The 217,296-nt window shown below is 36.9% G+C and overlaps 11 protein-coding genes across 13 annotated transcripts; 7 read left to right on the top strand and 4 right to left on the bottom strand.

The window, feature by feature from the left end:
• Positions 1–8,955: 8,955 nt before the first annotated feature.
• mad1l1 (mitotic arrest deficient 1 like 1) lies at positions 8,956–105,073 on the bottom strand. The gene is made up of 18 exons (XM_065254223.1): positions 104,950–105,073; positions 103,835–103,997; positions 103,511–103,651; positions 102,513–102,692; positions 100,512–100,636; positions 100,314–100,395; positions 99,828–99,958; positions 99,618–99,732; positions 99,258–99,319; positions 93,998–94,084; positions 83,586–83,730; positions 74,353–74,493; positions 70,738–70,794; positions 70,409–70,500; positions 65,980–66,070; positions 55,491–55,695; positions 50,495–50,685; positions 8,956–9,493 (listed from the first exon to the last, which is right to left on the bottom strand). Exons 2-18 carry the CDS (start codon positions 103,973–103,975, stop codon positions 9,332–9,334), a joined length of 2,148 nt encoding a protein of 715 aa, XP_065110295.1. The 5' UTR covers positions 103,976–103,997; positions 104,950–105,073; the 3' UTR covers positions 8,956–9,331.
• Positions 105,074–106,166: 1,093 nt separating this feature from the next.
• pmm2 (phosphomannomutase 2) lies at positions 106,167–111,144 on the top strand. The gene is made up of 8 exons (XM_065254222.2): positions 106,167–106,380; positions 107,396–107,507; positions 107,597–107,673; positions 107,785–107,876; positions 109,287–109,386; positions 109,471–109,546; positions 109,747–109,862; positions 109,972–111,144. The coding sequence occupies exons 1-8, from the start codon at positions 106,306–106,308 to the stop codon at positions 110,074–110,076; spliced, it is 753 nt and encodes a 250-aa protein (XP_065110294.1). The 5' UTR covers positions 106,167–106,305; the 3' UTR covers positions 110,077–111,144.
• Positions 110,350–117,270, bottom strand: ints15 (integrator complex subunit 15). Its single transcript, XM_065254221.2, has 8 exons — positions 117,135–117,270; positions 116,398–116,600; positions 115,709–115,930; positions 113,649–113,814; positions 113,260–113,564; positions 112,916–113,117; positions 112,794–112,833; positions 110,350–112,625 (listed from the first exon to the last, which is right to left on the bottom strand). Exons 2-8 carry the CDS (start codon positions 116,593–116,595, stop codon positions 112,346–112,348), a joined length of 1,413 nt encoding a protein of 470 aa, XP_065110293.1. The 5' UTR covers positions 116,596–116,600; positions 117,135–117,270; the 3' UTR covers positions 110,350–112,345.
• Positions 117,271–117,712: 442 nt separating this feature from the next.
• On the top strand, positions 117,713–132,966 carry rgs11 (regulator of G protein signaling 11). The gene is made up of 17 exons (XM_065254218.1): positions 117,713–117,839; positions 118,249–118,345; positions 118,932–118,982; positions 122,168–122,274; positions 122,347–122,398; positions 122,638–122,696; positions 122,784–122,860; positions 123,344–123,425; positions 126,203–126,265; positions 126,581–126,604; positions 128,313–128,374; positions 128,478–128,591; positions 129,062–129,177; positions 130,744–130,831; positions 131,166–131,304; positions 131,397–131,479; positions 131,574–132,966. Exons 1-17 carry the CDS (start codon positions 117,777–117,779, stop codon positions 131,707–131,709), a joined length of 1,413 nt encoding a protein of 470 aa, XP_065110290.1. The 5' UTR covers positions 117,713–117,776; the 3' UTR covers positions 131,710–132,966.
• A 506-nt stretch (positions 132,967–133,472) lies between these two features.
• Positions 133,473–144,518, bottom strand: pgap6 (post-glycosylphosphatidylinositol attachment to proteins 6). Its single transcript, XM_065254217.2, has 13 exons — positions 144,353–144,518; positions 143,785–143,962; positions 141,702–141,912; positions 141,464–141,594; positions 140,305–140,552; positions 139,893–140,209; positions 139,168–139,255; positions 138,974–139,091; positions 138,624–138,763; positions 138,361–138,539; positions 135,659–135,805; positions 135,101–135,217; positions 133,473–134,481 (listed from the first exon to the last, which is right to left on the bottom strand). The coding sequence occupies exons 1-13, from the start codon at positions 144,408–144,410 to the stop codon at positions 134,182–134,184; spliced, it is 2,232 nt and encodes a 743-aa protein (XP_065110289.1). The 5' UTR covers positions 144,411–144,518; the 3' UTR covers positions 133,473–134,181.
• On the top strand, positions 143,238–150,655 carry LOC135735715 (uncharacterized). Of its 2 annotated transcripts, none has more exons than XM_065254220.2 (2): positions 143,238–143,570; positions 149,739–150,655. In XM_065254220.2, the coding sequence occupies exon 2, from the start codon at positions 149,740–149,742 to the stop codon at positions 150,493–150,495; it is 756 nt and encodes a 251-aa protein (XP_065110292.1). In that variant the 5' UTR covers positions 143,238–143,570; position 149,739; the 3' UTR covers positions 150,496–150,655. The 2 variants fall into 2 exon arrangements, with proteins under 2 accessions (XP_065110292.1, XP_065110291.1); XM_065254219.2 differs by lacking the exon at positions 143,238–143,570 and adding an exon at positions 146,798–147,325 and having other exon boundaries at positions 149,739–150,654.
• Positions 150,656–152,474: 1,819 nt separating this feature from the next.
• Positions 152,475–161,032, top strand: pdia2 (protein disulfide isomerase family A, member 2). The gene is made up of 11 exons (XM_065254216.2): positions 152,475–152,871; positions 154,399–154,605; positions 154,686–154,819; positions 155,404–155,541; positions 155,669–155,785; positions 157,302–157,427; positions 157,513–157,710; positions 158,684–158,804; positions 158,884–159,065; positions 160,581–160,721; positions 160,838–161,032. Exons 1-11 carry the CDS (start codon positions 152,625–152,627, stop codon positions 160,892–160,894), a joined length of 1,668 nt encoding a protein of 555 aa, XP_065110288.1. The 5' UTR covers positions 152,475–152,624; the 3' UTR covers positions 160,895–161,032.
• Positions 161,033–162,626: 1,594 nt separating this feature from the next.
• LOC135735481 (lipopolysaccharide-induced tumor necrosis factor-alpha factor homolog) lies at positions 162,627–169,036 on the top strand. Its single transcript, XM_065253905.1, has 5 exons — positions 162,627–162,901; positions 166,746–166,912; positions 167,708–167,794; positions 168,339–168,531; positions 168,851–169,036. Exons 2-5 carry the CDS (start codon positions 166,753–166,755, stop codon positions 168,957–168,959), a joined length of 549 nt encoding a protein of 182 aa, XP_065109977.1. The 5' UTR covers positions 162,627–162,901; positions 166,746–166,752; the 3' UTR covers positions 168,960–169,036.
• Positions 169,037–174,513: 5,477 nt separating this feature from the next.
• Positions 174,514–181,322, top strand: LOC135735480 (lipopolysaccharide-induced tumor necrosis factor-alpha factor homolog). The gene is made up of 5 exons (XM_065253904.1): positions 174,514–174,607; positions 177,703–177,884; positions 178,534–178,653; positions 179,753–179,945; positions 180,504–181,322. The coding sequence occupies exons 2-5, from the start codon at positions 177,716–177,718 to the stop codon at positions 180,607–180,609; spliced, it is 588 nt and encodes a 195-aa protein (XP_065109976.1). The 5' UTR covers positions 174,514–174,607; positions 177,703–177,715; the 3' UTR covers positions 180,610–181,322.
• Positions 181,323–182,500: 1,178 nt separating this feature from the next.
• On the top strand, positions 182,501–197,804 carry nol6 (nucleolar protein 6 (RNA-associated)). The gene is made up of 26 exons (XM_065254214.2): positions 182,501–182,647; positions 182,808–183,020; positions 183,167–183,283; positions 183,376–183,552; positions 183,743–183,911; positions 184,444–184,578; positions 184,670–184,833; positions 187,210–187,330; positions 187,432–187,490; positions 188,161–188,262; positions 188,766–188,881; positions 189,050–189,227; positions 189,629–189,751; positions 189,843–189,991; positions 190,930–191,002; positions 191,079–191,219; positions 191,314–191,431; positions 192,191–192,345; positions 192,460–192,623; positions 192,747–192,899; positions 193,455–193,552; positions 194,045–194,169; positions 195,574–195,663; positions 196,944–197,141; positions 197,235–197,336; positions 197,438–197,804. Exons 1-26 carry the CDS (start codon positions 182,597–182,599, stop codon positions 197,585–197,587), a joined length of 3,441 nt encoding a protein of 1,146 aa, XP_065110286.1. The 5' UTR covers positions 182,501–182,596; the 3' UTR covers positions 197,588–197,804.
• Positions 197,805–199,696: 1,892 nt separating this feature from the next.
• On the bottom strand, positions 199,697–203,730 carry LOC135735479 (interferon-induced protein 44-like). 2 transcript variants are annotated; one of them, XM_065253902.1, is made up of 9 exons: positions 203,617–203,730; positions 203,226–203,328; positions 203,086–203,119; positions 202,374–202,578; positions 201,294–201,440; positions 201,012–201,183; positions 200,643–200,743; positions 200,349–200,556; positions 199,697–200,261 (listed from the first exon to the last, which is right to left on the bottom strand). In XM_065253902.1, exons 2-8 carry the CDS (start codon positions 203,308–203,310, stop codon positions 200,386–200,388), a joined length of 915 nt encoding a protein of 304 aa, XP_065109974.1. In that variant the 5' UTR covers positions 203,311–203,328; positions 203,617–203,730; the 3' UTR covers positions 199,697–200,261; positions 200,349–200,385. The 2 variants fall into 2 exon arrangements, with proteins under 2 accessions (XP_065109974.1, XP_065109975.1); XM_065253903.1 differs by having other exon boundaries at positions 203,226–203,359; positions 203,617–203,693.
• Positions 203,731–217,296: the final 13,566 nt, after the last annotated feature.

The raw sequence follows: 217,296 nt of genomic DNA, 5'->3' as shown, positions 1-217,296 counted from the left end.
TCGATGCATCTCAAAACTGATAAATGAACCAGTATCACTATGGCAACAGCAGCCCTGATCTATATTCCCAAAACACTACAGCGCAGTAAAGGACAGTCACCAATCATTCTTAACACCCTCTCTCGCTAACATAGACTACAATCACAATCAAAAGCAATAACCCACTGCAAGCCCCCTCCTGTAAAACATATTTCACTTTGAAACATAAAACAACAACACATACAGTACAGTACGGTACATAATTACATCAGCTCTGACCTACAAACTGATCATACAAACTAATTTAAACACATAGGCTTAAGAAAACGCTGCGAGAAAAAAAACTAATACAATTACACGGCCATGCATTTTTGTGTTATCTGTAGTATTGCAAAACAATATGTTTTCCTTGATTCCTTACTTACTCTGTGAAGAAATCATTTTCAAGTAAATGATTAAGAATACAATGTTGTACTGTATGTCTATGCAAAAAGCTTAAGTTTTTATCTATGTTCTGTATTTATGAAATCTGTGTTATTGTATGGGTTATGCAATGCATCAGGGTTATGCTTTCTTGGGTTAGCTAATAACCATAGATCACAAAATAAGAGTACGTTTTTATTGAGATTTTAAGTGCTCTATAAAAAAGTTGAGTTTAAACATCACCTGGGAGCAACATAACAAGCTTTCTGTTGATGTGTGGTTTGTTAGGATAGGACAATTTTTGGTCAGGATACAATTATTTGAAAATCTGGAATCTGAATGTACTAATTATTGAGAAAATCGCCTTTAAAGTTGTCCAAATGAGATCTTTAGCACTGCATTACAAAAATAAAGTTTTGCCATATTTACATATTTATTTTCATGGAACATGATATTTACATGATATATCCTAATAATTTTTGGCATCAAAGTAAAATCAATAATGTAAAATTCTATGTAATTTTAGCATTTCCTACTAATATACCTGTGTGACGTACATTTTGTGGTCCAGGTTCACATTTATTTGAAAAAGCAATATTTACATCGGTAATATGTAATTCATAGTGAACTATTTAGCCATGTACGCTAATAGTGCAATATTATTGAATCCAGGAATATATCATATCTGGCACTAGACCACAAAACCAGTCAAAAGGGTCTTTTTTATTGAGAATTATAAATTATCTGAAAGCTGAATAAAAAGCTTTCCATCGATGTATGGTTTGTTAGGATAGGATAATATTTGGCTGAGATACAACTATTTGAAAATCTGGACTAGGAGGGTGCCAAAAAAAGTACTTAGCAACACATATTACTAATGAGAAATAATTTTTTTGTATTTGTAGTAGGAAATGTACAAAATATCTTAATGGATTTACTTAAAATCCTAATGATTTTTAGCATTAAAAAATAAATGATAATTTTAGCTCAAACAATGTATACATCCATATGACTTATGACCAGGGGTCACATACTGTATATGATGCACATTCATTATTTTTTACACAGGTATTTGAAATGCATATTTCATCATAAAACCTACCCAGGTCAACTCAGTGTGACTGCTGTAAATGTAAAACATTTATTATTGTAAAGCTATAATATATATTATTTATCGTTCTATAATTGTAAGCAAAGATGTCTAGCCTTTATTATCATCAATACCGCCAAAGCTGAAAATCATCCATTTACGCTGTTTTAACACCCATCCAACACCATCTGAGCTCAGTTTTAGGCCAATCAATCTGATAAACTCATTAAAAGAGCCAACACACAGTATGAGCCTGACACTGTCAGCTTTGAGTTAATTTATATCGAGACAGAGTGCTCGAGATGGAAACCTAACAGAACTTCATGTTCTGAAATGTTGTGGAGATCACAAAAAACAAGACAGATGGCCAGATTAGCACATTTTGAGAAAAGCAATAATGCATGTATAATTTGCACGAAATATCAAAAGCCTAACACCTACGTATTCATGCAATGTACCTCAAACTAGAAAGGGTACTGCAATCCACAAATTAGCATAAATTAGCTTTAACATGTATAATACATTTATTATAATATGGTTCTGGTCCTCCATGCTGATTGGCCAATACATTGTTGTACCTGTGCAAAATATATAGGGCTTAAGCTTAGTCTTAGTTTGCATTTTTATCAAAGACTTTTATCCAAAGCAACTTCCAGTAAATTCAATCTGTATCTTTCATCGGTGTGTGTGTTCCCTGGTATCAGTGATGAGCGGATGCCTGCAGTCAGCTGTGGTTACGAGTCACCCAAAAATATTTTTTATGATATTCGGGTCGCGGTCATTTAAAATAAAGATGCCAGTTAACTATTTTAAACAATTACTTAAAAAAAAATGCGGGCCAGGAAGCGGGGCATAAATGAGTATACCCCCTTTGAAAATTAAGATTTTTCTCCATTTGTTAGTAAATGAGAGGCTGTTTACACTTGGCTTAACATGCGTTTTCGTCGATCGTATCACAAGTGGACGACGTTAATGCCAGGTGTAAACAGTGTTCAAAACGTTTTGAACGCGTCCACTTTGGACCACTTTCAACCACATTCAGAGGTAGTCGAAACCACTTTCGATCGGATCGCTTTGGAGTTGCGGAACGCAATGTGGTTGAATGTGTTCGAACAGCCACACGCGACCGCCTTCTCTCCGCCCATTTATCTAATCTGAGGTATTAAACAAAAATTTTACGTCTTTTTTGACTTCTGCCGTGAAAATATGGTGAACAGCGCTATTTTTAGCCTTTCATTGATAAAACTACTGCGGGTGTTCTCCGTAGTTTCGTTTTGAAAGCGTGAAAGTTGCGCGATCCTATTTCATCAATTGCGCTGAAAATTCAGAGAAAGCTCTTACATACACACGTACAAAACGCTGTGCAGCATGTATACTTACTAAACAAGCAGTGGACTCCGACATAATATCAGTTTGCGTCCATATAAACTCATAATTACTCCCGCTCGCGTTTGAATGACAGCAGAGAGACTCGCCCACCGTCTCACAGACCGTCCCCTCACAGTATTCAGGACAGAAGCGGTCGAAAGTGGACAAAAGAGACGGATTTAAATACCAGTTGTAAACGTAATGTGTCTCTCTCGTCCACTTGTGATCCGATCGATGAAAACACATCTTAATACCAAATGTAAACAGCCCCTGAGAGACCAAAAGCAGAGCTAGCAGGGTTTCAGTACCCTGGGCTAATTTCAGGGATAACCCCACTTCTAAATTACAAGTGTGAAACGATCCTTAACCTAAGGTTAAAATCAGGGTTTTGGACGTAGATAACCCAGTGTTAAGCGCAGTGTGAAAAGCCCCAGAATTAATATTTCCAGTTCTAGTTTGAATTAAAAAATTTAAATTAATAATAATCACAATTAAATTGTGTTGTTCGTTTTAGATAATCTAGTGTGACAACTTACCCGTCGATGGGGAAAATTGAACAAATATCTATTTAACAGTCTATAACTACATAATGAGATAAGATATAAAAATTTATTTGCCAAAGACTTCCTTATTTCATTTGGTATGGGATTTATACCACTGTGATGTATGGTGCTCAGTAAATGTTAGACAGTGTGACAACTTACCCCGCTCCCCTACTGTTATCTAGTTGTACAACATTTTCTGTAAGCCGAAGAGAAATCAAATTCCTCATCCGCTATTATCCAAAGGAATGCCAGGTAAAAATAAAATCTTTATTATACTGTAGTCCAGTAATGTTTTTGTAAGGTATGTTTACCAAAAACGACCTAAATGTTCTTATATAACTACATTATATATTTACAACCTGTCCCCAGAAATGCGTTTTTGGAATAATTTTTTAAAACTTACATTTACTCAAAGTGCAAATATTGCATTTTTGCCAGATATTAGAAACAAATATTTACAGTTTTTAAAAGTGGAGAAATGAGACAATCTCACATTTAAATGTTTGTTTTGTAGAGTATAAGTAGTTAAAATTGGCATTTCAGCATAAATCTTCAGGTCAAATAGTTTACAAGACCATAACTTTATTTTCTTGTTTGCAGTTTTATAGACTGTGAGCGTAAAGCCCTACAGCAGAGAAAGTTAAGGAACTGGTAAACAAATCAAAAGTAATGCCAGTGAATGAAAGACGAAGAAAACTCCTTCTGGTGCTCCATAATGCATTTATCATGCCTCGAACACGGCTTCAAACCTCTACTGAAACAACGCGAACCGTAGCGATTGGCTAGCTGCGCTTACTGTATGAAAGTTAATGTGATTGTGGCTCAGTGATATCTAATGTTACCGTGCGAGATAAGGAAAGATAGAGGATGCGGGATTCAAGGGTGGTAATATAATCACAAGTACTGTTATCTAGTTGTACAACATTTTCTGTAAGCCTAAGAGGAATCAAAGGCTTCAAAATCCCTCACCCGCCATTATCCAAAGGAATGCCGGAGAAAATGTGAAGAGACAGACTTATCTTTATTATACTGTAGGCCTATTCCTTCAGTCGCCCTATAAATACACCTGAAGCACCAAGCCCGCTCAAAACAACCTCAGGGTTTGAGTGACAGGGGTTGTGTCTACAGGGAATACCTGCCTGTATCTCGGCGGCAATGTGAGAAGCACAGACCCGGCGTGACATTCTCTGCAGTTGCAAATGCCACGGTGGAGTAGGAACAGATAAGGCACACAATGAAGAGAGAAATCTCTTGTCGCATCACCAGCAGTAACTCCAGACCTCCGTGAGGGAACACTGGGATGCTTAGACAGATGCACATCATTTGACACCACATGCTGGAAAACATGGTAACACTTCTGTATGGCGAATGCACTATTAACTGCAGATTCTGCCTCAATAAACTTCTAATTTAGTGCTTACTAACACTGAGATGACATTTACATTACATTGTAAAAAATTGCTGTAATTATGCAGCTGGTTGCTAGTAACTTACTGTAGAAGATAAAGACTGAAAATGTGAAATGTTCATTTAACTTTTGCCAGTAAATAACAAAAATGTAAAATCTACAGTAAGTTACTGGCAACCCGCTGCCAAATAGTAGTTTTACAGTGTCCATGTATGCATTCGGCAGACAATTTTATCCTAAGCGAATACATTTTTTTGACACAAATTAATTTTCGCAAAGCTTACATACTTTGTGACCGATGGCAGCCAATAGAGTGTCACAGTGATGACATGATTTTTGTAGGCTAACCCAGAAGTTAGCGGAACACTAGCGGCCCATTCATTTTTTCCCATTGCAAAAAATAAGCTGTGTTTTACAAAAGTGTATTATTATTTTATTTTATAATCATACATATTTTACATCTTAAAAAAGTCTAATAAGTATTTGGTTTCCCCAAAGTGCGTATGTGAAGTTTTAGCTGAAAATACCCCATAGATAATTTATTATAGCATGCTAAAATGTACACTTTGTAGATGCAAACAAAATGTGCCGTTTTTGGTTGTGTCCTTAAAAATGCAAATGAGTAGATAAAATGAATGATGGTGGTTTGTTGAAATTAAATCTCAATTGTGCTGTCAATTATTTTTTCTCGCTCTCGCTCTTTGCACTAAACGGCTGTGCCATGGATGGATATCAAGAGCGGTATTATTATAAGATCCCCTTCTGACATCATAAGGGGACCCAAATTTCAATGACCTAATTTTTCACATCCTTACAGAGAATAAGCATGACTAACTTACTGGGTTGTTCTAGGTTGAAGCACTGGGGACCCAATTGACCTACCGCTAAGCCCCGCCCCCCTTAGTTAACCGTTCCCAGCTCGTACGAACAGACAGTTGCCAGCTGTTTTATAATGGGAGCTGTCTGTTTGAAAACATTGCCCCATGATGTTTTTGATACATTTTGGACATTGAAGGACCACCAAATCGGACTTAAATATACCACAGAGGGATGCATAAAAGAGTTTAATATAAATATGGAGGGAAACAAGATTAATCTGGAAGCGAGGGTTTACAGATAACAATGCAAGCGGAAGTAGTTTCGTTATGGTCGTCACGATCGCAGATGACATGATCAGGTTTAACACTGTTCATGTACTGCAGGGTAAGATTAAATTATTTTACATTTAACCAGTTTAATATGGAGAGGCACTGAACTTTAGCTAGCATTAGCACATGTATCCAACTTATCAGAGGCTGTTTTAGTATATAATGATTGCGATTAAATAAGTTTAGGTGACGTTAGCACAGATTAAAACATTGTTTCTTCGACTTACCTTAGAACAAATATATATATCACGTTACATTTTGCTCGTCTTGTTAAGGTTAAGAAAATGGAATAAAATCAATTGTATTGCCAATCCTCCCAAGATACCTGGGATTAGTGTTATAAGTACCCCATGAACATTGTTGTACCATTTTGGCAGCATAAACACAATAGTATCGATGTAAGCTTCAGATCTTACAATGCTTCTCTATGGGGCTAAAACATGAAGTTGTCCGAGTTCCGGTACCTGATACTCAACTGCCATTGGCTCATCTGCGTTCGAGGGGCGGGGCTTAGCGATAGGTCAATTATAGCACTTAAACATGAAAAAAAATCAGATTTTCACGCTATGATCCCTTTAAAGATATGTAGTGTCCAACAAGTTAGTCTTCACAGATTAATACAACTTGAAGTCAAAATTTGTCTTTTTATATTAAAGTAAACACATTTACACTTAATAAAAGTTGTGTGCATATGTAAAAATTAACCAGTTGGATAAAATATGTGTCAAACTTTTATCAAACACAGATAAATTTTTTTGGGACAATCCAAAAGTCTTCCGGGATTGGTCTACAACAAAACGTCATCCCTGGACACTCTATTCTTGCTTCAATGCTTGGAGTTTTTTAGAATTTGTGGGGTTTTGTTGGTCTTCCCGCCTCGTGAGGGTTAATCATCAGTTCTCAATGGGATTACGGTCTGGGGATTTTCCTGGCCATGGACAAAATATTTAAATATATTGTTCCCTGAGCCAATTAGTTATCATTTTTGCCTTATGGCAGGGTGCTCCATCATGCATTGTTCGTCACCAAACTATTATTGGGTGGTTGGGAGAGGATGTTTTCGTGCCATTCATTTTTTTCAGATGCATTATTGTGCTTTATAAGTAATAATAAAACAGGCAACATGACAGTAATATGCAAGCTAATAGGCAACTTGTTAAAAGTAAGAATAGGTCCCCGTATATGTATATACAGTACATGGCTCTACAATAGAAAAGGTGTTAATACTTTATGCTACTTTATGCCTGCATCACTAAATTTCATACAAATTTTTATACAAAAACAAACTGACAGACGAAAACTATTCTTCAAAGTGGATTCATTTAAAGCCTTAAAGGTGGTGTGCATAAATTTTAGCGGCATCTAGTGGTGAGATTGCAAATAGCTCACCCCCTGATTTTTAAACGCATATGGTAGCCACCCCAGGACAAACATGTCGTCACAATGTAGGGACGAAAGTGCTCTGTAGAGCTGTTTGTCAGTTTACAGCATTTGACAGCGACTTTTATGTAAGGGGACCTGCGGTGTATGTAGATACAATGGCTTATTCTAAGGTAATGAAAACAATAAAGTTCATTATGTAAGGTCTTTGTACAGCACTGATAATGTAGTTATGGATATTATAATGCATTTCTGTCAAGAGGTCCTTCTAAAAGTTAAACAATGCACATTTAATGCCGAAGTATGGTCCATTATTTAAGCGTGCATGACGCAGTTTTTGTCATCAGTAAAGTGCGTATGCCATGCATTTGTTAATCGATTTGGATTAAAGCATCTGCTAAATAAATAAATGTACATTTTAACAAGACCTCATTGTTCTATGCAACAATCGTCGCACAAGTGAATTAGTTTGACAACAATTAAATTTGCCTTGCTTTTAAAACAATATTAATACAATAGCAATTCATCTCAGTTTTGTTTTGCATTGTAATGGTTTTTACTAAAACTTTTCAAATATTCAGCATTCATCCATTTACTGTACCTCATTAGCATATTGTATATAGCCCACCAGCACTCTTCACCCAAAGCTATGAATTATATAAAGGCCATTCACGGAAAAACAAAAACGTTGATAAATAACCAATGAGCGGTCACCGTATTTCACTCGGGAAGATAAATGACATAATGAATAAAATATTAAACGACAGGTGATGAAAAAGTCAAACGCTATCAACACAAAGAACAGATCTGATTTGAAGTCACTTGACCCACTGCATGATAAAACAAATAAAAGTAAAGAACTGGCAGGAAGTGTGAAAAATGACCAAGCCTGGATACGGGAAAAAAAACGGACTCGGTTTGATAGCGTGGCAAGGGTTTGTGCATAACTTGCCGTTTTCCTAAATTGCATTTGCCAGCCAAAGACTGAGTTTGCATTTAATGGGAACATCTAACAGCAGGTCCATTGCATCTGCAATATATTCCCAGGCACAGGAAGAGGATACCGGCCAAATCCTCAACCTAAAACCCTGAAGGGAGGATGAGGGTAACATTCACTGCTAATTACTTTGGCACAGTGGCACTTTGCATTGCCATAACAGTGCAAGAGATTTAAGACTAAACTCATTGAAAGCAGTCTGAGTCATCTCAGATTAAAACTTATTGTGTGCATGATAGGAAACAGTAGCGTTCATGTGGCATTTCAACAAAGACAACAGCATGAACAGAAAAAATGAGCACTAATTGCTGCCAGCTAAAACGCCTGAGGAATTTAAATCCTCCCACATCCACCGGGAGACGATGCCAAAATGTTCAAAACAAATGTTTAAAAAGACATAATACTTAAGGATTCGGAGCTGCAAGGCAACTATAGTGGTTTCAGTGGGGCTATTAGCGTATCATCCGGGAATTAATAATAATCAGTAGTTTTTCCGCAAGTTTATAATTCACAATACAAGCTACTTATGCTATAATTGAAGAAATGAATCTTTGATCACCTTAGGGTTTTCCGAAATCTGTCAGATACCAAATAAACAAAAACAATGTATGCTTGACTGAAAGTTTATATTTCTTTATTTCATTAAAAAGGTTACTAACACCACAGCAAACCAAATAATGGCAATCCAGGGTTTGGTGATCAAAAATCCCACACACTTAAGATAAGAGATGGGCACCTACAATATTTAGTCTATAGGATTGTAGATGAAATCTACAGGTGACATTTAATCTTTGAATCCAGTTTCGCTTAGACTCAATTATAGCTGTACCATTTCGTCAGCACACCCTTCTAGTTTTGTACTTTGTTTAAATGTCCCTGAAACTCTTTTAACATGGTTTTGTAGTTGTGACTGAATGTCTAACTGATAAACACTGTGTGTGTGCGTGTGTGCAAGCTCCCTGAACACTGTGTGGTCTTGGAATGATGGGTAAATCAGCTGACAGTCTGGCGGCTAAACAGCTCGATGGTGACTGCACTGAGAAACACTGGGATGCTCTTCTGATGGAAAAGATGCAGATCCACCAGTCCGGTTAGTGTGCGGGAGAAATCCGTCTCCAACAGCTGCATGCTGCCACTGCCGACTGGACCAGTAGACTGGAGAGAGAGAGAGAGAGAGAGAGAGAGAGAGAGAGAGAGATTGTTAAAAAAATTATCATCTGAAACTATAAAAAAATAAAGGAAATAAACCAATCGAAAAAGTCACAATCTTGCTTGCATTACTTTTCGCATTTCAGATTCAACTGCATTTAGTTTCTTAGCAAAATCTGAACAAAAAATGTTGACATACATAAACCTGGTCCAAAACATGCGTAGGTAGTTTCAAATAAGATTAGAACCCGTAAATGCATGAATATTTTGTCAATCATTATTACAAATTTAGGTCTTTACAAACACATATTGTATTTTTTGTCACGTAATGCTGCGTTCACACCAAACGCGAATAGAGCGTCAAATTTGCATCTACCGCGTCTAGTTTGCTGCTTGAACATTTTAAATGCATTCATAAAAACCAAGAGTTTGAAGCGAAAATGACGAGCGTCCGAAGCGAAATCCACCAGTGCCTCCTAGGCGGGCCTGCCGCCACAGCAGAAAGCAGGTTCCTGATTGGTTAACGTGGCACAAATTGACAGCAAAGATTCAAATTTGTCAACTTGGGCGTCAGACACAATTTGCATCAATGAGGCGAATTTGTGTGTACTGCGGCACGCTAAATGCCTCATTCGCGCCCCGAAACTTCCAGACGCGCGTAAATGTGCCTTTACATTGACTTGAAACCATTCGCGACAGATCCTCTATTCGCGATTGGTGTGAACGCAGCATAAGACTGCAGTCCTTTCTTCTTGGCTGGAGAAAAACAGATAATTTGTAACTCTTTTCCCTTCATTGACAAGTTAATTCGTCAATTAAGAGAAAACGCTTCCCTGCCAATGGCGAGTTTTTCCGGCAATCCGTATTTCTGCTATTATCCACCAGGTGGCACTCTTACCCAACTAATAAAACCCGAACGCAACCCCTTAGGGCAAACAGTAAGAACTATGTGTATGTTTTGATGATTGCTCTGAATCCGAGCACGTTTTGTCCCTATATTGTCTAGGGGCGAAAACATGTCTGTCCTATGGCAAACATAGCTACCATTATCGGGGCTCCGCCCTCCTACGTGCTTCCGCTTAATTTTCATTTTGCTTCAGTACTACGTCTGGGACTGCCGAGTAGAGTTTCGTTTTCTCCTGCAAAAATCTGCAGGTCCAATCAGCGAACAGAGGGGGGTGGAGAACGATGACGTTGAGGTTGTGCGTCAGTTTGAGTTTTAGTTCAGTAATGGCAGCGGAGAAAGACGTGAGAAAAGCTATTCGGTCCGTTGTTGCAAAACTGCCGAATATACAGAAGTTAAAGCCGGAGCAAGAACCAGGTTTGCTAAGTTTTGTTGGTCTGATTATTCATACTTGTTATTTCCGTCCGGTTTCGGCGCATGATATACGTCACGACCACACGTTAGCAATCGCCTATGGCAGATCCTGAGTGACTCTGGGCAGATCCAATAGTTTTAAACTTCAACAGAGGACCCTCCTTAACGGTAGTTACGCTTTGCAATGGATTGTGGCCAGACTCTCTGTACAAATTAAATGAATGTGCGAGGGTCTGGTTGGACCAGGCTAAGCTACCATAGCTTCTCTTTGCGTTTCAAAATTGAGGTTGCAATTCACAATCTTACCGCTAGATGCCGCTAAAAACACATTGGTATTTTTGAAAGTCCGAAGGAATTTTGACATTTTGTCATCAAACAGATCCGAATAATATGAACTATTTATACCTTGCATCTCTAAAGATCCAAGGTATGAATTTAAAAGTTAAAATAGGACTTTATCCACCAAGCATAACTTGTAAATGAGTTTCAGTTTTCAGGCCAGAATATTCAGACTGGATTGGAATTTAAAGCAGTGTAGGTTTATGCACAACTGCATTTGTGTCTGAATTTATTTCATTTTCACTTACTCTCCCTCGGTATGTAGTGAAAAGTGAGTAGATTTAGACACAGCATAAGTACAGTATGAATATGTAAAACATGGTTAAGCCTCTGGCGCTTGAGTCATCCCCACCAGCACCATGGTGAAAAGCAATAAGAAACTTGAGCAGAATTTGAAATTTTTTAACCCCCTTTATTCACAATTACAGCTACTAAGTTGTTGCAGAACAAAGTTTCTTTGCAAGTCATTACAAAACAACTGCTGCACTGTCTGAGCAAACATTATAGTAAGAATAGTAAATATTAATCTGAATAACAAACCTTGGATTTGTGTGCAGTGTAAACAAGGCCCAACTAATTAAACCAAGTTAAACAAACCATCACAAACAAAATAACATTTACGAACAAACAACTATACAACAGTCACTCTCTAATTAGCAAACTACTAGTTACTTGGCACTTACTTTCGAACAGTTGCATGATATTGAAAAAAATATGCGGCATGTGATATGATAATACTTTATGATACACTTTTACATTATTTTTGAGAAAATGAATCATCACTCTCTCGGTCTCTGCAGAATCTCTGGCATCTGCATTGAACTAAAACTTTTTTCCACAATTTTTCAATATTTTACTATGTTCTTACCTTAACTTTGATGAATTAATACATACCTATCTTTTTTCAATGTTTGCACTTTTAATCTTTGCACAGCGCTTCTTGAATGTGTTAGCATTTAGCCTATCCCCATTCATTCCTATGGCTCCAAAGAAAAGGTTTTATTTGTGCCACCATACTAACTTGTAACAGTCTTTAAATAGGGAAAACATGGAAGTGTTTGGTGGCTTCTAAATTAATCCCTGTTTGGATCCTAAGGAATGAATGGGGCTAGGCTAAATGCTAACACATTCAAGAAGCGCTGTCAAAGATTAAAAGTGCAAACATTGAAAAAAGATAGGTATGTATTAATTCACAACGCGCTGTACAAAGATTAAAAGTGCACGCATTGAAAAAAGATTAGTATGTTTTAATTTGTCTGAGTTGAGGTAAGAACATTGTACAATGTTAAAAAACGGTGGTGTTATCCTTTAAAGTGCCCGTATTATGAAAAACTCACTTTTTCTGGGTTTTGGGGTGTTCATTTGTGTCTCTGATGCTCCCACACGCATACAAACTTGGAAAAAAATCCATCCATGCTGTTTTGAGTGAGATACAGGTTTCTGAATGTCCTCTGCCTTGAGTCTCAGATTGCGGGAGTTCAAACTCAGCTCCGTTGTGACGTAACAAAAAGTTTCGTCACATTCAGTTTGAATTTTCCCGCCCACCACCCCACTCGCAGGTCTCCACCCACCAGGTAGCTAGAGAGCATAGAGCAGTCACTTGAATGAGACCCTCTGTGCTGTTATCATGTCTCACGGAAATAACAGCGCTATTTGGATATTCAGGATTATACTCCCACCTACTTTTAAAAACAAAGTTTTAACGCGTGGTTATTGGAACCCGGAGTAATCTTATATACAGTGTGTTACGACGCAAACAGTCCTCAGATTGTAGGCGATAAGACCTTCATGCGAAATCTGATGTAAACAACAGACTATGTATCTATATTTCACGGATTATAAGCATTTGTGGACAAAAATGGTAATTGGATGTATTTTATTGGACTTTCATGGATCATTCACACATCTGAAACAGACTGGATTCGATTCGCGATCGCGTTGTTTCATCACAAAGGTAAGAAGTCACGTTATATTTTGCATGTTGTCATCTTCTGTCACAAAATACTACATTTATGATGCTAGAGCTAAAAGCTTTTTGCCAAACTAACCGAGACCGTACTCCCCGGCTTTTCTGACGAGGCGAGCCTCTTAATAACTTTACGGTCCGCATAGATATATACACGGTCGGTCCGGACCTCCCATTAGCTTCTAGCAGTTAGCACGCGGTCCACAAGCAGTATACATCCCGGCCGGGTCTTAATTTCTGTAATTTGCGAAAATAATGCGCTTGAAAATGTTTTATAATGGGAATATGTTAGTATTGTCCAGGGAAAACTAGTGTATTGTTCAGACTACTACATCACAATTTACGCTGGAATCTTTGTGTGTCATGATGAGTTTGACACACCGAGACCGGGCCTTACCGCCCCGGCTTTTCTGATGAGGCTAACCCCCGAGTCTCTTATAACTTTATGGTCCGGCCCTCCCGCAAGCTTCTAGCAATTAGCACGCGGTCCACAAGCAGTATACATCCCCCGCCGGGTCTTAATTTATGTAATTTGCGAAAATAATGCGTTTGAAAATGTTTTATAATGGGAATATGTTAGCATTGTCCAGGGAAAACGAGTTTATTGTTGTGACTGCTAACGTAACATCACAATTTACTCTGGAATCATTGTGTGTCATGAGTTTCTTCTCCTGTAGTGTACTTATTAGTGATACTTTTCTGTATGATTTGTCTGTTGGCAACATAAACCGTTAATAATAATAATAATAATATATAAAATAATAACACAGTATGGTCTGTACTGCTCACGAGACCACTGAGCATGCGCACGATCACATGACGTTAGTAGTGGGGCGTGATCAAAGGAGCAGCAGCTCATAAATATGTAAGACTAGCTCAAAACGGCACAATCTGAACTGCCCTGAAACAGAGGCTACTAGAGATGGGTAACAATCTTTTCCTACAAGCTATTTCGAGCAAACAACTTTTGAAACATGCTTTATGGAACTCATACACCTATATAACTTGTGGAAAAGCAGTCATAAGATGGGCACTTTAAAATACACTCATTTAGTTATTGCAAACCATCATGGTATGCATATTTATGGTATATGTGAGATTTGAAATGGTTGAAAGTAACTTAGTTAATGTTTGGGTTTATCAGCCAGGCATGTCTAGTGTTAGCTTTTATTATAAAACACTGTAAACCAATTTCAATCTTCTGTTTATATACAAATCTCTCAAAACCTCAGACAGACAGTAAATGAAAAAGCATGAACCATTTGATTAATCACTTGCCTAGAGTCGATCTAACAGAGAGCAAACACAAAATGAGGCAATCAATACACAAAGGCGCTTCTCCTGTCAAACATTTAGCAAAAGGCACTTTTTACCGAGCCATTTTTCCCACAGACACACTTTATAACTCTGACCTCCGTAAAGACAGGTTAGCACCAAATCTATTTTACATTTAGAGGGACTGAGAACAAAGTGCACATTTTTTTTTTTTTTGCAATTGTCCCTGAAGGGCCCTTGACACCAAACCTAACGCAGTACCTGTCCCGGCAAACAGTCTGTATGAAAATGCAATTTCTTTGTCTGCAACTTGGTTTTGTTTTCTATTTTCCCAATTCACATTCTAATGAAAGGTCAGCTCGCATTTTCTCTTTCTTTTTATTCTTTTTGGAAAGGGAGTTATTCAGATAGTGACCTTATCAATGCGTGTTTGTATTGCCACCGCCACAAAAGGGTGTTATGAACAATATTTGACCTTTTGCCTAACAACAAGTTTTTGTTGATGATAAAACCTCCCTCAAGTCCACACGAAACTGAAAACAGCTGCGTTTTAGAAAGACAGAAGTTATAGAATAGTTCAAAGAAAAACTTTGAAGAAAAATGTCTGACGGCAGCCGGATCTAGCAGACATGGGTACGGTGGTCCTAACTGAGCACGACTGATACAGAAAATCTGGTGGTGCTATCATTTCTATTCTGCTCTTCTTTCTTTCATATCGTTCTCAACGGACCTTCAATTATTTTGCGGCTCCCACACTTGTCGAAGAGACATCAAACCCTGCGAGCGAGTAACAGCAGGTCCCGCTGAGCTTTCTTTGGTGAAGATTAACTCCATCCATCTTTAATCTTGCCTCTTTTTAAGACTTATCTATTAATTCAATAAGACAGTTCTTTATAAACGTGCTCTAGCTCTTTAACTTTCCCAGTTTAAAAGGCAAAACTGTACTTATTTCACCTGAAAAGTGCATACTGGTACCTCAAAGGTACATATCGGTTCAAAAATATATTAGGGTATTTTAAAAGGTACCGTACAAGTGACAAATTTGTACCTTTTTCTTAAGAGTGTGTGTATGGTCACATTAAAGGAAAACACCACCGTTTTCAATATTTTACTATGTTCTTACCTCAAATTAGATGAATTAATACATAGCCATAATTTTTCAATGCATGCACTAAATCTTTGTACAGCACGCCGTGACTGTGTTAGCATTTAGCCTAGCCCCATTCATTCCTTAGGATCCAAACAGGGATGAATTTAGAAGCCACCAAACACTTCCATCTTTTCCCTATTTAAAGACTGTGGCACAAAATAAAACGTGCCAATTTTTTAAGCGAGAACTATTTTGTATGGCGGAAGAGCACTTTGACCTTGGCGCGCAGTAACAGCCCTAGGGCAAACAGCTGTATGTCCGTCAAAGTTTCGAGAACGCTCTGAATCAGATCCCTATGAAAAATCTTTTACAAAAATAGAATTATCTCAGCTTTTTGCTCAAAATTTGGTGTTTTTGAAGAAACCTACCCCATATTTGAGAGGTGATAAAAAGAGAACTAATGAAGGTAGGATGAAACTTTTTTTATTGAAAGCAGTTCTTTCATTTAATATATTTTATGTTTATATATATTTAACGAAGAGCATTTTCTGGGAGGCATTAAACTTTTGTGATAATCTTGAAAAATGCTGTCCGGGAAAGAGTTAAGATATTCAACTTCTCTTTTTAAGGTAAAATCCATGCATAATGTACACATTAGTGTTGTGTTCAAAATATCGATACGACGATACATCGTCATGGACGCCTGACGATGCGCGCATCGATACAGCACCTTCCGTATCGATTCGGATGTACTTTTGAAAGTAACGTGACGAATTGCTGTTGATCTGTGATCTATATGGAAAGGACGCATGTGTCCCGCGAAGTACGTAGAGTTAAAGGTGGCGGAGTATACTTTCACTTTGCGTGTCTGTCTCGCTGGCGCACGTGTCTGCATAGTGAGCTGCGTACTCGCGCGCTCTCTCTCTCTCTCGCGCGCGCGCGCGCATTAAAGTCAATGAGTTCAGTATGAAAGCGCAGATATCTTAGCCTATACTACTGCAAAGGGCTTTATTAGCCATGCTCTTATAAAACAGTACTAACGCATTTGAGAAGAAACACGACAAAGATTTGCATGTGAAAAGTGTACGTCTAGAGAAGAGATACAGAGCTACTTTATATTAAATAGTATTAAGTCTGACTGCATGTTTATAGATATATTCATAGATGTAGAATAATGAGAGACAAGAGTAAGGCACCGTCTTTGTAAAAACATAAGTTAAGTACTAACTCTGGGATTTTAAATATTTCTAATAGCTAATAAATGAATGGCAAAACACAACTGTTACAACACTGCTTATTCAATGTACAATAAACAAATAATAATAAAAATAATAATAATAATGTTACTAAATTCTGAACAAAAATGTAATTCAAAATAGTCTTGTATCGTGATGCGCATCGTATTGGGACCCTTGTATCGGGATACGTATCGTATCGGGGAATTGTTGGCGATACACAGCCCTAGTACACATGCAAATAATGTGTGTTAAATATGATTTATTAATGGCACAGCTGCATCAGAGTGAAAAATGTATTTCAATTGTTCTATTAAAACTAAATGTTATTTATTAGTGACCCTGGACCACAAAACCAGCCAAAAAAGTAGCACGGGTATATTTGTAGCAATAGCCAACTCAGTATTACGATTTTTTTTTGCACCCTCAGATTGCAGATTTTCAGATAATTGTTTTTTGGCCAAATATTTTGGTTTTGTGGTTCAGTGTCACATTGTGTGTGTGCAAATGTAAACATCTCTCTCTTTCTCTCTCTCTCTCACACACACACACACACACACGGAGAAACATGCTGGCCTGGAGTTTGCTCAAGGTGGATATATGGAGTGACATCTGTAATGACTCAGCCTCCAGGGATTTACACTGTTACAGCCTTTATCTCCTGACAAACCCAGAGAGGAGGCAAAAAACAACACCAGACCCTAAAAAACATAGCCAAGAAAACAGAAACTGGTCTCACAAGAATTTACCTAATTTGCATTCCTGCTGAAACAATCAATCAAAAGCACGGCTCCATGGGAAGACAGCGTGACAGATTTGGGACTACAGCATCATACATTACCACAATATCAATAACAATGACAAAAAATCGTGCACACTTCAATTAGCATCATATGCATGTCTATGGATCATCAAAAGGTTGAAGAAGTATAAATGCAGTCAGAGCAAAGAAATTCAAAGTCGAATCTGACATTTCATTCAAAGCTTGCAGAAGCGATTTTTTGGCTGCACCTACGGAAGTCCATTTCAATATATAATCTTTGTCACAAAACAAAAAACAATTATAATATAAAGCAACCAGTGTAGTCCACATTTAAAAACAAATGACTCGCTTTAGTGAATCAGAAAAAAACTCACAATATTTAGTTCACAATTCACAATAGTTATAGAGCACAGTATCATTCCTTTATATAAATGCATTGAAGCACTACTTGGTGCGTGATGCCAAGAATGAAAATACAAACAAACAAAATTTCATTTCCTTGCATCTTTGAATCGTCTGTTGGCATGAGAGCTCCCTGCCGGGCTTAAAGAGAGGAAACGGGAAGCTGTCATTGCATTGAGTGCGAGCCGGAGGTGTGTGAAGAGCTGTAATTGGCTGTTTAATTAGCTTTATCTACTGATTAAGCAGATGTATAATTAGCCAACTGCTCCTTACTAACAGCAAATGGTTTTTTAACATACCCATGACATGATAACGCACACAAACAGAGACTCTCACAACAGTGCAGACCAAAGGGTGCATTAGCTAGTAAACAACACACTGAATATTTCTCATTTTTAACAGAATACAACTAGACTAGTTGTTTCGTTTCAACTAAACGACATGACATAAAATATCAAACCAAGTATGCAAAAGAATATAACTGATAAAACACTGCTCAGAGTAAAGGTAACGATTCAGGGCTGCACGACTGCAGAAAAGTAAAATTAGTTTGCAAATTGTTTGTTTGATATTTTGCTATATAATGTAATGAAATTCAGACAGATTAAATAGCAGCCTAAATGTCCCAAAAAATTGTAAAAACAAGGACTTGTAGACAGATTTTTATATATAATACATGTGACCCGAGTTGAACATCTTGCATTTGGCTGTAAATTAGATTTCAAGAGGCTTTTCAAAAAGTGCTTTAAACAAAACACTGCTGTTTTGATTTGTGTGCGGCAGCTTGTTAGAAAAACAACAGATGTGTTTAGGGGAAACGATCTATGATGTCATTAAAACAGATGCAAAAGATCTAGAGACCTCGCAGCATGCAGAGAACGCTATGCCGAAGATACTAAAAACAAAAGGAGACCTCTTTAAAATAACATATTATTGATGTGCCCCAAACATTATGGTGCCCTGAACTGGGGGAAGACACATACAAAGCATGACATAATTTTGATATTAAGTCAAAATAAGAATAACTTTTTTCAACGCGCAGTTTGAACAAAATCGTAGCGGTTTGTAAAAAATCTATAATGGAAAAAATGTCTTATTCTCCCAAACTTTCCAGAGAGCATTGAACATGAATAACTTTTTAAAACATATTTGTTACAACAAAATGCAGCAAAAAAAGAGGATGTAATGTACAAATGAGGATGACCTACTGTACAAACATGGATATGACCTACTGTAATGCAGTCATCTTAATCTAAATGAAAGAAAATATTACACATTTAATTACAGAAATATCATAACAAAAACGTGAAGCTGAACCACTTTTCTTGGACTACAACAAACTAGGCAACAGTTTACATCCTGGGATTGGTGATGTAGAGAAGACCAACATTATCATAACTCCTCCTGCTTTGCACTCAGCCCAGTGTTTCCCGCAGCACATTTCAGTTCAGGCGGTCCGCCTAAGCTTGGAAACCCTCCCGCCTTAACTAGATCGTCCCAAAAAAATTTCGCTGCACAAAAGGCCGTGAGGTGCATTTCGGAGTATAGCGCATACGGGCTTCACACCGCGAGGTGGGACGCGCGCCACACGGCCGAAATAAGAAAGACGTGGTCCGGACCGTCACTGTCTGGAGGATAACTAGCCAGTTGATAAAATATCTGAGAATAGCGCGGACACGCTTCACACCGCGAGCGTGAACACGCGCCACACAGCTGAAATGAGATAAAGACGTGGTCCGTCATGTATGGACGATAGCCAGATAATAAAACGCGTGTCCGTGAGAACTGTAAGTGGACTTATGTTTTGGTTTTATTTAAGCCTGTTATTGTATTCGTCTATAGTTCTTGCAAATTTAAATTAAGTTTGCTGGTGATTTTGTTGTTTGGGCAACCTGCTAGCTAGGTTTCACGTGCCTGTTGATAAGATATAAATGTTGAACGCTCTTGTTCACTTTATTTATGTGCATTATTTACATGCTACAGTAGTTATACTCCATTAACATTAGGGATGCACTGATACTGGTATCGGGCTCGATACCACATTTTCTTAAGTACTCGTACTCGCTTAAAGTCCCCCGATACCTGGGATCGATACCACGGTCTGAGAAATGTCTAAGTTTGAGCAGCGTGTAAGGGGTTAATGCCTCGTGTTGTCCAAAGAAGCAGAGTTTACAACAAACTGGAAAACTAGTCCTTTGTTTTTTTGTTAAATTATACGACTAAAGCTGTTACCAGTAAATTTAAATCATATTTTTTTATTAAGTACTCTGTATCGGTATCGGCAAGTACTGAAATGCAAGTACTCGTACTCCAAAAAAGTGGTATCGGTGCATCCCTAATTAACATAATGTAATTAATAGTGGGAAATAATTAGTTTTTACCATTTTTGCGCCATCTATCATCGTCCGCCTGATGTTCTACAACATCTGCTTTGGTTTGTGTTTATTAACCCTTTAGTTTCACTTCATCACACAGCTATTCCTATTAGAAGTATCTGTTAAAAACATTTAAGTCATTAATAATAGTATGTGTTCATTTTCTGTCATAGTTTCTTCAAAATTAAGTTTTATTTGAGTGTTTTAAATAAAAATATTTTAATTTTCATCATGATACGCCCTGCCCCTTTGATTGCCACACCCTCTGCCCCGCCCACTCGCCCAACCCTACCACCTTAACTTACAAATTTTCTGCGGGAAACCCTGCAGCCTGTAAGATAACCCCTGTTAGTATTGCATTGTGAGCAAATCTTTCAAACATGGGTAAGGAAAATCACATTTTCCAGCTGATGTCAGATTCAGGCCAATCACAACGTACAGATTAGCTAGCCAATCACAACGTACAGATTAGCTGGCCAATCAGGGACACAGTGCTTCTCAAATCTATGCGTTTCAAAGGGAGTGAAGCTACAAAAATTTACGGTATGTGGACAATAATGGTTTTTTTTTCATAAACCACGCAAACACATTGTATTATTTCAACCTATTTCTAATGATAATTACATGTTTTATATAGTTACAGTAGGAAATGTATAAACTATTTTTAAAGGTGACATAGAATGATTGAACGGGGTATTTATCCTTGTTCTGTAGACAATTTTTTTTTTGTTTGGGTCTATAATGCCTTAGAAGCTTCCTAAAAATCTCTCTCAGATAGCTCTATTAGGGTGGGGGATTATAAACAAGTGGTTTTGCACCTTTTTGGCTCCCCCTACTGGCTTAACTTGCAATTTCATTACTGATTGGCTGACTTTGCTGCCACTCAAAAAATTTAGCCAATTATTTTAAAGTGGAGGGGCAGGGGGATGCCTGTGATGTCATAAGCATCAGTTTTTCAGATTGGGCCGTTTTCTGGCTGACATTTCTAAAAGAGGAATTTCTATGAGACTGAGATGTTTAGCATGTTTAGCACTTTTTGTATGTTCGTGAATGTGGGTAGACTACCATTTTAAAAAAAGACAAGGTAAAATGGTTTTTCATTCTCTGTCATTTACTGCTGATTGGCTACAAGTGTGTTTTTGTAATCGGCCCGACTCCCTTTGCCAAAGCGTTTTTCAAACATTGTGCACTCCGCCTTTAAATGAAAGCAGCAATAACAATAGCAAACGGCACTGACCACAAATGTTTCAAGACTAATAATATAATGCTGCTACAGTATCAACAGATCCGGTGTGGATTTTTACAAATACTAAACATGACCCGGTTTCCTTTTGAGCTCCGTAACCTTAAGGTTAAAGTCTGTAAGTTTAAGCTCCACACAAAGACCGCCAGCGCAGCCAATGAAATTCTCCAGAGGCAGCTGAATTGATCTGTTAATGATGTCCAGCGTGTGAAGATGCAATGTCTGTGTTTTTCCACTGCTGTGGCTTTAGTGCATGACTGTTTGCAGATCTGCCCAACACAGTCAGCTGTATTCCCATGTCATGGGTATCCAGACATTATATTAGAGATGAAACAACCATGTGTCCATCAAAGAACAAGGTTCCATACTTTTGACTATAAATGTGTTTTTGCTGATAAATCTGCATATTAATGCTGTGCTGCTTCTGGTTTCGAAAATGACAGATGTTGTCAAAGGAACCATCAAACCATTTTTTGAGGATGTGCAGACCATTTCTTGATCAGTCATTGGAAGTGGTGATGCATGAGAGCAGATGGCTTTCCACTTTGTCCATAACCTCATTAAGATCTGAATTTGACATTTTTGCACAGAGCTTTTCTTGGTGAATTATTCAGCGTAATTTCATGATGAAGTGATCCAGTTTTTCTTCAATTATCTCGATGGCTCCTTTCCGTGTGCAGATCATGGCCAAAGATTAATCTGCAAAGATCTTTACGATGCAAATCCTTCACTCCTCAAAATGGTCTGGCTGTCATGGACCTTTTGTTGTGTCAAGCACTGCACGAATGAGTAAACCCTTTACTGTCACCACATCAAGAAATAACAAAAAAAAAAAAAAAAAACAGTGAAGAAAATCGTTCAGAGGTGCTATAAAGCAGGGGTTTTCAAACTTTTTGTGTGTGTGGACCACTATTTGTAATCAAGAATTTTCGCGGACCACCTCATAATAAAATATGTCTACACAAAGTCTTGAATTTATCTGCACCTCTAAATAGGCTTACTAGCACTAAAACTATAACTGGTCATCACATCAGTACAACAGGTTTCTTAAAACCTATTCTTAAAAAAATATATTTTTCTTAAAAAATATATTATTTTATATTTTATTTTGCCTTTACACGGACCACCTGCAGTACCCTCACGGACCACTAGTTTGGGAATGGCCGCTATAAAACATATACACACACATGTAAACCACAGTCGCATACAATCCATAAGACTAATATGTTGCATGTAAATAAAATAATAAGCACATGTTAAAGGTCCAAACAGTTATTGCACAAACCACACAGGTTTAAACACCCATACAGTTTATGTTGTATGGCTAAATAACAGTTTTCTGTTGACTGCCAAGCGCGGTATGTCATTTACGTCCATTTTCACATCAAGCACTACACTAAATACCCTTGCATCATTCAGCCTAGCTGCCATTCCCTGTTATTTTTTTGTCTGTGTAACTAAACACTTCTGGGTGACATGTGAATATCTCTATTTTTATTTGACGTTCTCTTTGTTTATTAGGAAATGAAAAATACCATCTATATAAAAAAGTAAACGGGTGAAAACCATAGACTGTAAAAAATATGGACGAAGTGTCCGTGACATCACCCATAGGCTTGTGAAGAGCTTTTTGAGGCCAATAGTTGGCGGAGTCTGCCATCGCCATCTTGGCATCGCGTCACTGTGCATCACTTGCGGATAACAAAAAATGGGTAACAAGTAGGGTTGCGCTAATAGACGATAGACAATCGTCAGACATATTGCTAACAGCAGACTTTCATGACGATAGCTAGCAATAGTTATTATTATGATTAGGGCTGTAACGATTAATCGTGCAAATGCCCATTTTCTCAATGAATGAATTTTTACTATATTACGGTGAAATCCAGGCACATCCCAAAGCCAGGGGGCGCTCTCATGCAGAAACTCCCTTTCGGCCACAGAAGAAGTAGCATTACAAACCCTATTCCAGGAAATGTTTATAAAGATATTTATATCGCTGTTCTTCAAATTGTTTCAGGTATTTTCATGATAATAAATATTATTTTAAATGTTTTTGTTTTGACGAGTGTTGCTTTTTAAATGCACGTTATAAACGACTCAGACTCAAAATGATTTTAGATCAATAAAGACTTCGTACTGACCAAAACACTGTAGTACACGCACAAGATGTGCATGAAACACAAAATCGATTCAAAATCGACTCTTGAATTGATTTTAGACAGGCATTTTTAATGGGACACGCGATTAATCGTTGCAGCACTAATTATGATCATCATAGTTTAAAATTAACAGGCGCATAGCGTGCTTTTCTTTCTATGAGAGGGTTTGTGGGCTTTACTTTGCGCGAGATAGTTTGTAATGCGCACAGAATCCTTCTTGCACGCACATGGACGTCTGCGCGCGGCTTGGATTCCTTCTAGCACCTGAATTTGTAATACACGCGGCTCTGACATTTCCTTGGACTAGAGAGGTTGTTAGGCGCACAGAGGGATAAAACCAGCAAGTTTGTTGTTCCCACTCCATGGCACACAGGAAACTTTAGAGCACTTGGACTTAACGACGCAGATGGACGTATGGCATCAGTTTTAAGAAGATTGTGGACAGTGTTGCCCTTGCTTCTTTTTTTGTCCACCAATCAAGTGACTTGTCATAAAAAAAAATATACAAATAAATAAATGAGCAAACTACTGCCCGCCCTCCGATACTATCGTCTATCTGCAATCTCACAGGCTGATGATAGGACAATCTCAAAATGGGCCATATCGCCCAACAATAGTAACGAGGCGGGACAGGGGTGAAGCTGAAGTGACTGGTTCCTGAAACCATGCCTGCCTAGCTCGACGGTCGTAACAGCAATGGCAGTTCACCCGTCACTCAAGTTGCAACTTCCTCAATTACGCAGAACTTTATAGCTTAATATAATTGAAACGGATGAGTTACAAAAAAATTCACATCCCTCACAGTTGTCACGAAGGGGAAAATGTACTATATAAACCAAAATCACTTTTTGTACCAGGCTATTTCTGCTGTAAAGTTTGCATTTTAACAAGGGGGTCTAAGGGGATTTACTCCCTTTTGGAGCCAGTCTCTAGCAGACACTCGATGAATTGCAGTTTAAGTCAATTCCATGTTGGCTTCATGATAGAGATCGGAAGGTTGCCCCTGTTGAAAACGCGAGGCGGACAGCTCTGCCTTTATTTAAGTGACTTCAGAAAAGAGCAGTGCTCTTTTTATATTGCTTGGCAACCACCGAGGCAGCTTTCCTGTCAATCAAATATTGAAGTGTGAGCGCTCTTTTGCTGTAAACACATAGCAGAAACTTTAAAAGAGGATGCTGGCTCTGACTTTGATCCAGGGTGAGAGGTGCACAAACACACAGGAGACAGCGAGTCTCTGGATGTTACAAGCCACTGTGACTTCTGTCACCATTATGAAAAAGCAAGCCTCTCCCCTCATTAGATTGCACAATGGAAAAATGCGATTGACATCTGGTGCTTTTCAGCTCAGAGTGCTCCTGCAAAAACGGGTGGCGCGGGAGGCGGCCCAAACGCAAGGGTTTAGGCGTGGATAAACCCATAACACTCAGTGCCCATGATAAATAAAAACATTCAAAAAAGATGCCCTCCACTGCCATAAACGTGTTCTGTGCGTTTTGCCCAAACATATTCGGCATTTCATGTTTTCCCATATTTTTGACAATGTAAGCGAGACAATGTAATGCATGACAATGTAAGCGAGAGGATAATAGCAATAGTAGATCGATCACGCATCTAAGGGACTTAATGTAAACAGTTGTAAACGTATTTATTTCTGCTGTAAAGTTGTGCGTTTTAACATTGGGGTCTAATGTTTGTAAATAACAAATGCAACATCAGTAATATTAATTTAGCATGCCGTGTAAGTGTCCTACTAATTACATGCGTGTCTGAGGTTGCAGACCGCTGATCTAGTGTCAGTGCCCTGTGATCTTCTAAAAGAGAGCGCATCAGCAGAGGGACTGTGAGGGTGCAAGAAAGTGTGACTGGAGGAGAGATGATGCAATTGAATAATCAGAAATATGCAAATAAAAACAAAAGACTTCAATTTAAATGCAGATTTTGACATTTTGCCACAGATGAAAAAGAACAACAGGATGAGAGACAGAGTAAATATCAAAACAATTATCAAGGGTTTACTTTCACTTATCGCAGTAAACTACACACACACACACACACAAAGCATAGAAATATACACATCCATCCATCCATCAATCAATCTATCGCTATCTACAGTACTGTGCAACAGCCACCACCACCAATTTATTTTTTAGCAAAGTTTTAATGTCCATTCATATTTATTTCTCACTTTTTGTAAGATTGAAACAAAAAATACAGGAAATATGTACAAAAAAATAAAAAAATATCTTCTTCAGGCATCAGTCAGTATTTAGTGTGACCTCCTTTGGCACTAAATACATCTTGAGCTTTTTTGAGGAGACTTAAGTCTTGAAGTAATTCGAATAGAATTAGAAATTGGATTTCATTTCATTAAGGTTTAAGAGATTCTTCAGTTTCCTGCTATTGCTTTAGTCTTCAGTGTATGAATTAAATAGGCTATAGATGCATTCTTATAAAGTAAATCAGTTCTTCAGTAATGATCAGAGAGAGTGATTTTCTCTTTAATATTATTGACAAATGAATTAGGTTACTGTAGCTTTAAGACATGACGTTAAGTTAAGTATATGCGCTGAATGACAGGCTGTGTCTTTGCATGTGCATCGGGTGTACGCGCCACGGAAAAGAGTAGCTGCGAGTAAACAGTTTACTTTAAAACGCATGCAAATAGCAAACTTTCGGCATGAAGATGCAATGTCTGTGATAAATATACATGTTGTATACGCTGTTTGATGGCGATGTGACGACGCGTCATGCTGCATATTAGGAATGGCGCGTCCCCTCATAGAAAATACACATATCTCTGTAAAGGCAAACAGAGAAATCCAAATGTGCGGGTCGCACATGAGCAATGGATTGTAAAAACGCTTGCACTGAATAAAAATGGTCTCAAATTGCACCCGCATTCAGGAACCCTATGATGACAAAATTAAACTAGAAATGCAATTCCCAAGGAATTACCAGTGCATGAAAATGCTAAAAAGTTGATTGACAGAAATGTAAAAGAAATTTAGTCTAGTAGTTTACCTGGTTGTTGACATGTTTTAGTGTGAAGCTAGCATGATTTAAAAAAGTTATGATGAAATATGAAGCTAGCATGAGTTAACATGATTTAACATGAAGCTAACATGATTTAGCATGAAGCTAGCATGATTTAGCATGATTTACCATGAAGCTAACATGATTTATCATTGACATTATCATGATGTTACATGAAGCTAGCATGATTTAACATGATGTTAACATGGTTTAGCATGAAGCTTGCATGATTTAACATGAAGCTAGTAAGATTTAGCATGAAGTTAGCATAATACTAGCATGATTAGCATGAAGCTAGCATGATGTTAGCATGATTTTACATGAAGCTAACATGATCAGCATTGAGGCTAGCATGATTTAACATAAAGCTATCATGATTTAACATGATGTTAACATGATTTAGCATGAAGCTAACATGAAGCTAGTAAGATTTAACATGAAGTTAACATGATTTAGCATGAAGTTAGCATGATTTACCATGAAGCTAGCATGATGTTAGCATGGTTTAACATTAAGTTAGCATGATTTAGCATGAAGCTAGTAAGATTTAACATGAAGTTAACATGATGTTAGCATGATTAGCATGAAGCTAGCATGATACTAGTATGATTAGCATGAAGCTAGCATGAAGTTACCATGATTAACATGAAGCTAGCATAATTAGCATGAAGCAAGCATGATTAACATGAAGCTAACATGATGCTAGCATGATGCATGATGAGTTAAACAATAGTGTATCAAAAATAGATTAGTTTCTTAAAGCTTCTTGGAGACATTGCCACAGTTTTCTAGATTTAGTCTGTTTCAGATTTTTCTTTATCTTCATGCAATAACAGACAGACTTTATGATGGTTAGACCAGATCTCTGTGTGAAGCACCAGGTGTTTCCAAACACCTTCACTCTGGTGCTTCAGTATGCACAGTGTCTGGCTTTTCAACTCAACTTCTGCCTGTCTATCTACGCACAATAAATGCTTTAGCAAGGATAATTACAAAGGCCTGGGCCGAAGTATACACAACACAAACTGTGCACCCACCAATACATGTCTCATTGTTATCCTTTGATGTTCAGGAGAAATTTTTTGCCTTTGCATTACTGTCTATTTATGTTTATCCTGCATGCTTAATAGAGCGTCAAAAATGCTTGACTGGATACCAGTCAGATTTACAGCAAACGCTACACACTTCTGCTGCCACCAATGACAAACAGCACAATAACGTCAATTTATGAAAAAGAACATCTGCGGATTAGACAGTTAAATGGACAGATGAATAAGTGGCAAGGCCATTATCCCTGAGACAAACAGTGAAACAAAAAATTTGACTGCAAAATGAACATAAAAACCTACCCGAGCATGTTTAATGCTGCTTGCTAAAATGATTACTATAGATGGGTTCACTTCAAGGCCGCCCTAATGTCCACAAAAATATTTTAAGTCCCCCAACTCACAATTTCTAGCAAAAAATATACTAGAGCTTGACATAACTTGACAGATGTGTATTCTTTACAAAACTAATCAAACACTTAAGAAATATCTAGATTTTTAGTTGTTTTAGCTCATTTTAATGCTTTCTTTGTCTAATTTTGAATAATTTTAAGCAGCCATGAGGCCCCTATTTGAAAAAAAAATGATTTATTGAATTTAATAAATTTTTTAAGGTAAGTGGTTGCAATCAATTTATTTAAGCTACATTTAAACAAAAAAGATTAGTAACGTAAAACAAAATATAAAACTTTCGTTTAAATGTAGCTTAAATAAATTGATTGCAACCACTTACCTTTAAAAAATTGATTAAATTCAATAAATCATTTTTTTCAGTGTAGGCCCCTGGTTGAGCAACACTGCTATAGATTATATTTAAGATTACGAACATAAATAAACCCCCAGGTATAAAACTTTTGCATAGTTTTTAACAAGACTTCAAACTGTGTGCCGCTACTTTTTAAAGCAATCAAGACCAATCTGATCTCACAGGAATTCATATATTTTACGAAGTGGCTAATTTGCATGAATTTGTTAAAGTGAATTGTACAAAAATGTACAATTATTACACAAATAAAACATTAAGGGGTGGTTTCCCAGACAGGGATTAGACTAGTCCTAGACTAAAATAAATGTAAGAGCTGTTCAAACTGAAAACAACTTGCACTGACATATCTTAAAATACATCAGTGCGTCTAAACGTCTACTGTGTAGATTACCGTATTAGTGGCATTTAGTGGTGAGATTGTGAACCCCTCCCTTTCAAAACGCATAGAGAAGCTACAGTAGCCGCCACAGGACAAACACCTCATTGTCTGAGACAACGTATTGCTCTTCAAAACCGTTTGTCCATTTAGGGCTACTGTAGAAACATGGCGGCGCGAAATGCCGATTTCCATATGGGGACCCACGTGTTGTATGTAGATAAAATCGGCTCATTTCTAAGGTAATGAAAGCAATACACTTCATTTTGTAAAGCCTTTACACACCACTGATAATATATAGTTATTTATACTACGGGTTAGTTGAATGCTTGAATCTGATTGGACGATGAACATTCAATGTTGTGCAATATTTCTTGGAAAACGCATGGCGAACGAAGTCCCAGGCAGCTCTCTTGACCGCATTACAGTTCCATATCACTTTGCATAGTAAACTGTAATAACAGACTAACAAAAACAACATGACAGACAGTTTTCCAAAGCAATAACAGACGCACAGAGGTAGCCTCATTCACACAATGGGCTCTATTTTAACGATCTAAGCGCATTGTCTAAAGAGCACAGCGCAACGTCTCAATGGGCGTGTCCGAATCCACTTTTGCTAATTCAACAACAGGAAAAATGGTTTGTGCGCCAAGCGCATGGTCGAAAAGGGTTGGTCCTTCTTTTTTAATGAGTAATGGGAGTATTTTGGGCGTAATGTGCAATAAATCAATGAGAGTCTCGGCTCTCATCCCCTTTAAAAGCAAGTTGCGCTGGCGCTATGTCTAATATCTATTTAAATGACGGACTTTGTAAACCTAAAAACTAAGTAGAGGAAGAAGATCCCCAGTTTAAGATTAATGTTAAATAATTGTGTTGTTTTTCACGTGCATTGAAATTGTTAGTTTTTATTAAAACCTTTAAAACCTGTTTTCTTTTAGTCATGGAAGTAAAAAAGCAGGCTTTAAATTGCTTTAAATGTACGGCTATCCAATATCATCAAAAAATTATTTACAAGTAAGAAAAGGTTTGTACTCTAAAAATACTTTATTTGTAACAAACAGGAGATAAAGAATTTACAAACGGCTCTCAGCACGTTTCAGCACTTGGACAGCGTCATGAGTTTTTTTTAAGCATTACTTAAAAATGTTTCTCATCTCAGCATATCCACAGGTACAGAATCATCATATACAATAAATCCGTGAGGTTGCATTTAAAAAAAAAAAACATTTAAAAACAGATGCATTTGTTTAAAGCAAAGCATTTATTTACTTACCAGGCTGCAGGTGAAGCAGCTCTTTGCGCCATCTAATATCTCATAATCTGTCCTCATTTATGTCCAAGAGACTCAATAATAATCTTTTACATTCAATCCTTTAATCTTTCTTATTTAAAAGCGTTTTTGTGCTGCTGCCATTCATGTATGTGATAAGCAAACCCGCGTTGTCGTCCCGTATGTCCCGTTTATAGGCGTATATTACTAATGCGCTCTTTAAATAACAAAAAACATATTGCGCCATTGACTTTAGACTAGGTTTTTGTTGGTCAATGGCGTAGTCTATTTTAGTTGCCTCAAAATAGCAACGCGCTAACAATGCCCCTGAACACACATCATTTTCAGACCAGAACGCCCATGGGCGCAAAAGGGGGCACAAATGCATTTGCTATATAAACAACGTGGCGCTAAACGTGAAAATGATAATTGGGCAGGGTGGAAACTATCAAAAGACACTTGCGTTGCGCATTGCGCTGCATTGCGCCGGGTGTAAGATAGAGCCTAATCTCTCTCGCCCTCTCTCTCTTTCTTTTTTCTCTCTCTGTGTCTCTCGCTCTCTTTCTAATAACTTCATTAATAATTGTATTAGAATGCTATCAAAAGCTCAAGCCTCCATTGCCAGCTTTAAAATGACATTTTGGATCAAGCAAAAGAGACGTTGGATGAGACGCGGAAGACACAGTCCTACTCTCAATAGCGATTTAAGTACAAAAAACGAATGAATCCCTTTCAATATATAAGGTAATCGATGTCTTGGGGTGTGGTAACCGAAGTATAAGCGGAATAATTGACTCGAATAATACGTCGTAGCCGCATCACCACCTCGGGTGTGCATTATTTTTCTAATAATTCAACAGCCCATCGTTAATTTTTCCTTACGTATATTATATTGTCTTTGTCAAGAGATCCTTCTAAAAGTAAGACAATGCATCTTTAACCCTCGGGGGCAAAATACAAATTTGTAAGGTGAAAGCAAATAAATTAAAGGGATAGTTCCCCCAAAAATGAAAATTGCGATGATAAGCACACAGCTGATTGTAACCACTAAATTTCATAGTAGGAAAACAAATAGTATGGATGAATGGTAAGGACACAGTTGATGGTACCCCTTAAATTCCATCGTATTTGTTTTTTCTACTATAGAAATCAATGGTTACAATCAGCCTTGTGCCTTCATTTATCAAAATATCTTCTGTGTTCATCAGAAAAAAAATCATACAGGTTTAGAACAACATGAGGATGAGAAAACGATGCCAGAATTTTCATTTTTGGGTAAACAATCCCTTTAACCACTTTGTAAAATGCAAATGAAATGCTACAAGACTGTGTTGAATCAGACGTACGACTTTCTCTTAATCACTAAAGGGTTAAATAAAAAAACATGCATAAAACACTAAAGCATCCGCATAGCAAACCTTTGCCACCACCTGGAACAAATTGAAACAGATTGTGGCTGCAGCATCATTATATGAAACTGATTGTTTTCCCCAGTATTCTAATTTCTTACTCATTACATTCATAAAATGCCCTCCTGCCTGTTTCTGTAACCGCAGCACAACCGAATTAAAATTTATCGTTACAAAAAGCTCTGTCCTTACAAAACCTCTTTCCCCACGACAATCATCGGCTGCTGTCATGACAGGCTTACACGATGGCTGACATATGCTTTATGAGCCGTGCGGGATCTAGGAGGAATAAAAGCGAGCTGGAAGGTCTGGCATAGGATGTCACTCGCAATAGCACTCAAACCCTCCCAGCGAAACAGATGTGATGAACAGAGACGACGTCTTCATGTTTTGGCACTCATTCTTAAGCAGACGATGCAATCTCTGGATCAAATCAAATCAAAGCTCCATCCACTCATTGCATTCATGTTTACTCACAGCCACAAGGCGTGAATTGCATTGCATGTGTGCTCTGAATGTTCAGCTGTAATTTATATGCACGCTCCACATGGATGAGATTAAAAGAAAAAAGCAACAGGTGGCTACATTGGCCATGCAGATGTGAATGTAATATTTACTTAAACTCAATCTACCCAACAGTCCAGACTCATCCTCATTCATGAATTCAGAACATCTACTTCAACGCTTAATTAAAAAACTCATAAAAGCTTCACTAATGTGTACGGGGGCTGCGCGGTCATAAAAGCTTGCTGGAAAGTATCGAAAAAGCCTCAATCGTCAAGAGATTAAAGTCAAGCGGAGATGTAGGATGAAATGGTTGAAGGGTAAATGTCAGACAAAATGTATTCATGGTGCAAAACAATGTTTGAGCTTTGCAAACAGCATACTTAACGATAGTAAAATTACAAAAGATTGTGTGCTGACATATAAACATTAAAAAAACGACAATCCTACAAGAGTAAAATTTGGAGAGACCTTCGGCAGTTGAGCAAGCATAGATTGGTTTTGGGTTGCAAATTTGATTGTTTCAAATGTTTCAGCGAGGGCAAGAATAAGATTAACAAAATCACGTAGTATTTGCAATCAAAGTTGAATAAAATTGTAAAATGATTTCTGTAGCCAAGGCTTCGAAAAAGCAATTTCATCTACTGTGAGTTCTGCAAATTCCAATAAATGGTTTAAGCATGTAGACTTCAAACTTTGAGTTCAGACTCTCATTAGTAAAAGATGCAGACAGCAGGTTAAAAAATCAATTCCAACAAAACAACATTTTATTGCCCGGGTGGTTGCTTACATGTCCAAATCACCATTACTAGGTAATACTTAAGGTTACACTGTTAACCCAGAAATTGTCTTTACTCAAAGAATCAAGGAAAAATAATTAATATTTTCTGTTTTGAAGCCAAAGCTTAAATTGATTTGTTGATTTAACTGTTAACCTTACAAAATCTATTAAACTAAAACATTCAAGTAAAATGAACTTAAAATTATTATTTCATGTTGTGAGGAATACCCATAATCCTTTGCGCTTGACTATTTTGATTATTTTCTGCTTTTTCACAAATTACAAACTGATAAGAACTTTCTCTATTCAAATATTTGTTAATAAAATGTCATATAGGTTCAAGCTCTTATATTATTGATGTTGTTTTGTTGTAAAATATAATTTTTTGAAGTCACCGTTCAGGTGATCAGTGTTTCCGTACATGAAACCTGTTCAAAACATTTTATTGTATTTCTCTCCACTGTACTTACAATGTATGTTAAACACATTTTTGTGCGTTTCTGTGGAGAATCACGTTTATTCAATGATTGACTTAAAATCAGTCATTAATTTTTGTTATAATACCATTTATAACATCAAAAGTAATACAAAGTGATAAAAACTAAACTTTTATGCAACAAGTTTCCTCACACATTTCTAGTAATGTCATCTAAACTGGGTTAAGAGTGCAGGAATATTGGAAGAAATTAAAACATTAAGTACATTAAACTTAAAATTAATTGTTATTTCAACCAGGCAAAATCAACTTTTTTAGAGCAACGAGTTTCCGTAAATGTTTTAAGTTCAACTAACCTGTATGGGCTTACAGTGTAGGCACATCTATACAGCTATACTTGCAAATGCAACTCGTACTAAAAACAGCTGCCTGTGTGACTTTGACTTTTAGCCCTAGACAAGATTTTCCATTACTACCTATTTTCATAAATTAGAGCATTTAACTTGGTAACTCGTTCCCTAGAGTTTCACCACACACACACAAACATATTCTTGATTTCTCTCTTTATTAGCTCATCAGCGAGATTAATCAGCCAGTCGATCAGAAGGTGTAATCAAGCCCTGATTGGACGAGAGGAAATGCCAGAACGTTGATTAAAACACGCGGAGACACCTGCCGTACCGACGTTGACAATCAAAGCGGGCCTGCTGTTACCATGGAGCTTATCAGAGACGGAATCCACGTCATCCTTACCTTTAAGGTTGCGGAAAAGGTTGAAGTAGATAGAGGTTAAACAGTCAGTAATAACACGGTAATTAAATGTATGGAGCTGATATATAGGCTACATGGATGCTTGAAATAGAGGTCGACCGATATGGCTTTTTCTCTGGCCGATGCAGATTTTTAGAAATCAGGGCAGCCGATGGCCGATGTGTTTGGCCGATTTTCTATACAGGTATGTACATAATAATCAAAATGTTCTCATCATTAGCAGATATTTTAAATGTAAAAATGTCACTATTTAAGTCAAAGTATTTAAAAAAATGATGACTGGTCTTTCTGAAGAGTTTTACAACCTCCTCTGCACCATGCATTTATCAGACACAGATATTATCCGACACTCTGCTGTCATCATCTTTGATCAGTTTTTTACCATGGCTTTTATTGCTTTGTAGGATAAAATCCTTATTTGGTAGACCTGATAAATGATTTATTCATAATAAAGTTAACATAGTAAATGTCTATGTTTTTTTAGTTGAGACTGTTATTTAGGGCAAATCTTTCTAAACACATTTACATTCTCATTTCTGAGGCGCTATAAGACAGTGACGTCTTGTGACTTTAGTGTTGGGACAGATCTGTTGTTTCAACCGTTCATTCAAATGAATCCGTTCAAACGAGTCAGTTCGTGAATCGGATGCGCTGTGTTCTAATCCAGGCTGAGCAGCGCAAAACTGTAAACAAAGTCTTACTGTAACAACACGAAAAACATTTCCTCGGTGGATATGATTTGGTCTTCCGACCTTTCGCCATCGAGTCAGTTTTGTTTTGAGTAATAAAAGCAGGTGTCTTCCGTGCTCGCGCGGCTCTGCTCTCTCTGTCACGCGAACAAAAATCATCACTCATTAATCACATGAATTGAGCCTAATCTTTGCACGGACAGTGCACCGCGAGACATAAGCCCCCCGCTGTTGTACTGGCTGCTTAATTCGCGCGATCCCGCCAACGTTTACTAAAGCTGTTTGTGAACAAGGCATGGCTGCACATGAACGGGACGAGTTCTACAACAACGCTTAGGTGCCCGCAGATGCGCCTGCCTATTAATCAGCCTAATTTTGCAGCAAAATCGGCCAAAGCCGAATTTTTTAAAGATGCCAAAAATTGGCCGATAAATCGGTCGACCTTTAGCTTAAAATTATGAAAACAGGTCAGAGCTGTCAACAACACTATTAAAATACAGCATATGACAGTTCAGAAACTAGCAGCAAGTCTCACTTTGAGGGAAAATGCGATGACATCACAAATATGCTGATTAGTATGCAGAGAATACATTTTGAATCGAATCGGGACCTAAGAATTGATTCTGAATCAAATCATGAGGGTCCAAACAATTCACACCTCCATATCCTATCATATTAAAAGGAATATGACAGTATACAGTATAAGTGACCCTAAACATCTATACTAACAAAATTACTTACATTAGGCTTTAATTTATTGGGCCACCGGGCCCTGGCACAGTACGTGCTCTTGCATGAACTAGACAAGCCAAAATGTCTTTCAGGAGTCTTTCAAATCGGGCTCGCCAAAACCCCATATTTCTGCTATAAATACGAGAGAGAGAGAGATAGAGAGAGCTCTCAAGACCGACATGCTCTTATCCTAAACTCTGTTATAAACAAAAAAGGTTTTGTAAAAGCTTTACAATGACTCCGGTGCCCGCCAGGCCCTGGCAATAGGCTGTCCAGTAAAATTATAAGCACACTACACAGAATTGAGCTCTTTCAGATCCATTCAGTTCCTGTTGTCAGGAACTGAATAGAGACAGACATTGTGGCTTAAATATTGCAAGCGCAGACATGCTTCCTGGACTTTGAAGGTGAATCCTGTAGGACAAAATGGTAGAGGGTGAAATTAATCTAATATAACCTGAAAATAGAAGCCAGGTACATTACTAACAAAATCTCCCACCATCAAAGCACAGAGATACTAATTACAGCAAAGATGAGAGGCCACATACATTTCAAAGGTTTCCTTTGATGGATCAGACCATGCTGTTGCTATGTTGTTTGTGACAAATGTAAATGCAATACAGTCCTAGATTTGCCAAGCATGCTGCAATGATGCTAAAGTGTTTTGGGATGTTTGAAAAGCATTGCAATGTGTTTGCTAAGGTTACCTGGCCATAGGTGACTGAATGCGTTTGTTATAGCCAATCGGATTGAACCTGATAACTTTACTCAACTCTCTGCGACCAAGCATCAGACAACCCGTGGGTGTGATTTCTCACGAAAACAAACTTCAAAATAATAGCAGTGACCTTTCGCTAAAAATACAGACGTAACAAACCGGGCGCTACCTTGCGGAAGTTGCAAAGTGGGAGAGCAAAAACAAGCAAGTATTGCGATGGGAAGTTTCTCCATCGTCTCATGTTTTCCTCCTTTAATTATTTCTCATTTAATTGTGACCATTGATTGAGTATTTTCTCTGCCCGGCTCCCCGTCGAGTCGAGCTCAGCGGGGAAAACGTCTGATTGGTTTCGCGTCTGATTACCCCAGGAGCCGAAGACAGAGCTGAGGGCACCAATCACGGCGACCGGCCTGGTCTGACAATAACCGAAAGTGAGTTAAGAGGTGATAAGAGAGAATGGTAAGAGAGCTGGGAAACACTGCTGGGAGATAAAGAGGATGCCTCTATAGGTGGCGGCTGTGTTGTAGATAAACGCCGGACATGGCTAAAATTAAACTGCAAGATGCAAGTAAGCTCAAACAGAAAGTTTGCAATTATTTACCGGTCTTGTTTTGGATTTATTAGCAGTGGGTTTGTCTGAAGAATTACTAGTGGGTTAAAATTAAGCATGCAAAATTATGAGTGTGCATTTATTTGATGTGTGTGTCATTTTGTAAATGCAGTTATTGATGAGGTTGAAACATGGTATTTATAAGCCGATAACTATCTATTTGGTAACTAAGCTTCATGGCATTTTTGTTAACACTTTATTCGTTCATGTAAAGATCATGTTTTACCTCTGGATTCTCTTAAAGTAGACAAAATATTACTTTGCTATAAAAACCCAAATCTGATGTTTTAATCTTTTTTTGACAGAAAGAATGATCATCGCAAGTTATCACGTAAAAGGACAAATTAACATTTAAAAACAGAAATGCATTATTCACAAGTATTTTTGTTTATTGACAATTATTTCCACATGATCCCCTGGACAAATGAATAATCCCGGACCCCAAATCATGCAGTCACATGCTTCGGCCTCCTTTTTAAATAAAACACAAATTTGCAGTAAGCAGCTGATACTGATTGTTGCTGTCTACTACTAGGAACACAATCTAATTTTATAAGCAATTTAGATTTGAGTCTACGCAAACACTTAAGAGGATACTCCCTATTTTCTTGATCGATACAAACTGGTTTATCTTTAGGACTCAGGCACGATTAGAATTAAAAGCGGGGTCAAATTTGGCCTTAGATTCGGTTACTATCTTAAGTTACTGCCAATGCTACTAAGGCAGAAAAATATTTTGCACAAAAATACATTTGGCACACATTTTTATTCAAAGCGATTTGCAAGTCCAATAAAGTTATATAGTTTATCAAGATGTGTGTTCCCTGGGAATCGATTCCGTGACCTTTGCAATACTAACGCAATTATCCACCACTTGAACTTTAGGAAATAAATACCTATAACATTCAATTGACTTCCTTACAAACAAGGTTTAGTAACAAAGTTTCTTAATATCATGCACAGGCCAAAGCGTTTAAACACGGCTGAAAATGTCAGGCGGATGCCAACTGTTGGTGCTTGCCAGCTTTTTTTCAGCGGAGCGCTTTGGTTGCTATGATACATCTGCTTTGCTTATCACTTGTTGAATGATGCGTCATTTGGTTGTTGGGATATCTGTCCCGCCCCTCCTGCACTGTGATTGGACGGCCAAATGAAAAGTGACATTGATGAGCGGAGCGTTAAAAAAAATTTATTCTCGCTCAGTACAAAAAAAACCTGTCAGCTGCAGTTTTTGAAAAGCGCAGTGCTTCCAATGGAAACAATTAAAAACATATGCCGGCCAACGACGTAAACGCCTTGGTGTTCACACCCCTAAAAGTCACCCACACAGTTTGTGCTACTTACATAAACGATACTTCAAATTGTGCACTTGTTGTAAAGATGCAGGACATTACTTTTCTGAATGACAGGTTTTAGATTAATCCAGGAATAGGCCTTAGTTATAGTTAATAGGCTTTATGCCCAGCTACTTCCTGAATTTCAGTCAGCTCCTTGTTTCCTGTCTGCCATTATTGGACAAACTAATTAATCCAGGTGTGCCTGACCTCAGTAGTCACAAACAAACTAATTAATCCTGGTGCGCCTGACCTCAGTAGTCGCAACAACAATAATCAGACACACCTGGATTAATCAGTTTGTCCAATAATGGCAGACAGAAAACAAGGAGCTGGCTGAAGTTCAGGAAGTGGTGCAGCTGGGCATAAAGCCAATTAGTTATGACAAACATGCCATGTAAAAACATTACTGGTGTGCATCATGCGACAAATCAATGACACTTGTTAAAGCGATACTCGAGCCAAATATCAAAATTACCCCATGATTTACTCAACGTCAATCAATGCAAAATAAATATTTCCATAATTTTTCAGACGAACACATTTTGGAGTTATTTTAGTAAATGTCCTTGCTTTTCCAAGCTTGTAATGGGATCAAACAGGGATCAGGGAACAATTTTTGACTTTGAAGCCCAAAAAAGTGCATTCATCCTTCACAGAAGTAATCCACACGGCTCCAATGGGTTAATAAATGTCTTTGCGGGTTATCGAAGCAATATTGTAAGAAAAAATCCATATTTTGAACTTTATTAACTATAATAACTAGCTTCCGGTAACAATGCCATCTTGAACTCACGTGATTCAGTAAATTCAGTAAAACAAAATTTGTTTTAGTTAGGAAAGCTTTAAAAAAAGTTGAATAAACAAATGGTAATGTACAACTGATGCAATGACTCATACACCACTTGGCAAAACGTGAACTGATTTGAATAAAAACATTAAGTCGTTTCTTATTTACATCCCCTGAGAATGTTTCCTAACATCACTAAATTACAGTAACTAAATACAAGCACAGCAAAGTATTAACAGCAGGTCTAATTAAAAACTTTACTCACATCTGCTGAAACTATTAACCATGATTAAATATGAAACTCTAATTAACAGAGACAGCAGTTGTCTCCAAAGTTTTATCTTCATGGTTCACTGAACTGAATCCAAGAAACACTTTGAACAGACTTGCGTGTCTGTTCTGGTTTATATACTGTAGGGCTTCGTGTACATCTCCTACTCTGCTCAGACTCGGCACACCACACCAAAACGCTTGCACTTTAAAGTCCGATAGTAAATGTGTTCTTACTTTGAGACACCACAGCCAAATTGGAAAGATTAAAAACGGCAATTAAATAAAATAAGTTATGAAAAACAGGAAGGATTTACTGCTCTCAAACGCTGGGGGGGGGTCCACTGTCAGCGCTGAAGCCACGCCCACTCATGGGAAAGCTGCTGTCTCTCTCAACATTCACAAACAGCTATAACCTGAATGGATGCTCGTGGTTGTGTTAGGGGGCGGGGCCATCCTCAGTGGATCAATCAGTGGATTACCATTTAGCCCCGCCCAAATACTGAAAACTGAAATAAAAAACCCTCCACAATTCAATACTATGTAGTATTGTAGTAACATTTCTAACATTTATAATGTGTTTATACTAATTCTTTAAAATGTCTTAACAGACTAAAAGAAAATTTCAATCGATGCACCACCACTAACACATTATCATTTATTAGGCGAGGACCCTTAAGTCTAAGTGGGTGAAGTGTATGTGTGTAAATAGTAAGGTGTATGTCTTTGTCTACAACTCAAGGTTAACAAATATTGACAGTGAATTATTTTCAGCAGAAGGGTCGCAGATGGCTTCAACAGGCCTAATTTCACAGCAAAGGATAAAACACACACAATGACTGAACTCATTCATGTAATACTAAATTGCTAAATCACAATAGTCAGTTTTATTGAAAGAACTGATTTAGTAGAATCAAATATATTCAGTCAAATTCAAGAACATCCAACTGAAGTGGAAACAGTATGAAAGCCTTTAATGGGTCATTCCACTTTTTTTGCAAATATACTCATTTCCCAGCTCCCCTATAGTTAAACATTTGATTCTTACTTTTTGGAATCCATTCAGCTGATCTGCGTGTCTGGCGCTAGCACTTTTAACATAGCTTAGCACAATCCATTGAATCTGATTAGACCATTATCATCGCGCAAAAAAATAACCAAAGAGTTTCGATATTTTTCCTATTTAAAACTTGACTCTTCTGTAGTTACATCGTGTACTAAGACTGACAGAAAATTAAAAGATTTTATTTTCTAGGCAGGTATGGCTAGGAACTATACTCTCATTCAGGCGTAATAATCAAGGACTTTGCTGCTATAACATTTGGGCATATTACTCACTGCCCGAAAATAGTCCCCTTGGTTACCTTCAATAGCAGGGGACTATTTTCGGGCACTGCGTAATATCACTACGCCTGCTGCCGCCATGTTACAGCAGCAAAGACCTTGATTATTACGCCCGGATAAGAGTATAGTTCCTAGCCATATCTGCCTAGAAAATAGCAACTTTAAATTTTCCGTCGGTTTTAGTCCGCGATGTAACTACAGAAAAGTAAAGTTTAAAAAAAGGAAAAATATCAAAACTTGTTGGTTATTTTTTAACGTGATGCTAATGGTCTAATCAGATTCAATGGATTTTGCTAAGCTATGCTAAAAGTGCTAGCAACAAACCCGGAGATCAGCTGAATGGATTCCAAAACGGTAAGAATCAAATGTTCAACTCTAGGGGATCTAAAAATGAGAATTTTTTAAGTGGAATGACCCTTTAAGAAAATGAAAGCCCACACAAACAGTTAAAATCTGTCCTTATCATAGTAAATCAATACTAACAATTATTTTATCCGAACAACATTTGATGGCCAATTTGAAGTCTTAAATGTCCTGCATAGTAAGACTATAAAACACATCAGAGATACAAGAGATGTGATTATTTCTGGGAAGAATGAGGTCTGTTAAACCTTCCAGTAAATCATGAGGAAAACAACATGGGTTTAACAACTCATATTTTTAATATGCCGGACGGTGTACATGTAAACCTCATCGTGTCCATAAAAACTGTGTCCTGAGTAACATGAATTCATGCTAGAGCTCTTTACTAGCGCTATTTAGTAACAAATAATTTTTGTCAATGAGCAATACAATTCTGCACTGCAGACAAACCTGACTGCAGGTTAACAGATAATTTCACTGACCTGCTCTCCAACCCATAAATTAACCTGAGACTACCACAGAGTCTGGTAAGATTTAATGCAAATGACATCGTAGGGAACTGAAGTACAGTGCATTTTATAGATCCTACTGCACCATTTTGTAAAAATGAAATTGCTAGATTTTCAAATTCTCCTCTCTTACTGTGCAAGCGCATTTATTAAATGCATTAAAAGTAAATGTGAATATTTAAACAGGGCTCAACATGGGTAAAACACAACAAAAGAAACGATACGATGATTTGCACAGTTTGCCGTCGGTTTCCAGGTAAAGAAGACAAGTCAGAAGCCTTTTTCGTTAAAACAAGCAACTACCGTAAACAAAACCTACAATCTCATGAGTAAAGCTGTCAGAACATAGCGTGCATGGTGTCTAAAAGGGTTGCCGATAACCCATTATCTGGTCCACTGAACTTAACGGCCAGACGTATGATTGAAGAGAATTTTAAGCGCATCGAGAGACATATCAACACAGCATATTAAAAACACGGTTTTATTAATATTGGTTTGTTATCGTCCTTACAATAAGATTCCTTTGATATGAGTTCTCCATTTCTGTGCACAATTAATCCTGATATACCTGGAACTATTGACCCTAATGAGAGAATTGTAAAATTTCAGAATTAGAGTTTACATTTAAAATTCGCTAATTGTCTTAACAAATGATGAATAAAATGTATACGTATATAATTTTATTTGACCATTAAATTATTATTGTAAATATGTGACACTGGAATCTTTTTTTGGTGGGGCCAATGTAAATGTTTAAATGGCGAGTATAAAAAATTATTTGCGTTGAGCCCTGATGAAAATTAAGTGATTGTTAAGTATGGTAGCACATAATTGAAATGTGAATTCGGCATTTACCACTCCCAGTAAGTAGTGACTTCTCCTGTGGTGAATAAAAAAAGGGTTTTATTCAAATTTAGTCAGTATCCTAATACCAACCAAACTGTTCACGGCAAGATATTAGTTAGAGATTTTTCAGACGAACACATTTTCAGTTATTTAAGAAAATGTCTTAGATCTTCCAGTCGTTAACAAGAAAGTTAAGGGGTTGAACTCCTTCAAATCCCCAAAAATTACTTTTATCCTTCCCCAAAGAAATCCAAACGACTCCAGGATGATAAACAAAGGCCTTCTGAGGGTAATCTGCGCAGTTTTATTGTAGAAATATCCACATTTAAAACTTAATAAACGAAAATAACTAGCTTCTAATAACGGCATCATCTTAGTCGCATCCGTATTCAAGACGAGAGTGTTCACAGTTTACGGAGGGTTCTCTGCTGCTGCTCTGTGCCCCCACCCTCCGACCTTGTCATACGTCACTAAGAAAAGTGCGTACACTACGCTGATACTCTCTCCTGAATACCGAGATGGTGGCATTTTTATATACAAAGTTTTAAGTAAACTATATCAAAAGAGTTTAGATATTTTTCTATTTAAAACTTGAATCTTCTGTAGTTACCAGACCAACAGAAACTTAAAAGTTACGATTTTCTAGGCTTATATGGCGTTTATGCATTGGGCAGATATTTTTATCCAAAGTGAGTTCATTCAAGGTATACATTTCATCCCTGAGAATCTAATCCTTGACTTTGATATTGCTAGCGCCGTGCTTGCCAGCTGAGCTACAAGAACACTGCTGAGCGGTTTATGAATGCTGATGCGATGAACAGAATGTTTACAGAAGGAATGCATTTCAATGAACATTATCTTTTATCTTATTGTAGTCGTTTTGGTTATAGCCGTTTCAATAGGCATTTGATGATCCTCTCTGAAACTGAAGCTAAAAGACATACTGTAATATCAAATACATAATTACAAACCTCCTCCTGCGGTTGTTAATTTCTTGAAGCAGTGATTAGTAGCTTCATTTAGCTGGATGTAAAGTCACAGTTTCAACCCTTGCACCAGCATTTTCACTTACATGCAGATGAAAATGTTATAAACATTTTATTTCAATCACTAATTGTGAAGTGCAAGTTAATGTGTTAATAAACGGGATAACGTATAATTTAATAATATTATAGCATCTTATGGGTATTTTTTCGATTTGGGGGAGTGTGTATATTAATTTCAGTTAGTATGCAATCTACAGTAAGTTCATCTAATCTATTCCATCTATCCTAAACACTAAGCTTGTGATCGGCGAGATGCACTAATCACATTTACAAACTTACATATGCAATACAAACACTTTCAAATAAAATTTTCTTAGGTTGACAATTTATAACAATAAAAAAACATCATTAACCTACTTAATTGGGAAAAACGCATTGGACCACACAATATCATCTGATTTTGCAATTTTGCACACTTGGAACTACTGCTGCATGGCATCATCAAGCAAAAATATAATGATTTTCAGAATTGGTCCTTTTGGTTGTTCTAATCCTATATCAGAAAGCTGCATAGTGTGGTCTCATTTACATATTCCTAACGTATTGAGTTAAACCATCCATTTTTCCTATATGAAATGTTCCCCTGCTCTCCTACCGCTCAACCATACAGACTGTCTGATAGATAGATGCGTTATTGATCTCAAAAGGGTAATTCAGTATACCCAAGCATAGTGTTTCGAAAACTGAGACGCAAATTCATTGCCCTCATACCGTATAACGCGAGCGCAAACGCTGATTCAGCATGGGGTTTGATGAAAAGTGCTAATGCAAATGCCATATCAATTATTGATGTCATGACATAACCTCTCACTTTTAAAACTACTTTAAAACAAGGAAAAGCTGTGGATACAGTGGAACATCGAAATGCTTTTCATACCAGCTGCAATATGCAGATATTAGGGAAGTGGAACATGTTTATTTAAGGTCAGGTTATCTGAGTTAGTCCAGAAACATGTTGTTGTATGTTGAATGATACTAATTAATGTCTTTGTGCCAGTTTATTGTTTAAAATGGTCTGCAAATGTGCATTTCATGTATGTAACATGTGACCTTTCGACGTCATGAGGTTGCGCTGGCTCATCACACAGCCAGAGGAAGATGAGAAGTTGTGGTTTAAAAGTGCTTTTTTTTCTTGCCAAAAATGACAATGGTTTCACAAGATAAGACCCTTATGCCTCGTTTGGGATCGTTAAGAGTCCTTTGACACTGCAATTTTAAACTACATTAAAACTGTTAAAGCAACACTATGTAGTTTCCATGTAAAAATGACTTACAGCTCCCCCATGTGGTTGAAAAGCGCAACAGTGCCTGGTATCAGACACTCTTCTGCAGGCAGGGGGAGGGGCGGGGCTGTGTTTCCTACCCTCCACCGCCACTTTCAGAGTGTGCTTGTAGCAGCTAGGAGGCTAGAGACATTATTTAAAGGTAAAAAAACTACATAGTGTTGCTTTAAGTGTTGGGGGACATTAAAATGAGAAAAATCCTGGAGTGTTTTCCTGAAAAAACATAAGTTCTTCTCGACTGAACAAAGAAAGACATCAACATTTTGGATGACATGGTGGTGAATAAATTATCTGGATTTTTTTTTAAGAAAATGGACTAATCCTTTAAATGTGCTTGTATAAATGTATTTTCAACAAATTGAACTCGGACAGAATGCAATAATTGGACGCATGTGAATGTGTTTTGCATGCCAATGCACATCCTGTTCACGCAAACATCATACATCATCAGCACGTTCACATTCCTTTGGGAAACAAAGGCAAACAAACTTTCCTGCTGAATTGACAACCCGCACAAGAGCCACAGAACGAAATACTTTTTTGAAACAACGACAAAAAAACATCTGGATCAGCAAAGAGCAAAAACCTGAATTAACATTGGTAACTTTTAACATCATGTGTTTTGAAGAATGCATAGCTTTGGATGGCGATTTAAATGGAGGGTGGGATCGTGATTTCAGTGATAGTAAGCTTAAAATTTTTTAAACCCTTTAAACCGCAACAGGGCCAATATAATGCAGATTTTTGCAAGATGTAATATAAGTCATAGGTGTGCTTAAAATGTGTCTGTGAAGTTTCAGCTCAAAATACAGATCATTTATGTATCATAGCTTTATCAAAGTTTCGTTTTAGATGTTTGTGGTTTTGTTTTTACATGCAAACAAGATATTCAACGACTTTGCGTTGACAATTCTCTAGAGAACCTGTCAATGGCTCACAGTTTGACAAACAAAAGTGGAAAAACGAAGCAGTTCTCTTATTATTTTCTCTCAGACAGAAATAGAAAAGAATTTCAGATTAGTTTCTTGATTGTTTAGGGATCACAGAATAACCAATACATTCCTCTAGGAGAAAAAAAATACAGGGATTGAATTCATTTATCTTTGAGTGCTTGCGCTTTAAAAACAACTCAATGCCTGTAATATGCTGAGAAAGAGAAAATAATTAGCCATCTGTTCTCAACAGAGAGTGCACGTTTATAACATCATTCATTATGATCAATTTCAGTCAGTTTTGTAAATTTTGCAATTCTTCAAGGCTTTGGGAACTACTAATGCGATTCTAAATTTCCTGCAATACTGTTAGCGCTTAATTGGCCTTGCTGATTTACCAACAAAAAAGCCACAATGTCAATGAAATAAAAAATAAATACATTTCCAAGAATAATTAGTTCACACACTTTAACTGGTCACAACTTAAAATGTTATTTATGTTCTACATTTAGCAAACAAACCTGTTTGCAAAAGTGTTTGTACGTGGAAATTTTGGTTAAATGTTTATTTTAATGACTAATGTGTTGAAACAACCTGACAACAGTTTATGTTTCTGTATAGTAATAAAACGTTAAGGGTTTAATTTGTATCAAAACTACCCTTCTAAAACACATGCTTAGAACACAATTGGTGACAAAACCATAGTTGTCTATGCGCATTAAACAAGGTAATAAAGTATTTTAACAAAACAAAAAGTGGTAAAACTTTTCAATAAGGTTTAGATGCAAGTGCGTCTGACATGTTTTCTTGTAAATCATATTTTTTATTAGGAACATATGTTTAGGTTCAGTAATTTCAATTTAATTGCAATGAAAAGATTATTAGTCTGTAGCTGAAATTCCTTATTTTCACCAAATAAATTTTAAGCATTTAATTGGTATTTAACAAAATCGTCAAAGAGCATGTACATTTTTATTTTTTGGACAAGACAAAGTAAACCACTAAAGATGCAACAAGTAATACTGCCAATGATGCAAATTAAAATGTAAAAATGAAGAAACTGAACCACGCATTCAGTTGCCGTCGTTCATCCAATTCATCTTCCGTGCACTTAGAGGACTTTGCAAAAAAATCGGTTTACCGTTTAGTGGATTCTGCCAACAAAGCTGTATTTCTGAATTGCCTGATGCCATGATAAAGCATTTTTTACAGCAAAGTTATTTTTTCGGTCTGTTAGATTTTCTTGAATTTGGCTGAGCAATGGTTTGGTGGCTTAGCAATGTATAAGAATGCTTCTAATACATAAAAGAAGTAAGCCAGACCAAAGATAATGGGAAAAGTGTTTATTGAAGACATGTTGCATGGCCTTCTTCTAGATCTTAACCCAAGGTATTGATTTTGTGACCAGAACTTATACGACAGACAAATACTGTTAGGACCTTCTACTGGAGACCTTACAAAAGACAGGACAGAAGGTTCATGCTGTGTATTGATCATTTGATTGTTAGGGCCATTCAGTTTACACCTTTACAGACACATGTTGGTTACGGCACAGCTGGACATTCAGAACATTCACAATCTTTCAATAATATTATCTTTTTTTGACAGAGATGGCATTAAGTGGCTTTTGCATCTGAGCTCCTCATTTGTTAACAATGGTTAATGCAGTAGACTTACAATAAACAATACTTCTGTAGCATATGCTAATCTTACTTAAACGTAGTAAAACATTTAGGAAATTTTATTTTAAATCAAAAGTTGTAATATCAGTAAAGTTCAACTAACATGCACAACTGTATTGAAATTAATTAAATAGACAATAAGTAGGATTTTACCCCATCTAGTGGTGAAATTGTATTTTGCATTTAAACGAATAGTGCTCTCTAGCGCCTCGCTTTTCCAAATGCGTGTTGCAACTACGGTAGCCGTTATGTACTCAGTGATCTCCTTGGACTTACCCGTTCAATGTAAGTAAAGAGAAGAAATTCTAAGCTTACAAAGAAAAGTCAGATCATTGGCAGAGGTCATTTGACCCCAATTTATGAATAAAGACATTGATTTTGATTAATAAAACACTTAAAATCCTACTTGCAGTCCCTTTAAGATTAATAAAATGCTAAAAAACATATTGTTAGTAAATGTTAGCTAATGTATTTACTAAAATTAACCTGCATCTTGTTGTAGTCATACAAAAAAGTACATTGATCACCTTTAATTACGGGACCACAAATAACGCATTGCGTTTAGGTTATACATTGTAATCAACGCAAGATATAAAATTCTCATACCAGCAGCCAACTGCAGACACAATTCCCTGACAACCATTCAGACTGACATTTAAATCTATTCAATTAAATGCTACCCAAGTCCTTGATAAGGTTGAGTGACAAATCAGCGAACGAATAAACTTGAATTAATTATTCACCTAATAAACCTATCAAATTTGATAAGCTGTGATACTAAAAAAACAGACAATATTTCCCAAGTACATAAATAATCTGTACTTATAAATTAATACAATTCACCTAAACGCATAAGTATGCTTGTGTGAGATTGAGTAAACATTCGCTCCCAAACAGCAATAATACCAGTTCGATGCAGACGCAGCGAAGCTTTTCCGCAACCTTAATTAAACAGCCTGAGGAAAACTACAGATCAAATAACAAAAACTTAAATCCAATTATTACACTGTGTGTGTATGTGTGTGTCTATAAGGGGATATTATTACAGAACATTATCCCAACTCACAAAGGAAGAGCATTAATTAAAGATAAATTACATCTGCAGGTACACCATGCATGAGCATGCAGTTTTGCATCACATTAATAACACTTTTTAATAACATACACCCCTGTCCAAAATTAGAAACAATGGCTTCTCATTTGCATTAAATGACGGATGACTACCAGCGTGATGCGCAATGATAAATGTGAATTTTCTAAGATGGCTTGCGAAAATGCTGCACAACTCGCACTATTAAAACTTAATGAACAGTCTGAAGTCTAAAAATACTTATTTCACTCCGAAAAGCCAACAGGCATCAGACGGGCAGCAAAAATGAAACCAGACACAAATTGGTTTGCAGTCTGAACATTAAATAATTAACCCAATTCAAACCACATATGTATAGTGTATCAGTGAAACGTTTCAGTCTCGATGACTCTATGCAGTATAGTAAGAAAGAATAGTGCCTCCAAGAAAGAGTAACACAAGTTATAAAAGAAAAAAAGAGTAACAGTGAAACCTTCCTAAATCCTGGGACCTGATTAGGAAATCACTGGACTTTATGTAACCCCAGATTGGAAATCATGCATCTACAGCACTCTAAAGCCAGAAGTATAGTTACATTTTTACGTATACGGGAGGGCACTTGTCGCGAATTTCGTCATTAGAGTAGTACATGTGCACTGTATGTGCACCCCACGGATTTGTGTAGGCCGCATATGTGCGTAGAGGACAATGTAGTATATAATATGGAACGTGGAACGTGTATTGAGCGTTGACGCTAGATTGATAGTTGAATTTTTTTTTTCGCCACGTTAACCAATCAGGAGCTTGCTTTAGCAGTGACATGATTACAGGAAGCGAGCAGAGGCAGAAAAACAAAATAACAATGAAGGAAAATCATCATCGCTACACGAGACATTTTTTAACTTTTACAAGAATTAAAAGGATCTTGTTTGAAAGAATGAGAGTGAGGAGGTGAAACAATCTGGTAAGTTAAATCAACTTGAGGTATTTAAGCCCCTCCCTTGACGCAAATGTACGCGTGAATGTCTCGAATGACTAGACTTTCACACGTGAATGAAGCAGGTAAACTGAAATTATTCAAGTGTCCAACTATGCACGAATAGCGCGTTTTTGCCGCCTCTTCCACATCTGGTGTGAACGCATAGTTAGAGATGCATTGCATTTTGTCACAATGTACATGCGTCAAACATCTGTGTACATGTACAAGTGAAATAAACTGATAAATCTGAAACTCAATCATATTCCAAAACCTCAAGCCGCTTGAAAAAAGTTTTTCCCTTTTTACAAACTATTAAAGGGATAATTCGGCCAAAAATGATATTAAACGCATGATTTACTCACCCCCAAGCCATCCAAGATGCATATTTCGTATCATTTTCAGACGAACAAATTTTTAGTTATTTTAGAAAATGTTTTAGATCTTAATTAATCAAATGTAAAGTTACGGGGTCTACATCCTTCAAGTCCAAAAAATTTGCATCCATCCTCCACAAAATAAATCCAAATGGCTTCACGATGATAAACAAAGGCCTAAAGGTAATCCACGCGGTGTTGTTGTAGAAATATCCATATTTAAAACTTTATAAACAAATATAACTAGCTTCCGGTTACGCTGCCATCTTAGTCGCGTCCGCATTCAAGATGAGAGCGTACGCGGTTTATGGAGGTTTCTCTGCTGCTGCTCTGCGCCCCCGACCTCTGAATTTGTCATACGTCACTAAGAAAAGTGCGTACACTACGCTAATACTCTCTCCTGAATACAGAGGAGTCTAAGATGGCGGCGCTACCGGAAGCTAGTTATTTTCATTTATAAAGTTTTAAATATGGATATTTCTACAACAAAACGGCACAGATTACCCTCAGAAGACCTTTGTTTATCATCCTGGAGCCGTTTGGATTTAATTTGTAAAGGATGGACGCACTTTTTTTGGACTTGAAGGAGTGGACCCTGTAACTTTACATTTGATCAACTGAAACATCTAAAACATTTTCTAAAATAACTGAAAATGTGTTAGTTTGAAAAACGATGGACATATGCATCTCGGACAGCTTGGGGGTGAGTAAATCATGGGTTTAATATCATTTTTGGCCGAACTATCCCTTCAAATCTTTTTTAGTTTTAAGTACACTGGAAATTATTTACCACGCACTATGACATTATGGTCAGTGTCACACAAACTGTATGGATTATGTACTCATACATATCCATACATTTTTATAAGTGTACCTTAAAAAGCAGAGAATCTTCCATGTGTTCAGCATACACAGATGTCAACCGATACTGGTTCTCCACAGTGATGTCGATCTGGTACCCGGTCAGAACGTAGCATGCAGTGCGAAACTCCTGGATCTTCTTCTGGAACACTTCCTTCAAGCGCTGGTTCTTCAGTTCTGCACTTTCCATCTGCTTACGCAGGTCTAAAGAACAAATCATTGATTCAGCAAAACACACTTTTTGAAGGGCAGTTTATTATTGTTGGTTGATCAATGTAATTCATTGCTAAACTTCTTCAACTAAGTAATATAATAACTTTCATTGCTGACCGACTCATTGTGAACATTGTGGTGAACAAAAGATAGATAAGCTTCATGAGATCATGACACAATATTCATTTAGATATTCAATTATAGATCAATGGAAATTGATTACCTAAATGATCAGTAAGAATGTCTTATAGCTGCAACATAATGCTGGCCATGTGCAACAAAGGCCATATCTCAACAGCAACTTTAATTTCCTAATGGCTGCTTCATGACAATTTCATTATGGAACATTTTCAGGAAAGAGATAAATGTTTTGCTACCATCTACTGTAATTGCATACCGGGGAAGTTGAACCCCGAATGCTTCACATAACTGAACACGCTCATGCATTGAATGCGAGACCTTTCTATTGTCCTTTTCTATTGTCTTGTTATCGGTATCACTTTTAATTGCATACCAAGCTTTCCTTTCCCCTTACACCCAACAGAAGCTTTTTAAATATAATTATCATCACTTCATTATTTTTTCATAGCATGAACAGAAATTACACACTGAGCTCTCAGCACAATAAAGCTAGATTTAACAAAGCCATCTCTAAACTACACAGTAGTTGTACTTACAGGGTCATGAACTGTATAATTCAGACTGTGTTAAAGACAGACAGGGAGTATCTGAAAAATGTTTGGAGATTTAGTTTACTTGTGAAGGTGAATTTGCATTTCACATACTTTTTTTTTCGCAATTTCAAAAAGGTTTTAAATTTAACACAGGTGTTTTTTCATGTCACAACCTCTACAATTTAAGAAGCAATTTACTTACTGTTCCTTGCCAAACTGAGGACACGCAGAGAAATACCTCCCAGACCGAAATGTTTGCGATTTAAAAAAAAGACTTTTCCACATTTATTCTTACCGTCATCAAACAATGCAACTAAATTTGTCAGAGCACAGCATTGCGCGATGTTTTAATATGAATTATAATTATTCAATAGTCACAGGACACATAAACAAAAAGAAGGAAGAAAAACAACTGCTAATGGAAAAAAAACATCAGAAAGTGCAATGTACTGTATAGTGATACATTTGGTCACCTTTAGCCTGGGTTGTATTTTTTACACATACATAAACGTACTTGCACAGTCAATCTACATCTCGCAAAGCAGTTACATGTGCCTGCCTACATACCACTGACCTGTCTAATGTTATCCATCTATAATGCCTAATGCTGTCTATCTGTCTGTCTACCCATCTATCAGTCTGTCTGTCTGTCTATCCGTCTATCCATCCATTCATGTATCATCTATCCGTCCATCTGTCCATCTATCCATCCATCAATACCTTACCATTGTTTCTGTAATGTTTTGCTTCAAATGTGTATAAGTAACAATGTAGACAGACGGGTAGACAGATATAGACATGTCAGACAGACAGACAGACAGAGACATTATAGGTAGATAAGGACAGATAGACAGACATAGACATTACAGACAGACATGATAGACATTATAGACAGACAGATAGAAAGATAGATAGAAAAAAAAACAAAGATAGACAGACAGACAGACAGACAGATATGGGCATAATAGAAAGATAGATATAAACATTGTAGATACATAGACATTATAGGTAGATATAGACATTACATACAGACACGATACACAGACCGACATGAAAGAAAGACAGACATGATAGATAGACAGACAGATAGACATAGACATAATAGAAAGACAGACATTACAGACAGATATGATAGACAGACAGACATAGACATAATAGAGAGATAGACATTACAGACAGACAGACATGGCCCTATTTTAACGATCTGAAACGCAAGTGCGAAGCGCAACGCGCAAGTGAGTTTGAGGGCGGATCTTGGGCGCTGTTGCTATTTTCCCGGCGTGAGAAATAACTCTTGCGCCGGGCGCAAATCAATAAGGGGTTGGTCTGAAGTAGGTTCCAGGGTTTCTGCAGGGTTTAGTCAGTCAAATTTAAGACTTTTAAAGACCTTTTTATGACCATTATGACTTAAATTTATGACCTACACGAATAACGAAAAATAACATTTAAAAAACTAAAAATAAAAGACTTTTGAAAGGAATTTTACTTTCATTGAAATTAGTAACAAGTGTATACGAGACAAACAGAATCCTGTGCTGTACTTGGACTGGGTAGTGACGGAGCCGAACAAAACTGACTGATCACCTCCACCCGCTGCAGACATTTTACAGCAACTTTATGCTTTTCTGACTTTGCATGCGAACGTAAGGCTTTTATGCCTAAAATAGACAGCTCCAGCGCCTTCTTACACAGTGCGCAATAGGCTTGATACCGATTGTTTGCTACGGGCTTGAGCCAACTACTAAACACACCGTCTTCGAGCCATAGCTCGTTAAAATGTACACTTTCCCATTGTGATAGACTTGGAGATTTCAGTTAAACTAAGCTGACCCTCGAGAGTTCGGAGTTCGCGCGGGACCGCAGATTTCTGAAGAAGTTCTGACAAGTCTGTTTGCTGCACTGCCGCATGGACCTTTTAGTCCTGGAACGCTGTGATTATCCCACCCAGATTCCTCAGACAGAACTACAACAGGCAAAACGAGTGAATGCCGCCGCCAGCGCATTTTTGTGGGGAAAGGCAACAATGAATGAACGAGTATATAAATTTAAGACGTGGCTAATGTAATTTATGACCTTGTATGGAAAATCTGGATGTTTTTATGACTTTTTATGGCCTAAAATTTTCATTATTAAATTTAAGACGTTTTATGACTTTTTATGACTCCGCGGAAACCCTGAGGTTCATTATTCATAGGTGTGATTTGGGGGTAACGTCAAATAAACCAATCAGAACGCTATCCAACATTCCCTTTAAACGCAAGGGTGCAAGTTCCATGGCGGGTTGCTATTATTATGACGGATTTACCAGGCGCACGCCAGGAGCGGTTCACAGCCGAGGAGACCGATGTTCTTGTAAAACCCAAGCTTGCCAACATAAATCGGGCACGCCGTGTAACGGGAGGTGGATCTGCCTACACATGACCTGACGCCAGCAGAGGACATCGCTGCGTCCACCCTCACCGCTGAAAGGGTTTGGGGGCTTTGAAATCGGACCCAAGAAACGCAAGCAAGGTCCAACCCTAAAGTACACTTACAAATCAAGTTCATATACATTAAGGTTTCTTATGAAAACATTTTAATTATTATTTACATAAAATAAACGTAATACAGCCACACAACAAACTTATGAAAATATTTTAATCGTTATTTGCATGAGAATTTTTTAACGCAGCCACACAATAAATAAAAACTATCACCACAATGCTCACCACAATGCTTTCCCTTGTATCTTGTATTAATATTTTTAAGTGTAACAATTTATGATTGACAAAAATAACTGTTGCATCTGTGTAGATTAGATAAGCAAAGTGTATGCGCGTTGTGCACTCTATACATTATGGTCAAGCATGCGCCCTTAAAATAGCATAATGAACAACGCGCAACGCGCCACTGACTTTAAACTTTTTTTTCTGGTCAGTGGCGCAATTGTTTTTTGAAACTGCAAAATAGCATCAGGGATGGTTTGCGCCGCAACACGCCTCTTTTTTTGCGATAAACCGCCCAGGGAGCGCAAGTTCATTCCCTAGTTTGCCGACGTGCGTCTGTGGAGGGAAAAACCCGCTGTGCACCGGTGCAAAATACGAATGATACATGCGTCACTGACAAAGTCAATTGCGCTGGGTGCAAGATAGGGCCCACAGACATTATAGACAGGCAGACATGATTGACAGACAGACAGACAGACAGACATGGTAGACAAGACACGATAGACAGACAAACAGACAGACAGGCAGGCAGATATAGACATAATAGAAAGACAGAAAGAAAGACAGAAAGAAAGACAGACAGAAAGAAAGACAGACAGACAGACAGACATAAACATAATAGAAAGGTAGACATTACAGACGGATATGATGGACAGACACACAGACAGACATAGACATAATAGAAAGATAGACATTACAGGCAGACAGACAGACAGACAGACAGACAAGATAGACAGGCAGACAGACAGACATATATAGACATAATAGAAAGACAGAAAGAAAGATAGATAGATATATAGATAGAAAGAAAGAAATATAGATAGATATATAGACAGACAGAAAGAAAGAAAGACAGACAGACAGAAAGACAGATAGAAAACAGACAGATATGGACATAATTGAAATATAGATATAAACATATGTTCTGCTATTTTGTTTCAACAGAATGCAAGCTTGTGTTAGTATAATACAAAATAAAAAGATGTGGTTATGTGGTGTACCTCTGATCGCTAAATATCGTCGTCATCAAAATATCAATGCTACTTTTAGACATTTCAAACAAAACATAACAGAAACTATGATATTTTGATGACGATATTTAGCGATCAGAGGTACACCAAGTAAACACATCTTTTCATTTTGTATTATACTAACACAAGCTTGTATTCAGCTGCTGAAACAGAAATGCAGCTCACAGAACAAAGCAGCAACAGTGAGAAAAAAAAGCTAGAGGTAATTTAAAAGCAACCCTGAGGGCATTTGTTTACTTGTGGGTCTGAGACCAAATTAGACTTTTACCTTTTTCTCATATCACAAAAACAACAGAGAAAAAAAAGAGAGCAGGAGAGAGCGAGAAAAAGAGAGTTTATTACGAGCACAGGATGTGGGATTAGGAAGTAGACGCAAGTCTATTCACCCAGTATTTCCTGTGAAGGTGGAATGACTAGTATGGTATCATCTGTCGCCAAACCCCCGCCCGCCTCGATTTTACGGAGACGCTCCCTCAAACGCTGACATTCGGCCTTCAGCTGCTCTGCCTCTTCATTGCGCTGCTGCTTGGCGATGCTGGTGGGATTCATCTGCAGGTGGATGACTTTGGTCTTCACTGGATCATAGTCCCCCTGACGCACATAAAGAATGTTAAAAGGGTGCACACGTCCTCATATTCCAGCTTAATCTATTTGAACAAAGCCATTAATGGGTTGATTTTTCAGAAATGTGTATATACTGTGGGGATTTAAAAAAACTTTGATTTATCATCCTGGCCAGCCCAACACAAAGTACCCTTACAGTTTATCTTAAGATCCAGCTACAGTCTATATATGTCTTTCCAAATGTACATGATAAAATCTATTTCAGATAAAACCACTGAAATACAAGCAGAAATTGTTTTAAAATCATAATAATGCAGTGATGCAGAATTTCAGCTGTAAGTAACAATTATTTCTAATCGTTAACCAAACACATGTTGTTAATGATTACTACCCAGTACTTAAATGCATAATTACATTGTAACAGTGACACCATTAAAGTGTAGGGTAAGCTACTAAAAGGACTTAATTCAAACCCAATCACGATTCCATTTAATATTTTAATGGACCGAATAACCGTAGTTATATATTCTCAACCAGGTCTTATGCATTGTATACAATGCATACAATACATTGGTTGCTATAGAAAGCTAGTTATCATAGTTTATAATGTCAAAGCTTAAGTTTAACTTACAGTAAGTATGAGATGACTTCGTTAAGAGATTTAACAGCTCATTCACTGAACCATTATATGCATATTATATACACTGTTGAACAACCGAGACTTATAAAATACAACATGAAAGAAGACTATTTAAGCATGAGAGGTTAAAATCACGATTTCTTCAAAAGGCGCTCAGGCCTTAAAAATTACATTTATTCGAATTACTCTCCAAACGAAAGAAGCGAGAAGCGATAGTTCATCCCGACCTGAAACGAAAGGCTTTATCTTCTGGAACAATTCTTCATTTGGGTGTAAAACTTCAGGGGTTTAAAAGCCATTACTGAGCCTTCTGGTAAATTAAAGGACCCATCAAAGAATAATGCCTCAATCTGAACATCTCATTACTGAGCAAATTACATCACCCTGAGCTGAACACCAGAGAACGAGAAGAGGGGTGAAGAGACCAAAGGAGGTGACATAACAGCTTAACGAAAAGAGAGAGAAAGAGAATGAACAATCAGAACAAACGACTAGACATAGAAAATGAAATGAAAACTTGAGTGTTATTTATTTTCACCTGATGAAAAAGGGGTTATAAATATTTACTGCACAAAATCACACATTTGTAGATGGATTCAGGCCCGAGGTCGCCTGCTGTCTGGGTTACGTAGCTTGGCTGACTGCTTAAGTTTGTACAAGTGACAAATACACATATCTCTAAAGTTGAGAATGTAATAGCTCAAGATTCAAACATGATTCAATCCGTATTGAGTTCAAAATGTTGATATGGCAAAACAGCGTCATGAACTCCTCATGATGCATGCATCAATACAGCACCTTGGGTATCAACTCTGATGCACTTTGGAAAGGACGCATGTGACCCACGGAGAACGTTAAAGCGGAAACGAACCCTAGACATTCTAGCCTGTTATCACAGGTAATTTATTTCTATTTTGTATTTTACTTAAGAAAAAAAGAAATTTGCACGATTTCGTTAAATTAGATTGATAGTGTGTTGAAGCGGAATTTTCGTAACGATCTTTGATGGACTCATTTAGCCAGAATGCACTATGCGAATCCGAGTAATTAGCTCCACCCACTAACCACTGATCGATGCAGCATTCAGGCTTGTTCGACTTCATGCGGTGCCACAAGAACCGACAGCCGGATGGCGTTAAAGTTCAGCGAGAACGATTTAAATGCAAACTCCGTATGATTTCGCAAATCGCTCACGCGGTACTTTGACGTCATCCGACTGTCGATTCTTGCGGCGCCACATGAAGTCTAACAAGCCTAATGCAATTTTGTACCACCAAACTTGCTGTTTACACCAACCGCATTTCAGGCGTCAAAATTGCGTCTACCACGCCTAGTTTGCCACTTGAACAGTTTGAATGCATTCGCACGTGTAGAGCGAAGTAGACGCGCGGAAAAAGCAAACATTTGACGAGCGTCAGAGGCAAAATCCGCTTCTTGTGGGAGGGGCAAGTGCTATGCGGTTGTCTGTTTCCAGTATAATGATAATAATAATAATAATTATAATTAGTTACATTTATATAGCGCTTTTCCAGTGCTCAAAGCGCTTTACATATGAATGGGGGAATCTCCTCAACCACCACCAATGTGCAGCATCCACCTGGATGATGCGACGGCAGCCATATTGCGTCAGAACGCCCACCACACACCAGCTTATTAGTGGAGAGGAGACCGAGTGATATAGCCAATTAGTATGAGGGATGATTAGTAGGCCAATGGGCAAGTTTTGGCCAGGATGCCGGGGCACACCCCTACTCTTTTTCGAAGGACATCCTGGGATTTTTAATGACCACAGAGAGTCAGGACCTCGGTTTAACGTCTCATCCGAAGGACGGTGCTTTTTTGACAGTATAGTGTCCCCGTCACTATACTGGGGCATTAGGACCCACACAGACCACAGGGTGAGCACCCCCTGCTGGTCTCACTAACACCTCTACTGATGTTGATTGTACATTTATCGAGAGAGTTACCGGTTTGTATTTAGTCACCTTACTATAGGGTGAAAATAAACTGCGCGGGTCGATAAACGTCACGTGACTCAAAAGTCCAATGTCCTCACTGACACTCTTCCAAGCGAGGTCCTTTTTATTCCTTTCTCTATAGAAATAAGAACTTGTGTCATACAGCTCCGGGTGACTGCTCACGGACAATATCAAGCCTTCACGCTGAATGAGTGACTCTGGGCAGGGCTGCCGCCACAGCAGCAAGCAGGCTCCTGATTGGTTAACGCTGTGCAAAAATTTGCCAAAGTTCAAATTTTCCAACTCGGGCGTCAGACGCAAATTCACGTGAAACGCAACATGCACAAAAATCACCATTCGCGTGAACTAGACGCGCGAATGAGGCGGAAACGCGTCTAACGCGCCGCGCTACACGCCTCATCCGCGCCACGGGACCTCCAGACGCCCGTCAACGGGTCTTCACATTGACTTAACATTGAAATCACTCGCGGTTGCCGCCTCTACCGCGGTTGGTGAAAGCAGCATAATAGCTTCTTTTTACGAAGACGAGTCCCTACAGCACACCTTCACATCACAGTGGGGAGAAATTATGACGCAAAAACAAGCACGCAAACATTCGCGTAAACTAGACGTGCGAATGATGCGGAAACGCGTCTAACGCGCCGCGCTACACGCCTCATCCGCGTCACGGGACCTCCAGACGCGCGTCAACAGGTCTTCACATTGACTTAACATTGAAATCACTCGCGGTTGCCGCCTCTACCGCGGTTGGTGAAAGCAGCATAATAGCTTCTTTTTACGAAGACGAGTCCCTACAGCGCACCTTCACATCACAGTGGGGAGAAATTATGACGCAAAAACAAGCACGCAAACATTCGTGTAAACTAGACGTGCGAATGATGCGGAAACGCGTCTAACGCGCCGCGCTACACGCCTCATCCGCGTCACGGGACCTCCAGACGCGCGTCAACGGGTCTTCACATTGACTTAACATTGAAATCACTCGCAGTTGACGCCTCTACCGCGGTTGGTGAAAGCAGCATAATAGCTTCTTTTACCGCTTAACTTGCTCTCATATCAACTCAAGTCAACTTGAAGTTAGCCAGCAGACGTATCTCTGAAGGGGAAAATCACCAAAACCCTCGATAAAAGATGACTAGAACCTGTGCAGTATGTGGATGTAAGGACAACAATTTCAGGCCACCGGGAGTTTTTATTGTTTAACGCGACCCTCAGTTGACACACCACTAACAGATTACTCGAAAATTAGAATATGTCAGGAGGATTTTGAGTACTGTTTTTCAGCTCAGTTTTCACGCAAACTCAGGTAATGTAAAATGCACAAAATATCTTAAACATCATTTGGCTTAGTTGTTTCTTGTTTTGTGTAACTACGGTAAAAATACTATGTAGAAAGTCATTATTATGAACACGAGCAAAGCAAGCTAACGTTAGCTCATCCATCCAGTGCAGCTGTCAATCAAACAACGATATCATCTACTGTCAATCATCTTGCCTCAAGACCCTTCCCCATTCAGAACGTTCAGAATATGTAGACGTGCATTTTCTTCCGGTGTTTTGATGACGCATCAAATCACCTTTACTGTAGCTTTAATTTTTTATATGGAGTTAGTACATTTGATGGCAGCACAATCAACTACATTTATGTGATGAAATATAGCGTTGGAGCATAATGTTGTTTTAGGGTGGAGTTTCGCTTTAAGTAAAATTTAAAGGGTATACTTTCCCAATTTCTTTTTCGGTCCCACGCACGCATCTGCAAACATTTAATAAGTGCGTGATTTCTCTCTTTATATGCAAACATGTTATCTTAAACTGTAGCAAAGGGGCGAGTCAAGAAGTTAAAGTAGCATTGCATAAAAAATACTGCACATCGTGTCTTAAGCCATTCATAATTAGGTGCATTTAAAAAAATGGCATTTTAAAGCGCATGCTGCTTTTTTATGGGAAGAAAGATGACAAAGAGCTGCAAGTGTAAAGTAGTGTGTCTAGGTAAAGAGAGATAAGCTACTTTAAACTATAGCGGTCACATTAATAATCGGATTTCTATAGAGAAATATTTATGTTTATACATATATTCCTAAATATAGAAGAATTATATGAGATAAGCCCAGTAAGGCACTCTCTTCGTAAAAATGACTTTGAGACAACATGACATGAGTTAAGTACCGTAGCTCTCACAGAGATGGATTTTATGCCTTTCAACAAGTTCACCAAAAGCTAATAAATGAATGGGGAAACCACAAAACTGCTTATTCTAATGTAAAATAAACAAATAATGATGTTAAAAAAAGATTCGTCATGTATCGTAATATGAATTGTATCGGGATACGCATCATATCCTGAAATTGTTGCCGATACACAGCCCTACTTGAATCAAGTACAAAAACAACAAGACACTTAAAACGTTAAAGGTTACCAGGCCTTGGGCCAAGAATAAACCCTCTTAAACCTTGACAAGTGCAGAGCGAGTGTGTATACATGAACGTCTGCCTGAATTCGCTTAGTTTTACACTGACACGTTCACAGAAAATGGATAGGAGAGGTCTATAAATATTGCAGCCGAAGTCTAAGCGTGTTAAAACGCCCAAGCATCAGAGGGAGCAAGATGAATGAGTGACGCAGCTTCTGCATTCCAGATTTTTCCGTTTGTTTTTGGGCTGGCAGCAGCATCGAGGTCTAACAGAGCATGTCTGACTGATTTCAGCTGGCCAGTTGCATCATTGCGCCAGGAAATGAAACAGAAGGACAAATGGATGGGATGCCACCGATAAATGTAACAACATCGCAAAAACGAGCATGAGAAGACGAGTCTCTACAGCGCACCTTCACATCACAGTGGGGAGAAATTATGACGCAAAAACAAGTACGCACATGCATTGGGCTAAGAGGTAGAGTAGATGTAATATATCATAAACAGTTCTGACACTTTAAGTGGCTTCAAAACAGTACAGAATAAGGGTGAGCATTTTGTTCAAATCAACAAAATTGTTATTTAATTATCCAAGCAATGACTAAATTAAAACCATTTGGCCGTAGATGTGTGTATTTGTTACTTGTAACTGATTGTTTAAGCCACATAACACCAATGCAAAAATAAACTTAAACATTAGTGACAGCAGTTGTATGCTGAAGTACGTTGCACTCCAACCGAAATGAAATAACCTTTACTTCAGGTTCTACCAAGCATCACCTCCTAATACCAGAGATGTTAACAATTAATTGATCTTTGATTATTTGTCGACAAGAATTAAATCAATAAGACTTGAAAAAAATGAAACAAGCACGCAGAAGTTCAACAAAATTTCTTCAAAAACACCACATTTTGAGCAAAAAGCTGAAACAATTCTATTTTTGTGAAGGACTTTTGATAGAGATCAGATGCAGAGCGATCCTCAAAACTTAGACGGATATACAGCTGTTTGCCCTAGGACGATACTTCCGGGTTTTATAAGTTGTGGATAGGGGTGCAATGGATCACAAAACTCACAGTTCGGATCACATTACGGTTTTGAGGCACGGATCGGATAATTTTTTGGATCACCAAAAAATAAAGGGATGGGAAAATTCTAATAAAAAATCAAGAAATTACAAACATTTATAAAAAAGAACAAAGATGCACATTAAGTAAGGTATAAAATGATTAGGTACAGAAATCAAATAAATAATAACAACACTGCATTTATTGTAATAATTAAATGTAATTATTATTTTTTAAAGCTTCAGAAGTGATTTTCTCTTTGTCTTGGGTTGTTTGATTAACATTAATGACACAGACTCAAGTAGGTTAATTGAGGTTACTGTCTCTTTAAGACCAAATAAGCACAGACTTTCTGACCGTAATCTATAAATACAGACGTTAGACATAAACAAATGTTTTTATTAGAAAAAAGAATACTGTGGAGATAATTTTGTTTGAATGTGCCCTGTCAAGAACAGATTTTATGTATTTTACGTCTCTCCATGTGTGCACAACTGAGTTGTAGTTCAGAATTACAAACACTGCAGCATAAACAGTCGTCCCACATAAAAACGCACATTGTGTTTCATTGCTCTATTAGCCAAATGTATTTAATACACTACAGTATGAGAGAGAGTAGCGCTACTCTCTAAAGATTACACGTGAAGGGTTCTGATCTTTGAAGGATGATTACGTCTGACTCGAGCTGGACCGGACGCATTCAACTGCACGTGCGTTTGTGCGTAAAGTAAACTGCTCACTTTTTTAGCGCCTTTTTGCAGTTAAATTGTTTAAAATCACGTGAATGTTAACATTTGCAAACTTTTGAAACACGTTCAAATTATAAACTTTCCCTATTTAAATTTGCGTATTAATCCGGGAATCACATGCGAGCCGAACTGTGGGTCGTGATCCGTACGGCAGCAGTAGATGCGGAAGTGCGGATAATAGCGGTATTGCAGATTGATGAGTAGGGATGCAGCGATTAACCGGTTTCACTATTAACCGCGCTTTAAAACGTCACGGTTAAGTAACCGTAAAGCCTTCGCTACACCGCGTGTTTTTGTTTCACGCACGCACGCACGCACAAACCAGATCCACGAAGCACCAAGAGGCGCATGCGTCATGATGCATTGTATGACAAAGCTCCGCGTTCAAAAGAGTATGTGCGCGTGACGCGTCTCTTGGTTGTTCGTGCATCTGGTGTGTGTGTGTGTGTGTGTGTGTGTGTGTGTGTGTGTGTGTGTGGGTGTGTGTGGGTGTGTGTTTGTGTGTGGGTGTGTGTGGGTGGGTGTCTGTGTGCGCGCGCACCTGCATCTGTACGTGAAAGAGCCACACTCCAATCGGTCTACACTGTACAGCATTAAAAACCTCCTGCTCGCGGATCAAACCCGGGCGGAGCTCCTGGTGGTCTGACTGCATTTCATTACGTTGAATTATTTTAACGCGTTAATGATTAATTAATGAATAGCATGAGTTAACACGTTAATCTTGCCACCCCTAATATTTATATTTGACTTTTGTGTAATATTAAGCTACACCTGTCAAAATGACTGGCAGTACCTGGCCCAGGATGACCCTGTGTTATTATTCGTTTTGAGAGGCTCTTATAATTTTTACTTCATATATTTTACTTCAATACTTAAAACAAACCAAAATAATATAACTTTATTCAGTCCAAATGTAAAATTACATTTATTCAAAAGATCATTAAAATGAATAGCCTACAGGTTTTAAAGGCACCTATACTGTTTAAGTCAAAGCCAGCTAAGTTATTATTATTATCATTTGTCCAAGAATTGTAGAGAAAATACACAAACTAAAAATACAGAAAAATGTAGCAATTGATTAAAAATTTATTCATGTGATTTTATACATTAATGTTGTGAAATAAATGAATCCTTAATAACCGTACAACCGTGATTATTTATCAGACTATAACCGTACCATCAAAATCTATAATCGCTGCATCCCTATTGATGAGATAACCCATTTGTATGTGATATGGGAAATTATGCAATATTATGCAATATCGACTTTTACAAGGTGTTTGGACATAAATGTGTTGGCAGTGGGAGAACACAACAACAATACAATGAAAAATACTACACTCGCATCCGTTTTAACCCCCTTTAATTCAAAGCAGACTAATGGCGCTTTTCCATTGCATAGTACCCCACGGTTTAGTTTAGTTTGGGTCGGGTCAGTTTACTTTTGGGAGCTTTTCCATTGGGTGCAGTACGTAGTACCCGATACTTTTTTTCGTACCACCTCGGTTGGGGTTCCAAGCGACCCGAGCTGATACCAAACGTGACGCGAAAACACTGTAGATCACTGATTGGTCTGAGAGAATCGTCACGTCATCGCTATAATGTAAATATTAGCTTTAGCTTACTGCTAGCTTGCGCTGTCTCAAGCAAACATGTTGTTATCTGTGTTCTGCTATAAGTTTCCAAACACCCTTTTAGCGATGAAAAACATCCGCAGGTTGAGAATCCGGGACACCATAACAGTTTTTTCCAGACTTACAGTTTGTGGCGGCACATTCGCGACGTGCACGTCCGCATTATATATGCTTATATGCAACTTGAATGAGGCTCAGCGGAGCGCCGTCGACTGACGCCACGGGTCGGGTGTTTGAACAGAAACTGTCATGTGACACAGAGGTAGTTATAAACGCGATGTGCAAACATCTATTTGTGGTGGCCAATTTTAATTTTGTGGCAGACTGAGAAATAAATGAATGTATGGGAATGTACAACAACGCTCTCACGTGTATGATGTCACAGCAGTAGGCAGCGTAAATATAACGACACGCCTATAATCCCTCCCACTCCGAAGTGATACTAAACTTGATGGAAAAGCTAACCACGCCAAAGTGAGGTGAGCTGACCCGACCCAAACTAAACTAAACCGTGGGGTACTATGCAATGGAAAAGCGCCATAATTAGACATGCTGTTTTGTTAATGTGACGTCACAAAAACAAAGCCCCGCTTATGGCCACTGATTGACTGGTTAGTTACTCAAAAGCTTTTCTAAATGTGTTTGTAAGTACACTGTAGCGCTAACACACACACACATTCTGGTTTCCATGTTTTGTGGGGACATTCCATAGACGTAATGCATTTTATACCATACAAACTGTATATTCTATTCCCCTTACCTACCGCATTCCCTAACCCCAACCATCACAGAAACCATTCTCATTTTCAAGAAACATCATTTAGTTTGATTTATAAGCTTGTTTCCTCATGGGGACATCAAAATGTCCCCACAAGGTCACAAAAACAACCAAAACAATGTAAATATTTAAACAGTAGGACTTAAAATACAGTCCAACTTCCTTAAGTGCCTTTTCCCTTATATAATTTATATACTGACCACCAAAAGTAAAGAACAACACTTTGCTATTATTGAAAAAAGATTCTAGCATTTCTCAGCATGTCAAGAGCAATCAAACAGTATGCGTTTGGGGAAAATGTATTATATTAAAAAGCCATCAAACTCTTTGTGAGTACAATAATCCTCTGCATAGTGGTATTTGTTTTGCCCATAACTGTACACACATCAATGAAGGGAAGAAAAAGCAGATCTAAGTGGTAACTGACTAAAGGTATAAAATGGAAACAGGTTGCACAGTGATTTGGATAAAAGAGGAGTCGCAGGTATGTGGAGACTTCCGGGCAAACACAATACATTCTCAAGTGCCTGCTGAGGCCTTGAAGAAGAAACACAGGAATTCTTATCTTGAGTAACTGTGGCAGTCGCAGGCAACGCAAGTGCTGCTGTGCACACACATGCACGCACACTTCGGTCTAATGCACATCTTAAACAGTGTTTATTTTCAATGTTCATACAATGGCATAATGTCAGGGACAAATTGACAATTAACAATTAGAGCAGCAATGAAACCATGTTAGTTTTCAGGAGGCGAGGGTGTTTTGACTGTACCTGCAAATATGACCTTTCATACCGAAATGCGACTGGGAGAAGAGTATTATGATCAGAATTAAGGCCTAATGGTTATTGCACTTTATGGTGCATAAAGCTGTGGAGACTGCGAGTTTCAATTTGGCTCGCTTGAAGTGAAAATTATGCTCATTCCAGCTTACTGGATGTAAATGGTGCTTTATTTAGAAATGTTTAATGTGATATTCCAATTTTTTTTTCTTTTTTGCTTTCAATTAAATAATATAAACACACTTTAAAGAGTTAAGGGTTAAAGTATCACCTGCAGGTTATGCCTCTCCAGTCGCATCTCCAAGATGTTGTTTTGCTCTTCCAGTCGCTGACGTTCTGCTTCTAATTCCTCAATCTTCTGCCTAAAATACACAGACAGACAGATTTTTGGTTGATACAAATACAAAATTCAGACATTTTTCATTAACTCTTTCCCCGCCATTGACGAGAAAACGCTTCCCCGCCAATGACGAGTTTTTCCGTCTTTCCGCAATACCACTATTATCCACCATTCAGCAACTTTTTAAACCCGGAAGTATTGCCTAATGGCAAGCTGCTGCATGTCCGTGTCTGTTTTAAAGATCGCTCTGAATGGGATCTCTATGAAAAGTCGGTCACAAAAATGGAATTATCTCTGGTTTTTGCTCAAAATGTGGTGTTTTTGCAGAAACCTACCCATGTTCAAAAGCTGATTACAAAAGAACCACTGAAGGTAGGATGAAACGTTTTTTTTTTTGTTTGAAAGCAGAGAGTCTGTTCTTTCATTTGGTATATTGTATGTTTATATATTTGAAGAAGAACATTTTCTGGAAGACATTAAACTTTTGTGAAAATCATGAAAAACGCTGGCGCTGGCTGGCAACTGGCTGGTAGATGATTTTACTTATTTTAACTTGGGTATGGAGGAACACAACAACAACAAAAGTGCTTCACACAGCACATACAGTGCCAACACCACATCTAAAGGTTGAAAGAAAACTATATACATTGCACAGACCCAATGTCTGAGACCGGACTGAAAGCCTTGGATTTAAAAAGTAATTTAAACCACAAAATAGTTTCATGTTATTGAAAAGAGAAACAAAGGTTATGAGGTAAAATAAAGTCGAAATATTTAAGATTCTGCACTACTTCTAGGTCACCAATCAAAAAGAAAATGTGACATTGAGCATGTAAGCTTCATTGTGCAAAAGGTCAGATGTCATTGCTTCCATTGAAGCACACAAGATGCTCTTCTCGAATCATGCTGGGATAACATGGATCATCAGGCTTTGCTCAAACTTACAAGTCCATGCCAGCTCAAGGGCATGTTATCATTAAAGTGGGAAAGACATGCCAAATACTAAAACTTCATCTCCTAAGAAATATAGTTGAAATGTTGCTTATATACATTTATAATATGTGACCCTGGAACAGCAAAGTAGCACGAGTATATTTGTAGCAATAGCCAAAAATTAATTTTAAGAGTTAAAATGATCGATTTTTCTTTTATGTCAAAAAATCAATTTATACTGTAAATATATCAAAACGTATTTTTGTCAATGGATGCAGTGCTAAGGGCTTCATTTAGACAACTTTAAAAGGAAAATTTCTCAGTATTTAGATTTTTTGCACGCTCAGATTTTTAAATGGTTGTATCTCGGTCAAATATTGTCCTATCCTAACACACATCAATGAAAAGCTTATTTATTAATTTTTTTAAAGATTTATAAATTGTCATGTGATATTTCTATTGCATTTTGTTAAGGTATTTGAAATACTTTTAGCTAGTATTAACACTTTAATGACAAGTTGAATTTGTACCACTGTAGTTGAGGTCAAGAAAAATATTTATGATGCTGTTCTAAAACAACTTGACAGAGTATTAAAACTTAATGACATTTTAAAGGTGACATAGAATGACTGAACGGGGTATTTATCCTTGTTCTGTGATGTGACATGTAGACAATTTTTTTTAGTTTGGGTCTGTAATGCCTTAGAAGCTTCCTAAAATCCTCTCTCAGATAGCTCTATTAGGGTGGGGGATTTTAAACAAGTGGTTTTGCACCTATTTGGCTCCCCCTACTGGCTTAACTTGCAATCTCATTACTGATTGGCTGACTTTGCTGCCACTCAAAAAAATGTAGTCAATTATTTTAAAGTGGAGGGGCAGTGAGATGCCTGTGATGTCATAAGCATCAGTTTTTCAGATTGGGCCGTTTTCTGGCTGACATTTCTAAAAGAGGAATTTCTATAAGACTGAGATGTTTAGCATGTCTAGCACTTTTTGTATGTTCGTGAATGCAGGTAGACTACCATTACTCAACAAAGACAAGGTAAAAATGTTTTTTCATTCTCTGTCCCCTTTAATGACAATTTAAATTTGTATCACTGATAAAAATTGTTCATGACACAATTATAATGGCCTCATGCCAATTTTAAAATCAACCACGTGGCAGTTTTATGTAATGTTAGTCGATAAAGCTAGGTAGTGTCTTAAGTTTGATAATTAATCTGCTATGTCATGTTTATAACAAATTTATGACAAGTTATGTTGACTTTGTAATAAGAGTGTCACGATTTTAAATCGAAATCCATTGAAATTAAGTCACAACCGCGAACTTCGAATTAAAAAATTGAATTGTTGATGCTGCCACGCCCACATGTCACGTGGCAGCTATTTGCACTTCCCTGTGTATAGCACCATTAGCAGCATTGCTATGCTAATCTTGTAGGCTTCCCTGAAGGGGGTCTTTGCTTTTAGGATCCTTGTTTGCATTTTCGGCATCGGACCCTCTCAGATCCACTGCGGATGCCATTTCGTTGCGTTAGCAGCCAGCCTTGTCTCGAATGAGGTTAAAAAGCCCAGGTGTGTGTTTAACATCGAGCATCGTTGTGACCATGGCTAGTTTAACTTCTTCGCGCTTGTTTAATTTTTCACCAGCTGTGTATGTGGTTTGCGCAGGCGCAGCACACACGTGCTTGCTTTTTTGACAATCGTTAAGTTATATCGATTTAATTCTTAACGATAATTAATCGAAGATTGATTAATTGTTAAAATCCCTACTCCAAACGTAAAGCATTGCGATCCTCGCTCTAGAATACTTGCAGGATTTGAATTTTTGGCTTGATCTTAATATTTTTAACTTGCGCGAAGACGTGTTTGAGGCAAATAGCACATGTTTTCGCACCAAACACGCCACAAAATTTGTGTTATTCGCATCGCCCCAGGTGAGCTGGCATCTATTCGCATCTCTGCATTGACTTTGTATGTAATCAACTCGTGCAAATCGTTAAATTCGCGTTTGGTGTGTACGCCCCATTAGACTTCCATTCAATTCAAAGCACAACAAATATTCAATTACGATATAAACTACTTGGTGAAATAGTACCAAGAGCGATTAGACGAAATTTCTTCTGGAGTAATTACAGGATCACAAATAAAAAGAGGAAAGAAAGCTCACATCTCAAACCCGCAAGCAGGGCCACAAAAGCTAATGTAGAATAATCACATTTCCAAAGCAATTAGGCAAAGCAACAGGCCATGACAAAAACCGCAGACTCAGTCTAATGCTTACCATACTAATATTCTTCAAGGCCACTTTAATATGTTAATAGTGGATGAGAAATCCATTGATTTTAAGTCCCTCTATTTATACGGGCAACAAAACGACTCAAAGTGCTAATGGCTCACACTAGAGGTTATTTATTTGCCCTGTCTCATTTGTGTCTGTAGGACTTTGTACATGTCGTGCTTTAATATAAACTGCCACCGACCCCCAAGTCCCTTCTTAATTTACTCAGTGGTCAGGATGCATTTATCAATCAATGTTATACACACCTAATGGGAATACACATAGCCTTGAAGATGTTTGAGTTATTTTGGCTACGACATTAATGGGCAACAGATGTAAACCTGCCAAACACAGTCTGCTTTTCATGCGACGTTAAAGGGGTGGGTGGATATGAAAACCAAGCAGAAAATACAGTGTGCTCAAGGGAATCTCATTTGTACATCCCACTGCAAACACAATTTGAATATCTTTGAAAAATGTGATGCAAACCATTCCTAGGAAGTCCACAAATGCCCCCAGTAATTGCACAGAACCCAGCCAATCAAAACAGAGCCTGTATTTTGAGAAAGCTCTCTCCAAAAAAATGTCACGACTTGGCCACAGGGCAGACCTACATTTAACCAATTATAATTTATTAAAGGGAACCAATTATGCCCATTTTTACAAGATATAATATAAGTCTCAGGTGTGCCCAGAATGTGTCTGTGAAGAAAATACCACACAGATCATTTGTTATAGCATGTCTAAAATGCCCCTATTTGGGCGGGAGCAAAAAAGTGCTTTTTCATGCGTGTACCTTTAAATGCAAATGAGCCAATGTTTTCGGTAAATAAAATCAGATTTTTGTAAACACAGTATGAGACAATAGTATATAACATGCTAACAAACACATTTAAAAAAAAAAGTTTACCAGTCAGTCAGTGACTGTGGGAGGGGCTTTATCAATGTGATGTCACATTAACAAGAGAATCAAAACATTATGAACAATAGGGATTAAAAAAGGAGGAGTGGATTTTTTTTACAAACTACCAACACATATTTATTTCCAAACCCCTTGTAAAAGTGGATTTTGCATAATATGTGCCCTTTAAACAGTGTTGTACTGAACATCCAAATGCACAGACCACATACATTACAATTTGTTACCTGAGAGCACCGGCCTCCTCTGCTGTTGCTAAGGTGTTTTTTTCAGCGTTAGACATCTGCTGCTCTTTAAGAGCCTCGAGTTCTGCAGCCACCTGACAGAGCGATCAAAAATGCAATGAAAGACAAAAAGATCTATATGCCAAAACCAGTGACTCAGCAAATGTAACACCTGCATCCTGGCAGCAATGTAACTTTTGTCTGTATGCAGTGTTTTCATTTTATCCATTATAGCAGCAACTTTTATTAATGAAAGACTCTGAATAGAAATGGTAGCTGACAATCATTTTAAATGTCAAATGTAGTTTCCTACTGTGCTAGGTGACACTTACCATCTGAGCTTGTAATTTGAAGGTCCCTACCTCCTCTTGGGCTTTGGACAGTTGAGTCTATCGGAGTGAAACGGATTATTCCCATAAACACAAGATCTATAATAGTTATTTATAAAGTCATGAGGGCAGTCAATATCAAAAAACTGTTTGTATATTTATCCAATAATGTCAGTCTACATGAGCTCAGGTCTAGAATTTTAATTCTGCACTTTGTTTTTGTAGTGATCACACACAGTATAAATGTAACTCGAGCATAAATAAATTTTAGATTTTTTTAATACAACAACATGAACTCATTTTTCGAATAAACCTAAATTTTTTTGGGCCGATGCCGATACAGATAAAAAAGACTGATAACGATATATCGCCCAATTTTCTTTGTGTAATTATAGTACAGTACACTTATACTACAGTACTGTACATAGAATACACTATATAAACATTAACAGAATATCCTACTATATATAATAAAATAATTTTTTTGCAATGATCACTCACAAATGTTAGGTGACAAAATGACGTAATACGCACGAGAGCTTTGTTCCCACGGCTGTGTCACCAGCAGGTATTCAGTGCCAGATGCGTTGGTGACTTAAGAAATCTGTCATATCTTTGCTTTTTGAATACCTCTAAAGCCCATATACTTGTGACATAAATTACTTCCTCACGTTGATTCTCACGTTCGAATATCCAAGATCGCTGTCGTAAGAAGAAAGTTATAAGCGAAGCAAAATTTATCTCGTGTTTGGCATCAAAATCTTGTATTTTTTTTTTTCAAACCAAATACTTTTGATAGAATATACATTTAACTTGAATAAGGTGAAGTTTGGGATTGATTGTAATTTTTGTTTTTTTACTATCCGCAAGTGACGTTGTTGTCAAAAGCAGAATCGCCCATTCAATCATATTGGCTTCCAAAACTTCTCCGTTTTCATCAATCCGTGCAGTATTTTTCAAAGTAATAATACAGAACAAAGGATTAGAATCTCTAGATCACATTATTGGCATGATTTTGTCAAACATATAAATAAATACATGCATGCAACATGCATGCATTTATTTATTTATTAATGATAAATAACATTGTATTAATAATATCTGACTATTTAAATTGCTCACCAGCATTATTAGTCAATAAAGAAATATTAAAGAAACAATGAAATTGAAAGTGTTTGGTCAAGCGGAAGAGGTCACAGTTTTTCATAGTTTTTATTTTCGTTTTAATTGGGTACAAAAATGCCCCCTAATTTTCGAGTTAAAAAATTCCATAACTTTCTTAATAATTTTAATAATTTAAAAACCATGTTAAAGTTATTTTTATTATCTATAATATGATTATGATTATATATGAATTTTCTAGTATTTATATTTTTTGTCACATACCTACAAATGTGGTGAACAAACACTTGAAGTGATGTCACAAAGATATCAGTGATGTGCGGGTTGAACCGAAATGATTACGGTTACAAGTCATCCAATAATATTTTTAATGATATTTGGGTCGCGGTCTGTTGGGTCGTTTGAAATAAAGATGCCAGTTAACTATTTTAAACAATTACTACTTTTAAAAAATGCAAGCCAGGGAGCGGGTCGGGTACACTATTTATTTTTTACTTTTTTTGCGGTCCCAGTTGCGGGCGGGTTATTTGAAAACATCGGTCGGGTGCAGGTTGTTTATACATTGACCCGCGCATCACTGGAATATATGTAATAGGTGTTTAACAATTTAACAATTAACTTTATTATCCAAAACGAGTCTGATATCAATGAACAAAATAGTAAACTTGACTTATTATAAATAATTTCAAAACACAAACAGAACAAGGTACATATTATTTCATTGGCAGTTTTGACGAGAATAACGTTATGGACTTATACTAAAAAGGGAAACTTATGAAGTCATTGTTTATTAGCTTTACAGTAAGTTATGTACCTCACAAATTAATTAGCAACTCACCGTTAAGACGACAATGCTTGACTGAAAACATATTGATGTAGGCTAATGTTTAATGTAGTGCACAACGTTTTTATAACACAAACCCACAGTGTTCAGCGCAGACTTGAAACTTTTTTTAAACGAAAGTGTCTGCTTTGCGTGAGCTTATTTAACCAATTGCTCTGAAATGAGCATGTTCAGTAACAACACAAGCAGCTGTAATCTCACATAATATGTGCGCGACTGGGCGTCAGTTTAAACGTGTCAGTTCTCCGCCTCACGTTATTTCTCCCGCTTGCATTTTTAACAACTCGCAAATGAACAAAAGAGACGGATTAAAAACACCAAGTGTAAACGGGAATGTGTCTCTCTGGTCCACTTATAATCAAATCGACCAAAGCTAGGGGTGGGCGATATGACCAAAATCTTCTATCACGATAGGATTAATTTTATATCATGATAACGATATGTATCACGGTAGAGTTTTTTTTATGTTTTAATAAGGTTTAAATCTTTAATACCATAGAAATGTTCATAATTCTCACAAAAAACATATACAAGCATAGAAAGAAGATAAAAACAAACAAAACTCAAGCTCTCTGAAGATACACAGTCAATAAGAATGATAATAAATAATTATGCATGTATGTATAGGCCTATATATATTTTTATTTAAGGTAGAAAAGTGATTTAATCAGGAGCAGTGAGAGATTTTTTTCTCAATCCTGTTTGATTAACACGAGTGACAGACAGGAGCAAAATTAGGTAACTTCCCCTTTAAGACCAAAGTCCGGATCCAATACACTGTTACACATGCGCTTTCTCTTTTAGCTGTTTACTTTCTCTTAAGACCTTACTGGTCGTGTTTATGATGATGCTTGCAAAGACGGGAATTTTGACGCATATGTGTATTTAAGGCCAATAAAGCGGGAAAAATGCTCACGAGCTTAATAAGCAGAGGTCGCGCGACTTGCGCGCTCCTCACAGACAGAAAGAGCAGCGGTTGCGCGACTTGTCCGCTCCTGACACACAGAAAGAACGCACGCATACAGATCTGTTGTCTGTGTTTCAATGGCTTAAAATAACTTGTTTTAAAACTGCAGTGCTTAAATACGTGTACAAACGTTACGTTTTCGCGACCACACGCACAGGAGCGTGACGTGGGCACGTAACCTCGATAGAAACGATAGTCCAAAATCTCTACCGGTTGACAAATTTCTACCGGTTAATTTTGTCTACCGGTTTATCGCCCACCCCTAACCAAAGCGCATCTTAATGCCAGGTGTAAATGTTGTGAAGACACCGCGTGACTGCCGCCACCTGAACTAACAGACCACTGACTGAAGTGAAGGAGGGTTGGCTGGTGTCACTACACAGTGAGTACCAAAACAGAAGAGCGCGCTCTGCTGGACAAACAAGTACTTACATCATTCAAAATCGGCTGCATATCAGTGGCTTATACGGCGATACAGATATATCTGCGACATGCTCGTATCGGCCAATAAAATCGGCAAACCGATAAACATGTCGGGCTCTAGTTTTGTTAACGCCAAAATCTCATACCAACCCATGCCTACTGGTCTTATTCTGCACAACTTAACAACGTAAGAAAACAATGTAAAACATATTAATCAGTATAAGTTTCTCTACAGACTTCTTTAAAAACAAGCAGTTCTCACCTCCATCTCAGTGTTGTGGGCCTGGACTTTCTGCAGCATTTCCTCCGCCTCCTTGACCCGTAGTGAGAGCTGAGGCGCATATTCACTAGTGACCAGCTCGCTGTCGTACGACTCCAATATGGCCCTCATTCCATCTCGTTCCTGACCCACATATACAGGCGTTAATACTAATTCAATCCAGAGCAAGCTGGTTCAGTAAAATACATTAAAGACATTATGCATATAGTTATCTGCATGAAAGAAAAACCTTCTGAGATGCTTACACTCATGCACACACAAGGTCAGTATAGATCTTTACTGTAGGGCGAGCTTGTAGTAAAATCCAATTTCTGAATAAAAGAATCGACTTGCTGTCCTAATGTAAATTTAATTACAACCGCTTGATTGCGAATCACTTATTACTGAACTTATTTCACATGCTTTGCTGCTCGACCTAATCAATGTACGACATTTCAATCAGCAGGCTTCGGTTGTAACGCTGCCGTTTGGTTCTGGATTTACAAAGAGAGCTGAAAGAAATATTAGAGGAGAATTAATGGTGTGGACGAGCTCCCCTCTGAGCCGGAGTCATCTGTGTAAATATCTCATTTTAGAGTCGATTAAACTGAAATTAAATCTAGTCTAGTCTCTAGAGCTGAAACCAGTAGGATCAATAAAACTATGAGATTCATTATCTGTAGTGTGCACTGAAAAAGCCATAGGATTAAAGAGGCAAGCAATTGGAACAGACACATACATGCACAGTATGTACAAATATACATAATTGTGAGATACTTACACAAGTAAATAAAAAAACAGTTTTGGTCGAAAAAGAAATGTAATGATGCTCAAGTTTATCTGATGAAGCAATCAATACACCTGACGTCAGTTTTCACTGAGCAGTCTTGCAGAAAACAGCTGTATCTTACGAAAAAGGTCACATTTCACAGAAAATTATAATTTGCAAAAATAAAATAAGATTTTTTGGTATTCGGACATTGTTTGCAAAACTATCACGCAAGATCTTGGAGCAAAGTCTTTTTTCTAATGTGATATTATACAATAAGGAGAGGGTTCCAAAATGCAATCAATCCATTTTGACTAATTTCGGTAAAAACTTGTTTTCTATAACAAGAACGTGACAAGATGAAAACCACTATTTTCTGTTACAAACTTTCAAATAGCATATTTAGGTTATAATTATAAAAAATTCAAATCCATTATTTGATTTTCAAAGATTTATTATAAAAAAAATGATTATTTTTTTTTTTCACAAAAAGCAATAAATCTTTTGAATCAATATATAAATGTGCACTGATCTTTGCCATGTTATATTCATTTAGTTGACTAGTGGTATACACTGATAAAAAAGAAAAAAACATTAATGGCATTCATCAAAACACTTACTTTGTCACATTAAGAACACTGTCATTCCTGCGGTTATACTTGGCGATCAGCTGTAAAATGTTTTGGTCCTGCTCGATTTTCGTTGACTTTGAGTAAAATTATGGAACATTTTTCATAAGATCCCCTGGGGTCAATGTGTTAGCATGACAGAAGCTTGATGCTGTCGGGCGAACAAGCAACAGCCGGCATTTTTCAGTCTCCCGAGTGCCTCTCGCGTTAATTATTCGATTTTGATGGCTTACGTTTCTTCCCCGTCACAAAAAAACCCCACAGGTTTGTCAATGCCATCAAAAGTATTATTTAGTTTTTGTTTGTTTGTTGATCACGATGTACAAAGTAGATAAGGAAAACTAGGATTCTGTGTATTCAATGCGCTGCCATCGTTGTTTACGATGCCTGGAATACTGCGCTGTAATTTGTTGAGCGGATTTATTGCATTCTGCAGAAAAGTGCCGTTTATCACGTTTTGGGAAAAAAGGAGAAAAGATGACAGAATAACACGGCGGATATTGGATTTTGCAAAAAATTAAAAGGGGACAGAGAATGAAAAACCATTTTTATCTTGTCTTTGTTGAATAATGGTAGTCTACCCGCATTCACAAACATACAAAAAGTGCTAAACATGCTAAACATCTCAGTCTCATAGAAATTCCTCTTTTAGAAATGTCAGCCAGAAAACGGCCCAATCTGAAAAACTGATGCTTATGACATCACAGGCATCTAACTGCCCCTCCACAAAATAATTGGCTAAATTTTTTGAGTGGCAGCAAAGTCAGCCAATCAGTAATGAGATTGCAAGTTAAGCCATTAGGGAGTGCCAAATAGGTGCAAAACCACTTGTTTAAAATCCCCCACCCTAATAGAGCTATCTGAGGGAGGTTTTTAGGAAGCTTCTAAGACATTACAGACCCAAACAAAACATTTTTTGTCTACATGTCACATCACAGAACAAGGATAAATACCCCGTTCAATCATTCTATGTCACCTTTAAGAATTTACTTTTTAATAATAACCTGATACAATATTGATTTTGGCGGTAACTCGTTTGATTTTGGCGTTTGTCGTGTTTTGGAACCAAACTCTTCCTATATTCTCATTGTTATTGACAGTATTAGTGCAAAAAATTAACACTTAATGGTCCTAACAACATGTCTTAAGCAAGAGATAATCTATAGTAGGGTTCAGCTGATCCAATACTTGGGAGCGGGTATCGGGAGATTGTTCAGACCAGCCATGGTTGATTTCAATGTTAAGTCAATGTGAAGACGCGTCAATGCGCGTCTGGAGGTCTCGCGGTGTGAATGAGGCGTTTAGCACAGCACGGTAGACACGATTCCGTCTCAGTTGTGCTTCTAGTTCGCACGAATGGCGCAACTTGAGCGTTGCCGCGGCAAACGCACGAGTCGAAAAATTTGAACTTTGGCGGAAAACTCAAAATGTTCAAGCGGCAAACTAGACGCGATTTTGACACCTTAACTCTTTCACCGCCATTGACTAGATATCTCTTCAATTAAGAGAAAACGCTTCCCCGCCAATGACGAGATGTTCCATCTTTCCGCAATACCGCTATTATCCGCAACTTTTTAAACCCGGAAGTATTGCCCTATGGCAAGCGGCTGCATGTCCGTGTCTGTTTTAAAGATCGCTCTGAATGGGATCGCTATGAAAAGTCCGTCAGAAAAATGGAATTATCTCTGCTTTTTGCTCAAAATGTGGTGTTTTTGCAGAAACCTACCCATAGTCAAAAGCTGATTACAAAAGAACCACTGAAGGTAGGATGAAACGTTTTTTTTTTTTTTTTTTTTAAAGCAGAGGGTCTGTTCTTTCATTTGTTATATGGTTTGTTTATATATTTAAAGAAGAACATTTTCTGGAAGGCATTAAACTTTGGTGAAAATCATGAAAAACGCTGGCGCTGGCTGGCAACTTTTTTTAAAAACGCTGGCGGTGAAAGAGTTAAACGCGGCTAGTGTAAACCCACGGTTAGACCTGATGTCTTTCATGTTTTGATAGTTTTGCGCAAATTAAGTAAAAATGTACTCCGACTATTTGACCTTCACGAAAAATACCAAGTATCAAATCGGGATCAAGATCGGCCAATTCTCAGAATTTAGGTATCAAAATTGGATCGTATGGACAAAGTGGTGTCAACCCATTCCTAATCTATAGGTAGCAGGTTATCATCACAGAAATAAGCCAGGACAATGTGATCAAAACCTGATGCAAAGCAGAGGTTCTTGTATCACACTGAAGGGGCTTATTACACGATAACAACCGGCTGTCTGTGCATTATCCCGCTTATTACACGGCTATTTACCTCATAAGCAAGGTAAGTAACATTAAATACTGATTTGATATTGATTTTAAGTGAAGACTAGCAGTTCAACTGTCACAAACATGCCATTTGGTATTATCATTTGTAAATATAATGTCATATATGTTATAATATTAAACCGTGTAATATTAAACTGCGCTTTTTGGGTTTTGAGCGGTTGCTATTTGGTAAAAAAAAGATGAATAAATTGATCAATAAGGAGCTTTATTTAAGCAAAATATTACAGTGTATTTCCTTGTTTTGAATTTGTGGTAAAATATGACATGTTCTTACCAGAGTTCATAAGATCGACCCACATATTCACTCCCCGTGTCTTTTTTAGACGATAATTCTGGCAATCATAAATCATTATGCACATTCATGACCCAAATAAGTTTCAATCTGGGAATTGACAACAGCACATGGACTGAGGGACAGACAGACGGGAAGCTGAAGGTTATTTCATTTGAAGTTGTGTGCTACTTTTTAAAGGTCAAAGTAAAATTCGCTTTATTTCCTAAAGTCATAGAAACTGTTCACGTCAATCTTTTAATATGAGTTTTTGACCTAAGGGATTCACACACAGACATCTCGCTACACATCTCGCTATACACACATACCTTTTTTAAGGCTATTTCTCGGATAATGATATTTACCAGCGATTTTATCTTGAATTCACCCCAGATAGCAAACTCTCTTTCAGGAGTCAATTATTTTGGTATGGTCTTTAGAGTTTATGTGCCAGAAAAATCTTTGTTGGAGAATGAATGAGTATGGTGCAATTTTTTACCCTATGGATATTCATTTAGAAGCGAACATGGGTCAATGCCACAATAAATCCCTTTTACCGTGGCTTTTAATGATTGCAAGTGAACTGTTAATCTATTAAATTTATTAAATTGACTGAAGCATTATCTATATGCCAATACTGTCTGGCGCCATACAAAGCTCAATTTTAGTAAGCTGTAGCTTCCATTGTGTTCATTTTATGAAGCTGAAGCTATATATTACATTTCTGGTAAGTGTGAATCCCTAGAAAAATAATAAAAACATTTCTATTTGATACTCTTATCCACGGTGACTTTAAGGCATAGTTTTTTTTGTTATCTGTAACGGAAACTAAATGCAATACACTTCCAGAATCAGGAACAGTTTCTTATTCTACCCCAATGTCATATGACTATTCAGAACACATTAATGTGTAAAAACAATAATAATACTGGACATTTTATTGCCAACAATGTTACTTTCCAACTGTGAACTTTAATGTTTTACTTATTTTTTGTAATTCTTGTAAATTTTTTAATATCTGTACATATGAAACTTTTTGTGTACATCAGTGATGCCTATTGTATTTTGTCTGTAGTCTATGGAAAAGCAGTCAAGAATGTTTTCACTGTACTTGATATATGACAATAAATGACTACCAGCTGCTACAGGAATAACAATAGTTTGCCTCTTTCTAACAAGGCACATGCTATAAGGTATTATATCAGCAGCATGTATAGTACAGAATGAAGGCCGAAGTACGGTCCATTAGTAGGGTCCGCGTACAGTGCACGTGATGCAATTTTTGCCATCAGAAGAGTGCACGCATACTGTAGGTGCACTGCCGAATTTGTTGCAATGGCAATGCACATGCGTTCTGCGTCTGTGTACACATTTAGCTTTTCCGTGACTCTTTGGGTCCTTGCAAATGGTCAAATGAGAAATGCAAATTAGATATGGCCAGGTGGATGTAACAAGCTCACTGATTGGCTCTGATTGTACGTCATGCACAGATTTATAGATCTCGGATGAGGACCCAAACAGTCACGGAAAAGCTAAATAGAGAGGCTAAAACGAAAAGCAAATCAAAAAGTGAAAAGAATAAGGAGAACCATCGGGAAAATGAAAACAGAAATGTTAAACAGAAATCCCCTTTTAAATGCCTAATTTAAACCTCTATTTGTAGTTTAATTTATAAATCCAGTTATTTATTTCTCTTTTTAAATCGCTTTTTGAAATACATTTTGAAATTCCATTATTTAATTAAGAATTTGTAAATGCAATTTAAAATGATGAACTTATTGAGTGTTTTATGTTGTTTTTTGTAAATTTTTATATTAATTTGAACTATTTATTAATGGATTAATATTTCATTTCTGCATTATTTTTATAATCTCACTTTTTATTGCCTAATAAAATGTTTGTCTATTTATTTATAGATTAATTAATAAATTTTTAAACAAATGTATTAATTGCTATTTTTATTGTCCAGGTAGTTATTAAATATTGAAGTTCTTTATTACATTTTGCATGACTCTTGTGGTCCTCAATACTTCCGCGCCTCGCAAAACACCTTATCCGCGCCACGGGACCTCCAGACGCGCGTCAACACGTCTTCACATTGACTTAACATTGAAATCACTCCCCCTTGCCGCCTCTACCGCGGTTGGTGTAAACGCAGCATAAAAGTAGGCGAGTCATTCATCAATGGAACTCACAGCAGACTGACATTTAAATGGGAGGGGGCGGGGTTAACGGATGCTCTGCTCACACTGTCAAACTGATGTCATCAGAGTCATTCAGATTTTGTTAAAAGTTTATAAGGAGGCAAATTGATTAAAAAAATAAAAATGACCCACACGGATAATTTTTTTAATAATGAACACTGCAATATTCCATTAAAAAAAATAAGAATAGTGAGTTTTGATTTTATGGGGGCTTTACCCATGAGCCACAATAATAGGAATGGTTGCCTAAGCACCACAAACCATCATGTAGCTGAGAAAAACAAATGATTGCTTATAGAAGCATACTGTATAGTATCTCATCGACTAAAACTCTGATGTATTGCGATGTTAATTTATGCATTAACTTTTAACCGAGTGTGTTCTAGCACTAATGCAATAGCGGAGCAATATATGAGCTTACTTGCTTGCTTATCTTTACTCTTAATTAGTTGCTCTGACAGCTTTAATCTTCCATGTGTGTTTGTGTTTTGAGAGTGGGTACCAGCGTGGGAGTCTGGAGGTGAGGATGCTGCGAATGTCTCCAGTGTAGACATCATTACAACCAGCCACTGACCTCATTAAAACAAATACCATCTATTTAGGAAATATGATTGGAGTTTATTGAAGTCTTTGTGAATTACCAATATGTTGACAAAGTCAGATTATTATATGCATACATGCTAAATCGGTAGTAAAGTAATTTCTAAATCTCATGCCGGCCTATGGCAAGAATCTTAGGTCAGGGGGGTGGATGTGTTCTAGATTTCCAAAGGAGCTGCTGGCCACTACTGTATGGGACTGATGGTTGAGACAAAGATAATTAAATGGGTCATATCAGACAGGGTTGGTCATTTTGTTTTATTTCTTACCCCTGCGGTCCATTTCCGAAAGCTTCATGCTCCAAAAACAAAAGTAATTTGATTTTCATGACCATTTTCTACCCTCTGTCAGAATTAAATGGGACATTTCTACCTTTAGGTCCACTATGGACGATAGCAAAGTTTTCTTGAGCCAAAACTTGTGTAATAATTTCATATTCGATGACCAATTTCCACTCTCTATCTGATCCCTGGACGGTTTGTTGTTTTGCTGCTGTGCCGTTAATTAAAATGAGAAACACTTGGTTTCACTCACACATGGGCTGCATGTCCAGCAGAGTTTTCATAGTTTTATTTTATCGTTCTTTCAAACCAGCTGGTTATTAAAACAATCCAGACCACAAAACCCGTCAAGATCAATGAGCATTTTATCTTTTTTAATAAATATCAGTCATTATTTTTGACACCGGGGTTCCTCAGAGGATACACAGTGCAATAGGCGTGACACACAGCCAGCATAAGACTTTACCAACTTGTAATTGTTATATGGTTAGCATTATCATATTGGTCAGGTTTCTAATCACCCAAAAGGTAAAACATACTCTGTAAAAAGTAAAAGTTGGATCAACTCAAAATCTTATTTAATTTTGTTTCACTTTAAGTGAAAATTTTAAGTTGAAAATGTTTAAATATTTTAGATGTTACCAATATAGACAAAATTTGATTGAGTTATTCGTGTTTAAACTAAATATCTATCAGGTGTTACAACAAACCCTCTGTTGTTACAATTAAATGATTACTCCACTTTTCAAATCCCAATAATTTACTCATCCCCATGTCATCCAAGATATTTATGTCTTTATTTGATTAAGTTAAAAAGAAATAAAGTTTTATTTAGGAAAACATTTCAGGATTTTTCTTATTTAATAGACTTTATTGGATCCCAAAAGTTGACAGTTTCAATGCAGTTTAAAATTGCAGCTTCAAAACAGCTTTAAGGACACTAAACAATCCCAAACGAAGCATAAGGGTCTTATCCAGTGAAATTATAGCAATTTTTACAATGAAAATACAAAAAATGCACTTTTAAACCATAATTTCTCATCTTGCACTAGCCGTGTGACGCGCCAGCGTGACCTTACATATTTGCGCAAGCAGGTCGAAATGTCACACATCACATATGTGAAATGCACACTTGCGGACCATTTTAAACAATAAACGGAAACAAAGACATTAATTAGTATCATTTCACATACAACGTTGAACGGTCCTCTTTCTCCACACTTGTAAAAATTAGGGGTCAAAAAACGTTTGGACCCTCATGAATCGATTCAGAATCGATTCTTAGGCTCCCGATTCGATTCAGAATCGATTCTTAGGCTCCCGATTCGATTCAGAATCGATTCTTGAAGTACTAATTAGTATATTTGTGACGTCATTACGTCACATTTGCTCTCAAAGCCAGAATAGTGTTTAGACTTTTGCTACTAGTCTCTGAACTGTCATATACTGTACTTTAATGCAACTAAGTGCTCAATAAAGTCATTCCTATATACATAAATGTTCTGTTTCTGTTATAGTAATTTAAAAAAAAAATAGTAATTTAACATGACATTAATTCTTTATGTTAATGAGCAAACATTGGGGCGGTAGTTTCGCATAAGTCATGCGTGACCTTTTGCGGTGCTTTCGCAATGCGTAAGGTCGCGGTGTCGTGTCACACGGCTAGTGCAAGACAAGAAGTTGTGGTTTAAAAGTGCTTATCTTTTTATTTTTCTTGTCGAAAATGACATTCGTTTCACTAGATATGAGCCTTTTGCCTCGGTTGGGATCATTCAGAGCCCTTTAAAGCTGCGCTGAAACTGTCATTTTAAACTGCATTGAAACTGTAAACTGTCAAGGTACAATAAAGTCTATTAAATTGAGAAAAATCCTGGAACCTAATTTTTTCATTTTGGATGTCACCTGTGAATGCGCCTGGACTTGACGAACACAAAGCAGTCATAATGCGGATATGTCCATATGGCACCACAATCAATGCAGCATAACATGAAAGACTAGGGAACCCAAATGTGCCACATGTTCTTGCACTTTTCAAATAAAAGTTCATACCATGTAAACATGCTTTAAGCACTTGTTGAAACTCTCCATGGCTGTGGTCCTCCAAACTTTAATTTTGAGACTTAATAGTTGCATGGGTTTCTGCATATGACAACACACCTTTGTGAGCAGCAAGACTCTTTTCTGCAGACGACGGACTAGGGCATCCTGGTTCTCTCGTTTCTTCTGCTCCTCTTGAGCTTTGGCACGTAGTTGAGACACCTCGGGGACCAGCTCGGCACGGGCCTTCTCGACAGAGCGAAAACTGAGAGAAACATATGGATAAACAACATTATGATGGAGCACCTCTAACTGCACCTCCTTTATCATGAAAGGTCATTTCTATGCAACATGAAAGCCGCCGTCAGTTTCTGAGTGCCAAAAACACGTTCTTTGTAGTGCCATTCTGGGACATCAAGACATTGAGCCATAAACAATTCTGTGAAACTGCCCTGAAAAAACTACTTGTAGAATATTAACCATTAGGGTTAAGATTAGGGTAGTAGTAACCCCATAATTTAAGTATCCCCTAATGTAAGTGGTTGGCCAGAATAAGATGAAAAATGTACCTGACTTAAACTGAGGCTAGAAATCCCAGAATGCACTGCAAAATGCTTCGTGGTAGAACAACGAATCCAAGATGGAGGGAGAAATGCAAATATTACGTTCAATAATGGGTGTCTCAATCAGCTTCCTAGCTCTTGGGGACATGAAGCAGTATGTCATGTACACAGCCTAAGCTCACTTCACATGATTACTATTAAAATCAAATTTCTCCTTGCACAACACCATTTGTGTTATGTCCTTTAAATGGGTCATTATTTTGAAGTAGGCAGCAAACTATCTTATGAAACACAACTACTTTTTAGTCAGGTCAGTAAACCAAGGCTGTAAAATCCCAGCTAAAGTCATTTTTTGTCTCCATAATGTAAATAACATGTGAAAATATAAAATTAATATTTAAAACTAAATGAGTAAGGAAGGTCAGATCAAAGATTGAAAGTAAACAGATTATGAGACTTTATCATGGACTTCACAGACAAGGTCAAGTAAAAAAATTGTGATTTTAAAACCTCAAACAATATAGTCGTGTATTTTCATAATGAAGCGTGCACATGCCACTGTTTCTGTTCTGTTTGAGATATAGGATGAGAAATGTTTGATACAGATCATCTCTGACTGTGAAAGCTCTTTTCCACTTGACCTTACAGAGAGAGAGAAATTACCCACAGCAAGACTTCAATTCCATCAAATGTGCTGGAAAACGATGTGTGCGTCTTGTATCTGACAGATTAAAGAGAGAACGAACATTAAGTCTGTGTATGTGTGGAAGTAATTGTGCTTTCTGGAGGTAGTTGACAAGGGAAATTTGTTTTCGGGTGGGGGTGGTCGGGCGAACGTGTGTGTGTCCTCGTAGCTAAATTGATTAACTTCTCTCATCTCCTCCAGATGCTAACTATCCAGCCCAATTTAAGCTTTAATGAAAATAATCATAGCCTGCTGCGGAGGGTCAATAAGACAATAATGCAAAATCTAATCACAAAAACCATAGTCTCCTATCAGTTTGACCTAGCACATACCAAGACTTATTATGTAAATTGCCTCTATTCGTTAGTGAACAAGGTAATTGATTTAGTTGCCCCACAAGGAAGATGTAGCTTAAAGTAGTGATTTAAAAAAGCGGACCATATAAACACATGTAACAAAATCATCTTATTAGGATGCGTCTACTGTTCATTAGCCATTTTTAATTTAATAGAAATTTAGAAAATTTACCTAACCAGGTCTGCAACAAATAAAGCAATAAACATAATCTATTTGATGCACATGTCTGTTTTTGTCACAATATTGACATGACACGTTGTCGGTAGTGTGGAGTCAGATTTATGTGTCGCATGTGTCCCTGTCCAAAGTGAAATCTCATTTGCTCCAAAATCCCTAACTTAAAACACTCTTGCCAGAAGACAATAAAAAGACTGCCAAATGAATAAATCAACTGGTAGGGTTTGGCACTAAGAAAAAAAAAACAAGGCCACTGGTCCACTTCCCAAGACACATAAACATATTTGGAATAGAAAAGAAGCCAGACACAAATGTAAAAGACCCACACGAAATCACAAAAATAATCAGTTTCAATTGAGAACCGGTTCTAGATTCACACCTGTATGGAAGGGGGTGTGTACACCAAGGCATTTATGCTTGCGGCTGGCATATGTTTTTAATTGTTTCCAATCGAAGCGTCACACTTTTCAAAAACGGCAGAAGCTGGCGGTTTTGTCCGCATTCAGTGCCGAGCACCCAGAGTTAAAAAAAAACTTTTAACCTTGGGTTAAACGCTCAGCCTGTCAATGTCACTTTTCACTCAGCTGTCCAATAACAGTGGGAGAAGGGCGGGACAAATATCACAACAACCAACCGCCGCATCGTACAATGACTGATAAATAAAACATTAGTATCATAGCAACCAAATCGCTCTTAAAGGGATAGTTCGGCCAAAAATTATATTAAACCCATGATTTACTCACCCCCAAGCTGTCCGAGTTGCATATGTCCATCGTTTTTCAGACAAACACATTTTCGGATATTTTATAAAATGTTTTAGATCTTTCAGTTGATAAAATGTAATGTTACTCGATCCACGACCTTCAAGTCCAAAAAAAGTGCGTCCATCCTTCACAAATTAAATCCAAACAGCTCCAGGATGATAAACAAAGGTCTTCTGAGGGTAATCCGCGCGGTGTTGTTGTAGAAATATCCTTATTTAAAACTTTAATAACGTAAATAAATACCTTCCGGTAGCGCCGCCATCTTAGTCGTGTCCGCATTCAGGATGAGAGCTTACGCAGCCTACGGAGGTTACTCTGCTGCTGCTCTGTGCCCCCGCTGTCCGAATTTGTCATACGTCACTAAGAAAAGTGCGTACACTACGCTAATACTCTCTCCTGAATACAGAGGAGTCTAAGATGGCGGTGCTACCGGAAGGTAGTTATTTACGTTAATAAAGTTTTAAATATGGATATTTCTACAACACCGCACGGATTACCCTCAGAAGACCTTTGTTACGTCCTGGGACTTAAAGTTGAGGGAGGTGATGTTTGTAAAATTGCCTTGTTCTATATGTGTTTCTCTCCCCTCCCTTGTTTTCTCATTATCCCTGGCAGTGTCGCGTGATTGGAAGCACCTGCAGCTAATGAGTGAGAACTGGATAAAGCACGAGAGAAGACCGTGTGCGGGAGCTTCGGTAGAGCGCGTTGCGGAGCTCACGTTCGGTCGTTCTACCCTCCAGCTCCTGTCTCCTCTTTTAGGGTCTATTGTGACTCATGTGTGGGCTAGCAACTGTCGGTTATTAGCTTTAAGAGTTGGATCTCTTTATAGAGTCTCTAAGATCGGCTCCTGTTGAAATTAGAGTTTTGTAAATATTTTTCTATTCTGTTTCTTATTCTTGTTAATGTGTCATTTCATTCAATTATTGTTTCCTCTGTTAAATTAATTACTTTACGAGCTGTAGGTCTGGGATGGCCGTTTAGTTTGTACTACTTTTTCTCATGGTTTTGCTTAGTTAGGGAGTGAGGGAAAAAGAGTGTTATTCTTTTGTATTGTTTTATTTATTTTTGTAGGTAAGTTAATAATCTAAAATTAAGTTAGATTCCTGTTATGTTTGTTATTTTGGCCTTTATCCCTTTCCGAAGAGATGCTCCTCACAGAGTAAATAAAACTCTTGAACGTATTACTGTGTTTTGTGGTGAGATGGGACAGGAGCGGGAGGGGGAAAACTGATATTTAGCTTCTTTATATTTTGTCATCGGACCTTTCCCACCCTAGACGTGATGGGTTCGTGACAAGTGGGGGCTCGTTCGTCCGTTTTGCGATAATTTTTGCTTGGCTGTTTTGAATTTTGGCAAGGGAGGAAATATACAGGGTTTAATATGGAATTTGACTTGGTAAAGTTTAGTCTTTCGCCAACAGTGGAAGAATTTGATCGTTGCCGAAAGAAGGATTTGATTGTGATAGCGGAGTTTTTTAATGTAGCTATTTCTAAAGAGCAAAAGAAGCAAGTTATTAGAGATAAGCTATATAGTAAGTTGGTAGAGATGAGCATTTTTCCTGAGTGCGCTGCAACGGAAGATTTTGAGGCAGGGGCTGAAGAAGAGATGGCTGATGATGTGGAGTCAGTAAGTGAGACGAAGCCCATTCCGTTAGTAGATCCGTTGGTTACTGTTCGCTTAAAGGAATTAGATCTAGAGATGAAAAAGCAGGAGCACGAAACACAGTTACTCCGATTAAAAGAGCTGGAGATAACTGCGGAACGGGATATTAAGTTACAACAACTGGAGCTGGAAGCCCAGCGACTGCGTTACAGTCCAGCTCCAGAGCTGCCCGCCGGGTTCCATTCTGGTGGTTCCGATCCTGATCCTCCTGTTTTTGATGTAAGTAAGTACCTTAGACTTGTACCTCCCTTTCGTGAAACAGAGGTGGATTCGTACTTTGTGGCCTTCGAACGGGTAGCGACTAAGTTAAAATGGCCCAAGGATATGTGGGCATTATTGTTGCAGTGTAATCTCGTTGGCAAAGCCCAAGAGGTTTGTGTGGCTTTGCCAATTGAGGATTCATTAGATTATGACACTGTAAAATTGGCCGTCTTGCGAGCATATGAATTAGTGCCGGAGGCGTATCGGCAAAAGTTCAGGGCTTGTTCAAAAACAGCCAAGCAAACGTTCGTGGAGTTTGCGCGAGAAAAAAAAGCTTTGTTTGAGAAATGGTGTCTTTCAACTAAAATTACTTCTCTTGAGGAGTTACAGGAATTGATCTTACTTGAAGATTTTAAGACATGTGTGCCTGAGAGTATTGTAGTACATTTAAATGAGCAAAAAGCTTCTAAATTATTTGATGCTGCAATTTTAGCCGACGAATTTGTGCTTACACACAAAACCGTTTTTTCTCCCGTGCGCGCTCCTAAACCTGCGTCCGTTGTGGATATGGGTAGAGATCATAAATCACATAATCCATCGAGGTCTTATAGTGAGTCGAAAACCGCGTTGAAACGACCTGATAAAAAAAGGGTATGTTTTTACTGCCTTGACTCTGATCATTTGATTTCAAATTGTAAAGCTTGGCAGCAGAAATTTAATAAACCTAAAGGGGTAGCATTTATTTCTACTTCTGAAGGTGTAAATTTACCATCAAATTCTCCCGGCTTTGAGAAGTTTATGCAAAAATGTACTGTATCGCTCGAGGGTTTCGAACCTAAATCTATAGTGATGTTGCGAGATACAGGGTCCGCGCAGTCGTTGATACTGGAAAGCGCGTTACCGTTTTCATCAGAATCGTTCACGGGAAATAATGTACTTATCCGTGGTGTTGAAATGGGTTGTGTTTCAGTACCATTGCATACGGTTTGTTTGCAATCTGACCTTATGTCGGGCACCGTGAGTGTCGGGGTTTCCTCGCAACTACCCGTGAACGGTGTGAGTTTAATCCTGGGTATTGTTTTGGCTGGGGCAAAGGTTTTCCCGTATCCGATTGTGTCTGAAAAGCCTGATGTTAGCGACCAGATAGCGGCTTCACAGTCCTCCTTTGTTTTTCCGTCATGCGCCGTGACGCGGGCACAAGCAAAAAAATTCAGTGACGTGATTGATCTGTCCGCCTCTTTTTTGGGTTCATCTCCAAATAGTGTAGAATGTGAATTGTCTGTCCCACTACCACCACTACTGGATGGTGAGCACCTTGGACATAATTTGCCTCCTTTAAAAGCAACTAGGGAACAGTTAATTGAGGCTCAAAAATCTGACGAAACATTGAATAAATGTGTTAGTGCTGCTGGTGATAATGCACAAGTTACAGATACGCCAGTAGGATATTTTTGGGATGACGGCGTTTTGATGCGTTGGTGGAAGTCATCCGGTGCTGTGCGTGAGTGTGTTCGTCAGATCGTTCTTCCCTCCGGTTACCGTACTCAAATAATGAAGCTGGCCCATGAACACGTTTGTTCTGGACATCTTGGTGTTACAAAGACACATGATCGGATTGTTAAACATTTTTTCTGGCCGAACATTAAGTCTTCTGTGTCTGCTTTCGTTCGTGCATGCCCTGTTTGCCAACTTGCGGGTAAACCAAATCAGGTGATCCCTCCAGCGCCACTTCAACCAATTCCGGTGATGGGAGAGCCTTTTGAAAGACTCATCCTTGATTGTGTAGGTCCTTTACCTAAATCTAAATCTGGCCATCAATATCTCCTCACGATAATGTGTGCGTCCACTCGTTATCCAGAGGCTGTTCCTCTGCGTTCAATTACTACGAAAACTGTTGTTAAAGAGATGGTTAAGTTTTGTTCAATGTTCGGGTTACCTAAAGTAATTCAAACAGATCGTGGAACAAACTTTACATCCCATTTGTTTGAACAGTTAGCGAAAGAGTTGCAAGTTGAACATCAAATGTCAAGTGCGTACCACCCGGAGTCACAGGGTGCGCTCGAGCGTTTCCACCAGACATTAAAATCAATGTTACGAACATATTGTGTGGAAACTGGTCGAGAGTGGGTGGATGGCTTACCTTTGTTAATGTTGGCTGTGCGGAGTACAGTGCAGGAGTCATTAGGTTTTAGTCCTGCCGAACTAGTGTTCGGGCACGCAGTTCGGGGTCCGCTTAAGTTACTCAGTGAACAATTCCTCTCTAAAAATATTCACCGTAAACCAGTTCTGGAGTACGTAAGTACGTTTCATGAGCATCTTCAGAAAGCGTGGGAAATTGCTAGACAGCATCTTTGCAACACTCAGTCTAAAATGAAGGTGCGTTATGACAAAAAGAGTGTTGCTCGCAGTTTCCAACCTGGGGATTTAGTGCTTGTTTTGCTGTCTGTACCTAATTCACCCATGCATGCTCGATTTTCTGGTCCTTACCAGATAGAACGTAAATTGAGTGACACGAATTACATGGTCCTGACGCCTGATCGACGTAATAAAAGCCGAGTTTGTCATGTTAACATGCTCAAAGCGTATGTTGCTCGGGGAAAGCCTGGGGAAAACTCTGCTGTTAAATGTATGTCGGTCGTGCAGAATGTTGGTATGCCTGTCGGTGATGTGTCTGTAGAGGATAGTATGTTTGACAAGGATGATCCGGGTGTCTTAGGACGACTGTCAAACTCGACTATTTTAGCTACATTACCATCGTATCTTTCCTATTTGTCGGAACAACAGCAATATGATATCACGGAGTTGATTAATAGGTATTTAATACTTTTTAATGATGTTCCTTCCCAAACCAACGTGCTAATGCATGATATTGATGTGGGTCAAAATCGACCTATTAAACAACATGCTTACAGGGTTAACCCCCGCAAACGTCAGGCCTTGCGCGAGGAAGTCGAGTATCTGGTGCGTAATGGTTTTGCTGTGGCAAGCCAGAGTCCATGGAGTTCGCCCTGCATACTTGTTCCCAAATCTGATGGTTCCTTTCGGTTTTGTACCGATTTCCGTAAAGTGAATAGTGTAACGCAAGCTGACTCTTTCCCCCTTCCAAGAATAGACGATTGCATTGATCGGGTGGGTTCTTCCCGTTATGTTACCAAACTTGACCTCTTAAAGGGTTATTGGCAGGTGCCGTTGACATCACGCGCTTCCGAGGTTTCCGCCTTTGTTACGCCCGATGCATTTATGCAGTATTCGGTGATGGCTTTCGGAATGCGCAACGCACCTGCCACATTCCAAAGATTAATGCAGACTGTGTTGTCTGGTGTACAAAATTGCGAAGTGTATCTCGATGATGTCGTGGTTTATTCCATGACGTGGGAAGATCATTTACAGACACTTGAGGTAGTTTTTAAACGTTTGGCTGCTGCCTCTTTGACATTAAATCTCAGTAAATGTGAGTTTGCTAAAGCAATGGTGACATACCTTGGGAAACTGGTCGGGCAGGGCCAGGTGAAGTCTGTAAGCGGTAAGGTTGAAGCCATTGTTGAATTTCCTACCCCTGTTAATAAACGTGAGTTACGACGTTTTTTGGGAATGACAGGATATTACCGAGGGTTTTGTAAGAACTTTGCAACGGTTGTTGCACCCCTCACAGATCTCCTTAGTACAGTTCGAAAATTTTTGTGGGACGATGAGTGTGAATCCGCATTTTGCTCTGCTAAGGACCTGTTATGTAATTCTCCAGTCCTGTCTGCTCCGAATTTTGATGTGCCTTTTAGCTTGCAAGTTGATGCAAGTGCTCGTGGTGCTGGTGCGGTACTGATGCAAGCTGATGCTGCTGGCATTGAACATCCTGTCAGTTACTTTTCCAAAAAGTTTTCAAAATGTCAGCAAAATTATAGTACCATTGAAAAGGAAGCTTTAGCATTGCTGTTGGCCATTAAACATTTTGAAGTATACCTAAATTCTGGGGAACCAATTGTAGTGTACACTGACCATAACCCGCTGATATTTTTGTCACGGATGTCAAACTCTAATCAGCGTCTGATGAGATGGGCACTGTTTTTGCAAGAGTTTAATTTGGACATACGGCATAAGAAGGGGGTAGATAACATCATAGCTGATGCACTGTCTAGAGTGCATACTGCGGATTAAACTCTGAATAGCAATTTGAAGGTCATGTGGTGTAACAAAACTTAATTTATTTGAATTAGGTTTTGTAAGTAAGGGTGGGGGTGTTACGTCCTGGGACTTAAAGTTGAGGGAGGTGATGTTTGTAAAATTGCCTTGTTCTATATGTGTTTCTCTCCCCTCCCTTGTTTTCTCATTATCCCTGGCAGTGTCGCGTGATTGGAAGCACCTGCAGCTAATGAGTGAGAACTGGATAAAGCACGAGAGAAGACCGTGTGCGGGAGCTTCGGTAGAGCGCGTTGCGGAGCTCACGTTCGGTCGTTCTACCCTCCAGCTCCTGTCTCCTCTTTTAGGGTCTATTGTGACTCATGTGTGGGCTAGCAACTGTCGGTTATTAGCTTTAAGAGTTGGATCTCTTTATAGAGTCTCTAAGATCGGCTCCTGTTGAAATTAGAGTTTTGTAAATATTTTTCTATTCTGTTTCTTATTCTTGTTAATGTGTCATTTCATTCAATTATTGTTTCCTCTGTTAAATTAATTACTTTACGAGCTGTAGGTCTGGGATGGCCGTTTAGTTTGTACTACTTTTTCTCATGGTTTTGCTTAGTTAGGGAGTGAGGGAAAAAGAGTGTTATTCTTTTGTATTGTTTTATTTATTTTTGTAGGTAAGTTAATAATCTAAAATTAAGTTAGATTCCTGTTATGTTTGTTATTTTGGCCTTTATCCCTTTCCGAAGAGATGCTCCTCACAGAGTAAATAAAACTCCTGAACGTATTACTGTGTTTTGTGGTGAGATGGGACAGGAGCGGGAGGGGGAAAACTGATATTTAGCTTCTTTATATTTTGTCATCGGACCTTTCCCACCCTAGACGTGATGGGTTCGTGACACCTTTGTTTATCATCCTGGAGCCGTTTGGATTTAATTTGTGAAGGATGGACGCACTTTTTTTGGACTTGAAGGTCGTGGACTATGGGTGGACCCCGTAACATTACATTTAAGATCTAAAACATTTTCTAAAATATCCGAAAATGTGTTTGTCTGAAAAACGATGGACATATGCAACTTGGACAGCTTGGGGGTGAGTAAATCATGGGTTTAACATCATTTTTGGCCTTCCCTTTAAACCAAAGAAAGCAAGGCTTCCCCACAAGCATATTTCAGACCTACAATATCTGCTACATTACCTCCTTTTTTAACATGCAAAGAGATGTTGCTGTAAAAAGCCGGATATCCCAAACTTCATCCAGAAAGAACTGGAGAAGACGTATTTGCAAAGAAGTTTAAGACGACATCACAGTTCATAATTAGCCTGATCTCAATGTTTAGCTCATTAGCGAGATCTGATATTGTCAGTGTTTCGTTTGACTCGACTGCTCAAGTGACGAGTGGTACAGCGCCGTCACACACCAGCTCCCGTAGACCAATTACCATCTGACAATTAGAGCGAAGACCGGAGAAAGATAGAAAGAGCATCAAAGAGAGATGGGCTAATATTGGCCAAAGAAATTCAAGAAAAGAGCCCATTTGAAAGAACAGTACAGGATGAAAAGAGACCCACATTAGAGGGCTTGTCAAATAATGACATTTTTAAGAACAAAAACAGACATGGACTCAGAGACTGACGGGTGAGAGAGAGTACCAATACGTCAGATGAGGGACAGATCAGACGCTCTGGAGCAGACCCGTCGCTCGTAAGAGAAGGTTCAATCGAGACTGTCTGACTCAATTTTTACAGGGGGTGTCAAAATCGTACAAACCGTGCAATGACAGCGCGACTCGACGACATCAAATATTTCATCTGGAATCGATTCAGCTCATACCTTCAATCTACTCGGTTATATAAAAGTAATAACTTTGGAACTGCAACGTTAAAGTTTTAGGCTTAGCTACCGACAACTTTACGAAATCAAATGAGTCGTGTTAAGCGACCCAGGATTCATGATGGAAGTCGGTGGTCCATGTCTTTAGGTGTGTGTGTGTGTGTGTTTCTTACCTGCTATTGAGTGTGTAGTTCTGCTGTTTCAGGTTGAGTTCTCGCTGTTGAATCTGTATCACCTCCCTGGATAAATCCTCAGGTTTCCTACAAAAAAAAAACAATACGCTATGATATCCCTATGAAAGACAAAGAAGGACTAACCTTCAAGTGATCCTTAACTTTAAAGAGCCCCTATTATGTTGCTAAAAACTTTTTTGTGTATTTGGTGAAATACAATGTGTTACAATGTGCGTGGTTTCAAAAAACACATTATTTTTAACATAGCGTACATTATTGTTTCTCCTCTATGCCCCACCTTTCTGAAATGCATCAATTTGTACGAAGCTCATTGTTCTGATAATACTGATATATTACCTATACTCGATGTACTGTCCAGCCCTAAAATTTTAAAACCCATTTTATTGTGTTTAATTCATGAGGCTTGCAATTTGTGCACATCTGTTACCAAATGTTGTGCCAATACAATTTGAATCTTTGACCTCACACATCTGCCAAATATATTTCTATGACTTGAACAGTATAGACAAAATGCATAAAATAAAATTAAAATAAACAGTCCAAACTTGGCGCAAGTACTACAGAAAAACTAACATGGTTGCAAATTTAACCCTAAAAAAGCTATTACTCAATGGGGCACAGAATGGCATTGTAAAAGACCACAAACTTTAAACAGCATTCTCTGAAGAAGCCATTAGCACCTGCTAATGAAACCTGAATTCATGATGTACTTAAACCTAGAGGCTGCTCGCTAATAGAGACAGACAATTTCTCAAGTCAAAAGCTTTAAAACACTTCTTTTTTTAATTGCAAGCAAAATGGTTTCTTCGAAAAGTGCATTCACTTTCCTTTACTGCTTTGCTTTTAAAAAAAAAGTGTTTCTGTCTTAAAACAACGTTAAGCTAAAGTACGGTACACCAATTGAGGTGACCCATAATGAGTCGAATTGTTCTGTAGTTTTACATTATATAAATTAGTTTAGTTAATGTAAAAGGTAAATATGACTTGTTTTCAAAATCTACACTCACAATATTCATAATGCAACTATATACTTCAAAAACAATAAATAAACTAAAAACATGCACTCAGCGTTGGGTCAAAAAAGAATAAGCCCAGCCTTTTTGGGTTGTAATTTAACCTATATTGGGTTGTTTTAACACAACAATTCCAGGTTGTTTTAACACATTGTTGGGGAGCTAGAAAATGAGCATATTTTCCAAAAAAGTGGAGTGTTCCTTTAATTGAACCCAACAGCTGGGTTTGTCCCCTTTTGATCCAATGCTGGATTAAAAATAACCCAGCATTTTTTTTAAGTGTGTAATTGTCCACTTACAAAACATGATGAGAACAATATACATCATAGGAAATCAACCTAAAATAAGTAAAATATTTAAAGCACAATGAGTCCAAATAATACAGGAATTATGTTAACCTGACCCTATCTGACTATCTTCATGTTATACAGTATATCTGAATATCATGTCTACCACATTTAATATTATTTGCTTAGCAGCATATAAGCCATATAAAAATAATAATGGATAAAACTTGCATAAGCGCTTGACAAAAAACTTTTCTACTCCCATAGGTAACAACTTAAAATCTGTTAAAAAAATTTGGTACATGGGGCTCTATTATATTAATGTTGCTATTCTCTTGAAGCGTTCCCATAAAAGCAGACTTTAAAACAATTATGCAAATTTAGTTTACAAAATGTTATGTTGTGCTTGCTGGAAGTACTTGGAGAAGTGGCAATATATATTCAAAATGCATAATTTACATTTATAACGTAAGCAGCTAACTGCCTGGGTCATGCTTCAAATGATCATAGTGCATGTTAAATTACATTTGCAGTCATTGATTTGCATAATTAACGGAGCTGTCAGGATCAAACAAAAGGCTTGTGAACTTTATCACGCCTACAGACAGAAAGCCTCTGAATGCCTTTGCTCATGTTAGGCGATTTTTTTTATATTTCCAGTGATGAAAGTGCTATATCTTACAACTGACACCTTTGTTCTGTATTCAAGATTAAACCTAATTCTGAAGATGACTGGTTCGCCGTTCAAACAAAGGCGAAATGGCTGCCGAGGGAAACATAAAAAATGGAATCATAAGACAAATTTTCCTCTTTCATTCTTCATTTTTTAGGAAGTTATCTCCCGTTTCCTTTGCAGCGTGACAAAATGAGCCTACCACACAAAAAGCAAAGTTCATTTTGCTTTTCTTTGCTGACACAAAACATTGAGAAGTTATGACGCTGTCTGAATCCCCATGAGCTTTTTGCTCACCCAAGTAAAGCATGAAAGAGCAGACTGAAACTATTACTTGTCATATTTATACTAATGGTGAACGTTGTGGTTTAGGCCTCAATGATCAATCAGAATCCAGAGTCGCTCCAGTAAACCAAGACGGGTGTCGCTTTTTTGTCAGAGCTCATAGTGATGGATTTCGGGATGGTCTGATTTTTTATGCGTCATTTATAAGCATCCGTGGGCTTCAATGTGGCATTCAAAAATCTCGCCCAAGGCCGACAACTTCAAATATGGTAAATACCTTCAGGAACGGTAAAAATTATCCAAGCTTGAACGGCGTAACCTATACGAGAATTAAGATTCTGACTAGACATACGAGCGACACAGACACGTCGATGCCGCAAGCAATTGTGTGGGGTTTAAAATTAATAATGAGCACAGGATTATTACAGCAAACTTGCTCAGAAATGCAGAAGGTACTTTTCTACTTTGCTCAAACACATCCAGACATGGAAAATAATCATTATGGGATAATTGGATACATCTCAAGAGACAGGGTCTGTAAGCTACATCCTTTAAAAAATCATTGCAGTTTCTATTGATTGTGAAAGAAATTGCAGGTTGAAATGAACTCTTCAGCTCTTTCAGTTCTCGCCATACGATAACAGAGATCACAGGCATGCTATTTAAAATGACTGCACTTACAAGCATCTGTTTCCACACTTTACATGTGACAGTGCGTCGTGACTTTGTATTTAAAGGGATCGTTCCCATAAAAATTATTGCATTTATCTCATGATTAACGAATTGTTTAATGCTGTCCACAGTACATGCACAAATGAGATTTAATTACTACGATGAAGAGGAAATATTACAAGTTACAGACCTTTTTAAAACGAATCCTAAACCTTGTCAGAAAAGTGAGACGGAGACTTAATACAATACAATGAATTACACGACACGACTTAACCGAGATTTCTGACCTGATCTGCATTCAGAGCAAGTCTTTGCGGATTTCAGGCAGTCGCAGTATACTGAATAACTGAGACTGAATGTGTCCCACATCCCAAAAGCCATTTAAAGCGATTGTTTATATCTTTTCACATGGTCGATAAAGTGCATCAATGCCTCTGTGCGCATATGTAAAAACACTGTAAACATGTTTGGTAAAACGATTTTAGCATTTATAGCAAGCTGACCTTAAAACACTGCAAAGCCAGAAAGACCATAAATAATTTATAGCTTAACATCCTAAATGACCACATTCATATCAGTTCATAGTAACACAGATGCAGGGATGAACAGAAACAAGTTTTTCTTTAGATCAGATCACCCTCTTGTGGCTCAGCAATGTATTACACCATCCAAAACATTCCTTATTTAGGTTCATACATTTTTAAGTGTACTTAAATACTGTGTGAACGCATATTTTTTTAGTTCCAACCATGCCTATAATTTTAAGGTAGTTCTGAACAATTTGATTAGCAGGTGCAGGTGTGTTACAGCTAGAGGCTGTTTCTCAATATGCTTTTTTCAGCGATCTTGCGTCCTTGTGTCCTCGCTCTACGTCATCATTAACAGTCGAAGTTCAATTCCAATTCTCAAGAACGCAAGTACAGAAGACTCGTGAAAATACCCAGATGAGTTCTTGATATCGAGGATGCATCGAGTGCAGACTTGCGCGTTGAAATCTGGGGAGGTCACGTGACAAGCAAGAAGATCGCACACATCTCAGTTCTCAAAAGTGCGTTCTGTGTTCTCGCGACCTTCTGAGTTCGTTCTTCCAAGGTCGCCTGGCTAGACCAGTCTCTACGAGAACGCAAGTTCGTTCTTTGCGTTCTTAGAATTGAGAAACAGCCGAAATCTGCAGGACAGGTGCCCCCCTCCAGGAACAGGATTGTGGCTAGAAGGTATACAGCTATGGCCAAAATCTTGTGAAATCTTTCTAGATGATCGCGGTTTTATCCCAATCCTACCCCCCAAATCTAACCCTAAACCCAACATTTAGGCCGTAGCTGTATCCTATCTAGCCAGAACCTCTGTTTTTCAGGCCAATCCTACCCCTAAACCCAACATCTCATGAGATTTGACCATAGCTGTATTCTCTCTAGCCAGAACCCAGTTACAGTGTTGGAGACTGAGCTACATCAAAATTTGAACATCTGTCTCTGTTACTGTAGTTATCCAAAAACAACACGAATCTACTTGTGGACAAATGCAGGTCTACAGTATATAGCAGGGTTCTTCAATGTTTTTGGGGCAAGGACCCCCTAGATGAGAGAGGCATGGAGTAGGGACCCCTTGATATTAAATGTGTAAAACAGAGATATTTAAGTAAGCAGTAAGGTATGAGAGGCTGCTTTTTCGTATTAAGCACAACTATTGACCAATCAGAATCAAGAGCTGGAACTAACTGTTTTATTAAAGCAAACACAGCAATATTATGTTAAGTTAGTACATTAGCACTATAATGCATGCTGTTTTTGTTGTACATGCATCGTTTTCTCTGTATAATTTTTATTGTTAAAGTAGATTATTTTAATTATTATTTTAAAGTTTTGCAGTGTAATACATTTTGATTTTACTGTGAGATGGACATTTACCCGAGCATTCAGTTTATAAAGATGACTAATCATGTTAAATGGCACAAAGATGGTCTATTTTGGTGGGGATAGAGGTTGTGCAGAAGACGTCAGTGCAAAGTGCTTTGCAAACACGTCTTTTTGCTTCTCTGTGTGTTGAGTCTTTAGATATTTTGTTTATAAAATACACTGCACATGGGACCATCAATAAGCATATGAATCCGTGCACATACACAACTTGAAAGGAACATTAAAGACGGTTAAGACCCATCATGGTATATAAAGATTGACAGCTATCAATCAGTCCATGTCAGATGATATGTGATGTTTGCCATCATCTGAACCCACATGAACTTTCATTTCAAACAACCATTTTACCGTAGCAGTCCATCTGCTTTTTAAGAACAAGACGACAACACCTACCTAATGTTAAGTCCTGTGATCTGGCCAATGTTTTCCCATGCCTTTAGTTCATGTTCCAATTTCTAAAAGACAAAAGAACATTTACAAACAGTGAGTAAACCGTACATAACATCTGCAGTCCTGACATATCACTAAACACATTATGCCGACTGCAACTGCTACCAAGAAACATTACAAATTCAAAACATAACCCATAACAATTTCTTAAAAATAAAAAAAGAGTCTAAAATAAGACCATCACGTTTTGCCGAGCAATCTGTACACAGGCTATTGTTGCTACAGACATACTTAACCATTGTAAACCAGCTTGATTAGATAGTTAGATAGATAGATAGATAGATAGATAGATAGATGGATAACCTCTTTCTCTAACTCCAGTTTAAGTTTCTCTTCCATCACTCTTTCCATTCTCTCCAATTTTCTCCTCAGGCCCTCCGTCTCTTCTTTCAGCAGGCTGCTGTTCTCTTTCGTCTCTCTGAATGGCAAGAAATAAATGACATTGACACTATTATTATCACCAATATCATCTAGATGTGCATCTACCAGACAAACTGGTTGATTTATCAGTACCGTAAGAAAGAGTTCTCCTCCCGCAGGCGTTTAATCTCTCGCTCCAGCTCAGGAAATCTGGCCACTTCAGACTTCATGTTCTTCACGATCACAGAGTCTTGCTCCTGCAAAGCCAAACGCCTCTCCAGCTCCTGTGGACGGACAACATTAGTTAGACTCTCACAGATAAAGGCCGAAGTATGGTTCATTTTTTACCAGTACGCCAGAGTCCGCAAACAGTGCTCGTAGCTTGCGCATGCAGAAGAATGTAGTATGTAACCCAGGAGATGTGTTACATTTTGTCACAGTGCATATGCGTCGAACATCTGCGTACACGTACAAGTCAAATAAAATACGCTTTGAAGGCTGTGCATTCGACAGTGCACGTACGTCCGCGTACACAAAAAAAAAAACAGACTATACTCCGGGTGTAAGTTGTTTTAATATAACTGTCAGTGATCTGTCAGCAAAACCATACATATTTATACAACAATACAATAGCTGTACCTTAATCTTAAGTTCACTATCTGTGCTGATGGACTGAGATGACTGCATGTTCTGATACTTCTGACTCAGGTCCTGGAATTTCCTATTGGCATGAGATGTGAAAATTAAGTAAATTCTGATAGATCCTATGTGTTTAAAATAAATGTGTTTTAGCATTTGACAGAGATTATGGTAAAATGAGTGCACGTCTGCTCATACTTGCGCTGCACATCCAGTTGTTCCTGCAGGGCCTGGATCTCCAGGTTCTGAGTGGAGAATTTGGACTCCTGAATCTGGATCTGTTGATTGAGCCTCCGTGTCTCGTCTTTCAACTCACTGATCGTCTAAAAAACAGAGTGTGTAGTGGCAAAAAGCTTGAATCTTCATAATAAAACAAAGACTACTTTATTCACTCGAGCCAATAAAGTGAGATAATCAAAGTGGTGCTCAAAGATCATCTGCCCTCCCAACAGTTGACTAAATTTTTATACAGTAAGATCAAAAACTTCTTATCTGAGATGACGTCCACTCTTCTTATTGGCCTCAGCCTGCCACAATGAACTAATTTGTTCGATGTAGCAAAAGTGCAGCTGAAATATTTCTCATGACGTGCTCTGCTTATTGGTTCTCTTGGCCTTGGCCTACCTAGCAAAGCTACCTTTTTGTTAATGTAGGGAAGTACAGCTGGACCTCTCCTCAAATCTAAAATGACGTACTCTGTTTGTTACTTCAACTGGCCTTGGCCTTCCCTAGCACAACTAACTTATTGTTAATGTAGCGATAGTACAGCTGCACTTCTCCTCTAATCTAAAATGACATACTCTTTATTAGTTGCCCTGGCCTAGGCTTACCTGCAGTGCTTTCGTGAGACATAGTGTATAAAACAACTACCTAATCAATAATAAGACAGAATATATTCATGATCAGTAATAAGTGCATAATCAATAACGAGACAGAATATATATATTTATAATAAATGCATAATCCATAATAAAACCAATGAAACCCATCAAACAAAAAATACCAAGAGAGATAACTTTAAAGTTTAATCACATAAAAGCTTGTATAGCCATTAGTCAGCAGTTGCGTTTCCGTTACCCCTCAAATTGCGGAAACTGAAATTGCGAATTGAAACTACGCCAAATGGAAACTTTCGCTAAAACTACCATATATATCGCAAATTTTTTGGCATTATATATACGCTCTTAATGCTGCGTTCACACCAGCCACAGCAGAGGCGTCAAGCGCAAGTGATTTTAATGTTAAGTCAATGTGAAGATGTGTTGACGCACGTCTGGAGATCTCGCGTCAAGAATGAGGCGTTTAGCGTGGTGCGGTAGACGCGATTCTTCCTCATTCGCGCGAATTGAGTGTTGCCGAGGCAAACGCACAAGTTGAAAAGTGTGAACTTTGGCGGAAAAACACGCAGTGTTAACCAATCACAAGCTTGCTCTAGTAGTGACGTGATTACAGGATGCGAGCGGAGTCGCAGAAGCCCTTCCCATGACGCGAATTTCCGTGTGAATGTCTTGATGACTAGAATTTCATGCGCGAATGAAGCGAGTAAACTCACAATGTTCAAGCGGCAAACTAGAAGCGGTAGATGGAAATTTGACGCCTCAAACGCGGCAGGTGTGAACCCACGGTAAGTATAAGAGGCTTTCCTTGCCATTAATACTTGGATAACAGATCTGTGTCACCTACCAACACCTGACTTATCATGAGAGGAAATTTACATTTTAGCCGCATAACACCAAAAAGCAATTATTTCGCAGTAGTTTTTAATTAACACTTAGAAAACATTGCAAAAAAGGGCAGCAAGATATATCTATATAAGCGGAAAATTTAGCACATGCATATCGCAATACACACATTGCAATTGTTTGCGATAACTGAGTGATTTTAATATTTCAAAAAGTTATGTTCAGTCAAAATTTTAGGTCAAAAGATATAGAAGAGAGACTGTTGAAACAGGGAGAATGAGATTTCTTTCATTTAAACATACTTAATTATTATTATTCAAATTGATTTTAAACTTAAAGCATTATTTTAATATTGCATATCATGTCTGTTTGCTTTGAAGTTATACTGTGCACTTAAAGTTGACAAAATTACATATTTTCCCCTGGACCAAAGGCACATATGACTTATTCCACTGGATCTTCAGTTGTCTTTTGCTTTTCTCCATTCAAATACATGAACAAAGACACACAATCATACCTGGTCTGCCTCTGTAAGTTTGCTGTCTTTCTCACTTGCTCTCTTCTGTAGATCCTCAAGGTTACGCTTTAGAGTCTTGTTGTTGTCCACTTGTTCATTAAGAGTTTGCTTTGCTTTCTCTTCTCTTTCTTCCAGACGTTTGATCCTCATCAGCAACTCCCGGTTACGGTCAACTTCCCTCTGTAAATGTAGGGCACACACAGGAGATTTATTTTTTCACAATCGAGAATGAACCGTGTAGTTGTAAACACTCCAAAAAGCACCCTAAAGGGTTTTGTTTAGGGTTCCTGTAGACCACAAATGTACATATCTGCACAGATAAATCGGCCGATGATGCTTGCTATACTTCTCAACGAATTACAGTGAAATGCCGCTACATACAAAAGCCAGAGGACGCTCAATATGCGCCGCAGAAGAAAAAACCATACACATGCAGCTCCAGGAAATTGCTCATGCATATATTTTCATATATATTTGCTGTTCTTCAAACCGTTTCAGGTATTTTCACAATAATAATAAAAAAGGAATAATGATTATTTTTGATTTTTCATTGTTGCTTTTTCAAATGCTTGTTATAAACGACTCAAACTAACAATGATTTCAGATTGATAAGGACTTACTGATCAAAAGCCGTAGTACATGAAATAGCTGTGCATAATATTGGCTGTGCGATTAAGAAGTTATCGGCATTATTAATGTAAAATATTATTAATGTATATCGCCATTTATCGTCAAATCACTTCATACCATCATAGCTATTTATTTAGTGCTTTCTTATGTAAAACTATATACCACAATGTCAATTACAAGTTAATTACATAAGGTTATGTCCTAGCTATATGTTTGAATGGGATTTACCGATATGCTTGTCTTACTTAGCAGGCACCACTAATAATAACACACAAAGGTCAATATTACCAGCTTATCATCAGTCCACCTATCAAAGGAATGGTCTGACACACAGGAATACAGAGGCAGCAACAAAATCCATCAATTACCTGTAAGTCTCTAGAGCTGCTGTTTGCCTCCTTCTCCAGCTCGATACGGGCCCGTTTGTGACTGAGCTCCATCTGCTGTTTCTCTTGAGTGAGCTGGAGCAGGCTGGTGTGAGAACGGATGCGCTCGGCTGCCTCCTCCATCTACCAGCATTACAACATATTCATTAATCTGCTTTATGTTTAATTGTATATTTCACATATAATCTTTAAAATCACCTTTACACTAAAAAAAATAAATATTTATATCATAAAATTAAATTTTCATATTAAACACTTAATAATGTAAAAATATAATCCAGTGAATAAATTAATTATAAGACTTGCCTCCACTCTTTTAGTATAAAGTTTCTGAAGGTCACTTCTGCCATAGGCTGGCTCGGCCTCCAGTACAGAGCGCTCTGATATCAAACTCTTAAAAGATTTTAGCGTGGAGATGATCGTGGTGTCATCTTCCATATCATCCATATTGACAAGATCTCTTGATGGCCTGCCAGAAAATAAATTGCATGTAAATAAATCATCAGGGTTACAATTGATGTGCTGTGCTATTTACTAGAAAACTGTCTTCACAAAAAATTACTTTTTAAACTCAAAGTTAAGTCACTACCCCAAACAAAAACAACAATAAATCCAACACTAGCTCAGGCATTTTCTCATGTTTGTCAACATTAAGACTGCCTTTTGGGTACCTTTCTTATTGAGATCATTTATTAGGCATATCAATTAATCCCTTATAATCTGTTATATACAATATACGCATGCAAAAACTACTTAAAAACTGACAACACCAAGTCATATGAATAAAAAGTATTTGTTTTATGGCCAACTGAGCAACTTCAACATGAATGTCGACTCTGAGTTGCCTTTTAGTCTGCAACAAATGCACATTAAGAATATTTTGCTTACATCATCTGTCATTTAAAGATTAGAAAACTGTAAAGGTTAAAGAAAGCCCCCCCTCAAATGCTGTTGCTGTACACACAGATGTGCAATAACATCAGATTGTATTTTATAAACATGGCACTGAATGTTCATTATATTTATTTATCATGATAATTATGTGGTACGAAAAGGCTTTTAAACTAATTTATTATTATGTACACGTGGTACCGTTACCAGTCAAATAATAAAAAAAAAACATTAAAGTCTCCCAGTAGTTTTTATTGTCAATCTGAACACTGCCTTGTAAGATAAATTAATTCACATCGACAGTTCACACACATTCACATTTAAACCGTTTGCCTGAGGTAAACATAAATGTTGACGCATTAATAATCGTATTATAATGCATGCTAGCAGCTCAATAAGGTTTAGCTAGCCGTTCAGCTAACTTTCCGCACTTGGAAAAACCGCCTTTAACCGATGAGAACTAACGTTAACTAATTTTTGGTCAAAATTATTTTCTTTTAAAATAACAATTATGGGACAAAAGCACATACCTAACTTCTCACAGCTGTATGTCTATCTCCCTCTCTCGTGTCTCTGGTTTGAATTTGCTGCAGATTTGTTTTCGTTGGTTGAAAATATCCGAGCCGCTGCTTCATGTGTCTGAAGAGATCATAGCGCCATCTGCACAGATGGAGGAAAACGGCCTGAAACTAATCGAAATCAGAATCAGTGCGCAGTTATTAGGTGTTTTCAGCTTTGTGTTATAATATTTTAACATTCACCTGTTATCATATTTAACTGTATATGTTCACCTGTTATATTAGGTGTTTGACTTCAAGTGTAGCTGCGCAAACTTATCAACGTGACATCAACGTACCGCGAGAGGGATACAAAAGCGATGTTCTCAAATGGCTATCTCGCGGTACTTTGATGTCAGTCTGATCATCTGCGCAGCGCTGAATGAAGTCTATTATAATTAGGCGTGTGCTATTTGTCTTACGCTAATTTCAAATAAGTAAAATCGGGGAAATCGCGCTTACAGTGCATTTTATAATGAGTATCGCTGTGAGTTTTGATAAAATATAATAAAATGTCTAATGTTTACAGTTTTCTAAAATTAACATTCTCTATGCACCAGCACCTCCTGTTGGCTAAATTGTTACAATAATGGGCACGTGTTTTCCATTTTGTTTTTTAAAATGTACACTTTACCCAAATCATATTGTCTGCATTTCTATTCGTAATAGTCTAGTAAATAATAAACACCAATGCATACATCATCATACATCAAAAACATTTAGACAGTGTGTTAATACAGTTCCAGAATAGCATAAGTATTAAGAAAACTGTCAAAAAAAGACAGTTTAGAAACAGAAACAAATCAGTAATGTAGACTGTAATTTCCTTATTTATTTAATGCCACGATAACAGATATTTACATTAGCAGCCAGAAAAATTAATGTACATAAATCGTTATCATTCGTTATTTTAAAAATGTGTTTTTTGTTTTTTAGTTTTTTAAAGGGTTGAATAATAATTTAATGTAATTTGGAAAATATGAACATTTCTGGTAAGCAGTTGTCTTAATTACATTTTTTCCACCTTTATTTAGGCAACACGAAACATACACGTTTGTACAAATGCAAGTATTAAACTTTTTCGTTATGCAAAAAATACAATAGAAAAAAAATTGAGAAAACGAGAAAAACCTGTTTTGTTTTTGGGAAAACGTCATGGGCACGTGGTGTAGGACGTTCATTGACGTACAGCACACTACACTTCCGACAACACGGAAGCTGTGACGTTGCACTGCTGCATGGATGAATTGAAACCTGCTGAAACTCACACACTGACAGTCTGACACAGAGATATTGCAGGACTTTACGAAAATTAGACATAAAAATACAATGGCCAATACAAACGTGAACACAACTACCTTGTGTCTGTTTGACGTGGACGGGACTTTAACAGCAGCTCGACAGGTGAGTGAGTGACCTAATGTTAGTTTATTTCAACTAGTTAACTCACACTTTTACATTGCATTTAATTTATGGTTTAAAAGATACTGGTAACCTCTTCACAGTCATTTATTGAAAATGTTATTGCGATTAATCTAAAATCAAGTTGAATGACTTAAATGAAGTTCTGAAGTGACATTCATTGATTGACGGAAGTAAATAGATAAATCAAGCTATGTGCATCCGTGTATTTAACAAGCTGCGATTTCAAATCACATCAGTCAAATGTGCGTTTTAAATGTCAAAATCTGGGCCTTAAAAAAGTGTGGAAGCAACTATTATAAATCATTAGCATTTGAGCACATACTAATTAACATTGTGTATTAAAGCTACTGTATCTGTATTTTTGGTGTGTGTATTGGGTGACGGTAGATATATAACAATGGAAATCAAATATAGATCTGAAATGACCTTTAAAATATACCCTGATTTATATACCCTGATTCATGTATCGCAATACAGGCTTAAATGTCTCAAACTAACTTTACTTGACTTTCAGCCTCTCCCATGTCCACAGCATTTAAAGACCCTCCCATTTACATTTTTTTTTCTGATAAAATATTCCCAAGCAATTCTAAAGAAATAGCTTGAAATAATTATTTATGTCTTATATTTATTTATTTTGATAAAAAAATATTTATTTTGATAATTTATGTCTTATTTTAATTCATCCTGAAGCCCCTAGTGGGCTCCGCCCCTCTGGTTGAAATAATAATATTTATTAAAGTTTTTATTGACAGGTTCTGCATAGGCACATGCTTTTGAAATCCTGACTACCAAAACATATACACCATCATTGCTTAGTACAGTTTATCATATGACTACTGAGATATAGCCCTGTCACCAATTCCCTGGTAGAAAACTAGACCTGGTCTCTCATTTACAAGCATTAACGAGTTCCAATTTTTAGAAATGAGTGCTTAATAAACATTGTGTTTATTTTGTGTGTTTTATCTGTGTGATTATTGTGTGCATTTAGAAAGCAACAGCTGACATGCAAGAGTTCTTGAGTAAACTGAGACAGCATGTGAGGGTTGGGGTGGTTGGTGGTTCAGATTTGGACAAAATCAAAGAGCAGTTGGGTGATGATGGTGCGTATAACATATACAATACATACATGACAACTGTAAGCACACATTCAGTGTATTTTAATAGTCTATGTTTCTTTCATTTTTTACAGTGATTGATAAAGTGGATTATGTGTTTGCTGAGAACGGTTTGGTAGCGTACAGATTCGGGCAGCTACACTCTGTGCAGGTAAGATTTCATACTCTGTAAACAATATTTAATATTCTCGTGAACTCTACAATTTATACCAATTAGCTTTACCTAAATAACTTTTAAATTTTGATAATAATTTTTTTGCAGAATATTCAGGCTTACCTGGGAGAGGAAATCTTACAGGAGTTCATCAATTTCTGCCTGAATTATCTTTCAAAAATTAAACTGCCTAAGAAGAGGTGAGGCTATGACATCTGCTTAGTTAAACTTCATGTTATTTTATACATCACTCTGCAGTTTATCAGTATTTTTATTTTGAATGTCCTTTTCTTTTTGTTTAACAGCCATCACAGATTTTCCACTAAAACCATTTGCGATTGCAGATCATATCTTAATATACTATTCATACAATCATATTTTTTTAAGTCTGTGTCAAATAATTTCAGAGAATTGTTTCTAAGCACATTATTAATGTTAAAAATGTACTGCTGAAGCATGATACAAAGACTGTGAACAATGTACCACTGAATTGTGGAATTACACCTCTAAATAATTCAGGATTATGTGGGCGGGGCTAAAGTGGTGCCTCGATGATGCACTGGAGCCCTGCCACAACACAATCGCAAGCATCATGTTGTAGTGGTATTTGAAAGTTAAAGCCATGCTCACACTAGACTTTGAGCATGCGAGGATTTGTCGGACATTGCTACGAGCAGTAGCAATATGGTCTTTGGCTTCGTCCCTTTGTGCAAACCAAAGTAGAGAGAAAGGTCACGCAGTGACATACCGGTTTTGTACTGATCACAACGCTCCACGTCATACGAATTTGCAGGTCGGGGTTCAACAGACTTGAACTTAAACTACACAGTGGCCGTTTCTCAATACCAAGTTCGGACTTGCATCCTTCGTAGTTCGGATTTGCAAGTTCAGACTCGGAAAAACGAGTACTTGAGGTCGTCATTCAGTCTAACCAATACGTGCATTCCTGGCTATTCTTATTTTAATGTATTTTTAACAAAATATATCAAATGCATGAACCCTATATGCGGTTAAGGCAACACATGAATACTAACTGACCACATATTTGAAGTTTTTTCATCTATATTCTCGACTGAATTATATCGTGCAAGCTTTAGGCTTCATTGCCGTTGACAAGAAATGCATTCTGGGAAACTTGGCTGTCAGAAGTCCGCACAAGTCACCTCCTGACGCATCCTCGATAAAATGGGCGGATCAAGAACACATCCGGGGATGTTATGTGAACTTTGATTTGAAACAGTACTTGGGCCGTGACGTGATGCCGTTTCACAAGTCCACAAGTACAGACAAGAACGCATATTGAGAAACGGCCAGTGACTTGCCAAATATTGTTGCACAAGCTTGCGTTTCTGGGTCTGACTCATTCACATGCCTATGAATAAAAGTCAATGTAAGAAAAAGTCTAGTGTGACCGTGAGTGGAAGTGGTTTCAACGCCAAAAGCGGATACGCCCCCAGCGCTTGAAAGCAGAAAATCTTGTGTGTTTTTTCAAGAATTAGGAATTTATTTAATTTACATGGATTTTTTTGTCATTTAAATTTGGCTGGATGGTTAATGACACATTTTTCTAAACTGAAAACACATTTAATATCTTCAATTTGTCATTTCAGGGGAACATTTATTGAATTTCGTAACGGAATGTTAAATATTTCACCAATTGGTCGAAGCTGTAGCCAACAGGAAAGAATTGAGTTCTTTGAACTAGATAAGGTAAATTGTCAACACATACCATTCTGATTATTAAAAGAATAAAGATGAATGACCTTTGGTTTAACACTGATTTTTTTATTGCAGAAAGAGAAGATCAGAGAAAAGTTTGTCTCTGTTTTAAAAGAAGAGTTTGCTGGGAAAGGACTAGCGTTCTCCATTGGTTAGTCAGTCTGTGGCTGTCTAGCAGTGTTGTAGACCGAGCCCAAAGCTGTATCTAGACTCGGTCTTGATTTAGACTCGACAGTCTTTGGTCTTCTTGATCTAGATCCAAATGAGCTGGACTCGACTATAACACTGCTCTCTAGTATATAGAAATACTGTATATAGCAATAGATACATAAATATTGTTATTTTTCGTAGGTGGACAGATCAGCTTTGACGTGTTTCCAGAGGGTTGGGATAAGCGATACTGTCTGGGAATTGTGGAGAAAGACTCTTACCAGGTCATCCATTTCTTTGGAGACAAAACAATGCCTGTGAGTCAAAGACCATTATATTCAGCACCTATTGAAACATTACTCTCGTAATAGACTACTAAAGATCAAGTTTCTTTATAAAATCTCACATTTTCCTTTCTCTAAACAGGGAGGAAATGATTACGAAATCTTCACAGACCCCCGAACAATTGGCCATGTGGTCACATCGCCAGAGGACACATTGAGGATCTGCAAGGAGCTTTTCCTTAGTTGAGAAACATTAACCACAACCTCCAGACTAAAGTAACAGACTGAAGTGTCTGTGAAACTATGAACATCTCACCTGTTTTGTTTCATTCAAACAAATGCAAGGTATTGAAGAAAGCAAAACACATGCTTTCATTTTAAATGGGACCTGGTACATTTATTACAAGTTTACTGTTGCTGGTGTTATAATGTGCTGATCTTCAGTGCTTTCTAACTCTACAAGGCATCAAAACTTTACACTTATACACTATACATTTTTTTTCTTGTATTCACTCGTCCATATGAAACCAGAGATCTTTCTTTTGCAATAAACTGAAGATAGATGCCAAATAATAAGAAATAATTGTATAAAATAAATAATATGCTTGACCACATAAGAGATGATAGGGTTAATGGGGTTGTATATCTAAAATTAAAGGGGACATTTCACAAGATTTTTTTTAGGATGTCAAATAAATCTTTGGTGTTCTTGCTCAAAATACCCCACAGATAATTTATTATAGCATGTTAAAATTGCCACTTTGTAGGTTTGATTAAAAATGTGCCGTTTTTGGGTGTGTCCTTTAAAATGCAAATGAGCTGATCTCTGCACTAAATGGCAGTGTTGTAGTTAGATTATCCCCTTCTGACATCACAGGGGGAACCAAATTTCAAATATATTTTTTTCACAAGCTTGCCAAAACTAATTTACTGGGTTGATCTTTTTCACATTTTCTAGATTGATAGAAGCACTGGGGACCCAATTATAGGAAAAAGTCAGATTTTCATGATATGTCCACTTTTAAGTAAAAGACAACATTTTAGGTCCAACATTTTGCTCATTTTGGTAATAACAGACCTTATTTACTTTGTATTCAATACAATCAGTGCACAATGAATAAGATAAAGGTCTTTCCCAGGCTTGAAAGCACCTGTACACACTGTATGTGAAAATGTTACATAAAAATGCGAAAATTAGACTAAAGTCTCACTGTAATGATGAAATTGGGGGCATCAAAGTTTGATTTCACTTTGATTTTAATCTTTGGCATGACCTTACTCATTTAATATTAAAGAAATCAAGGTTATCATTTTACATTGTGTTCTTTTCATTATGTAGGATTTTATGAAAAAAAAAAAATGTAATTTACTCAAAAAAAAAAGACAGGCGAGAAATGTCTCAAGTGTTCCCAGAATGTGCCTGTGTTTCAGCTCAAAATATCCCACAGATCATTTGTCAAAGCATTACAAAATGTCCTTTTTTGGGTGGGGTCTGTATGTGTTCCTTTAAATGCAAATAAGCTACTGCGCTATTGGCTGTGGGCGAGGCTGTCAGTTTGATGTCACAAAGAAATTAGACTACTTTGGTTTAATTGGGATTTTTTCATTGTAGGGTTGTGCTCACACACATGTATGTCCAAATACCTTGCAAAAGTGGACTTTGCATAATGTGTGCCCTTTAATAAACCGCTTTGTGGAGCTGGATTTGGACCAATGAGATTTCAGTGTGGGCTACACAGTACAAGGACACAGAATAAAAATAATCAGCTAAATTTTTTTGCTTAACATTTTTTCACATTATGCCTGGTTAGGAGACAAATGTCAAATACAAAGTGAGGGTGTTAGTAATAATTTTTGTACGAAGTTCATTTTAGGTCAGTATGGGTAATACCGTATTACCTATACTGACCTAAAATGAACTTAATACAAAAATTTATGTAAAAATTTATTTACAGTAGGCTGTTAAGAGGTTTTTATTAGTAACACATTTGAAAAAAATAAATGTACTATTATAATTTTTCCTCATTCTGCTGTAAATCCATAACAATCTACCACATGCAAATTAATATTTGATGAATAGATTTACTTAACTGGTATTTTCTGTTTCATTTAATTTAAAACCAAAGTAATTTTTCTATCAGGGCCAAAAACTGCACTTGTTGCCTGCAAATGAACCACATCCTAATAAGAACAAATCATTTTTCCAAAAATATATTTCAAGGTTATACAACAATTTTGTTAAAAGCTATGGCTGCATTTTAGCTGAAATTCATTTTATCCAATCTGTACAAGTGTGATGTAAAATAAAGATTTAATGAATCCCAATGTATGCTACACAGGATCCAACCTAACAAGCAAAACAAAAAAACAACACAGCGTGCCATAAACAATATCTGTTTATAGTGAACATTTCCAAGTGAGGTTGAAGAATTTCTTGCAGTAGTTCATGTTGATGAAAATCGTACAAAATATTAAGTTCTCTTGCCAAGAGGAAGCGGGAAGTCTTTGTGCCCTGATCAGCGAATGGGCCGGTACGGAAAGGCCACGGCTGCAGGATGGAAGGCGTGTGGAGATAAAGTGGGGTGTGGGGCGTGAGGTGTTAGCGGGCGATGCGGAGACAGTGCTGGATGTGGTGACAGGACAGGGTGTGGACTGTGTGGGGAGGGAATGGCAGATTGATGTGGGCTGTGAGTAGAGGACCGGCCGGGATGGATGTGGGGGTACATGTTGGGCTGGAAAGGTCCTCCGTGAGGTGGAGGCTGTACGACTGGACCGGACATCACTAGTTGTAACAGACTGCAACACAATACATAGATAAAGGGTCATCAACACATTATTTGAGATGTTAACAGATATATGCGTGTTGCACATCACTTAAAACAGTACCAGCTGCTACAAATTACAACGTGTAGACTGTAGTGTAGTATATGATTCTGCGTGATTTGCTTGCTTACAGTTACTTACTTATTGTGAGGAAGTCTGGAACACAAAGTCCGTAGGTCCTCTGAGGAATAGATGGGAAATGATGTCAGTATGATTTTCAAATGAAAATCTAACAAGGTCATTATCAAGTAACCATCACTAACCCCTGGCGCACAGAAGGGCTCCTGTTGCCATGGCGACCTGAAGGGCTTGTGCCAGCCTATCCAGAGCCAGCTGGATGTGATTGGCAGCAGGTTGTGGCGCGAGTTTCTCACAGAGACGACCGACTTCCTCTACCAGCGCGGCAACAGACTCGACAGGCAGCACGGCAAGCCGACCAATCAGATTCTGGTCTGTCAGGTGGACCTACAGAAGATTAATACCAAAGAAATCAAAATGCATGTTTGATGGTTAGCTTAGGCATAATTTATATGCTACTGTATTCCTAAATGTTCAATTTTATTACAGTTAAAAAAATTTTTATAAGAAAATGTATCAAATACAACACCTGTAGCATGAGAAGGACTTTTAGAACACTCAGGTGTAGTTTAGAGTACAGCTCTTCATTCACCGCCGACCCTTTTTCACTTTCTTCATGGCCATTGGTCAAAGCCGGCTTTCGGGCTCTCTGATGGGCTAAAGGGGCTTTCACACACCATCTGAGTAGTCCCAAAAGAGGTGTGATTTCAAGGCAACCCAATGGCAGGCTGGAATTGAGGGGCGTGTTGATGAAGGTGAGGAGCAAAAGTCTGGGATCTTCCGTGATCCAACCAACCAGCATCTCCAACAGTGGAGGAGGCGGAGTCAGATCATCTACAAGGAATTATATCAAATGATCACACAGACTGAATGCATAATGATTTTCAGTTAATAAAGGAAAGAACATAAGAAAACTACCTGAGGAGAAATCATATAGGACTGTCACAGCAGTGATGAGCTGACAGCAGAATCGAGGGCTGGCTGAACAGATGTTCTGAAGTGTAGAGATGGCACTGGGCACCAGCGTGCAGTAATCGTCCATTAAAACCTGAGCCAACCGGACACACCATGCAGAGTGTGTGCGCTGCACAAAAACACAACAGATGCTGTACTTAAATAACAAATAACATACACATACAAGCTGGCAATTATATGGTATAGTGACTACCGATATCACATTTTCCACCGATACCAATAGCCGATAGTGTGCAAAATTGCTGGATCGATACTGATTATTGGCAGGATATATTGGCCATGACTATCATCTGTTTTTAAACTTTTGGCCAATAGTGTGTTTTTATATCGTCCGATAATGATTATTGGCAGGATATATTGGCCATGACTATCATCTGTTTTTAAACTTTTGGCCAATAGTGTGTTTTTTATATCGGCTGATACCAATTATTGGCAAGATATATTGTAGGGATGCACCGATAGGATTTTTTGGGGCGATACCGATTTAAACAGACAACTTCTGGCCGATACCGATGCAGATACCGATATTAAACACTTACAATACTATACAGTTGGTCTATTAGCTAGTTTATTTCTGCATCAAATTATTTTTACTGAACATGGATTGGATCTTATTAACATTCAACTGACCAACATAATAAGAGAGGCACAAATTAAGCTAAAACAAATATAAGAAGACAGCATGACAACCTTCAAAGGTGTTTTTTTTTGCTATTCAGCATTTATTTTATTAACAACATTAACTCAATTTTTACATATAATGGATTTCTTTATGCAGTTAATTAATAAACAATCGGTATCGGCCTTTCTCGTGCTATTGCCGATGGTTTCAAATTCATCAAAAATCGAACTTTCGGCCAATAGTGTGTTTTTTATATCATCCGATACCGATTATTGGCATGACTATCAGTTTTTTTTATATCGGCCAATAGTGTGATTTTTTTTAAACAATTAATACAGATTTTTGGCATGATATATTGGCCATGACTATTGTCTCTTTTTTAACTATGGGGCGATAGTGTGAAAAATTGCTTTTATCGATCCATACCGATTATTAGCAGGATATATTGGCCATGGCTATTCTTTGTGTGGTTTTATTTTAAATATCGGCCAATAGTATAAAAAATGGCTTTTATTGTTCAATACCAATTATTGGCAGGCTATATTGGCCTTGACTATCATCTGTTTTAAAACTATCGGTCTGTTAGCATAAATATTTTTATCATTGATACCGATAATTGGCAGGATATACCGTCCATGACTATCAGCTGTTTTTAAACTATCGGCCGATAATGTTAAAAGAAAAAACACTTTTATCATTCAATACCGATTATTGGCAGGATATATTGGCCATGGCTATCGGCTGTTTTTTAACTATCAGCCAATAGTGTGAAACATTGCTTTTATTGATCGCTACCGATTATTTGATGATTTATCTGTGCATCTCCAATAGTGACGTTTTGAAATATTTGATTCTGCATTATAGAGTTGTTTCAGGCAATCGATTGTCACAAAATTATACTAGTTTCATGTCTTTCATATAACTCCACCATCTTTTCTCACATTTGATTTCACTCAGCTCTCCATTTGTGACCCTGTTTGTAAAATCCAGGCTAAAGTCTCATAATAATGATGAGATTTGAAGGATCAAAGTCAACCTTTGACATAATCTTACTAATTCAATAGGGTTATATTTTCACAGAATGTCCTTTTCGTTATATAGCATAGTTTTATGTAGCAAATTATAAAATAGGGTTTAGCAGGGACAGGGTTTTTACAGACTGGGTCACATTTTGGGTCATATCTGTTCAATGTGGTAAGTAGCTTTGTGACAGCCAATTGAATAAATCCCAGTAAGATAATACAAGACCCTAGGCTGGGGTTGACCATACTTTATCCTATACTTAAAAATTAAAACCCATACTAAGATTTAGCTAAAATGCTTAAAAAATATCATGCAAGATTAGAACACTGAACACAAAAAGCAAGAAAACTTTTCACACCTGTAGCCAGATAGCTGCACATTCTAGTATGGGCACCCGACATACAGCTATCGCCATAGAGACCAGCTTCCCAAGCATGGCCATGCGGCTCTCATCCGCCTTGTTGCCTTGGAGACTGAAGAGGGCGGAGAAAATTATCTGTCGGATGGCGTCTTTGCTCTGCTCCTGGAAATAACTGCACATGATTTCCAGCAGCTGCAGCTCCTGAATGCAGCTCATCCTCTGCGTCAAACACAACACATGACGCATCAGCCTCAGCATCTCTGTTTTTCATTTACTAAACATTTCCATGTTAATGAATTACATATTTTGTTGATGCGGTATTTTTACTCCTACAAGCCTGTGGTTATATAAAAGACACTGATAGTATCTTTTATCCTACAAAAAGTCATTTTATCCTCATCCTTGCAATGCAAACTCTTAAATACATATGAATGAAAACAATCCATTGTTTGATAAAGTTTTAGACCTGTGCCATTTCTTCACTTAAAAAAAACAAAATACAGTTTGGGGGTTTGAACGACATAAGTGATCAAATAATGGCAAAATCCTAATTTGAGCATGAATAAATACTTTTAAGGAATACCATTATAAAATAATGTTAGTGTCCAGAAACTTCTTGTTACAAAAATGCAGCATCCCTTTGTAAAGGCTATAATGTCTTTTAAGGACTTAAAAAACTATTTCACCTTTGGCTGGGTGTTCCTGTCTTTAGGGACGTGAAATATAAACTCCTCCACCAGATCTATGGTGGCCTTCTCCAGTCCAGGTGTGGGACCTGTGGAGCTCTGCAGCACGCTACCCAATGAGATATCCAGGTGATACAGAACCTCTTTAGCTGCACTCAGCGGATCACGCCGCAGCAATGCACGCCGGATGTCACTCATCTCTGCTGCATAACAAAAAACAAACAACCTTATTAATGTCATCAGTACCAAAAACCATCAGGGTTTATCTGGACTACTAATAATAGAAATACTAATGGTTATAATTGGGATCTGTGTTGGTTTTAATGTAACTATAATGGTCTCTGGGGGTCTCTCCTGGTTGGATGTTATGTTGCAGATGGGAACCAGTACAACTACATTAAATACCACAGCGGGATATGGTAAAATCATGGTACATCTTTTGAAGTTTGCAGATTGTATCAAAAAATCACCATTAGCACCATGATATAAAAATTACTACCATCTGACATCATGATTAACGTACCAAATACAGAAACAAAGAACTATCGTATTTATAGAACAGCAGCTTTTAAAAATCACTATATTTGGATAAAAATGGGTTAATAAGACAAACAAAAGCACTTGTAATAGCTTTCAAATATGGCACACATTGTCCAAAACAATGCTTTATACACGCACCGTCACAATTACTCGGTTCAAGCGCCATAGTCTTTTAAAACCTCAAATCACAGTCTTACCTGGTTAAATATTTACACTTTTTACACGAGTTTCCTCCAAGCGGCAAATAATTCGCTCATAACTGAAAATGTGAAAGATGTACATCGCATAATAACTACGGAAACATGTAAAGGACATCGCATACTTGGTTGCGTTAGGAGCGACGCGACTCATCAGCGCCCCTTGCGTTTTGGAGTTACATACATTTATTCATTTACATGCATTCAGATGCTTTTAAGTGCTTCACACGGTATACATTCTGTTAATACACGTGTTTCTGCGATTCTCTCCTAAAAGTTAAACCAGTATTATAATAAAGATGATTGCACAAATATGCCAACCTTACCTTAAATACGATAGCTTACAATTACACTATTATAACTTTGAAAAGTAAAAAAAAAACATTTTAATGTAATTTTCTCTGTTAGAATTCCTACACACATATACTATTTATATAGTATCTTTGTATCTCAAAAAACAATTTGTATTTGTTAATTATTTTTCACTACTTAATCGCCACTTGGTGGCGCTACTCTTTACCTGATATGAACACGTGGTTTTAGTAGCACCACCCCATCGGCTCTCTTCCGACGGGACACCAAACTCTCCATCAGCAGCAGCAGCATCCAGCAACTTCACATCTACAGTCAGGAGCAGCAAACATGACCATCAACACAATCGGTCAGGATGGAGTGCAAAAACAACAAATGCCCTGCTTGACTAAGGTAAGACTGTAAAGTTTAATCTTTCGTATAATTTTTTAAATAATTGACTACAGTTATTTACAGCTATAAGCGTTATAAATTAAAGCTTTTGCTGTTATTTTTGCGCACTAAAATGATGATATGCGCGTGATGTGTGCGTGCTGTCATGTGCAGTTTGCGTTGACGTTTTTAAATCAAAATTAAGGTTAAATTTATATAACAAAGTGTGTACTGTATTTTTTAAAATTATTTAAGACTTTTGCCTGTTTAGTTACACTTTTATTTAAAAAAAGTCCTGCATGTGACAAGTTTTAAAAGTAGGCTACACATTTTTTCTGTTTCAGTTATTATACCACTGCATAATAATGAAGAAAGTTTTAAATAAATGTTTCTGTCAATTCATGACATTTAATATGAACTCTTCTCATAGATGGAGCGCATGATCATATCCATGCAGGACCCAGATATGGGCATCAAAATGCGCAACCAGCGTCTCCTTATTACAGTTATACCGCACGCAATGACTGGTAAGTGACTGGTGTCTCTCTCTCTCTCTCTCTCTCTCTCTCTCTCTCTCTCTCTCTCTCTCTCTCTCTCTCCATCAAACTTGACTCACTTCATCCACACACACACTTGATAATCCCAAATGGACTTCAATGTTCCGATTATTTTCCAGTCACTGACATGTTATGGCATGATTAAAGATGCCGCTGAGGCGTGACAAGAATAGTTGGTCGTTATTATTATTGTGGAAATCGTCTGCATTTCACGGCAAAGTGACGTCTCCGTGCGCATTTCGGAAAGTCTGGAGCGCGCAACAGGACAGAGAATCAATAGAAGCTTGCGCATTGAAATTAGACTCCTGTGCGCGCGCTCGGTCTCCGCGCTCATTTCTCTTGCATTTAATTAACCCAACAGTGCATGTTTTCTGCCTGCGCGTGCCTCTCGGAGGACGTGTGTACAAAAACAAAACAAAGAAATACGTGTCAAAGCCACAAATTAAAGTCACAATAGTTAAGGCATACACAACCAAGTTAGTTGGATATCAAACGATGTAGACAAAAATGTAAGTATGTGTGTTTAAAAAAGTTTGTGTGACATTTTTCGTAACAGGTATGGACATAATTGATTGGCTGATTAAGAAGTTCACTATTTCTGATGAAGGTAAGACGATAAAATTTACATTTAGACTTTTTATTTAGTAGACACTTTTATGCCTTTTTTTTGCCTTAAATGTAGTGTTGTTATGTTGACTGGTGGTGTGGTGTAGTAGTCAAGGGTCAGGTCGGGTAACTGAGCAAGACACTTAAACGCACATTGCTTAAGATTTTTTTATGTTACATGCATAAGTGCTATGTCCTACTGTGATTTTAGATAGTAAGCAGCTAGCAATAAAGACCCTAGCAACCCCCCGATAAACTATAAGCAACTTAAAGTAAAAAACTTTACGCAACAGACTGTCGGCTTGCATGGTGACTACTTTTTCATCAGTCATTATTAGCAATGTTTGTCTAACACCACTTATTGTGTGTATGAACCTGTATGTAATAATTTCCATGCTATCTGCTGTGGTTTTCCAGGTATACCTGTGACTTGCAAAGTGTGTCCTCTGGAGACTGCATTATTCTCCATGTGCACTCCTTATATGGACATCAAAACATACACACACGCACACACATACACACACACACAGTCCCAGAGGAACTCACACGCTTGTTAGTTTTGCTTTAACACTGCCGTAAACTTAGATTTTATGTGATGTTAAGTAGGTTCGGTGCAAGAGTTTATTTTAGGAAAATGCATAAATGCCACACACAGAGAACAGTTAGGACTTAGAAAGCTTTATAAAGTGTTGTCCACAGCTGTGCCTGTAAAACACAAGACAGTTTTTCAAATATCTTTAACCCTTGTGTGGTGTTCGTATTTTTGTTACTTAGACGATGTTTGTGGGTCTGGTGGACCCAGAGCATTATTAGTATCTTAAACCAATGAATTCATACTAATTTATGTAATATTGTTTACAGATGTTAACTTTAGCCTTATTGCAAGTAATATAGACAGAATTTATGGTTAATATTGGTCATTTACCACTGGTAGAGGACTATTTATAAACTAAAGTGCCATTCGTTTTTGTGGTAATATGAAATAAAAGAAGGAAATTCTATTCTGATCCAGATATTGGGGGAAAAATCATATTTATCTTAAATAAGTATAAATGAAACAAAGTTTTTCATCACTGTTGATGTTTAATTATTTGAACTTTTTGAAATTGTACACATTTGTGTCAGTCTACACAGCACAGGCCCCAAACTGAACAGATGCCGTATCATAAGACATCATCCACACTAAACACATAACCTGTTCATGCCAGCCAACACAACACATAAGAAGCAAATTTTTAATGTGTAGCTATGTTATGTATGCATTTCTTGCATTTTACACAAATATACTGTGTCCATCTGGTCCACACACATTGAAGTACAATGTGTTGCTATTGGCCACACTTTAGAATGATGAAAATACATGGATAATATTTTACTTTCTCTATTATTCACTCAAGACAAATGTTCATGCACGGCATATAACATGTTGTATCCTTGCGGCATTACAGCAAAAGCAGAAGGAGAAAACTCTGACATGCATCCATCACATATGTACAGACATGTATACAAATACACTCGTGCACTCACAGGAGTCCCAGGAAGGAGAAAAACAGAGTGAAGTTACATAGCACATTCAATTTTTACACTTTTATTAACCCCGGGTCCAGTGGACCCGAACACCACATATGTAATATAAATGTGTAGGGGGGGTGTACAGTGTACATTAATTATAAAGTTGTTTATTTTTATGTTCTTTATAGAAAATGAGCCAAGGCCAATGAATCTGAGGTTGAAACAACAATTAATTGCATAATTTTTCTTTCAGTAAACATTCAAAACGGGTCCCACAGACCCGAACACCACACAAGGGTTAATGCTTATTTGAGGGTTACACTAATATATCCGACTAAAAAAATACCAAAAGTTCAAATTTTTCACAGAGTTTGAAATCAGTATGTGCTTTTAGGTTCATATTTATATAAATCATTGAGTGCTTTTGTTTCATTATCTTACTGGCACATATTTAGAGATTTTTAACCCTTCATAAAGCGTTCCTTAGCAGCGCTGTTGCTTTTAAAGTCCCTCAATGTGAACTGGTGTATGTAACACAGGGTTGCCAGGTTTTCACCAAGGGGAAACCTTCTGATCTCTTTGATGAAGACTTAAACTGCAATTCATCGACTGGCCACTAGAGACTGGCTCCAAAAGAAAGTCAATCCCATAGACACTTATGTTAAAATGCCCAACTTTACAGCAGAAAATAATGTTTACAGTCTGGTACAAAAATAGTTTTTTTTGTCTATATAGCTAATTTTGCCCTTCATGAAAACTGTATAGGGGGTAGTTTTTTTTTGTAACTCATCCGTTAAAATTATGTTAAGCCTTAAAGTTCTGCATAATTAAGGGTGTGGCCACTTGAGTGATGGGTGAACGTCACTGCTGTCACTACTGTCGAGCTAAGCGGGCATGGTTTTAGCAACCAGCCACTTCAGCTTCATGCACATCCTGCCTCTTTACTCATTTTTGGATATCTGCGAGTGATGCGCAGTGACGCGATGCCAAGATGGCGACGTCAGGCCACGCCAACTATTGGCTTTAAAAAGCTCTTCATAAACCTATGGATGACGTCACAGACACTACGTCCATATTTTTACAGTCTATGGTTTTCACAGCATAACCCACCTAATTGCTACTCAAAACTAGCCCAATCGCGTCTCGAGGGTGTTCTTCGGTTCTCTGTGTTCCAGAGGAAAAATTGTTTTTGGCAGGGTTCATTTGCTGAAATTCGCATTTCGGAGCTAAATATCACATTATTGGGGTCGCTTTAGCTCGCAGACATGAAAAACACCCAGCGTCAACAGTATTGAAGCATGTACAGTAGCCCAATTCCCCAGAAACCCGCAGACTTGGCAACCCTGATGTAAGATAAGCACTATTTGCAAATAGACAGACTTTATAATTGTGCTATACGTAAAATTATGTTGAAGTTGATTTTAGGCATCTTTCATAAAATATTAAAATATTGAGACTTGTATTAATTTTCGGAACATGCAGAGTATTTATGTTAGTTTTGAGTGTGTGTTATTATTTTTTGTAAATAAATTAGTTGGATTGGAATATCATATTAAATAATAATGGTCAATATACCCCATTCAGAGAATAAGCAGGTATGGACAATAGGTGGATATTTTGTTTTATATGTGAATATGTAAAGTACTGTTAAGTGTGTATTTATGTTTTATATAGAGGCACTGCACACTGGACAGCTTCTTGTGAAATATGGTTACATCTACCCCTTAAAAGAGCCCAGAAACCTTATTCTGAAATCTGATGATTCACCATATCGTTTTCAGGTACACACACACAATACACAAACACATATCATTGCTTAAGTTCAGTGAAACAAATATCTCTTTTTTTATCAGACACCATACTACTGGGCTTCAACGCGCTGGCCAGCATCAGAGCTGGATTATGGTGAGTTGTAAATACAATTTAAAGGTACAGTACACCCATTTTACTGTACACATCAGTTCAGTTTACTCATCATTGCAGGCACAAAATGTGCTGCAATAACACTGTGTTAGTGCAAACACGTCATGTTTCTTAGGTTAAGGGGTCTGTATTGGAAAATTGAGGACTCAACTATCACAGTGAGTCCACATACAATCCTATAATTTCACAACGACAAAGTAATGCATTTACACGTTTTCTAGCAATCTACCTGGCAAAGAAGAATATCCGAAAACAAGGAGAGCTGATTGAGTATGAAAAGGTGAATGGACCAACCACACCACCAGTAAGTGAAGGAGTCATAAGCTATTATTAATTCTCTATCTATCTATCTCTCTCTCTTTGTTAGGAGTGCTATAATGCTTTACATAAACGGATCAACCACACCTGGGACTTTGTTGTGATGCAGGCAAGAGAGCAGCTCAGGTAACTCCCATCACACAAGCACATAACACCTAATGTTTACTTTGATCTATTATAAAAGAAAAAAGTGCGGTTAATGCACATTTACTTTATGCATTTGGCAGATGCATTTATCCTAAGTAACTCACAGTGCATTACAAGGTATACATCAATATGTGTGTGTGTTGATCGAACTCATGATTTTTTTGTTGCAATTGCAATGCTATGCCAGTTGAGCTATAACTTCAAAGATGTTAAAGCACAACTCATTTCTAACCATAAAGACACAATCATTTAATAACTAATCACATGTAAAGGCATATATATATATATATATATGTTTGGTTTTTTTGACAATATTATGGAAAGTGTCGTGGTGTTTTTGTTTTTTTGCATTGTATTTTATGTTTTAGGGAAAAAATATTAAAGGTCTTTTTCTGTGGGATGCACCCTGACATATGACAATGAAAAACATTGCTCTTGCTAAGTTTTCATTTCTTGTGTTAGGGCGTCAAAACAGCGTCGGAAAGCAGACCGTTTAGTGCTGGAGTGTCAAGAGCAAGCCTACTGGCTAGTGAACAGACCACCTGTGAGTACTAAATCCAGTAATCCCGTAACACTAACAAAACTTAACAAAGAGGGGCGTACTGATACCACAGTACTTTATTTTTCAAAGGAAAACATTTCAAACAAGGTTTCATTAAAGGTCCAGTGTGGGTTTTTAGCGGAATCTAGTGGTGAGATTGCGAATTGCAACCAACCTCAATTTCGAAACACAAAGAACTAAGGGTAGCCGCTAAAGGACAAACATGTCGTCGTCTGAGACAAATAATAATAATAATAATAATAATGCATTTTATTTATAATGCACTTTTCATCACAGATCTCAAAGTGCTACAGGATAAAAACAATAAAAATGAGAAGAAACAGTTAAAAATACCTCTAAAGAGAACTAAAAGCTTTGTTAACAAGAAATGTCTTAAGACCTTTTTTAAAACAGTCAGTGGATTGCGGCGCCCTCAGAGTGTCAGGGAGGGCATTCCATAGACGCGAGACAACTTATGGACAAAACGTGATCTGTACAGCAGTTTGTCCGTTTAGGGCTACATGGTGGGGGCTTCTATGTAAGGAAACACGCGGTGTATGTAGATCAGTGCTTCCCAAACGATGGGCAGCGGCCCCCCAGTGAGTCGTTGCATTACTGCAGGGGGGTGTTGTCTAGGCTAAATTCAAATATTACTGTATAATATTGAAATTGTTCTGAAATGTGATTTTTCCCCTCCCTATTACATAAACATAAAACATATCCATTTTTTCCATTTGAGGTGAGATACAATGCTTGTAAATAGTTTTAAATTTTTTTTAACATAGTTATGTAATTCATTGCAATAGATTTGTGAACTATGTAGCTTCTGATTTGTAACTATGTAGCACTTTGATGCATTATAATTAGTATTCAGAAAGTTGTAGTGTTATGTAGCGATCACACCAGCCTTGGAAGAGTGATTTACATGTTAAGTCAATGCAAAGACGCAAATAGGCATCGTGCGGCGCGCTAAGCGCGTATGGCACGGCGCGAATTGAGCGTTGCCACGTGATCCGCGCGAGTTGAAAAATCTAAACTTTGGCTGATATTTGCGCCACGTTAACCAGTCAGGAGCTTGCTCTAGTAGTGACGTGACTACAGGAAGCAAGTGGAGGCAGAAGAAGCACCTCCCATGACGCAAATTTCTGCATGAATGTCTTGAATGACTAGAATTTTATGAACGGCTTTCACGCACGAATGAAGCGAGTAAACTCAAAATGTTTACGTGTTTTGCGTGTTTTGCCACATCTTCCGCGTCTGGTGTAAACGCTACATTATGGATTTAAATATATTTGTAAAGAATGTTTACGTCATCTTTTACCAGAATATGAAAATATTTATCATAATTAAAAAATAATTTTCATGAAAAGTCCCACATTGCACCTTTAACTCCCAGTACAATAAAAAGCCAGCTTTAATCAAGACTTTCAGAAATTTAATACAAAAATTTAAAAACAGGCAAACGCATTAGCCAATCATGCGGCAGAGTGATGCCTAAACCGAGTTGGCATCTGTGCCCACCAATCTTCTGTACCCAGCGTCTGCTTATGAAACATTTAACCGGTCGGTTAAAAGCATCGCAAATCAGGGTGAAATGGGGGAAGGGAGGCAGAATGAGTAAAAAGGAGGGCAGATACTTGCAAATAATGGATAAAAAAGGAGAAGTAGAGTGGAACACATCGGTGCCTTCAAAAAGCACACGCATGAATGCACAAACAGACAGTACACGCAAATAGGAACGTGCATTGCTTACCATAAACATGATGGTATAGATCAGGGTTTTTTTAACACATTGGGATAAGATGGGTCGCGCTGGGTCCAACTAATGGCGAGCAATGACAATGATTTTGATATGATGTACCAAAAGGTATTTTGATATTGCAATTACACTAACATTTCATTAATAAAATGACAAAAACTACTCATATTTAATTGTTTTCATTCAAAAATATGTTGGTGAGTCCCGGGTAAGAAGTGGGTCGCCAAAAAAAAGTTTAGGAACTGCTGGTATAGATGGATGAGGTAAAAGCACAGGACAGAAATGAGGTGAAAAATTAAAAAGTTGTTATTGTTTCACCCTTATGTTTTTCTAAAAGTCGTACAGATACAAGAAGGCAACATTTTGATTTTTGTGTGAACTATCCCTTTAAGGATTGTAAAATGTCTTTGTTGGTGGTGTAGTATATCTCTAATGCTTCATCTTTTGGCTGAGAGCTTAAGAGGATATTTTATTACTAAGTGAATGTGTATTAGCGTGTCTTTCTATGTTTGTCTGCTAGCTAGTGTACACTGCGTGTGTGTGTGTTTGTGGATCAGGTTCACTACATTATGGGATCTGAGGAAAATGACTAAATACACAGATTAAATAATAACAAATAAGATATAGGCTACATATAAAAAATGACATATTAAAACTCAGTAAGGTTTAATGGTGTAAAAATTTTATGAGCTCAGTATTAAAATTGAATAAAAGGTCAATGGTAAGTTCTAGCCATCATGTGTGTGTGTGTGGGGGGGGTGTGTGTGTGTGTGTGTTATTAAGCACTTTTGCACAAGGACATTTTAACAGATGATGAATAATCTGGGATGGATTTAAAATCCATTTCATTGCCACTCTGTGTACAGTATTTTCATGCCATCCATGGGTAAATCCACCTGTCAGACATTATGTTGATTTGGGTTAGTTTAAAAGCCTGGAAACAAGCAGGGCTTACAAAATTTCTTTTAAAATGGTCAAAGTAAATTTAGCTCATTGAGTATCTCTATGAAAACGTTTTTAGCCGGGGGTGCTGGACATTCTGGATAGCGGACCGGAGAGATGGATGAATACTAGAGTGCAACTGGTCAGTGAATTAACTACCACTAAACACGATACATCATACAGACCAAGTAATAATTTTCAGCAATATATATATATATAAAAAAAACATTCACAGCAGAATCTTTCATGTTCAAGCATCATCTACAGCTTTCTTTCTCTTTATTTCTGTGTTTTTCTTTCTCATGCGTCCTTATTCAAGTAAGTATTTCAAATGTTGCTTCATTTTCTGCTTTCTTCATTTTCTTCATTTCATAGCAAGACCATTTGATCATACAATGTGTGCAGATTGATAAACATTTAACCATGACAGAAACTTTATTATTGAATTTCAGCAAAGAACACAGAATTCTACAAAAAAGAGGTATGTTGTCTTAATGCTTTGTGTTTTGATTATATGATTCAAATAATATTCAGATAATATTCTTTTTAATACATATCTTTTATTTTTGTATCTTTTGTATTGTATGGTCATTTTTGTTATTATTCATGGATTCACATGAGGCTGTAGTCTATCCCAGCTCATAAATGAGGGTCAATGACGTGACGTTAACTATTTTGCGTCTGTAAAGGGTTAAATTTCAAAATTAATTTGCAAATTACTTGCATGCATTCTCTTTTTTGAGGACCAAGTCTAAAATTTGGTTTTATTTCATTTTGAAAGAAAATTTGTGGGATAATTGCAAAAATGTCAGTGTGGTGTAACCGGTCTGTCAATTGGTGTAAGTAGTATTTTTTTTATGAAAATATAAATATATTCATAAAAAATGTGGAATAATATCTATTTAGTTTAATGTAATATGATTTTTAACATACATTTTCACATCATTTGTCAAAGATTATTTTGAAAACAGAGCTGTTTTCAGCATATGTCAGGACAAATATTACAAAAAAACATTAAAATTTACATTTAGAAATAACTAATAAAATGATATTTTAAAATGTTTTTTTTTTTTTAAGTTTACGCTTACATGCCATCAAGGTGGATAAAATATATAATATTTCTCATTCTTTGGCGGAATTGGCGGTTACACCATTTGACATTTTCAGGTCCATTCAGGTTTAACTTTCATAAAAATTGTGTATTTTTTATTGCATAAAATTAACATAAATACACTATGTGCATTGAAATAAACCTGATGCGTGCTTTTAAAACAAGTTTTTTAAAAAGATTTTTGAATTTCTCATCTTGCCAAACCGTTTTTTCACTGACCCATGTATAAAATAATAAAATATGTAGTAGAGATGCACCGATTTATCAGCTAATAATTGGTATTGGTCAATAAAAGCCATTTTTCGGCCAATAAAAACAGATGATACTCATGGCCGATAAATGGTTGAGCTCCGTGTATAAAAAAAATTAACTAGTTTTATGTTAAAGGAGTAGTCCACTTTAAAGATGGGGTCCATTGACTTTTTATAGTAGGAAAAAAATACTATGGTAAGTCAATGGGCCCCATCTATAAAGTGGACTACTCCTTTAAGTGAAGGCCGGTGACTTCTTTTTCGAGGGCACACGATGCGAAGCTTGTCACCGCATGTATTTAGCTCGTCATATGTGTGGCTCTTCATTTCAAAATATGTGTTTGACGCGTCATGTGAACCATGTGCATAATGCGTCTTGTCAAAATAAGTGCCTGTTTACTGTTAAGGGAGTTTCTTGCGAGTATTTTGTAAACAGGAGCGTCTCTTGTGTATGTGTGCAGAAGGCACTTATTTTGAAAAGATGCATGATGCACATGGTTCACATGACGTAACGAACACATATTTTGAATCAACGCCTCTCTGAAGAGAAGACACCAGCTGGCACTGTTAATGTTTAATATTTAATAGTCATTATATAAATAAAGAACATTTAGACATTTTTTCTTCAGAATTTAGTTAATGCAAGTAAATATAAACACCAAACTATTTGTATTATATTATAATCGGCTAATCGGTGGATAAATTTTGTTTATATCAGTGCATCTCTACTAGTATTATATATCTAACATTGCTGTGCATGTGACTAATTTTAGCTCCCATCATGCAGTTGTTTGTTTTATGTTTGTCTATAAATTAAATGGCTTTAGATTAAACACAACAGAAAAAGCCTGGGCAGAAATCGCATCAAATCCTCAATTTGTCTTGAGAGGTACTGAATATATCTGTTGTTGTCCATCCTTTATACTGTTCATCCTCAGGCTAGAGCTAATGGACTATCATCAAACTGTGTTTGTGTGTATGTGTGTGTGTAGTTATGTTAAATACTGTGAGCAGTATCAGCCTCATGACCCCATAATGCAAGGATGCCTTCCCAGCAACCCCTGGATCACAGATGATGTCACGTTTTGGACCATGAACTCTGACACGTGAGTCAGATGATCAAAAGCCATTAATCATTATAGCAGTGACTCAAAATCCAAAACTAAACATAAGTCTTGCATTGTTAAACACCACTTGTATTTGAGTGAGTATAATTGCCAGATGCAACCATGGACCACAAAACCAGTCATGAGGGTCAACTTTTTGAAATTGATATTTATACATCATCTAAAAGCTGAATGTAAGCTTTTCATTTCATGTATGGTTTGTTAGTATATGACAAATGTTTTGCAGATATACATTTTATAAATTTGGAATCTCAGGGTGCAAAAAAAATCTAAATATTGAGAAATACACCTTTAAAGTTGCTTAAATGAAGTCCTTAACAAATATTACTAATGAGTAATGACAAATATATTTTTTATAAATATTCACGGTAGGACATTTTATGGAACATAATCTTTATTTAATATCCTATAGATTTTTTGAGATAATTTTCTCCTTGTCTGTGAATCAGGGCCGCTGTGCCGACTACACTGCGTGTGGAGAGCTGGAGATTTAGTTTCATGAAGCTGCTTAATGATCCATTGGGCAGAAAAGAGCTGATGATTTATCTGGAGAAAGAATTCAGCGGTATATACAAAAAACATACATAAACAATTTTGTTTAAGGTGACTAAATAGTGTGAGGTCATGAATTATACACTCACCTAAAGGATTATTAGGAACACCATACTTATACTGTGTTTGACCCCCTTTTGCCTTCAGAACTGCCTTAATTTTACGTGGCATTGATTCAACAAGCTGCTGAAAGCATTCTTTAGAAATGTTGGATAGCATCTTGCAGTTTATGGAGATTTGTGGGATGCACATCCAGGGCACGAAGCTCCCGTTCCACCACATCCCAAAGATGCTCTATTGGGTTGAGATCTGGTGACTGTGGAGGCCATTTTAGTACAGTGAACTCATTGTCATGTTCAAGAAACCAATTTGAAATGATTCGAGCTTTGTGACATGGTGCATTATCCTGCTGGAAGTAGCCATCAGAGGATGGGTACATGGTGGTCATAAAGAGCTGGACATTGTCAGAAACAATGCTCAGGTAGGCCATGGCATTTAAACAATGCCCAATTGGCACTAAGGGGCGTAAAGTGTGCCAAGAAAACATCCCCCACACCATTACACCATCACCACCAGCCTGCACAGTAGTAACTGGATCCATGTTCTCATTCTGTCCCATGTACTCTACCGTCTGAATGTCTCAACAGAAATCGAGACTCATCAGACCAGGCAACATTTGTCAAGTCTTTAAATGTCCAATTTTGGTGAGCTCATGCAAATTGTGGCCTCTTTTTCCTATTTGTAGTGGAGATGAGTGGTACCCGGTGGGGTCTTCTGCTGTTGTAGCCCATCCGCCTCAAGGTTGTGCGTGTTGTGGCTTCACAAATGCTTTGCTGCATACCTCGGTTGTAACGAGTGGTTATTTCAGTCAAAGTTGCTCTTCTATCAGCTTGAATCAGTCGGCCCATTCTCCTCTGACCTCTAGCATCAACAAGGCAGTTTTGCCGACAGGACTGCCGCATACTGGATGCTTTTCCCTTTTCACACCATTCTTGTAAACCCTAGAAATGGTTGTGCGTGAAAATCCCAGTAACTGAGCAGATTGTGAAATACTCAGACCGGCCCGTCTGGCACCAACAACCATGCCGTGCTCAAAATTGCTTAAATCACCTTTCTTTCCCATTCTGACATTCAGTTTGGAGTTCAGCAGATTGTCTTAACCAGGACCACAACCCTAAATGCATTGAAGCAACTGCCATGTGATTGGTTGATTAGATAATTGCATTAATAAGATATTAAACAGGTGTTCCTAATAATCCTTTAAGTGAGTGTATTTGTACAATCTGCTTTCATACTTGTGATGTTGGGGTACGGAGTGGGGTTTCACTTGTGCTATTTCCCATTATCACACCGTTTTGTACAATCAGAACCATGTAAAATAGGTGTACGTAATTTTTAATGTCGGTATTACCATGGTAAAATGCATAATTTCCTTTGATTTTGACCCAGTTCTGAGCAACATCCATAAAGTTTCCCTTCTGCACTATTTTTGGACTACACGCTCTGCATGTATTAATAATGTAACGCATTTTCATTTCTCTCCCTCATCTCTTTCGCATGGTGTTTCTCCTGTTGTCAGCGGAGAACCTGTGTTTCTGGGAGGCTTGCGAAGACGTTCGTCATGGAGAAACCTCAAAGATTCCTGAGAAAGTGGAGGAGGTTTACAAGTAAGTGTGTCATTTCTGCAGCCCTCGAGGGAACGATTGTTTCCAACACAGGTGTAGCAGAGTATAACACAGTTATACTTTTACAGGTTCACATTAATGTTATCACATGTAATAACAAAGTATATCTGGCACATATTTGTACGAGGGGAGGAATCCGAGCTCAAAATATGAGCCTGAACCCCACTCCATCCACCCAAAACCATTGTTTTCATCATTAATGAAATTTCAGGGAACAGACACTGGTGTAAAAATGTTTACCTGGTCTGCAGGTCTCTTTGGATAAAAGTGTGTGCCAAATGCATAAATGTTTTAATTTTTACTTTGAATCTATCAGGCAGTTTCTGGCCCCCGGTGCGAGTCGATGGGTAAATATTGACAGTAAGACCATGGAGAAAACTCTTCAAGGACTCAAGCAGCCTCATCGGTTTGTTTTGGACGATGCCCAGATGCATATTTACTTCCTCATGAAAAAGGTATAAAGTTTTTTTTTTTTTGCATTAAAAAAGAGTTAAAAAAGGAATTATATAACAAGGTATTAAAACTGGACCATTATTTATGTGTGTAGGATTCGTACCCACGGTATCTCAAATCCGAACTCTACAAGAGTTTATTAACTCGAGCCGTAGTACCGCAGGAGACCAAGAAAAGGTACATGAGCAAACATGAGTATAAAGATCAATCTGCCGTATGAAGGAGGTGACATCTCATCTGTGTTTGTGCGCTCGTATCTGTTTGTGTCCAGCGTGTTCCCGTTCACCCGTCGGCAGCGGTATTCCAGTCCCTCCCCTGCGCTCGCAACCCAACCGGCAGAGAATGATGGGAAGCCAAAAAACTCCAACTCTTTCAAAAGCAATTCTGGAATGGCATCCCGGTTATAAACATGCATTGTTGTCTTGTTTTAACACATTTCTGCTTTTAATGTGCATGAAACAAATGTTTGTTATTATTTAAAGAGAATGCTCAGTGTACTCATCTATTCATAATGTAGAAATACAGCTGTCATGCATATCATGAATCCATCTATACGCAGATTCAGCAATAATGAAATATTCAAGATATCACTCTGCCATTTAATTTTGTCTTTTAAAAAAGTTTGTCAAGTTATTTTTACCTTGTTTGTTAACTTTAATGGTATGCATTCATAATCTCAACACAGACAATAATAGGCATTGTAAAGGATTGTTCACCCCCCAAAAAATGACATTTCTGTCATCATTTACTCATCCTCAGAAAACATGTTACAAACCAGGCCCGGCTCCACATATGAGATGAAAGATGGGCCAAGTGATATTCCAGGTGGGCCGGTCAGATTGGGGGGGTCTTTAATGCTTTAATCTCTTTTTTTTGTCCAAAAAATGTCTATAGTTTTAATATTGTATATTTAAGATAATTGTTAGGTTGTTTGTTATTGTTGTGTTTGTGTTTCCTTCTTTTTTTAAATATTTTTTGTACATATTTTGGAACTATTAACTAACTTTATTTATATCAAATGGTTAACATGTTTATTTTTACATTCTCTCTTTTTACGTTTGTAATATTTTTTGACCCCTTGACAGATCTTGTATTAATTAAGTACCTTTAGATTTGATAAAAAGGGACAGTTCCTTTAAAATAACTATTTACATAAACTAAAACAAAATTTTTACAAACTAAAAATGTAATTTTTTTTTAAATGCTGTTTTTTTATTATTCTCACGTCTGTTAATATAGTATAACATTACAGATTTTTGGCCAAAATATTGGCTGTTATGTGGTGTGGGACCAGGGTGGGCCAAGCCTCTGATTGGGTGGGCCAGGCCCACCCTGGCCCCCCTTAAAGCCTGGCCTGTTACAAACCTGTAACCATTTTAGTTCTGCTGAACACAAACAAAGATATTTTCAACAATGATTGTTACCAAACAGTTTTGGACCATCACTGACTTCCATAGTATTTTTTCCTACTATGAAGGTCAATGCTGCTCTTGCTTGATGCAAATAAGTCTTTACCAGATCAAGGGGTGAGTAAATGATGACAGAATTTTCATTTTTGGGTGAACTATCACTTTAAAGGAGTCTATGAGAAATCTGGCTCTAATTGTTTACATTTCTCCTTTTATTAGCATATATATATATATATATATATATATATATATATATATATATATATATATATAACAAAAAAACAGAAATAAAGAGATATACAAAGAACTACAAAAAACATTTACCTTCATAAGCATAAATATATTTTCACTAACTGCATTGTGCGTTTCCACATTCAAATACATGTGCATATATATGTAAGGCCTGCCGTTTAACACAAACACATGTGATGAAAAACAATTTCTGTAGTGAAAAAACTGAAAGTAAAATTCATTACCAGTAGTTGGGAGTCACCAATTTACTCAATTGGCAGGTGACAATTTAATCATCAAGTGTTGACATAGACATAATTATTTTTAACAATCATACACGTTACAATATTATGATATAAAATTTTAAATATACAAACATTCCTGTAAAACATTTCTCAGGTTATATTCCAAACTTAATTTAATACTTTACCTCATATGGAAAACAAGAGACAAACAAAGACCGCAAACAGAATAATGAAAGGTACATTGCCACGTCAAATGAAAATGAAACTCAACAAATGCCTTTGTTAAAAACAGCCCGATGTTAAAAAGTACTGCATATCCATTTCTACATAAAGCCATGACCAATACGGACGTCCAGTGTAAATACATCAGGTCAGCATGAGATAGGCCATACATACTAATTTATGAATATTAAGGCATGTATATAGTGTTTTTTATTTATAACAACATTTCAAGGAAGATTTGAAAGTTATGTCTATGATCAAGACAAAATGTGAAAGGTATTTACTTAAACAATAAACATTCCTGTGTTGATTTCACAATGAACTTGTGAAACAAGTTTGGCTCTTAAAATAAACTAGAAACAATGGTACCTGTTCCCCAGCTTAGACAAGTGTTAAAACAGTCCAAAGCAGTAATGTTGAATAATGAAAGTGCTAAATGAATGTGTAAAACAGTAGTTTTTTCTCAAAAAACAAACAAACACATAAATAGACAAAATAGTGTTTGGCCACAAAAAAATGCTTATGTACTCACTTTCTCTTACAAATGGATTTTTCTTTTACCAAATAATTGCTTAAAGTAGTTTACAAAAATTTTAATAAACCTATTTATTAAAGTACTATTGCTTGGCCATATCTATCTGTAAAGTTTCATGTTTAAGCAGTTACAACTGCAATACAGCCATACTGCTATTACGAAAGACCATATTTTAGTTAAAGCTTAAAACTGGATTCTTAAAGCAAAACCTGCAATCTTTTTAGGTTTGTGCAAATATTATGTTCCAGTGACAGAGTAAAGCTCTTCTTTGTCGTTTTTACATAACTTATACCCGCAGATCGAGTGCGTCCAGCCCCAGGGTGGGATGTGTTTCTCGCGGGGCGGCAGGAGAAAGACCACGCTTGTCGCTACCATCACGTGCCATATGGAATGGGTGTAGTAGTAGTTGCTATCGGTCTGTGCAAAGATGTACACGCACACCCCGATTAGGGCAGATACGAAGCCCGGCAGCAAGAAAAAGACCCAACGGCGCCATGTGGGAGGGTAGCAGTGGTGACGTTTTACAGTTCGGTAAATCTGTGGAGTCATACAAAAAAAAATTTATGCTTTTGCATTTATGCATTGGTCAGATGCGAATTCAAGCAATTGATTTTTAAGGTTTTATGCACTAGGGATCAAACCCATGAGTAGCATTGCTAGTGGCATGCTTCGGTTAAAATACAGGGAAGCTTTAAACAAATCAAAATTCTTATGAAATCTGATGGTAAGGTTTCTAAACCTCTATTTATAGTAGGGATGCACCGAGCCCACTTTTTTGGAATACGAGTAGGAGTACTTGCATATCAGTACTTGCCGATACCGAGTACTTAATAAAAAACATGATTTTAAATTTACAGGTAACAGCGTTAGTCATATAATTTAACATAAAAACAAGGGACTAGTTTTCCAGTTTGTTGTAAACTCTGCCTCTTTGGACAACACAAGAGGCATTAACCCCTTACACAGACATTTCTCAGACCGTGGTATCGATCCCTGGTATCGGGGGACTTTTAACGAGTACGAGTACTTTAGAAAATGTGGTATCGAGACCGATACCAGTATCGGTTTCAGTGCATCCCTAATTTATAGCAAAGTATAAAACACCAAAGTAGAGTCAATTATCGACAACCCAAAATATAATAAAAGCCAAGCTCACCCAAGCAGTGACCATAATGACCAAAGAAAAGATGACGGGGCCTAGAAGGTTCCACAGGCCCCTGCGATCCAACTGCATTGCCATAGAAATGACAAGAGTGCCTCCCATAAACAACATCTGAAAAAAATGTAAACTTATTACAACCGCTTATACTGGTGTGTACCATGTTTATTTCTTGTCATTTATATAGTTTCAAAATAAGAGTAATTATAGTCAATTTACATTGATACATTTTTTGCATATGGCAGACTTTAACTTTTATCCAAAGCAACTTACGAGTGCATTACAAGATATACATTTTTATCAATTATCATATCAATTTATGTTCCCTGGGTTCAAACCCATGACCCTTCTACCACTGAGCTAAACAGGAACATGATACTGTTTTAGATAGGAGGGATGCTATGCAACGGATGAACAATTACATATGAAAATAGTTTTCTTAAAACAGGTACGTCTGGATCAGGTTGCTATTTAAAGCTCATACATACCAACAGATTCATTGTCAGTGATATCATGGAACACAGGCTGAAGTACTGTATGTATCGCTGTACTCACATATTTGACCGGGTCAAGGAGTCGCGCCATGCACACTATGGTGACCCACACTGACACAACAGAACCCAAGAAATCACAGAACTGAAGAGTGTCATAGTCCATGATACACATCACGGTCACACCGGGCTGGTCACACGCATGGTAAAACTGCAAACAAACACTTCATTACTATTTTATATGTAGACGGTTTTATTATTTTTTTCAGCAGAAAGACAGATAGCTAGAAAGACAAAGACAGACATACAGACAGCTACATAGATAATCTAGACAGACAGATTACTATAAAGAAAACATACAGATAGTTAGAAAGAGAGATGGCTAGACAGACAGAATGATAGATAGACAGACGAACAAACAGCTAGACAGGCAGTTAGACAGACATACAGGCAGTTAGACAGAGAGACCGCAAGACAGACAGAATGATAGACATAGAATGATTGTTGGACATACAGATAGACAGACAGAATGCTTGACAGATAGTCAGCTAGACAACAGACAGATAGATGGACAGATGTACAGCTATTTAGACAGCTAGACATATAGATGGTTAGACAGATAGAATGATAGACAGACATACAGACAGCTGATTGCTTTACAGACAGACAGATTGTTGTACATACAGACAGTTAGACAGACAGACATCTAGACCAACAAACAGCTAGTGGGATAGCTAGACAACAGACAGATAGACAAACAGATAGTTAGACAGCTAGACATTCAGATAGTTAGACAAAAAGACAGCAAGACAGACAGAATGATAGACATAAAATGATTGTTGGACATACAGATTGTTAGTCAGACAGACAGTAAGACAGACTGAAAGAATGCTAGACCGATAGTCAGACAGCTAGACAACAGACAGATAGACGTGCAGACAAACAGATGGTTAGACAATATGACAGCTAGACAGACATATAGTTAGATAGAATGATAGACAGACAGACAGAAGGATGGCTATACAGACAGACAGGCAGATAGTTGGACATACAGCTAGACATACAGATAGTTAGACATACAGACAGCTAGACAAACAGAATGATGGACAGATAGAATGATTGTTGGACATACAGACAGTTAGACAGACAGACAGACAGACAGACAGCTAGACAAACAAACAAACAAACAAACAAACATCTAGACAGACAGAAGGATAATCAGATAGCAGGACAACAGACAGATAGATAGACAGACAGATGTACAGATAGTTAGACAGAGAGACAGACATAATGACTGTTGGACATACAGACAGTTAGACAGAATGCTAGACAGACAGATAGTTGGACATACAGATGGTTAGACAGACAGATAGACATACAGCTGGTTAGACAGGCAGGTAGATTGACAATTGGACATACAGATGGTTAAATAGACAGATAGCTAGACAGACAGCAAGACACACAGAATGCTAGACAGGTAAAATGATGGACAGACAGACAGCTAGACCGAAAGAATGCTGGACAGAAATACAGATACTGTAGTTAGACAGAGAGACAGCTAGACAGACAGAATAACTGTTGGACATACAGACAGTTAGACAGTTAGACAGACAGACAGACTGAAAAAATGCTAGACCGATAGTCAGACAGCTAGACAACAGACAGATAGACGTGCAGACAAATATGACAGCTAGACAGACATATAGTTAGATAGAATGATAGACAGACAGAAAGATGGCTATACAGACAGACAGGCAGATAGTTGGACATACAGCTAGACATACAGATAGTTAGACATACAGACAGCTAGACAAACAGAATGATGGACAGATAGAATGATTGTTGGACATACAGACAGTTAGACAGACAGACAGACAGCTAGACAAACAAACAAACAAACAAACAAACATCTAGACAGACAGAAGGATAATCAGATAGCAGGACAACAGACAGATAGATAGACAGACAGACAGACGTACAGATAGTTAGACAGAGAGACAGACATAATGACTGTTGGACATACAGACAGTTAGACAGAATGCTAGACAGACAGATAGTTGGACATACAGATGGTTAGACAGACAGATAGACATACAGCTGGTTAGACAGGCAGGTAGATTGACAGTTGGACATACAGATGGTTAAATAGACAGATAGCTAGAGAGACAGCAAGACACACAGAATGCTAGACAGGTAAAATGATGGACAGACAGACAGCTAGACCGAAAGAATGCTGGACAGAAATACAGATACTGTAGTTAGACAGAGAGACAGCTAGACAGACAGAATAACTGTTGGACATACAGACAGTTAGACAGACAGACAGACAGACAGACAGACAGACAGACAGAAATACAGATAGTTGGAGAGACAGCTAGACAGACAGAATGACTGTTGGACATACATACAGACAGTTAGACAGAATGCTAGACAGATAGATAGATAGACAGACAGATAGTTGGAAATACAGATGGTTAGACAGGCAGTTAGATTGACAATTGGACATACAGATGGTTAGATAGACAGATAGCTAGACAGACTGCAAGACACACAGACAGATAGCTAGAGACCGAGAATGCTAGACAGGTAAAATGATGGACAGACAGACAAAATGATGGTGGACAGAAATACAGATAGTTAGACAGATGAATCATTAGACACACTGAATAATGGACAGACATAATACTAGACAGACAGACAATTTGATGGGCCGAATGCTACCCAGGCAGTTAGATAGACGGATAAAGAGCTTGACTTCATTTGTACCGTGGAGAAGAACATAGTGAAGAAGTAGACTGCAGCCTCTGTGTGATAGCCTCTATAGAGAGCCACAATGATGGGTGGAATGAAGAAAAGGTTACTGAGGGTGAGAAGCAGAGCCGCAGCCATCTGACGAGAAAACGACTGCGCGGCCGATCCATCCGTACAGCCCCATCCCTGCCAACCTGCCAACAGCAATCCAATAGCAATCAATACAAACTCAGTAATGATTTTCCAACTTCTTATTGTCTGTGCACGTGTTTGTTTACCAGTTTTGCACACACACGCAGCAAAAAGGTAGCTGTTTGTGCGCAGCAGTCTGCATTCTCCGTACGGCCCACAGTCGTCAATGCATGCACTGACGCTTGCAGACACGCTGACTAAGCCTGATGCATTTGTGCAGTCAACACTGGAAGTAAAATCACACAGTTTAGGCAAAATAACTACAGAGTACAATAAGCTAATGGTGACATTAGATGCATCAAAGTTTGATTTTTGATCTTAATCAGTCAATATTGAATAGATATCAATATTATATTTTCACAAAATGTTCTTTACAATGTGTAAGACAGAACAAAAACCTTTGGGTTTAAACATTATAACTGGATGTGCAATTAACCTGTGATTGCAGAGCGTCTGCAGGCTGAGGTACCACATTGCTGCTTCTGGAAATGGGATCCTCAACAGCGCAGATGATTCGTTTTTGCTTACACTCAGGGAAAATCCCTGCGCAAACCCTAGACGAAGATAATACAGCTTTAAATGCAACATAAAGAACATTAAGCATGCACCAAATACTCATGCATGGCTAACCTGTGGCACACGTGTCGTTCACATTAAATACGGGAGCTGAAGGTGTGAGGCATGCGTTGACACTTCCGAATCCACCAATCAGAGCACTCTGAAATCAAATGACAAATACATTTGGGTATGCGATGTTATAAACTATAAGCATTATGCATAAGAGCTTTGCTATTTTGTGACCCTCTCTGTGAAATCCAGGCTAAAGTTTCATAATCTAATTTTAAGATTAGTGGCATCAAAGTTTGATTTCAATTTCTGACATGACTTTTTTTAGTTCATATCAAATATATCAAGGTTATATTTTCACATAATGTTCTTTTTATTATGTAGTTTGATTAACTTAGCTGGCCCAGATAGCATTTAAACCATGTTTGCACCATCCGTTAATATTGAATTTTCAATAAACCGCAATTATGGTGATCCGTGTTTGCTTTAGTTGAGCCCTTGACTCTTGACTTTCAAGTTAAAAAAAAATCAGTGTTTGTATGTGTTGAAGTAGAAACATGTGCATTGGAAAAGAGAGATGTTAATCCTTTTGTGAATGTTATAATTATTCTGGTTTGTAAATCTGATCACCATAATGGTGGTTTGTTGTAATTGCAATAATTTGTTCAAAATTAATGGAGGGTGCAAACTGGTTAATTGGTATTAACACTGACAAACTAACAATTTTTAACACTGTTTTAATGGTTACGCAGGGTAACATATTAATAATAATACACATAGATGCTTACAGTGTTTAATTGGAGCTCTATAACAAATGTGCCTCCGCTCTCAGCAGAAGAGTCCAGATCCAAAGCGAGTACGGTCGGGAGGTCAGAGGTCACGTTCATGTTGCTGGATACTACGTAGCGGAGTGAGAGCACATCCTGCTCATCTCTGAGCACAGACGGGCTTCTCATGCACGCCGGCTCGGAGCTGTTAACACGCAGATCCCTCTCAGAAACAGATGCATTGCCAAGGTCAAAAGAGCTGTTGCTTCGGGGAGAACCGATGGTGCGGATGAAAGCCGAGGTGTTGATATCGGAGACGCTCAAAGGCTTGCACCCCACTGTGAGCCAAATGCAAAGACAATAATTTAGAGAAATTCAATTCTAAGTGGCACACAGCCTTTAAGAGAAATGATAAGTGGTTTGTATTGGAAACCTGTGACACTGGCGGAGATGTCGAAATCCATTGTGGCGTTAACTGTACTGGTTTCGATGGTAACTAGAACCCAGGTGTTCCACGGAGGGGTGGAGAGCGACGCAGAGCAAGGTTCAAACCATGAACAGTTCGCCGTCACCACAGAACCGGGCCTTAAAGTGTGGGAGCCTAAAGTGATGGATGTGCCCTGCAAAGTGATGTTCTGGATGAAAATATCCAGTCTGGTGGTGAACTCCGGGACAAAAACCCTGAAAAGAAAAATGCAATGGATTTGAATTAAAACATACACTTGAGATGTTCATATCTAGTCTGGTAAATTTGACAGAGTCTGTGAAAACCCAGCTAATGTAATTTTTTTAGATGTATTTTATGAATATAACCTTGATATCTTTAATGGGTCAATGACATGATGTTAATTATTTTGTGTTCATATGGTTCAATTAAAGGTAAAAGTGTAAAATTTCAAAATCAATTTGCAGATTACCTGAATACATTCTCTAGTTTAATGTAAAATGATTTTTTACATAATTATTTACATAATTTGTCAAAGATTATTTTGAAAACAGAGCTATTTTCAGCATATGTCAGGACAAATATTACAATAATAAAATAATTAATAATAAAATGATATTTAAAAATTATATTTTTTATGATTATGCTTACATGCTATCGAAGGTTGATAAAATATTTAATATTTCTCATTTTTTGGTGCAATTGGCGGTTACAATATTTGACATTTTCAGGTCCATTTAGTCTTAACAATCATAAAAGTGGTGCAAATGTAATTTTTTATTGCATAAAATTAACATAAATACAATGTGTGCATCATTGAAATAAACCTGATGCATGCTTTTAAAACAACTTTTTTGATTTTCTCATCTTGCCAAACCATTTTTGTCACTGACCATTGACTGAGTAATGTCATGCCAAAGACTGAAATGAAATCAATAATAGAAATGAAACAAATCATGATTGATGTTACTTAATCTTCTAGATGAGGATATCTGAAGAAGTGTGAATTCAGAAATGAATTTGGTGATCACAAGATGCGTAACAAAGATGTGACATCTATGATCTATTTATACACACACACACACACACACACACACACACACACACACACACACACACACACACACACACACACAATAGTACGTACTTAAACAGAGCTGGTGCTTTGGCTGCTGTTAGTGTTTTATGGAGAGGTATGTTGTCGGTCAAGACAGTCAGGTCAGCCGCTCTTCTTACAAACATTTGCGGCTGAAACAAATACGAGCAAGACGGCATTCCCTAAAACAAAACAAACAAACAAACAAACAAACAAACAAAAAACATTCAAAGTAGAGCATTTAGTGGCCAAATGTTAAAACAGCTTTAATAATTAAATAAAAACAAACCTGCTGCTCTATCTTGCCATCGTCCTTGGGCAGGTGAGCGGCGAGGAACCAGTCTCCAGGTTTGGGGTGGGTAACATTGAATAGTGTTACATTACTGCTCTGTCCACTTGGAATGTTTATTGTTATATTTTGAGCAAAAGTGACAGACGTGGAGTTCGGGAACTCTGTGTTAATGGGGTTAATGACTGGTGGCGCTCCTGCCCTAAAGTGCCTGTTGATTTGGAGAAAATTGGCATAAATCAGTTTCATTTATTACTACTTAATCATTTACAGTCCACTTATAGCTGATGGCATATGTTTTTAAGGTCAATCCACCGGAGGCAACTATGAGTTAAAAACCTCATGAAATTCTTTGATGAACACTTTTTGAGCTGATGTATTTTTAGCTGAAATAGGATTTTGGGGTGCAAAATTTCATACATATTGTGCAAAATCCACTTTTAACAAGGTGTTTGGAAATAAATGTGTGTTGGCAGTGTGTAAACACAACCCTACAATAAAAAACCCACCCTATCCTTCCTTTTTAATACTAATTAAACCAACGCAGCCTCATTAGACATGCTGTTTTGATTCTTTTGTTAATGTGATGTCACACTGATAAAGCCCCGCCCATAGCCACTGACTGTTAAAATTACCCAAAAGCTTTTTTAAAGGGGCCATGGCACAAAACTTTTTTAAGATGTCAAATAAATCTTTGGTGTCCCCAGAGGACATATGTGAAGTTTTAGCTCAAAATACCATATATAAATAATTTATTATAGCATGTTAAAATTGCCACTTTGCAGGTGTGTGCAAAAATGTGCCGTTTTGGGTGTGTCCTTTAACATGCAAATGAGCTGATGAAATTCAAACACTGATCACAATGATGGTGGTTTGTTGCAATTAAAGAGAGACAAATTTCATCGACCTATTTTTTCATGTGCTTGTAGAGATTGGTTTACCAAAACTAAGTTACTGGGTGGATCTTTTTTAAATTTTCTAGGTTGAAAAGGCACTGGGGACCCAATCATAGCACTTAAACATGGAAAAAGTCAGATTTTCATGCCATGGCACCTTTAAATGTGTTTGTTAGCATGTTGTAGCGTTAATGCAGCTAAAGATACTATTGTCTCAGACTGCATTCACAGGAATCAGATCTATTTTTAACCAAAGGCGCTCACTGTCTGTTGGTAAGGGAGTGAGGAGCTGTAGCTCATTTGCATTTAAAGGTACACACATAAAAACAGCACTTTTTGGCACCCACCCTAATAGGGGCATTTTGGACCTGCTATAACAAATGATCTGTGGGATATTTTGAGCTTATGAGACACATTCAAGGCACACCTAAGCCTTATATTACATTTTGTAACAATGGACATAATAAGAGCCCTTTAAAGCCAGTACAACACTTGACAGAATGTATTAGATGAAGAGAAGATAATTTTTAAAGAAAGCATTTTTTGTCCCTGTGAACAAGATGAGTAAATCCAAACGTTTGGTTATTTTTATTATAAATACGTATAAGTATTTAGATATAATAGTATCTATCATGTTTCCTTTAAATTATCTCACGTTGGCTGAGTTTCTAAATACAACAATTGCATTGTGATTGTGCAAAATTTCATCAGAACATTATACAGGTTTATGTGCAAATGTAAAACTTGCATCATACAATTTTGCAAGAATGGAACAAGCTGTTTTGCAAGCTACATTTCTAGAAGTTACAGTGTTTTCATACAGCAATGGACTTTAATCTCTAAACAAATAAAATGTCCTCATGATATGATCCCTGTAAATAATGACACAAATCTTGTGTTTCTGAGATTTAAGGTTCTTGAGGTATGCAGTCTCCAATAGGACATTACTTTGTGTACTCAGTTGAAGACAGTGGTAACTATATCTAGTTGTATTTTTATATTATACAGTTTATCAGTGGTAGCAGGCCTAAGATATGGCATTTCAATGGCTAAAATGGTTACTATGACAACGGAGGATGCATTAACACTTCCAAACCTAGGAAACAATTAAAAGCACTAGAAATTCATGGATAAAAACATGTTTTGTAAGTAAAACAAAATGTAATGTCACAAAATTAACTACGTACACAGTGATGTTTTGGTCGCCGCAGTTCATCACGGATGCCCGCGTGGCCGTGAGCAGCCACCGCACGAGCACCGTGTCCTCCGGGACTCTGAAGTGATGTAGCCGAACATTGCCGAACCAGCTGTATTTGGACAACTTCTGAGACGTTTTAGAGTAAAACGCGTTCAAGTAAGTGACGTCTGGGAAGAGAAAATAACGCCACGATGAGGTCAGATGTAAACAACTGTGTTATCATCGTAAACAAAAACAATGTGTGTTAAATCATCGTTGTTTCTTATTTATCGATTTTATTTATTTATTTATTTATTTATTTATTATTTATTATATTTCAATGTACGTTAATTGTTATGAACAACAATAAAAATCTTTATATTATACAATAATATAAACATATTTACGATGTTTATACGCGTGGTTAAGATTGAGAAACTTGTTAGCGTAACTTATGTTTTGTTTTTAAATCAATGTCTGAAATAACTGCTATGATAAAACAAAACAAACAGACCAACATGGCGTTTAAATGCCAAACGTATCTGATTATTTTCTTCAATGCTTGAAAATAAACTCACCGTCAGCTAAACAGCCAGCGATGGCATAAAGTAAAAGGCACAGTGCAAAATGCTTCATTTTAAGTACAGATGTTCTACGCTCATCCCATTGTTGTGTGTTTCAAATATCCAGAAGAGGGTTTTAAACACGTTACTTCCTGATTCAAGACCGTGCACACGGACGGCCTGCTACGTACGAATTAGTGTTCGACTACATTTGACGATGCGCAGATTTAATGATGTATGACATCAAAGTACCGCGAGAGTAATAGAAAAGCTGTGCTTTCAATTCGCTCTCGCGGTAATATATATCATATTTCGATTGGTCTTGTACAGCTATGCCTGAAGCCAAATACGTTTCAATTAGGCTTGTTCGACTTAATGCGACGCCGCTAAAACTGACAGGCGGATGACGTCGAAGTACCGCGAGAGCGAGACGAAATTAGACTTAGTATCATTTCTCTAATCGTTCTCGCGGTACTTTGGCGTCAACCGGCTGTCGGTTCTTGCAGCGCCGCATGAAGTCGAACAAGCCAGTTACCTACGTAACGTGACGTTTGACCACTAAACCAATCGGATTGGAGCTCAAGAAATTTTAATAATAGTAGAAATATTCTAAGTTTATGGGTGAAAGATGTGTATGTACTATGTAGCCCTACTGTCTTTGTGCTTTCTGGAGGAGATGAAGCTAAGTTTTGAACTACATTTTTACTATATAAGATAAATTTATAACACTGTCAGCAAGTTACATGGTGGCAGTGAGAGGTGTAGCAACACTGCCATCTGCTGGTCAAAAAATCAAAACGTCCTGTATAAGTTACATGAGAACATGGTTAAAGGGAGATTAAAGGGGTTAAATTCTAACATAATTTTCTCTTCCTCATGTTGTTCTTAACCTGTATACATTTATTTTCTTTGGTGAACACAAAAGATTATATCTTTTTTTTTAAATGATGGTAAGCCCAAAGCTGATTGTAACCATTGGCTCTAATGGACAACAAATATTATGGAAGTATTGTAATAAATGATGAAGAAGATTTTTTTAATAAATGATTGTAAGCATACAGTTGACAGTACCCACTGAATTCCATCAGATTTGTTTTCCTACTATGGAAGTCAATGGTTACAATCATCTGTGTGCTTACCATAATTAAAATATCTTCTTTTGTGTTCATCAGAATGATTTAAATACAAATGTATTTAGTCAAAAATAGGATCTTTTTGACCCACCCAATAATTTTTTTCTTGCATTTAATGCTGCATTGCTATAATCTCCTTTATGTTTCTTTACGTTCTACTTTTATTATTTTAATAGTAATCATGTGTCATTATTATAGATATCTTTAACATTGTGTGAAAGGTTTCTGAGTCAAGGTTTTGAATGAATGAATGAAAAAAGACGAATCCAAGTGACAGTACGCATATACCAGTTTTCTTCAATATATTATTTTAAATGCTTAATGTAGTCATTACTCAATTTTCACATAAATGTAGTACATATTTGTTTTCAGTTTTATTTATTTATTCATTTGGTCTCTTTAAGGGGAAGTTTACCCCAAAGAATTAATATGATAATCCTTAAAGGAATAGTTCACCAAAATATAACAATTCTCTGATTCTCTAATTTTCAACACCATCATGCCTTTTCCAGATGTACAGTATATAACTTTTCAATAGCTAGAACACAATAATTTTACATTACATTATGCCATCATGTTGCCTTCTTATGTGGGAGCCAAGTAATTCATTTTGGGTGGCATGAGAGTGAGTAGATTATGAAAGATTTGTCAGATTTGGGTAAACTAAAGCTTTAATAAAATAATTCCACGCAGTTCATCTGAATAACTAAATCTCACTCTTGTGAACAAATAACCATGTTTTCTTATAAAGTGGAAGAAGTATATAAATTATTATATGCTAATATTTTTCTGCAAAATAAGTATTGTCTGCTTTATGGATAGTTAAGCCATTACATGATGCCTCACAGGAGCATAAGCTGCTGTTAAGTCTTTTGCTCTCTAACATATGTTAGTCCAGATGCTACTCTCTGTGCTGCTGGTCATTAGAGCCTCTATTGCCCTGCGTCCGGCTCTTATTCAACCCATGCTGTATACACACACACACAGATTTGCTCTTTCTCTCTTTAATGTCAAACACAGACACACATTTATCTCAATGTGTGGTTTGTGTGCCTACCTTATGCCAAGCTTTTAATTTTATATCTCACCTCCCATCTCTTAGATTTTGAAAGACTGTTTGTATGTAGAATATAATGAATACTTTCTTTGCAAATTGTTGATTCAATAAATATCACAAAACACATTTTAGGGATTAAGAATAAGGATCAGAAAAAGAATAAATGTGTACAGTACAAATCTTTAGGCTACACTGGATTTTCTCTCTTTAAACTGCAAGCTTTTAATGACTTTATTTTTAAGTTATTTATTAGTAAATTATGCTTTATGATTTGCATTATATTGTTGGTAAATTGAAAAACAACTTGACCTCATTTAAAGTTTATGTACAAACACACCGCACGCAGATTAGATAACTTCATTTACCTTGCTTGTCTTTTTAATGGGGTTTTATAAAGGGGCTCATTCAAAAGTCAAAACGGCGTAAGATGTGATTTCACGCCTTTTTAGGTTCGCCCTTAAGTGCCCATCTTGCACGAGATAAGGACTGCAGTCTCGGGCTGTTTGTATGCATGTCTCTGTGCATATGTTTGTGTATGTGTGTTGGGAACACTCGAGCGTCCCCCGGCACACGCGGCGTTATAGCGCCCGCTGCCCTGCGCCTGTTTCCGCCTGACTCTCCGGTTGCCGGGCGCCAGGACAAACTCATGGTCTGTTTAACCAGAACACAATTACAGACGTGCGCGTAAATATTTGCTCGGAAAACAGACTGACCGGGAGAGATGGGTATAAATGCCCAAACCGATAAATGCCCATAACGCCAAACACGGAGCGCAACTTCAGCAGCAACATCCATACGGTAAGAGATGTCCACGTGTAGCCTATTTAATGAGCAATTAAACAAGATATAGAAAAATCTTGCTTTTTTATTTTCTTTCTTGATTTTCTGTTTTCTTGACGACTTGTTGTTTAGTCTTTACTTTTTTGACACTGTGCTTGTTTTAATAAATCTACATTCATAGATCAAGAAATTAAGAGTTTCGTTGCAAAACGAGTTTTTTTTCCAGAAATCTCGTTTTTTGGTTGTGCATTCCAGTTAATATCAATTCAACTGCAGTTGGTTTGTTTTGATTTAACTTAAAAAATACAGCTAAGTAGCACCATAGAACAAAATAATAACATAATAATAAACATGTTTTGACAAAAATGTTAAAAACGGAGTTATCTCGTTTTGCAACGAAACTCTCCAAATAATGCATGCTAATTTCAGAACTAATTTATTGTTATTTTTTCCTATAATGCAGCTTTAGATTGACTATATGATTTTGGCACACTGTAAAAAATACTTTGCTGCCTTAAAAATTTTTGTTGAATCATCTCCGATTTACAAGTCATTTCAACTTACTATTATTTATCTTGACTAGGTAGGGATGAGTTGTTATAACTACAGGTGAGTTGTTATAAGTTATAAAATTAAGTTGACTTTTCTCAACTATTTTATAAGTTGTGACAACTCATCTCTGTTGACATGACTTGTAAATCTGAGTTGATTTAACAAAAATTTTTAAGGCAGCAACGTATTTTTTTACAGTTCATGTACGGCCATCCTTTCTTTCTTTCTTTCTTTCTTTAAATGTTTGTTATTTAGACTGTTCATGGTTTCTAAATTATTATTATAATTTTTTTTAAATCTTAGTATTATATAAACACAAAGGGGCGGTTCCCGGACAGGGCTTATCTTAGTCCCAAGATTTAAAATCCCCTTGTCCTGACTAATTTTAACATATAACCATTGACATTGTTTTGTCTCAAGATGCACACCAGTATTGTTTTTTGTAAGGTATGTTTGTAAAAACTTCTTAAATGTCCTAATATAAATAAGGCATAGTCCTGGATTAATCTCCCCCCCAATACACTAACAAAATGCTCATTATTTTCAACCCAGTGATGGGTCAAAAGGGACAAACCCAGCCATTGGTTTTTAAATAACCCAGAAAATGTTTATATTTGACCCAACAAGTAAAAAAACTCACAGGTTAAATTCCAACCTAACAGGTTAAGTCTGTCTATTTTAACCCAATGCTAAAGGTTGAAAATAACCCTACTTACACATCAACTGACAGGGGGTTTAGTTGTTACAAAGGCAAGTTATCACAAAGCTCTGTATCAAGGTTTTGAGTCAAAAGTCCAATGATACAAATGGCATTTTTTCTCAAACACATTGCTATATTTTTGCTGTATCATGAATTGTTTTGTTTCATAATAGGTTTATAGTAATTGTGGCTAAAATGCCTTTAATTGTATGTTTAAAAGCAGAATCCTATTGTGTTACATGGCCCATTATTGGATTGTTAACTAACCAGACTGATCTCATGGAAAGTCGTGTTATAGTCACGCAAAATTTTCGTGCCTTGCCTTGAGCACAAATGTCTTTTTCGTGTCACTCGCACAAATTTCTATAAATAGTTTTTCGTGTCTGTTGCATGACTTTCTTTTTCTTTCGTTTCATTTTATGTATTTTATATATGTTTTCTCATAGTTTTTTACCTATTTTCTTTCCATTGTCGCTTGGGGTTAGAATCCAACCCCAACTCAAGGTGAGAACAGTTTTAAAAGCGGAAGAAAAACATGTAGAAACCAAATCTAACCCCAACCCCAAGCGACAAAGATTTAAAAATAGCACAAAAAAAAAGAGAAAAAACGATATATAAAAATGAAATGAAAAAGAATGTTGTGCCACGGACATGAAAAACTTTATATAGAAATTTGTGCTGAGTGACATGAAAAAGAGAAATAAAGCTGAATTTTGTGCCATGGACAAGAATAAATTAATAAAATTTTGCGTGACTATAACACAACTTTCCATGAGATCATGTTGCAACTGAGTTATATTTTTCCTACATAATCCTGGGAACTGTTAATAGCATTTTTGTTGGCAACAGTTTGATAAATGATGCCTATACAGCTTTCAAAAATTAATTTTACCTAGAAAAGTATTTACAAGAGAAAGAAAATAGTCAATAACAAAAAAAAGGTCCCCAGCTGTCACTGGGGTGGTACTCTTTCAAAAAGTACATATTTATACCTAAAGAGTTCATATTAATACCTCAGATTGGTACCAAATATACTGTACCTATATATAAGGTACATTTTAAAGGGTCCAGTGACAGCTTGGGACCATTTTCTAGCCATTTCGTCTGACGTTGTCGTCTTTCCTTATATAAATCTCCATCTGTATGTAATTCTGTGCTAACATTAAAATTTTTTCATAGCATGGCAGCAAGCGTGATCAGAACGCTGAGTAATTTTGGTTTGGCGAGACCTCTGCAGGCTTGCTTCCTTTCTGTGGAGGATGAGGAGGAGGCCGAAGAAGAGTATGAAGTGGAGCTGAGACAAGAGGTTGAGGACAGTTTGGAAGATGAAGAGGATGAAGTTTCCATTGTTTCTCATGAAGAAGAGCCATGGAGTTTTGATCCCACCCCCCATAACACAGAGATGACCAATCAGCTGCTGCGGTTTGCTGACCTCATCAGCCATGACGTCCAACGTTACTTCGGGCGAACTCAAGACCCAGACACCTGTGACATTTACGCTGAGACACCTTGTCCGAAGGTTGGGGGACGCCAACGTTACTACGCTGACTTCATTAAAGTTGCATCATCAGGGCAGGGGGAGGAGCCTGAGTCACTGGGGCCACTCGCAGAGCTCTTTAATGATGCTCAAAGGAAAGGGCGGGGTCTACCCATGAGTCAACGATCCCTACCTATCAGCTTCTGGACAGAGCCTCTCTCACACCAGATAGATGTGTTAAGGGATACAAACACACTGGAGATCTCGTTCACTTCAGAAAGCCCCGATAACAATTCTTCATTGAACGTGTACAGTAACAATAATGTTTGCTCGATGACCAGTTCCAGTATTTCAGAGACCCTCAGTAGCTCAATTACCCCAGATTTCAGTGATTTACTTGCTCATTGGGCCATTGATAAAGATAGCAATGAATTCAACTGTGACTTTCAGTTAATATAAGAAATATTTCTACAAAACAGCCCCTTACACTGCAAACAATCCTGTTGTTAATCAATGTCTTGTTTTCCAATAAAACAAAATTAATGTGTCTTAGAAGCAAAAAAATAATATTTATTATTTGTATATTGTTTTTTGATTGGCGTTTTCACTTCTTTTAATAATAAACTTTACCAAATGTATTTTTTATTTCCATTTGTTGCTCTGTATTCTATGTAACACTGTAAAAAATACATTTATTCATTATTTTTCCATAAAAAAAACCCTTGAAAATCTTGTTTGTCCTTTTTTTATATTTGTTTGTTTTGTTTTCATTAAAGGAAAACATTTGTGAAAAAAGTGTTTATTGTCAATATTCTTCACTTTACATTTCACTTTACATCTTTGTTTAGTCATTAGGTGGAAATAAGTGATATCAGTCAAATTCACATGAACCATGCATGCTGTTATTATTCATCTGCTTCTCTGTCTCTACCTTGGAATGCTTATCTCAAGGTAACAAATACATGATTTAAACTCTAATGAAAACTATAGATGACCCATCATCTATGAGTATGTGACAACCACCTTGGTGACTTTAAATGACATAAATATAATATAAATATAATGAAAGAGACATCATATACAGTACTGTGCAAAAGTCTTAGGCCACCACCACCAGACTTGTTGTTTTATAAGTTTTAATGTCCATCCATATTTATTTTTCAATCAATTTTTATTGCCACTAAACACAATTTGGGGGTTTTTGAGTAAAAAGCCTAACTTCTTTAAAATAATAAATTAGGATTTAATTTTATTTAGGTTTAAGAGATCCTACAGTTTCCTGCTATTGCTCAAGTAGAAGGTGAGTTTACCCTAAAAACTTGACACATCAGTTTACATTTTATACAGTTTTTAATACTATATACACATTTCCTGTATTTTCTGGATGTAACCTATTAAAGAGACTGAAAAACAATTATATATGATCACTATAACATTGCAAAAACAACAAATCTAAGTGTGGCATGGTGGCCTAAAACTTTTGCACAGTACGGTATATCATTGCTATAATGCACATTAATGTGCTAACTGTAAAAAGCATAATTTATACTAACATCTTTATTTTCTTTTTCTGACATAAATAGCCTATGCATTTTCTGTGAAGTTTGAAACAATGTGCATTGTGAAAATCGCTATAAAAATACATTTAAATCAAATTAAAAAGTTGTTAAAAAACAGAAACAGAGAATAAAACAGAATTAACAGCTATTTTGTAACATTTCCTAAATCTGTTTGGTTATGTGCAATAAATTACTGCCAAAAATAAAGCTTTGGAATGGATTTGATGGATGTAGCCTAAATTAAAATACAGTTTTCAAATTAAATTTATATTTTGTCGTTTTTTCTTAAATGTGCATTTTTGATGGAGGCCATACACTTAAATGAACATTTCAAAGTAAATTTGTCTCTACTGGCAGAGTATGGAGTAGCAATAGCACATGACGTTGGACAAACTAACTAACCAAATATATACACTGAATGCAATGTACTGTAAGTTGCTACTTGCTAGTGTGTATTAAATGCAAAGTCATATCTTCTTTTCTGTACGTATTGAAGTTATTCACATCTCAAACAGAAAAAGGCAACATTTTCTTGATTCAGCTCAGTGTTAGTGCTTACGTGTACAGTTTACGCAGCACGTGGACAAAATGCCAGTTGGGGCACGTGTTTGGCTCATCAGTAATTCACAGACATTGCTCTCTTAAAAAGTAACCCCTTGAATGCATATCTCACTAGAATGCATGTGTAAGGATAAAATTAATCTTATTATTGTTTGATCTTTTAAAATAATTTTTAATGATGCTGCATGATCTATGATCACGTGATCAAATACACATTAATTTAGTTATTCTTGCCTTCCAATAAACTAAGAATGATAGAAAGTAGGTTAGGTTTTGGAGGTTTACTTTCTATTTGCATGTAATCTGATGCTGAATATGAACAGTGCTTTAAAAGCAGATGTAAAGGTGAGACCAGTAGATTTTCACCACGCACGCTTTCTCAATGATTCGTCACTGTCGGATCTCTCTTATCAGCACCACAAGATCGGACAGCAGCATGGACAGCTTCATTTCAGCACCATCACGACCATGAGACTTCTGCGTGTCCTGAGTTTAACCCTTTTGCTCTGCGCCCTGTGCGCGAGGGCTGAAGAAGAAAAGATTGAGGAAAATGTTGAGGAGAAAGAACAGGACAGCTCTGAAGAGAAAACAGAACCAGAACCAGAGAAACCAGAAAAGACAGAAGAAATAACAGAGGAGAAAGACGTCCTGGTCTTACATAGCGTCAATTTTGATAGAGCATTGAGTGAAAACAAATACCTGCTTGTGGAGTTTTGTAAGTACTTTATATACGTTTCGCGTAATGCAGTTAACGCAATAGCATTGCTTAGTTTTGATGTTTGATGATTATAAATGAAAGAAAAAAGACTTCATGTTTCAATGTGTTCCAAAAAAAGTGAGATAAAAAGCAGCATATTTACTCAAAAATATATTGTAGGCTTCTTGGTTGCAAGATAAAAAATATAAATAAGCTAAATAAAAAAGAAAGTTTCAAAGATTGGCACAGGTAACACTTTACAATAAGGTCTTCTTTATTAACAATAGTTAATGCATTAGATAACAATGAGTTTACTGTATTTATTTATTTTTGTTAATGTAAGTGTTTGATTTAGTCAATGGTGAAATTAACATATAGGCCACTAAAATAAATAAATACTGTTGAAGCATTGTTAACTAATGTAGTTAATAATGTTAACACGGGCACCCTTTTGTAAAGTGTTACCTTGACACATCATCCATTAAAAGCACAGATGTTATTTTTCTCACGGTTGAGCTGGGGAAAGTTATGCAAATTTAACTGCAAGTACTGTGATGTCATTGTAGTACAATGTTGCTTCATTTTAAGCATTTTAAAGTGCATAAAGTATAAACAAAGTGTAATTATTTCAACTATGCAAGTGGCTAGTTGTTACAGTAATATTTAATTGTTGTTTAAATCGTTTAAAAACATTTTTCTCAGAATACTTATTTTTAGTACACATGCACTGTAAAATATGGTTATGGAATATACTTATACAAAGCAATAAATTGTATACAAACAATTTGCACCCTAAAATCTAAGAGTAATACTTTTCTTCTAAAAATACTGATCAACCTTTTGTGAAAAATGTTTTCACAATTGACGCCTTCTGTATTCATGTATGTGTTTTTCCCCCAGAAAAATGATATAACAATTTGGGATTTCCCAGATAAGGTTAGTTTAATTCAGGACTTAGATATGTTTAGAAATTAAGTAGTTTTTACAAACACACCTTACCAAAAACATTACTGATGTGCATCCTGAGACAAAACAATAACACTGATGTATGTTAAAATAAGCCAAGATGTTTTTAAATTAAAGCGTCCATAACACACATTGTTTCTGCCTATCTGATGTTAATCTTGATTACCTATAGAGTAGTATTACATCCTTCATATATATCTGAATAGTCTTTAGTTTTATCAGATTTATAAAAGACAGATTAGCTTTACCGATTCTTTCCAATAACGTACAAAAAATTACGAAGTTATACGTATAACTTACCCCTGAAATGTCAGCTGGACCCATAATTTACGAAACTGTATGAACCCTGGCGAAATACACGTCCAACTGCTTTTTTGACACTTTGTATTTGTTTAGCATGAGGAAACTTCTCTTAAACAGGTTTAATAAGTCAGAATGCTTGAAATACCACTAAACCCCGCCTTTAAGGTGCCTCAAACATGCATTTTAGTCCCTTTCTACCGCCCCTTTAATTTTAAATGCAATATTTTTGTGTATTTTTTTAAAATCAACCTTTCTTACACCTGTCTTTTATAAAAGATGCCCCGTGGTGCGGTCACTGCCGTTCTCTGGAGCCCATATATGCAGAAGTGGCTGAAATACTCAAGACAGAGTCTTCAGCTGTACGACTGGCCAAAGTGGATGCGACAGAAGAAAGGGAACTTGCCAATGAGTTCAACGTCAACAGTTTTCCAACCCTTAAATTCCTCAAAGATGGCAACAGGCAAAATGCAACAGATTTTACTGGTAATATAGTTTACTTAAATGCACAATGTGATTTTTATACATGAGTATGTGAGGGTGTATTTGTATATTGATTTGAATAGGAAAGCGAACTGTTAAGGGTATCAGGAGGTGGCTGGAGCGCCATACGGGACCCAGTGCAACTGTTCTCAATGATATAAAAAGTGCAGAGGAGCTGCTGGACTCAAATGATGTGGTGGTGGTTGGATTTTTCCAGGTAAAATAATTCATGTTTGCATAAGGTAACTGACTTGTGAGATCCAGAAGTGTCTTACCACACCTATAACAGGATATACAAATTTATTTCTGTAGCACATTTATTAGAGCATCATGTTAGCAATGTAAAGGTTTAGAGAACGCACAAACTGATAAAACGTATGTACCTTGTCATGCACTTGCTTTGGATAAGCAAATGCATAAATGTAAATATACGGAAAGTCCTGTCCATTCAACAAAAGCATCCTTAAATTTTTTTTAAATCAATAAAGACTATGCGGCACAGTGGCTCAGTGTGGGTTTATTCAATGTACTCCGGTTTCCTCTCACAGGCCAAAAACATACAAGTTAGGTGAATTGGAGATACCAAAATTGCCCCTGCCCCAACGTGTGTATGCATTAACCAGTTCTTGCCATAGATGCTGGAATAAAGAAATTTAGAAAGGGAAATTCACACGCTGACTGCCACTTTATCAGGGCATCATTATTTCTGTTAAGTTTGTAATGAACTCCTGATGTGTTGTATGTTTTCACTGAAAACTGTTTGTAAGTTTGTAAATACCTTAATGTTTTTAATGTTAACAGGATTTGGAAGGGGAGAAAGCAAAAACATTTTATGATGTATCTTTAACGGTAGTGGAGGTCGACTTTGGCATCACAAGTGATCCAGAGCTCTTCAAGAAGTATGATGTAAATGGCGATTCAGTTGTGATCTTTAAGAAGGTAATTTTGCGGGAATATGTTATCTAATAGCTACATCAAAATACTGGTTATACATTAAAAAACTTAGTTTTTTTGTATTATCTGTCCAATTGGTTGGCTCTGTTACATCTTTGCGTGAATGTTTCAGTTTGATGATAAGCGTGCAGACATGTCGCTTTCCAAGGATGAAAAGCTAGTCAGAGATGACCTGATTTCCTTCATCCAATCCAACCGTGTGGAGCTTGTCATTACATTTAATGAAGAGGTAACATCTATTGATTCAGTTAGTCATCTCAACCATCTACACTGAAAATAGTGAAAAAAATTCCTGTGTCATTATTTAAAGTGTATATTTACATTGTTCCATCATTATAACTTTGATCATTGCTTAAAAAGATCAGTGTTAAAATGTTTTCTTTGAAAAATGAAGCTGAATATACTGCAATAAATTAATTTAACTTAAAGGGGCCATGTCACAAAACTTTTTAAAAATGTAAAATAAATCATTGTTGTCCCCAGAATAAGTTTTAACTCAAAATACCAGATAGATAATTTATGTCTGCATGTTTTAACATGCACTGTAAAAAATACTTTGCTGCCTTAAAATTTTTAGTTATATCAACTCAGATTTACAAGTCATGTCAACAGAGATGAGTTGTCACAACTTATAAAATATAGCTGAGAAAAGTCAACTTAATTTTATAAGTTATAACAACTCACATGTAGTTATAAAAACTCATCTCTAGTCAAGATAAATAATATTGAGTTGAAATGACTTGTAAATCCCAGTTGATTCAACAAAATTTTTTAAGGCAGCAAAGTATTTTTTACAGTGTGTTAAAATTGACACTTTGCAGGTGTGAGCAAAAGTGTGGCGTTTTGGGTGTGTCTTTTAAAATGCAAATGAGCTGATGAAATTCAATTCATTACTTTTTTGTAATTGTGTTGACCTAACTTAACTAATTTAAAATGAATAAAGTTAAAAAAAATAGGTAATGATATTTTTATTCAGTAAAAAATAAGAAACTTAATAAATTAATGAAATTGCATGTAACAAATAATTTTTTTGTAATTTAATAAAAAATAAATAAAAACTAAAAACCCACTAAATTGTGTTGACATAAATTAACTTTTATGATTTGTTTGTAAATGAAATAAATTGTGTGTAAAAATTTTAAGAATAAGAAACTTAATAAATTAATAAAATACCTGCAACATTTTTTGTAATTTATTTAAAATTAAAAACTTTACTTAGATGTATTAGTAAATATTAGGTAAAATAAAATAATCTTTAACATTTTTGCCAATGTCAATGTATTATATTTAAAAAAGTAAGGGGTGATTTCTCAGACAAGGTTTTTCCTAGTCCCAGACTAAAATGCATGTTTGAGCCACCATATTTTTTATAACCTCCTTGTACTGACAAATCTTATCAATAGCATTGTTTTAACTCAAGATGCACCATTATTGATGTTTTGTAAGATATTTTCGTAAAAGCGTCTTTAATGTCCTAATATAACAAAGGCCTAGTCCTGGATTAATCTAAACCCTGTTTGGGAAACCACCCCTAAAAGTTTGAACCAAAGCATTCATTTAATTTGAGAGCTAATAAAAGTAACAAATTAATGTAATATTTCAGTTGTTTAGTACATTTTAAGTAATCTTTTTTTTAAGGTAGGGAAGTCCAAAGTATAATTTTTATTTTCTAAGACAACTTTAAACAACAAAATAAAAAACAGCAGTTTCAATTGTAACATTCAACTTTCACATTTTCTTCCCAGAATGCTGAACAAATTTTTGGCTCTAAGGTCCACAAACACTACCTTCTATTCATCAATTCAACTGTGGAATCCCAGAAAGCACTGCTGGAGGATTTTAGAGCCATTGCCAGCGAGTTTAAGGACAACGTGAGTTTACGCTATATGCACTTTTCAGTATAAACATTGATATTCACTAAGTAATTTTGTAAAATCAAAATGTGTGTGTTTTTAGGTGCTCTTCATCAAGATTGATATTTCATCAGACAAAGTTGATCATGTGCTAAAATACTTCAGTCTTTCTGAAAACGATGTTCCTGCTGTTCGCATGATCAACACTGACACAGTGATGAAATATGCAATGGATGAACCAGCCATCAACAAAGACACATTAAGAGCATTTTGCCAGGGAGTGCTAGATGGTACAGTACCGGTGTGTAATGGTTTAACCTTTAATCTTCATTCACAGAACATGTGCACAATTTTTTCTCTTTACAAGTGATGAGTGGCTGTAACTGTGAAATTACTTGTAAATTAAAATTGATTATACTTAAAAACAATAATTACAATAATATTTGATTATTAATAGAATCAAAATTGAAATCAGAGACTGAAATCAAACTTTGATGCTCCTAATTTTATATTTACATTATGAGACTTTTACAGACAGGGTCACAAACAGCTTAAGGTATAAATGAAAATTTATAAAAATTTAACCCTTATGTTTACTGCATTGAATTCAGTGCATTTAGAAGTGTGACGTTCCTAAAATAGGAATGCATAAAGCATCCACTGCTGATGTTCGACAGTAAGGAAGCAAAATGTTTTGCAAATGTTTGTCAGGAAGGAAGCCTGCAAATAAACATTGTTATGCAATGCTAACATTTATTTAAAAAACCTGCAGACATTTGCTTTATAGTTTTTTGCAATGGAATGAAATGTGCTTGACCCATTAATGCATTTTATTTGCTTTAAAGTGAACGTTTATCTTTTATAGTATTTACTTTTACATTGTTCAAATGGTGTCTTAGTGTCAACTTTAAGTCCAACTTAAAGGCGGGGTGTATGATCTCTGAAAGCCAATGTTGACATTTGAAATCACCTAAACAAACACGCCCCAACCCACGCCCTAGAATCTGACCTTTTTTTTGATAGACCCGCCCCACACATACCAAACCCAGGCAACGATGTCGGTTAGTAGACACGCCTCTTACTGCTGATTGGCTACAAGTGTGTTTTGGTACTTGGCCCGACCCCGAAAGTGTTTTTCAAAAATCATGCACCCCACCTTTAATAAGCCATATTGGGTATCATACAAAATTGGAAATTTATAGTGTTCATGTTGAATTGAATGCAGCAGTATTTCAATATAAAGAAAGCCTTTCTAATAAAACATTTCAATCTAGCCCCATTTGAAAAGTCAAGAAATTCCAGAAGACTGGGACAAGAATCCAGTTAAAGTCCTTGTAGGAAAAAACTTTGCCGATGTGGCTTTTGATGAAACTAAGAACGTCTTTGTGGAATTGTGTAAGTTAAGCAACTCATTCATATTCAGATAAATGGATATAATGTCGACACTAACATGATCTTTACTTCCATTTCACAGACGCACCATGGTGTGGCCACTGTAAGGAGCTTGCACCTATCTGGGATAAGTTGGGCGAAAAGTACAAAGACCATGAGAACATAATAATTGCTAAAATGGATGCCACAGAAAATGAGGTAGAGGATGTCTCAGTAAAGGGATTTCCCACTATTAAATACTTTCCTGCTGTGGCTGAAAAGAAGGTGAGCAAAACATCTAATGATGCATACTCACTGAAAAATGCATACACGTCCCCTTTAAAGGGCACCTATTATGCAAAATTCACTTTTACAAGGTGTTTGGACATAATGTGTGTTGGCAGAGTGTGAACACAACCACCATACGATGAAAAAATCCACCCGCTCCCTGTTTTTTAACCCCCATTAAACCAAAGCAGTTTTATTAGACATGCCGTTTTGATGCTATTATCAATATGAGGTCACACTGATAAAGCCCCGCCCACTTACAGTCCTGCATTACCATAGTTTCCACATTCAGCAAATTATACCCTGTCCACTAGATACTATTGTCTCAGACTGTATTAAAGGGATAGTTCGGCCAAAAATTATATTAAACCCATGATTTACTCACCCCCAAGCTGTCCGAGTTGCATATGTCCATCGTTTTTCAGACAAACACATTTTCGGATATTTTAGAAAATGTTTTAGATCTTTAAGTTGATTAAATGTAATGTTACGGGGTCCACGACCTTCAAGTCCAAAAAAAGTGCGTCCATCCTTTACAAATTAAATCCAAACGGCTCCAGGATGATAAACAAAAGTCTTCTGAGGGTAATCCGTGCGATGTTGTTGTAGAAATATCCATATTTAAAACTTTATTAACGTAAATAACTACCTTCCGGTAGCACCGCCATCTTAGTTGCGTCCGCATTCAGGATGAGAGCTTACGCAGCCTACGGAGGCTACTCTGCTGCTGCTCTGTGCCCTCGCCCTCCGAATTTGTCATACGTCACTAAGAAAAGTGCGTACACTACGCTAATACTCTCCCCTGAATACAGAGGAGTCTAAGATGGCGGCGCTACCGGAAGGTATTTATTTACGTTAATAAAGTTTTAAATATGGATATTTCTACAACAACACTGCGCGGATTACCCTCAGAAGACCTTTGTTTATCATCCTGTAGCCGTTTGGATTTAATTTGTGAAGGATGGACGCACTTTTTTTGGACTTGATGGTCGAGGACCCAGTTACATCACATTTAATCAACTGAAAGATCTAAAACATTTTCTAAAATATCCGAAAATGTGTTTGTCTGAAAAACGATGGACATATGCAACTCGGACAGCTTGGGGGTGAGTAAATCATGGGTTTAATATCATTTTTGGCCGAACTATTCCTTTAATCAGATCTATTTTAACTAAAAGCGCTCACTGTCTTTTTGTAAGAAAGTGAGGAGCTGTGTCTCATTTGCATACAGACATTAAAACCGCGCACCCAAATAGGGTCATTTTGGACATGATATAATAAATTATCTGCAGGGTATTTGGAGCTAAAAGTTCACAAACACATTCTGTGCACACCTGAGACTTATATTACATGTTGTAAAAAGGCCATAATAGGTGCCCTTTAAATTTAGCTGATTTAAAGTGGCACAGAAGTGACTTTTTCTTTAAATACAGTATATTATTGTAATAAAGATCTGAGTTCATACAAATGAAACATGACTTTTAAGGTACTAACAATGCTTTGTAAAATCAGATTGTCGACTATAACGGACAGAGGGACTTGGAGACTTTTTCAAAATTCCTGGATAATGGTGGTGTGTTGCCAGAAAAAGAGGATGAAGAAGATGATGAAGAAGATGACGAAGAAGATGATGAAGATGATGATGAAGATGTTGTAAGTCAAGGGCCTGTGTGACAAACAGGTTGAGGCTGTTTGTGTAGCATAGTTTTTAATAGCAAAGTGTAAAGTATTTGAGCTTGTGTATTTCAAACCCTTTTCCCGATTGCCAGGTGTCGGATGAATCAGCTGAAAAATCTTCCGATGATGCCAGCAAGGATGAGCTGTAAAACAAGACAGAGATCAACTGATACATGCTGTAACGGCTCATGTGAGATCTATGCAACATGAGCCAACAAGTGTTTTATCACAATGTTATTTCCTCTGGACTCGACTGAATTTAATAAAATATAATTTAATAACTTGGACGGTTTGTTTGTGGTTCATAATTTGTGGTGTACAATTACTTATAGTTTGTGTAGGAAAAACTGGTGGATAAATTTCAAAAAGTCTGTCAAGAGCACATCAAGGTCTTAAAGGGGTCGTAGCGTGAAAATCTGCCTTTTTTCATATTTAAGTGCTATAATTGGGTCCCAAGTGCTTCTATCAACCTAGAAAATCTGAAAAAGAACAACACAGTAACTTTTGGTAAGCCATTCTGTGAAAGCATGTGAAAAATTAGGTTGTGCAAATTTCGCCTGTTTTGTTAGGAAGGTAGCAAGGCCAATTACAATAATACTCCCGTTAATCTGCCCTAACAAAACACGGCAGTGCCATTTAGTGAAGAGAGAAAGAGAGAAAAAAATAACAATTGAGTTTCAATTACAACAAACCACCATCATTGTGATCAGTGTTTGCATTTCTTCAGCTCATTTGCATTTTAAAGGGCACACCCAAAAACGGCACACTTTTGCTCAGGCCTACAAAGTGGCAATTTAAACATGCTATAATTAATTATATATGGAGTATTTTGAGTTAAAACTTCATATACGCACTCTGGGGACACCAAATACTAATTTTACATCTTTAAAAAAAATCTCAAAATATGACCCCTTTAACATAATGAAAATTAGATTTTCTGGCATAAAGAAGATATGCCTATTAAAATTGGAACTTTTTTATACATTCCTAACTAATTCACATCACGTAATGCTCATAATAAAACAATTGACTCTGAAAATAATATATTTTGTAAAACATTTAAGGGCACCTTTCATACCCATTTTTAAAAGATGTAATATACAGTAGGTCTCAAGTGTGCCCAAAAGTTTCAACATAAAATACCCCACAGATAATTTGTTACAGCATGTCCAAAATCCAAGAGTGAAAGTGATCTGATTCCTGTGAATGAGACTTAACTCTTTCACTAATTAGATATGACTTTCAGTCAGTGGCAATGGGAGGGGCTTTATCAGTGTGACCTCACATTGATAAGAGGATGAAAACGGCATGTCTAATCAGACTTGGAACAAAGAAGAGAGGGTGGATTTTTTCATTGTAGAGTCAACCCCTATTTAGGTCCAAACACCCTGTAAAAGTGGATTTTGCATAATATGTGCCCTTTAGTTGAAGTTTGAGAGTTACATTAAATAATATGACATGTTTAAGATTGTTTTATGTCATGATTTTTGTGGGGGGTCGAAGGGGATTGTTCGAAAACCAATGCTTTTAAGCTATAGATTGTATAGTAAAGAACCCATTATCTTAGTGTTTCTAACATGTGTTCTGTTAAAATGCCCTTTATCTTACTCTCATTACTGTAATGTGATATCCATGAAACCACACTACATACACTATCACAGTAATGAGAACAACTACTGAGAATAATTGTGACTACAGAATAATTAAAGTATTGTGCATCATCACATTTCTACATTTTTACTCTTTCACCATGTTTAAAATACATAATTTTGATAGAATATTATACCTTTTAGTTCATTATAATTCAAACATTTTATCTACTGCAAGATCCACGTCATGGTCACACCCACTGGTGAACGCTCTTCTATCTGTGTTTGAAGAGCTGATCATTGAGAAACAAAAGAGCAACACTGACATGGATTTGATATAAGATCACAACATTCAGTCAAACTAAATATGTATAGCAGGATAAATAGTGTCAAATATTTATTTTATTGAATATGCAGGGTGTCAGATTCACTACACGTAGTTAAAAGGCACATACCTCTTCATTACTGGAATGCACACATAGAAAAAAAACAGGTAAACAGGTAGAGTGAGTAAGACAGTGATGTCACTTACCGTACTGTATGAGGAAAAGAAGTCTCAACACTAAGGTAAGAATAAATCAGCTATTGTTTATAGTTATATTGTTTGTATACACTGACTTTATAAGGAGATAAATGGTTTAAGGTGAAGTACAAAGATCATGAAGTTTGTGGTAGTAATTCAATGTAACTTAAAATGTAAATCATGTTAAGCACACAGTGATACAGGTAGAGCTTTGTAAACACTGGTCACCATTTTCAGCTCCTTACTCTTAATAATGCTGGGTTGTTTCAATCAAAATGGGAAAATAAGAAACACACGATGCTTGTTTAAATGAATCTAGAATTTTAAATGATAATTAAACCAATTACTAAGTAGCTTTCAAGCTAAAGCAATTACAACGTCTCATTGAAAATAAGCTATATTTATAGTCGTCTATTTATTTAGAACTAACCACAAGTAAACATTTTGGGGACATTTAATACATATCTGCTATATATTTGGAAAAATGCAATCTTCTTGTCAAATATTATTTTAATAAGATCACCTTTTTACACGTCACATATAGAGAGAATCTTTTTTTCCAATTACCCAATTATAGCAATTAAACATAGAAAATGTCAGATATTCATGATTTGGCCCCTTTAAAGAAACTGGATGCTTTTTATGTTGGCTTAACGTTACTGGGAACGTTGGGAACTTTCAAGGATTGTTTGTTAGAACTATTTTCGGTTAGCTGGGTAACTAAGGGTGTTTTCACATATAGTTCATTTTAAAAGAACCAAACCCAGTTCACTTAAAGTGAACCAGAAAAGGGACTAGCCGAATGTGACCTCAGTCCTTTTGGTGTTCACAATATAGAGGACCCAGTTCTTTTTTTGGTCCTCTTCAGAACTGAAGTGATCTCAGACCCTTTCTTGTTCACATCACAACTTCATAAGAACTCAGACCCCAGCTTTCTGTGCAGCAGTTTATTTTGATACAATGTCAAAACCACACGCGAAACGGACCGGAACCTCATTGATTTCACATATCAAAAAAAATCAAACCACAAAAGAACCCAAAAGCGAACCGTACTCAGACCACCTCCAGAAGTGTTCTGAGTCCGGTTCGCTTTTGGGTCCTTTTAGGGGGGTCTGAGATCACTTGGAGGCTGTTTACACTTGGCATTAACATGCGTTTTCGTCGATCGGATCACAAGTGGACGATGTTAATGCCAGGTGTAAACGGTGTTCAAAAAGTTTTGAGCTCGTCCACTTTCGACCACTTTCAACAACATCCAGAGGTAGTCGAAACCACTTTCGATCGGATCGCTTTGGAGTTGCGGAAAGCAATGTGGTTGAATGTGTTCGAACAGCCACACGCGACCGCCTCTCTCCCATTTATCTAATCTGAGGTATTAAAAACAAGTTTTACTTTTTTTTTTACTTCTGGCGTGAACATACGGTGAACAGCACTATTTTTAGCCTTTCATTGATAAAACTACTGCGGGGTGTTCTCCGTAGTTTCGTTTTGAAAGCGTGAAAGTTGTGCGATCCTATTTCATCAATTGCGCTGAAAATTCAGAGAAAGCTCTAACATACACACGTACAAAACTCAGTGCAGCATGTATACTTGCTAAACAAGCAGTGGACTCCGACATAATATAAGTTTGCGTCCATATAAACTCATAATTACTCCCACTCGGGTTTGAATGACAGCAGAGAGACTCGCCCACCGCCTCACAGACCACCCCCTCACAGTATTCAGGACAGAAACGGTTGAAAGTGGACAAAAGAGACGGATTTAAATACCAGGTGTAAACGTAATGTGTCTCTCTCGTCCACTTGTGATCCGATCGATGAAAACACATCTTAATACCAAGTGTAAACAGCCCCTTGGTTTGTTCACATACAGTATACACCCTGAAATGCTCTGAGAGCGTTTGGAGGGCTCAAACTAACTAGGTGTGAAAACACCCTAAGTCTCAAATATCAGCTCTGTTGTGAGCTAATACTAAAATAACATGAGGCAGATACAGAGATAAAGGGAAAAACAGCAGGCAGGAGACAAAGTGATGTAAATATAATAAAGACCATACCGTCCTATTTTCTCTTTTATATCAGGTACCAAAGTTATATGTCATAAATACAACGGTTTTGTTAAGCAAATCAACAATTTTATTGTAATGTAGGCCTACAAAACAACACACCAAACACCTTTGGCATTGCATTGTAGAAATGCTTCCCAGTAATTCCAAGAAATGAAAATCATGTCAAAAGCCAAACAAATAAAGACTGCACAGTAAAAGTTAACATTCCAGTTAAACATTTCTTCTCAGAATAACTGCGCACTTTGACGTGTCAGCAATGTCTGGTTGTCAAATTGTGACCTTCGTTGCAAAAAATCTATTCTGAAATGTAAACAACTGTGTAAAAGGTAATGCGGAGGATTTTCTTTTACCGGGTGGATCATCAAGACTATTGGTCCTCCTAGTTGTCAATCAGGAGTGTTGCGCAATTGCATTTTTTTTAAAAGTGGAGAAGGCGGTTCTTTTCTAAAATTCGAGAAAATCCTCCGCTACACCTTTAACGCCCTGTCCCAAATGGCACACTCCGGACTTGTGGTCCTCCTCAGAGTCCACACTTTGATGACATCACATAGTCCAGACTTTAGGGACCCTTGATGCGAGTCCATGTGGGTGCACCGGAGTCGTATTTTGGGACAGACTCGAGCATCACGCCGGAAATAGGTAGAGAAGTTGCTCGTCAGTGTGAACTCCTCCCTTCCGTCGTCTGATTGGTCTGATTGCCCTTTCGCAAGGACTTCTGGGTTGGCAAAGTGCGCGAAGCCTGCTGCAGTGCGGGCTTCGCTGAAGACCGCATCGAGGGGGCAAAGGAGGCGCTGATGAGCACACTTCAAAGCGTAAAAATGACAGATGGGACACCCTATGGACTCGTAGACTAAGCGAGAATGCGCAATTTAAGGCAACGAAACCGAAAGTCCACATGAAGTGCGCCATTTGGGACAGGGCCAAACTTGTCAAGTCATGATAGCTCAGTCTCCAGAGGTTGGAAATAGATCAACAACCCTTTCATCTGGTCTGCAGGTAGTTGTCGCCACCTAGAGTCTTCTGTATGATAAGGCTTGAACTTCTCAACAAACTGCTTGAACCATCAACATCTCTGTGAAAACAAACAACAAGAAAAAGAATCTGCTCCTTTTAAGAGAACATGTGGAAATGCTGTCCTTGGGTCGACACAATATGTTGCCCTGCCCTTGCGAAAATGAACCTTGGTTTTACTACAGTTGAAACTTTGTAGTAAAACCATGGTTTTGTTCAAAGTAATCAATACATTATAAAACTGGTTGCTACAATTTTACTACAAAAAAAAAAAAAACATAGTTAATGTTTGTTAGGATGAGGACATCTCTCACCTGGCAAAATCAGGTCAAGCAAAGTTGGCCAGCCAAGCACTAGACTTTCTTCCCATTCGACAACGATTCACCAGTCTTATTTCGATTTTTGGGAGGATGGGTTAGTTTATGTGTCCATTTAGTGTAGCAGACAAAAGACAAAGATGATGTAAATATAATAAATATGATTTATTGAATAATCATAGCGGCGTTCTCAGCAAGTTAACATTTTAGCACTTCCGTTTCTATCATCCAGAAGTCATTGGGTTCTTTGGTTAAATGGCTTTGATAAGAACTTGGGTTAACACAGGCTCATATATTTTCATGTTTTACTCCACGACATAAAACACCACAAACCCCCACTCATGATTCTTAACATTTTTCATATTGAGTTTTTGTTGAGGGAACACATGTGAAGCTTTCTACATTATCCCTGCAGCTGCATAAGCTGATTTTGTACTTTAATATTTTCTTTTACTTCAAAAGCTTAATGACTCAAATATCTTTTAAATCCAGTAAACAGATGGATATTCCTTCATATCCGGCTGCTATTGATACCACCCCCCCACCCCCCTCCTACAATGAGATCAATGGGCCTGGTCCTTATCCCTCCACTCCACCACCCTTATACACAGAGGCCATATCGCCACCTATCTACAAGGAGACGAGTTCTGCACCTGCAGGTAAAGGCTGCGTCCAAATACCCACACTTGCGGTCTTTGCACTTGACCACTTGTCTACTTACAAAAGATTAACGATTTATATCCAAGAACATAATAATGGGATATACTTACCGCTCAGAAGCCATATTTAAGATAGTGTGGGTTTAGTGTGGGCACTGCACTTTGCCAGTTTTAAGACTTAGGCCCTGTCCCAAATGGCACACTCCGGACTTGTGGTCCTCCTCAGAGTCCACACTTTGATGACATCTTGTAGTGCAGACCTTAGGGACCCTTATTGCGAGTCCACATGGGTGCACCAGAGTTGTATTTTGGGACAGACTTGAGCGTCACGCCGGAAATAGGTAGAGAAGTTGCCTGTCAGTGTGAACTTCTCCCTTCCGTCGTCTGATTGGTCTGATTGCACTTTCGCAAGGACTTCTGGGTTGGTAAAGTATGCGAAGCCTGCTGCAGTGCGGGCTTCGCTGAAGACCGCATCAAGAGGGCAAAGGAGGTGCTGATGAGCACACTTCAAAGTGTAAAAATGACAGATGGAACACCCTATGGACTCGTAGACTAAGCGAGCAAGCGCAATTTAAGGCCACGAGACCGAAAGTCCACATGAAGTGCGCCATTTGGGACAGGGCATGTCTTTCTGTCGCATGCACATACTCTGTAGTGGCAATGACTGCAAGTATGGGTATTTGAACGCAACCTAAGTTTCCTAAAACATTTCACCAATTACTATGTGAAAGCAAAGCTTGGACAGGCAATACCATTTTATTTAATAACTTACATGTTTTCCAAAAATGTTTATAGACACATCTCAGCAGTTTCCAAGAAGAGCTGAAGCAAACCAATTTCCAGTCCTCAATATGCCTTCGATGGTCAACTATAGAGAGCATGGTAAGAGCATAAGAGTGTACAGTTCTTTTAATGTGTAGTCTACTGTTTATGGTTTATGAAAAAAAGGAGTATCAACGTCCCTATAAGTCGACCCCCTAGGGTCATATCTGTAATGCCTCTGGACAGCTATTTCAGTCATACGTGACCAAGTCCTATTCACTTGAACAGGGAAAGGAAAATATCTCTTAAATAGTTCACTAATGTCCCAATAAAATAACATATTTATGACCAACAATTAAACCTGACATCAACTGTACACTCTTACTACTACTACTACTACTACTACTAAGTACATCACAGTACTCTGTACATAGCCCCGCCCCCAGAATATCATTAGTCTTTAATGATTGATGATTGGCTCTTTTACTGCAAGGTGCACTTCCTTTGCTATTTGCACTTTCCCCATTCAAGCATTAATACAGTATTAATACAGTAAATTACAGTAAAACATATTAATTATATAATCTTTGGTAGTATACCGTGCACATTGTGTGCATGAATTGAATACTAAATTTCAAACACCCTTTGCTTTTTACTATTAAAGTGTCCATACACCAGATGGTGAGGAATGAAGCTCCTCCGGTGATTATGGTTCAGCCACAGCACTTTGCCGTTGCATTGGGTGACACACCGACAGCGACTGTTTGTCGATACTGTCAACAAAACATCTTGACTGTTGTTAAATATAAACCTGGTTGTGCTGCATGGTGCATGTGCGTCCTAATATCTCTACTTGGGTAAGTGTAAATTGGCACTGTCAAATAATTTAAACGGTCCAGCTGTCACTGGGGTAGCCTTGAAATAAAGTCCTGGTATGTATCATATAGCTACAGATATGTATTCATATTTGGTACCAATATGTACCTTTAAACTAATATGCACTCTTTGGTACCAATGTGTAGCTCTGAAGTACTGATATGAACTCTTAAGGTGTACATTTTGTAGGGTACCATCCCAGTAACAGCTAGGGACCATTTTGACAATTTCTTCTGACTGTGTGTGGTTGTGTAGTTTCTCTTTGTATTTGTAAACTATGGTTCTCATGGTGTTTAACAGGCTCATTTGTGGATTTTGCCTCATCCCTTTCTGTGTCAGGGGCTTCCAAGATGCCCATCATTCCTGTCCTCAATGCCACAAGCACTTAGGAATATATACACGGAAATGAACAAATACGTCTATTATATACCTGTTACGAGCCTCTACTTCACACAATCTGTATTAAAATCATTATATACATATATGAAAAATTATAAAAGATCACAAAAAAACAGTACATGCAGAAAAATGCCCAGTGTTAAATGAACACGGCTGCGTATATGGCTCTATACAAAGTGTTAAAAAGTAACACTAAAGCAGTTTTAAAAACTGCAGTCTGTAATGTTTGCCTCTCTATCACCATCTTTGTTTGAAACCTAAAATTATAATTTGCTTAGAGAGTTATTTTCTAAACATGGATATTGAGTTTAACTTATTAACTACTGTTGTAAGAACAAGATACAAGTACTCAACTATTTTAGCACAAACACACATGATTTAGTAGACAAAACCTTCCTTCTTTCTGTCGATTTGACGTTATCACAAACTGTATAAGAAAATGCAAACATGAGAGGGAATATATTAAAGGGTTTTTTTTGTTGCTCATATTTACCAATGAGGGGTAATTTTGACTAGTACTGTATGTGTATCACAATAATCTGCAATAAATATACAATATTAATGCTGATCAAATGTAATAGTAAAAACTTCAAATAGTCCAAGTTACAGGGCAGTGCAGATAGCAGAGAGATGAACAGAGAAAGTGAAACTTTTTTCCCATAGAGAATGTGAAACATGTCTGTTATATAGTTTTCAGTTTTTTAAATATAACATTTGTATTAGTGATATTAAATAGTGATTGTAACTTTAACCTTTTATTGTAAATTTATTTTATTGATACATTAAACGTATCTCAGTGTTTTGATATATTGTAGTGTAGTGTTGTGTAATGATCAAATGACATGCAGATAAAATGAATAAATATTTTTTGCCAGTAAGTGTTTTATTTAATTTTTTTAATTTTTAAATGACTTATTTACATTTTATGTAAATTTAATTGTGACAAATAAATTGTTTTCTATTCACGAACTACCTGCAATTCCCTTTTTTGACAACCGCCGTTTGTCAAACCATGCACTGTAAAAAAAAATCCGTAGTTTTTACGGTGAAATACTGGCAGCTGTGGTTACCAGAACAATTCTGTAAAAAATACATCTTAAAACTGTAAAACAACACCACCACAGTTGGATGCATTACAGCGAACTTTTGTAAATTTTACAAATCTTACCTGTATACAGAATTTCTTTGATTTATTAACTGTTTAGAAACTCTTATTTTTAAATGGTAAAATGCGGATGAGATTGCCAGAAAACTGCCTTAAAAATATATGAACATGTAAACAACTTTTTGTATTTCATTAATTAATATAATTTTATTCATATTTTAATATATGCAAAAAAAAAAAACACTATAATCTAGGTGATGGAAAAGACAGCTGCACAAAGAAACAAAGTTTGTTGTGAAATTGCACAAATTGTTTTCTAATTATTTGCCAACAACTTGAACAGAGACTGTGGACATACACAAAGATTGTATCATACAAACAAATACAAAACAACATCAGGGTAAGTTATTAATCGCTCAGTGTCTACATGAGTCCATTTTACAGAGTTAAAAAGTGACACTTAAATAATGACATGATGAATGAACATTAATGATGAAATAGAGAGCAGTCAAAACACAAGTACAACTGAACTAAAGACAAAATGAGACAAGATCTCACCATAGGAGAATTAAACACAAACACCATTAACATCTACACTTATTACAAACCAGTTTGACTTATTTCAGTCATACAATTACATAATCTCTTATTGAGAATTAACAGAGGGTTAGATGATGATTTATCAAAAATGTTGTGTTTGAAGTCACCATTATGGTGATCAGTGGTTGTTTTAGTTGGGGTCTTGAGCCTAAATGGTTACTTAATTCCTTTTTCTTTTTGTCAATTGTGTTAGTGGGTGACACAGAGGACTTATTGATGATGAAAGGGGTTGTAAAAACAAGTCTCCAACACTGCTTTACTTTTAAGTGGTTTGATTTATCCACATGAAAGTTGTGATCGACTGGTAGTTACAGTAAGAGAAAAATTGGTTTAATGTCTGGTGTTTGTAGGTTCTGCAAATATAGCTGTTGGGCTAGAAAGAGTTTTGTAAAGTAATGGTTTTGGGACTGGTTAATAAGTTTTTTTGACACTTCATATTCATATCAAGATTCAACCTACAAACCTCAATAGTGGTGACCATCAAAAAACTAATTCAGATTAAGTGCAATGCATGCTAGATAAGTTTGTACTATGGTAATACCCAGCATGCATTGCGGCATGCAGCTTTCATGTTTTGGGTCACCGTTGCTGTGATTTGTATGCTGATTCTTGATGTCTAGACTAACTTTGTTTAGTCACAGAATCGTCTGACATTATTTTTACTGTTTATAAGTCTAATTATTTAAATCCATTGCCACTCTGTAACATTGTCCCACAAGAAAATATTTGTATGGGGAACAGAGAAAACTTAATGTTCACAGTTAGAGATTTGATGAGAACACCTGCTTGGTAAACTTTAAGATGGCTAGACCATCATTAAAAATGTACCATCATCACCTGATTTTATTTACTTCAGCTTCTTAGACCATAGCTTATGTGTATTGACACATTATTTTAACAGTCAGAGAAAGCTTAACCCAAAGACCTACGAGCCAAGTGCCCTATTTAAGGAAACAATGATCACCATAATGGTGACTTCAAACAAACCAAATAAAGTCAAACTGGTTTGTAATACTGTAAGTGTAGATGTTAATGGTGTTTGTGTTTAATTCTCATCTGGTGAGATCTTGAGCGATTGAATGTGTTTATATGTTATATTTATACAGTTAATGTTCAACTAAGATTTTGTCTGTAGTTCAGTTGTACTTGTGTTTTGACTCTCTATTTCATCATTAATGTTCATTCATCATGTCATTATTTAAGTGTCACTTTTTAACTCTGTAAAATGGACTCATAGACACTGAGCGATTTAATAACTTACCCTGATGTTGTTTTGTATTTGTTTGTATGATACAATCTTTGTGTATGACCACTGTCTCTTTTTAAATTGTTGGTAAATAATTAGAAAACAATTTGTAATAATTTCACAACAAACTTTGTTTCTTTGTGCAGCTGTCTGCATCACCTGGATTATAGTGGTTTTCTACATATTTTAAGAAATGAATGAAATTATATTAGTTAATGAAATACAAATAGTTGTTTACATGTTCATATATTTGTAGGGTGGTTGTCTGGCAATCACATCTGCATTTTACCATTAAAAAATAAGAGTTTCTAACCAGTTAATTAATCAAAGAAATTCTGTATACAGGTAAGATTTGTAAAATTTACAAAAGTTCTCTGTAATGCATACAACTGTGGTGGTGGTGTTTTTACGGTTTTAATATGTATTTTTTACAGAATTGTTCTGGTAACCACAGCTGCCAGTATTTCTCTGTAAAAACTACGGATTTTTTTTACAGTGTGGGCTACAGGAACAACAGGAGTTACATAACATAGCCGTCTGATGATACCATGTGGTTAAACGATGTAAATGCAATTAATAACACAATATCTGTAATGTATTATTTTATTTTATTGATAAGATGTTTTACTAGAGAGAGAGAGAGAGCGAGAGAGAGAGAGAGAGAGAGAGAGAGAGAGAGAGAGAGAGAGAGAGAGAGAGAGAGAGAGAGAGAGAGAGAGAGAGAGAGAGAGAGAGAGAGAGAGAGAGAGAGAGAGAGAGAGAGAGAGAGAGAGAGATTGATTATTTATATGGTTAGAGCTAAAACTTCACATGTGTACTCTGGGGACACCAACGTTTTATTTTACACCTTAAAAAAAGTCTTGTGACATGGCCCCTTTAAGATGTAAAATAAATCTTTGGTGTCCCCAGAGTACACGTGAAGTTTAGCTCATCGTTCTTAGCGTTTTGGGTGTGTCCTTTAAAATGCAAATGAGCTGACGAAATTCAAATATTGATCGCAATGATGGTGGTTTGTTGCAATTAAAACTCAATTGTGCTGTGAATTATTTTCTTTCTCTCTTTCTCTCTGCACTACATGGATGGATAGTGTAGGTTAAAGGGGCGGTATTATTATAATAAGATCTCCTTATGACATCATAAGGAGGGCCAAATTTCAATTACCTAATTTTCACATGCAAAGAATGGTTTACAAAAACTAAGTTACTGGGTTGATCTTTTTCACATTTTCTAGGTTGATAGAAGCACTGGGGACCCAATTAAGCACTTAAACATGGAAAAAGTCTTTTATGCCCCTTTAATGCAAATGAGTTACAGCTCTTCACTCCTCACCAAAAGAGCAAGTGAGCACTTTCAGTTAAAATTGATCTGATTCCTTTAAATACAGTCATAGAGATTTGTCTCTCACTAATGAGATATGGGGAACGGTGTACAACTCGCTAACGCAGTACTGTTAGTCAGTGGCTATGGGCGGGGCTTTATCAGTGTGACCTCACATTGATAAGAGGATCAAATGCTGTCTCTAATGAGTCTGCTTTGGTTTATTGTGGATAAAAAAGGAGGGGTGTGTTGATTTTTTCATTGTGGTGGGTTTGTGTTCACACACTGCCAACACACAGTTAGGTTCAAACACCCTGTAAAAGTGGATTTTGCATAATAGATGCCCTTTAATTTATCATAAAGTCTGTGAATTAAAACGTTACCAACCAAAATGGTATTTATATTTTATAATATGATTGTTTTATATAATGATTTTTTTTCGTTGGAGGGGATGCACCTTGCACTAGAGGGGCCACACAAGGGGTCATGCAGAAAAGTTTGAGAAAACTGCTTTTAAGCTATTGTCTAAATTTAATCCTTTTTCTTCATAATAAAAAAAAAATGATAACAAGATTTATGCTGTTTTCACACCCACTGATGAAAACATTTCCTTCACTGTAAATCACTTGAAGGGCTGATGATTGAGAAACAGAAGAGCAACAACATGGATTTTATATAAGATCACAATTTAGTCAAAGCTTCATTAACTCTTTCCCCGCCAGCATTTTTAAAAAAAGTTGCCAGCCAGCGCCAGCATTTTTCATGATTTTCACAAAAGTTTAATGCCTTCCAGAAAATGTTCTTCTTTAAATATATAAACAAACAATATATCAGATGAAAGAACAGACCCTCTGCTTTCAAAAAAAAAAACAAAAAAAAAACGTTGCATCCTACCTTCATTAGTTCTCTTGTAATCACCTCTCAAACATGTGTAGGTTTCTTCAAAAACACCCAATTTTGAGCAAAAAGCTGAGATAATTCCATTTTTGTAAAGGACTTGATAGAGATCAGATGCAGAGCGATCTTTAAAACATTCACTGAGTTCTTTCTCTTTCACGTGAGGCGCTACTTCCGGTTTGTATAAGTTGCGGAAGTGCGCCACCTGGTGGATAATAGCGGTATTGCGGAAAGACGGAAAATCTCGTCATTGGCGAGAAAGCGTTTTCTCTTAATTGATGAGATATCTCGTCAATGGCATTGAAAGAGTTAAATATGTATATAAATATTGTCAAACACTTATTTTATTGCATTCACATGCTGTCAGATTCACTCCATGTAGTTAAAAGGCACATACCTGTTCATTACTGGAATGCGCACATCGAAAATATAAACAGGTAAACAGGAAGAGTGAGTCAAATACTGTATAAGGAAAAGAAGTCTCAACACTAAGGTAAGAATAAATCAGCTATGGTAGTTATATTGTTTTTTATACACTGATTTAAGGAGATAAATGGTTTGAGGTGAAGTTAAAACAGTAAAAGATCATGGAGTTTGTGATAGTAATTCAATGTAACTTAAACTATGAAATGTAAATTATGAGAAACACATAGTGATCAGGTAAAGCTTTTGTATAGCTAATCTTAGCTCCTTACATACACTGTAAAAATGCTGGGTTGTTTTTTAATCAAAATGGGTCAAATATGAGAAATTCATGATGCTGGTTTATAAATCTATTTTTTTTTTTTATTTCAAACCAATTACTACACATAGCATTCATGTAAAAGTGATTACAAAATCTATTTGAAGTTATATTTATACAGAATAGCATATTCATTCAGACCTTAACACAAATAAACATTTAAGAGAACTTCATTTATCTGCCAAACCAATATATGCCAAATATTTAGAAATGTGCAATCTTTTTTATTAAATCTTGCGAAATATATATATATATTTTTGCGTTATTGTCTTTTCTTTGCCACAAGTTACAACAAACATGTTTTAAGCACACACAGTTATAACACTCAGAAAAACCAACAAGCTTAAAGTCAAGGGTCCAACTAAAACACTGATCAACACAATGTTGACTTTTAAAATTTCAACATCTAAACCTAATGGGGTGGTTTGTGTCACTGATGTCAGTACAAGTTGTTTTAAGTTTGGACAGCTCTTACATGTATTTACGTATAGGACTCTAATCCGGCAAACCGCCCAAATATGTTCATAAAGCATTTTTTAAGATGTACAGTAAACATTTGTTGTCCCCAGAATGTGTATGTGTGGTCTTAGCTCAAATTACCCCACAGTTAATTTATTTTAAAATTGCCACAATAGTTGTGAGCAAAACATTTTGGGTGTGTCCTTTAAAGCGGATGAAATGCAAACACTGATCAAAATGATGGTAGTTTGTTGAAATTGAAACCCTGTCTCTCTCTCTCTCTCTCTCTCTCTCTCTCTCTCTCCATTAATGATAAAATAGAGGGCAGTCAAAACACAAGTACAACTGATCTACAGCCACAAAATCTTAGATGAACATTAACTGTAAATAATAGATAAACATGTATAATCGCTCAAGATCTCACAAGAAGAGGATTAAACACAAACATCATTAACATTTTCACTTATTACAAACCCGTTTGACTTCATTTCTACAATGGTTTGTTTGAAGTTACCATTATTGTGATCATTGTTTCCTTAAATTGGGCACTTGGCTCCTAAGTCTTAAGGTTAAGCATTCTCTGATTGTTACAAAAATGTACACATCAGCTGTGGTCAATGAAGCTAAAATAAGTAAACTGAGGTGGTATTAGTATAACTTTAATGAGGATCTAGTCGTTTCAAAATTTACTAACCTAATGTTCTCAACAGAAGTCTAAACACAAATGTTTTTTTTCCACCCATACATAAGTTTTGGTTTGTCAAGATATTACACAGTGGTGTTAAGTTTAGACAATTATATTAAAAAGCTCTAAAAATATGTCAAATGATTCTACAACTTAACAAAATCAGCTAGACATGAAGAATCAGCATACAAATCCCAACAATGGTGACCTAAAACATAAAAGATGCATGACTCGAAGGGTATCACCATAGTACAAACTCATCCACAACTCCCAGCATGCATTGCAGTTGATCTGTTTATCTGAATCATGGGCGGATCAAGAACACATCCGGGGATTTTATGTGAACTTGGGCTTGATGCGAACTTTGAATTGGAACAGTACTTAGGCCGCGACTGATGACGTTTCACAAGTCCACAAGAACACAAGTACAGACAAGAACGCATATTGAGAAACGGCTATAGACTGTTAAAAAAGATGGACGACGCCTGTTCGCTCTCTTCCATTGGTGAAAAGTGAAGCCGCCAGTGTCCCGATATGGCGCTGACTTCTTGGGTCTTGAGTCTGCGCAGTAGCGATTTCGGGACCAGTCCTGCGCAGTAGTGAGCAGGAAGTAAAGACGCGAAATCAAGACCCCGCAATCGTTCTCGCAGAATGCACATATCACACGATATCACAGCTGTCAATCATGACGTGACACCACCGTTTTTATATCATTAAATAACTAACTAAACACAAACTTGATTTAAAAAAAAACATTTGAATTTACATCAGCGTGATAAAAACTACAGTAAATGATAGAAACCAGCTTCGGAAAAAAGATAATTGAAGTGTAATTCGTTTTTTTAGTTGGTCTCAAGTCCCATTGAATAGCATGGGGAGGCGGGTTTTATGACCTATACTGGGACCAGTCACTGGGGGGCGATCGAGACGTTTTGGCTTCACTTTCAGGGCTTGTGCGGCACGCTTGATCTGAATTGTTTTTTGTTTTTTTTGATGGTCATCACTGTTGATGTTTGTAGGATGAATGCTGATATATGTTGAATATGAAGTGGCAAAAAAACTTTTTTAACCAGTCCCAAAACTATTGCTTGACTATATTCATTCTAGCACAAAAGATCTTCAAATACACCCGATATTAAACCAATTTCTCCCTTACGATTATTATTATCAGTCACTCTCTACTTTCATCTGGATTAATCAAACCACTTAACAATGACGAAATGTTTGTGTCTTGTTTTATCACACCCTTTCATCATCAACATGTGGTTTATGTGACCCACTTACACAATTGACAAAGAGAAATTAAAATAAGTTAAGTAACCATTGATGCTCAAGACCCCAGCTAAAACAAAAACTGATCACCATAATGGTGATTTCAAACATTTTTAATAAATCAACATCTAACCCTCTGTTCATTCTCAATAAGACAAAGTGATGTAAATATAATAAAGATGGTTTATTGCATGTTCTCAAAAGTTGGCATTTTAGCACTTCTGGTTCTTCCATCCCAAAGTCAATGGGTTCTTTAAATGGGGTTTTAGTTAAATGATTTAGATGGTTCACCCAAAAATTACAATTCTGTCACCATTTACTCACCTTTACGTTGTTCTAAACATGTATGTGTTTTTATTTTGATTGTACTGTAATATTTTCTTTTACTTCAAAATTCTAATTTACTCAAATACTGTATATTTTGTTATAGATCAAGTAAACAGATGGATATTCCTTCACATTTTGCTGCCGTTAATACCACATCCCCGCACCCCTCCTACAACAAGAACAATGGGCTGGTTCTTTCTGAAAACATTCCCGCCACTCAACCAACCTTACACACAGAGGGCACATCGCCACCTATCTACAAGGAGACAAGTTCTGCACCTGCAGGTTAAGGCTGCATCCAAATACCCACACTTGTGGTCTTTGCACTTGACTATGTACATGACGTATTTCCTGTTTTTCTTTAAACAAAATGAACACATAAACACTCTGAAATGAACTGAAAGATTATTATCTCCCCTTTCTGAAACTTCAGAAAGAGAATTCTTTGCACCTTGTGCATGCAGCTTTATTAAAGTTTATTGTTTATTCAGTAGTCACACAATTTGAAGTTTTCCAAATTATGAGATAAAAGCAGTTGCATTTATTTACAAAATTTAGATTTTTTACAAAATATATAACAATGTTTTCACCAATGAAATCTACCAAATGTACCAAAATATGTACTTTCCATTTATTAACTTACAATAAAAATATCCGTGACATCTCGGAAGATTTGAACAAAACTCTTACAATTTACATCCAGAACATGATGCATGATGGGATACGCTTAGCCTTGAATACTGCTCTGAAGTGATATCTTAGATAGTGTGTGTTTAGTGTGCGTTAAGAGTACTGTGCTTTGACTGTTTCAAGACATGGGACAGTTTTGTGCTTTTACTTCCTGTGGTGGCACATGCTTTCAAGTGGCCAAAACCGCAAGTGTGGGTATACCATTTTTATCTAATAACTTACATGTCTTCCAAAATGTTTATAGACACGTTTCAGCAGTCACCAAGAAGAGCTCAAGCAAACCAGTTTTCAAGTGAAGCTCAAGCAAACCCATTTCCAGTCCTCAATGTGCACAAAATTACGATGGTCAACCACAGCGAGCAAGGTAAGAGCAGAACTTAGTTTTTAAGAGTGTACAGTTCTTTTGATGTATACTGTTTTTATTTTATGACAGAAAGTAGTATCAACGTCCCTTTAAGTCTACCCCCTAGGCGGCCATATTTGCAATGCCTGGACAGCTATTTCAGTCATACAGGACTAAGGGGCTAATCACACTAAAAGCACTTTAAACGCTTGGAAACGCAAGGTGCGACACACTGCTTTTTTAAAAAAAGAGCAGTGCGACGCTGCTTTTTATATTGCTAAGCAACCACCGAGTCAGCTGTCTTGTCAATCAAATATTGAAGCGTGAGCGCTCTTTTGCTGTTAACTGTCATATTAGCAGAAACTTTAAAGGGCGCTTGCTCTGACCTTGTTTGAGGGTGAAAGGTGCACAAACACGCAGGAGAGAGTGAGCGAGTGTGGTCCGGTTCTTCAAAGCAACTGTAAACTTCCCTCACCAAAACGTAAGGCCCGCCTTTCCCCTCTTTCGATTGGACAATGGAAAGACGCGAATGACGTCGGGCGCTTCTCCACTCTCAGCGCTCCTTCAAAAGCGCTTGCTGCGGGTGGCGGCAAAAACCGCAAGACGCTCGGCGCGCATAAACAGCGTGCAAACGCTCCTTGCCCGAATATCATTCAAAAAAGGCGCCTGCAACTGCCATAAACGCTTTTGGTGTGATCAGCCCCTAAGTCCTACTTGAACAGGGGAAAAATATCTCTAAAATGGCTCACTAATGTCCCAATAAAACAACATATTTATGTCCAACAAATACACCTGACATCAACTGTACACTCTTACTACTGTACATGTGCTGTGTATAAGTTGGCAAGTACTTTGCAATAGGCCTACTATGTACACATAGACCGGCCCCAGAATATCATTAATCTTTAATGATTCATGATTGGCTCTTTTTACTGCAAGGGGGGACTTCCTCTGCTCACGTTGCCCTTTTATATATTAATACAATATTAATACGGTAAATTACAGTAATACAGTAATGTTAATTTCTCATTTAGTCTTTGGGACAAGATGTATACTTTGTGCATGAATTGTATGACTGTCGACTAAATGTCAAACACCCTTTGCTTTTTTACTGTTAAAGTGTTTATACAGCAGATAGTGAGGAATGAAGCTCCTCCGGTTACTGTGGTTCAGCCACAGCATTTTGCTATTACATGGGGTAGGAGACCGACAGCGACTGTTTGTCAATACTGTCAAAAAAACATCCTGACTGTTGTTAAATATAAACCTGGTTGGGCTGCATGGTGCATGTGCCTCCGATTATCTCTACGTGGGTAAGTAAAAAAATTGGCATGTAACACTGTCAAATAATTAAAACGCTCCCCTACTGTAGCTGTCACTGGGCAGTACCCTGTTCCTGATATGTACCATTTAGCTACAGACATGTATACATTTGGTACCAATTTGGTACCAATGTGTACCTGGGTACTGACATGGACTCTTAAGGTGTACGTTTTGTAAGGGCACCGTCCCAGTGACAGCTAGGGACCATTTTCATTTTTTACATTTTTTCTGACACTTTTAAACGTAACACTTTGTTACAGTATTTAATAATCTTTGTTAATGTTAGTTAATAGAAATAAAGCTTTTAATTGTTTGTTCATGTTAGTTCAGAGTGCATTAACTAACGTTAACAAGATTTTAATAAAGTGTTAGTATTTGTTGAAATTAACATGAACAAAGATTAAAAAATGCTGTATAAGTGAAGTTCATTAGTCCGATTATTAGTCCATGTTAACTAATGTAGTTAACTAATGTTAACTAATGAACCTTATTGTAAAGTGTTACCAGTTTCTCTATGTGTTTGTAATCTTTCCCATGATGTTTTACAGGCTCATTTGTGGATTTTGCTTCATTCCTTTATGTATCAAGAGCTTACAAGATGCCCATCATTCCTGTCCTTATTGCCACAAGCACTTAGGAACCTATACCCAGTAATGAACAAATTGTCTTTATATGTACCTGTTACAAGCCTCTAACACACGTAATCTATATTGCAATCATTATATACATATCTTATGAAAATATATCTTTCACCACAGCAAAAGACAAACAAACAAATAAAAAAAAAACAGGACACACAGCAAAATGCCCGGTGTTAAATGAACACTGCTGGCTGTATGACTTCATCTTTCAGAGTGTTCAAAAGTAACAATGAAGCAGTTTTAAAAGCTGCGGTCTGTAACATTTGTCATTTTTACCAGGACTGTATATATGTATTACAGTTGCATTAACTGAATAATATTAATGCGAATAAAATTTAATTGTCAAATAAAAAATAGTCAAAGTTTCAGGCTGGTGCAGATAGCAGAGAGATTATTGAGAACAAGAATGTGAAGCTTTAGCTAGAAAGAAGAATATGAAAAAGTTTTAGATTGACTTTAGTGACATTATAGTTATTGTAAGTTTTTACTTGTTATTGTATTATATTGTATTGTATTGTATTGTATATTGTATTATTTTTTTTATTGATACATAAAACGTATTTCAGTTTTCTAATATATATTGTAGCGTAGTGTTGTGTAATGATCACATGACATGCAGATTAAATGAAGAATTTTTTTGTCAGTAAGTTTTTTATTTAGATTTTTTTATTTTAAAATGATTTATTTACATTTTTATGTACATTTAATTGTGATAAGAACATGGCAGTTTGGTGGTCAAACAATGTAAATGCAATCCAGAACAATATCTTGTGCAATCACTAGTTTTATGTACATTTTTTTGACAGTTTTTCTCAATTGCTAAAACACTAAATCCACTGGCACTGGCTGTATACTTCTCAAATCATTCTTAAAATTTGCTAAATAACGTGTGCATTTATCAAAACAATTCGTACAAACTCATGGATGTCCTGCAAAAGCCTGTAACTTGTTCAAACTTTTGATTGTCACCTTTGTTGAGTTCTTTACACTACTTTATGATGATGTCAGAGATCAAATTAGTAGTTTAGTAGTCTTTGAGTGTACTTTTTTAATTTAGAGTAAGGGCCCAACTAAAGCAAACACAGATCACCATAATGGTGGTTTGTGGAAATTGAATTCTAATATTTTTTCAACATTAATTGATGGTGCAAACATGATATTTATTTAATGCAATGAACATTGACAAATCAACAGTTTCTAATATTGGCAATCTGGGTTTGGTTATTAAAAAAGTATAGTTAAGAATAAAAATGGGTGAACTGGGCCTTGCTCAAGGGTGTTATATAGTTCATATCTGATAGCTGTAAGAATGAAACTAGTGACCTTTGGGTTACAATCCCAAATGCATGCTTCAAATCTTTCAGAAAAACAAAGTGGTTTTATAAGTTTTTTTCTATAAATAGCAAACTGGTATTGTTTTGCAGTGTAATTCTGATAATATAATAAAAATTCTTATTCTAGAATTATTTATTTTAGAAAATACCATATAGCCTACGTGAAGCAACTGTCATTTGTACCAAATAGTAGACAATTTTCCATGGATCTGGCTTTCTTCTATGATTCTTTAAAATAAAGCTCTAAAGACATCTCGAAAAATAATTGATGTACAGATAACTGTGTTTTCCATAATGATTTCTACGGTTACACTGTATTGTAATATACTCTTTCTTAATTATGGATGAAGATGGAATATTGTATTTTGTTTTCACTTAGATTTAATTGTAGTTTAAATTGGGAGCCCCATTGGGAAGAACATGAACGCAGAAGTTATGGGTCACAAAATACGGTAGGTGGCGGTAATATTCCTCGGAGTGAACGGCCATTCAAAATAACAAGAAGAAGAAGAACGCGCAACCAATCATCGAAGGGAAACTTTTGCACGGACCAATCACAGAACTGAACGAACCGAGCTTCCCATGTGTTCCCCATGTGAGCATTTTGCTACGAGTTGAAAAGCGTTGTATGGTTACTCCCATGTAAAATCTTATTTTGTCCTTAAAATGAAGAAAAAGAGAATGGAACCGATATCATCTGAAAGCCAGGACAATGAGGTTTGGTGTCGCTTGTTTTTTATTACTGTAATAGTCTGTAGTATTAACAAAATATAGCGGTTTGCAAACCAGTTTATAACAACACGTTCTGCGTTTTACTTTTAAAATATATTTTATGGTAAAAATGCTTCAGAACGAATACAAAATATTATTTCATCAGGTGGAATCACCAGTTCCGTCTCAAAGTGAAGATGAAGAAGAGAAGACGACCAGGGGTCCTAAACGAAAAGCAAAGAGCACAGTGGCACACCATGGAGTCTTAAAGCCACTTAAAATGTCCAAACAGGAGTTGTACAAAGCCCCCACAGTAGAAGAATTTAACCAGCTAAAGGACGCAGAAAATCTCTTTCATTGCAGTTTATTAAAAATGCAGGTATGGTGTCCTAATCCTTCTGCCAATTACATTTTACTAGTAAGTTATGTTAGCTTTATGTTGTTTGGTGTCATGTCACAGCAATGCATATCCATATCATACCAACATTGATCTACTTTAATCATAACTGATTTGTATGTATTTAGATGGATGAGCTGTTGAAGGAGGTATCACTAAGTGAGCCTAGGAAGAAGCTTGTGGAGTCTTTTGTGCAGCAGGTCACAGATCACCTGAAGTCGGTACCTATAACTGAAATTGTGGAGGTAAGACATTAGTGAAATATTTGCTGAGGTTATTACTGGTTATTTGACAACACTGATTTATAAAAGCAAACTCGCTGTTTCTATTATAATAGTTGGAAGATGTTTCATGGCTGTCAGGTGTTGAAGTCCCATTCCTCCTCATCCCAAAAGTAGCAAAAGGAAAATTTCACATGGAGCCTCCATCATCTATCAGCATGGTGGGCAGCTATCCACTGGGCACATGTATTAAACCCCGAGTTACGGTGGATTTGGCCGTCACCATTCCAGATGTGAGTTATTTGCATTGTAACATTTCTGTTGTGTGTATGTACGGATTTAGAAACACTTATTTTTAAATAGCATGACTCTTGTTTATTTTTAGGTTGTATATATATTATTTTTGTATTATCTATCTATTAACTTCTCGGTAAAGAAATGCTCTTCAGTAATGCATTCTATTGTTAAATTTTTCCTTTGAAGACTATTTTACACCCGATGGATGCCATCAATCAGAGGTACCCTCGAAAGAGAGCGCTATATCTGGCTGGCCTGGTGCAACACCTCATCTCCTTCAAGATTGTGGGTTCAGTGCGCTACTCTTGTCTCCATGGCAACCGTCTTCGTCCCATCCTTCTAATCAAGCCCAGAGGTACGGTTGGTCTAAGGCCACCACGGGGCTTCTCAGGTGCTGCGAGCAAATCACTCCGCCCAAGTAGCAGTGCTTTGCCTTCTGAGAATATAGCTTCCAGTATGATATACGGTTAAAAGATGGATATATCTCATATGACCTTGTTATTTGTACACACTGGGACTATACAAATCACACAATATATAAATTGGAAAATGTTGAGGTTATTTTGTTACTTATTGGGAGCAGTATGCTAGTTGGAGCCATTTACTTCCAGTCTTTATGCTAAGTTAGACTAGCAGTGTGTGTGTCAGACAGAGTTACGGCAACCACGGAGATAAAATGGGTCTGTATGGACTTATCTATCTCTGGGGGATACGGTAAATAAGCTCCCAAAAAGTCTGTGTGTTCCTTAAAAGGAATTTTTATTACTGTGATCCTTTAAGATGATATAGATGTCATAACACTTAAAAGCTCTATGTAAAGTTTGGAAGTAGGAAGGGAAGACAAAGTAAAGTTAACCTCTGTGTGTATTTGTGTGTGTGACCTTCAGGTAAAGACAGCAGCAGTGTTACGTTGCGGATTCATGCCGTACCCCCTCCAAACTTTCTCAAACCCCAACGCTTTCATCCTCAGAAGAACAATGTCAGGACTGAGTGGTTCACCGGTGTTACCAATAAACAGCAAGGTAATTGAAAATTGAAGATGTGTTTGTTACGGTGAGGTGAATCATTTCATGTCAAAACGCATTTAAGAGCATTGTTGTTTTTATTACACAGAAAGCAGCGAGCCTCCTACTCCTCATTATAACAGCACGATTCTTGGAGATCACCTCCCCTTATCGCATCTTCAGTTCCTTTTGGGCGTTAGCGCACAGTGTCCTGCTTTTAGAGATGGTGTGGCCCTCCTCAAAGTTTGGCTGAGACAGAGAGAACTGGACCAGGTAAACCATTTAGTTGAACGGTTTGTTAAAAGGAACCATTTGATGATAAACCGAATCGAGTTCAATAATGTGTCTGAAACAATTATGGCTGTTTATACCTGGTGTTAAGATGCGTTTTGGTCGATTGGATCACCAGTGGACGAGAGAGACACATTCACGTCTACATCTGGTGTTTTAATCGGTCTCCAGACCTGCCAACCTGTACGCATTTTGCGTAGCAGGTACTCATTTTGACCTCAAAGTACGGTGGTACGATTTGTCACTCTAAACTACGCAAAAACCTGATGACGCCCTTTGCCGCGCGAAGTACTCAAAAGAAGCAACAGAAAAAAGAAAAATATGTCCAATCATAGCACTGGGCTCATCCACCACATAGAAAGTGGGGATGATTGACAAGTGGTATGGCCAATCAGTAACAAGAGTCTGCTATCGATGGAATCACAAAATCCAGCGTGATCTCCTTCCTCCACCCGCAGTTTCTGACCATCTTTTTCAACGGAGAGTCAAGACGTCTGACCCGCTAAGGTAAACTGGTCAGGGTGGATGTGCAAATAATGAAATAATGCATTAGCTTAATCCTTTGATGTCGACGGTCGCGCGGGCTCCGTTTCATAACGTGCACTTGACCGCAAGATGCGCTAACATTACTTCTGATTTGTAAATGAGCATCATTTACGTTATAGTTGAGCGCTTACGAAAAAGTACAATGATTTTATCATGGGGAGAGCATCCAGTTTTAGTCAAATAAAAACGGAAAGTTCACTCTCAGTGAAGGGAATCCACCTGACATCCGAGTGAAGCGGATTAAATGCGTTCTGAAATAACGCGCTCTTGATAATTGTCAATAAAATAAAACGTCATATACAAACCACATCAAATAAAGTTTTATAAATGGAAAATATCTCGTGTCTCGAGCGCCCACGTGATAGGTGCCTATGCCGTACTGTACTGCACTGTAAACAAAGCTACAATAAATTACAGACAGACAGACATACAGTTAACAGCACTACTGTCACAGTTATGGTTGAATTTAAAGCAGTGTTAACTCTAAAATACTGACTTAAAGGTATAGTTAACTTAAAACATGTAATTCAGTCATAGTTTACATAACAGAACAGACCATCCAAACATTTATGAGTTTCTTTATTGTGTGATACCCAAGTTATTTTAAAGAGTGTTGATAACCACAGTGTCTGGTCCCCACTTCATTGTATTTTTTGCTAGTCAGGGAAAAACAAAAATTCTAAAAAAAATTTGTGTGTGTTTTACTCAAGAAAGAAATCATGAAGGTTAGACACAATATGAGGTTGAGTAAATGATAACAGAATGTCATTTGTGGGTTAACCATCTCCCACTATTTAACAGTAATATCACTTTAACAGTGTTTGTGCAGACTTGCTAAACTTTGGAGAATACAGTATTTAACATTAATAATGTTATGAATCACCATATAAGGCAAATTTAGTAAAACATGATTTTATTCACATTTATAATTATTTTTAAAGCAGATTATGGCAGGATGGGGAAAAAAGTGCAATGTTACCTTGAATTTTACCTTGAAAGTTACCAAGAGGTGTGTGTGCGTGCATGTGCGCGTGCATGTGTTAAATTATATGTTAAAAACCCGGCCGATGCTTCTGTACTCAAAAAAATTTTCCAAGGTTGGCAGGTCTGGGTCTCTTTTGTCGATTTCGACTTTCGCTTCTTTCCTGATTACTTTGAAGAGGTGGTCTGTGTGCGAGTCCCGCTGCTTTCATTTAAACGCGAGCGGGAGAAACTATGGGTTTAAATTGACGCAAACTAATATTTGATCAGAGTCCGCTGCTTGTGTTGTAAGTAAACATGCAGCACAACATTTTGTACATTCTGCTATTTCAGCGCAATTGATGAAATAAGCTCACACAACTATCACACGCTTGCAAAATGAAATAAAAATAAGAAGAGGTGCAGAGGAGACACTTTAGTTTTCTAAGTAAAAGCCTAAACACTGTGGGTTTGCACTAGAAGTCAGGTATGGTGTAAAAACATTGAGTTCGGTACATTACATTAGATCAATTGGCAGCCTTTCGTGGCTGTTTGGACACATTTGACCACATGAGCAGCATCTACACAACTAAAGCAATCTGGTAGAATGCATTTTTGACTACCTCTGAATGTGGGCAAAAGTGGACGAGCTTAAAACGTTTTACACCCCGTTCACACATGTATTTAGCATCATCCACCTGTGATCTGATCGACCAAAACGCATCTTAATACTAGCTGTAAACAGCATTTTAGTCCATTGTTGTGATGTTCAACCGCATCTGATCTAATAAAGATCAAATTAAACCAGATCACAAAAACTTTTTTGTAACATCTGTTATTGTCACCCTACAGGGAGCAGGTTGTTTTTGTGGCTTCCATGCTTCTATGTTAATGGCTTATCTTCTGTCCACGCACAAAGTTGGCAAGAGCATGAATGCCTACCAGCTGTTCAGGAACGCACTGAATTTCTTAGGTAAGAGAGGTCATAATATTATATTTTATTAAGCTATGGGTTAATAACATGTTATCATGGTGCGACACAAATAAGTTAAATATGTTTTGTTATATTTTCAGCATCCACCGATCTGACCAAGAACGGTATCACCTTGGCTAAGAACCCAGACAAAAACGCAGTGAGTAGAACTTAAAGGGTCGTGAACCCCCACCTTTTTTTTTTTTACCGAAATGGTCATGTGCTTTCGACATGCATCTTAAAAGGATAGTACACCTAAAAATTGTGTCACGCTCACAGTTGACGGTACCCATTGACTTTCATAGTATGCTTACTATCCCTTTAAGCACAGATTCATAATAATCTTGACATTAGAAAGTTTTCCCTGATCAACATAACTTGCTGACCGTAGTCTCGGCTTCATCCAAAGACAGGGCAAAAAATGCGACAGCAGTGTATACAACAGTGTACTTCACGGCACCCAATAACAAAATATGTCCATAGGAACGTGCTTAACATAAATATATTAAAACAGTATCTGGTAGCATACCTACTGTAGGCGAGTTTGTCATTGGTGCTGTGCATTGAAGTATGTATAACAATTCTTAGTGAATAATGAAAATTGCATTTAAACAAGTGTGAAGAGATTTGCTGGAGTTACTGTGAAGTCATTACTCTCTTTTTGGATATAAATATCATTATTAGTGCACATGTAAACGTAGCGGCATTGTCTTCCATGATGTGCAACCAATCCACCTCTGTTAACATCTCAGAAAATGCTGTGTAGTATTTTATGACCCTTTAATCATGCAGTTACTCGGTTGAATCATTATATCTGTTTTTTTCTGTAGCCGTCACTGGCTGAATTTCACATGGCGTTTTCAGTGGTATTTGTGGACCCTTCTGGACATCTCAATCTGTGTGCAGATATGACAACTTTTACCTATAGACAGGTGAGCACTTCTGTAGGATTTTTATTTACCACAGCAGCAATGTGATATTCACTAACTGAAATTGGCACTCTATGTTGTCGAAATCGCTCCAAAACGGCGGCATTCGTTTGTGCCCGATTTGTGCCATTACAACAACGCTGTAATTGATTTCCTTTGTGAAATATAGCAAGAATATTTTTTGGAGCGTTGACGCCCCTATCCACTAGTGTTGGTTATGGTTTTAATTTTATTATTAAGGCCGATTCTTTCAATTTCTAGTTTTTTGATTCCAACACAAATCGAGCACAAACGAACAGTGCCGTTTTGATTCGATTTGAACAAAATGGGGTGGAGAGCGACGTCACACCTTCAAAATAATTATGTTTACTATCTTAAATACCAAACCACCAAATGTTAAAGTAAAGTTTTAGCGTTCGTTTAATTATGTGGGGTGCCAGCTTCACAGAGGTACTTTATAAAGAATTTATCAGAATAATTTATTCTAAATGTTTCTGATTTGTCAGATCCAACATGAGGCATCTCTCTCGCTCAAGATCTGGGATGATCCTACAGTAGATGGCTTCCAGTCTTTGCTTATGACATCCAAAGCCATGATCAGAACATATGACAATGTCTTTCAGTAAGTGTTTGCAAACAGAAACTGATGCTTTTTTGGGGAAACCCTACAGTTCAACTGTTTTTCTTTTTCAGTCTGGATAGACTAAAAAAATCAGGCAAAACATGGATAAGTGAAATACGTTTGCTCTAACTTGGTCATTTGCTCTCTTTCTCTGTTGCTCTCTCTTAGGTTGAGTGATCTTGTAAAGATGCAGGCTTCTTGTAAAAAGCTTTCATTGCTCAATGAGCTCATGGACCACAGCGGGAACTACGTTCTCGCTGCACTTCCTTTCATTTTGTCTCTGTTGCAACGAGGACTTGGAGAAAGGATCCAACTTTTGGCACATTCACTCCCACAAGACCCAGAGGTAGATTCAGTGGCAATAACATCTTCTTTAAGTACATAGCACTAGGCCTGGTTGATAAAATATCTCAAAATTATTTTTGTCAACAGTAGTAATAAATACTGTCATTTTTACTCGATACGGAAAATCTAACAGCCTGTTACTCGGCAGAAATAAAAGTGACAATAGTCTGCTGTAGACATCTACAATAACTGATTAATGACAAAAAAATGTATTAAAACAAAATAGATTCACTTCCTCTCATGTTGATTTAATTATGTCAGGGATAGTGTATAGGCAGCCGATTGTTATCGCAGAAATAAGCCCAGACAGATTAGGACCCAACACAAAGCAGAGTGTCTTGAATCACACTGAAGGTATTTATTTATGTATTTATTATTGGTCTATATTCATTGTTTTTGCAGTGGTCTGTGGACAGTGCACCTCCAAAGCACAAAAACCAGCCACCATTAAGCATTGGCCTGCTGCTAAATCTTGAAAATGCTCTCTCTTGTATTGAAAGAGGACCACCAGCAGACAGTCCCAAGGTAAACCAGGCCCATATATGTGCAGACATCTGTGTTTGTGTGTTAGTACTGTAAAAGTGTCTAAATCCATCTCTATTGTTGATGTTCTCAGGCTGCAGAGTTCAGACAGCTGTGGGGTTCTCGGTCAGAGTTGAGACGCTTTCAGGATGGGTCCATAACTGAAGCAGTCATGTGGTCTGGAAGCTCCATCTGCCAGAGGAGACTTATCTTACTGGAGATCATTACTTACCTGCTAGAGCTGTATGTCTTTGTTCAATTCATTAAGTTTTTTTAGTCGTGACCTGAACAAATCAACATGCCAAAATTCATTTATAGTCAATGCGCCACCTATAGGCTGCAGGAAATGTCTTGTTTTACACTGATTAACTGCTCATAGAGATTTCACCAGATCAACATCATATTTGGTCAGTCTAATCTTAATCCAGTGTGGGGTTTTTAGCGACATCTAGCAGTGAATTGCAACCAAGCTCAATTTCGAAACGCAAAGAGAAGCTACAGTAGCTGCCACAGGACAAACATGTCATCGTCTAAAAACAACGTAGGGACGAAGCGTGCTTTGTAGAACTGTTTGTCCGTTTAGGGCTAATGTAGAAACGGCTACTTCCATGTAAGCGGACCCACGGTGTATGGAGATAAAAATGCCTCATTCTAGGGAAACAAAAACAATACAGTTCATTATGTAAGGTCATTATACACCACTGATAATATAGTTATCTATATTAAATTGCATTTCTGTCACGAGAACCTTCTAAAAGTCCCACATTGCACATAAATTGAGAAGATCTTGACTTTCAGTAGTTCATCACCACATTTTTTTAAACAAACCAAGTTATGTGACAAAAACGAAGGAGTCAAAATAATGTGTCATGACTTTTAGGACCCTACAGCATATTGCATGTGCTGTTGATAAGTAATTATTAACCTTAAGTGATGCAATGTCTAGTTTTGCTGGCTTTACTGGATTCAGTTAGTAGTCCTTTACATGAAATATCTAAGCATAGTTTACATAAGTTTTATGTTAAAACAACTTGGACATCATACAACTATCATGGATATCGGTCCAACATGAGTAATGCATGATAAGCCAAAGTGTTGCAGTTTATTTTTTTACAATGCACATATCTAATTTTTGAATGAATGTCATTCCTATTAATTTGTTCTTTTGTTCATTTCTTCAGTCATGCAGATATCCCTAATACATGCATCAGATTTGTCGGACAGCTGGATAACATCATCATGGTTGACAAAGAGGTAATTTCTAGCAAAATCTAAAAAAGAACAATGGTTGCTTCAAGTGCACAAGTCCAGTGTGTTTTTGTTTTTCCAGATGTGCACTACAGGAGAGGAGGAGAGTCTGAGTGTGGTTCAGGCCTATGATGATCTGAGCAGAAAGCTTTGGCAGTTGGAGGGTTTGCCGCTATCCATTACTTCTGTCCAAGGAGCCCACCAAGCCCTAAGATGCACACAGGTCACCACCTTAGCTTTTTAAACCTTTTAATTGTTTACTGACAACCTCATTTTTTGCGATCTCATATTAAAGTAATTCTTTGTGTCCTTTGCAGGTTTTTCCACCGGTCGCTGTGAAGTTGGATTATTCATTTTTTGACAGAGGGAGAAACGCTCTAGGATTTGTGCCAAAAGTGGACAAACCCTGCCCTTATTACATCACCCCAATTAAAGGTACAGTGTTTTTAAACCTTTTTGTGAAAAGTGATAAGATTTTTTTTTATTAGCCAATTTATTAGGGTCTGAGCCCCAAGATGCAGGTGCGAAGCCCTATTGTTTTCCTTAGGGTTTATTGGGGTCAAGCCCCAAAGGGATCGTTAGCTCATGGTGATTCGAATAGGACCTCATAGGGCTGTCAAAAGATTAATCGCGATTAATCGCATCCAAAATAAAAGTTTGTGTTTACATAACATATGTGTGTGTACTGTGTATAATTATTATTTATATATAAAAACACACCCAATCATGTATATATTTAAGAAAAAATTGTTATATTTATATATAAAATATTTATATTTATATATAATATAAATTATAGAAATGTATATACAGTATTTAAATGCAAATATTTCTTAAATATATACATGAATGTGTGTGTATTTATATATACATAATATTTATACACAGTACACACACATATGTTATGTAAACACAAACTTTTATGTTGGATGCGATTAATTGCGATTAATCTCTTGACAGCCCTAATATCTACAGATCTAATAGTCTGTGATCACAAATGGAACTGGCAGATACCCTTTACATATTACATATTTCCATTCATACTATTATAACATAAGTAGGCATACAAAAGCTTCATAAAATAATCCCAAGTGACAACACATTGAAAATTAAAAATCTTGTTGTTTTGTTAGATGATGGATATGAATTCATTATTTTAACATGCTGCTTTCTAATAACACTTTTTGTCTGTAGTCGTCGTTAATGTGGAAGGAAGTGGAAAATGGCCCAATGACCCTTTGGCGATACGTCACATTAAAGCAGCCTTTCACATCTGCTTGGGCGGGCTGCTTAACAGGCACCACAAATACAAATATCATGCCAAACCCACCTATCTGGATGTTTGGAAGGTAATGTTTGTTATGATACATTCTTGTGTTTCAATGCTTTTCTTAATGAACACATTAAGGATAATAATTTATGATTTTGTCTTTCTCAACATTTTTCTATATGCGTCTGTTCAGGATGGGCTAGCCTTCCGCATCCAGGTGGCTTATCACAGGGAACCACAGATCCTTAGGGAAATGCAGACACCAGAGGGAATGCTGATCTACAGAGACAACCTTGAGGCCCAGACCCTGGAACTGGAGACGCATCATAAACCTTTCCTAACCAGCACCCTGCATGGGTAAGATGCGCAATACACAATTGTGCAATATGCAGCTTTGTGCAGTGCAACTTTTTGATATTATGTTTTTTGGTTATAAGCTTGAACTGAAACAAGTCTGAGATTGTACTTCCTGTATTTCAGCCTTCAGCTACAACATGCTTGTTTTGGTGCGGTGTGCCGTCTGTGTAAACGCTGGTTAGCATCTCAGCTCCTGTTGGAAGACATACGAGAGGAAGCGGCTGACCTGCTGGTGTCTTCACTTTTCCTACATTCTGCTCCCTTTACTCCACCATGGTAACATCTCTTTCTTATATGTGACCTGGACCATAAAACTAGTCATAAGGGTCAGTTTTTTTAAATTGCGATTTATACATCAAAAAATGTCTACAAAAAATGTAGAAAATCCAAATGAAGTCTGTAGCAACACATATTGCTACTGAAAAGGTTTGTTTTAGCGCGCTCTATTGGCTAACTGCTGTAATGACCTTGTGGACTGAATGGGGATACAAAAAACACTTGAAAGAATGGGTAGCAATGAGAGTAAGTTTGATTTTCTGGCCAATTTTGTTCATGATTTTGCTTGTTTTGTTATGAAGTTATAAGATAATATATTTACAGTAGGAAATTTACAAAATATGTTCATGGAACATGTTCATGGCATAAAAAGATTTAATGTATTTTTTGCTTTGTCTACAAATACACCTGTGCGACTTACGACTGGTTTTGTGGTTCAGGGTAATGTATTATATCATAGATTGGGGTTTATTGAGACATTTTGCTTAATACAATTTTGTTAATAATCTTGCTGCAGTGCCATTCTGATATATAGTTATGCCGTTGCATTCCCAGCTCACCTCAGGTTGGATTCCTTCGCTTTCTCCATTTGCTTTCAACTTTTGACTGGAAAAACAATCCACTGATCGTCAACCTCAATGAGAAACTTACAGGTAAGTTTTTCACAAACCAATTCAAGGATAATTTCCTGTGAATAATATAGTTATTTACTCAGCATTATAAAACTATAACAGTAGTTCTGGTCTTTGATGCGGTTTTGGTCAAAAGCCACCCAGATAGCAAGCGATCAATGAAACAATGTTATAAAGTGTTGATTTGTCAATGTTAAATGCATTGAATCAATATAACATTTGCACACTATGTTATGGTGATCAGTGTTTGCTTAAGTTTATTCTTTTTTTTACTGCTTATATGTGTTTAATTAAGAACATTTAATGATTTTACTTTGAAAATAAATAAAACTTAAATAAGCAGTAATGTACTGAGAGGCTGTGCTTATACATTGTGGAATAAGTCATGACTGAAAGATGTTGTTATGAATAAAGCATGACATTTTTTAAAAGACATGACTTTAAGCAATATGCAATTATGTGATATATCGTGAATATTCAATGCTGACTGCTTGATTATTTATTTATTTTCAGTTGCTGACTACACAGAGATAAAAAATGACTTTGTGGTCTCTCGAGAATCTCTTCCCACCATGTTTATTGCCACACCCAATGACAAGAAAGTGTCTGTGTGGACTAAAGAAGCTCCTTCAGTACAGGTTTGTAGATTATTTGTCAGTATTCAAAATAAAAAGTTATACGAAGATATTACCCAGTGAGCAAGTTCAATGCAACTGTGGCAAGCAATTTGACAATTTGGTAGTAGATCATGCTATCAGTTATTTTCTCATCTGTCTACACATAATAAACATTAATGTCATTTTAAATACAAGTACAATTTATCCCTCTGGGGTCCGACCATTTTGGGACACTGTCAGAGGTTCTGACATGCTCTTACATTTGGTCTTTTTTTAGTTGCTTTTAAACATATTAATGGCAAGTGTCTCATAACACTGCGTTCAGCATAAACTGGGCCACAATATTGTATGAGCTACATGTTTGTATTTTTGAGAGAAAAATGTTTATGTGTGGTTTTTAAAAAAGCAAAATTTTTAAGTCACTGAAATAAGTCCACAAAACCCACACTAAACATGCCTACTCATTCACATAAAACAATATATTGATTTAGAAATTGTAAGACACTTTTTGTTTAGAGGGGCCGTATGCGAGAAGGATTGATTGACAGCTAAGGAAACAAAAGGCTTGCATAATGAGCTGCATAATGAGCCTTTAGGCAGTAATATGAGATGGAACTACAATAAAGAAAGTGAGGACAAAATAAATGTTTGTTTGTGGTTTATTAAGAAGTTAACAATATAATCAAAATAGAAATGAAGGTCAGTAGGACATTTTCAGTTTATTTGGAAACAAACCCTATTCAAAAACTTAACTTGTATAAACTAAGAAACTGATACACAACAGAGCTGCCCATGTGGCTTTATGTCCAAAAAGTGTGAATATGTTTTGCAGACCTGTAAGACAGTTATAAACAGCTGTTAGCATAAATTGTCCACAGAAATACCAAATAAGACTATTATCTTACTGTAGTTGAACTTTTGCTTTTACTTTTACAGTCTTATCTTTTTACAGTCATGAATATAAATGCAAGTAGTCCCCTGGTAAACAAGATGTGTAGGCAAGACCAAGAAGTCTTTACAGTACATTACATTTATTTTAGTGCTTGGTACTTGGTGTCAGTCAATTCTGAATCCCAAGTATCAAAATGTTTACTGGAGGCAAAAAGGGGGGCAGAGATCATCCCTGGTGACATACATTTTAGATGCTATATCAGGGGTAGGCAACGTCGGTCCTGTTGTGCCGTTGTCTTGCAGATTTTAGCTCCAACCCTGATAACCTAGCCTATCTGTAGTTTTCAGGTGACCTTTTAGATCTTGATTAGCTTGTTCGGGTGTGCATGATTAGAGCTGTAGCTAAACTATGCTCCAGGACCGACGTTGCCTACCCCTGTGCTATATTGTTTTCTGTTATAATCTGTCATATTTATTCCTTATATATTCTTTATTCATGTTTGTAGTTTGTAACTGATGCAGTCTCCTTTTCAGATGCTCCAGCGTGCTGTCTTGTTGGCAGCAGAGAGTCTGCAAGTTTTACAGGCACAGCTCGTTGACTCCAGTCAAAAACAAGACATCAGAGTAAGTTTACTTTGATTAGGACTATCATCCTACCTTCATTTGTTTTTTTTATTACCTCTCAAATATGGGTAGGTTTCTTTAAAAATACCAAATTTTTAACAAAAAAGACTTTTGTTAGAGTTCAGATGCAGAGCGATGATCAAAACACACACAAAGTATTCATTGTTTTGAATTAGTGGATGCTTTATGCGGCTTTCACATAGGATGCGGTGTGCGCTCACGCCGCGGTCAAAGTTCAAAATAGTTTAACTTTTGCGCTGCGCTCTGTGACGATTACCCGCGCGGCCAATAGAAACGGGGCATCCAAACAAGCAAAATGGACGAAAGCTTATACTCGGGATTCTCAGAGCTTTATAATACAAGTTTATGCTCCTACAGAGACATCGGAAGGAAAGTCGTGTCATGGAAACACGTAGCAATTCAAGTTGGCATGTCAGGTGTGTTTTAAGTCAAGCAGCTTGTTGTAGGTATGCTGAAAGTAACGTGAAATGGAGACGAGCAACATCCGTCTCTGTATTCCTCGTCGACTATTTAACGCAAATATAAACACTGTAGTAATTTATTTAAAACCCCGCCTACTTTGGTCTGGACATCAGAGCACAAATCGCTTGGCTGCGCCGAACCCAGCGGCGAGCGCAGCGCACACCGCATCTTATGTGAGAGCCTCATTAGTTTAGTGTTTTATAAGTTGTGTAAGAGCACCACATAGTGGATAATAGCGGAAATATAGATTGCAGTAAAAACTTTTAATTGGCAGGGAAGCGTTTTCTCTTAATAATTCTCTTAATCAAATTAATTGCATTTAATCGCACATAAATATTTGCATGTAAATGGAGAAATTAACCACAAATTGAAAAAGATAAGCAGTGCTTTTCATGTTTTTTTCAGATTGGTCTGTGGTTTAAAGTACAGAATTTTTTTTGTTATTTTAAAGACCCACACTTTTTTAGACCAGTGATATTGGTCCATTTCATATTTGCCCCTATGTACCCACATAACACACCAAGGTAAACACAACTTTTAGGCTGTAGAAAAAACATTTCATTAAAAGGTACCAGAATACAAGAAAATGGCATCTACTCCAAGAAATTTTTTTTCTGGGGGGACCCGCCCACATTTTCGACGCCCCTGCTCGGGTAGCATTTGTGCGATGTCTGGCCTGATTGGGTCTGTTAAATGTGTTAAAAAATGTGCACGTTATTTTTTCCCATTTAATTAACACGTTAAATTAACAGCCTTAGAAATTTAACATCTTTTAAATAACTTGTTTTCCATTTTAGTTGGTATTTCGTCCTCCTCTGGAAGCTTATGATGTTCTGATCCACCTTGAACCAAAGCAGGTGCCTTTGTTAGCGAAGGCAGTGGACCCTCCTCTTCTCACCTTTCATCAGGGTGTCTCTAAAGGTTCTGCCACCACAGACAAAGCTCTGCCAGTCATTGACTATGATCCAGTCAGAGTGTATCTGTCTGAACTAAGGGTTTGCATTTATTTTTTTCTATCTATCTTTTATGAATTTTATGATTTCTCAGCAAATAAGACCAGCTGACTTTATACATTTAACTTGTTTTAGGATGCATTTGGAGATCTAGCTCTGTTTTTCTACGACCCATTTGGTGGATCTGTGATCGCTGTCCTGTGGAAACCAAAAGCCTTTGAACCTCAATCCTTCAAGGTTTTATAGTTTTAAATGTGTCTAAATAGGGTTGGGAGAATTTTAATTTACAAATATGATTTAAAGCACATCCTAACTCATGATTTTCTCTCTGTCCTCAGACGTCTTTAATGAATGCTCATCGTGTGGAGGTGCATAATGATGTAGCCTCCACTGTGCCAAACGTAGAGGCCATCTTGCAGGATTTCCGTATCATCGGGGAGGGTCTTGTAAAAAATGTGGAGTTAAGAACAGAGAAATGGGTTGTCTAAGATATTTTGGGAACAACTCTTAATGTGGATAATGTGTGAGCTTATGTTTGCTTATGTGAGACTCTTTATATGGTCTGATTGCCTTACTAGATTTTTTGACATCTGCTTTGAAAACTTGTTCAGCTGTATTATTGTAATTATGAAAACAATGATTATGAATAAACCTTTTATTCGCCCCCTGGTGGCTGGCTGCAGTACAAGTCATAAACCCCGCCCTCTCCATTCAAACGAATGGGACTCTAAATAAAAAAATATTTACACTTCCAATAAAAGTTTCTGAAAATGGTTTTGGTCCTTTCAGGTAGTTGATGTCACACTGATATATGTTCAAGTGTTTATTTTTGTGATAAGTTTAAATTTAGCTAGTAATTTGATGCTGTAGAAACGAGGTGTTTCGTTATGATCGGCGTGGCTGAATTGGGCGCACAAGCGTTTGGGTGGAAGTTTGATACCGCGGCTCCGCCTCTGGCTCCACGGATGATTCCTTCTACGCTTGCCTTGGCTCCAAACTGACGTTTTTGCATAACATGGCGGTGACCATGGTCGGGCATTTTTAGCTTCAATTCATTACAATGGAGGGAGGCGACGTCGTGTCGTCCATCTTTTTTACAGTCTATCGTCAATATACAGTAACTAAGTGTAACAAAATAGTATATATTATATAGTATATATAAATTAAAATATATTATTTAAATTGAGGCAATTATGTGACATGTAGGCTACTAAAACCACCTACTGTGTAATTCTACAGCAACATTGTATGTGAGTATAACAGATTTGCCCCCCGGTTTCACAGACAAGGCTTAAAGGGGTTTTGCCTGTTTTGTGTGGTAGGTAGCAAGGCGAATTACAATAATACCACCCCCTTAATCTGTACTATCAAAACACGGCACTGCCATTTAGTGCAGAGACAAAGAGAGAAAGAAAAAATACTTGACAGCACAATTAAGTTTCAATTACAACAAACCACCATCATTGTGATCAGTGTTTGCATTTCATCCACTCATTTGCATTTTAAACGGCAGGCCTACAAATTTGCAATTTTAAAATGCTATAATAAGTTATCTGTGGAGTATTTTGAGCTAAAACTTCACATACACACTCTAGGGACACCAAAGATTTATTTTACATCTTAACAAAAATCTCATTATATGACCCCTTTAATGCTAGTCCTAAGACATGTTTGTGATATATCAAAAAAAAAAAATACTTTAACTAATCTTAAAGTATGCCACTTCCATTGATTTTTTTCATGATCCACAACAGTAACGTCTTTTCTAAGGCATGTTAGTAAAATGTGCTTAATCATCCTAATTAAACTAAAGCCTTGTCCTGGCTTTAGCTAAGCCTTATCTGTGAAACCAGGCCTATGTCTTAACAGATATCTCTGCATTGCAGATAGTCTGCAGCACAAACAGGGCATCATAGAGAAAGTGAAAGAAGCACAGTAGCCTATTGCTGCAACTGCAAAGCGTCAGGAACTAATACATTTCTAGGAGTGTATGTACTGTGGGGGATTTGAAAAGCAAGTGCACAAAATAGTTTCTGAAAACTTAATCTCTTATGTTTAATTGCATCACATATTTCTGGTAGGCTTACATTTATTTCTTTTAATGTGTCATTTATTTCCAGCACAGCTTGACAAATTTTGTCTTGCTTATCCTGCACTTCTCAACTTAAAACAGTCTTCTGTGGAGAACTTACAACTGTGGGATATTCTGCAGGATATACCGCTTCAGGGGGCGTAAGATGAACGGATTCGGTTGCAACTTCTTTTGATTTATTGGCGGGCACAGTTGGGATTTGTCTTTCTTTACAAAAAAGTAAAATCTGCTCAAATGTAAATTGCTTTGTGTATTTACAATCTACAATAATATTTTTTATTTCACCATGTAAGATGTCCCAGGAAATGATGAACTGTAGCCTTAGCATCTGATTGTGTTGAAGTGTTTTCCTGCTTAGGGGTTTCATCACTGTCACCATTAGGAATTATACCAAACAGCTACTGTTTGCATTTCATCAGCTCATTTGCATTTAAAAAGACACACCCAAAAACGGCATGTTTTCCTCACACCTACAAGGTAAAGTTTTATTTCAAGGTTAATTTATATAGCTCCTTTAAACACCAAGTGCTTCACAAGCGAAACAACAATCCAAAAACTTAATAAAATAAAATAAAAACAGAACATTGATAATATCAAAACGCAATCATATATATTATAACACAACAGCCTCTAGCATTTAAGAAATGCATACAATATAAAAATCAAATGGCAGTTTTAACATCTGTGGGATATTTTGAGCTAAAACTTTACATAAGCATTCTGGGGACACCAAAGACTTATTTTACATCTTAAAATGTTTTGTGAAGTGTGCCCCCTTTAATAAAATAAAATAATTTAACAACTGTTGTGTGTTTGGACATTTTAATAGATCTTATACTATTTAAATGAAGGTTTAAATCTTTCAGAATTTGGCATAACATTTTTCCCACAGGCAAACATTCAAACGCATTATATGAAACATTTTTTTTTTAAGTTGTTAGTTATTTATGCATTAATATTGTGTTTTTGTCAGTATAGCTAAGCAATCATTAACAATCTCATCATGGTAGTTCTTCACTGGAAAGATGTTGCACATCTGGTACATCAATCTTGGCACAGCACATGTGCATCTAAAAAGAGATATGAATTCAAAATTAGACTGCACATCGTAATTTTCATATCAAAATATGATATAGATGACTGATTTGATGATATACCTTCTCCTAGATTTTCTTGCAAGTGTAAATCTTAATGTCAGTGGCCACACCTATTAAGCAAATGGTCGTTGGCCACCTGAACAATCTGCTCCAGTGCTTTCAGAATCAGAACATCAGTATCATTATCAGTGTCAATCTCTTTATGGCAGTTCTTCACTGGGAAAATGTGGCACATTGGTACACCAATCTTTTGAGAGCAAAGCTGCATCTAGAAAGAAATAATCCAGAAAATAGCTTGATATCATATTTTGATATGGGAATTATGATGTGCAATGACTGACTTGGTGATTGTACCTTCTCTTCAATTTTTTTGCTAGTGTAGATCTTCCTTAGATCATTCTTCACCAGGGGACATGCTTCATCTACTTTGGTCATGACAATTACTTGAGGAATCCCTACAATGATGTCACAGAGGCAACATAAGACATTTTATATGAGCACAAACTGTAATATGCTGATATCAAAAAAAGACAACACAGCATCAAGTGCATTGGAAAGAATGGTGAAAATTCATTATTAGGGACACTGAAAACAAGAATAAAAAATATGATCCCATCCTCAAAAGAATGTCTTGTAATAACTTCAGGCCTATTCATCATAATAACAAAAATCAGTATTTTTTTTTATATATACAACAAATACATTCAGTACACAAGAGTATACCCTTAACACTGATTTTGTGGCGGATGATCTTCAACTTGTCAATAAGTTTGTTATCTGTCATTGATACTGTATCAGCAGCTACGATGTACACCAGACAGAAAGACTGCTCGGAGAGGTTGGGGTTACTGTTATATTTCTGATCCTCTTCAGGCAGCGAGTCATAATTGCCAAACTAAATTTGTAAAAAAGATGAAATATGCAAAACATCAGGCATATTGCACAGACACAAATCCTATCTCAAATGTTATTTTTTTAACGTTATCAAGTAATGTGGTCTATTACTTTATAGCCATCCTTCAAGTGACCAAACACAGCTTTAACAATGTCATCTGGATCTGCCCCAGCCAAAATTTCAGATTCTAAGCCCATTATGTCTCTGAAGATATAGGGCAAAGTCTTATTTCCACTTGTGATGCAGTATCCTTGGAGCTACAAAAACAAAAATATAGAAGCATTTAAACGTTTAGCAGACACTTTTATCTAAAGTGATTTAAGACTATACATTTTAACTAATCTTTAGAAATCAAACTCATGACCTTGGCATTGCTAGACTGAAAAAAAAATGGAGTAGAATTTTCTTGAAAAAAAAAAAACATTAAGAAAATGCTACTACATTTAAAAATACTGCCAAGTAAAGACTAAACAATACTATCATCAGCTTTAACTAGAATGTTCTAAGTAATGTTTACATAGGATTTTTAAGTAAAATATCGAGATGAATCTCAACAATGGTGACAAAGACAATTATTTATCCATGCGGCCGTTCATTCCTCTAACATTTAAACAACCCAGAAATGTTCTTAAAACGTTAAAAAACTGCACAATTTTTATGTTGGCAGAACGTTTTTGGGAACATTGGGATCTTTCAAGGAAAGTTCTTAGATCTTTTCTCTGCTGGGCATGTGCATCTATTATCTGGGTTAGTAAGTATCTTTTTCTTGCATTTGTAATTTTTTCATCCAATTGTTTTCCATGATGAAACACAAAGTCAATGTTACTTGAACAATTCCATTTCAATTTATGAATGTATTTGAGCACATATAATAAAAAAGAAACTGCAAGAAAGTCATTGAAATAAACGTGACATTTTGAAGTAGAAAGACAAAATCATATTTGTTTGTGAAACATACATATAATGCTTACTTTATTTACAAATTCAAAAACTATTTTTACAGTGTATTTATGAGAGGAAAGCATGAGTTTTTGTCTACAAATTCTATAAAAACCGTTTATACAAAAACACTTTGTCTGGATCAACTTTCTATAGCCATTGTATATTCTAACATTTTAATTTACTCCTTGATTTCTAAAATTATGTTTCTGTCATATATATAAGTGCAAGAACAAATGACAAATACTTACTTCTTTTGTGAAACTTGTACTATCGGCACCAGCTGTATTAACTAGTGCCCTTGTTGTGATCCGTCCTTCAAAGGCATTATTGACGGAGTTTATAAAGCTGGACTTTCCTGCTCCAATTTGTCCGACAACCAAGATTTGGATGTGTTTCACATCTGGATTACTGGGAGTGAATTCTTCTAGACACTTTTTCAGGGCATCTTTCTGGCTGTGTCAAGACAAGAAATACAATTCTTTGTGTAGAAACTTCATTAGGAGAAGATGTTTTCTCATTTGTCATATTACATCTCCCCACTTCTGGGGCATATTGTCACAAAAGGACAATGTGTTTATTGAACTGAATCTTTTGTCCAGAGCAAAATGACAAACATTTTGTTGTACCTAATAAGAGATCAACGCAGAGGATTAAATCACTCCATAAACACCATTACCATTTCGTTACTAACTAATAAACTATCTGATATTTGTTGTTGTTTTGTTTGATGTCACCATTATTCATTTCTTTTGTTAATAGTTCTTGCTTTAGCTGGTGTAGCAGTATGGTGAAAGTATTGTAAACTGTCTTTTGCTATATTCTGCAACCGGGGCCCTAATAAACAAATAATTAAGCTCTGTCTAGGAAACTGTCCCAACAAGAATTAAATATGAATAAAGTTAATCAGAAAAACATCACAGTTTACCAATAGGCCTAGAAGTATATACTTTATTTACTTACTCCCATTTAAAGTTCCTCCATGGTTTATCAAACTCTAGTAGAAAAATATAGATCACATAAAAATTATTTTTGTTTTCTCTAGAAATATTAATACAGATCATCCAAATATTGGTTATTTGTCTGGAATAAAGGAATCTTACCTAGCTTTGGTGCAGGTGGTGGGGAAGGCTTTCGTGCAGGTGGTGGGGAAGGCTGTGGTGCAGGCGTTGATGCTGATGACCCCATTTTTATGTTGTTTATCACCTACATCATGAATTTTCATCAGCAATATATTCTTATAAACAAAGACCAATTGACAAATTGACTTCTCACTCACCACTGCTTTCACTCAAGTCAAGTATGGAAGGTTTTTTCAAACTTATTACATACTTTTTGCACACTGACCATATTATTTACAAATATTGCATTTCACAGAACATTAGTAATGGAGACAAACTGTGCTAAAATCTAAATTTGAAAATCTTTCATCTGAGCTAAAATCTTTTTCCAGTTTGCTTCAAATATTGCATAAATAAATTTGAATTTGCTAACCTGTGTTTATTCTGAAGACTTGAAGATTGTCTTAGCTGTAGTTTGTGCTGTGTTGATTCGGTTAAGCTGCAGTGAACAACTGTAGAAGACTTTTATAGTCCACTGTTATACTTTCACTTTTATCATGTTGTATTTATCAGTATTTGCTTTAGTGGTTGAAAATGAACTTTCAAAAAGATAATTCCTTTCGCTTTCTCTATCTTTAAAAGTCGCAAGCAGTAACGGTTTTTGGCATGAGCGAACATGTACAGGGGGTAATTTATCATTTTGTCTTTCTCAACATTTTTCTAAATTGTTTTGTTTATACTGTACTGCATTTTAGTAATAGGCTTGAACTGAAACAATCTCTTTTGAAATCTCTTTTTTTATATGTGACTTGGACCATAAAGGTAAAATATTTGAAATTGCAATCACCTGGAAGCCATTGATGTATGGTTTGATATGATAGGATGATATTTGTCCGAGATACAATTTATATATCTGGAATGTGAGGGTGAAAAAAATCTAAATCTTGAGAAAATCCAAATGAAGTCTTTAGCAACGCATATTACTAATGAAAAGGTTTGTTTTAGCACTCTCTGCTGGCTTACTGCTGTAATGACCTTGTGCACTGAATGGGGATACAAAAACATTTCCAAAATATCTACATGGAACATGATCTTTACATAATATCCAACCCTATCTCACGGCGAATTCGTAATAATTCAAACGATTTAACCAAGTGGCTAAATCGTATGAAATCATACGAGCTGGCTCGTACGAAATCGTACGATTAGTTCATCGCATTTAACACAGCCCTGTGTTGCAGGGATTTCGTGCTAATTAATACGAATAGATTAAATCGTACTATACCATACGATTTTGTTCATCGCACTCAAGAAGCGTGACCCGTAGCCAGAAAAAAACTCTGGGTGTGCATCTGAAAATCTGCGTGTGTCACAGGCAAGATAAGCAGAAACGCTGGGGAATTCAGGTGCTGTAAATCCGGTGGACAGGACTCATCTCGTTATAGATCAAGATAATTTATAAAGATCTTTAAACGAAGGATTGGAGTATCAGATAGTTGACATGGTAAGCAAGTTAGTTAATATTTTAATTAAAAAAAGGAAAAACGAAATAAAACGAATAGAATACATTATTGTTGTTGCGGTGTGTCACGTGACAATCATGACCCGTCGCCATGGACACAAGGGGTCAGATAAAATATTTTTAACTTACGCGTGAAAGGGTTGATTTTAAATATATATATATTCTAAGTAAACAACAACAGCCCAAGTTTAGTACAAAAAAATATTGAAACTATAAATAAATATTCTGCATCAATTTTAGGTGTGCTACTGTGGGTGGCTCCCGCACACCCGTGGCTACGCCCCTGCCGTGACCCAAATCTCGTTCGCACATCATCGCGATATGTATCATCTGTTTACAAACGTCGCCACTCGGTGAGTATACTAAAAGTGTCTGTTTGTTCGATATTAAATTCATTATATGTTCTTTATTAATCCAGATCGGCTTCTAAATGTTATCTGAATTGTATTGGTCATCTATATTACATTCTTTCTTTTTGTTCAAAATAAGTTCCAACACATAATCAAGCAGTGGGTGATTGATTAGCGCGTGATTAAAAGCTAGTCACGTTATCCTCGATCATTTTATTATATTCATATTTTTGGAATTAACTACCAATGTACTACTACTGTGGTATTGTGTGTTTATAGTACACAAATCGTACCATGTTTTTACCGCAGTTAGTCTACTTCTACTGTGGTATTTTGTAGTGCAGTAACAGCAAACCTTATGCTTTTACCACAGTAGTTCAGCCTTTTTATACATAGTAAAAAAACAGTAACACCAACAACATGCTTTTAATACATTTGATGTACAAATCTGAAATCTTTAGACATTCAGATCTTTCTTTTTTTGGTCAGTTTTATTATATTGCCGTTTTATTTATTTATTTATCTTATTATATAGTCTTATGATAGTGGGCGGATCTTGGGGTTTGTTGTAAATAGTTATACACATACAATGTTTAGTAAATAAAGAATTTAAAAAATATATCCCACTCACTCACTCTCCAACTCACTCACTCACTCACACACTGACACACACAAGGTACCTGGATCCAGAACACGCCAGTGTAGTGCTTGCTACAAAGAAATTGGCGGTGCCTTCAAAACCTGCAAATACTGTGGAGTAAAGATTATACAAAAGAAAAACTTGAAAGCCCCAAAAGTAAATTTTGATGATCAGTGGGCAGCCAAATAAAAAAACATGCCAATTCTAACAAAATTATGATCTGTGTGGACTTGCTTGTAAGTTTCATTTATAAAATATATTTTTATTTATTTATTATAATTATTACAACTACAATTCAGTTCAGTAAACAAAAAACTAATATTTATTTAAGTAGATAGTGGATAAGAGCATAGTTTTTCATTTGACTGTGTACTCTTGTTTAAAACATTTTGTTCTCTCTTCTCAGCTTCGTAAGATGGAATTACTGGACTTCTCTCCAATGCTCTATTACAACGCAGAGAGGCCAGCATCGCTCCACAAAAGTTTTTGTTAAAAACGTCAACGTTCAGAGGCATCACTCAGTACCAGTCATGCAGAAACTTTATGAGGCTGTTGTAAGAGGTATTTATTTGTACACATGCATTTACCAATTGAAAAGCTCTTTGAATTATAATGGTCTTTTTTCACAGACTGTGATGATGCATTTCCACAGTTATTAACATGGTAAATCTACAACATTTATGTTTATATATATGAATGATAATTCCCCTGTTTGATTCTAGCTATTCATAAAATGCCTAAAATAGCATGACCCTAACATAAGCCATATTTTATTAAAATTTTTAGTCACCAAATATAATTGTGAAACTTTTCAGCAATTTTATAATATTCACTTATACAAGAAAACATGAAAAATGTTTAGAATTATTCTGAGTGCCCTTATTGAGTATTTAGGTATTGAATGTGATGCTGGAGATTGTATAATTATTTTTCACTTTTCCTCAGTATAAAGTGTTTTATCATTCACATTTTTGTGTTAAAATAGATTTGCCTATCCCCTGTATGTCACTGATGCACTACTTCAAAGATGTGAGGACAAGAACATACACCTGCGAGTAGTCTTAGACATTGCCTGTGTTGTTGCCTTACATTTGCAGGTTAGTACCCCTTTTTGTGTGTAAAACTGAATTATTGTTTTGAGAAAAGACCTTTAACTCAAAATTATGTCATACTGTGTTCAATCAGAAATCAGGGGAGGGCATACCACACAACATCTCCTTAGACTTACCAGCATTTCATGTTTATGGGCACAAATTGCCCTGCCAGGTAATTCAAGGACTTTATAGGGATATCAGGACATACCTGTATAACACACATCATTCACTCCCTGTTTGGCCTCAATTTGTCCTGTCTATGCTCTGCAAAGCTGAAATTAGCCAGAAATGCCTAAAAATAATCTTTAATCTAACATTTTTCCAACCTGACGTTTGTCTAAACTTGTTTCAGAGATGCAATGTGTAAGACAATCCAGTGGAAACCGTTTATCTCAAATCTGTCTGGGTCAAACTAATCACTATAAGCAGAGGATTGTTATAACCAAATTGGTTTCCTTTGTTTCTTTTTATGCAGATTAACTAATTTGTATAATAATTACATTAATATAAAGTAATAAAAAGAACAGCTTTGCTATTTTTACAAATTAAAAGATAAAATACCATAAGATCACTATAAGCAGTAGGGTCATGCTTTGTGTACAGTATGTGACATTTTACCACTTTGCTTTAATCATAGATCAAGTACAGTACCAGATGTATTGATGGGTTTTGGCTCACAGACGGGGAAGGAATGGAAAGGCTGTGGTCTTTCCTCCAAAGATTTGCCAGAGTCACAAAGGAGATGACTCCATCTCATCGCCTTGACCTACTGACTGATGCCCTTTTGCATTATGGACGGAGGAAATCAACTGACCTAGGTGTGTCTACTGCTGTATAACCTTTCAAAATTCTGTGCTGGTGGTTCACTGTTTATACATTTTATATTTTCTGGAGTGAAGTCGATCACACACAAAATGGTAAGCATACTATAAGTAGATTAAACTGTCTTTTCAGAGGTGCAGCTCCTGCAAAGAGTAGACAAAGCAGAGAAAATATTGCTCAAGAAGATATCTCATCTGTCATCAGAGAGGCACCAGGTAAACAATGCACATAAGAAGCAGGTAACAATTAGTTGTAGATGGGAGAATATTACATTCCATTTATAAGTGCAATTTGCACAAGAGTATTTAGGATTGATGTGTGTCTTGTTTTCTGTTATTGTTGTTGTATAGTGTTGATTTCTGAAGGAGACATGGAGAGATGAAAAAAAGCTAGCCCAACTGAAACCAATAAGTAAGGAACTGAAGTTAAAGTCTTAAATACTGTAAGAATGTCATGAATACTATTAACAAAGAAATAGAAGTAACATGAAATAAATTACTTTATTATAAGTAACATGAAATTAATGACTTTATTAGCATGGTAGTGATGTCGTCTTTTCTTCAGAGACTCTGTCTATAGATGGAAAAGGGACTACATCATCAGACTGATTCAGTTCTACAAGTTCAAGTAAGAGTTTAATGTTTTAATGTAAGACTATGGTAATTACAGACGTCTTTAAAGGAAAACACCACCGTTTTTCAATATTTTACTATGTCCTTAGCTCAACTTAGATGAATTAATACATACCTATCTTTATTCAATGAATGCACTTTTAGTCTTTGTTAAGCACTTTGTGAATGTGTTGGCATTTAGCCTAGCCCCATTCATTCCTATGGCTCCAAACAAAAGTTTTATTTTGTGCCACCATACTTACTCGTCTAAATACCTGGAAGTGTTTGGTGGCTTTTAAATTCATCCCTGGAGCCATATGAATGAATGGGGCTAGGCTAAACGCTAATACATTCACAAGGTGCTGTACAAAGATTAAAAGTGCACGCATTGAAAAAAGATCGGTATGTATTAATTTGTATAAGTTGAGGTAAGAACATAGTTAAACAGGGCTATTCAAATTGTACACTGGAGTGCTGGAGCACTACTGAGTTTATGTACCATTAACCACCTGTGATTTTCTAGTGATCATGAAGACCTTGATTAGCTTGCTCAGGTGTGTTTGATCAGGGTTGGAGCTTAACTATGCAGTGCTCTGGCCCTCCAGGGTAAGATCTGAATAGCCCTGTAGTAAATTATTGAAAAACAGTGGTGTTTTCCTTTAAGTGCCTTGCTGATGTGCTTCAACGTGTGATTATAGTAATGGCATAGTTTTGAAGGAAACTGTCACCAGTGGTTATAAATTAAAATATTGCAGCATTATTGCAAATCTTCATGTGGTGTAATTAGTAATCTATTACCACCAAGGCCTTACTTGTAACATATGTTTGGTCAGGTGTACCACGGTAATGCTTTCTGCTTGCTAGCAACTGAACTTTTGTGCTGTACTTTTTGTAATGTGTAGATATTAGAATTGAGGACTGTGCTGAACATTGAGAAAAAATACCGTATTGGGAGAAGATGGCAAGAGTCTGATTCAAACTTCCAGTCTACCCTTAAAGATCTGGCTAGAACTGAATCAAGGGAGAGAGAGCAGTCCTCCTCCACCTGAGAAGAATATATCCAGGTATATCTACTTATAAGTGGAAAAGTAGATACAATATGACATTAGGTTTGAACTTAAAAAGGACTATAATACAAACTAATACATTTATTTTTCTGCATGCTTGTTTCCTAGCTTTGCTTCAGATGGGCAGGACATTGCCATTAGACTCTCCAAGCAGGTAGCGACAATTGATTTTCAGGAATCATGTGATCCATCTTGGCATGTCTACTTCTGCTTTGATGACACTGTAAGTATAATTACTTTACCCTAGTAACCACACAGCAGTCACTCTAGTAACCATCTGACAAACTAACTACCTGCAAATCATATTAGAAACCACCTGGTAACATAACATAGCATTTTGTTTTCTTTTGTCTTCTAGATTGAAGAAGATGATGTTTCGCGGAGTCTAAAAAAGCGAGGGATTGATGCCTTACATATGAAGACTCATGCAAAAGCTGCTCTCATTCAACGCATCCAACAGCTGGAAAGAAAACTACATCAAGCCATTATGATGTTTCACCCACATGTATCAGACTTTGTTCCTGCAGACAACCCCCACTTGTGTCAGGCCCTCCCCATGCCAAGCATACAGACACTGGTATACAATGATAAGAGTGATAATGATGACAATGTGGATAAATATGATAACTAGCACTACATATTTTTTTAATTTCTAGTCTGATATTGTATTCTGTAAAAAGAATGATGTAAAATGTATAGTATATGTTGGAGCATATCATAGAAACCTTTATGGTGGTTTAATATAATGTTCGCCTTACTTGTGCAAACATGATGTTTTACTAGGTCTGATTTATTTTAAAACGTAGGTACTGTTTTTAAGCACACATATTCACACTAGTCTGTGTGAGGACAAAATTGTGTGTTTACCATTGTGATGTTACTTATTTACTGTAATGTACAAATGTGGTCAATGTGTGTAAGGTGTTTTGTTTTTGTGAGCTAAGTTGAAATGACAAAGTATTGAATCTTGAATCCTTTGAAACAAATACTGTTAAAGTTTGTAAAAAATAAAATGTTTTCCAGAATGAGTTATAGTCATGATTTCAGCTATTGTCACAGCACACTTTAGAGGTGAATGAATAGTGATGAACTTAGTAAATGACTTATACAATGATTTTACAGTCATAATCCACAAGACAGACTGCCACATACAGTAGGTTCTTACATAACCATTATATTGGCTTGAAATTCTCCCGAACTAAGTTGATGTGGATTAATACTTTTTTCTTCCCATTATATTTAGTATTATATAGTTCGTTGCTATGGTGGTTGCTATGAGGCTGCTATCACTGAAACCACGTAGCTTGCATGACGTGTTTTCTTTTTAAATGACATTCAAAATTAAATGACATACAAAACAAAAACTTGATAACTCAACAATAAAATAATTTTGTACAATTTCTATTTCGATCTGAGAAATGAGTTTTTTGGTAGCAGAAGGTTACAGAAGTGCATTGTGTTGAAGGCGGGGTTTGCGTGTTCTGCTGTTTCGGCGTTGTGGCTAGAGGGGATACAGCAACAGCAAACTCTCGCGGATGAGCGCTGTTATTATCCTAATCCTATCCCCAAAACCTAACCCTAAACCAAACATTTCACGCGATTTAAGACAAGTTGTATCACATCTAGACAGATTCGCTGTTTACATCCGAATTCTACCCCAAACTTAACCCTAAATCGCGTAGCTGTATCCCATCTAGCAAAAAACACTGTTTCTGCTAAAATATCTTTAAAAAACAACTTTTTTACATTTTCTTAACGTAGATCATCTAGATGCAGCCTAATTAATAGTTTGCCTGAACTAGGTGTTTATATATTCAGTAGATATATGTTTTTACAGCCCTACTTTGCAAACCAGAAAAACTACAATTTTAGTGCTGATTTGTATCAAGCTGCATTGCACACATGTAGGGAATTGTAGTTTTTTAAAAACATTTGTGTTTTTCTTATAATTGGAGGTTGTAAATAGTGAGTTGAGAGTACAGTAAGGTGTTTAGGGGGATTGTTAACACACTTATGCAATCAGATTTTAAATATTTAATTGTTAAATAGGTTTAAATAAATTTTAACCATATTTGATAGAGTCCCAAGTTGTTGACTATATTGACATTATAACTGAGGTCAAGAGCTCTCATTAAGAGTTTGTCCCATGTCTATAGCCCCTTTTGTTGCCTAATTATAAGCATTCAAAAATGCACCAAGGTGATGTTTTAAAGGGCCGTATTTCAAAGCAGGAGCCATGTAGATTCTTTATACTGACATATCTTATTCTGCAGGTCAAGACCTTTCTAACGATGTATTAGGCTTAGCTCTACAACAAACTTTTCATGTTCTCATTTTAAGCACACAAGCCATCTCAGGTGTAGTTTCAGAGAGCAATTTGAAGGCTCAATAAGGTTAGGGTTAGATAAAATAAAGCTGTTTGTTTGTTTCTGGCTTTGTAAACAGACCCCACACCTTGATGAATACCTTGGCCACACACACAAACTGTGCGTTTCTGTTTGGGCTTATATGCATAGACTATCTATTTATGTTAATGCTGCTATGATAATTAAAAACATACCATTAATAAATAAGACCATAGTCTGATGGGTAGTTGTCTCCGATTGTAGGCTAGTATGATTATTAGGCCTATTGGTTGTCAAAACCCAAATTAGCAAACATTATACACAATGTTTGCTACATAATGTACATAATGTTTGCTCTCTTGCATCTTTTGTAGCCTATTTATTTTTGTTTAAATGTTTTCTTTTGAGCTCAACTAAAAATTGTAAACAGGCCTATTTAGTTTATCCATTAGAGTACCATTCCCCTCCTTCCAAACCTGTCACTTTGAGAAACTGAATGCTTCAGCTATGTGTACAGTATAGGAAGCCTATGTATTGCTTCATGTTCCTTCTTTCTAAGCAGAAAGACAGGCCTGAGCAGTATGCAAACTATACCATGAATGTATGTGGATCAGGTGTGTCAGTCCAGTCATAAAAATTCTGCCCACATAAAAGTACTAAAGTAATTTATAGTAAATACCCATACTATAGTAAAGTGTAGTATACAGTATATATTATTTAAAACTTTGTTAATGAATGCTACAGCATACTGCAGAGTAATAAATACACTTTAAAAACAGATGTGTTAAAACAACACAATCAGTTTTATTATAGGAACACCACATTTTGTTACTTGTGTTGTCACTTTAATTTTAACACAAAATGTGAAATTACTTAATCATTCCAAAAAATTCCTTACAACTGAGCATAGCTGGTTTTTTAACTCTTTGTTGTTGGTCTCAATTTTTTGTATTACTTTCAATTCATATATAAATATATATTTCTGTCATGATGGTTCATTCATAACATTAAAAGTGGTCATAGAGATTTGCTTCAACTTCATCTGTATGATGGAGGAAAATCACTTTGATAAAGCAGATACACATAACATCATCATCCTCATCATTATATTTAAAGTTGTTTAAATTGTACTGTTCAGTTGTATATCAAAGTATCCACAAGTATCACTACTGCTCTGACATAAACCAACTTTTCGATATCCAATTTGCCAAATGCCCCTCAGAGACAGCAAGACTGCGAAAAAGAAGTGAAAGTTATGTAAACTATTTAATCATAACATGAAATCGAACTTTGACTCACTGTATTGAAAAGTATGGTGAGGTCCTTGCCAACACCCAACCATACCGAACCATTGATAAAAGATTAAAAACATCAGGCTACTTATCATTTACAACCTGTGGCCTAAATTCAGTACAATAGATATTAATTGGTCCCCACATGTCCCAGGTAAAGGGACCACACTTATGGTGCCAACAAATGACAACAATAAATACAAATTAGATTGAATTAAAAATCTGTTTTATTCTTATAAGTGTAATCATTACAATACATTTGCATGAAAAAGATTAAATGGCACCTAATACATAAAAATAAAAAAAATGTATGTGTGTGTGTTTGTAGGGATGGGGTCATGAACAAAGTAAAAACAACTCAAAGTTAAAACATAAAACATCTTGTGTAACTAGCATGTTTCCTATCACTGATGCAGTGCTACAGGCTGTTTGCATGGTGTCTTGACATGCAGTGTGTGACCATGATTGGCACACTGTGCACTGTGACCATAAACACCACTTCTCTGAAGCATTCTTCTTCCTGTCATCGAAAAGGAAGCGGCAGACACAGCACAAATGGCCTCCATCTATCAAAACAAATATATTTAAGTCAAGCCAGTTAGTTGAAATTAATACTCATGAGCATATTTTAAGTAACATTTCAAAGGCAGTTTATTCATTTGTAACTATTGCCAAATTAAAATGTGGGTATTGCTGACGCTCAATCATAAGATACAAGCAGGTCAACAAAGAAGAATTCCTGGGGCACATTTTAGAAAGCGGAAACAAGGAAAACTCTGGGTTTTCCATTTCAGAAATGTATGTAAATCAAACATGATTCAGAAGAATCATCAATTCAAAAAAATCTCACCACCACTTTAGCATAACTAACTGTAATGCCATACCTCATACAGTCGTAGGTTGGCCTGTTCTAGCCATTCATAGGGAACATCATTTTAAAAGCAATTGTTGGTGTGTTCACCTTCTATCTCTGTTTGTAATTTAAGACAATGTCCTGGACAACACCCTTTAAGATGTTTTTATACATTAGGTCCCAAATGTATGTACAGAACTCTGTTTATGTACTCTGCACGTTCTGCCTGGAAACTGCCCCTTGAAAGACTTACAAAGTGAATCTAGTTTAATGCTGTTAGATCCTAAATGAAAAATTTGGAGGCTGATTTGTCACAATGTGTCACTGTGTAGTGGATTGTTTCCCTTTTAAAATGTTTTGGTCTATGGTTCTGTTCCAATATCTGTTCTTGTTAAAGTATTGTAATCTGTTGAAACTACCTGTTTTTATACATGTTGCTGCCTCCAAACCAGGTCTACTTGCCCTGGTCTACTATGAGGAAGAGCTTATTATTCACAATGGGACATAAAAATCAGCACAATTTGAAAAGATTCCTTAATCTGCAGTCATCACGATAGCTACAGTAGTGGCTGTTTCTGAGGACTTTTCTTCCAGCTCTGTACCTAAAGAACATAAAACATAATAACAACTTTCTTAATACAACATTTGAATCTAAATTACAAATTCATAATGCAATGTGTCAACATTTATACTGTCAATAGTTAATTAGTAAATTGTAGGTTAAATACAGATACAGTACCATTCATTGTTTGCATCTAAATATCAACATCCAATTCAAAGTGTAAAATTATCAGAATACCAACCATATAGACCATTTTGCAAGATGTAAACAACACTGGTCCAGAAACACTTCCTGTTTCAGTTTGTAACTGTTTTCTTTATTTCACACATAAAGAAAACATCTTAAAAATGTTTCTTTAACTTTTTGATTAAGTTTTATATGTCCTGTTGGTTGTATTTTATCCCAACGTTTATGTTGTGTTAAAAAACTGATACAGGAAGTGCTTCTGGACCAGTGTTGTTTACATCTTGCAAAATGGTCTATAAAAGATGTTAAATGTCCCCTTATGCTTCTTAAGTTTAATGTTATATATTTATTTAAAGATAAAATAAAAACAACTCAGCGTACCTTCTGCGTCCATTGCCTCTGACATTCCTTCTGCTTTGTCAGTGGAGTTGCATTGTGCTGCATCTAATTATATATAGGGAAAAAAAGAAACACTTAGAAGCATAACAAATAACTGGTCTTTCTGCATCACACAGCAGTATTAATGGAGAAATATAATTTTATAGATAAAATTCAACTGTTGCCAAGGGCCATCACAATCACTAGTCAAATTCAACTAAACAGCTATAGGATATTCTGGAGAGGTGCCTTTTTAGAAAATGTGTCCACTGTAATGAGGAAACTGCAACTGAGAAATAGTGTTACATCCCTTACAAACTGTCATAGACACATACAGAATCTATAACCGTAATCTGTTTCAATTGAATTACATTTAATTTTTAAAGAGCCAATTCATAACAAAGTGACCTCACAGCACTTTTCAAACAGAGTAGGTCTAGACCATACTGTACTCTTTATATTATTAGGCTACAAACTCTCAGAAAAAAGGTACATGAAGATACAAAAGTTGACATTGGGGCAGTACCTTTTCAAAAAGTACACTTTTGTACCTAAAAGGTATACATTGGTCCCGCCAAGCTACATGCTGGTACCTCATAGGTACATATCTGTACCTAACTGGTACATTTTAGGACCTTTTCAAAAGGTAGTGTACCAGTGACAAAAAGGTACAACTTTTATACTTTTTTTCTGAGAGTGCAATGGCAACTTCCTTTTAATATGCAGCAACCTCGAGCAGAACCATGGTTCAGAATGGGCAGCCATTTGCCTCGACTGGTTGGGGTGAGGAGACATGGAGAAATACAGTGGCCAGCACTCTAAAAATGGCTGGGCTCAAAAATGTTGGGTAAATATTGGACAGAACACACTACTGGGTTAATATTGACCCAATGCTGGGTTGTTTTAACCCAACTGCTGGGTTATTATACCCCATGGTTGCATAACAACAATCCAGCATTTGTTCTTTTCAATATTTACTCGTTATGAGTCAAAACTTAACCCACCCAGTGCTGCACTATACAAAGACTCACATGTAGGCCCGTATTATTATTAAGTTAACTTATTTTTCCCACTTTGCATAGAGCCAAGTGATCTGCCGAAACACAGGTGGAGAAACAAAACCACTGTTAATCTCACTTACTGATTTCAAATGAAATCTCCTCAGCCGCTTGCAAAATGGCCTCCAACTGCTTCCTTCCACAATAGGATGGCTTTTTGAAAGTAAGGCTGTTGGGCAGTCCTGCAACTTTAACTGTCATGCCTTGATTTACCAGGGGAGCCTTCCAGTACCTCCGGCATCCTCTGAAAGACACGGGCAAACACATGCATGTACATGTTACACATTGTAACACAGTCGGACAATTGTGACTCTCCTATCCTGTTAAGAGCCAGTGTACAGGCTGTAAACAGTCGGTAATGTGTCATAATCTTATGGTTGATGGACACAAATAAGTTATTGATTTGATAATAATGCCATGAAATCATGAAGGTATATTAGGTTATCAAGACTTAAAAAGTGTTTGAACATATGCTTACTATAATTTTGGTTAAACAGATCTTGCACTTTTCTCAGCAGTACATTGACCTCAACTCTGGTTCTCGGTGTTGCGGCTGAGGAGCTGGCTACAGATGTAACAACAGACAACAATCAATTTTATAAAACTATATTATGTATATAGGCACTATTACAGACCTGAGTCCATTTATGTGGATATACGGATATTTTATATAACCAATATTACCTTTGAAATGCAGTGCAAAGTTCACTGTGTCTGTTGAGTCCAGGAAATCGCTCGTTTGGTCATCTTTTTCAGCTGAAAAAAATTGGAAATAAACATGTTAAAACAAAATGCTAAAAGTGATTGAAAGTAAGGACTTGGAAATCTATGAACAGATAAAAATACACATTTATTAAAGCAACTTAAGTGTAAATAAAAAATTAACCAAATGAATAAGAAAACTGAAATATAATTAACTTTACCAGTGGAGGATTGAACATTTGTAGAATTTCTTCAGCCTCTCTGGTAGCTGCTCCAAGTTCAGCATTGTCAGCTTTCATGTCAAGATGCTTTGAAATAGTTGCAGCTTCCTGGCATAACTGGTCAAAACCTGAAGATGCCATATTGAAGAAAAGAAAGAATGCAAAGAGAAATAGGCAAAACAAATTGAAAGAGGGACAAACAGAGAGAGGGGGGAGAGTGAGAGAGAGTGAGTGAGTGAGTGTGTGTGTATACGTAGGAGAGTAGGGCTGTGCTAAATAATCGTCTGCGATTCTCATGCGTGTTTCATCAGTAAAGCCAGTTCCGTGATTAGAAGTAAATCGCCATCAGCTGCTTTCAGATGGAGCGGCATTTACTACACAGACTCGTTGTTCACAGAGAAGCTAGGCAA

Source organism: Paramisgurnus dabryanus, chromosome 4 (assembly GCF_030506205.2).
Source record: "Paramisgurnus dabryanus chromosome 4, PD_genome_1.1, whole genome shotgun sequence".
NCBI classification, from domain to species: Eukaryota; Metazoa; Chordata; class Actinopteri; order Cypriniformes; family Cobitidae; genus Paramisgurnus; species Paramisgurnus dabryanus.
The sequence above is the reverse complement of the archived record's forward strand: the minus strand, read 5'-3'. Positions and strand labels throughout refer to the sequence as shown.

Coding starts and splice junctions, on each gene's coding strand:
- mad1l1 (XM_065254223.1), bottom strand. CDS start 103,975: ATGGATGATATGGAAGATGACACCACGATCATCTCCACGCTAAAATCT. Junction 102,693..103,510: donor GCAGCTCTAGAGACTTACAG/GTAATTGATGGA, acceptor CTACATTTACAG/AGGGAAGTTGACCGTAACCG. Junction 99,733..99,827: donor GAGGAGAACTCTTTCTTACG/GTACTGATAAAT, acceptor CTTGCCATTCAG/AGAGACGAAAGAGAACAGCA.
- pmm2 (XM_065254222.2), top strand. CDS start 106,306: ATGGCCAATACAAACGTGAACACAACTACCTTGTGTCTGTTTGACGTG. Junction 107,674..107,784: donor GGCAGCTACACTCTGTGCAG/GTAAGATTTCAT, acceptor ATTTTTTTGCAG/AATATTCAGGCTTACCTGGG. Junction 109,863..109,971: donor TTGGAGACAAAACAATGCCT/GTGAGTCAAAGA, acceptor TTCTCTAAACAG/GGAGGAAATGATTACGAAAT.
- ints15 (XM_065254221.2), bottom strand. CDS start 116,595: ATGAGTGACATCCGGCGTGCATTGCTGCGGCGTGATCCGCTGAGTGCA. Junction 115,931..116,397: donor ACAGGAACACCCAGCCAAAG/GTGAAATAGTTT, acceptor TGTTTGACGCAG/AGGATGAGCTGCATTCAGGA. Junction 112,626..112,793: donor TCCAGACTTCCTCACAATAA/GTAAGTAACTGT, acceptor ATTGTGTTGCAG/TCTGTTACAACTAGTGATGT.
- rgs11 (XM_065254218.1), top strand. CDS start 117,777: ATGACCATCAACACAATCGGTCAGGATGGAGTGCAAAAACAACAAATG. Junction 122,399..122,637: donor AGCATCAGAGCTGGATTATG/GTGAGTTGTAAA, acceptor CACGTTTTCTAG/CAATCTACCTGGCAAAGAAG. Junction 123,426..126,202: donor GGCTAGTGAACAGACCACCT/GTGAGTACTAAA, acceptor AAACGTTTTTAG/CCGGGGGTGCTGGACATTCT.
- pgap6 (XM_065254217.2), bottom strand. CDS start 144,410: ATGAAGCATTTTGCACTGTGCCTTTTACTTTATGCCATCGCTGGCTGT. Junction 140,553..141,463: donor AAAGCACCAGCTCTGTTTAA/GTACGTACTATT, acceptor TTTTCTTTTCAG/GGTTTTTGTCCCGGAGTTCA. Junction 140,210..140,304: donor CATCTCCGCCAGTGTCACAG/GTTTCCAATACA, acceptor TTTGGCTCACAG/TGGGGTGCAAGCCTTTGAGC.
- LOC135735715 (XM_065254220.2), top strand. CDS start 149,740: ATGGCAGCAAGCGTGATCAGAACGCTGAGTAATTTTGGTTTGGCGAGA.
- pdia2 (XM_065254216.2), top strand. CDS start 152,625: ATGAGACTTCTGCGTGTCCTGAGTTTAACCCTTTTGCTCTGCGCCCTG. Junction 154,606..154,685: donor AAATGCAACAGATTTTACTG/GTAATATAGTTT, acceptor TGATTTGAATAG/GAAAGCGAACTGTTAAGGGT. Junction 157,711..158,683: donor TGCTAGATGGTACAGTACCG/GTGTGTAATGGT, acceptor ATTTCAATCTAG/CCCCATTTGAAAAGTCAAGA.
- LOC135735481 (XM_065253905.1), top strand. CDS start 166,753: ATGGATATTCCTTCATATCCGGCTGCTATTGATACCACCCCCCCACCC. Junction 166,913..167,707: donor GACGAGTTCTGCACCTGCAG/GTAAAGGCTGCG, acceptor AAATGTTTATAG/ACACATCTCAGCAGTTTCCA. Junction 168,532..168,850: donor GTCCTAATATCTCTACTTGG/GTAAGTGTAAAT, acceptor GGTGTTTAACAG/GCTCATTTGTGGATTTTGCC.
- LOC135735480 (XM_065253904.1), top strand. CDS start 177,716: ATGGATATTCCTTCACATTTTGCTGCCGTTAATACCACATCCCCGCAC. Junction 178,654..179,752: donor GGTCAACCACAGCGAGCAAG/GTAAGAGCAGAA, acceptor TTACTGTTAAAG/TGTTTATACAGCAGATAGTG. Junction 179,946..180,503: donor CTCCGATTATCTCTACGTGG/GTAAGTAAAAAA, acceptor GATGTTTTACAG/GCTCATTTGTGGATTTTGCT.
- nol6 (XM_065254214.2), top strand. CDS start 182,597: ATGAAGAAAAAGAGAATGGAACCGATATCATCTGAAAGCCAGGACAAT. Junction 183,553..183,742: donor TGGCCGTCACCATTCCAGAT/GTGAGTTATTTG, acceptor TTTCCTTTGAAG/ACTATTTTACACCCGATGGA. Junction 187,491..188,160: donor AGAACCCAGACAAAAACGCA/GTGAGTAGAACT, acceptor TTTTTTCTGTAG/CCGTCACTGGCTGAATTTCA.
- LOC135735479 (XM_065253902.1), bottom strand. CDS start 203,310: ATGGGGTCATCAGCATCAACGCCTGCACCACAGCCTTCCCCACCACCT. Junction 201,441..202,373: donor GTACAAGTTTCACAAAAGAA/GTAAGTATTTGT, acceptor TTGTTTTTGTAG/CTCCAAGGATACTGCATCAC. Junction 200,557..200,642: donor GCAAAAAAATTGAAGAGAAG/GTACAATCACCA, acceptor ATTTCTTTCTAG/ATGCAGCTTTGCTCTCAAAA.